Raw genomic sequence first — 288,358 nt, 5'->3', positions numbered from 1 at the left:
GCCTTTCTCTCTTCCCTGTCTCTCTCTCCCTTAGTTTCTCTTTCTATGTTCATTATGCTCCTCAGTTGTAGTAACAGAGCTCATGTTTACCTACCTGTCACTTCATACATGCAGATTAATGATGTTGATGATAGCTGCAAGTAATAAATTCCTACTGAAAAATGTACTAAGAGAAAAAATGTAGGTATATATGAATTTATTTTTTAACTTTATCTGTTGCGTTGTTGAATATAGATATTGTTTGAAAGAGCAGGTTTTGTACATTTTTTAACCAAAATAAAAATTGGGATTTACCCCCTCAAAATCCCCATCTATTGTCCTCATAATCCCTAATATTCTCTATTTCTAGTAGTTGTTTCGTTCCTTTGTTCGTTCTTACCATGTCTTCTACTTCATTTCATACGTTTGTCTTGTCTGTGCTTCTGAGCTCAGACACTTCCAGCTGTTTCCTTGATCTTTCGTCATGAGAATCTGTTATCCGATTTTGAATTTAGTACAAAACATTACGAACTGATGCACGACCAAATGATTCCTGCATGTGTTGCAGGTGTCCGTGAACGAGGCCGCTGCGCAGATCTGCCGCTTCATGCCGGCCCTCCTCACCAGGCGCGACGAGCTGTTCCCGCTCGCTCGACAGGTGGTGCGCGACTCTGGGTACCACTACTCCAAGGGCCACTCCAAGTAAGTCCTTACAGGCCTCGCTAGGATTGCAGATCTGCACTTACTAAATGCCTACAATGATAACTTTGCAAAAGTTCTTTCACCGCACCATCCTGTGACGAATACCAGGGGCCTATTTCACGAAAGTAGGCCTACGAATTACAAATGTACACATTTACGTTCCTGTAATATGTAATAATATGTATTTATTCACACTGCAAATGGGTACATACTTGGTGGCAGTGGTAACTAATTACACTCAATAACGACAATTAATAATAAACACAGTTTTTAAAAATTACATTTAATACTTACTTACTTACTTACTTACTTACTTACTTACTTACTTACTTACTTACTTACTTACTTACTTACTTACTTACTTACTTACTTACTTACTGGCTTTTAAGGAACCCGGAGGTTCATTGCAGCCCTCACATAAGCCCGCCATTGGTCCCTATCCTGAGCAAGATTAATCCAGTCTCTACCATCATATCCTACCTCCCTCAAATCCATTTTAATATTATCTTCCCATCTACGTCTCGGCCTCCCCAAAGGTCTTTTGCCCTCCGGTCTCCCAACTAACACTCTATATCCATTTCTGGATTCGCCCATACGTGCGACATGTCCTGCCCATCTCAAACGTCTGGATTTAATGTTCCTAATTATGTCAGATGAAGTATACAATGGGTGCAGCTCTGTGTATTACATTTAATAATACTAATAATAATAAATTCTAATAATAATTAATAGTAATAATAATAATAATAATAATAATAAAAGGTAAAGGTAAAAGGTATCCCCGTAACATGCCATGAAGGCACTTGGGGGGGCATGGAGGTAGAGCCCCATGCTTTCCATGACCTCGGCACTAGAATGAGGTGCTGTGGTCGGCACCACGCTCTGACCGCCTTTTACCCCCGGGAAAGTCCCGGTACTCAATTTTATAGGAGGCTGAGTGAACCTCGGGGCCATTCTGAAAGTTCGGCAACAAGAAAAAATCCTATCACCACCTGGAATCGAACCCCGGATCTTTCAGTCCGTAACCAGCTGCTCTACCAACTGAGTAATAATAATAATAATAATAATAATAATAATAATAATAATAATAATAATAATAATAATAATGAGCATCTCAAATTAAATGAAGCACAATCACTTAAAATAACATTTAAAGTAAATCTAATTTGTATCTTAACCCAAAGTTCGAACTAAACCCCACGAGTAAGATATGTTCATCCATGCACAAGTACCTTTCAGCACTACACTCATTTCGCTGTCAACTCACTCACTGCACTAGAACTGCGACACATTTCACTGATACTATCCTGATTTCACTAGCACTTCAAAAACATTTTGCTGTTCAAATACTTTGCACTACCACTACAAACCTATAAACTATAAAACTTCACTGACACAAACACACTTCACTTACATCACACTTCACTGACACAACACACTTCTTCACTGATACAACACTTCAAATAACAAAACATCAATTACACCCTTTAAGTAGTGTGCATAATGTACTACCTTCTATTAGTAAAGTCCTTAAGCCTAGCTGCAGATTACAGTGTTAATATACTTTTATACTTCTAAAAATCTTATGAATGCAATTTCTATATGCAATCGTATTATATAGGCCTAAATGCCAATAAAAGGATAAGGTATTAAATCTATTTGTTTATAGCAATATATGTATTTGGAAACCTAAATACTTACGTGTTTTTATTCATGACTAAAGTTTCTCTAATCTATTAAGGCTACAACAAGAATATGTTTTATTTAAACATTTAGTATCATCAGTTCGCATTAATCAATTGAGCTTAAGTGAGAAATTGTGCATCTAAGTATTTCCAAATCGTTTTTCTTACATGTTTACATACAATTAGGTATGTAATGCATTTAATCCGAATTCGTTGGTTGTGTTGACGTTAGACTGCGTGTTATTCTTCTCATTGTGTTAGAGAGACAACTGGAATTTCGAGCTTGAGGGAGGTGGTTGCCGCGTGTTGCATGGCCTTCGTGCCGGTCGCTCGCCGCTCAGTCGACCTAAATGATGTAAGCGAATACTCCGTATGTCTTGTACGTGGTATCGTAATCATTAGAATAATAAAAATTTAGAAATAACTTAAATTATTGAAAGAAATAAACTTGCACCGATACTGTGGTGGGGTGTATGAAACCCCAGAAAGAAAGGCGTCTGCACTGTTCAACGGTTGAACTTCAACTAACGGCTCATATGACAAAGCAAACTAGAAGAAATAATGTGAAGGTACAGAGAGGCTCAATTTGCCATCGCAAACCTCCTAGTCAGAAATTGGTGCAACATATGAACTTGGAGTTTTCTTATCACAGTAACGCAGGGTTAAGGATACAGAGCTTGAACTGATATGAAAGACTAAGAATTTGCATAAAAGCCTAATGCCTAGAGTTTTAGAACAATGTTCACAGGGCTAACGGCTTCGAAGCTGGGTACCTGGTTCTAATGAAGTGCACTGGTAGCAATCTAAAACATGGGGGCATGAGATAATTACTCTGCCTGCCATTAAAATTCACTTCACCTAAATCCCTAAGGTAAAAAAAAAAAAAGTTAGAACAATCTCCTAACATCTACTTTATGTTATTACATGATGATAATGTAAGATCATGTCATTATTCCGTTGTTGACGAACCGTTCCTTGTCGGCAGCCTGTCGACCTGTTTCAGAACGCACTCTGGTATGGGTCGCGGCGGCTACAACAACGGCGATGACGTCGTCAGCAAGAGGCCAAGATTGGAGGGCGTCCCGCCTTCCTTGTCACCGTCCTCCAGCGACTTCCTCGACATGGATCCTCAACAGCGGCTCCGGAGACAGGTGAGTATTTTGTTAATGCAAGTTATCTTGAACCTTCTGAGCGGGGACAGAGGGGCAGAGGGAAGGAAGCGCGTAACGCGGGTGGAGCCAACTGAGTTGTTTGCGCATGCTCCGCAGCATAATCTCTTGTCAAGAAACATAGAGCTATTTCCTTCACTGCGTACCAGTAGTGTTACCATGGAGCAGCAACCACAGGGTAGTTATTATGGTGAAATCACACCACCGCGAGAAAAAGTAACGCTGTTATCCATAGCCGAGAAAGAGAAATTATCGCAAATATAATAAAATTAAGCGTTGCGAGGAGGAAAAATTAAACAAATATTTCCTGGAACCTCTTGCTAAGGAATATGAGAGAGCGGCTAAATACTCTGGCAAAAGTATTAGTTCCGTGAAGAGAATTAAGAATAATATTGAATTACAACCGAATGAACCTCACACTACTCGGGAAAGAATAGTTATGTAATGTTTAGAAATTATTGCTATAATAGTTATGTACAATAGTGTGTGTACTGTGAACGACATAATGAATTACTATTGTAAGTTATTATTTTCTTGTAGTTCTACTAAACATATTATTTCATTCCAGAATTAGGACTTGTGTAAAGTTGAAGTGGACGACTTCGATCAACACGTTATTCGGGATACAATCGAAGAATTCTATCGTGTTCAGAAAGTAGTACATAGTCTACGATTAAGAAGATAATTCCGAATGGATGATGCCATTGACGAAATAATTAATTTTGGAACAAGCGATGATGGCAGCAATGATAGGGATATGGATTGTGTATAATTGTAAATCAATGTAAATTCAAATAATAAGCCTGTAAAATATTGTTATAAGAATATGTACATATTAGCTGAAGGTGTAAGTCATGCAGGCCTATATAATGTATAGAAGTAGCTGTAGTAACTCCTCCATTGCCGGTCCCCAGCCCGGATGAGAGAGGAGTGTACACACGATTATATTTAAATACTTACTCATTACAGGTTAATTAAAGCTTGCTACGAAACTATGTTCTCCTCTCAAAACCGGAGTATCGAGAGAAGATGATGTCTGTATTGAACCAAGTTCTTTTACAGTAGAGAGCCGTAAGGTAAAAGAACCAACGTTTTCTGAAAAGAGTCACGTTACCCGAGGGAGGGGCATCCTTGCCGTGCCGTTATGTTGATGAGTACACGCCGTACCGAGCAGTTCCAAAGACAGACTTAGGGGATGTAAGGTTCAAGATAACTTGCAATGACAGTATGTGTGTGATGAACTGCACAAGCTTCTGATCGACAACCAAGATGTTACTATTATTTGAAAGAGTTGGGTAGAACGTACAGTCTAAGAAAAACGTTTTGTCACACAGCAGTGCTGCTCATCGGAGTGACTACTACCGCGGAGGAATCGGAGATTACGAATAAAGCTCTCCACCGGTGATCTCCGGTACTATCGTAGGTGGAACAGGGGACATACGGAGGGCTGCGGGGGTTCGGAGCGAAGCGACAGTTAGCTCAAGGACGACCATCGCGTAAGGACTGACGGTAGTTGTGAGTGGAATAAAATGGCACAAAATCGGATATCCGTCGCATGGAAATTCTTTAATTTAGTTGAATGTAATAATAAAGTCGCATATCGTAAGCTTTGTGAGCGAATTTACTCTAAGGGTGGTGGAACTTCGAATGTGTTAGACCATTTGAAGCGATCGCACAAACGCGAACTTGATGAAAACAATTACGCAAAACATTTGATACGATTTCTTTTTAAATTGTTTTAGTGCTATTGTTCCCAAAGGCCAACAGTATATGAAAAAGTCTTGAAATTTCTATAAAACGTAACTTTCGAGGCAATAAAAAACATATGAAATATTTAAAAGACGACTTGAATTAGGCCCTATATTTTGCTGTTTAGACAACTTGAGTTATATTTTACTGTTTGGATTAAAATATTGAGTTTCTGAACGAAACTAAAGAAACATTTGGTAATAATATAATTACAATTATTCTTAAGTTGATATCCGCTTATATTTTTATTACAGAGAAAGAGTGGTGCGTTTTAGAAGAGGCAGTTCAAATACTGACACCCTTTAACACAATAATCACAGTTCTGTCCGGTGAAGAATCTGAATAAATTATGTTGGACAGTAAATTTTAATCCATTGATAGCCCACGTTTCTTGTGTTCCATTCTGAAGCTCCCTCAATATATTTTACGTTAAACTAAACTGATTAGAATAATAATTGACAAACACTACAGTATAAATGTTTACATTAGCTACTGAAAAGCTTTGCTTCTGCGTTAGTTTTGCAGTTAGATTGAATGTTATTAATTTGATCAGTGACATAAAACTAATACGCCTTTCCACATATACTATGAATTTTAAAACTAGAAAAAAATCTGTCAGCTAACGTAGCACTTCAAGCAAAACAATAAAAAAAAAAAAGAGCCGAAGATTTTTTTTTTATTTTACTTGGTTATTTAACGACGCTGTATCAACTACGAGGTTATTTAGCGTCGATGGGATTGGTGATAGCGAGAAGAGGCCGAGGATTCGCCATAGATTACCTGACATTTGCCTTATGGTTGGGGAAAATCTCGGGAAAAACCCAACCAGGTAATCAGCCCAAGTGGGAATCGAACCCGCGCCCGAACGCAACTCAGAATCGCAGGCAAGCGCCTTAGCCGACTGAGCTACGCCGGTGGCTAAGAGCCGAAGAAAGAGAGAGAGATTAACATAAAAGAGAGATTAAACAACAACAAATTACAACTTATTTTAAAAGATACGCGGACGTCAGCGGACTCGAATCACTACCTGATCCGATTAAAGGAATGCTCAGCGGAAAGTGTATGTCTGGCCACAGCACATATACAACCTGCGCGGCATCAATCGGAGATAATCCGGAGGTTTCCGATTGAAAGCGCGCAAACAACTTCTCCGGAGAAAACCTAATCATGAGCAGCACTATCACACAGATACTTTATAAGTACCATACCAAAAAGGAGGCATTGTGCATCGTTAGAGGATGAGCTACCTAATTCACAAGAGAACGACTAGTTAAGGTAATAACATTAGTTTTGTTGTTGTATGTCTGATCATGCGCACTGCCTCCTTTCTGAGACATAAAGTATCTTTGCAACCAAACTTTTTCCTAAGACTGTCAAAGAAAAATGCTGTACACAAACACATCCATGGTTTAACTCACAGGCGTTTCGTTTTCTGCTTCTTCTTCAGTAATATGCATATTGTAACATATTTTGAGTTAATTGAAACTAAACACGCATAGTACTGTCCTTTCATTTTTGCATAACTGTGGTCAAATTTTTTTTTTTTTTCATTTGTACTATAAATTGATGCTGATGATTTTTTCTCATTATTTTTAGCTTTATATTTGATAAAAGATTTTATAAGGTGTAATATACCCCAAATTCTACCTCTTATCAGAAATATGTGATAAAATATTTTGTGCGAGATCGTGCGTATTTGCTTGTTTTCCGCACAGAACCAATACGCGGTAAGTGTGAAATACCACATTCAGTATTCCCAACGTAACACACATAACAATTTCCCTCTTCTTACCGCTTAAGCGCGACATTCATTTTACTGCTTTAGGCTTTTAACATATTATTTTTAGAGACGTTTAACATAGTAATAATTATAAATTGGAAACTTACCACTGCAATTGCACCTAAATTGCAATGTTAATTATTGTTTTTAAATATTTGCAAAAATTAAGTAAAGTCTACTACTCCACGAAACTTATTGCATTCCTGATACAAGTAACATTAAGGAAGCCGTGAAAAAATCAACAAGATTCCAGATGCCGATGTTATTACTGCAATATGTTATATAAATAATATTGTTAAAATATTAAAATGAAAAATAAATCATTACATAACCTTACCGTTTGTTTTAAGTTCGCATTTATAGACTGGGGGGGGGGGGACAGACGTATATCACGGCCTGCTGGGGTATAGTAAACACAGAAAACATTTTATAGCAAGAATGTTGAAGAAAGATATTTTGGTTTTCCGAAGTTACCGTCATTAAACAGAAACCAACATGGAGATTTTATTGCAACTAATTAGAAATTCGTCTTTCAGGTATGTAATAAACGATCTTCGCACAAAATAATGTACGATACACGAGCGGTATGTTTGTTTTATGTTCTCGGAAATTAAAAAAGCTCAACTACGTTTCGCTTTTTCAATCTTTTCCTCAAACATGAAAACGTCAACATACCGCTCTTGTAACGTATATTACTATTATTATATTCTGTGTCAAAGAACTTTGATACCAGCCTAAGACAGTGGGGAAAATATTTGTATATACAGGAGCGGCTAGAGCAGATCGCTGACGAGTTGAGGACGCTGGGAGAGCGGACGGAGGAGCTGGTGCTGGCGGCGCAGCAAGTACGAGACCTCAACGACTACCAGGCGCTGCACACGCTACAGCAGCAGTTGGAGCTGCTGCAGGGCAAGCAGACACAGCTGCTCATGGAGCAGAGCGACCTCATGAAGCAGCAGCAGCCCCACTCCACGCCCAGGTGAACAACCCTATTGACACACTCACTGTTAATATGTGATTCCTCTTATAAATAGACTCTGTCGTGAGATTAATTGGAGCTGCTGCAGACACAGCTGCTCATTAAGCAGAGCGACCTCATGAAATAGCAGCAGCCCCACTCCTCTTATAACGGGAGTCTTTCGTGAGATTTCATATAAAAGTAAATTCGTTTAAGATGCTATTTTGGATAAAAAGAACTTCATGAAGTAGCAGCAGCAGTACTACCACTTTACGTCCAGGTGAATGAAACTATGGATATATTCATGCTTAGTATATAATCACATAAAGAATGATTCAATTTTAAAGGACGGGGGAAAGTGGTAATTGACGAAATTATTGAACAAACAAATAATTTTAAGTACCTCGGATGTGACCTCGCTATACAAATGAATATGGATCTATAAAATAATGTATAAAAATACAAGGTAATAAACGGATGTACTAATATATACTTAGAAAATATGAGAAAAGAAGTAAATTTGAGATTACACACCATAATTTCCAAAATGTTTGCATTCCCCTATGCCTTGGAAGTAACGAAACCAAGTATTTTGCAGGCTTCTATTATATTCACTTAAATGTACTTGGCATCGGAAAGAGTTGCAATGCATCCATCCCAAAAAGACTCTATTTTCTTAGGCATTGCTGCTGTGAGACACCATGCACTCTGACTATGAAATCACCCACCATTGGTCTGTCACCTTTCCCCACAGTTCAGCTGTCGTGTGACTCCTGACGCACATGACGTCATTAAAAAATCGTTTCCAGAGATCGGCTGGTTGGCGAGTTGGTATAGCGCTGGCCTTCTATGCCCAAGGTTGCGGGTTCAATCCCGGGATAGGTCGATGGCATTTAAGTGTGCTTAAAATGCGACAGGCTCATGTCAGTAGATTTACTGGCATGTAAAAGAACTCCTACGGGACAAAATTCCGGTACATCCGGCGACGCTGATATAACCTCTGCAGTTGCGAGCGTCGTTAAATAAAACATAACATAACATCCAGAGATCGGAAACAACCCTCTGTATTTGGACAGATTTTCCTTGGTACTCAACTTTGACCAGCACGACGCCTGCTCTAATTCTCTTGCCTCTAACTATAAAATTCACTTCGACGTACAAAAAAAAATTAGCATTCATATTATTGAGATATCCACCTATAAACCTGCAAAATTTCAGATCCCTAGCACATCTAGATCATGGTGAGGGTAAGAACTTTTTTAATACCCCTCGTATTATTGTAAGTAAAATACGTTACATGTCAAAAATAACCACGAAATGTCTGTCCTATAAGAGGATAAAATCTGAGACACTGTTTGTTCATTGTTGTGGCAGGTATTACAGGAGAGGGAGGATGTCGTCGTGCTTTGACTCGGAGCGGCCGGACACGGACGACACGGACTCCCAGTTCTCCTTCAGCAACGCCAGCTCTCCGTCACAGGTAATAGGCTGCCAACAAGTTGATATGAATTAAATATAGCTTTGAACTGGAGGATTGGTGTGGTGCTAGAGACGTTACGATGGTATCAATACAGGGCTCCTACAAAAGACTCTCCTGTTTCGAATATTATAATTTACGTTCTATGAATAAGCGTTGTAAAATAACCAAGTAAGGCAAGAGCCACTTCTTTCCGGAACTCTAGGTGTTCTTTCGAAGTTTTCCCATGAAGCTCCCGATGAAGTTCCAAATTCCTACAACAGCCATATTCACTGCATTTGCTAGAGTGACAACGGCATTGCCATTACGTCAGTAATCAAAAGTTCCCCTCTCCGATTTCTTCAGCGTCTGAGATGGTGTAAGCGAGCAGTAGTCAATCCTTACAATTAACTATTAAAGAATGTAACCACAAATTTTACTAGCAACATATTGCTTCTCTTTCATTTCACATGACTCGGTACGGCCCGGTCACTAGTAGCGAGCATAGTTGGCGCTGCTCTACCACATCCATTCTCCAGTTGTTGCTAGGTGCCTTTTTTTATTTTTCTTTTCAAATTAAGTTTCTTTAGTGGGTCGGTGCTTCCTAGTGTGAGACAAGGGGCCTATAAGCATCAAACTCTATAAAACTAATGTCGGTTCCATTATCCTTTGCAAGGATATCGGGAAAAGGTGTGCCTTACCAGATGTCTTCTCCTCAGACTTTCTCATTCATGTCGTTCACTGAAGATATGTTTTCTCGTGTGAACTGCAGGAAGTGGGCGACTCCAGAGACTCGACGGCAACTCGCGATGGTGTGACAGAAGGCAATGGCACAGTAGACGTTAAGGGTGGCCGCAGTCCCTGCAAGATCTCAAAACAGGTATGAAGGCATCTGCAGGGAGGCGTCGTGGTGCAGTGTTCGGGATTACTTTGATCTAACATCTATTACAAAGGGCAGAAATTAATTTTTACTAACCAAATATCTCAGTATCTAATTAATGAGGTTGTGGGAATGAGCAAGGTTTTGTCTCTATGCTCCGAGCAGTGTTTGGGTCCTCCGGTATAGTTCTGAAAATAATAATAATAATAATAATAATAATAATAATAATAATAATAATAATAATACAACTTACAAATGGCTTTTAAGGAACCCGAAGGTTCATTGCCGCCCTCACATAAGCCCGCCATCGGTCCCTATCCTGTGCAAGATTAATCCAGTCTCTATCATCATACCCCACCTCCCTCAAATCCATTTTAATATTATCCTCCCATCTACGTCTCGGCCTCCCTAAAGGTCTTTTTCCCTCCGGTCTCCCAACTAACACTCTATATGCATTTCTGGATTCGCCCATACGTGCTACATGCCCTGCCCATCTCAAACGTCTGGATTTAATGCTCCTAATTATGTAAGGTGAACAATACAATGCGTGCAGTTCTGTGTTGTGTAACTTTCTCCATTCTCCTGCAACTTCATCCCTCTTAGCCCCAAATATTTTCCTAAGAACCTTATTCTCAAACACCCTTAACCTATGTTCCTCTCTCAGAGTGAGAGTCCAAGTTTCACAACCATACAGAACAACCGGTAATATAACTGGTTTATAAATTCTAACTTTCAGATTTTTGGACAGCAGACTGGATGATAAGAGCTTCTCAACCGAATAATAACACGCATTTCCCATATTTATTCTGCGTTTAATTTCCTCCCGAGTGTCATTTATATTTGTTACTGTTGCTCCAAGATATTTGAATTTTTCCACCTCTTCGAAGGATAAATCTCCAATTTTTATATTTCCATTTCGTACAATACTCTGGTCACAATAATAATAATAATAATAATAATAATAATAATAATAATAATAATAATAATAATAATAATAATAATATTTTCTTTTTGTAATTAATACTTACATTTTCTACTAATCCTCCCCTTTTTTAAAACATTCCTCTAGTTTTTTTTACATATTAAACGAATCTCACAATCATACAATCATTATTTTCATCATCATAACTATCTTCATCCTAAGTTAATTTCCATAATCACAATCTTTATAAATATACGTAACTTATCATAATCATCAAGATCATCATCGTGAACATTATCATCTTTATCTCAATCAAATTATTTATGAGGCTTATAATAATAATAATAATAATAATAATAATAATAATAATAATAATCTTTACTAGCTTATAATCGTAAACTTCAGGATAACCATAACCTTCATAATAATAATCAATAATCTTTGTCATATAATCATAATATTCACTGTAATTATGTCATAAACATCATACCAGTAGTCATTATCTTCATCACAATCATAATTCATTCCGTAATCATAATCTTCAACATAACTACAACCTTCATAATAATTCTGCAATGCTTGGGAAAAGTGACATAAGTCAGTTTCCACAAAAATGTTTTATTAGTTTATTGACAACTTACGGAACATCTGCTCGCTTGGGAAAAGAGACATAAGTATTTCTCCCATTACAATAATTCATATAGAAGAAAATCAAATCGACATAAACCAGTGTGAAGACAGTTTTTTCCTTCTCCTGTAAAATTAATATTTTTACTTGTGCTACTTTTCTGTAGTGCTCGGGAAAATTGGCACAAGTAAAAAATATAATCATAATCATAACCATCATTATAATCATAATATCCATCTTAATCAAAACTGAAACCTATTGATGATAATCATATTCTTCATAATCATAATATTCAGTGTCATAATATTGTCATCTCATAATCTTCATTTTCTTCGTATTTTTCTTCTGCTTCATCTTCATTATCCACACCATTCTCAATATTTTTAAACTTTCCGCATAATTCTACACAACCACTACTATTGTCATCATTTTTAAGGTGGACTCAAACTGTTCGGATCGTAGATCATCTATTCATATCTTTCTTGGGCAGCTTACATTTTCTGTATTATAGCTTATCCATATTTCATAGCTTGTTGGGGTACACTCTATGATTTATTGCTGAAAGGCTTAACTGATAATTGGGCCAATATAATTTCCTTTAATTTATTATAACATGTTTTTTTTTCTTTCTTGAGCAGTAATATTGCTGACGCTGTGTCTTTTGATCGAGGAAGTACACGATTCTGAAAGGAACGAGATGTCTCATGAAAACCTAACCTACAACAACTAATGGAATTTGTGTACAACAGAAAATGCTAACCACTGCTGATTTCTTAGACATTTATTCTGCGTTTCATTATTTTGAGTGATTTTCAGATGGGATTGTATCACTGCTGTGGACTGCTGCGAATCTGGACATAATTGAGTAATTTACACGTAGTCACTCCTGTATTTTTATCAGTGGCGTAGCGTCAATGTAAGCTAAAAAGCTTAGCTTCCCCAGTTAATAATAATTTCATAATAAACCTGCAGTTTATGGAGAAAATTATTTATTAATTTTAATAGAATTTATATTTACGCGTTAAATATTGTGATGCGGCAGCTCAGGATGATTTGTGATGCAGCAGTAAACAAGAAGCCTGCACACACCAGCTTCCAAGCAGACCGGTTTCTTCTGTGTAATCCACCCCGCATTTTTTCCATCCCTTCCTAACTAAGCTACCCTAGTCGTAAGGCTCGCAAGAAGCTAGCTTTAACATTTAAAATAAGTAGTTTCCGAGTTATCCCTTTTCGTCAGTTGTGTTCAGTTGGAGTGTTAGTGTGCATTTGGCTGATATAATAAATAATGAGCGAAATAACAGTTCCTGACACTAATTTACTTGAATTTTTTTTAGGATAATTGTATTATCAAGACCGACTTACGAACAAAAGTGTGATTTAAAAAAACAAATGACCGACTCCTTTGCTGTCAATGAAGGACACAACCAAAATACAGACTCATACTTACGTAATGATACCAATATTGTGATTTCTCTAAGTATGACAGGGAGTGAGCTAATGTTATACCTATACCGGTACGTGTCTATTTGTTAAGAGCTATGTGTAAACCGTGAAATCATATTTTATTACGTATCATTTGAGGTCATGCCTTATTGGTGTTACTTAGATGTTCCAGCCAATCTTCGACTGCTGACTTGAAATTGATTACTATTTATTTTAAGACTGTATTTATGTAATACGTTTTCTCGTATTGCATGAAAGACAACTTGAGTTAGCTTCCCCTGCTCGAAATTTCATGCTACGCCACTGATTTTTATCTACCAACCCAAGCATGTTCGTACGCTGAAACGATAGTGTTCGCACCACAAGAAGTCCCTATGAATTTGTAGGCGAGATAGTAACCTAAGGCGCGTAACACACTTGAAGAGTGTTCGCTAGAGAGAAATGTGTTGCGAGAAAATTCAAAGATTGATAACATGGATTCAAATGGATGTCCACACACTGGAAGAGATTCTCGTTCGAGGCAAAAACCTCGCGCGAGTTTCTCGCTGGAATCATAAGCTCAGCGAATTTTCTTGACACATTTATCAAAGATGTTTGACATTTATACTCTTTATAATGATTGAATGTAGAAAAAGATGTCACAGATGGCGATGAATTGTATTGTTTCTATTTGAAAATGAGGAAGGATGGCTGATAATTGCAGTCAGAAACTTATCGAACTTGTACGATGTCACCCGTAAGCCTATTTATATGATACACGGGATAAAAACTATAAAAACACGAAACTTAAAGAAGATAGTGGATAGTGCAACCGCTTTAAAATGACCTTGTCTTAACTGGGCTAAACAAAATCCCTCCCTAACAATATCTACTTTTGTTGATCGATGGAACTATCATAGAGCCAATTGGCTAGTATATATCCATCGATTCATAGAGTCATTCAACCTAAGAGCCAATTGGCTAGTCTCTGATATTGAGACAACTCATCCTGCCTAAGGTTTTTCCGTGGTTTTCCTAAGGCGCTAAGACAAATGTCGGGATGAGCCCTAAAAGAAATGGGCCACGGACCTGCACTCATATCCCCATTAATCTCCCTAATTACTTTAAATTAATTAACTAATTACATCTCTCCCCCCTCTTCGTAATTGAGCCATCATATAGCCAAATGGCTTGTCTCAAAATTGAGACGATTCAACAAGGCTCATGACAACAATCACCTCCTACATAATAGCCAAATTGGCTAGTCTCTTATACATGAGACAACTCATCTCGCCTAAGGTATTTCGTGGTTTTTCTCAGGCGTAAGACAAATGTCGGGATGAGCCCTATAAGAAATGGGCCACGGACCTATATGCCCTTCCCCATATATATTCCCCCCTTATTATAAACGATGTATGCCCTAGTTCAGATACTATAAATAGTCTATTAAATATACGAGGTCACTCAATTAGTCGCAAATTGAAAGGACAGGGACCTCTCAAATTGCAGATTTAGATTTCACGGCGCTTCTTCTGACGGCCTTCACATGCTTTGTCATCGAACAACAGATGACGGCGTCTTGCCATCCTAACGGCAAACACCAGCCAACTCCTCCTCGCCCCGTTCCATGATCACTTGATCAAATCTCAGTCCCCCTCGCGTATGTGGTACCTAAGAGGTTACGTCCAATTTCGGCTTCCCCTTCAAAATTTTCTAGAGCTCCTTCAGGGGAGCAGCGTAACCCGGAGTGAGACTAGTGGCCAACAGGCTTGGAGCTCACATATTTAGTTTTGTACAGCCCCCAACCCCTTGCAAGGACGCGTTTTGCGTACCTTTTAAATTTTCCTCCCAATTCTCCTTCGATTTTTCGATTTTTTTTTTCGATTTCGAAGAAATCTGGAGACAAATATCAGATTATCTGAAAATAAATAGAGCTATATTTTATTTTGATGAGATTTAATAGTATTAATTAAACATTTGAAATAATGTATCTATATGTCTTAACAGTTTACATAATTTTAATCAGAACATAGCAAATAATCCTCTATCATATCATGAATGGCAAAAAACTGTAGTCCATTCAATCTGAAATAACGCCTAAACGTATCATCATTCAAATCGAAAACAGTGTCCAAAACTCGCCCTTATTTTCGTAAGATACAATGTGATTTTCAGATATTTCTGGCTTTAATTTTAGGCTTGCTTTTTCTTTTCATTAACAAAATATGTTCATGTAACTCCATTTCCTCATCATCTGAATACTCAGATTCAACATAGCGTTCGTACGTAATTTTTAAAGTACGACGTCGTACTTACAGGTTATATATTTAAGTACGACAATATACGTAAATACATAACTATAATATTTCTCCCAACGAGTCATTACTATAATCAGAAAAATACTTTCTGCATGAAGGCAGTGCATAGATGATCATAGCGAGGTGTGATCTGTGATAGCGAGAACTCGCCAAGTGTGTGGAGAAAGGCTCTTTGCCTCTTTCTCGCAACACATTTCTCGCTAGCGAAATCTCTTGTGTTACGGGCCTAAGGCATAATTCCTGTTTCACAAACATCTGTTAAATTGCGTATTACAGGACGCAATTTTTACAATCAGTGCCGTTTTATGTGATGGTATGTACAGTATGGCTTCAAAAAAATTAATTAGAATATACCGTAAAGATACAGGATATACAGTACTCAACTCTAGCAGATAAACAGCAATTTAGTACCAGTTCATGGAGTAAATTTTACGTTGAAGGACGATTAACATTGCATTCTACATTCTACATAGACTTACCAGTACAGTTAATACCGGTAACATCAATGTACTGGCATCCCAATGCGTAGAAAAAAATGTATTGATTGTAACATAGGGTCCGGTAGAGGGCGATTTTAAGGAGCATTTATCCCCCACAGCAGAGTAGAGGGGCGATAAACTAGTCGTACATTCTGTTGCCAATACAGTGCTGCTTAGTCATCATGGAAAGGTGGAGCTGTGCAAAGCGTGCTTTTACAATAGGGATATCCTGAACTAGCACCAACAGATAGCGCGCGTGTACTTTGAGGTGTAGGGCTCTGAGTTCTGCAGTCACAACTGGCCTACGTCTATGTTCATGATACAACGGAGTGGGCTATGGAAATTCAGCTCTCCTTGGCAACGGTTTTGTTGTGAATTGTTTTGTATCTTTGTGCGTGTTCATATCACGTCGGGGTCACCAATATTGTAGCTAAAATACAATATACTGATTAAGTGAAACTCAAGAACAGTTTTTATTTCTCGTCAGAAAGATACAAAACAATTCACAACAAAACCGTTGCCAAGGAGAGCTGAATTTCCATAGCCCACTCCATTGTATCATGAACATAGACGTAGGCCAGTTGTGACTGCATAACTCAGAGCCCTACAGAGGGATGCGCTTTGCGTGTGCATTTGTTTTCCGGTATATAAACATTGAGGATTTTCGTAGTGTATTAGTACATTAAATACTCTTAAAAACAACCCAAAATGCCAAATTTGTGTTGTGTTCCTATGTGTAAAAACCAGGGAAACCCTTTTGTCTTCATTCAGGTCCCAAAATATTCTGAATATATGCTTTAAACCTTAAAAATTCAACTAATTAAATTGCGCCTCGAAAGTGCTAGCTATTAAAGAAAAATAAGCTAACTACTTCAAGTAAGGAATTGCTAGCTACAATTTCATTTTGAAAGAGGGAAAAGAAAAATTAATAAAAACATATGCAACCTCGACAGCGAGCTATGTTAGCTTAGATTATATTCAGTATTTATAGGAGTCTCCGAAGTTTACGCCTGTAGTAAACTCTCGATTAACTGGGATGTTTATTATCCAGGACGATCCATAGTGAAATCCATTTCGTGAATAATGTTTTAGTGTGCTGTAGACTAATTATTAAAACCATGTTTTTACTTCAAATTTTCAAAATCATCCTGCATAGTATTCAAAACTGCATGCCCTTAACCTACAAAACACAGGAATAATCGTGATACTACCACAATCTAGTATATACAGTCGCGAAGTAAATATGCAAACATTAGATAGTTGCTCACCACTAGGATCGCTAATATCGCCTCATTACAGGCAATGCAAAATAGTACCGTCACAGTCTATTGTTTCTAGCACCCTCAAAACTCAAGCTTCGTGACTGTATATAGTAGACTGTGATAGTACTGCGATAATATTATATCATCTTATCAAACATTGCATTTGAGAAAAAAAAATACGAGGAATTCAATCTCAATAGTCCCTTCCCTATAAAAAAAACACACACATTGGTGGCTGCATATCCTGTTTTTATCGTACGGTACTTACAATACTAATGATTAAAGAGGTAATATTCACCTTCGACAAAGTTCCTATTTTATTTATTTATTTTTTTATTCGTGCACCTCATTCTCAAAGTTCTCGTTTAGATTCATGGATATTCAATTCACTCCCACCTATCGCTCAGTATTATACAAGTTTACGCTATTATTTATTGTAAATTAAATTAAATCATGAGATAAGAAAATACTGAATTATATTAAATTAAACTAGGTTATACAAAATAATTATAAATATAATTTTGACACGCACAGAAAACCAACAAGCGAGAGAACGTAATCAACTGTAGCATATGACATAATATAGCCCTACAACATGTTGTGCCGCATGTAACGCTCCTGCCATCTAACGGTAAAACTTTGCATAAGATATCCCCATTAAAAGCTTTCACAAGAACAATGACAGTTTTGAGTCTAGTAGCGTGAATTTCATCATTTTAATTTATGGTGCTATGATCTCTTTCCATCTCCTTATGCGGCTCACATTTCCATCTATAAACAATTCAGGTGGTACGTCAATTAAAACATCGCGATATTCTCAACCGAAGGTCATTTTATGACGAGATTTTAAATCACAAATTTTCATCTAAATGGTAATCATTTAAAGGACGTTCTTTTTCAAGAAATAAATGGCAGACTATGTAGTATTTCATGATTTCATAAATGTTATTTTAAAAAAATAAATTCTTAAATCAATAACTGTTTATAATAATCCGTTCCTCTGCCGGACCCTGAATATTAACTAATTCAATTATATTACCTGTGTGGTGATCTGGTCAATTTCTATTTAATTTTCTTCTCTGTTTACTCCCATTTACGAATTTCCTGGCCACCATTACATTTCTTTTTTTCCATGTCTAGAATAACCACGAACTGCCCTTCATGTAAGATATTTAGGCTTATGTAATGTAACTCAGAAAGTGGCAGCAATATTGAGGATCCCTTGTAGCGTGACTGGACTGTACAGTATTGATGATTATATTTAATTTGTTTTTTTTTAATAGGTTATTTTACGATGCTTTATCAACATCTCAGATTATTTAGCGTCTGAATGAGATGAAGGTGATAATGCCGGTGAAATGAGTCGGGTTCAGCACCGATAGTTACCCAACATTTGCTCGTATTGGGTTGAGGGAAAACCCCGGAAAAAACCTCAACCAGGTAACTTGCCCCGACCGGGAATCGAACCCTGGACACCTGATTTCGCGGCCATACGCGCTAACCGCTACTCCACAGGTGTGGACTTTAATTTCTTTACATGCTAGTAAGTGATGTCGGTTAAAAAATTAATTAGGTCCACTACTTAGAGCCCATTCCACATTAAAGGGGTTCCTATTGGGTTAAAAGGTTTTTTTTTATTCTTTAACCAATTTTTACCATATTTTAGTGTCAATTAGGATGGTTAAAAGAAACATAACCCACCAAATTTGAAGTGATTTGGATAAATAGTTTTGGATTTATTGAAAATTAAAATTTTGTTTGAATAATTTTGAAAACGTCTCAGTCGTCCTTATTTTTCAGTTATCACTCTGAAACATTTTTTTTATGATACTCATACAGATATAAGGTGTGTTATAGGTTTTTTTTTGCATAGTTTTAATGTATAAAAAATATAGGTATCTGATAAGATGCTTTAATTATTTTCCGCTTTTTCAGAATATTAAACACAATATTTTTTTAAAGTGCCGTAATGTACTTTTTTTAATATCCATAATATAGTTTATGCACAACTTATATGTGTATATACCGTATGTAAATTTTCAAGAAGGTCGAAGCAAAACTGAAGCACTTGGAACATTTTGCATTGTAAAAAAAATGTTATTTTGAGAAAAAGTCATTCAAACTTATGAGAAAAACGTAAAGGGCAGCGCACGTGTCATTTAAACGCTGCTGTAGTAGTACCTTTAAAAATGGCGCATGTGCGCGATAAATAAACATCCCCGTGTGACGCAAAGGTTGGGATATGATTTTATGCCAAACCCCCAATTTTGGTTTCGGGACTATTTTAGGCCTAAAAGTTCGGTAGGCCCCTCCCATAAGGAAAGTATTTGAAACCATTTTCAGTTACCGACGCAACTCAGATAATAGCTCGTTTACCTTTTACTTCCGGAGCTGTGCTGGGCGTGAGTTCGATTCCAGCTTGGGCTGACTAGACTACCTGGTTGGTTTTTTCAGAGGTTTTCGCCAACCTCGGCTTCATATCGCTAAATACCATCTTGCTATCATCAATTCCATTGACGCTAAAAGAGTCGTTCATATATGGAGGACCTTGTAGATTTAAATTTCTTACAGTATATATTAGTAGAGTTTGGAGAGAGTGTAGGGTAGGTCTATGTTATTAGTAGGTATGTACAGTAAAAATAAAAGAGACTATTTTCCATGGTTAATAACTTTCAAAATGATATACCGGTGCTACCATATAACAAAAGTTTTGCTATTTGGATCAGAATTATTGCTGGCACTTGAAGGATTAAGCATATAAATAGATATTGTCAGATTCGAGTTGACAGCAGTCATAACCTCAAATGAATATGACTAATGTATCTTGATTTGTTGGAGTTTCAGGTTTGTGCAGAGAGATGAGTCTTGTTTCAGATAAGGAGCATACAGCACGATGGCCAATGTGAGGTCAACAGTTTCCAGAATGAAACGTCCATTTTCTTTTAATTCGGATGTTTTTAGTTTAAATACGCAGCTTCAGTTTCGTTGTCAAATGTATCCTACAGGTTTTGATTTAGCTTCTTGCTTTCGTACGTTCTGCAATTTACGAAAAGCGTTTTAGCAAAAGGTATAGTACTTTCCTGGACGTCCCTTTAATACAAATTTTAAAATAAAAATTACAAATAGTGAAACAACCAGAAGACTATGTACTATAATATTTATTACCGATAACATGGAAAATATTTAGCTATCGGTACATACTTAATATTTCTTACAAAAATCTGTAAACATATTGAAAACGTGCCTGGCTATTCTTCTATTACAATGTTGAACCCAATGAGAATTCCTGAAAATATAGATAATTACCATCTAAATAAGACTTTTAATAAAAAACAGTTGTAATTTTAAAAATAATAGCCTATAATTATCTTTTTTAGATCCTTTGGGTAGGTAGCTATTCTTCTCTTGCAGATCTATAAAAGATCATTGATTATGTAAATTGTCTTTATTTTAAACATAATTCCATGAATCGTTAAAATATAGTATGAAAAATTAGATTGAGTGCCATGTTAGATTTTATAGGAAATTTACATATTTTTTTTATAATATGTTATGTCCTGTCCATGATCAATAATGATCTGTTATCCCGTTTACACTGTACTAGAATATTTCCCTTAAAAATACTGTCGTCACCTTCATACGCGCTTTGAAAAATATTCTTTCATTATTAGCAAAGAATATAACATAATTTTTCTATTAAATACTTACGTAATATAAATACTGTATCATATGTTTAATTTATATTAATATTGAAACAAAATTTCTCATCATATAGCCTATAGATATATTTTCAATTCTAACTTACTTGTACATATTAACAAATACATACCGGTAGTTGAACCAATTTTTGTCTTGTATAAAGTATATTTTCATTTAAGAATGTCGGGCAGAAAGATAATGTACAATGGTGAAAATCTTCTAAAAGTAAGTTATGTGTTTGTATTTTATGCAACACATATCGATACAGCATTTCATTTGTTGAAAATATATATATTTTTTAATATTACGTTTACAGGAATAGTGACTTTGAGATATTGTATCTATCACTTTTCTTCGTCGAAATATAATCAGAATGTGGCATACCATTTTATCACAGATATGTCTTACTTGTGCTGTTTTTACTTCGTGTTACACATTTTATATTGATGTTTCCATTTTAGTGTTCAGCACTATTTGACTGTGCTAGTTGGTTGTGGGACCTGCAACAGATTTAGTTGTATTTTATGCATGTATGCTTATTGGTTTGGGCTGTAGAAATACTGTTTTAACATCCAGACTTTTTGAGTATACATTGATTTTTCTTCTAGATAATTTAGATCTCTTTCTTTCATATTTAAATCAGGTCTTCACTGGAGTCTAATGTAATTAATTTTTCGAAATATCTATTTTTTTTTCAGGTGTAAAATGTTTGTGTAACTGGACTGCTTAGGATTTCCAACTCTACAAAATAGTTAAAGAAATTATATTACTACTTCTTCTATTGTTTTATAACTTTATGCGAAAAATATATTACAAATTTTCAGAAAAACAGATGATAGAAAATAGATGAAAAATGAGAGGCCTGATATACTTAATTGGCATTTAAAGCTTACTGTAATAATTTGGCATTTAGTACCAATACTGAAAAAAATTGTTTTGTAGGTATTTCGGCTTAAGATTTGTAATATTACGGTAGTAGTTTTGTGAGTTTAGAAGTGAATTCACATTTTTTATACCCCTGTCCTTCAATCACCTAATAGCTTCTCTCCAGAGATGACTAGTGTTCGAAACCGATCAAATTCTGTGAGTGATTTGAAGCAGATTTTCTCTAAGAAATTAATTTTTTCCTGCTATTCTCATTATATTATTGTTTTCTTGAGCCGTATCTTGGTCTCATCTCCTCTGACTAGCTTATATAGTTTAAAAAAATGATGTTATATAGTTACCACTTAACCTCTCGTTTTATGTAGATTTGCTTATTATCACCATTTCTCCACTTTACAAAAATAAATGAAGTCATATTCATTACTAACCTATATGCACTCTTCAAACATTACGAAATGCATACCAGAGTATAATTTTTTAGTATTATTAGTACAGTACTGATTTTCTAATTAAATCCAGCCAAGAAAATTTCACTGTTTACTGTTTATCATCAGATTCGTGAATGTATTACACTTACAATACAAAGTTTTCAATTTTGCTTGCTTTAATGAATAATGGCGATAGATTTTGGATTATACTTGGGATGAATCCTCTCTATATATTAGCCAGTTAGCTTTCTGTATACCAAAATTAAAATAATTAATTTCACTGTATAGTTGGCAATCCTAAGAGTTTACCATTCCTTGTAGAATTGATAGCTATTGTTGAACTATTTAGACTTGTAATATTTTAATATATTTCTGATGTGTATGTATAGATGTAATGTATATAAATATTTTTATATTTTGTGAGCCTTATGTTGCCTAGAATCTTAATTTCTATTATATATAAGGCAGGTGTCAGTTATTGTAAAATTTGTAATATTTGGAGATGATTTATAATATATGCAAAATAAATTCGAGTAAAATATTGTTAGGTAGTTCAGTCTCTCATTACAAGAATATATAGTAATACCACATTTTCTCCTCCTCAAATATATTTTCTTAGTAGAAATGAAAGATGGTGGTTGTACAAGGTTTACATAATTTTATACTTTTCTGAGCATGTATTGTGTAAGAATTTTCTTCTTGTAGAATGTTGGTAACTGTACCTAGGTATTTCTTATCACGAGCCATACTCAGGCAGTAGTGGGCTGAGTTAGTGGCAACAGAATTTAAATTTACCGTATTTAACAAAGGCAATTTTTGAAGTATTACTGGTAGGTTAATTTATTTGCTATTAATCTTGTAGATAGAAGTAGAGGCATATAATATATGTTTGTGCTTCACGGTACATAAAAGTATTTCTGTTTGAGGATTTTAAATTCTGTCGTAAGATACACAGTGTGATTCTTTTCTTGACGTCCTGTTACAAATGACTCCCATGCAGCTGTTAGGCAAGAGACCATTGCAAAGAGTGTTGGGCGCTTAGGCCCAGCAAATAGATCAAACACAGGATAAAATAGTGATATGTACATTTACACGTACAAATTTTTTATACTTTCATAAAAGAATTGTTGCTTATACAGCAAAGTTTCTCTTTCGAAATTGATATCTTCCTCAGAATATTGTCTTTTAGCTTCATCAACGTGCGGGAACTGATTTGTTAACTTTGTCCTTCAGTTTTCCCCACAAATAAAAATTGAAAGATGTAACTTAAGCGAAGCAAGGTAGTTGTAATCCAAAACTAAAAACCTTATCCTTATCCTTTTATAAGTATATGATTAAAATTATAAGTTGTATATTTTGTTTATGAATTATTATTAACAATTAATTAAGCAGTAATTAATTTTAATTGAAATTAATAGGTACCGATAGTTTAGTCTTCTTTCTTAAAATTCAAATATCTTATATTGTCCGAAAATTAAAATTTTAATTAATTTAATTTAAATTTAAATTGGTTTAAATTTAATAGTTATAATTAGATAAATAATAAATAAAAAATAACGTATAACTGCATTACAAAGAAAGCTAACTTAAATAATAAGTAACTTACTGAAAGAGTAAAATATCTGAAGACTGCAGTTCCACTCATAATAACATCTTTTTTTTTTTACTATTATACATAATGACATTCGCCGTTTCCACTTCCCACAAAAAAAAATCTGTAAATAATATACGGTACAGTACTTTCTGTCTCTTTATTACCCTAAGTCTCTTTTCGAAGTAAAGTAGTTTATAAAGTGGTTTACTTGACAAGACATAACCAAGATACTTACATAAGAAGGTAAGAAATGTTTTATATTTTAATTTAGCTTTGAGATATTGTTCTTAATAGTGAAATACTGAAAGAAAGAAGGATAATGACTTTATTGTTAAATCATGAACTTTAGATAAGTACCTTACATTCACATATGTAATTTAAAGGAATTGATTTGAGAACTCATGATTTCATTGTGTCGTATTATATTGTCTAATCTGCTCAATTGTGTTGTAAGAAACATGATTTAATATAAAAATCCAAACAAAATTAAATCCAATTTAAAAATTTTTTCCTCTGTTTTGAATGTGAGATCAGTATATTAGGAGGGCGAGAACCTAACTCTGATGTTAGTTTCTGTCACATTTTCAGTTAAGTTATTTATGATTACAGTTATAAGCTTACTTATGATTAAACATTCAAACTCAATATCAAAGGAAAAAATAGCATTAACCTCATTAATATTGTTAGTTCATTGAATGTAATAAAATTACCGATATTTATTATTTAATTACAGTTTATAAATTCTCAAATTAAATTGTAAACAAGAAACTACGTTCACTTTATTTGAGGAACCAAGATAAAATATACGATCAGACAGTATTATTTTCCGCCTTGAGTTAGCAATGTGCTTATATAAATCCGTTCAAGCATTTCTTTAATAAAATAATAAAAAAAGAACTTCAAGAATTGTTTTTATTACTAATATTTTGTTATAACCAGTAGATTGTTTTTACAAATTGTTAAGAAATAAATGCAAAGAGGTAAAATTATCAATTTCTCAAGAAAGTCAAAACCAATTTTAGCAATTCTATTTATGTATAGCCAATATTTATGGCACCTTCGCAAACAATTTGAATAATTTTGGCACCTTTCTTAATATTTGGTGAGTTACTTTCACACTATTGTAAGTTAGTAACTCAAAATCAGTGGAACGCAAATATACAATTGAATTTAGAATATTAGTAGGCGTGACATGTAGTTACTATTGTATATCTGAAGCCACTGGCTCGTGTACTACTGGCAGGCGTGTGGTTTCAATCTATGCGGATTCCTCAAAGGCCTCATGTTTCAGTTGGTGCAGGACACGCTGCTAGACGAGGGGTTGCGAGTGGTGAAAGAGTTGGTGGCAAGTCAAAACAAGGACTCTAGCACCGGCAGTGATAATTCATATTGCGACTCGTATCACAACGAGAACAAAGTTCAGGTCAGTGGCTGTCAGTCCTTTAATAGACGTACTGTCATTGTAAGTTATCTTGAACCTTACATCCCCTAAGTCTGTCTTTGGAACTGCTCGGTACGGCATGTACTCATCAACGTAACGACACGGCAAGGATGCCCCTCCCTCGGGTAACGTGACTCTTTTCAGAAAACGTTGGTTCTTACACTTTACGCCTATCTACTATAATAGAACTTGGTTCAATACAGACATCATCTTCTCTCGATACTCCGGTTTTGAGAGGAGAACTTAGTTTTGTAGCAAGCTTTAATTAACCTGTAATGAGTAAGTATTTAAATATAATCGTGTGTACACTCCTCTCTCATCCGGGCTGGGGACCAGCAATGGAGGAGTTACTACAGCTACTTCTAGCTATATATTATATAGGCCTGCATGACTTACACCTTCAGCTAATAAGTACATATTCTCATAACAATATTTTACAGGCTTATTATTTGAATTTACATTAATTTACAATTATACACAATCCATATCCCTATCATTGCTGCCATCATCGCTTGTTTCAAAATTAATTATTTCGCCAATGGCATCATCCATTCGGAATTATCTTCTTAATCGTAGGTACTACTTTCTGAACACGATAGAATTCTTCGATTGTATTCCGAATAACATATTGATCGAAGTCGTCCACTTCAACTTTACACAAGTCTAATTCTGGAATGAAATAATATGTTAAGTAGAACTATAAGAAAATAATAACTTGCAACAATAATTCATTATGTCGCTCTCAATACACACACTATTGTACATAACTATTATAGCAATAATTTCTAAACATTACATACCTATTCTTTCCCGGAGTAGTGTGAGGTTCATTCGGTTGTAATTCCATATTATTTTTAATTCTCTTCACGGAACTAATACTTTTGCCAGAGTATTTAGCCGCTCTCTCATATTCCTTAGCAAGAGGTTCCAGCAAATATACGTTTAATTTTTCCTCCTCGCAACGCTTAATTTTATTATATTTGCGATAATTTCTCTTTCTCCGCTATGGATAACAGCGTTACTTTTTCTCCGAGGTGGTGTGATTTCACCATAATAACTACCCTGTGGTTGCTGCTCCATGGTAACACTACTGGTACGCAGTGAAGGAAATAGTTCTATGTTTTTTGACAAGAGATTATGATGCGGAGCATGCGCAAACAACTCAGTTGGCTCCACCCGCGTTAAGCCCTTCCTTCCCTCTACCCCTCTGTCCCCGCTCAGAAGGTTCAAGATAACTTGCAATAACAGTATGTAACATTGAGTAACAACAAGAAACGAGTTTCAATCATTATTATTCCTGTTCTATCTATACTTCCCATTTATTTCCTTTTCTTGCTTCACCTTCACTTCCTTTTTTTACTCTTACTTCCTTTTTCGTTGCTGCTTTTACACTCCTGCCTCTTCCTCCTGCACTCATATTGCTTTCTCTTTCATCTCTATTTCTTCCTCTCTCACCCCTACTTTTCTCTTTCACTCCTAAATCTTCCTCTACTTTCTTTCTCAACTTTATTTTTCCTTTTTCACTCTCACTTTTCCACTTGCGCACTTCTTTTTCGCTCCTAACTCTTCTTTTTTCGCTCCTAACTTCTTTTTTCGCTCATACCTCTTCATTTTTCTCTCCTACCTCTTTCTCTTTCGCTCCTACCTCTTTCTCTTTTTTTCTCACCTTTTCCTTTTTCATCCCTACCTTTTGCTTTTTCACTCCTACCTTTTCCTTTTTTACTCCTACCTTTTTTTTCGTTCCTACCTCTTTCTCTTTTTATCTCACTTTTTCCTTTTTCAACTCTACCTTTTCCTTTTTCACTTCTACCTCTTTCTCTTTTGCTCCTACCTCTTCCTTTTTCGCTCCTTCCTTTTCTCTGCTCTCTCTTCCTTTTTCCCTTCTACTTCTTACTTAGTCACTCCTGTCTTTATTTCTCCATATTATCTCTTCCTTTTTCGCTTTTACTTCTCCCTCTTTTGCTTCTACCTCTTCTTTTATCCCTGTTACTGCTTCCTTTTTTGCCCCTTTCTCTTTTTCGCTTCTACCTCTTCCCTTTTCACTGCTATCTTTTCCTCTTTTGCTCCTACCTCTTCTTTTTGTTTCTACCTCATTCTTTTTCTCTCCTATCTCTTTCTCCTTTGCTCCTATTTTCTTTTTGCTCTTACCGCTTCCTTTTTTTCCCCCTTACGTCTTCTATATCTGCTCCTAGCTCTTTTTATTTTGTTCTTACCTCCTCCTTTTCCGCTCATACTTCTTCCATTATCGCTTCTTCTATTTCTTTTTCGCTCTTACCTCTTCCTTATTTGTTCCTACCTCTTTTTCTCTCCTACCTCATACTTTTTCGCCCCTACCTCTTCCTTTTTCGCCCCTACCTCTTCCTTCTTCGCTCCTACCTCGTTCCTTTTTGTTCCTACTTCTTTCTTTTTCACTGCTACTTTTTCCTTTTTCGCTAATACTTCTTCCTTTATCGCCTCTTCTCTTCCTTTCTTACTCCTACCTCTTCATTTCTCGGTCCTACATCTTTCTTTTTTACTCTTACTTCTACTTTTTTCGCTCTTATCCCTTTCTCATTTGTCCATACTTCTAACTTTTTTGCTCCTACCTCTTCCTTTTCCACTATTGGTTCTTTCTCTTTGCTCCTATTTCTCCTTTTTCGCTTCTACCTCTTCCTCTTTGGACCTTACTTCTTCCTCTATTGCTCTTACCTCTTTCTCTATCACTCGTACTTATTTCTCTTCATTCCTACTGTACTTTTCCTTTCACTCTTATTTTTTTTATTTCACCATTCTTGCTCTTTCTCATCTTCTACATTTTTCGTCGTTTTTCTTTTCCTTATTTATCTTTTTTCTCCCACCTCTTACTCGTCTTCTCTTCTCGTTCCCTTTCTATCTCACCCACCTTTTCTACCTGTGCGGTCACGGTGTTCTAGTTACACTTGGCTGCATCAACATTCATTCTCGGGGAGGAAGTCGATCATCCTCAATAGAAGTGGAGTGAGGCTGACGTCATAGTTCCCCTACTTTGCGAGTTCTGCAGGCCTGGGTTAGATGAACAAGAGCATGGACTGGGTAATCTCTGCACGAATAATGGACAGTTTACTATGTAGTAACACATGATCATTCCTTGCTATGACGCAGGTGATAGCGTCTAGCGGTGGCAACATCATCGCAGTGGCCAATCCTGCCCTCTCCATGTCGCCAGCGATTGCACCTCCCACGCCTGTCTTATCAGATGCTGGAAGTGGGAACGAAAAGGGATCGTCTACTCCTGTGATGCTTCTGAAACAGGAGCCCCTGTCACCTGCTACGTCACCATCTCCCACCACAGGACTGGCCAAGCCAGAGTGAGCCACCAAATGCCGTCAAAGTGGAGGTATGATTGTGCACGTCAAAATCGAAACGTATGAATTCCTGTATTCATTCAGTACGTAGTAATTAAGTTGCAAACATTAATTCTATAGTTTATAATTTGAATTATATGATATTTATGGTTCAAAAGAATTTACAAGTCGTTTGATGATGTTACTATTTTTTTTTTTAAATATGTGAAAAATTTTCCAAATTCCAAGAAACTTGCATTGTAGGCTAAATTATGCCAATATAGAGTGAACCATAAGCATTGTCATTAATTTCAGGGATTAATCGAGAAATTCCCAACAGATACTGATTAGAGTCTTTTAAGTTACTTCTTTCACTTGCACCCTTATTACTATCACTTCTTCCCGACTGCTGGATTAGTTTTTTTCCCCTCACCAGTCTTCTTTCCTTTTCCCATGCTCCTTCTGCCACTCATCCTCATATTCAAGTGCTTTCTTAGCAGGCTTGCATTCCTTAACTCATGGATATATACAGTAGTGTGCAAATTAATCCGAACAACGTAATTACTTATGCAAAAACACTCAAACGGGATAAAAAGAAGGATCTAAGACATACCTCAGTAATATATGTGGCCTCCCTTGTTCCTAATAACAGCTCTGAGACGATTTGGTATGGATTCCACTAATTTCCAACAAATATGCTTCATTTCTTCATCGCGAAACCATACACCAATGAGAGCAGAAATCATCTTCTCCTTTGTAGAATAATCCATTTTTTGCATTATTCTTTTGCAAATTGACCACAAGTTCTCAATGGGGTTGATGTCGGGTGAGTTGCCTGGCCAGGGGAGTACCTGAATATTCTTCTTGTTGAAGAATTCTGTAGTTTTTCGAGACGTATGGCATGGTGCCAGGTCTTGTTGGAACACACCTCTGCCATCCGGAAATGATTTTTGCAGCTGGGGTACGATTCTGGTTTCCAATAAGTGAATATATTTGTCAGAATTCATCATTCCCTTGATAGGTATTAATGCTCCAGGCCCTTCATGTGTAAAACAACCCCATTACTTTAGGGGGATATTTGGGTGCTTGTTGGAGATGAGCTGCTGTTACTTTTTCGGATCCTTTCCGTACGTAAGAAACACGGTGGCCGTGGACCTCGAAATGAGACTCATCGGAAAAAAGTACATTCTTCCAGTCATTCACTGTCCAGTGTTGATGTAATTTTGCCCACATTAAGCGTTTTTTGCACATAACAGGGGTTAGCAGTTGCTTCTTAATAGGCTTACGAGCCCTTCGTCCAGCTTCCAAAAGCCTACGCCGCACTGTTGTGACGTGAATATTCGCCCCAGTGGTAGCCATTAACTCGCGGGTTAAGTCGACAGCAGTTAGTCTAGGATTTAATTTACTTTTCCTGACAATTAAACGATCATCTGCAGGTGAAGTCTTCCTTTTCCAACCACAGTTTCCTTTTTTCTGGGGTGTGATGGATCCAGTCTCCCTGTATCGTTTTATGATCGGATTAACAGTAGCCAAACCGATGTGACATTCTGCAGCAATTTGTCTCTGTGTCATAGAAGAATGCTCTGCTAATGTTATAATTTGAGACCGTTTTCGTGGAGTTGTATCCATTTGTGAAGACGACAGAATGTACACAGGATTGCAGTATTAAGTCTTCAACACAACTGAAATGCTTATAAGTACAAAACGACAGGCAAAATGTCACATATTATAAAAAAATAATGACAGACCTTCAACAATGGAATTACACGTACTACAGATGTCAATTAAAGCGGTATGAGCAGCTGTGAGGCCATCAATGACAGAAAATGTAAAAATATGTTGTGTTCGGATAAATTTGCACGCTACTGTACAACTCAATAGACATTTACAACTAGATTCACTACTTTTGCAGACGATTTAGCTCTAGTGGCATCCTCAGAAGATGAATTACAATGTTCAATTTTTAATTTTGGAATTAAATATGATATGAAAATCAATAAAGAAAAAACTAAAATTATGGCCTTCTGCGGAAAATACTCTGTGCCTAGCAAAATATATTTAGATTAAAAAATATTGGAAAGGATCAATTATTTTACATATCTCGGATACAAATTATCTTTTTTCGATGAAGTAGACATTTCACAGAAATTTTCTAAATATGCCAAAACAATGGGAATAATTAACACCATTATGAAACCTTCCCTAGTACAAAGGCATACTCGAATTCGCCTTTACAAGACCTTGGCGAGATCTTTGTTACGGCAGTGAGGCATGGACATTGAGGAACAAAGACGAAAGCAGAATAACGGCTAATGAAATGAAATTTATGAGATATACAGCAGGATATATGAAATGGGATCACAAACGCAATGAAGATGTAATGGAAGAATTACAACTAGAACCTGTAATTAATCACGTAAAACATTATCAGAACAACTGGATAAATCATCTGCATCGCATGCATAGAGATAGAATCCCAAAAGTCATGCTCCACTATCGTCCAAACGGGAAGAGATCTCTCGGTCGTCCAAAGAAGCACTGGATTGAAAATTCAACTGTGAGATCGTAACAGGCCATTTGGCCTAATGCTTGAAGGGAAGAAGAAGAAGAAGAAGAAGAAGAAGAAGAAGAAGAAGAAGAAGAAGAAGAAGAAGAAGAAGAAGCATTCCTTAAAGAAAACTAATTGAAAAATCACTTGTCTAAATCATCAGCTTGTCACATAGGTGGTCCAGGTTCGAGTCTCAGTCGGGCCTAGGGTTTTCATTGTAAAAGCTATAGTGATACTTGTGGTGGACAAGGCCGTAGTTGGAATTTTTCTTGGAAATCTCCCATTTCCCCATGTTAGGCATCAACAGCATTCTTTCTTATCTTCATTCCATCATTCTTTCTTACCATTCTCTGATCACCAGCTGGTGATGCATTGAGGAGTCTAGTCTAGGGATGAGTGGAGTTTCCTACTTTGGAATCTGGATACTTAGCAGGCTTTAGCGCAGTCAGCTGGTGTATGTTGGCAACGAATATAGCTGGAGATCAGTGTAGTACTTCTCTCTGATATACATGGCACAGCGGTCGGGTCGACCTGGTTGGCGAGTTGGTAAAGAGCTGGCCTTCTATGCCCAAGGTTGCGGGTTCGATCCCGGGCCAGGTCGATGGCATTTAAGTGTGCTTAAATGCGACAGGCTCATGTCAGTAGATTTACTGGCATGTAAAAGAACTCCTGAGGGACAAAATTCCGGCACATCCGGCGATGCTGATATAACCTCTGCAGTTGCGAGCGTCGTTAAATAAAACATAACATTCTTAACAGCGGTCGGCATTCCATGCAGCAAGCCGCATCTTACGTCATACTTATGCAGGGGCAATTCACTAATGCATCCCTCCATGCGTACTCACTCCACGTAGGAGCAGTACCAGTACATACGTAACTGGCGATCAGCATGTCTGTTTCCAAACCATTAAACGTAAAGAGCGGAGTAAAAGGAATATTTGTAGAAGAATGAGAAGAGAAAGTCTTTTGTTGTGCACAGGAAGAAAATGTAACATGCTTGTTATGTTCTAAACTAATTAAAGGGTTTCATATTACCACCATAAAGAGACATTATACAAAACTCCATTGTCACATGTACTTGTAGTAGTAGTAGTCATGGTCACTCTGCAGGGAAGCATAGGGCCTTGATGAAAGCACGCCATCGTACTCTGTTGTTCGCCAACGCTTTAATTTCTTTCCAGCTTTTCCCTGCCTGTTTAGCCTCATCTCTAATTGTGTTGCTCCATGTTATTTTAGGTCTTCCACTTCGTCTGTTCAGTCCTTGGGGGTTCCAATCTGAAGCAGTAATTAGGAGAGGGAGAGACCGATTTATTAGCGAAATGATATCTCCATATTTTTGTTACATGTATTCGCGGGGATGTTCTGGCGACTTGATTAGAATTAGTTTCCCACGCAGATGGTTCGCTTCCTCTCGTCACTTGTCAGAATCGGACAGATTTATGGCCACCTTGGGCAGAGTTTTGCATAGACACTCTTTCAAGCGTAAAAGCCTAAAGTTGGACTGGACCCGTGGGAAAGATACTGCCAAGCTTGGGTTTTCCAAAGAACGGGTATTCTTGAGAGATCTACAAGCTAATTTGATGTCATGGGAAATCCAAAGTCTAAATTTAGAGATGACGTATTTCGCGCCCAATGAGAAGAGATCTTGGTTCAGCTTATGAGGTCACTTTGGACCAATAGGGAATAGATTTTAGGCCGGTTAAGTGACGTAGTTGTTAGCCAATAGGATAGTTAGTTTTAGCGTAGGATAGGTTTTTATAAATAAGGGTGACGGGGCGCGGAGAAGAGACGACGACTATTCCGCTTCGTGTCGACACAAACACAACTTCTTATCGTGTCGGCGGCCCTACATACAGGGCACAATAACTACTTCGTTTTGTGTCGACAGGACTACGACTTCTTTTCGTGTCGACGGCACGACACACTGAGTTTTTTTTGGTGTCGGCGGCCCAACTTAATAGTCTTTCTTCCGGCAAAGACTCAATAGATAGAACGTTGTCATCGGTGAGACTACTCGTCAACGTTTAGGAGCTTCGATCATAGTGTACTGGGCAGAGTATTGAATTTATAGTATCGGATAGAGCTTATTCAGAGCTGCCATAGAGTCGATACAGAAGTGCGATCAACGATTGAATTATAAGTCAGCCGGAAATACATACACTTGGGTTTACCAAGTGAATACGACAATAAACTTATAGTTTTGGAGTTTACACTGCCTTTTATATAAGTAGCCGGCTTGGTTATATTCCTGACATCATCCTACACCACAACCGTACCTCGGCTACCCTGAGTGAATCTCACGCAACACCGAGACGCACCCACCCTCAAATGGCGCCCAACGTGGGGCCACAATAACCAACCCACCCTCAAATCCAGAGCCATTTTAGTGATGTTATCATTTTCTCTTCTTAGTACATGCCCAATCCACTTCCATTTTCTGAAATTGATTTCTTTGCTGATTTCGTGCTGATCTGCCCTTGTCCACAGTTCCTTATTAGTTATAATCTCTGGCCACCAAATACCCATGATGTTCCTCAAGCAAAGATTTATAAAGACTTGCAATTTCTTTCCAATTTGTTTCGTTGCCTTCCAAGTTTCGAAACCGTATAGTGAAATCGACTTTACATTTGAGTTAAATAATCTTAATTTAAGGAGATTTTCTTCATCGACTTTACATTTGAGTTAAATAATCTTAATTTAAGTTTTAAGGAGATTTTCTTCGACCTCCTAATCGATTTCAATTGAATAAAGGCATGTCTTGCTTTCTTTATTCTGGTATTTACATCTTCATCTGAACTACCATTCATAGAAATTATACTTCCCAGATATGTAAATTCATTTGTAGCTTCAATTACTTCTCCTTCTAATATGAGAACAGAATCTACTCTATTATAGATCCTCATTTCTTTTATTTTGTGTTTACTTATTTCCAAACCAGCATTTGCTGCCAACTTATGCAAGTCATGAAACATGTACTTTGCTGTAATATTAATACTGATTAAGAAAAGCATTGCCGAATATAATTTTCTGACATTATAAAATTTTGAAACTTTGCAAAGAAGCCTAAATAAGGTAAAATTTCTCAGATTTAAAAATATCCCGAAAATTCGCTACAATTCAAAATTCTTTAGGTCATTTTGTGCTAGGTTTATTTCAATTTTCGGCTCGACATATATATGTGAGCAATTTCTTTAAAAAATGAAACATGTTAAATGTAAAGTGCTCACCCGAGTGACAGACCAACATTCATTTAAGCAATTGAGGGGCTGGGTGCAAGAAGGACATTTTAGAGGATGTGCCCTTTTTGAGTAAAATGCTTTATTGTGTCCTCTGATCTGTTAAGCATATGATCACCAAGTTGCAGTTCAATACTGTGCTCATAGAGGTCAGGAGTACCCAAAATGTAAAGGCGTGCATAGGTAACATTATTACAGTTTGAATTTTCAACATCAATTTTCTCAGAACTTGCATTTGAGAGAAGTGCCTTTCTTGCACCCAACTCCTCAATTACAAATTGCAACTTATGATGGAGAACCAGATTTCACTTCACTAATTAAAACATCGGGATAGGCTGATGAGTAATTTCAAATCCATGAGAAGGATGCTAAGATATCTTATAGTTCGGTTACTTATTTCCAGACTATACTGGAGGGCGAGGTTCAGTCCTCTCCTTCCCCCAGCCTACTGCTTTCTACCACCACTCGTTTTGCAATTCGCGCTGCGTTTTATATGACGTCACCTATGTTGATGTTCTGCCGGCCTCTCACATAGCATTACCCTGTAACCATAGTAACAGTAAACATGTCTTTCTTTTTTTCTAGGTTTAGATACTGGAACCAACACAAGTCTGATACGAGGGCCGTCCTTACGCAGAAGAAGAAAATGAAGAAATACGTAGATGAGGTCCAGGTCCTTCCCGGAGGTGGTATGAAGGGACAACAAGAGCCACCGCAGTTTTGTGTAGTGCAACTGGACTCCGGTAGCCTTCACACTACCTCCAGCAAAAGTGCAAAAGTTTACTGTGATATTCGTGTTGTTGATTGTTGTTCGTTTGTTGTTGCTGTTGTTGCTGCTGCTACTGCTGTGTGCTGTTGGCCGGAAAGCAACCGGACCGATTGGGGAGTCTGTCAGAGTTCAAATCCCCCTGCCCTCTCACATGCTTCTCTCACCAGGGGGCTTTGTTTCAAAATGTAACATGGCTCTGCATAGATCAGCAGTCTATTTTATTTACATCCGATTTAAAGTTGTTGAGAGTCAAAGACTCGCTAAAAGAAACTTTAAATGTTAGATAAATATATATATATAGAAGCTAGTTTTACATAAAACTTTATTAAAATATATATTATTATTATTACTTAATTATAATTATGGATACAGTATTTCTTATATCCATGTAAAAATAGATTTTTTATCTACATTTCGCCTATCGTATCTCGTGTTTCAGAAACGTAAACATGTTCCATTTTGAAATAAGACCTCGTTTGCCTTTCCCCTGATCCCCACCTGCAAGGCCTTGTTTATATCACACAAACTTTGTTCAGGTCTGAATCATATTTGTCGAGTAGTGTTTATTAACAATTTGTGAGTTTAGCTTCACAAATTGTACACTACATAATATTTCATTACAGAATTTAAAAAATAACGTAAAACATTTTGAGAACTGTTTACGAAATGAGATTAGTTAACTCAAAAGTATCGGTAAATACTTTAGATTTTCTAATCTCAGCTGTTATTCTGTCAGATTCAAGTTATATTACCAACAAATCTACAAACTCACAATGACCTAATGTTTCACGGGATGTATTTACTATAAAAATTCCTCTTGGTGACTTATGTTATACGGACAATATCTTTTCATTGATATCTGCAGAAATTATTTGGATGATGAAGATGTTAATGGTGGAAATTACAATTAATTTGGTAATCCATGTTGAATCTTTCGTACACTACTTTTAACACTTGAATATAAATACTCACATGCTATAGTTGCGACAGTTTCTACATTGGACAGACAGGCAGATCATTCCAAACTCGATACAAAGAACACATTAAAGCAATAACCAGAGGACACAATACATCTACATATGCCGAACATATAACTAATGCTAACCACACATACAATAACATAAATACAGACATGGAAATCCTACACATACAACCCACTTGACATATTCAAAGTCAAAGTGAAAACGTGGGTTCTTAGAAACCCATTCTATTCTGTACAAGAATATTTTGAATCAGAAAATCAAGCTATAGATATTTTTTAGGTTTCTTTCTCTGAATTGTATTATTATTTTGTAATATATTAGGAAATTCTTATAAATTGTTAAGTTAATTCTTGTTTTATTGTATATAAACGGAGCAAATCAAATAATATTTGTGATCAGCGTGTTACAATTTTCATCTAGATATTAGCCTATTTTTGATAATCTTGACTCTCAATTGTGAACTCTAAGGAGTATTTATGATCATTTTGTTTTATGTTTAGTGTTGTAATAGAATAATTTTCATTTTTGCACGATAATTTCACACGTGTAATTTGACAATGTTATTAGCTTTTGCTATAACGACAGCTAATAAATACTATACTACTATACTACTACTATACAAAAACCAAAAAAATCAACACACTAGAACAATGTGAAATATACGGACACACTAAAACACACCCTAATCAAATTCTCAACACACAGATCAATTTCAGAACACACACACTATTTGACACAACTCTTCATCACATGAACGCACCCACACAACAGGCAGCGAAGGTGAGATAGCGACGAGATCTAGTAGGCTCTGAGGATGGTGTCAAGTAGCACCGAAACAGCTGTAAGCCACACATGCTTACATAATTAACACAAGTAAGATCGCCATTTAGTCAATTATTTATAATTAATTTGGCTACAATTATGACAAATTACTGTCAGCAACAATGATGATGATGATGATAATGACTGATAAGATAGTGAGTATGGGGAAATAGTTAATTGAATGGAGGGGAAAACGAAAGTAGCTTTTGAAATCCTCACTAAGTATTATCTTGTGCACCACTGTTGTGTAACAGCATGTGTGATTGTGAAATGAACGAGCCCGGGTTCAAATCCTGGTTCTAAAAAGTTACCTGGTTGGGGTTTTTCTGTAGTTTTCCCCCTCAGCCAATTGAAGCAGAATTGCTGGGTAACTTTCAGTGTTGGAACTCGGACTCATTTTGTCTTCATTAATTTCAACTTCCATATTATATCATCTGTCAATAGCTTCAGGTCAACTGAAGATGCAGCAGGATGTAGCACCGTGACTTACATATAGATGGCATCTATCTGAAGTTCCAGGATGACGGAGGGGCTCTCGTAGCAGACTCCGTCGAAACTGGGTGATGCGTAGCCAAATCGATAAATGCACCAGACAGTAAATCATAATACTTACAGGAATGCGATCCTACACACTTAAAACAATCATCCTTATCAAAGGACGTAAGCAAAATAAGTTTCAGGCTGTGGTACAAGTCTTTGGGCCTTCCTCTATATTAAAAAATAACTGTTAATGTGGGTTTTTCATTAAGTTCACTTCATTGCTAAAAAAACAAGTGACAGTAACAATTTTAATTGAACAAACTTAGGCAATATATCATACCCGTTATTGTGAGCATAGTAACCCAATTAAAATATTAAATAGAATCAAAGAGGGACATTCTTTTTTCATCAAAATATACAGTACTTACGTTTAGTTTTAAAGAATGAATGGTATGAATAGGGACAGAGTTGGCATTTTCAGGACTACAAAAAAAAATAAAAGACGAAATAAAAAATATCCCTTTATATACAGTTGAAAAAACTAATATGAATTTCAAAATTGAAATTTTGATTTAAAAAAACATATTGCAGATACATGTTTCCAATACAAAAAAAAAAATATTTAATCTGGTTGTAAATTACATCACATTTCTCTGGCATCTTTCTGAAGGGCTTGTGGCAATAATCTGTTATGCCAAATTATTGACTTAATGACTTAATAATAGTTCTGACTCCTAGATTTCCCCAGCTATTTTTTATTAATTCTAAAGCATAAATTCCAAAAGATGGCACCAGATGTGACATATTTAAATTTCAATGTTTATTAATTGATAACAATAACATAAAATTTACTGAAACCTGAATTCATATGGAACTTCTATATGAAAATCGGGACATATCCCTCCAAATCAGGACATCTGGCAACCCTAGTTATGAATTATAATAAATTTCGTTATTCTTTGCAGCCATTTCTTTCAGATTACATTCTGGTTTGTTTAATTAAAACTGTTATGTATGGTAGCTTTATGAATCCATAGTGAAAATATCATTATGATAACTTTCTACAAACTGCATTTATCAAGTGCACGGAATCTACACTAATATATTTTTCTACAAAAAATCTAGACAGATTTTAATGTCCTTACATGCTAAGAAATGAATGGATTGGGTATAAAATGATGGCTGATAACATATTTAACAAGTACTGGTACCGGTACATGATATAGCAGACTTTTTTACCACTGATTAACTCTACAACTTCTTTACTATGTTAACCATTTAGGAAATTAGCTGGCTGACTAGTTTTGAAGTATTATCCTTCATTGTCCAAAGCCTATTGGAGGTAAAGTGAAGTAAAGTTAATCAATCAATCTTCTTAATGTATCCAGCTGCTTTCTGACGACATAAAGTCCACTGTAGTCTATTCAGTTGTTGTTTTTCACGAGAAATGAGGGGTATTTTGATCGGTGTTCATTATAGATGCAAGTAAAGTTAATAAAATTGTTAAGAATGAAGACTTCTTTAGTTACTGGACTACATAAAGTATAACTTACACCAAGAAAGTATCATTTGCAGACATTGTTTATTTTTAATTGATCCTTTCAATTGTTTCGTCATTGAGATTGATTTGGACCTGAACGTGTTCATGTGTATGCAAACAGAGCCTGTATTCCATGTTACACCCCTATTATCTTTTGATGTGTGGTCCTGTCTATAGACACAGCTGTCAAACAGTACTGACAACCTTACAACACTATGCTAGAGCCAAGCCAACCTGTGTCCAGCCTGTGCATTGACTCGCTCTGTAAAATAGACAGAATTGGTATATATATTATAAATATTGAGTGACTAGAGAGTTACACAGAGATGAAACAGAATTCAGCTTGAGATGCACCATAATAAATATGTTGGTTCACTTTTAGTTTAAATGAAATTCATTTCTTCATAAAAGCCTAGATCATATATATAACAGATAGCTCATCCCTATGCTAAAATCGGCAGCACTTTGAAGAGAACAACCGCCAGGATCGCCACCCGTCCGCGTAAACGAACACGAGATGGCAGTACAGTCGCTAATGCAATTCAAATGGGAATTATGACGTGACTCCTTACGTAACAACTAGATGGTAGCATAGTAAACCTGACAAAAGTTGTTACCGTCAAAGCCTATAAGGCCGAGCTATCTGGATATATATGATCTAGGATAAAAGTAAGAGAATGAGCTTTGTTCACTTGTTTTGAAGGCAAGATATATTCAAAATGAAATATTCCACTCATTTTTCACCGGAATATGGAAACCAGACAGGCAAGAACATTAATTTTGTCGAATGTAAGTACGTCCCATATCACCAAATGTGCGATGTTCAGTAAATTAATGAATAATATTTAATCAATTTTATTAATACTTGACATGCTGTGTATATATGCTAAATGTCAACAATTTATAATATATTTCGATTTTTAAATTTCATATTTTCACTAGTGCCACCACAGTGGTCTAATGGCTGGAGTACTGTACTTATAATCTTATGGACCTAGTTTCAATCACCAGTGTACCTCCAATTTATAACTTGTGTTGGAAAAGCCTATGGCCCAGGAAACACAGGAGTTTCTCCAGGAGCTCCAGTTCTCCTGTGCCGTCCACACCTGTGGAGTAACAGGCCAGCGCGTCTGGCCGCAAAATCAGGTGGCCCGGGTTCGAATCCCGGTCGGGGCAAGTTACCTGGTTGAGGTTTTTTCCGGAGTTTTTCCTCAACCCAATACAAGCAAATGCTGGGTAACTTTTGGTGCTGGACTCCGGACTGATTTCACCGGCATTATCACCTTCATTTCATTCAGACGCCAAATAACCTGAGATGTTGATACAGCGTCGTAAAATAACCCAATAAAATAAAAAAACCTCCTGTGGCATCCCAACAAATCTTCATCATCTCATCTCATCGCAGGTGTAGTGTAGACTAGCCTCCTATGGCGCACCTTGGGCAAAGACTATATCAGTAAATTGGTCTACAAAACTATCTTCATATGGGTGAATGGCGAACAGTCAAGTATCAGCAATAAGAAAAAGAAAATATTTTCCTTATTGCTTCTCAGTAGTGTACTAAGGTTTTTGTTTTTAATTATCACCGTGGTCACAAACCGGTAGCTATGCCAAGAGAGGCACTTGACGGAAAATAAATGTATTCCATGGGAAATTTTTGTTAGAGGTCTTGAATTGAATTTAACAGAGGGGGACACATAACTACATAAACATAAAAACTGTGTGGATTTTCTCTATTAAAATACATCACGCAACACAAATAATACATTAATTTTAGGTTCGAATATTCACTGAAAATTAAAGTTCGTGCGAACTTCCTAATGTGGCAACACTGACGACCCGAACATAACTAAATAAACATAAAAACTGTGTGGATTTTCTCTATTAAAATACATCACACAACACAAATAATACATTAATTTTAGATTCGAATATTCACTGAAAATGAAAGTTCGTTCGAACTCCTAATGTGGCAAAACTGACGGCCCAGACTGTGGCAATGTGGCATATTTAAACTTTTTTTTTTTTTTGCCCAGCCAAAAGTGGCGTTGTTTTGGTATTGCCGGTTACGAGGGATTTTACTGTACTATACAAAAAAAAAAACTGAAAATATGACAATATGCTAGCATGTATAAGAGAGTAACATCACTAGTGCTAGAGTCCAGAAGGTCTGGTATGATAACATTTATTAATTTCATATTGGGATTTTAAATAGTTCTTAATTCTTTAAACAGAGATTTGTCTCGTCCTTTATGAAGTTAACATATGAAAGTGGTTATTATAATATATTTCTAAGTAATATAAAGTGTTAAAAGTATATAATCAAGATGTGTAGATGTCATAAAGTTCACAGTATAAAAAGTTAGAATTGATTTTTACATTGAGCATTAATTGTTTAATACTAGACAGAAGAATAATTTTTCTTTTCTGGATCAAATTTCCCGATATTAAAACAAAGAAATATTAACAAATAAAATAAAATCCAGTGGACCAATGTTAAAAGCTAATGAAACAGAAAAGGAAGTTTCTCTCATAAAATAAGAACTACTAAAACATGAAATAAATAAATTGAAGTCCTACATTTGCTGAATTATAAACTTACCATATAGAAACATAAACAGTTGATACAGAACACTAAAAATCTTGATATCGCAATACGTAAGTCTATTCGGATTTCCAAAATCCCAGATATATTTTCAGTTTTACCAACAGCGTAAATTTACGACTGTCTATACTAATTTTATTCAAGATAATATATGTTAAGCTTATTTAGCCTTTATATTGTATTTATGATATTGATTAATACCAGTATTGCATTTTAACAGGAGCTTCTGTTTCATGAAGAAGTATGTTTCTTGTTAAAATGCCCCATACTATGAGTCAGTGGCGGCTCCTGCATATTTCTTAAGAGGAGGAAAGAAGTTAACAGCTCAGAATGACACATTCTTGAGAGAAAATGCTACAAATTAGCCTACATGTAAGACCAGATAGTGTTAGGGTTGGCCTTCTCTTTTGTATAGCAATAATCTCTTCTTGTAAACTGAGTTTCCTAAATTGTCCAAAATATGTTTTCACTTCTATTCATTGTTGGATAATTGCACAAATTAACAATTACAAGGAAATTCACAAACTCGCAGCATTTTTCGCGCACACTACAGCATCACAAGTGATGGAAGAGACTAGCTACTAACACATAACCAGAACCGTTTTACGGAAGTGGGAATGGGAAATAATCTGTTAGGAAAGCGAGAACACTGCACCCACTCACGTGGTCTGTGTTGCCACATGTACATTTTACAAGTTCAGTATCACATGCTTTTGAAGAATGTCAGTTCTTGTAAAGCCATACTACCATTATTGTTCAAAGCTGCAGGTGACCGATTAATTTTTTATGTTAAAAATAGTAGTTTGGAGTACTTTCAATTTCAAATATATTTGTACAAAACTGACAACTTGGCTGTTGTCCTGTCTAGTAGACAATGAATGAAAGTGAATTTCAGGGGCCAAAAAGATCTGCGATACTAACGTAGAACTAACTACTTCCTCTTTGTTTTATATAAATCTAACTTCAACTTTCAGATATCCTCGAAAGTTTCAAACCATGAATAGTAGCTTATATAAAGTGCAATGAATAATATATTTTGTTTTATAATTTAAAAAAAAGTTTATATGATGTCTTTCATAGCTTTGCGTTAAAACTCTTTTTATTGTCTCTCCTCCTAGATGTGTTATAGTCTGGTTGAATGCAGCATCGTTAGATGACAGCGGTAGCGAGCTTGCTGCACGACCAGTCGGTTTCTATTTCCCGCCCATGCGCTGATTCAGAGGAGGATCTCCTCCCTCTCCATTCATTTACTTGCTTTAAAACTCTGCTTCTTTCTCTGGCCGCTAGTGCACTGTTGTCTATGTGTGTTAACTGCACTAAGGAGGAAAGGATTGACTTTCCTCCACACAAACAATCTCGCATCTTTCTCACAGTTTTCTAGCAGCACATGAGTGTGCGTCATTTAAAACTCGATCAACCGAGGTTTTCTTATAGCTGTGAACTTAAAAATTATCGAATCTTCCTCGAATTTCAAGGCATATATTTCATTTGGTATTTACTTTCAAAAGAAGAAAAATTTGAGGAGAACCTTCCTCCCTTCCCTCCCCCGAGGAACCGCCAATGGTGGATTTTCTTTATTAAAACACATCACACAACACAAATAATACACTAATTTTAGGTTCGAATATTCACTGAAAATTAAAGTTAGTATGGCAAAACTGACGGTCCAGACTGTGGCAATGTGGCAGATTTAAACTTTTTTTTTTTTTTTTGCCCAGCCAAAAGTGGCGTTGTTTTGGTGTTGCCGGTTACGAGGGATTTTACTGTACTATACAAAAAAAAAAAACTGAAAATATGACAATATGCTAGCATGTATAAGAGAGTAATATCACTAGTGCTAGAGCCCAGAAGGTATGGTATGATAACATTTATTAATTTCACATTGGGATTTTAAATAGTTCTTAATTCTTTAAACAGAGATTTGTCTCGTCCTTTATGAAGTTAACATATGAAAGTGGTTATTATAATATATTTCTAAGTAATATAAAATGTTAAAAGTATATAATCAAGATTTGTAGATGTCATAAAGTTCACAGTATAAAAATTTAGAACTGATTTTTACATTGAGCATTAATTGTTTAATACTAGACAGAAGAATAATTTGTCTTTTGTGGATCAAATTTTCCGATATTAAAAAAAGAAATATTAACAAATAAAATAAAATCCAGTGGGCCAATGTTAAAAGCTAATGAAACAGAAAAGGAAGTTTCTCTCATAAAATAAGAACTACTAAAACATGAAATAAATAAATAAATTGAAGCCCTACATTTGCTGAATTATAAACTTATCATATAGAAACATAAATACCGGTAGTCGATACAGAACACTAAAAACATTGATATCGCAATACAGAAGTCTATTCGAATTTCCAAAATCCCAGATATATTTTCAATTTTACTAACAGCACAAGTTTACGACTGTCTATACTAGTTTTATTCAGGATAATATATGTTAAGATTATCTAGCCTTTATGTTGTATTTATGAGATTGATTAATACCAGTATTGCATTTTAACAGGAGTTTTTGCTTCATGAAGAAGTATGTTTCTTGTTAAAATGCCCCATACTAGGAGTTAAAACGTATTAGGGAAGTGTCTGGTAGGTTGTGAGTGGACATATTTAAGGATCTTGATGTTTCTTTAGAGCTGAAGGATGCTGAATTCTGAGCTCTGTGTGACTCTGTAGTCACAAACGTAATTTAACAAGAACTTTGTAGTGCAGTGTTTTGTATTCCACTTGTAAGATAGTGACAGACGCTTGACTGAGACGTTCATATAGTGCCTGTGTGTTTCCAGTCAAGCTGAGATGAGGTGATCGTGATCATGGCGAGTGATCTCCAGCTGGGATGTTGCAATATTGAACTGCTATGGTACAAGATTCTCTTATTTTAAATAAGAATTTTATTATTATTATTTGGGTTAAACACAAGCTAAATCAGTATTAACAGCAGCTTCTTTTCTTAAAAGTCTTGTAGAGTGAGAATGATTTGCTGTATAACAACTAGTTTACGTGCCTGCCACCTAGCGGAAGTATTGAAAAGATCTTACCCTTTGTTAGTAAGTAATTTCATTATGTGCCATATCCTCTGCAATACATAATTATTTGCTCAGTAATTGTGTCTGGTATCTGAATCCAAATTTTGTTTAATGGTGACCTCCTCTTTCGGTCTCTTAAACTCTGTCGTTTTTGATGGCCTATTGCTTTCTACTCCACTTTTTGTATTTATTTCCTAACATGTATGTTCAGTCCATATGTCTTAAGATTATCATTTAGAATCATCTGCATTGTCAATTGAGTTCTGTCTCAGATATCTACCAATAAAGCAAGGAAATTTGGTGGTGTAGAATTTTGCCTGATTCAGAGTTGTTTTATGTGACGTAAATTTATGACACTTTACTCCTGGATTTTCTTCTCTTTTGAAAGAAATCGTTGTAGGAAAATTGCCGCTCTTTAAAAAAATACTTTCTTCTCAACATGTTTTTAATCTGTGAACCTCAGAGACAATGGCAAATACAGTGAAACCTGGATTTCACGTTTTTCAAAGGGAAGAAAATTTCAAATCAGGGAAATTTAAACTTACATAGGTTTTGATGCTACGCACATTCAAGTCATATCACATTAATACAAAATAAAAATATAAAAATTTTAACTTCGCAAAAACACTGGTTTATTAATTAACTGTAGGTAGGTAAAAAGGAAAAAAAAAATATATATATATATATATACAGAGCATTTGCCTACGGGTGAGGCCAGGAAAGCGGCATGTACTGATACGCCGCTTTGTGCTCGCAGTTGTTGAGATACGCTCGACAATCAAGGACGTCAAGGTCGACAAGTTATCAGTTGTGAGCCAGATGTTGCAGTATTTAACACGTACAGTGCAGTTTCTTGACACAGTTGCTTAAATATTCAGCGTTGTGTAAAATTTGTTAACAATGCAAAATGCAAAATTCACACTTGAACAGAGAGTTTTTATGTATGATGCATATGTGAAAACAGAGTCATGTAGAGAGGTGCTTAGGCAATTTGAAGTGAAATATCCGGCTGGTCCAATTCAGGGTAGAGATACTGTTAGACGTCTTGTTAACAAATTAAGGACAACAGGGTCGATAAATGCTACAATTCCTAAGTGAAAACAGAAGGTTATTGACGGAAGAAAAAAATTGATGAAATCGGTGCATCATTTACATGCTCTCCTAATAAATCTTTAAGACGTGTTTCACAGGAAGTTAGTGTTTCAAAAACATCAGTCTTTACTGCTGCTAAACTTTTAAAATTAAAACCCTACAGAGTATAGTATAGAAAGCGGAAGCTTTCGGATAGACGATTCCCGCAAGCGACACCGCAGGCAGGCCGCTTTCCTGGCCCCACCCATAGGTGAACGCTCTGTATATATATATTTACTTAAGGTTATAAAATCATTATGGTAAATAATGTTATCTACAACCTAATTTACTTCTTCGACATGTCCATTAAAGTAGGTTGTTGTTCTTTGCTTTTTGATAAATCCTGTATACTTCATTTTCAACACTCCTGGGGGCAGTCATTATTAGAGTTGCCAACTGTCCCGTATTTCCCTCTAATTTTTAACAGTCTCCTGACTCCAATATTTTTCTTCTCTTCGAGCATTTTTCTCCCTTATTTTTGCATAATGTAAAAATCATTACCGGTACCGGTATTCTAAGGATATGATTTTGCCGTGAATGATAATTGTTTATAAAATGAATTTTGTAGTTCAAGAAATGCATTGAAATGTACAGTCTTCTTAGAAAGTAATGCTTGCCAAAAATGGGCTTTAGTGCTTACCCATTTAATATCAAACAATATTAATATTATAAATTTAGAAAAACGGGCTAGTTTTGTTCTAAACATACCAAGTAGTAATGCCTATACAAAGAGAATGTTCTATCTCATGAACAATAAAATTGGGCACATGTTTGAAACAGGAGTATGACACAACTAATCAAACAGCAGTGGCGTAGCGTCAATGTAAGCTAAAAAGCTCAGCTTCCCCAGTTAATAATAATTTCATAGTAAACCTGCAGTTTATGAACAAAATTATTTATTAATTTTAATATAGTTTATATTTATGCGTTAAATATTGTGATGCGGCAGCTCAGGATGATTCGTGATGCAGCAGTAAACAAGAAGCCTGCACACACCAGCTTCCAAGCAGACTGATTTCTTTCACTCATTCTTCTCTGTAACCTACCCCGCAGACTTTCCATCCCTTTCTAACTAAACTACCCTGGTCACAAGGCTCGCAAGAAGCTAGCTTTTACATTAAAAATAATTGTTTCCAAGTTATCCCTTTCGTGAGTTGTGTTCAGTTGAAGTGTTAGTGTGCATTGTGGCTGATATAATAAATAATGAGTGAAATAACAGTTCCTGACACCAATTTACTTGAATTTTTTAGGACAATTCTATTATCAAGACTGACTTACAAACAAAAGTGCGATTTAAAAAACAAATGACCGTGTCTGTTTGTTAGAGAAATGTGTAAACCATGAAATCATATTTTACTACGTACAATTTGAGGTCATGCCTTATTGGTGTTACGAGGTTCCAACCAATCTTCGACTGCTGACTTGACATTGACTACTATTTATTTTAAGACTATATTTTTGTAATACGTTTTCTCATATTGCATGAAAGACAACTTGAGTTAGCTTCCCCTGCTCAAAATTTCATGCTACGCCACTGCAAATCAGACCTGCAAATTGCACTTGACTTCAACTATTATGCGAGACAAAATCTTTCTCAAAATACTCTTAATTTAATCCTAGCTGGCGAAGTGTAGAATAAAGTTGCTTTTCAATAATTGAAAAGGAATAATTTGTCTTCGAAAAAAGTTGGCAATCCTAGTCATTACATTATCATCAGGTTATCACAATCAAACCTCTTCAGGTATTTCCTAGCATTGCTGATGCCTTCCAGTGTGACAGGAAACTTGTTGGGAATTTACTGTTTCCTTCAGCTTCCTCCTGCTCTTCTTCAGATGCATCAAATGCTAGCTTTCCTTTTAACAATTTGTTCTGTGTTCAGAACTTCACATGTTACAATTTCATCACCACAGCCTACAAAACCTTTTTTTTCATATGACATACCATCTTCTAATTGATCCCATTTGTCTTTTGCCATGTTTAATTCTGTTGCACTTTATCCTGAGAGACCTATTTCCATTCATAGTTAATCCACATGAAAACAGATATTGTTGAGTTCGTGATTGCTTCCCAATGAAATGCTGAGCATCCTGAACATTCACCTTAATCAGAGTTGCATCATGAATCAACTTATCAATTGCGCATATTATTTTTCTCACAAGATTAATAATGTTCAAATAACCTGATTATACCTTGATCAATGTAGAATAATCAATAATTATTATTGACCATTAAAACGTAGTCTGAACATAAAATCAAGAAATTACACAAATTGACAACTTAACATCAAGGAAAAATTTAACATTTTTCTTATGTTAGTTTCGGTGGGATTTTTAAAATCTGACGTAGAAACAAGGAAAACATAAAATCCAGGTTTTATTGTATGATCTACTAGGTCACGAACAACAACTTGCATCTAATACAGTTACTTCATTTTGTAAAAGTAATGAACAAATCCTTAGAGATAAATTTTATTAAAATTATTTTATTTTATTTCCCCCCTTCCCCTCAAAGTTAGTTCATTGTGAAAAGATATCTGAGAAGAGTTTTATTTCGTTGTTTTCCGTGTTCTGCACAAGAGGGCAGCCCTCTTGGTTCTGCAGATATTGTCAACTAAAGCACTTCTGAGATAAAATTCTGTTAATTGATTGAAGTCAAATATCACTTCTGAAGTGGAATTCGTACTCTGGATTATCGGCTGAATTTTCGTATTGTTTTTATTTTTAAATATCAGAGGGTGCTATTAGAAATTGGCCCGGCAGAGCTGTCTACACTTGAAATTAGGAACTATTGGTGGACAGTATAAAGTTTCTGTTTCAGAACTTTGCTTGTAATGTTCATTAATTTGTCTAATGCTCTGAGATTCCTTTATCTTATATATAACACAAACTTATTGTGACGTAGGACGTTTAACTTTACGAAGAAAGTCATATTTACATGTTCTTTTTGCCGGAAAAATTAATTGCATTTTGCTGATTTAAACTCACGATACAAATCAATACCCATTAGACCACCGAACTTAAGTATCCATTTTAAACATTAAGTTACAAGCAGTATCTTCGAAAATAAGGGGGCCGAAATTTGATATTTTGAGAGCTAAATAACATTTTCTACATTTAGTTAAAAATATGACACTAATGAAATCACTCGTCTTAATATATAGTATTAAACGCATCTAGGGTTGCCACAAATACCAAATTCGACTGATTACGGTATCTTATAAATGCCTGGTTCTGTCCGTTTCGAGCCCTATTCACCTTGGAATGCTATTTTGTTCCTCTGAAATGAGTTTCAGAATAATCGAAAATACCACCATCTTTTGGTGAAAGTACACATGGACTAAACAAATACAGCTACCTTTTTCCTCTCCCCGCTGGACAAGCTGTCTATGTATTTAGAAAGATATTTATTGAGTAATTTTTCTATAGCATATACCAGACCTTGTAGCTGTTAAATCATCACCTTTAAATATTATTAGCAATCATGCATTAGGCCTCTTGGTCTGTTTTGCTACAGGTTGAAAATTAGTCCCTCCATTGATTCTTCGCAAGATCACTCTTTCCAAAGAACTATAATTAAATAGTTTTTGGAGTAGTCTGTGAGAGTGAACATCCATAAAGTTAATAATAAGAAAAAAAATTTAACTATAATACTCACAACAATATTTCAGAATCGTAAACGTAACCTTGCAATAAATTTATGTAGTGAATACTTTATAAGTTAATACAGTACTTACGCAAAATGAAAATTATAAAGTTCTGTTTTCTTATAAAGTTATGTTTTTCAAAAAAAAAGAAAAAATTGGGATGGTGTCAGGTGAAATTTCTGGGTAGCTCAGTCGGTAGAGCATTATACATTCAACCAAAGGTCTCGGGATCGATATCCGGCCCGGGAACAATTTTTCCCTTGAAATTATTCAATTCTGCTTCACAGGAAGCTTTGCCTGAAAGCTAGATTTGCATAAAAAAATTGCTTGGCGAATATTTTTCTTTAAATCATTCAGATTATGTGAATCGTTTATGTACACTTTTTATTTAAGGGTAGCCCTCAAATGTAACAGGGATTTAGCTCTGGAGATCTAGAAGGGGACAAACCTATGTTAATTATTTTGTCGTCAAACATTTCACATACTGTAATGCACAAAATTTCCTCTTGCAGGATTTGTAACATAAAAATATTTTTGCACATAACTGTCATAAATAGACATTCCTTGTTCTCGAATTCTCACTATATTACACGACATTAAACAATGAATCATGCATTGAGCAATAAATGTGTCAAACTAGCACCACACAAAAACGCAACTGCATACAAAATCAGTCATCAGCTAGCAAGAGTCTCGGTGGCCAACCTTGATGATGCTGGGAACACAATTCGACCAGTTTTGACTATTTCTGATGACCTAACTGACGGACATCATAAGTATTTTCAGTAATAAAATAAGTTAAGTTTTTCCCGTGGAATTGTCATTGTCAAATTATTTGAAGCTTGCCTACTTGTCATCTTATTCTATAATTTGTTTGAAAGTACTGCTAGTGTACACTAACTGAATTTATGACTATATCGTTCATGCGTGATTAACTTGTCTGTATGCACATTTTAGGACTAACTAACTCCTTTTCTACACTTCTTATCGTGTCCCGTCCAAGTTTCGTGGAGATGTGGCAACCCTAATTGAACCTCAGTATTACTAAAATGTTATGATTACATGTTATTCAATAGACTACAATAATATTAAGCATTCTACTGTTTTATAGGTTTCCAATGTACCAGTAAACAGAGATATTTGTCCAGCATGTGGTGGCAGACATGAACTAATGTTAGAAGATCACATGTTCGTTAACAGTAAGGACCTTCTCACTGTCAAATTTATAGAAATATGTTTAAAAATATTGACAGGGTTCTGTGTGTCACAGTGATCACATTTTCAAAGTGTGTGCTGTTTAATATTCCACAGGTGATAAAATATTCATCTTTATTATTGCAAGATAATGAAACATTTTTTAAAAGAGAATTTTACATTTTCATTTATAAAAGTGATATGTAATACAAAAAAAAATGCTTATTTCTTCTGAAGAATTTAATGTGAGAAACAAAAGAATACATTCATGAAAATTCTTCTTATATAGACACGTATAGATGTATGTGTTTCTGCCATTTTGTTTATCCTCAACAATCCCACTAATCTTTTTATGTACAAGAACTATGTTTCATATGCAATAGACTCGATTATCTGTATTACTGGATGTCAGGTGATGTATGGAGAATAAACAGGAAAAAGCTCATGATGTGACAATGACACTGACAACGCTCCTTGTGTTTGTGTGTCCTGCACTGAGATGCTGAAATAAAGATATGACAGTAGGAAGTTATAATGGTTAAGGTATCACTAGGAACAACAGGTTTCCTTTAGAATGTCTCCATTGCTATGGAAGGTTTAATTGAATTATTTTGTCTAGTTTTTTTGTACTCAGACATTGTACCTTGTTATTAAATTGTTTTCTGTGTCATTTATTGTTCTGTATTTATTGAAAAGAAGTATGGTGCTGAATAATTTCAAGGGAGAAATTGTTCCGGGGCCGGGTATCGATCCCGTCTCAACTTTTCCCTTTATATCCACACAACTCGCATGGGCTGACGAAACGCCAGAGACCCACATCGAGTGCACACAAATTCTGTGTGACTTGGAATTGTGGTTTTCTGTTAACGTACACAGTGACGTATATATTATGCAAATCTAGTCTTTCAGGTGAAGCTTCCTGTAAAGCAGATTTGAATAATTTCAAGGGAAAAATTGTTCCGGGGCCGGGTATCGATCCCGGGACCTCTGGTTGAACGTACCAGCGCTCTCCCGGGAACTCCACCCAACACCGTCTCAACTTTTCCCTTTATATCCACACAACTCGCGTGGGCTGACGAAACACCAGAAACCCACATCGAGTGCACACAAACTCTGTGTGACTTGGAATTGTGGTTTTCTGTTAACGTACACAGTGACGTATATATTATGCAAATCTAGTCTTTCAGGTGAAGCTTCCTGTAAAGCAGATTTGAATAATTTCAAGGGAAAAATTGTTCCAGGGCCGGGTATCGATCCCGGGACCTCTGGTTGAACGTACCAGCACTCTCCCAACTGAGCTACCCGGGAACTCCACCCAACACCGTCTCAACTTTTCCCTTTATATCCACACAACTCGCGTGGGCTGACGAAACGCCAGAGACCCACATCGAGTGCACACAAACTCTGTGTGACTTGGAATTGTGGTTTTCTGTTAACGTACACAGTGACGTATATATTATGCAAATCTAGTCTTTCAGGTGAAGCTTCCTGTAAAGCAGATTTGAATAATTTCAAGGGAAAAATTGTTCCAGGGCCGGGTATCGATCCTGGGACCTCTGGTTGAACGTACCAGCGCTCTCCCAACTGAGCTACCCGGGAACTCTGGCATTTCGTCAGCCCACGCGAGTTGTGTGGACATAAAGGGAAAAGTTGAGACGGTGTCGGGTGGAGTTCCCAGGTAGCTCAGTTGGGAGAGCGCTGGTACGTTTAACCAGAGGTCCCGGGATCGATACCCAGCCCCGGAACAATTTTCCCTTGAAATTATTCAAATCTGCTTTACAGGAAGCTTCACCTGAAAGACTAGATTTGCATAAGTATGGTACTGGTAACATTAAATGTCAAACATTAGGTTGCACTGATTTCTATTTACAAGGCTATTCTTCATGAGTTCCTTAAAACGAAATTTCAATAAGTATGTTAATATAAGTAGCTACAAAAAATCGCTGTACTTCAGAATACCGCGTACTGTGCAAATTAAAAATAATTAAAACATACGTTTTTTTTATTGATGGCACAAGGGTAGATAAATAAATAAGTACCAGTACATAAAAAAAGATATTTCCCCCTGGACCAAAAATAAATAATTCAATAAAGCAATAATCACATATGTAAGCCTACTTATGCAACATTCTGAAGTCGTTCAAAAAAAAATTAATCTTTAAATGATTTTAAATTGTTGTGAAATAATCTTAAGGAGGATGTATTATCGCCGCGGCCTCATGCTTAACATGCCGGCATCATACAATAACGTGCGGTGTGCTTTTAAAACATAATTTTGCCGACCGATTGTTGCTCTGTAGGTTTCACTCTAAGCGTCACGTTGTCACGTCTACTTCCTCGATAAGAATAAGCATTAGTTTGTTATATTGTTAATTGATGATGATTATTATTATTATTACTTATTTACTTACTTGCTTTTAAGGAACCCGGAGGTTCATTGCCACCCTCACATAAGCCCGCCATTGGTCCCTATCCTGAGCAAGATTAATCCAGTCTCTACCATCATATACCACCTCCCTCAAATCCATTTTAATATTATCTTCCCACCTACGTCTCGGTCTCCCCAAAGGTCTTTTTCCCTCTGGTCTCCCAACTAACATTCTATATGCATTTCTGGATTCGCCCATACGTGCTACATGCCCTGCCCATCTCAAACGTCTGGATTTAATGTTCCTAATTATGTCAGGTGAATAATACAATGCGTGCAGTTCTGTGTTGTGTAACTTCTTCATTCTCCTGTAACTTCATCCGACTTAGCCCCAAATATTTTCCTAAGCACCTTATTCTCAAACACCCTTAATCTCTGTTCCTCTCTCAAAGTGAGAGTCCAAGTCTCACAATCATACAGAACAACCGGTAATATAACTGTTTTATAAATTCTAACTTTCAGATTTTTTGACAGCAAGTTAGATGACAAAAGCTTCTCAATCGAATAATAACAGGCATTTTTCCATATTTATTCTGCGTTTAATTTCCTCCCGAGTATCATTTATATTTGTTACTGTTGCTCCCAGATATTTGAACTTCTCCACAGCTTCAAAAGATAAATATCCAATTTTTATATTTCCATTTTGTACAATATTCTCGTCACGAGACATAATCATATACTTAGTCTTTTCGGGATTTCTTCCAAACCTATCTCTTTACTTGCTTCCAGTAAAATTCCCGTGTTTTCCCTAATTGTTTGTGAATTTTCTCTTAACATATTCACGTCATTCGCATAGATAAGAAGATGATGATGATGATTATTATTATTATTATTATTATTATTATTATTATTATTATTATTGTTTCATATATGAGTACGTTGACATTCTTAACTCTTAATAATAACTCTTTAATAATAATTTTAATTTTTCATCACATACCTTAATGTTCGTCCTTAGCACAAGACATTGCAACCTCGGTTTTAGTCCACATGGATTAGACAAGTAGATGTCATTTTATAATGGAAGCAGCTTATTGGTTGCAACATTGAAATTGAGGCGAGTGATTGGAGCAGCGACATAAGAAATTGAAAACAATAATACAATTAAATTTCAAAGACCTGCCGAATGTTAAGCATGAGACCACGGCGATAATATCAGTACACCTTTCACTAGAATAATTTCACTATATTTCACATCCCCCCCCCTTTTAGATCCTTTGCAAATAAGAACTGACATGCTTAATACATTATCTGTACAAGAATATTAGTTATGTAATGATGAAGGACAATGTCTGAATGACTAAAACTAGACATCATACTTCAAAGAACTTTCTGTTGGCAAATATGACAATGGAAATAGTTCAATGGGTTGAGATTCTTAATTGGTACCTTGTAGTGTTCCTAGTATTATGTCCTAAGCAAGATTTTTTATATCCTAACCTTCAACATTAATATCCCAGTGTCCTTTACCCTAACACAGTTTCTAATGTGTGCTCAAAGGTTGTGTAACAGTAGTAATGAAATTATAGGCGCTAGTTTCCCTAACGTAGGGACTGGGAATGTGTTGTGTTATCTATGTTGTCTCAAATGGTAGCATTGCACTTTGCTAACCACATAACCAGGTGATCCAGTTGCTGTGAATGTCTGGTGTTGGTGCATAGCTGAATCAATATAAGGTAGAACATGGTAAGGTTTCACTTCCTAAAAGGAGATGGTATTGTAGAAGTGTTGCAGTTCGGAATGAACCTGACTGTTTCTTACCGAAGGGGTCATAGTTCGACCTGTGAGTTGTATGGTGCACGGAGTGGCTATGGGTTTGATTTTTTACAGGAGTACTTCAGTTTCTCTGATATTTTTGTTACATCATTACCCATAATTCTAATAAAATCACTCCATGTTTTCTAACATGCAGTTTCAAAGGGATGTAAAAATACAGAATCAATAACACTACTATATCTAATCTCAAATTGTCCACACCTGTGGAGTAACAGTCAGTGCATCTGGCTGCGAAACCAGGTGGCCCGGGTTCGAATCCCGGTTGGGCAAGTTACCTGGTTGAGGTTTTTTCCGGGGTTTTCCCTCAACCCAATACGAGCAAATGCTGGGTAACTTTCGATGCTGGACCCCGGACTCATTTCACCGGCATTATCACCTTCATTTCATTCAGATTCTAAATAACGTAGATGTTGATACAGCGTCGTAAAATAACCCAATAAAATAAAAATAAAAATCTAATCTTAAATTCAGTATTTATTTTGATTCTGGGGGGGAGGGGAAGTTGAACAAAATTGATACTGTAACAAAACTCTAATGTTACCACCACCACCATCACCATTATTATGAATTGTGAAGGGTCAGGCTTCTTGCCTGTTCCTTAATTCTCAAGCTGAAGTTGATATTTTCATCTCTTTTTCGGTGTTCCTATGTTGCGTTTTCCAGTTGGTTGATTGAAATGTTTGTTTAGGAATTCTGGTGTTAGGCATTCCATTTAAATGATTTACTCATTATTTTTATAGTCTTTTATTTTTGACATAATGTGTTAAACTTTAAGTTTTTCCCTAGGTAACAGTTTCATTTCGCTCTTTATGGAACATTTTAAATAATTTGATTTATATATTTCAAACCCAGAAAATAATTTCCGAAACTCTTTAGCAAAATAAACTTAATTTTTCGGCATTTTAAATTTTTGAGGACAAAGGAGCAACTGTTCACAAAATTACAATAAAAGCACATATTATTCCATAATAGTTCAAAATAAATACCGTATAATGTCCCTGTGTTTAATGTTAGGCTTATATTTACTGTACATAGTTGAAGAGAAAGGGAATCTTAAAAAATTATTTGAAAATATTAATAAATGTTAACTTCTGATTAAAGAAAACAATTAAACCAGGCAACTAGACTTATCAAAATATAGAACAATTTGAAAATTGAAGCTAAGTTCACATATTAGGCTATTATTTCACGCCTTTATACTTCAGATTTACTGTTGGTTCTGAGTTCACTAATCATGAAAAATTACATTGTCTATAATAACACAATACATAAATACTGCTTAAGACATTAAAAAATGAAAAGTCCACTGCGAGAATGATGGATGTCATTTGGATGAGAAGCAATTGAAAGTTTGAAATGCGTAGCGCTCAAAGCTTAACTGTGATTTTCTGATCATTACTGGACAATGACTATCAGTGTTAATGCCATATAACTCTCTATGTACGGTATATTCTATATGTCTTAAGCTATGCATTAACAGTCTTGGTTCATTTTCGACAAGAAAGTGACATCCATCATTCTTGCAGTGGACTCTTCAAATATTATAGAACCATAAGCTATGTTATGTATAGTCACGATCATCTCAAATTAACGTACCAAAATTCTACGTCAAAAATGACTTTTATACAGTATAGTACTGAACTTTAATTGGTAAAGAAGTGAACAAAAACCGATTTTACAATAGAAAGAAATCTTCAGTAAAACTAATAATTTTCAATAATGATTACATATTTTGTGACAAAGAAAAAGTTACATAACTTTTCATTGAAAGTTAAACACTTTATTTATATATACTAAGAGAAACTTAATTGCAGAAATTAATCACAAATAAACGTTCGAACAAATCTTTCACCTACTTATATGATGTAATATCTACATTTTATCACCAGTTAGAGAAGGAGTGAAAGTTCTCTAGTCATGTTGCATGTTTTCTCAGGTCTTCACATTACGCACTCTTTGGTTTTGTGTGTCCATATTGGTAGACGGTAACATTACCCTCTGGTCTGTGTCAGCACTCACTTTACTTACCAATCCTGTAATATCATGACTTGGTGTTCAGCATAAATTAAGTTGGAACTGCTGAGACATCTTTGCTGGTTTGCTGCAGCTCAAATCTGCTGTAACTCTAGAAGATACCAATTCAGCAGTAGAATTATATCTGGAATAGGCATCATGGCAGGTTCATATTTTTCTTAACTGGAGAAATGGAGTTATCTGAAACTATAATCCTTTTACGTGTTTCTGTTGTTCCATTATTCTGTTGTCGGTAGTTACCAGTAGTCTAGTAGAACAGAATTATGTAGATTGCAGTGGTACCGGTACTATGTTATTCAAATTATTTGATGGTAAATGGAAAAGTTTGCGTAACCTTGGGTCATTAAGAACGTGTGGATCTGCTTTATTCACTTTTAATCCTGAAAAGTTCGGTCGTGGTATTTTGATGGGCACTAATTTGTAACGGATGGGTAGATGAGAATGTAATGAAGCATCTATTTCGGTTGCAGGTTTATGAATGTGTACAGGATTGAATGGAAATCCCATGATTTCTCTCAGGTCTACATCACCACTGAGACCAGCTCTTCTAAGGTCAGTGTCACCACAAATGAGTGAAAAGGATGATGTCAGAGGTCTGATCGTCTGACGTAAATCCACATCATTCCTCTTACCAGTTTGTAAATCTTGGGAAATGAACATTTTTCTACAACCAACATCACCTCCATCTCCAAAATTGATTGTCTCAATTCCAGAAAAAGGAAAAGCACCACTTTGGCCTATCTGTATTTCATTAGAAGATCCAGAAGATGAGGCGGCAGCAGTACTGTTGTAAATACTAATCTTTCCAGGACTGTTGTAACAATTCGTAGTATTCTTTTTCGATGGACTTGTTTCAATCTGAGTGCAGCACCAAATAGAAGGTACTCCTGCTGAGGCTGTGATGTTACTCCTACTACGAAGATCTCGTGAAGCAAGTCTGGGATCTCTGGCTTGCATTGTTGGCACTTGTATCAGGGCATCAGTATGTTCTTCTAACTGTGAGGTCGATGCAGAAGTTCCTTTCAAGTCAAAAGTAATATTTTTCGTCTGGAGTTTAATACTAGAAAAAATTCTGCTTACAGACTCACTGATTTCTTTATGCGAAAGTTCCTTAGATGAATTTAATGACGACGTTTGACTGGAAAGTTTCTTGAGAACATTTGTCAAACTTGCATCCTCTTCATCACTTGAATACCAATACGCTTCTTCAATAATTTTCTTTCCCTCTGTATCATTGATTCTTTTTAATTCACTCTCCTTCTGATGAGTCAGGATATTTGAGGTTGTAGCTTCTTTCTGTTGTTGTTGAACCCTTAGGAAAAGTTCTCTTTGTTTCTTAGGCAGGTTCAGGGGTAAAAAGTTATTATTTTCTAATTGTTCATTTTCGTAACACTCTTGTGAGGCTATTGTGGGCCATGCAGAGAAACATGTAATTTGTTTATTACTTTTTGTCTCTACTTCTATTCCCCTATTTTCTATATGTTTCACTTCAATATCTTCTAACTGATGAATCTTCTCGTTATTAGAGTCTCGAAGATCATTCATGTCCTCTGGCTGAGTGACGGCGAAGTTTCCATATTGATTTTGTGAATCATATTTTGGTGAAGAAGGCATTGGTGTATGAGAACCTCCTTCTTCAGAGACTGGCAAGTCATACTTGTTTGAAGAACGTAAGTCTTCCCTGAACATTGTGTTGCGCGTTAGAAGTTGTGGAGGAATTGGTACTTCTATTTCAAGGAGCGATGGTATTTTTTTCTTTCCAATATTAGTGCAGATATTATTGTGACCATATTTCATTTCTTTTGAAGCTATTTTCTGATGTGTATCCAATAAGGATTGCATATTTTTATTACGGGCCTTATGACTGAATTTACAACGATCTCCTGCAAAACACAAAAGTCCAGTGTGATAAAACTTACATGGGAATTTTGAATGCATGTATAAACACTTTTCCTTCTTCGAGCAACTGCCTGCCACATAATATTTACATAATTTCATCTTTCGATTACGTCTCTTGCTGTTATTTCGATAGTCATTATGATGCTTCTTTTTCAATCGTCTCTTTTTCTTACTCAATTCTTTGTGCCCTAGTTTGTGACCTTTTTTAGAGTGACTCCGTATAATAGAAGCTGGAGAATCACAACTACTGGTACTGGATTCAATATTGTCTCCGTCAGTATGAAGCTGATAATGAGGATTGTCAACTAGTGGGCAATTTGCACGATCAGATATTTTTCTTTCATAATGGGACAAATGATTATAATCATTGCATATAATGGGAGATGCACCTCGAACAAACAATAGTTCATCATCATTAACTGCCTCATTTTCACTGGAATGACTGGCATCTCTTTCTGTTTTTTCAGATTCGATTTTATCAGTGTTTCGTTTCAATTTCGATATTAAAACACTTTCAATTCCCTCAACATGCTTATTGTGTCTTTTTCTTTTGCGTGTCTTGGGAAAATTCATGTATTTTTCAACCTCTCCTACATGTGTCACTGATGTTTTCTCGTCACCTTCTGTTAACCTATCCAGGCAACTACTGTCACCGATGGAAGTAGTATAATTTGATTTAAACTGAGGTGTATGTGAGGTTAGGATCTCTTTATCATGCACTTCTACGGAAGGAACTAGCGCACTAAGTGTACTGTGATTATTTATTGTGTATCTGTCATATCCATCAGGTTTCCCTACGTTTATGCCATCATTTGAAGTATCATCGTCTTCAATTTCCCCTTCTTCAAGATCATCTCTTTTATTGCAGATTAAGTCATCAATTTCATGGGACACAAGGGACTTATTATTGTCAAGGGCCATTGCCCAAGTAGCTAGTTGGAAACCCGAATATAAATAAAAAAATATATATATTTATTAGTATTAATTACACTGTATCTAAATGTTACTGGTCAACAACATACGAATTAACAGCATTACAAACATATTATTCATGAGGACGTTAATGGATCTGATTTATTGTTTGTGAAACAATTTCATCGATTTTCATATTCATACTTTGTAACTCCACTCTATTCACGGTCATGCTTAATAATCTAACAAATATGACGCATTAGCATGGAGTAATAAACTTCCTCCGTGACGTCAATATTAACTTTCCATTTTCCCTACTGGCGATCAAATTTCCCCGTTCTAGCAAGAAAAAACTCATTCTTCATTTACAATCAAACTGACGCCCGCTAAATACAAAATACGGCACCAAAATACAAACATGTATAAAACGTTCAGATTCAACAAACGAAAATGTCTTTTTAATTCAGTAACAACATTATTAGGCCTAATTGTGAGGAATGGGATAATCAAATAACTGTATATGCCTAAGTTTACGTATACCGTACTACAGTAAACGTATAAAATTAGTTCATCTTACCCAGACTAGTATATGCAGTCACGAAGCTCAATACGTAGTAAATATGCATCCGTAGTTAGTTGCTAACCATTAGGATCGCTACTATCGCCTCATCACAGATAATGCGAAATAGTACCTGCACACTCTATTGTTTCTAGAACCCTCATAAACTCAAGCTTCACGACTGTATATACTAGACTGTGGTATTAGTAAACAGTATAACCACATAACTCTTCAAATTAATATTAGTTTCTAAAATGTAACATTCAGTTCATAATTAATCAGTTCTGTTGTAATGTAGTACCTGTATATAGTCTAGGCCTATTATTTTTTTATTGTAGATGGACAAATAGCATAAGAAATTCCGAAGGATAACAACATTCAACAGTATAAATGAAATGAAATAAACAGAAATGCAATGAGCGTTTTGGGTACTCTTCCAGAGTCCAGCCCTTTGGACGAACTTTTTCTCCTGTAATTTTTTTTATCTCTATGTAAATGTTTATACAGTATAATTAAAAGTATAGTAATGTCTTGTAGTGAAAAATAATGCCCACTGTTCTGATTGCTTGTGGTAATGGACCATGGAAAATGCATCAATGTGCGCTGCAGCCTATAAGCACAGTCTAGTACAGGGGTTCTCAACCTTTTTAAGATAGTGAGCATCCAGTGGTGATATTCAGTCGTTCGCACTAGTTCGGACGAACCGGATGTTAAATTATTTGTAGGTAATATTTGCAATTACCATGGACATATACCGTATATGTTTAACATAGGTACACATGAGAGAACTGGTCATAGGCGGAGTTATGGTGGGACATGGGGGGGGGGGCACTGCCCACCCGAACTTGGCCGAACTCTTTTTTTTTTTTTTTTCTATTAACATTAGAAAATACTGAATTCAAAAGATTGTTCTTGTTTTTGTTTATGATTAAGTTTCTGTGCTTAAATTGACAAATTATTGTCTTCAGACCGTGTGTCTGGACTATAATATTTATTTTAAATTTCTGAATGTATAAGAATTTCTATACCTCATCAGAGAAATGGAAGCACTATGTTTTTTTGTAACAGCCTGTACTGATGGTTAGAACTCTGCAGGTGTTCAAGCAGCCACTTGAAGAAATATGAACAACATACTGCACAACAATGCAGAAAAAAGAATCCCGGTTAAACTTAAAGACGAGATTAAATAAAACAATTAGAAATCACATTTTATATGACATCTTGCTCTTTTAAATAAACAGATAAAGTAAATGTAAAATTGGTCCACCACTGTGGAGTAATGGTTAGCGCTTCTGGCCATGGAATGAGCAGTTTGGACAAGTTATTTGGTTGGGGTTTTTCCTCAACCAATTGAAGCAGAATTGCTGGGTAATTTTTTATGTTTGACCTTGGACATATTTCGCCATCATTAATTCACACATCATCATCCATACAACAGCCCGGGTTAAGTTCACGGTGTGGCGTGCTATACTTGTACAAGAGCGCAGCCGTTTGGCTACCCAATCATTCACAGAATAGGAGTGGTAAGCACAATAAGCCATCCTGCCTAGGACTCGCATTACGGAATGCGCGCAAGTTCGAGTCCTCATCATCATCATCATCATCTGTGGTCATACAGCCCTTTTAGTTTAGCCTTGACCTCCTTAAGAATTGCCGCCCAATCTTCCCTCTCTAGGGCTTCTCCGTCTCCATCTCTTAATTCCTGCTTTAACTAGATCATCCTGAACATCATCCAACCATCGTAGTTTAGGTCTTCCTGCTCTTCTTTTACCACTTAGCGTGGCATCTAGTAATCTTTTAGGAATATTATTATTGTCCATTCTGATAATGTGGCCCAGCCACTCCAGCCGTCTAATTTTTATTCGAGTCCTCATGGGGGAAGAAATTTTCTCATGAAATTTCGGCCAGTGTATGGGACCGGTGCCCACCCAGCATCGTGATTCACTTGGGGAGCTACGATAGGTAGCGAAATCCAGTTGCGAATGCCAGCTATAACAGCTGGGGGATCATCGTGCTAACCACACAATACCTCCATTCTGGTTGGATGATCGTCAACCTCTGCTTCGACATGTGGGCGTGAGGCCAGCAGCCGGCTGGTCGGTCTAGGCCCTTCACGGGCTGTAGCGCCACGTATTATTATTATTATTATTATTATTATTATTATTATTATTATAAGCACAATAAGCCTCAGGCTGCAGTGCAAGCATTCAAGTCCCTATTCTTTACAAGAGGAAAATAAAAGTAAAATGTCTGTATATTTTGTTACAATTTTTGTTTATTTTACAATACCTTTATTGAAAAACACTGCCAAATATACAAGAGTTTTTTTGGTAGACTTCTTTAATAAAATGTTGGGCATAAGATCATGACTTTGAGATTTTTTTTATTTGTAAGCCTTTGAATAAAGTGAAACAGTTCTCGTGGAGCAGTATTGGAAATTCTCTTTGTCACGTTTGGGATAATGAAATGTTGGAGGGAAGGCACATGATGAAATATTGTTCTAGTTGAAGCAATTTCAGAAGAAAAGTTTCAGAAGTTGTACTGGCATTCCATTTAAAAAAGAAATTCTGCATGGAAAACAACTTTTTTTTTTAGTTGGTTATTTAACAATACTATATCAACTACTACATTATTTAGCATTTATGAAATTGGTGATAGTGAATGGTACTTGGCAAGATGAAGCCCGAGGCTTCGTCATAGATTACCTGACATTCGTCTTACGGTTGGGGAAGACTTCGGAAAAAATTCAACCAGATAATCAGCCAAGCGAGAATCAACCCCGCGCCCAAGTGCAACTCCGGATCAGCAGGCAAGGGCCTTAGCCAACTGAGCTATGCCGGTGACGAAAATAATTTTATACAAGATGAAGTATTCATTTTTTATAAACCATAAGGGCTTTTAGGTCAAGAAACATAAAAAAATAATTAAATAAAATTAAGACAATGACTGTCCCAGTACAGTCAATCAAAGGAGAGAAGTGAAATACAGCCAGCAGAGATGCCCTTCCGTTAGCATCCCCAAAAATACAATATAATATATTATGAAAAGAATATAAAAGAACAAAAAGAAGAATATAGGAGACAAAATGAAAAAATACTAAATAAAATCAATAGGGCATCTGTCGCAAATGGATGTCGAAAGAATATAAAATATAGCTTTGAAGCTTTCGAATATGTTGTTGTTGTTTTCTAATGCCAGGCGTTTGACAAAGTCATTTGACCTCTTGCACTCCAATATTTTTCAAAGATATTATCATGGTCAGCCACTGAAGCACAGATTTTGAGGTGTTCAGCTTTCGAATATAAACTGAGAGAAAAATCGCTAATATAATCCTAACTTATCTGATGGTGATGAGCCAACCTGGGTTCGATTTCCGGCGGAGTCAGAAATTTTCATGTAAAATTTCTACTTCAGGACTAGGAGAGATGGAGGTGCACAACTTTTAATCACTAAATTGTGCACCAATATTCCTTGAATAAGTCCCAAATCTCTCTGAGAGTGCATATGAAGAGAAGGCATATGTCACTGTTGATAGTGATTTGTCCGTCGGATGGGGACGTTAAGCCTGGCGGCCCCCTTGATGCTACTCGACAGGAGTAGGCACCAGGTTTCTCCTTCTCCTTTTCGCACCTTCATCATCATCCTCACCCATTTTATACACTACACTTACACCCACCCTACAGTCGAGCCGTTCTTATTTCCGGCGTGGCCACGCCTTCTCGACTTTTGGCGCAAAGAAGGTAGGCAATAGCGGTGTTGCTAAATCTCTGTCAAGCCAATAGTGAACGAACGCAGTTCTAATAGCTGGTTGTCGAACAATCAGTCGGTATTGTTGTTAGTGCTGTGTTATTGCTGAGTTTTCAGCATCACAATCCCGCGGAGGAGTCGGAAGACCAATTCGCAAAGCAGAGAAATGATTCTTAGCATTAGAGATTATTTCGAAAATGAACGTGAAAATAAGAGTAGTTTATTGCAAATGGTGCAATGAACAGCTGATGCGTGTGATGTGAACAAGTTCACGGTTTCTCAAATAACGACAGAGAAGTACGGACAATCCGGCAAAGAAGAAAATAAACTGAGAACTATGGCAGCGGCAGGTACTAACAATGATTGTAGCGATCTAGGCATAGCACCTCTAAATTGAACAATACCGTTAGGCAAGGTTCTTCGTGTAATTTTTTTATGTAGCAATGACTTATCATGACAAAATTTTTAATACTAACATATTTTACTTAATTTACAGGATGTGTGGTTTTAGTTATTCATTCACATAAAAAATGTTTATTTATTATATTTTACAGCTTTCTCCCATTTTAATAATTTCTAATATTTTTTCTGTATTTACGAAAATTGTTATTTCAAATGGTCGTAAAAACCAATTATAGCACAACATGGTAAGTCTTCTGTGTCCTGGGATGCTAGGATCAACAATAACAATAATATATAATATTATGTATTCATATATTACTAATTATTTATCGTAGGAAATAATTTTTCGTTCGATGTTTAAGACTAGACATGTGCTAAAACTTCGTTAAGAGTACAAGGGTAGACTTGACACGCAGTAACATCCACCGCGAGCGGGAAGCGGTATGTCGTCTGCATAACCTTGACGACAACCACTGCCAGTGAAGCAGCGTGTCAGCTGACCAGAAGCTGTCGTGTGATTTGCTGCCGGAAATAAGAACGGCTCGACTGTAGTACACGATATAACTCCTCACAGGTACATATCATGCATAACATGGCCTGCCAAAGTAGTGTGCAAGTTGAAAATGGGTCACAATCCTGTCATCTATCCACAGTATGCGGAACCCAAATCACGCAACTGAAGTGGGTAGCATTAGACACATACACACTGATGATGATGTTGATGATGATGATGATGATGATGATGATGATGATGATGATGATGAGGAGGAGGAGGAGGAGCTGACGATGTTTTTGTTTCTTAGGTTCGAATGTACTCAGAAGTTTAATAGACAAAAGTGTTTTCATTTACTGTACTTGCAAAAATTGTGAACTACTTGGTTTAAGTGAGTTCATTAAAGTATTTTTTATAGTAATTACCTCTATTCCCTTTACCTGGTATATTAAGATCCAGTCCCATCATCATAAGCTCTACAGCCCAAGTTGAGTCTCAGTTTCCCTCAGAAACTTCCTCCAGGCTTTCCTATGTTTGGCAACAATCCACCATACTTTAATTCCAAACTTTCTCAGGTCTTCCAAGTCTCTGTCTACCCATCGCAGGCTTGGCTGTCCCACATTCCTTTTTCCGTCAGGTTTACTCTCCATGCCTTTTTTTGGAGGAGAGGGGGAAGGAATTTCGTGTTTAATCATTCTTTGCATATGCCTTGCCCATATGCAGTAACATCAGAAAACTGATACAACTCAAGATTATACCTTATACGGGATTATTCATAAGTCCGTGAAAAATTTTAAAGTTTAATAACAAAGTATGCAACATGTCATGGCAATTGACATGCCGATAGAGAGAGAAATTCTCCAAGCTTTTTTTTAATAAGAAAAGCCTGCTCTTAGTTGCCATGATTTATCGCTAGGTGGCAGTAGTTATTAATAATGGCAAAATGACGTTTACTAAACGTGAGCAATCGTTTTGTATGTTGGAATATGCAAGAACCTCGTCAAAGATTTGAAGGAGACGGTTTCGCTGGCTTACTCATCGCGACAAAGCAACTTTTTATCTCTGAAATTTTCCGCGTAGTCATTGTCTTCTGCGTGATTTCGAAAGAGAAGGTGTATGGGCCATTTTTTTTTTTTTTTTTTTTTTTTTGTAGAGCCCACCGTCACTGGAATGATTTACTTGGACATGTTACAAAACTGGCTGACACCTCAGCTGAATGAAGACAGCAATGATTACATCTCTCAGGAAGATGGATTTCCCTCCTGTCACTATCACAACAACGTGCGAGAGTATTTTAATAAAAATTTTCCACAGAGATGGATCAGATGCACAGGACGAGAAGATAACGTTAATGAAGTGGCCACCACGATCACCGGATTTACCTCCATGTGACTTCTTCTTGTGGGGGTTTGTGAAGGATATTGTCTATGTACCTCCATTCACTGCTGATCTCCAGTAGTTTCGCCACCGGATTACAGCTGTCGTGGCTCTGGTGAACCATGACATGCTGGAGCGTGTATGGGGCGAGATGGATTACCGCATGGATGTATGCCATGTTAGAAAAGGTGGACATATTGAGCATCTGTGAGATATGTAACAAAACTTGGAGAGTTTTTCTTTATTTTACTGTAAAATAATTTGTTATCCATTGTGTAGTTTAGTAGTTATGAATTTATAAAATGTTTCACGGACTTATGAATAGCCCTGTATTATGCCATTCTCCCTTGTCACACACTGGGCCATACCTTTTCCAAAGTTTTTAGTCTCAAATGTCTTCAGTCTTGATATATTACTTTTTGACAATGTTCATGTTTCATTACCCTACATTAATATTGGTTTTATAAGGGCTTCACAAAGCCTGCTTTTTTTATCCCGAGTGAGAAGCCTTGATTTAAAATATCTTCAGAGTCCAAAATAGGTTTTATTGACATTTTATATTCTTCTATTCATTTCTTCACTAATACTTACTTACTGGCATTTAAGGAACCAGGAGGTTCATTGCCGCCCTCACATAAGCCCGCCATCGGTCCCTATCCTGAGCAAGATTAATCCAGTCTCTATCATCATATCCCACCTCCCTTATATCCATTTTAATATTATCTTCCCATCTACGTCTCGGCCTCCCCAAAGGTCTTTTTCCCTCCGGCCTCCCAACTAACATACTATGTGCATTTCTGGATTCGCCGATAAGTGCTACATGCCCTGCCCATCTCAAACGTCTGGATTTTATGTTCCTAATTATGTCAGGTGAAGAATACAATGCGTGCAGTTCTGTGTTGTGTAACTTTCTACTTTCTTCACTAATATATTTTGTATAATTAATAAGGGAGCCAAGAGTACTGTATTTAACTAGAGACCTTTTCAAATCTATATTAATTTATGCTTGTGTATGTTGCATGAGTCAGATTTTTTTCTGTTTTGTGCTACTTACAATCATATACTGGGTGTTCATTTCAAAGTGTGTCATGACGTCACTGTTGTGAGTCAGCGATTTGAAGCGAGTTTCAGCTTTTATGTCAGAGAAGTTGCCTATTAATCAAGGCGTTCAATCTGAACTTGAGAACGTGTACAGTATAACTTGAATGTCGTAGCAACAGATGGCGGTCTGTAAAGTCTGTGTGCTACCATAACCTCTTTCGAACTGTGTTTTGCGCGGGCAAGTCGTACGCAGGGTATTTGTTATCATCGATTGCGTACGGCAACATTCCACAACACAAATCAAAATGCTCCGTGTCCATGTTGACCGTCCAAGTTAATGTCAACAAATACGTAAGTAATCGTCTTAACCCTCTCCCCCATATCCCGACAGTAAGAAAAAAAAATTCACTTCAGTACGTGTTTCCAAAGAGTTCACATTCTTGTCACTACTGGCGTTACCGTACGTATCGGTAAGTAATCTTCAGAATGAATGCCGTACTTGCTAGGCAACTTCTCTCGCATTTAGGTAATACGCCTCTGCGGAAGTGTAGGGAGATTGAATTCTCTAGGCTCATCGGATAGCCACATGACGACATACAGCGAGCCACGACACATTTTGAACTGAACACCCAGTATTTAGTTCTTGCTTCATTAATTCTTAAACTTGACCAATTTTGTTATGTTGTTTTCAAGTTGTAAATGAATGACTCTCTCAGTTCTTCCAGTAATATCTAAATACTGGTACACACCATCAGTCAGAATTGTATTATTTTAACATTTTTGTCAGCGCAGGCCAATAAAATCATTTTGCCCCTTCAACATAAATAACAATCTACGAAAATTTACTTTTGCTCTTAATTTTTTATGCAGGCCTACTGGTATAATGTAGTACAGTGGTTCCCAAAGTGGGGGTCGCGACCCCCAGAAGGGTCGTGTAAGGAGCTGATGGGGGTCGTCGTAATTGTCCATTTTCTTATTGAACTAGCCAAATTTTAAGAACAACAATCAATTTTCTCATCAAGAAATTAACAAATGCATAGAAGGCGAAAACTAACTCCCATCTATGTCTCGGTTGCCCCAAAGGTCTTTTTCCCTCCGGCCTCCTAACTAACACTCTATATTCATTTTTAGATTCACCCATACATGCTACATGCCCTGTCCATCTCAAACGTCTGGATTTAATGTTCCTAATTATGTCAGGTGAAGAATACAATGCGTGCAGTTCTGCATTGTGTAACTTTCTCCATTCTCCTGTGACTTCACCCCTCTTAGCCCTAAATATTTTCCTAAGCACCTTATTCTCAAATACCCTTAACCTCTGTTCCTCTCTCAAAGTGAAAGTCCAAGTTTCAAAGCAATACAGAACCAGTAATGTAACTCTAACTTTCAGCTGGATGACAAAAACTTCTCAAACGAATAATAACAGGCATTTCCCATATTTTTTCTACATTTAATTTCCTCTCGAGGGTCATTTACTGTTGTTCCAAGGTACTTGAATGTTTCCACATTTTTAAAGGCTAAATTTCCAATTTTTGTATTTCCATTTTGTACCATGTTCTGGTCACGAGACATATAATCATATACTTTTTTTTTTTCGGGGTTTTCTTCGAAATCTTGCTTCCTTACTTGCTTCACGTAAAATTCCCGTGCTTTCTCTAATCGTTTGTGGATTTTCTCCGAACATATTCACGTCATGTGCATAAACAGGTCTTTCTGTACATTAAGTTGCAGAAATGTAAACATACAAAGACATAGACAACTGTGAAGAGAAAATTCCAAATCTCAGTTTTACTATTGATCTAATAACATCTTGCAACTTAAACTGAAATATTTATGGACAAAAGAACTGCAGAAATTAAAATTCTCTTTGTCAAAATATTATGTCATCTTCATAACAAAAATTACAGTCTCAATATGGTTAAATAAACAAAAATATAAGTTTTATAATCATATATAGACTATATATATTACAATATCCTTATGCAGTGGAATGCATCCTTCTTTCACAGAAAGAAATATTTTCACTTAAGAAAAACTTGTGTCTCTGTAAATCTGAAAACAAAATTAGGTATCACTGTGCCAGATTTATGGATTGCATTTATATACATATCCAAAATCAAACTGTTATTTCGAATTCCTTGACACTTGAACCATTTTCGTGAATATACTTCAGTTGCTGCAGTTGAGGTTAGAAAACTGACAATTCAAAATAAACATTCCTACTTAAAATATCTGACGATGTAATTGTCACGTCTTGTAGCACTCAAAGTTATTGAAATTCTCTGTTTTATCACAGTGCTTACAAATTATTTTATGCGGATCACATTCACAAACAAACTTCACACAATTGCATACTGCTCGTACAACAGTTCTCGAACGAGGTAATATTCCTCAGATAAACAACCTTCCAGGATGACTCTCCCAGCTTCATGCTGAAAGAAAAGAAAAAAAAGACACAATGATTTTGAACCTGTTTTTTCTCTCAAAATTAGTACATCCAGATAATTATGTAGTAAGAAAAGGCGTTTGACAGAGTGGATTGGAATAAAGTGATAGGAATCCTGAAGGAAATAAGTGTGGATTAGAAAGAGTAATCTTTATATGGAACAAGAAGTCAAAATCAGATAGATGAAATGTCTGAAGGAAATGAAATAGGAAGAGAAGAACGACAAGGATGCCCTTTATCACCTACCCTGTTCAACATCTATAGTCCCGTCGCTCTAATTTCCGGTAGCCAATCGCGTTGCAGGTCGGCTACATTTAAACGTGTGCATCTTGTGAAGACATTGTTCATTTCTTAAGGCTCGATAAATACTTAATATAATCGCCCGCCATTTTAGCTCTTTCGTTGGCGTTCGCAGAAAGCACACGAAGACGTTATTTGCAACTCAATTATTTGCTGAATTACAGTGCGTTTGATTTATTATCATAGGAGCTACGACATGATAATGTTTAACAGTGTGGCAAATAGATTCCTTGTATGGTAGCTCGGGAACGAAAGAACAAAAATGGCGAACGATACTACCTACCTAGACTTTATAGAGCCTTCACTTTCTAAGACGTAAGCAAAGAGGTGGAGTCACGCTGGAAATAACAGCATCGCGACTATACTTGGAGGATTTAGTGAAGAACTGTTTTCAGAACATGGGAGGGGTGATATAAGCATCCAACAAGGAAAACTCAGTGTGCAGAAACCTGCGGGCATGACTGTCTCGCACAGATGACATATGCTCCCTTTCCCAGCATGCTCTCCATCTCCAATCACACCACAGACACTATGCGCATGTGCACATACAGTACATGATAATATCTTCTTGTGCTGAACTGAACACGTCAGAATTAGGAAGTCACATAGTGTTTTATATTAAATACAAATTTAATTTAATTAAAATATTTAAAATTTAAATATGAGGTCAGTTCCAGTGATGAAGATACCGATTGTGACTTAGAAAGAGTCGATGTTGACATCTTGTAATGTTATATTCACTTAATTGGTTATTGTTACAACTGCTATTTGAGTGCACATGTCCGCAACCGTAGCTGTTACAGCTGTACCAGTAGCCGCTTATTAAAGAACCTGCCTACTGCAGGGGGGTAAGAGGGGTATAGCATTGCATTATATAAAACTTCTCTTTTAACCGAGTCATACGCCTTTTTGAAATCTATGAATAATTGATGTACTGTACCCTTATACTCCCATTTTTTCTCCAATATCTGTCGAATACAAAAAATCTGATCAATAGTCGATCTATTACGCCTAAAACCACACTGAAGATCCCCAATAATTTCATCTACATATGGAGTTATTCTCCTCAAAAGGATATTCGACAAAATTTTGTACGACATCAACAAAAATGATATTGCTCGAAAGTTACTACAGTTAGTCTTAGCGACGCAAGGAGTCTGAGCTGAGTTTTGCTTGTAGGATACCTATAGCAGGAGGAAGAAGAATAAAGTGCATAAGATTTGCTGATGATATGGTATTATTAGCAGAAGAGGAATATGCTACTGGAGCTAAATGACAGCTGTGAGCAGTATGGGATGAAGATAAATGCAAACAAGATGAAGACCATGGTTATTGGAAGAAAAACAGAGAGATAAATGTGCGAATACTAAATGAGACAGTAGAGCAAGTGGACAGCTTCAAATACTTGCAGTAATATGAGTTGCAGAGGCAGAAAATATGAAAGACTGGAGAATGCTGGGTTTGCAGTGAAAGACCTGCCATTTGACAGAACAGTATGTATGTATATATGTATGTATATGTAGTAATCGCTTTATCTCCTGTCACGGCAATGCCAATGCCTGTATCATGGGTACTACCTCAGAATGTATCATTGTCTAAAATAAAGTATTTTTAGTCAGTGTTTTCGTCTAAATTCACCACCAATTGCAATTAAAACCCGAGAAGTAGAGGGAGGATAATATTAAAATAGATTTGAGGGAGGTGGAATATGATGGTAGGGACTGGATTAATCTTGCTCAGGATAGGGACCGATGGCGGGCTTATGTGAGGGCTGCAATGAACCTCCAGGTTCTCTAAAAGCTGTAAGTACTGTACATAAAAGTATTTGAAATGTTTCTATTCTAACTTGAGAGCTTATAACAAGTATACTGTTAGTCAAATAACTACAATATCAGTTTTCACGCAAAGACATGATTTCAAATTTGAGTGAAATTTTTAGTAGAACAGAGTTTCTCGAGATACTCCCATCCTTACATGCTTTAATTGAAGCGTCGGCTGGAACAACGTTGTAAGTTACAAAATTTTCATTTGGCGTATTTCCGTGTAATAATGTTGTATGTCATGTTACCTTGCTATATTCCTTGGCTTGCAATTGTACATCAATGCAGTACGTGAAATTTGTCCACTCAAAAGTTTGCTACCCTATAACAACAACGTTGTACGTGTACACAATTTTGCAGCTCCTGTAAATTTTACCAAATGTAACTTACAACGTTGTTCCAGCCGACGCTTCAATTACTTACCCTCCGAACAGCAATTGTACCATTGCAGCACCACAGAGCACCACCTGAAAATTCTGATGGTATGTTGTGCTTGTTGAGCACTTTCTTGAAATCTGACAGCTTCAGCTCGTTTATAAATGCTGTCTGATGGCCGGCCACCTGTCCCAACAAACAGATAGTTAACATTTCATCAGATGGTGCAAGTGTGCCATATAACACAATGCTTTAATTTGTAGTTTTTTCAAGTTAGTACTAAATACTTTTGCAATTAAAGTACTGTCTTTGAAATTGTAAATTATCTGTTTCTATGACACACTGTATATAATCTGTGCTTCATTGGCTGGTCATGATAATATCTTTGAAAAATATTGGAGTGCAAGAGGTCAAATGACTATTGTCAAACGCCTGGCATTAGAAAACAACAACAACATATAATCTGAACAATATAATCTTGTTTATTCGACCAGAAACTATAAGAAAAATAATTCTCTTGTATTTGATTGGTTAATACTTTGTGTTCATTCTTAATTGCATATTTTTTATCTTCTTCCCTTAATTGTTTTCTTACTTATGAAATAGAGGCACTTCTTGTACACCGGTAGCTGAAAGCTATACTAGTTTCAAGTTTTTTAATTGACAAAACAGGATGTAGTTCTATGGGGGAGTGGAAACTGTGGGCTAGAGAGTTAGCAAGTACATTGTTGACCTACTGAAAAAGAATGGGACAATTCATTGGGGTTTCTCGTGCAAATTATTATCTGCTAGAAATATTGGTGATATGTTTTAAGAGACAGTGTAAGAAAACTTATTTTAAGAGTTAAATATCAATTTACAGCCCACAAATCAGTTTATATGCTGTTAAATACATATTTTCTGCTATTTCTGTTAATTTATATTCAAATATTTTGGAATAATGGTACTTCAAATTATACTGGTGACGAACTTAAGCCTGGTTCAGACGGTGCAAGTTTCTATGATGGATTCCAAGGTGGCTGCGCTGATGGCTGCCCTGCTTGCTCACTTGCTGGCTCCCGTGTTGCCTACGGTGATGGTAGTTGTTCACACGGAGCTGGCTCTTTTCACAGTTCAAATTGAAAAATCATCTGCTGCTTCATCTGTTGCCAACACTCATGGTCAGAAAGAAACTAAACCATGAGTGGAAAACAACTGAAGTCCTACATTAACAGTAGTAAATGTCGTAATGAAGTAATTAAACCATAAGTGCAAAACAGTTAAAGTCCGATATTTAATTGTTCTTTCTTAGAAACTAAAGAATATAGAAAAAACAGGTTTAGTTGGAAAACAACGAACATGGCGACATGGTTTCAGTGGTGATATTATATGATCATCTTTGGTTCCAGCCTGCAAACCATCACGAAAAATAGCAAGGAACCTACCCTCGAAATCCAGCAAGCTAGCCATCCACGGAGCCACCAGAGCGCATCACTTCCAGCAAGTGAGCACACAGGCTACCCATCAGCGCAGCCACCTTGGAATCCATCACAGAAACACGCACCGTCTGAACCGGGCTTTATGGTGCAGAACAAACTTCGAATCCTAAGCCATTATGTGGCAACAGTCTCAATTGTAGACAAAAGCACATTGTTTCTGGTTTAATCACTTCAAAGAGAGTGACTGTGAGACAAGTTTTCACAGAGTAATTTAATATACCTTGCAATTCTCATTTTACTAATGCACCATTATAGCCATTTTATCATATCTGAGTAGCGTTCATAGTTCAGTACAAAATACACTGGTAAACAAGATTTTGCTTATCATTGTTTTTTGATCATTACTTACAGATTTCAACACGCTGAATATGAATCCATTAATGGTTTTGTCGTAGTGTCAATATTTTGGATTATATCGGATATTTTATTTCTCAGAATGCTGGTTTAGCAATATGTACATGTAAGTATTTATGTTGATATCCGCTAGGTGGCAACAGGGCTCTGGCGTATAAATATCTGCTGGTGACGCTCAGTCACGATAGTAGGTTCGTTATCTTTGCAGTCGTATGTATCTTTGTGTTTAGTAGTTCTTTACACCATGTCTACAGGGCGAAAGTGCAAATTACAGGCAGACACTTTCTGCTATGTATGTGGATATTACATTGGACCAAAGCAAGTTAAATACACCACTGTGCCTGGAACAAAGTTCTGTGAGGCAGACAAGGCGTGGCCATAGGTGACCTTGACAAGACAGTTAATGCAACATCTGGAGCCGGATGACAAACCCAAACGAGTGGAATTCGCCAATACGATGCTAGACCGTCTCGGCGCTGATCCTGACTTTAGAGGACCAATCGCTTGGCCCCCGAGATCTCCGGATTTAACACTGCTCGATTTCTTTCTCTGGAGCTACGTCAAAGATAAAGTGTACGCCAACCCAGTCAGAGACCTTCGTGATCTTCGGGAGCGCATCATAGAGGCTATTGAGAGCATTCCAGAAGACATGCTCCAACGTGCTTGGCAAGAAGTCGTTCATCGCCTCGATATCGTCACAGTGACAGCTGGATCTCACGTACAGATATGGTGATGTGCATATCGAAACTTGTTGAGTTTTCCTTTCATATAAACGTTACTGTAGATTTCTATCTTCAACAGTTTACCAGTCACATACAATTGAAATTAGGTACATTTGAGCGGTCCACCCTGTATATTTTCTAAGTCATTCTAGGTCATAGGAGTTAACTATTTTGCATTCCTGTATTGTATTTGTGTATTTACATGTCACTCATGATTTATTGAAGTAGTGTTAATGACTGTCCTAGGTTTGAAACTGTTTTCATACAATGTTACAAATAAATATCATTTACTGTATTAATCAAATTTAAATTGCTTACATCATCCAAACTGTTGAAACTACAGAAAAACTGATGTGATATTCGTGATCAGCGGGTCAGAGTTATTGGTATAACCCTAAAAAATCAACATAAGCAAAACATTTATTGGAATTTTTATATGTTACAAATTAACTAATTTACTGCTTTAATCAAATATAAATTGCTTATATCATCCAAACCGTTGACACTATGAAAAAACTGATGTGATATTCGTGATTAGCGGGTCAGAGTTATTAATAAACCACTAAAAAATCAACATAAGCAGAAAGTTGATTAAAATTTGTTTACCAGTGATATGAATTACAACATCTTACCCGGCTCAGAGGAAGAGGTTCTAATGTATATATCTGGTCAATTTCCATTTTATCTAGAAAAGAAGGAAAATTCACATAAGTTAATAGAAATATTTATATGGACATAAATGTCGTCTCAGTGATCTAGTGTCGTAACAACTACACTGGATAATGCTCTCTGATATTTGGGGCATTCAGAGCACAAAGGAATCAAGTCACAAAAATAAACTTTTCAGAAAATTAGACTTAAAGTCTTTATGTATAGTTAATAACCCATTAAAGGTGAATGTGATTTTAAACATCTGCACCATTACAAAGACTGTGAGGACATGATTCTTTTATGTTCTGAAAGTAGCCTCATCTAAGGTATGTACAGACGAAATATCTCCCAACTGACCAAGAGTGGACTTGATTCCCTTGTGCTATGAACACCCCATTTGAAAGTAAAAATTATGTGAAATATTTCCCTCTTGCACAAATTTTTCAATACCTATCAGAGGTCTGCATCGGACGTTTTCGTTCGAGCGCCAGGTAGTTCATAGCATAATCCAATAGGTAGTGCACATGCATGATGGGTAAAATTGTCACAAGTGATAAATCCTCAAACGGTATAAGCCGAACGCTAGACATTCGTTCTTGTTACAGTGATGAACTGTGTAGTAACATCATAGATGTTTATCATTTCAAAACTTTGCAGTGTTTAACTAACCTCTCCATAGTACAATACAAAACTTGCTTTAAAATGTAATATACATGTTGTAGGTGAATGTTTTTTTTCCCCCACACAGGAGTGATTTTGTTTTTGCCACATCTGATAGATGTTATTAGATGTAAATGTAATTATTATAAACGGAGAACACAATCACGATAATGCAAGAACTGTATCAAGTTTTCTAGCAATAATAATAATAATAATAATAATAATAATAATAATAATAATAATCTCTAATAATTAGTGTATCAAACTTTGCATCTGTAACAGTTGTGCAGCATGATTATTCGTTTTATTATATTTTCTGTGACGTTATCTCTGTACTAATATTGTTATTAATCTACTTCTATATCAATAATATTTTGTAGAACGTTTCTACATTGTCGCAGTATACAGGCAGAGCACAATGTATGGACCTATCATATTATATATGTGGTAAATCAAATATTCAATAATTATTAATTAGCAATAATAACTGTATGTCGAAGTTTTTCACACTATTTTTATTTATAGCTTCATGTTCCTGTTTTGGTACATTCCATTGACTGTTACATTAAACGTTTGTCATAAACGCAGAAAATAAAGCCTTATTTTTACCGTGTGAGCAAAACATATGTGTATCTTATCTGTCACCTTCCATACAAGATAAGACATGTCGGTGAGATGACCTTGTACTGTGCTTCTATTTATTACGAGCTTATCACGACCGATCATATCTCACTCGAGGGTGTGACACTCGACCGAGTTCAAGCGAGCGATTTAACTCCAATGCAGCACTCTGATACCTATCCTTCACACCAGGCAGGGTTGCCAGATTCTCTCATCAGAAATCCAGGACAGGTGATGATACAGCATTCTTACCTTAACGTGAGGGTAGGGTAAGAGAAGCTAGTGAACTTCAAGGGCACAGATCATACAAGACGCAAGTTCGAGCAAGCTGTGAGAGATCCGCTTCTTCAAAGCAGACTTCGGTTCTTGTCACACTTGAACCGAACATAGAGCTTGAAATGTACGACACTAGTTCACTGATCTATACACAGCTATTTATCTTAATACAGTACTTCCTGATACCTATCCCTCCAGGAGGAATCACTACCAAAGATACGCTTTCAAGGCAATTACATGACTGATCATAAAATTACAGAGCTATGGTATTATAAAGAAAATGTCCTAAAATGTTGTTCCAATGTATTCTGGCCAGAATGTTTCTATAGAATTGGGAATGAATGTCAGTAATCACTGATATGAAAGATTTAAATCAAATTACAGTGAGAGGGGGAACAGGAATATTTTGCACCTTTCTCATCTTCTTCTTGTTCCTCCTCTTTATCTTCATCCTTTTCCATCATCGTAATAGGTTTCGCATCTTTGGTCATATCTCGCACCACAATCTGAGCATCAAGCCACGCCAACTCAGCCTCTTTTCCTTTCTTCAACTCCAGGGAAGAAACCAGCGCATCTGTCAATCTCACCTGTTGGGAAAAGACACAAGTATGAATGTCACAAAGACGACATATTTTCTCAATTTGATAGTAGGCTGAGTGAACCTCGGAGCTGTTCTGGAAGTTTTGGCAAAGAGAAAAATCCTGCCACCACCTGGAATCTTCCCTCCATCTGTAGCCATTGCTCTACAAACTCAGCTACCCGATAATACTTCTAATATAATTTTTATATTTCTTCTCTTTTTTGCCTCCGATTGAGGAATCTGTCCCTCTCCATTCCCTAACAATATTCTGTAGACCTTTACCTACTCTCTTAGCAACGTGGTTCACATATTCTTCTTTTCTAATGTCAATGCCTTCACCATAAACTTGAAGCTGCTGAAGGTGATGGTGTGTTTTTGCATCCCCGTCAGACAATAAGGTTGTGTACCTCATATTACACAACCTAATGGACCGGGTCCAGAGAATTTCTGCAGCTTTCATCTCCATGGCATTTGAAGATCCATCAAAATTTTTCTCACAAACACCAGCATCTTTGTAACTTTGATACCACTGTTTATATTATTCCTGTGTTCGTCCATGGTCTGGAATTTAGGTTAAGTTTAGATTTAAGACCTCTCATGACACCACATTATCATAATCATCCTATCACATCATCAGGGTAATGTAACTCCGCCTTCCAGGCGCCCCAACCTCAGAAGTGGGTTACAACTAAGCCATGGCCAGGAGAGAAGACCAGAAATGTCGAAAAGACAGCCTGGTGGCATTGGATTAAAAAATATTTACGAAAATTGAAATAAATGTTAAAATTCTGTAACTCTCACATAGCTTGTTTTGAGAAAATCGAAGTTAAAGAAAACTGTAAGCATTGTATACAGGATGATTCAGTGACTATGTTACAATCTTTTAGGGATGATAGAGGAGGCAATTACAAATAACTTTCATATAGGAACCTTTGACCGGAAACGTTGCTTTTGGTTGTTACAAGTCTAGATATTATGTTAGTCAGTGTAACCGGCTACAATCAAACTCAAGGCCATCCTTTTGAAGTTTGGTTGCACTGACCTGTTCCTGTAAACGTTGGTGATTTCTCATAAACATGGTATAAGCTAGTTGGCATCATAAATTATATTTTTATGGAACCTTGCAACTTTTCTTCCATTTTATTTTGCTCTTCCATAAATGAAATGCATATGAAAAGTTGGAAGGAAGTTACAAGGTTTAATCAGTCAAAATATAATTTACGATGCCAAATAGCTTATACCATGTTTATGAGAAATCACCAACTTTTGCAGAAACAGGTCGTCTGCAACCGAACTTCAAAAGGATGGCCTTGAGTTCGATTCTAGGTTCTCATATGAAAGTTGTTTATAAATATCTCCTCTATCATCCCTAAAAATTTGTAACATAGTCACTGAATCACCCTGTATAATGTTAATGTAGCATGTTGTCATCTCTCTACTCTCTGATGTGGATAATTAGGCCTACTTACTTACTTACTGGCTTTTAAGGAACCCGGAGGTTCATTGCCGCCCTCACATAAGCCCACGATTGATCCCTATCCAAGATTAATCCAGTCTCTACCATCATATCCCACCTCCCTCAAATCCATTTTAATATTATCTTCCCATCTACGTCTCGGCCTTCCCAAAGGTCTTTTTCCCTCCGGCCTCCCAACTAACACTCTATATGCATTTCTGGATTCGTCCATACGTGCTACTGTCAGTGACACAGTTCATCTGCCCTGGAAGGAATGCAGGGTTGGGGTAGTAGTTTCGCACTAGTGGTGGAAGGAGAGAAAGTTGAGAAATACAATGTAGCATGCATTATAAAAACATTGATGTACCAATTCCGCACCATGTTACTATGGAGTACACTACACATGAGAGTTATATTGCTATGTCTTAATTTTGAATATATATTTACACTAGCAATTCTATTAAGCAAACGTTCATCTTTGTCTTCCAAGTACAAACGAAGAGAGAGAAATGTTTTTTTTTTTTTTTGGAGAAAATAGAAAGGGGATTAAGCAGAGGGTATTCACATCAAAAGTACCGTTAGCCAGCCGCTTGCTCCAAAGTTAGCCTCAAACCCCTCTAAACAACACCCCTAACTTCCCCAAGGTTCAGGGCAGATGAGCTGTGTCATCGACAGTACATGCCCTGCCCATCTCAAACGTCTGGATTTAATGTTCCTAATTATGTCAGGTGAAGAATACAATGCGTGCAGTTCTGTGTTGTGTAACTTTCTAGGCCTACACAAAGTCGTAATAAGAGGGATGATAAATAAAAGGTTTAGATCCATATTAATAACATTATCAATTTTTTTTTTTAGGGTTACAGGGTTCTTACACTGAAACACACAACTGTATTAGTGTTTTCTAACAAGATAGGCTACTTAACATATTTCTTCTTATCATTGTGAGCCTTTAGGTGATTCATCCACGTGTAATAAAAGTCTTTACAACCTAGCATTAACTACCTTAATAAAATGGGGCTTTCTGCCTCTGGGGCATCCTGCACTCTACAAAAATCCCAGTAGTTGTCTCATCACCTGATATATATGTGTCTCCGTGGTGGCATCTACTACTTCTCCACGAGAAGGGGCGAACACGCGTGCACCAGCCCACTGACGACATAAGTTCAGCATTGCATGAGTGCTGTCTGGGGTGCCACGCACAAGAATCAACCTGCGCGGACGAAGTTGCCCCAGGATCTTCTGCAAAGATTCTCCATCAGAACGACCCTCGAAGTCGATGTACTGGACTTGGGCCAACACACGGATCGTCTTCATGACAGAGATACACTTGGTTGGTACTTCGGTGATGTCAGCTGCTACAACATGGACAAGTTTCAAAGTTCGCAGACTGAAGGTAAAAAGGAAGAGGCCTTCTACAGGAAGACATGTATGAAAACAAAAAGGTCATTACTATACAATTTTGGTTTGGCTTAGGTCGTAAAACAGAAAATTCAAGAAAAATTAAAAAAAATCAATTATAAACAAATATAGTATATCAATTTCATGTTGTGATTTGCCGATAAGCTATTAATATTTGACTATAATTATTTGTTTGCTATGCCGCCTTTGCTTATCTTAAAAGTAAATGATTTGCATTAACGTTTTCGATACATGTGTATCATCTTCAGATGCGAAGTGTTAAATTAACATTTATAATGAAAACCTTGCCTATTAGATGGAACTTAATATGATGATTTTCGGGTCATACTAGTGTGATTGCTTAGACTTAACTTAAGTTGATCTATGATATACATGTTATGTTAGGTTAAAATCACTTGCAGTTCATGTGTATATTAAGTGTTCGCATAGGCTTCCGCGGCTGGTGTACATGGTGTGTGGATAAGCTTCAGGGCTTCTACCGCGTTGTCTTGGTGTTGGTGGCTGACGTTTCGACCACTGTGTTGTGGTCATCTTCAGAGCAGTTGTTGGATAAGGAAATAGTCTGCGAGCTCGTATATATAGTAGTCTCGATGGGGGGAGTACTTGCGGTGATAGGTCGTAGGTTCTCCTTCTGGCATCTGATTGGTCCTACGTTGTCCAATATGGTTGAGGTCTGTATGAAGGGGAGAATTCATATTAAATGTGGGGCCAGTATTTAATATGAATACGTCCACACCTGTGGAGTAACGGTCAGCGCGTCTGGCTGCGAAACCAGGTGGTCCGGGTTCGAATCCCGGTCGGGGCAAGTTACCTGGTTGAGGTTTTTTCTGGGGTTTTCCCTCAACCCAATTCGAGCAAATGCTGGGTAACTTTCGGTGCTGGACCCCGGACTCATTTCACCGGCATTATCACCTTCATATCATTCAGACGCTAAATAACCTAGATGTTGATACAGCGTCGTAAAATAACCCAGTTAATATGGATACTCCCCTTCATACAGACCTCAACCGGATTGGACAACATAGGACCAATCAGATGCCAGAAGGAGAACCTACGACCTATCACCACAAGTACTCCCCCCATCGCGACTACTATATATATACGAGCTCGCAGGCTATTTCCTTATCCAACAACTGCTCTGAAGATGACCACAACACAGCGGTCGAAACGTCAGCCACCAACACCAAGACAACGTGGTAGAAGCCCTGAAGCTTATCCAAACGCCAAATATAGTATATTGTTTATTGTGTTAAAGTTTGTTTCCATCATCTTTAATAAGTGTTTTCATTCTATCTTGCAGGGAAATGATATTTTTCTATAAAGTAAAGTAGGCATATGTGCAATAAACTAGAGAATTACAGAACTTCGTATCTATTTATTGTGAGCGACAATTTTCTCCAAGCTTTTGTTTATTGTTGTTTTCTAATGCCAGGCGTTTGACAATAAAGTCATTTGACCTCTTGCACTCCAATATTTTTCAAAGATATTATCATGGTCAGCCACTGAAGCACAGATTTTAAGGTGTTCCGAATCCATTTCTTGGTATGAGATCTAGAGATTGATAGAAATAATGATAATAAGGGCAAGCTTTTGTTTGTGTGTTAACGAATAAACATATGAATTTGTGGAATACATACAGTACATAAAATATTTCTCTCATATATTTATGAAAGTACTGCAACTAAGAACTGAATATATGTAAATATTATAAATAATGCATATTATAGTAATCATAGTAGAACCTCTTTTTAACGAATCTCTGAGAGATTTTTTTTTTTTTCCTTAAGTAGAGGTTTTCCTTAAAAGGAGGTTTACATAAAATGGGAAGGAAGGGCTAAAATTACTAATACTAACATGTGTGTTATATAACAAACATTATAATTATTTAATTAGACCCACAAATCCTACACGAATGTTAAAATGGGGGTTTACTGTAGTATTATTTTACTAACTAAAACATTTGTCTAACTCAAGAGTGTTAAGTAAATCTACCCAAGAAATTTTCAGTTAGACATACCTAGTAACTGTTCTCTTAAGCAGTACAAGTCATTCTTCTTGTATTTCCTTTCCAGTATTTTGTGTAAGTTAATTTTTTACTGAAAAATTTAAATTATGGTTTATTTAACAATGTTCACAACTGCCGAGGTTATATCAGCATCGCCATTGTGCTGGAATTTTGCTCCGCAGGAGTTCATTTACATGCCAGTAAACCTACTGACATGAGCCTGTCGCATTTAAGCACACTTAAATGCCACTGACCTGGGGAATCGAATCCACAACCTCGAGCACAGAAGGCCAATGCTATACCGACTATGCTACCAATATCACTTTTACTGAAAATGTCTGTAATTTCTGGATAAGGTCATTTTTATCAATTAATTTTAAAAATTTAATTCCTGTTGAAATGAATTAAGCAGAGACGTATTGTCTGTAAAATTAATCAATGTACATAACAGAAATGAGTTAATATTACTTCTATTTTCAATAGAGCTAAAGTTTGTCCATTCAGTCAGCAATGAGGGCAATGGATTATTATTTTCGGAAAAAATTATTGCTATAACATGGGTTTAAACGATTTGATTATCATCATTTCAATAACTGTCACACTTTTACAGAACAAATCAATGACAATAAACGAAACTCCATTGTATTATAAATCTCACAAAATCCCGAGAAGAGTTGTTTGTTAAAGAATCATAAGATAAAGAGATCTTAGCACCATACAGCACCAGTCTCCAGGGAAAAAATCATAACCATTTGAATAGTCTGTCTGCACCCATTATCATGTAATTTTTCACTGACTTACCAGTCACTTCTTCTTCTTTTAAGTCAACATTTTCTTTATTATCCTCTGTCTCTGGATTTGCGTCCACCATTTTGTAATCTTCTGGCCTAGAAATATTTAAACAATTAAACTCATTAGTAATATAATTATACTAGTGGCTTGTGCAGCAAACGCTGCAAACTAAGTTCATTAGATGTTCAAATAAAAATTGTTCAGATTTATTTTCAATGAAGAATACCAGACATTTTGAAAGTTATTTGCTTCCATAATAATGAAACGTACTCCCTCTGTGTTTTTTTCTTTTGCCAAATACATTTTCTTGAACCTATCACCTTCAGTTTTTGAGTTTCAACGCGAAAACCCAAGTAATAATGTCAGGACGATCAGTGGCCTTTTTATGTGGGAGTAAAGCAATAGCTGTTTGAAGTCATTGTGGATTGTAGGTGAAAGTTAAAAAAAAGTCAGGTTTGCTATGCTTTCGAACAATAGACATAGCATCTTGGTATAGCTGCTGCATGTAGAGCTTGAAATGTAGAGAGTAAAATCATTTTATCCTGCTAAGAGATCTTGCTGAAATGATCGGGAGACTACAACATTTTGCAAGCCTCTTATTTTATCAGTAAATAATACATTTTGGTCTTTCCTTAAGAACTGTAATTTTTGTGCTCTCTCGAGCCAATACTGAAGAGAATGACGCATATAAATATCTACACCACACCGCCATTAAATATATGAAAAAGACCCAAGCCCACTTGATTAATAACTATAAAAATATTTGATTTTTAATAACAATATTATTATCTTACGTCAGTTTTGTAGTTATATAGCCGACACTATATAGCCGCCACTCAGTAAATTATAGAAATGAACATCTAATTTAAGATATTCTCTACATCTACTTACGTAACCCCACTTTCATATTCATGAACATAGCATTAATATGTACAATTAATAAAAATAGTCACATCATGGCATTAACTATAATAATATTTCATTTCTAATGGTAATAATGTCATCAAACCACCTCAAATTTTGTAGATTTTAATATCCAATACACAGTTGTACTCAGAAAATTACACACTGCAAAATCAGACCTGTAAATTATTTTTAGTAAGAGTTGAAATTTTTAATAACCAATTGAATTTGAACTCTAAATATGTCAGCAATCCTGCATGGAATGGCCTTCGTGTAATAACCTGTTGTTTATTGTAGTGTGTGTTTTGTTTTATCCTGTAATGCAATTAGTTCTCAAAACTGACGAAAGATGGATTTTGAAAAATAGGAAAATTATGTAGGAAAACTAACGCTACTATCTTTCTGAAAAACTTTGGGTTTCAAGCTTCAAAATGAGGGGTCATTTATTAAAATCCGTTCAGCCGTTTCCCCATAATTTCCATTACCAGTTCAAATTACGACGACTATTAATGAGCTCATGTCGAAAGCTCCCCGAAACTGCTTACATTGTTAGATCTTCACAACAGATAGATATGCCTAAATTAACTGTAAATTTGCGAACTTAAAGCCTGAATAAAATATTATCGAGATACAGTCATTATTCCATGTGGCTTCCATGAAATTCCAATTAGATAACTGGTTCTCTTCACTGACAACACAGCACTGTTTGAAGAGTAGAGGTCAGTGTATTTGTTCAGAAATTGATGTAGTGCTAAAGGCTGTGACCTTTCTCCCTCAATTTAATCCACTCGGCAAGAAGACAACACTTTTATTTATGCACATATAAAATTTTATTTAGAAATCTTCAAAAAGCATATAACAAATTACCTATACATTTTACCCTTAACAATCTCACCTAATGATTTCTCCATATTCGTCAAACTTGACTTTCTCTTCAAAGAATGGAAACATGGGATATTGTTTCTTGTTGCTTTTGAAAAAGCCAGTCTGCACTTTGGTTTCTGTCTTCACTAGAAGGTCATGTTTGCCTTTTGCTACTGCACTGAGAGAATCCATTTCATCTTCAGATTCGTCACTCAGATCAGCATCTTCACTGGAGACAAAATGAAAGTCAACAATATATTATCACACTGTGCATTAATATACAGAGCGTTCGCCTACGGGTGGGGCCAGGAAAGCAGCATGTGCTGGTACGCCACTTTGTGCACGTAGTTGTTGAGAAATGCTCGACAATCAAGGACATCAAGGACATCAAGGTCGACAAGTTATCAGATGTGAGCCAGCTTTGCAATGTTAACAAATACAGTGCAGTTTCTTGACACAGTTGCTTAAATATTCAGAGTGTATGTAAAATTTGCTAACAATGCAAAACGCAAAATTCACGCTTGAACACAGAGTGTTTATGATGTATGATGCATATGTTGTTGTTGTTTTCTAATGCCAGGCGTTTGACAATAAAGTCATTTGACCTCTTGCACTCCAATATTTTTCAAAGATATTATCATGGCCAGCGACTGAAGCACAGATTTTGAGGTGTTCCGAATCCATTTCTTGGTTTGAGTTGCACAATGGGCAGTTAGGGGACTGATATATTCCAATTCTATGCAGGTGGTTAAATGGCAAGTTGTAGCCGATTTAAGTGAACACCATATTTTAACGTTTTGGTGGCTACTTCATTCACACACAACTCCCAGAATGTCTGGAGGACCACACCTGCTGTTGGTCGACGAGTCCATTGGACCTAGCTGGGAGATCTTGTTGATCACCAGCTTTCCTTCCTTAAGCCACTGGAGGACGATTTTAGTGCAGGAACAGAAAAGTAGAAAGAGGAGGAAGGAAAGGGAAATGAACCCCTAGGCCTCGAATGCTCTAATGCCGTCGGGGTCAAAGAAAGTAAGAGTTCAGTCAGAGGACTGGATAGGAAAGGGTAAAGAGGGAATTAGGTATTGAATAGAGGAAAATTATACCAAATTCAGTCATTAACTCATCAAGCTGACCAGTGCTAATTGATGAGTAGCCCCTCCCTTTAGTTCAGCTTGTAAAATTATGCTTACTAACAGCTGCACCACGGGAAGGTAGGGATGGGACGTTGGGTATTTGTCCAGGTTGGTTCCTTAAAGCCTTCAATGGGAAGGATTAATGGCTCTCCCCCCTATATCCGACAGATACCCTTTTGCAGCCATGATGCATATGTGAAAAGAAAGTCATGTAGAGAGGTGCGTAGGCAATTTGGAGTGAAATATCCGGGTACTTCAATTCCGGGTAGAGAAACCGTTAGACGTCCTGTTAACAAACTAAGGACAACAGGGTCGCTAAATCCTGCAATTCCTACGCGAAATCCAAGAGTATTGAAGGAAGAAAAAACTGGTGAAATCAGTGCATCATTTACACTCTCTCCAAAAAAATCTGTAAGACGTGTTTCACAGGAAGTTAGTGTTTCAAAAACATCAGTATATTAAAACTCTACAGAGAGAGTATCGTGCATGAATTATGGCCTAGAGACGATGAAAAACGAGTTCTGTTTTGTGATTGGATTTTACAAAGTATTGTGGACGGTATTGTGAATTCTCATTTAATAATTCACTTCCAACATCGCCTATAACAAGGTTAGTACAACGTAGAAAAATTCTTATGTGCATGCTATTAGTATAGAAAGCGGAAGCTTACGGATAGACGATTCCCATAAGCAACACTGCAGGCAGGCCGCTTTCCTGGCCCCACCCGTAGGCGAACGCTCTGTATCTCAAGTTATGAAAAACAACATTCGCAAGTAGCACAGAATGATGCAAAATAAAACTGAAATAGTTTTAGTAGTGAGTAAAAAATTAAAAAAAAAAATTGTAACACAATAGAGGTGGAAACCCAATGTGCTCGTGAATTATTGCTCCACACTTATGGTTGGCCCAGGTGGCGCAGTCGGTAGTGCTGGCCTTCTGTGTCTGAAGTTGCGGGTTTGATCCTAGCCCAGGTCGATAGCATTTAAGTGTGCTAAGTGTTCCTGAGGGACAAAATTCCAGCACACAGGTGATGTTGATATAATGTTGGCAGTTGTGAGCGTTGTTAAATAAAGCATAATTTAATTTTCCACACTTATGCAGGAAACATCAAAGAAAGACATCTAAAAAGCATAAAAGAAAGTGAATCCATCTAAGAATTGGCCTCATCCTTTTTACAGTATACCAAAGAGTTTCTTCAAATACCTCTGGATATTGTATTTTAATATTTTGTATTATATTTATTATTATGTATAATTTGTATGTCTATAGCATTTTTTAAAATGCTCATGACAGTACTAAACTAACACATACACAAGTTCAGATCCCAATATGCTGTTCCTTGTTTTTCATAATATTTAAAAGTATTACTAGTGATAAATTACATACAAATTGCATTTCTTTCAAACATTTATCAACAGTAATCTCACTAGAGGTTTTGATTTATCTAGAGAAAATCAAAACTCGAGTCGGATTTAATTGACTATTACACGATTAGAAGAAAGTATATAAAGATTAGGAGTAACAAAGTACTCCAATACAATAAAATATTGGCTTACGAAAATAGAACTGTCTTCAAATGTATTATTGTATCATCTCAACATTACGCTAGATGGCAGTAGTGTTTTATGATTATGTTCTCTTGTTATCAGCTGTGCCAACTACGGAATCTTCATTGAACTCTGTGGACGGTTACTAGTCAAGAAGGCTTTGTTGATTCAGTTTCATTTTTATTAAAACATTTGCATTCCACTTCAATCATCCGGATCCCAGTAATCAACGTCACTTGACAGATGATTTTCAGTAAATCTTGGTATTAAACTATCTCTGATACGTGACTATCCATAATATCATATAGCAGAAGCTATAACAAACATAACCTAAATAATATAAACAAGTGTTAGAAAAGTTTTAATTAGGGATGATGAAATAAACAAACGTTTTAATTAACGATGATGAAATAAAAAATAAACATGAATAATTTTAAAAGAAATAATTATTGAAAGTACAATTTTCAAATTTGAATGTTTTAGTGGTTGGTGGTTCAGCTGAGGTTATATTGGATGTGTGCGTAAAAGAAGTGAACTCGTTGATGTACATGGTGTATCCCTCAACTTATTCAGGATTTCCGAATGCTGCTCTTCATATATGACCAGTGATCTTTATTAATTCTTGTTCTTGAATGCCAATGCGAGTCATATTTGAAAGTGCTGTGCATCGACTGGAGTGGTTTGTAATTTTCTGTTTTTTTTTTTGACGTCCAGACCAGTGCAGCTTGAAATGTTGGCAAACAAAGAAACAAATGCTAGGGTAGTGATAAAAATAAACAAATGCTAGGGACGCGATAAAATTAAACAAATGCTAGGGACGCGATAAAATTAAACAAATGCTAGGGACGCGATAAAATTGTGCGATAGACAGCCATGATTGAAAGACGTCCTTTCGTACCCTTTTATTGGTCAAAAGTAGTGTGACGTAGTAAAAGTGTAATAGTCACTATAATATTTCGAGGGCTATTCATAAAGTTACTTCTATTTTCAAAGAGTGAGCTGTAATTCGTATAGCAACGGCATCTTTGCAGTAAATATTGCGTGATTCAGTTGGATTTGAGCAATGGTACAGAGAGGATATGCAGTTGTTACCTGCAGTGCTACGAATGTTCAAAATATGTACTCTAATTGAGAATCCCACCAGCTGTGAGATACGCTTGGTGATATGATTTCTTATGATGAAAACTGTAAAGCGGCTGAAATCCATCATGTTGCACTCCAGAGTGATTTTTGTGCATGGCAACGCTCACCCACATACTGTGTCCAAACTATAAAATTTCAACTAGGAAGTGTTTGGTCATCCTCCATACAGTCCTGATTTGGCGCCTAGTGATTACCAACTTCTCATGCATATGAAGAAGTGGCTTGCATCACAGGACTTTGACGATGACGAAGAGTTATAGTCCAGCTTGGTTGGCTTCAGTCACAGGTGGGAGACTTTTATCACTGCTGTATTCAAAACTCTCGTTAAACCCTATGAGAAATGTCTCAATTTAGCTGGAAACCATGTAGAAAAATAAATCAAAGTTTGTAGTTTGAAACTGTTGCGAACAAATCCTGTAACCACAATGCCATTTTTGTTACATTAAAATGGAACTTACTTTATGACTAGCCCTTGTAAAAATTGGTATCTGATCTTTAAAAATTCTAACTCAATTTTTTAAAAATCTGCAGGTGCCATTCAAGTTCTGATTTCAGAACACAGATCAATCAATCTTCGTAATGTATCCAGCTGTTTGCTGACAACATAAAGTCCACTATAGTCCACTGTATCTATTCAGTTTTTGTTTTTTTATGAGAAATAAGGGCTATTCTGATCGGTGTTCATTATAGATGCCTGTTGCTAGTAGCCAGAGTTGGGGTGTAGTCAATATATACTGCAGGGCTGTGTCTTCTTCAACTGGTACTGATGATTTTAATTTACTTCTTTTGTGTTATATGGATGGACAGTATTGAAGAATATGTTCCAGATCTTCATCATGATTATTACACCACAGACAAGTAGGATTATCAGAAATGTGAAATCGGTGTAGGTACAATTGTGTGACAATGTGACCTGTTCTGGCTCTTGTTAAAAATGTTTGAACATGTCTGGGCAAGTTTTGTACATTTCCAGGTCATTCGGTTTCTTTTTAACGGACTGTAAAATTTTTCCTTTGTCAGAAGAGAGCCAATTGTTGATCCATAGGTTTATAAAATGAGACTTTACTGAAGCAAAAGCACTGGATAGAGATATCACTTGAAGAGGTCTTGGTTGCAAATATGTTGCCTATTTTGCAATATTATCGACTTTCCCATTTTCAGGTATGCCACAATGACTAGGTATCCATTGAAATCAGAACATAGAGAAAAATAAGAAATATATTTCATGCAAAAAATGTTTCTGAAATTAAATTGTTTAACACTGGAATCAGCCCAAGCAAAATCTGAACCCACGCTTCAGCACAACCGCAGATATCAAGTGATGCTAACTTCGAACCATGCCGGTGGCTGCATACAGCAATCTTCAGATACTTACTTTTTTTCTTGACCTTTCTCTTTGTTTTCTCGCTCTTTCCTTTGGTATTCCTCGAGTTCTGCTCCCTCTAATCTTACACGTCGTCGCACTTCCAGAGTCATGGGAGTTTTCCCTCCATTTTCAACTAATAAACGAGCTAATGTCCCAGGAGACGTCCTGTAAAAGTCACATTAAAAATAAATTTCATGATTTCACAAGTAATATTCATTATTTATCATGTTTGTGTGTTCTGATTTCCGGAATTTAATTTTCTGAAGGCACAAGTCTACACCTGTTTGTAATGATGATGCTGTTGTGTGCATTTGAACTCCACTGCAGGAACAATTCCCTAGAAAACCCACATTCCATGTCTGGGGTGCTTGCCAGCACCACCTGAAAAGAAACGGAGCAGTCATGTTGTTAGCAGGTAATTTACATAATCATTTGTGAATAGTACCTCTGAGCTTCAAATTTAGATAGTACTTGTCACTGTCTAACAAACTTCCTCAATTATAACACAAGTCCTACGAGCAGAAAATAATGGGTGTCCACCAATTGGGTTGATCTGGGATCTGCCAACAGTAAAGCACTGTGCTGCTCAGATGTTTCTTATCATTTTAATAACTTATTTAAATGGCGTACTTACAGTAATAAAATTATTAGAAATAATGAAATGGTATTCTTTATTACAGTAGATGATTGAAGTATTCACCCTCTTTTCTTAAACATGCGTCAATCCTGTTCAAAATATTGTGGGAAACTGCTTAAGTTTATTTTGATATAACATAATATTGTTTTATTTGATGTTCAGTCTAATTGACATATCACAATTTTAAAAGATTAATGACATTTACATATGTAAATGATCATTGGTATTATGAAACTTAAGCAAACGTTTTCGCCCTTTGGGAATCATCAGGCATTTTTTTATACAATATCTTGTACATTTTATGTCTCGTTGTGGAATCTGTACAAACTAATTAAAACACAACCTATAATATAATGTTGAACCAACTATTTGAGATAAACTTGTGATGATTAACGATCTAAAATATAAAATATAGGTATAAAATTTAATATATAAATAAAATTGTAGCTGACCTGTCTGTCTTATATTTAAATTATGACATATGAAATTGCAAACATGATAAAACTATTTGGTTCCTCTTTTTAACTTCATAATAGCTTCCATTAGTTGAATATTTGTTGCGAGTCTTGGTCTCTGGTACATCACTCGTTTTTTAGTGAAGTATGAAGTTTAAAGAGGAACGAAATAGTTTTATCATGTTTGCAATTTCATATGTCATAATTTAAATATAAGACAGACAGGTCAGCTACAATTTTATTTATATATTAAATTTTATACCTGTATTTTATATTTTAGACCGTTAATCATCACAAGTTTAGCTCAAATAGTTGGTTCAACATTATATTATAGGTTGTGTTTTAATTAGTTTGTATAGATTCCACAACAAGACATAAAATGTACAAGATATTGTATAAAAAAATGCCTGATGATGCCTGAAGGGCGAAAACGTTTGCTTAAGTTTCATAATATCAATGATCATTTACATATGTAAATATCATTAATCTTTTAAAATTGTGATATGTCAGTTAGACTGAACATCAAATAAAACAATATTATACAGACGTGGACAAATTATTAGCAAAATTGAAGATTTTTATTATATATTTTTACAAAATATGATTTTTCAATTTGAACTACAGTTGACATTTTTGTGTATTTCCAAATAATTAGCCAAATTGAAGATTTGTATTGTATATTTTTCAAAATTTAACTCCTCAATTTGGACTACATTGGATATTTTTGCATATTGACAAATTATTAGCAAAACTGAAAATTTTTATTGTATATTTTTACAAAATTCGATTCTTCAATTTGGACTACAGTTGACATTTTGGATATTTCCAAATTATTAGCAAAACTGAAGATTTTTGTTTTACATTTTTACAAAATTTAACTCTTCAATGCAGTTGACATTTTTGCTAATTTACAAATTATTAGCAAAATTGAAGATTTTTATTATATATTTTTACAAAACTTGACTCTTCAATTTAAACTACAGTTGACATTTTTGCATATTTCTGTCTACTGTAATGATGGAAATATGCAAAATTGTCAACTGTAGTTTAAATTGAGAAGTCAAATTTTGTAAACAGAATTATCATAAAAATCGTCAATTTTGTTAATAATTTGTCCACGTCTGTATTATATCATATTGTATTGACTATCTGAATATCTTTCATCATGCTTTCTAAGATAAGTTTATTTTGCTGTTACTGTAAAAATTGTTTGATGAATATTTTTGTTAAAATCCTACAGATTACATGGATTGTTTGTGTACACTCTTTGTTTAAGAGTAGCTCAAAATAAAATTCACATTTTTTCACTAACTTAGAAGTATTTGTTTGTGATAATGGAATGTAGATCATGAGATAATTAGGACGAAATTTTCACTCCCAGGATTTATAAGAATGTTTTCTCACATAACAGTCGTAAATGAATATCTCTTGTTCTAAATTATATTGAATTCTCACCATATTATACAATGAACCACGCACAGAGAAATAAGCACGTCAAACTAGCACCACACTCACAACTCAACTACATACGAAATTGGTTATGACTTGCAGTGACTGATATCAATTATGTCAGGAATACAGTTCGACCAATTTTGGCTCTTTCTGGTCAACCTAACCAGCAGACACCTGATACAAATCTTAAATCTTTTAAAATGTCCCATCACTCTTCAAAATAAATCCAAACTTTAGAAAATACAAAATTAATTTTGTAACTAATTTTCTTTTCTAAATTGTCCATACTTTTTACCAATTTCAAGGATATTTTATAAGTATTAGAGATTTAAGAATATAAATTTCAGAAGAAGAAAGAATAAAATTATTATTATTATTATTACATTTGAGGAAAGTCGTCAATTCTTGCTTCATATAATTAATTTATGAGAAATATGCCTGTTTACTGGAAATCTCTTAATCTTATCATACCGGTACTTTCTATTAACACTGTGTAACAATGAAACTAGCCAATTCACAGGCTTTCCAACTACAGCAACATAAACAAACATATTAGCCATTAATCGAATGTTTTGGTAATCTGACCTACAAATAAGTGTATTGCAGGCTGCTCTTACCTTCGGACTGGGCACCCTGCTAAGCTCTGCAATACTGTGACATAGCTGCAAATGTTTGAACTGGAATGGGTTGTTTCTTGCTCCTTCAAACGTCCTCATCAACTTGTCACTCATCCATTCGATCTGGGAAGAGAGACAGAGAAAATAATTGTGTCACTTGGTGTGTACACATAAGTGTTTCGTAACAATTCACTTCCTTAATTATGTTACGAATGATGTAACTGTTTAGAGTTTGTTTCCTTAAATTGTCATTTAAAAGACACATGAATAATCCCAAAAGTAATCTATCTGGTTTAAATATATCAATCAATCTTCTTAATGTATCCAGCTGTTTGCTGACAACATAAAGTCCACTATAGTCCACTGCAGTCTATTCAGTTGTTGTTTTTCATGAGAAATGAGGGGTATTTTGATCAGTGTTCATTATAGATGCCTGTTGCTAGTAGCCAGAGTTGGGGTGTAGTCAATATATACTGGTACTGATGATTTTAATTTACTTCTTTTGTGGTTTATGGATGGACAGTATAGAAGAATGTGTTCCAGATCTTCATCATGATTATTACACCACAAACAACTAGGATTATCAGAAATCTGAAATCGGTGCAGGTACAATTGAGTGACAATGTGACCTGTTCTGGCTCTTGTTAAAAATGTTTGAACATGTCTGGGCAAGTTTTTGTACATTTCCAGGTCATATCGTTTCTTTTGTACAGACTGTAAAATTTTTCCTTTGTCAGAAGAGAGCCAATTGTTGATCCATAGGTTTGTAAAATGAGACCTTACTGAAGCAAAAGCATTGGATAGAGATATCACTTGAAGAGGTCTTGGTTGCAAATATGTTGCCTGTTTTGCAATATTATCGACTTTCTCGTTTCCAGGTATACCACAATCACTAGGTATCCATTGAAATGTCATATCCTTTTGGAGTTCCTTTAGTTTACTTAGTTGTTTTTGAATTGGAATAATTCTATGTGCATATAGGTGTGGTACATATTTAATTATATTAAATATAGCCCCCTTGGAGTCGGTAAGTATGCAAATAGATTTTTCATAAATTTGAGTAACACATTGAAGAGCAGCATCAATAGCTAGCAATTCAGTGTCAAGACTGGAGGAGGATGAACATGGTATGAAATAACTTTCTTGATATTTTGGAATATAATACCCTGCTCCTGATGTCCCATTATTAGGATTTAGAGATCCATCTGTATAAATTTGAAGGTGATCCTTATATGTGCTGCAGAGTAGTTCCATGGCATCTAACTTAAGAATGTATGGAGGATCATTTTTGGAATGATTTCCTGGAATTTGTATGCTATTGGTTTAAATAGATAAATAAGTTAATTAATTTTACGCAAATTTATATGTTTACATATGATATATTGTAATCCTTTCTAATATTGTGTTCCTGTTTACAAAAAAAAAATAATAATTTAAAACTGATACAAATGCAAGCAAAAATATTAGTTTATAATGAGGTTCACTTGTGCATAACAAAACATTTTGCTACACATAACTGCAATCCTGTAATAAAACGTGGATAAGAGGCTGTCCCTTCTTCTACCTGTTCAGCAGTATAGACTTCGATAAATTTGTAACCAAGGTACATAGAAGTAATTGAAGCGTTTTTTTGAAAAAACAACCATAGTTCAAGAATATAAATTTTCAGAAGAAACAAAAACTATCTGGCATGAGTTTTGTTACACTTCAAGCATGAAATTCATCATGCCAATTCTTATGGTGTTTTAGAAACTTGGGGAAAAATGAAGTACCGGTACATACTTAACTTAAATTGCCTCATAAAAATACATGTGTAAATGCAGATAACTGTAGACAATGGATGTTTTAAGAAAAAATATTCTGTTGCGGCTAAAGTGTGCCTCTCCTTTAATCTTCCTTTTCTTTATTATATCCATTTCTTTCATGGAGTTACTTCTGCACCTAAAGATGACTCCATAACTAATGCAACAATTCACATGCTAAAATATTTTTCTCTAAGGTGGCATTTGTCGTATATATAAGCAGTACTATCAATTTACTACAGTTTAAAATTGTATGCATAAATGTTTCAAGATGATATGAATGGAATATCTGTAAATGCTATCATCATCCTGGACAGTGGCTGTTTACACAAAAATGTCTTTGGGCTATGGTTGTTTTAAGAAAACCACTGAAAATTTCACTTCTATAACGTAGGACTATGGTGTTTTTTTTTCATTAACAACTAATTCATTTGATGGCTGCTACAATACACTCACCACATGCTTAATAACTCAAATTTGCATTTTATGGACTATAGTTCTTTTTCTAAAAAACGTTCAATTCTGTATATAAATTAAGTTCTCTTAAAAAACCTTTCTTTGACAATATTAACTCAACTGTCTCATTATTAGGCCCAGGGAAAAGTATTGCTATCAGCTTAGTATGCAACATAGCATACCTGCTTTGAGAGGGATGGGGTAAATAACGATAGACAGCGTGACGTTGGCAGTAGTACAGTTTGGTTCATGAGAAATGAAGTAATATATTATTTGTGCGTCCTTTTGACTAGTTTCCAGTGATTAGCTATGAAGCTTACAAAGTGCAATTCTAATTTATTCTCATTAAGAGACCTAATTATTTCATTGTACTTGACATACTGGTAATAATATTATTTACGTATTGATGCGTTGCAATGAACTATGATATCCATGTGCAAGACATGTAAAGTGTATCATATTCGGATAACATGTTTCAAGAAACTTAGCAGATTTATTCATATAGCTAGCAGCATCTGTAACATATAGTAACACATTTTCAAATTGCTAACATGATGGCCATAGCAACTCCATAGCACTATCATAAAGTTCACATATTATGGTGGAATAATTAACTCTGTCTAACACTTCACTCATTAAGAGATAGGGTCTACAGCAACATTCCGCACTAAGGGCACTTAAAACCACATTTGCAACGTGACGTCCAACGGAGTCCATGCTTTCATCAATAGAAAGAAACCCATATCTTCTCATTTTGTAATTTACACTTCACTTCACGCAGACATTTCTCATATGCATGTTGCACATACTTCTTCCGCAGTGTTGCTTCTTTAGGAATTTGTCTTCCAGTGTACTTTTCTGAAAAGCCACGGAGTTTCGCGTTTTCTAATTGGTTTAACGGAATATTTGAAGCAATAAACGCGTCACACATATATTCGTAAAATGTTCGTTCAAGTAGTTGTGAAGGAGATTCCTGCTGTACCTTGCTTAAATTCTGTTGTCTGTTACATGCGCGTTTATGGTTATTGCTATTTATATGCTTCTTAACGTTGCATGCCATGTCGGCTGCCAATTTCACGTGACACAATTCACAAAACAGTTCATTACCATGGAAGGAAAACACACTTTATTGACGAACATATTTCCTTAGTGCTTCTATCTTGCGTACTTTTGGTCTCGGCATTCTGAAGACCCGTGTCGATTGCTTTTGACTGCGTTGTACTAAGCTACGCCGGCACTACTCCTACCTGCACAGTGATGCGTGCAAGAGTCCTCGGTTCATAAACATTAGCTATACTACATCGCGCGTTTCCCGGTAAGCAATACTTTCTCCGGGGTCTGCTCATTATGCTCAGAAATTATAAAGAAAATTGGCTGATGTTTCTTGAAATTCAAAGTCTTTGTGTGTTTCTGATTTCAAATAAAGACTCGTTAATTTTTATACCAAATTATAATAAGTCATGTGCAACATTCCAGAATAAACTGACTTTTAGACACCAAATATGAATAAAATCCAATCAACAGTTTAGGATAGATCTGATGATTGAAATGCGACACACGTGAAATACCAAAGCAATGGAGTAGAGTGGAATGAAGAGGGAGTAAACTAGTTGAGAAGAAGCACGAAATGTGGAAGATAAAAACATAGCATGAAAACAATCAGTCACAGGAGTTGAGTACCTGAGATTTGGCGAATTCTACGACATTGTAGCTCACATTGTTGAGTAGTGCCAGTGAATACGCAAGGAGGCCAGATTCCTTGTTCCGCCAAAGCTGATCCAGCATGTGGGCCAGTTCCAGAACTCGTCCTGCAGTGTCCACCGTGACGAGGACATTCCCATTGTTCCTCAGAGTCTGCAGAATATTGGCTGCACCCACAACAGATTTCAAATGATGAGTAGTATGCTCGTGATAACATTTTCATGTTATTACTTTGGTTCAAGATTCCAGAAATACATTTTAACTCTATTCGACTATCACCTCTCCCAACAAAAATATCTCGCCTATAGCATCAGCCTAATTTATTCAGAATGAGACTTAATATTGACTTGCAACATCAATTGCCTCCGAAAACATATCTTTGTTAAGTGAGGTAAACAGTGAGTGATGGATGAATCTGATTCTACAGACCTCAGTATCACTTGTTTGATATAAACTCAGGCAGATATAAACGTGTGTAAGCTCAGAAACTGAGTTAAATTTCAGGACTATATAATTAATTATATCGAGTAGAAGAAGAGATTTTCTGAATAATTTCGAGGCAAAAATTGTTCCGGGGCCGGGCATCGAACCCGGGACCTTTGGTTTAACGTACCAATACTCTACCAACTGAGCTACCTGGGAACTCTACCCGACACCGATCCAATTTTTCCCTCTGTATCCACAGACCTCAAAGTGGGCTGACAACCGTCAAGCAACCAACTTCGAGTGCACACTAACTCTGTGTGACTTAAATTGTGGTTTTTCTGTTACCGAACAGTGACGTGTATTATGCAAATCAAGATTTCAGGTATAACTCCCTGTAAAGTTGATTTGAATAATTTCGAGGGAAAAATTGTTCCGGGGCCGGGCATCGAACCAGGGAACTTTGGTTTAACATACCAACGCTCTACCAACTGAGCTACCCGGGAACTCTACCCGACACCGATCCAATTTTTCCCTCTATATCCACAGACCTCAAAGTGGGCTGACAACCAACAAGCAACCAACTTCGAGTGCACACTAACTCTGTGTGACTTAAGTTGTGGGTTTCTGTTACCGAACAGTGACGTGTATTATGCAAACCAAGATTTCAGGTATAACTCCCTGTAAAGTTGATTTGAATAATTTGGAGGGAAAATTGTTCCGGGGCCGGGCATCGAGACTTTCTGTTTGACGCTTTTCCAATTCACAGCGGGCTAAAGCAAGAGCAATTTTGCTCTAGAACATGCCATTAGGAAAGTCCAGAAGAACAGAGAGGGTTTGTTTATGCAGACGACGTGAATATGTTAGGAGAAAATCCACAAACTATTATGGAAAACACGGGAATTTTATTGAAGCAAGTAAGGAGATAGGTTTGGAAGTAAATCACGAAAAGACAAAATACATGATTATGCCTCGTGACCAGAACATAGTGCGAAACGGAAATACAAAAATTGGAAACACTGCTATGAGATTACTCAACTATAATAAATACCATATGCATATCACTTTTTTTATTTGTAAAATTTTGAACTTAGTGTTGCAAAAATAATAATTTTTTCTTCCTATATCCTATCAATGAAAAGTAATGAATTATTATCACTGTAGTTCCAAATGTTCAGCAATATGTAATGAGCAACTCCTAAAAAAATCATAGTACTGGAACTGATAGGTTTTGAGAAAAGACTTTAGATCCTGTAAAAAATGTATATTCGAAAGAAATGCACTGAAACGTCAACAAAAGGGGAGTGGTGGCAAGTGCAGAGTTGAACATTTAAACATTTTAACAAAATTTATACACAATGTAAATTACACTACGTAGATTATGTAAAACATATTTCCAAACAAATCGATTTTTGACACCAAATTCATGGATAAATATATAATAGGATGCGAAACTGTGGTCAGCACCATCTGGCAGCAGGGGGCTTAAATAAGATAAGTGCCCAACGTTGTTGGTGGTGAACATTAGAACTACGTGTTGCATACATTACCCAGAGTTCTCTATTTATCCATTCGAGATGTTGCTTGAGAAGACAAGATGGCAGACAGAAACTTGCTAATATGTGAACATAAAGTGATACTACGTGTGTGTATAAGCAATGTATGTTAAACAGTGATGTGTACGGACGTTGTAAAAATAGTGTTGTTGACTGTATTGTAAAGTAATAGTAATATAATAAATTGAACTATCTAAGTAGTTTTTGCAGACTTTTCCATTGCGCTGTACACCCACAGAATACAATCCCAATTATCTAACCTTTTACTTTATTTTTTGTCTCTGGTTATATTTTAATTCGGTAGTGTAAAATAGATCGTCTCTTTTATCTTCCCGTTGGCTCTGGTAAGAATTTTCAGTAGAAGATGTTGTGAGGAATAAAAATTAAATGTTTTATTTTAAATTGGGTTAGTTTTGAATATCGATGAGGGTGGGAGGGAATACTTTCTGCACAGTTTAACATTTTCGTCACCAGGTGTGCTGCTAAATGCATGGAGTAATAAGTTTTTATTTTCGCTACTTGGTGCGCTGCTAGATGTAATAAGTTCGCCTACTCCCAACAGGTGGCAGAAAGATCAATTTCTACATTAGCGCCTCTAGCATGTGTTATGGGAAACTCGGTAAGTTTCGCATCCTATTATATATTTATCCATGCCAAATTCATGACATCACCCCCTTAACATTCAGAACTAGAGACAATAAACTTAATGACAATGAAGTGCTGAAGCTAACCTAACCAGTCTCTAGTTCTATTCTAGTCTAAGCTGGATACACACTCATGAGTTTCTCATCTCGGGTTCTTCTCCTTGCTTGCTGGTAAGTAGCATTGAAAGCATCAGTGATGAGCAGTGACGGCCTTTGTAACCGCTCCAGTTCACAGCCGTTCAAATGACGTTCTTTCTTGTGGTTGAAATCAACAGCGTAGACTATGTCCTCTTCGCCAACTTTCACTATCTTCCAAATAGTCCCACCAATCATGTGACCCGCTGGGAGTGGGGTGATTGTCAGGCCATAACCCTTTCCTGGAAAGCAAAACGGATACTTGACATTCTATGAACAATTATTTCAACCATAGGGAATTAAGGCAATTTCTCCATACAGTACTAGAACGTAATGTTGATGCATTAGTGTCACTATTCATCTTTCCATTTCTTATTTCAACCAGGTTACATACTTCCATATTGCATTGTATTGTATTTATTTACATTTCATGGTATTCATACATCACTTCACAACTAGAATATGCAACATATAAAAAAAAATCTTAATTTACTGCTGTGAATAAAGCCATTGTTGAGTTGCTAAGAACGATTAAATAAAGACCAGTTTAGATACCACTCATGGATAAATAATTTTAAATATTTGGAAAGTATATTCACATTTAAATGCTGTTAAAACTGAAATCAAAACAAGGATTGAAGATGATAACGATGGTGATGATATAATAATAATAATGTTAATAATAACAACTTGCCACTGATATAAATTCTTACCCTTCATTGGCACACTCTGATTGTACTTCAATTGGATGATCTTGTCAAATGCCGCATCAACATCATCCAAAGTAAACAAATCAAATTCTTCCATATTGTGTCGAGACTGGAAGGAACAAAATAAAATGAAGGCATCTTTAACACACGCTATCTCTTCATATAATACCTACGTGAACTCTGCTGTTAATGAAATAAGTGGTTCTTAAAATTAATGAAATAAAACTTAGCTGTAAAATAAATTTCATGCAGGAAACTTGGAAGTTTTTGGAAGGACAAATTTTTTTACTTGGTTATTTAATGACACTGTATCAACTATTATTTAGCATTGATGGAATTAGTGATAGCGAGATGATATTTGGCGAAATGAGGCCGAGGATTCGCCATAGATTACGTGACATTCGCCTTACAGTTGGGGAAAACCTCGGGAAAACCTCAACTAGGTAATCAGCCCAAGCGGGAATCGAACCCACGCTTGAGCATAACTCCGAATCAGCACCCAAATGCGCTACCATCTGAGCTACGCCAGTGGTTGGAAGGACAAATTCGAGTTCAAACTTTTAGTGGGCTATATCCAAAATCATACAGTAAAGAAAGCACATTATAAAGTCAATTCAGTAGTTCAAAGATATTTTCATAACTCAGAGATCTGTAAATTAGAGATAAACACATATAAGTTAGCCTGTTCTTTTATGACCAGTTGTGTATAATATTATAATAGGGAAATTATCCAATTTTTGTCTGAAGAAGTAGGCTGTAAGAATACTGATTCTATGTGAAATTTAAAATTTTAATAGTAGGCCTACCTATTAAATTTTGAGAAATTTTTTTTGAGATTTTACTTCATGTCACAACATGTCAGAGCTAGTATCGGTTTCATCACCATGAAAAGCAAGAAGAGAGGAATCAATTTTTTTTTAATTCATTACAAAGAGCTGAATTCAAAAAGCTCTTGGTAATGGATTCAACAGATAAGTTTCCTTTTCCTTGCTTTCTCTATCGATGAAACCGATGTGGTATTTAATTCTTAAACACTACTTTTATATCAATGACATCGAAAAAATTAAAAAGTGTCATGTACTGACCTGGTAGAGATCGTACATAAACATCTGTCCCATTTTGTATACTGGAATGGTTGCATAAATGGGGCAATTTAATCCACATTTACCAACAAGATAAGGTAAAGCTCCAAGATGTAATGGATCTGGATATGACAGTAACACGGCATCAATCTGATGGACATATCTGTAACAAAATATGTAACAAACAAAACTGATGTTAATGAAACACTTCAAAGACAGAACTGTATCTTTAATTTTCTGTAGGCCTACATACCACATTACATAAAAAAGCATGAGCGGTAATGGAAAGAAAAAGAGGGAAAATCTCAATATCTACTGCTTCTGCGAGTTATTTTTATTTACTGTGCATTACTTGTAGGAGAATTGATACCAGCAACAGATATTGAGTTTTAGCGAACATTCCTTACCTCTTTAATTCTTTCATAAATTCTTGGTCGAAGTTCTCATCCCATCCACAGTCTAAAAGGATGCGAAAATCATCCACCTGCAGAATGTAGCACGGTGGAGATTCATCCATAGCACCCGAGATGGCGTGAAGCTTGATTATAGAAGTCATTGTGTCTGAAAGTTAAAAATCGTATTTCAAATTACAGTGAAGCATCTACTCATTAACTTAAGTAGCTAATAAACGGTGCATCTAACAAGCAAATACTTCTATAATAATATTGTACTGGAATGTATTTAATTCTGATGTAGGCCTATATTAACATTCAGTAACTAAACACATCATAATGAGGCTATTATGAAGATAGCAGTCAATACATAAAATATTTTTGCAGTACAACTATATTATAAACAAACTCACAAAAACAAAATTATACCTGTTAAGTGAAGAGGTTCTTTTTATCCGGTTACTAACTTCAAGACTCTAACCTATCTCAGGAGAAATTCTGATGTAGCTAATAAAGACAATGTTCAAAGCATAACTTTTCAAAACCCAGAGTAAATAATGTCAAGAAGATTACTGTGTGGCTACAAGGGTTTTGTTACTTTCATAATTATTTCATGTTATGTTTTTTAAAGCCTTAAAACTGACAAGAAAAGTGTGATTTCATTATGCATGAAAGTGAAGAATGGAAATTTAGCCATTGTTAGCAAATATTACATTACATTAAGCCGAACTGACCTCTCTAAATTAAGTTCTATGTTTCAATTATACTTTAGTAACAGGTTCTCTTATATTTAATAGAGCATATCTAATACATTTCTATACTCTCAACAGGGCATTTCAAACACACCATAGACATCTTCATGATAAAATTAGCGTGGGAACAGTGTAACCAAACGTGTGAAAGAATATTTCTCACTTTGCTGTGAAGTTCCCTCCCATTCGTTATTTCGCTATTTATTCCGCATGAGCGTTGTACGCATTTGTTGAGCACCTCATGTTTGGTTGGAACATTATTTGTACGCAAGACTTACGACTTCGGCCTATACAGGAATAATAATTATGTAAATTTTGTCTGGAATCACTAGAATTTTAATAATGCCAATAAGTAAATGGTTCAGTTATTTTAAATCCTCTTTATGCTCATAATATTCAGTGTAATTGTACTGTTAACGCTATTCGCATTTGATGAGCACGTCTCGTTGGAAATATTTGTGCATAAAACATAGATTTAGCCGGGCCTGGTGGTACGCGATAGGTGCGTTCCCCCCTAGGCGGTGGGATCCAAAGGTTCGTGGGTTCGAATCCCGCTCTTGTTAATGTTCTGTTCTGTCAGCGTCTCAGTAGAGATCCCTACGCTCTGCTCACCCCAGGCCTTCGGGAGGTCCACAAATGTGTAGGTGTATATTATAGAAGTGACCATCTGTGAAGTTACCTTCCCCTACAGGCATTGGTATGTTGAAGACCAAGGGGGGGGGGGACTTTGATTTAAGCAGAAATATGAAAGTGAAGTGATGTAACTGTGCAGGTTGAAGGGGGCAATAGAATACATTAAAATAAATAAAAATACCTAGCATGCGTTTTGTAATTAAATGTAAGGATAATTCTGTGGTTCCAAAGGTAATATGTCAATTTTTGTCAAAATGCAATTTTGCGATATGTTGTGCATCCTAAATCCTAATGCTATCTTTATTGGGCAAAAGATGTCATGCATATCTCTTATTTTCTTCTCTAACCCGTTGTTATGAAACATGATTGCTATATAGGGTCAATAAAACTTTAAACGCTCGCTCCTAAAAAACAGAAAGAAATGACATATGTATCACATTTTGCCTTGAAGTCACAGATTTAGAAAAGGCTGAAAGTGTGCGTAGTTTAACAACACCATATCGCCAGCTCACTTACGAACACACACGCATACGCATGTATGAATAGCAGCATTCCGTCCTTTAGTCACAGCAACATAGTTGCCAGACTTCCTAATGGCAGGAAATAACGTTACGAGTTAATATTTTTATTTAATTTGCAAGAGAACTGTCAATTTTATTGAAAACTGCAAAGGAATAATTAATCATTCCTTATCAGTTTTTGTATTATAAAAATAAAAATCAGAATCGTACGGATCGTACTTATGAGTAAAGCAGTGTTAATATTTAGGGGATAATTATTTTTTCCGAAGAAATTATTCACTTGGAACTGATATGGTATTAGATTTATTTTGTTTTGTACATCCAAGGAATAAGCTGTTAAAGTCTGCACAGCTAATAATGTATTTCTTCCACTCTGTATACGTAAACTTTGTCCGGAAACACTGGAATTTTAATACAATACCAGAGTCAATGATTAGTCCACAGCTTTGAAATAACGGTTAGCATGTCTGACCATGAAACGAGCGGCCCCGGCTTCAAATTTTAGTTGGGACGAGTTACCTAGTAGGGTTTTTTTTTAAGTTTTCCATCAACCAATTGAAGCAGAATTTCTGGGTAACTTTCGGCGTTGGACCTCGGACTCATTTTTCATCATTTAAGTTATTCATATATAAAGTATAATCATTATCATAATCCTGGTCAAGTGCACGGTGCAGCGTACAGGAGCGCGACTGTTCGGCGAAAATATCACCCTTCGTTCATAGAATAGGAGCGCGTAGCGTCATACAGTACATGCGCTATGTTCGGTTCGAGGACTGTGGGTTCAAGTTTGTTGAGTGTGGCGAAGTTCGCCAATATTCGCTCTGCAGAAGAAGTCCTGTCGTGTTTGTTCCACCTTGTCATAACAATATTCGTTGTCCTCCACTCCCACCCTTTCATGGTTTAACTGCTTAAGGATTTTAGTACAGATCTTGCGATTAGTTTTCATATGAAATAAGACGAAGTTTGTAATGTCTTGGTTGTTTCTCTCACGTTCGAACATTGCAGGATGCTAGTAAGCACAATATTTATTCCCTCCTCTTGGTGTACCATCACCCGGGCCTCTCCTGTACCAAAAAGAAGTGTATATCTTGAGATAGGAAAGTATGTTTTTATGGTATTTTATTATGTTATTCTGTGAGTAAATTTCTGTCTATTTTTGTAGCGAAGTCCGTGGTCAGCAGAGTCCGTGGACCACGGACTCTGTTTTATAGATGTATTCAGTGCCATCTATAGAGGAAACTCTGTAGGTGGTTCTGGCCACAATCCTCTGTGTTCTGGCCACCGCCCGCTGGATCGCATCCGAGGCCGATCGCGTGTGTGTTCATAAGGTGATGTATAGGATTGATGGATGTGTTAAAATATGTCATAATTCGGAAATTAAGGCTTCCCGAAATTAATCTGCAAAACTGGGGATCATTTTATTATACGTCATTGAATATTAAGCTTTATTAATAAAGTAGCAAATATCAAGTTGAGAATTTTACAATTATAGGTTAGGTTCCAAATTGTTAATCTGAGATCTTTAGAAAGCACAAATATATTAAAATATTAAAGCACATACTTTGTGAACATGTGAAATCACATAATCTGAGAAACTTATGATGTGATGTTGATTGTTACTTTTATTATTAGGTGGTAAATGTGTTGGAAAAATGATACAATTTTTAGGTTAGGTTGAAAATAGCTTGAGTTTACAATAAGCAAAATATTGTAGACAGTAACATAAACAATTGTATTTTAGGTTTATTGTTCAATATATCTTGGTGCTACAGCTCCGTGCTGAAGCTCGAAGTTTCTTCTCTTTATTGTAGGCTATTTCAGAAGGTTGCGTTTCGAGGGAACTAAATGTAACCTAGGATAAACTCCAAAACACGGATTGCACCATTCCCCTCTACCCCCACCATACCTAGTTGCAACAAGCTACTTGCCCTGCAGACTCCTCCCTCTTAATAAGATGCACTTTTTGAAGGAATTGTTGAGTTTTATTTTTGTACAGTAGGAAGAACGCTGCAAACGTTAAGAGATTTAACAAACAGTTACCAAAGTAAATTTACTTTCCTTGGTAAGACTACCTATAAATTTTATATTTAATTTGTTATATAATAAGTCAAAAGTATGTAGGCGTAAACAAAAGCGTTTCTTCTTTCATCATGTAAGAATCAAGATGAACTGACAGTAGAAAGTTTACAGATTATTAAAAATTTCATTAAAGTTAATTCTGTCATATTGTGACAAATTTAAAAACGTAATATAATAATTTTTTTAGATTAGGGCTTAAATAAAATACACATAAAATAGGTACCCATTTATTCGACTTCAAAATTGAAATGTGTCCTCATGGCAATTTGGTGAAAAAACCAGAAGTCCTATAATTTAGCAAGATGATAAATGAATTCGCAGATGGAAAATCTGGGCGAAAATGGCATAGCTATCAAACATGATATTTCATGCAGTCAGAAACAGTCTAGCAAATAGGAGAACGTAAAGCTATATTATTTACCTCAGCTGGCAGTGCGTTTTGTCGACAAAATATATTCAGAACTCCTTGAATTGACTTGGGGGGATACGTACAAACTACTAAAATTGAGCAGAGAGCAATAATTTTCATTTTATCTAATTGAAAAACAATCGAAATAATATTGAAGTATCAATTAAATTAGCCATCCTAATCCAACGCAACAATAATTGACATTATTATCTGTGTTATTTTTTACATGTTGTTTATTTGGTAGATGTATCCAGCGAATAGGGATTATAAAGAATGGACACTGAGCGAATTTTCCTATGTTTTGTTCCTCTGTGCGCCAGCGTTTAGTTCTACTTCCAACCGCTAGAGGTTAGTGTAATCGAGCATAGGCTAAGATAATAATTGAGAATAGAGTTGAGACACAGGATTCAAACATCGCCTATCTTATTGCATAATCCAGTAACGCTTTGCTTCAAATAAATTCAAGTGAACAGCTTTTCCTTATTTCTCAGTGACGAACTAGTTGTAATAATAATTTTTTATATTTCACATATAATAAATTACATTATAAAATAATATAGGCCTAATACATTATAAAATTAAGTATCAAATTCGTTTAATATTTGTATATAATATAATATAGGTATATGATTTTACTTCTCGTAAGAGTTTTGTTTTTCCATTTTCAGCGCTATCAAATCATTACATATTTTAATTGTTGTTGGGGTCAACGTCTCAATTCTCATTATAAAGGAACTCTTAGAGTCTAGACATTACAGGTAATGACGGATTTATTATTTTATGGATCCAATTTATTTTATTTGAGTACATAATGTACCTATATGTATTAATTATGTGTGTTATATTTCCGCTGTGTCAACTGCTAGCTGGTGTGATGTCAGCGCCAACTCTAGGGAGAAACCAGAATCTCACGCTTTAGCTGGCTTGAAGGTCATTGAAATCAGTCCGGCTACATCAAAGGTACCGACGCAAAGTGTTCATTCTTTATAATCCCTATGCACTGATGTGTCCGTCATTTAGTCAGCATGTCAAATAGTACATCAGATGAACGGGGGTTTAATTCTTGTAACAATTGTACTTTTGGCGTGGTCGAATTTATTTCTTTAGTTAATGATCTTCAGAAGTTAAGAGAATTTTTATTTGTTCATGGTGTATTATCTAATCAGTGCACATGTAATATTTGTGGTTCAGTTGTTAACGCCAACTGGAACAGTGGGTTATTTAGATGCCGAAAAATAGTTAGTGTAAATAAGAAAAAGAAGAAAGAATGCTCTTTTACTGTATCTGTGTATGACAGAACCTTCTTTGGTAAAGCACACTTAAGTTTAGAGAAAATATGTCTATTTGTTACGTTCTGGTTATCACGAGATCCTCCTCGTCATGCTTTGCTGGAGCGAGAACTTAATTTATCTACAAGAAGTATAGTTGATTGGTCATCATTTTGTCGAGAGGTGATAGTAAATTGGTGTTTTCAAAAGAGGAAGCAGTTGGGTGGACCAGGTGTGATCGTAGAAATTTATGAAGCTAAAGTTGGTAAAAGAAGGTACAAATACGGTCGTGTTATGGAGGGACAGTGGGTTTTTGGAGGACTTGAAAGAGAACGTCCTGAGAATATTTTTATTGCTCCAGTCGAGAAACGTGATTCAGATACATTGTTAAATGTTATGCAAGAATATGTTTTACCAGGTACTACAGTAGTGAGTGACTGTTGGAAGGCATATGATTGCTTAAAAGAGGAAGGTTTCATTCATTTCCAAGTGAATCACAATTTGATTGACCCTGACACTGTTGAACACACTCAAAACATCGCACATGCTTGGAGGGAGGTACAGGTAAAGGTTCCAAAGTATGGAAGGAAAAAGAATCAGTTTAGTGGCTATTTAGCAGAGTTCTTGTTTAAAAGTGCATATCCCGACCATAATCACCGCCTTCATCATTTCTTCAAAGCTGCTGGAATATTGTATCCTCCTTGGCATGCTTAGTAGGTGAGTAGTTGTATAAATTTTATTATAACAGTACTCTAAAAATTATCTCTTTCTTCTCTATTTTAGGGTGAATCTTCGATCCCACTATGCATCACACAGCAAACCTAACAAACCAAACCTAACCTGTAACTGATTGCTTATTTTTGTTTGCAAATATTGGCAGCACTGTGACGGCCGCCATTGTTATTCCATTTCAGCAAGCTTGGGGTAGGAACATTTAAAGTAAAACTCAATTTAGTCCAGTGTCCATGGGTCTTAAAAATTAAAAATATTTTACTCTGATTTAGAGTACATAAGTAACATTCATTTTGTGTACAACTGTATATGGCAAATAGCGCGCGCTGGAATAACAATGGCTGATTTGTTGGCATTTCCAGCACAAATGATTGCGGTACTCTGGATATCCACGGACTCTGTCAAATGCCATCTTGGCAGTACATCTGCCAGATATACTCTCAACTTATAAGTGACAGACTGACTGAGAAATAAAAATATATGTTTTTAAATGTTTATTCAGTGTAATATAGATATCCAAAGTATGAAATATGATATATTTACTTAATTTGTGCCTCATGTAATTTTTTCAAGTTATTCCATTTTTCAATTTAATATGATCAATTAAAAACCACACGGAAATGAGATATATGTGGTGCATAGTGAGATCGAAGATTAAATTCTTTGGTAATTATTTACTTTAATGGTACCCTAGTTATTAACAGATCAAATGTGCCACGAGAGAAACTAAAAGAAGGGACTGGGATTAGTGGGTTTCAGGTGGAGAGAAACTTGAGATAGCTACACGATAGTGAGATAAATGTTGGATCATTCACAAAGTGCATTGTGTTTGTGACATGGCTTCGTTTAACATATAAGTATATAATATAAGTAACTAACCCAACCTAACCTAACCTAACTTAACCTAACCTAACTTCCTGAGAGTAAGGAGTAGTCTAAAACATAGCTGGATCGAAGTCATACGGGAAGAAGTGGAGAAATAGCGGATATGAATGAATGCTAAAGTAATTAATTACGAATTATTTTAACAACTTCTATAGGCCTGATATACACCCCAGGCAAAAATAGGATGTTCTGAACTAATACGTTAGAGAAAACACACTATCAGCAGTACAATACATAATTAATTACCAATTTACAAGATCCATTAAATGTGAAGCACAGGAACGCCATTTCATAATTTCAATTAAGAAACATGCCAAACGAATTGTCTTTGCACCAAAAAGCGGGTGCTCCTGGACCAAAAATACACAAATTCAATCTTCTAATACGATTTTCTTTTAATACTTTCGTTTTATAGTTTATTTCAGCGATTTTGAAAAAGGTAAGAAGTGGTGTTCCTGTAATTCACAATTACCCAAGATCCTGAGTATTATAATGTAACAAGTACCAAATTCATAAACAGACAAATAGGGACAAAAATCATACTCCTACTCGCAGTAGTTAGTCTACTGAATAAGAGAGTGTTAGACATTTGGGAAAAAACTTTTTTCTCAGAAAACTATGGACTTTCTACCAATATGGTATTACCCTTTTTTGTTACAACATGAGCTATTCACTCTGAAAATCCATTTCAAGGTTACAGATTTATTCATTGCTGAGAGAAAAAAATTGAATTTCAATAGTTTTTCAGTATTCAAAAGTGTATGTCCCTCTTAAAAACTTTTGCACCGGATCCATTCAAAGTAGAATGTTGTGCAAAGCCAAGCAAGTTAACCTTAGAGCATTGCATGGACAATTATTATGAAGAGTGATTAAAAGAGACTTCAACAACTGTAAAATTTATGTTAAAATCCATATACTTACAAAATCTTTGTTACCGTACATAAAACTTTAATTTTGCGATATTATAACTAATTTAGTCTGATGGGACTGGCGATCTTTATGTATCTATGTCATTCTTGTGTAAATTTTGTTTTCCAGTTAATGCTGTCATGAGTATGTCACGGCTGAGGCACCTGTATAATGGGTATCATTCATTTCTGCATTCATACCCTATACTCACACAATCACTGCAATGTAGTTTCTTGATGGGAACAGGAGACGTAATATGTCAAGTTGCACTTGAGGAGAAGAATCTTAAAACACTGAATTATGAGCGACTTCTCAAGTTTACAGGAATAGGATTCTTTTTTATTGTGAGTACTAAATTGTAATTTAATTTTATGTACCGTCGACCGGGGTTACTTTACACAAGGGGGTAACTTTACACATTTCAAGAATTTCTACTTACAGGATCCCCTTAATAAGGACACACAATTCAGACTACTACATACATGTGCTGTTGTCACATAGAATCAGTTCCATGGAGTTGCTACACATTGTCTCTAATATGCTCCCATCTAAACATTTTTTCTAGAAATGTGTAAAGTTACCCCCTTGTGTAAAGTAACCCTGGTCGACGGTACTTGAATCTAACACTGATACGTTTAACTATGTGAAATTGAGTAAATAGAATAATTTATTCTTTTCATCATAATCATCATCAACATCATCATCACCACCACCACCATCACCACCACCATCACCACACTGACACAATCATCATAATCATTAAAATTATTATCATGATCCTCGTGCTAGTCTTGGGATAGCAAGCATGAAGCATGACTTGTAATCCGAGATTGCACTTGGGCATGTAACATAGTCCGAAGTCTAATAAATTTTCTTCTGCTTGATCTTATATTATCACATACCATCATCTTACCAGGCCACTGGTGTATTTCATGCGGTGGTGGATTTGCCTGCCGATTAGGGGCTGCGCTTAGGCGTGGGTTCTATTCCCACTTTGGCTAATTACCTGGTTGGGTTTTTTCCGAGGTTTTCCCCAACTGTAAGGCGAATGTCAGCTTATCCATTTTTGTAGCTAAGATTCTAATATTGTTCTCTATGTAGGAATTTTGCGCTGAACAATAAAATTGCTCTGAACTGTGGTTTGATGTATGTGTAAGTTTCTTCTTTTTTTTTTTCTAATATTTTTTGTGCGCCAAAAATAGAATTTAGAGCGTATATAGCACACACACACACACACACACATGCACACATACACGTTATTGTACACACTCGGTTCAAAAAGTTTCCAGAATATATTTTTTTTTCGTCAAAATGAATAATGTTACGTGATATATTTCTGTTTCTGGTGTTGACATCATTACCTCGTCACCTTTTCTTCATGCAGACCAGAAATATTGTGTTCTAAATACCTCCATCTGTCCTTCCTTAATATATCAATTTCAAACCATCCCTTCTGACCTTATACCAAAAAAGTTCTTGGATGACGCCAATGAATTAATAAAAAGTGCACTGAAAGAGGTACTGAATCTGCCTACAGACATTCCTAATGCAATGGTCTATAGTCCCAGGAAGTATAAAGGACTAGGAATTTTTCGAACAAAATGGGAAGCACTATTACAACAAATTAATGCCCTTCGATGTTTACACAAATCTCAAAACCCATACATCATACAAACACGTCAGGTTCATGAGGAGAGCATTAGATGTGCCCAATCTCTGAACATTGTTCCAGAAGATGCCTTATTTCATAAGAATGAACATTTCTTAAATGCTACAAAGATTCGTAGCCTTCTGAGGAACAGAGAATTTGGTATTTGGTGTCATCATCCACAGAAAGGGAAAGGCGTAGTTTTATTTAAACAATATCCTAGTGCCAACAAATGGATTTGTAAACACGAAGGACTCTCCAACAGCGAATGGCGCGATGGCATTAAAATGATTGGAAATGTTGCTGCAGTACGTGCTGTGCCGGGAAGATCTCAGACAACCGTTGTAGGCATTGCCACAACGAGGTTGAAACTCTTGCACACGTCCTGGGATCCTGTCCTCACGGCGAAGGTCTGCGAAATGCTAGACACCACCAAGTACGATCAATTATAGCCACTGCCCTTAAAGATGCCGATTACAACACCTTTGAAGAAGTACATGGTCTACCTGTCACTTGCAGTACACGGCGCATAGATATAATATCTTTCAGGGAATCTACAAGATCTGGATTCATAATTGATCCCACTGTGCATTTCGAAACGAATGAGGAACAGCCAGCAGAAGTGGATAAGGAAAAAAAGAATATCTGCAATCCTACCATTCCATATTACCTCCAAAAGTACCAGCTAAAAGAATTTGAAGTAATCGGACTTCTGGTTAGAGCAAGAGGTACCGCTACTCTCTTCATGAAAGATGTGTTTAAGAGGCTTGGAATACCTACATCTATTATTCCGATTGTAACTTTAGCTGCATTGAAAGGATCAATTGCTCTCCTGAAGCATCGCCTATGTTTATTATTGTGACAATAATATTAGTTATCCAGTTTTCATTATTTACTTTCATGTTGTTTTATGATCTAGATATTAATGTAATAACTATGTAAGCAATTGTATTCAATTAGAATTAGAGTCTGGCTGGACGGAAGAGAAGGCCTACTGGCCTTAGCTCTGCCAGATTAAATAAATAAATAATAATAATAATAATAATAATAATAATAATTATTATTATTATTATTATTATTATTATTATTATTATTATTATATTCGAAATGAAACCAAGTTCATTAGCATTCTTTACTCTTTTGTAACACTTGCCTCTCTAAAACTAGATATATTTCCACCAATCACAAAATGTATTTGCAGCTATATACATGTAGGAGTTTCATTGTCAAAACAAAATTAATGGTTCACTGAACTTGTAAACATTTGTATGGTTAAGTACTCTTTGTCCCATGTGGCAGCTCACAAATAGTGAGAAGATTTCTAAATTTTTTTAGAAGCCGTGGGTTACGAGAAAGACAGGCTACGTCGCGAATCGAAGTCTCCTGGTTTAGTCATGGCCATTATGATAATCGCCTAATATAAATACATGTTAAAAGTTCTAAAAAACAAAGGAATTGCTATATTAAACTCATGTTAAATGTGCATTTATATATAAACATATTCAGTGTTGACCATGTTATGACTAAAAATGTGACATCGTGCCACAGCGCCATAGCCTGTCTTTCTCATTAGCCACGTGTAGAAGCATGGCTAACGAGAAAGACGTCTAGTCATGGTCATCTTGACAATCGCTTAATATAAATACATGTTCAGAGTTCTAAAAAACAAAGGAATTGCTATATTAAACTCATGTTAAATGTGCATTTATATATAAACATATTCAGTGTTGACCATATTATGACAAAGAATGTGACGTCACGCCATAGCCTGTCTTTCTTGTTAGCCACCCACAAAAGTTTCATGATCATAGCCATTGTTGTTGTGTGGCAACTGGCTGTTGTTTGTGGGAGATTCATTCATCACATTTCAGAATGAAGGCCATATGAGTATCAAAGACGACCAGCACTCCATTCGACCTTCAGAAAAACGTTTATGCCAGGCATAGATCTGCGTTTTTTTCATTGCTGCTTCACCATTAGCTTCTTTAAGCATTCTTAATGTCTCTGAAGGAGATTTGTGTTCTGTATCCCACATTCTGAGATGCTACGAACGAATATCACACAAACAACAACAGTCAGTTGCCACACAACAACAATCACTATGATCATGAAACTTCTACGGAAGTGACGTCATGAATGTTCCCAACACCAGAAACAGAAATATACCACATAATATTATTCATTTTTGGAAAAAAAAGATATATTCCGGAAACTTTTTGAACAGAGTAGTATTTTCATTCCTTCTAAATAGCTTTTTAAACTATTTTTGCTATAAGTCGTATTCTTGAGTGATAAGTTTATAGCTAACTAGCTGTACCCGTGCGCTCTGCTGCACTTATTAGAAATAAATATAAAGTAATTACATAATTAAAATAGAACATTGGGCCCAGGCAACATTCGTGTTTGATAGAAGAATAAATCATTTAATATGCTACTTAATTTAAATTGTATTTAAATAATTAAAATGCTATCATTTTGGTCCAGAGACGACCACTCATTTGGTGCAAATATAATTCATTTAACATTTTTATAAATTAGTCTTGAATGCATCCTTTAATAAATCAATCCAAATTAATATAGTTGATTGTGTACGAAGATCATTTTTATGTTAACCTTAGGCCTACTGTGCATCTTTTTTTTTTTTTGTTAAGTTTATTTTATTCACGCCTTAACATATGTGGTCATGTTGCGTGTTTAGAATGTGTGGGTATATCAGTAGGCCGTTTTTACTCTTGTTGAGTTCCTGTTTCTATTACCGGTATGTGTTGTAGATGGCTTGTGTTCATGTAATTGATTATAGACTTTGATTAATGTTTTTGGTATTGGTAATTGAGGCGGTGATGAATAATGGCATGTATCTTTCCATTCCGGCATTTGCCTTTATGACTAAGGGAAATCATGAAAAACCTCAGTCAGATTGGTCGACCACGGGGTTTGAACCCGGAACCCCCGAATGCGTGTCTCAAATGCTACCGCCTGAGCCAACTCGCTCGGTTGTATATCATTGTTTATGCAAATAAAAAATGAGGTACCCTACATAAATATTATTTTAAGAAACACAGGAAACGAATATGGGTAAATTATGAGTGCAGGAACGCCATTTCATGACACCTTTTAAAATACCTCAGCTCCAGTGATCTCTATGGTAAAATTATTGTATAAAATTAGAGTATCTTATGTGGACCAAATAAAGTTGCAATAATCAAGTTATACATTATTTCGACAGAATATCAAGTTTTCTGTGCGTACAGATTTCTTTTCATCTTACCTCTGTCCTCATTTGTAGCATTACATCCATCTAGAGAAACTACAAATTTCAAATAGTGAAGGTTAATTAGCTTCTGAGATTACTTCATACAAACACACAAAATATTCTCTGTATATTAATACTGATAGACTTCAAGGCCGCCTTAAATAGATGGAGTCATTTGTTTTGATTTCAATGTAGCCATCGTTGTTGTTCCTGCAATAACTCCTATGTCATATATCGATTTTCAAATTTTTGCTGTATTAAATAACTTAAATAGTGATGCAGCAAATAATACAATCTACTATATATAACTTAATTATATTTCTTTCTTTCGAAAATGTAAGATTTAACGATCTCCTATGCACAACTGCCATAGAATGAATAAATTTGTTTTTCTTCCTACTAAAAAATTTAATATTTTGCACATAGAAGTTACGGAACAATGACACTATAATCTGAGGCGGCGGTGGAAATATATTGTATTGTTATTTTAAAACTCTTGTATATCCTTAAATATCAGTCTTATCAAAATTTTGCCTGGAATAAAACTTATCGGAAATAATTTTTAAAGGAACTTCTGTTATGTAACATTTTTCACAAAAATCAATAATAAGCTAGATATTTCGGTTTATTTAATTCAGGCCTCCTTATAACCCCCCTTTTGAATAAAGTATTTTGAATGCTATGTAGCCTAAAATCTAAGTTACAACGACCTTAATTTATATTCCAATTTTCATCGAAATCCGTTCAGCCATTATTGCGTGAAAAGGTAACAAACATCCAGACAGACAGACATACAAACAAAAATAAAAAAACCTTTTATGCTCGAGGTTGTGGGTCCGATCCTGGCCGAGGTTGATGGCATTTAAGTGTGTTTAAATGCGACAGGCTCATGTCAGATTTACTGGCATGTAAAAGAACTCCTGCGGATCAAAATTCCGGCAACACTGATATAACTTCTGCAGTTGTGAGGGTCATTAAATAAACCATAAGAATTGCTAATATGTCTTGTTTATTTCTTGTCTTAGGGTCCTGTTCTGCAGGTGTGGTACACAAAGCTGGCTCTGGTAGGAGGGAAATCCTTATACATCAAGACTTTGAAGAAAGTTGGTTTGGATCAGTTAATTGCTGCACCAACATTACTTTGCACTGTAATGTCAAGCGTGCACTTGTTGGATGGACACAGCCTCGAAGAAACAAAACTGAAACTACGACAGGATTATTTAGATGTCCTTATAAACAATTACAAGGTAGAGCATTGCATGGAACTTGCAGGATGTACCAGGAGGGATTTAAAAAACTTCAGGATAATGTAGTTTGGGTTGAACTACATCGATTCAATCCTACATATCTATGTCCGAGGTTTAACGTTTGGAGAGAAATGAATGGGAAAAATATTGGTACATATTGCTGTTCCTTGTATTGTACTTGACTTGCTAACAGCATTATTTATGCTACAATGGGGTTATTGCTTACTCGTTTATATCTAACTGAATTAGCTTTTAGTGCCTAAAAATTCGCTATCTGGTAACTTTTCTACAAGCTTATTTTCAGTTGAGATATCAATGTGCTGCTAGTGCCACACCATATCTAGTACAAAAATCAATCACAAACATTTGAAATAGATCAGAATTTTGTTAAAACAGGTTGTGTTGCAGATCTATTCAATGGTTTTCTTTAAAAATGGGATTTCCCTCAGGGCGATGTCCTGTAAGAGGACACTGTGGTGAAATAATAGTGAAAAATTAAGAAAATCGACTTAAAAATTTATTGTGACTTTCTATTTAGACTGAGCTCAAAAAGCTAATTAATTTATATTCCCATGACTATTGCCAAGCTTTTGAGCCATATGAACTAAAAATTTTGGAAACTTTGTTGCAAGGAGCTTTTTTAGTGACGTCAATTAATGGCTCCAAATTTTGTCGAATCCTCGGGCCTCGCCTCATCTCACTACATCTCGCTAAAATATTGTAGAAAATTGTAAAAAATTGTAGAAAATTGCAATATTGTAAAAATTGTAAAAAAATTTGTAAAAATTATAATTTTAATAAATTGTAATCTTGTAAAGTCCCGCGCCGTGGCGTCGTGGTCTAAGGCATCCTGCCTAGGGCTCGGGTTACAGAATGTGCGCTGGTTCGAGTCCTCATGGGGGAAGAAATTTTCTCATGAAATTTCGGCCAGTGTATGGGACCAGTGCCCACCAAGCATTGTGATGCACTTGGGGAGCTACGATAGGTAGCGAAATCCGGTTGCGAATACCAGCTATAAAGGCTGGGTGGATCATCGTGCTAACCACATGATACCTCCATTCTGGTTGGATGGTCGTCCACCTCTGCTTTGGCATGTGGGCGTGAGGCCAGCAGCCGGCTGGTCGGTCTAGGCCCTTCACTGGCGGTAGCGCCACGGATTATTGTAATCTTGTAAAATTTTGACTTGTTCCACATCTTAAAGCTTCATTGCTAATGTAAGATCTATGGAATATAATAAATGAAATGAAAAATGACAGAAGATAGTATTGTCAGCATGTTCATACATTTTGGATAAAAATTGTAGAAGTTTTAAAAATAACATGTGTCCTCTTAAAGGTAAGAATCAATTACTTTGTTTTTATGATAGTTCTGCTGGGACTTTTGAAAACATTCCTTAAAAACGGGAATATTAAAATGAGATTTTACTATATGTGATTAGTAGACTTATGCAGTTAAAAAGCTGATTTGAATAATACGAGTATTAGGTACACAGGCATAAGATTTGAAACCTTTTCCAAACTTAATTCTGTCCAACTTCGTAAAATCTTTTCTTTAACTAGTTTTCAGCAGTCTCAGAGTTAAAAAGAAAGTTGAGTAAACAAGGTTAATAAATATTGCAACAAATTTCATTGTTATAGTCCCAACGCTGTTATTCCCGGCGTGACTCCGCCTCTTTGCTTACGTCTTAGAAAGTGAAGGCTCTATAAAGTCTAGGTAGGTAGTATCGTTCGCCATTTTTGTTCTTACGTTGCCGAGCTACCATACGAGGAATCTATTTGCCACTCCGTTAAACATTATCATGTCGTAGCTCCTATGATAATAAATCAAACGCAATGTAATTCAGCAAATAATTGAGCGGCAAATAACGTCTTTGTGTGCTTTCTGCGAACGCCAACAAAAGAGCTAAAATGGCGAGCGATTATATTAAGTATTTATCGAGCCTTAAGAAATGAATCAGCGAATCACAAGACACACACGTTTAAATGTAGCTGACCTGCAACGCGATTGGCTGCCGGAAATTAGAGCGACGGGACTATAACATTGTTAATTATAATATACAGGGTGGGTTAAAAATCACTTTCCCCAAACACTTCCTTACATTTAATTACATTCAATTTACATTTTACTAATGGATGCCCTGTTTCTCGATACACAATTCACAACGTTTAGACACTGATTTACAGATGACAGAACATAACTCACGATTTTCATCGATTTTCACGAATGATTGTTCGATCATCTGTTGCAACTGATGCGGATTCTGCGGTTTCTGAGCAAAAACATCATTTTTCAGGAACCCTTCAGCAAAAAATCACGTTTTATGAGGTCGCATGAATTGAGTGGCCATTTTGTTTTGCCGCAACGGACAATCCATTCATGGAATTACTGGTTCAAGAAGTCCCTCACTCCTACACCAAAATGAGATGGTACTCCATCCTGTTGTCACATCAACTGCATATCGGCAAAACGAGGACTATTTTCAAGACATGACGATGAAAAAACAGTTGATGCACGAACATGGTTGCCAACCCACCACTTATTACACCAGCTATTCATTTGTTCAAGTTATGACATTAAATATGTATACAAGTATGAAACCTAAGAATGATTATTGGGGAAAGTGACTTTTGACCCAGTTTGTATAATGAACGATGTTTATTAAAATCAAAATGTAATGATATTTGCGTTATTGTAACATGATATTTTCTTCACACAGCTTTGGCCAGCAGTGCAGTTCCTGAACTTTGCTCTGGTGCCTGTCAACTTTCAAGTATTGGTTGTACAAGTCGTGGCTCTTGCATGGAACTGTTATTTGTCATATAAAACACATAAGGTAAACTTTGCCATACTGTCCTAGGTAAGGACATACCATTAAGTGAACAGCTAGAATGTAGGCTTTCCATGCTGGTAACCTGATTTGAATGCAGTGCAGTTGGTCAAAACGCAAATCTAGCTGGACAAAATTAATTACTTCTCTCCTATCTAAGAAATTTTTTATGAAACTTTGTACAGTAGTTACAGGTAGCATTTATTTATTGTGTTCTAATTCTGATTACGAATGTATTAGGGGATCTATCCCTTTACAGAGAGTGCATTTGGACAAAATAACTTCTTCTATCTAGTCCACACCTGTGGAGTAACGGTTAGCACATCTAGCCGCGAAACCAGGTGGCCCAGGTTCAATTCCTGGTTGGGGCAAGTTACCTGGTTAAGGTTTTTTCCGGGGTTTTCTCTCAACCCAATATGAGCAAATGCTGGGTAACTTTCGGTGTTGGACCCCGGACTCATTTTACCGGCATTATCACCTTCATCTCATTCAGACGCTAAATAACCAAAGCTGTTGATAAAGCATCATAAAATAACGTACTAAAATAAAAAATCTTCTATCTAACAGACTTTTATAAAACTTTGTACAGAAGTTATATATAGCATATATTTTTATGTACAAACTCTGATTACGACTGTATATAACAGGAACTATCCCTTTATAGGGAGTGCATTTAAACAAAATTAATAAATCCTCTCCTATCTAACAGATTTTTATGAAACTTTGTTTAGAAGTTTATGCAGTTTTCGTGTACAGACTCTTGATTACTTTTGTATAAGAGATACTACCCCTTTATGAGGGATGTATTTAGAGAAAATTAATAACTTCATAACAAATTTTTATGTAACTTCGTACAGGAGTTAAAGGTAGCATAAATTTTTTTCTCAAAGCCAACTGACTTGCGAAACACAATTTTTCCAAAGTTTCTCTGAGAAGGGATTTTTATCAGTCTACGCTTTATTATTAACACTACTTTTATGAAAAGATTTACGCAGTCTTCCTACTTTTGAAGAATATGTAGTAGACTCAGTGGCATAAAGTGGTTCATATAATTTTGTGATTCTAATAGGGAATTGCACTTCACAATTTAACCAAACCTGGTGTTTTAATAAAACCGTATGCTAGTTCCTACTCAACTGTTTTCATAACTTCCGAAAATCAGATTTAGTTTTTTGTCTTTTTTATAATTTAAAAGTAGCAACACTGCAGTCCTGTAATCTAATTTTTTCTCTGTACATAATCACACAATTAATTTGTTGTTTTCTAATGCCAGGCGTTTGACAATAAAGTCATTTGACCGAACACAATTAATTTAAAATGTCACTTTTTTTTCCGCAGTACTTCAAATAATTCCATACCAGTTGTAAATCACCTTTCCCTCTGCATGACATAGTCTTGTAGAGGTAGCAGTGCACAACTTTTAATCACTAATTGTGCACCAATATACCTGAGTTAAATCTCAAATCTCTCCACATTGCATATGAAGAGAAGGCATATGTCACTGTTGATAGTGATTCGTCTGTCGGATGGGGACATTAAGCCTGGAGGCCCTCTTGGTGCTATTCGACAGGAGTAGGCTACATGCCAGTACTGGGTTTCCCCTTCTCCCTTCCTCATCATCATCATCCTCACCCATTCCCTACACTAAACTTACACGAACACTTAAACATACACTCACCCTAGTACACGACATAACTCTCTGCAGATAAACATCATGCAAAACGTGGCCCGCTGAAGTGATGTGCAACTTGAAAATTGGTCACAGTCCTGCCATCTATCCGCAATATGCGGAAACCGAATCATGCAAGTGAAGGGGATAAGCATTGGATAGACATGCACATGCCGTGTGTTTGTGAGAATTTTAAAATAATATATAATACTTTTGTTTATATTGGTATTACAATATCAGAACATTACAAAATCGTGAATTTTGTTAATCTATAACCCCTTAACATAAGATTAGTTATTACCACATGTAAAGATCCTGTTTCTAACACTTTTAAATTTTTTATCTGATTTTCCTCTAAAGAAATTTTTTTACATTAACATTATTGTACCCAGTTCCTGAATTATCCATTGAGCTAGGAACTGCACACTTGATTTTTTTTAAATTTACCCGTTGAGGTCAGAGCATGGTTATTGTTGTTGTTGTTTTCCAATGCCAGGCGTTTGACAATAAAGTCATTTGACCTCTTGCACTCCAATATTTTTCAAAGATATTATCATGGCCAGCCACTGAAGAACAGATTTTGAGGTGTTCCCAATCCATTTCTTGGTTTGAGTTGCACAATGGGCATTTAGGGGACTGATATATTCCAATTCTATGCAGGTGTTTAGCCAAACAATCATGGCCTGTTGCCAATCTAAATGCAGCTACAGACGATTTTCGTGGTAAATCGGGAATTAACTGTGGATTATGATACAGAGAGTTCCATTTTTTCCCTTGGGATTGTGTTATCAAATTTTGTTTGTTGAAGGCTAAGTATGTAGATTTAATAAATCTTTTCACAGAGTAATACATAGATTTAGTAACAGGTCTGTAAGTAGCAGTGCTGCCCTTCTTTGCTAAAGCATCCCCATTCTCGTTTCCCAGGATTCCACAATGGGATGGTATCCATTGGAATACAATTATTCTTTTATTGAGTGATATTAATTGAGAGAGCATTTTAGTTATTTCTGCTGTTTGAGATGAAGGTGTGTGTTTAGAGACGATTGATAGAATAGCTGCTTTGGAGCCTGACAGTATAACTGCATTCCTAAATTTATTGATGTGGCATAGAAGATTCCTGAGACATTCACTTATTGCAATGATTTCACCATCAAAACTTGTTGTTCCATATCCAAGAGATCTATAAAGTGAGAAGAGACAGCACGTAACACATGCACCGGCACCTTGTTCTCTGGAGATCAAGGATCCGTCGGTGTATAAATGAAGCCAGTATTGTGGAGGGTACCTAATATTAATTGTCTCTAAAGACATGGTCATTGTAAAATGTATAATAAGAAAGTATGTGTCATCTTCGTGACATTCATTTTTTTATGTTTAATGATGTAATTAGTTAATTATTTTGCTTGAATTACAGAAAGTAGAGCCTGAAATAGAGAACAAGGAGAATAGAGGCTGATTTACTGTGAGTATTACTAGAAAGACCTTGTACAAAGGCTGGATAAGTTCCTGATTGCTGCTCTTTGTCCATGACTTCTAAAGAAAGCCTTGCTTAGTGTTATATACAGTATTTATACAACATGGGGTTGGTTAAAAATCTGATAACATGTACTGATCAGAGCTGACGAGATGATCTGTGACCCAAGTATGGAATAGGGGGAGCACAAATGAGGAAGGTATAGCTAATGCCTGACCTGAAAAAAAAATCGTTGATAAACTCTTTGTCAAATGGGACCGGAAATTTAAACTTTCCTTCTGAAGATACTTGGGCTCTCAAATATACTGGGTGGACTGTAAGTCGTGTCATTAGTTTTGACAGATTTCTTTTAGTAAAGAACAACAAAAAAGTCACTTACCATTTTGCTGTGTTTTGGATATCTCCAAAGAAATGTTCAATTTGAAATATGTGAATTGTGCTATCATGCAACGTCGTAAGCAGTGGCCAAATGCACAGCGTTCTGTTCCGGCAAACAATACCTTCATCAGACGTGTTTTGAGTTACCTCCCACTTCATTTTTTAAAATAGTTAACTGGTAAATTTATATGAAAGAAAGTAAATGTCTAGAGCTGACTTTGTATGCAGTTGTTTATGCTTACTTTTCTTATTCTCTCCTTCATTGCTCTAACAAAAGTACGTGCTAACTGTACGTATGTATGTGTGTGTTTATTCCAGGCAATAACCATTTATGTCGTGGCGTCGTGATCTAAGGCATCCTACCTAGGACTTGCGTTATGGAATGCGCGCTGGTTTGAATCCTCACAGGGGAAGAAATTTTATCATGAAATTTCTGCCAGTGTATGGGACTTGTGCCCACCCAGAATTGTGATGCACTTGGGGAGCTACGATAGGTAGCGAAATCTGGTTTGAAAGCCACCTATAAAGGCTGGGAGGATCATCTTGCTAACCACACAATACCTCCATTCTGGTTGGATGATTGTCCACCTCTGCTTCGGCATGTGGGCGTGAGGCCAGCAGCCGGCTGGTTGGTCTAGGCCCTTCATGGGCTGTAGCACCACGGATTATTATTATTATAACCATTTATGTCAATGTTACAGTTCCACATAATTTAAAATTGCTCTGAGGAACGAAAATTTATATTTATTCAGTTCAGATTTCTGCAAATTTAAAGGACAAAACTAAAATTCGTTCTATAATTTATTATCAGATTTCACTGCTGTCTTGAATTGAATGAGGATATTGGGAATTTAGTCACTAGTTTTCCTAAAATACACTACCAAACATTTAATTAAAAAAATTTTTTCTCTCGAAATATAAGCAAGAATAAGCAAAATTATATTAAACTTTTCTGTTTGAGATATCTCAAAGATTAACCCCTGAAATTAATGACATGACTTACAGTTCACTCCGTATATAGAAATGAACCAAATGATAAATAATAATACCTATATTAATCTGAGTGTCATCAAAATATGTAACGAAATTGAGAACAAGTGAAATACTTATAAGTTGAAACTAAGAAGCAGTGCAGGTAACAGCTGTTTGCTAACTGCTTCCTCACCTCACACTTTCGTTATGGAGGCTGTAATCCCTTGAACTTCACTGTGAATAGTCTTACTATACGATGAAAGAGTAATGGAATGGAGAAAAATTCTCTCTGGCGCCGGGATTTGAACCCGGGTTTTCAGCTCTACGTGCTGATGCTTTATCCACTAAGCCACACCGGATACAACCCCAACGCCGGACAGAATTGTCTCTGATTGAGTTCCAACTCTTGGGTTCCCTCTAGCGGCCGCCCTCTGCACTACATCATAGATGTCTATGAACATAGGACCGAAGTCCACACATGTGCTGAGGTGCACTCGTTATGAGTGACTAGTTGGCCGGGATCCGACGGAATAAGCGCCGTCTTAAATCACTTCGTGATTTACGCATATCATATATTATTTCAATGTACCGAAGTACATATGATATTTCCATGCAGATATTCTGCGTCATCATACGATGAAAGAGTAATGGAACGGAGAAAAATTTTCTCCGGCGCCGGGATTTGAACCCGGGTTTTCAGCTCTACGTGCTGATGCTTTATCCACTAAGCCACACCGGATACAACCCCGACGCCGGACAGAATTGTCTCTGATTGAGTTCCAACTCTTGGGTTCCCTCTAGCGGCCGCCCTCTGCACTACGTCATAGATGTCTATGAACATAGGACCGAAGTCCACACATGTGCTGAGGTGCACTCGTTATGAGTGACTAGTTGGCCGGGATCTGACGGAATAAGCGCCGTCTTAAATCACTTCGTGATTTACGCATATCATATATTATTTCAATGTACCGAAGTACATATGATATTTCCGTGCAGATATTCTGCGTCATCATACGATGAAAGAGTAATGGAACGGAGAAAAATTCTCTCCGGCGCCGGGATTTGAACCCGGGTTTTCAGCTCTACGTGCTGATGCTTTATCCACTAAGCCACATCGGATACAACCCCAACGCCGGACAGAATTGTCTCTGATTGAGTTCCAACTCTTGGGTTCCCTCTAGCGGCCGCCCTCTGCACTATGTCATAGATGTCTATGAACATAGGACTGAAGTCCACACATGTGCTGAGGTGCACTCGTTATGAGTGACTAGTTGGCCGGGATCCGACGGAATAAGCGCCGTCTTAAATCACTTTGTGATTTACGCATATCATATATTATTTCAATGTACCAAAGTACATATGATATTTCCATGCAGATATTCTGCGTCATCATACGATGAAAGAGTAATGGAATGGAGAAAAATTCTCTCCGGCGTCGGGGTTGTATCCGGTGTGGCTTAGTGGATAAAGCATCAGCACGTAGAGCTGAAAACCCGGGTTCAAATCCCGGCGCCGGAGAGAATTTTTCTCCGTTCCATTACTCATCATCGTATGATGACGCAGAATATCTGCATGGAAATATCATATGTACTTCGGTACATTGAAATAATATAGTCTTACTATGTTCACAGCCACTCATCATTCTCAATATGCAGCATAAAACAATAGAAAATTTACAATAATAATCTTCTTAGTTGAACCACCAACTGATGTGTCATCTTACATAATAGTTTTAACTGCCAAAATAAACATGATACAACACACTTCGTGTTCAAACTACCGAACGTTTTTGTTGATGCTAATATGGGCTGAATGATTATCAGTAGCCAAACTCCAACAATATCTGCGCATGTCTCTCAACTCGTGTGCTCTGCTCAGTATATCATTTGTTGAAGATGTATTCTTCGATGGACGGCTGGGTAGCTCAGTTTGTAGAGCAACTGGCTAAAGGTCCGGGGTTCGATCCCAGGTGGTGACAGGATTTTTTCTCGTTGCCAAACTTTCAGAACGGCCCCGAGGTTCACTCAGCCTCTTATAAAATGGAGTACCGGGCCTTTCCCGGGGGTAAAAGGCGGTCAGAGCGTGGTGCCGACCACACCACCTCATTCTAGTGCTGAGGTCATGGAAAGCATGGGGCTCTACCTCCATGTCCCCCAAGTGCATTCATGGCATGTTACGAGATACCTTTACCTTTTGTATTCTTCGACATATTCTGGTTCTGAGAATACATGACGTAATTTCTATTTGCAAATATGAAAATGACCTTTTCTTTACGATTTTAAATTAACCTCAGATTATATAAACTTGTTAAAGTATGTAAGCAATTGTTATTAATGTTATTGCGTTTTTACTTTGTTTTTGTACATTACAGTATTATAATGCTATAAATTAAATTTATATTCTCTTTGAGGGGATATCATTACCATTTATGATTTCATGTTTTAACAATGAATAACATTTGAGTGTTTTACATAATATAAACATTTTTTTTTTTTGGTTACATCAACATTTTGAAACTACTAATTTTGTTTTAGTGGTTTGAGGTTATGTTGACTCAAATTATCACAGTATCTTAAAATTGTATAATGTTATAAAAGTAATGTAGAATTTATTCCTCTTTTTCTGTCTATACCATGGCAGGTCACGTGGATAATCTTTACCAAAGTTTGATAAAGTCAAGGTCAAAGTAACTCTGGTAGTGAAAAGGATACCTGTATGGTAGTAAATATTGCGATTATCATTATTCTTCACAAGGCTAACATCGATTTTGTCTTGACTTTTAAAATTGTGAGGCTTGAATATTCGAAAGATTCACTTCACTGCTGCAGGATAAAACTCAACTGAATTTAATAGTGCTGATTTGTAAAAAAATATGCTTAGTAATGGATAAAATCTAGATTATTTTATTGCAGTTATTATTATGTTAGAAAAGTAAAGGTGCATCTACATAGTTTAATTTTCCATGCGTTGAATGAAGTTGAAAATGAACATTCAATTAAGATACATGCAGATTGTGTCTACATGGCGCACCGTGTTGAACGTCAACTTTCCTATTATGTATATTAATTAATGAATATTAAATATCAGTCCAGTACTTAGGTCTACTTGATTCTCAAAATTGTAATCGAACACTCCATAGGCATTTGTATTTGCGGTAATCTTTAATAAAGCTAATTGTACTTGCTCCGTTTTCTGCATGAAAGGTCCACTACCATCAAACAAAAGAATTTTCATTTTATTCACGGCCACCTAAACCAATCAGCTGCTCGCTACATGCTGCTGTTGAACGAAATAACACACAAGATACCCACCGGTGATGGGTAGCTTTGAATTGCCACACACACTCTCATTTTTAGTAGAAAAAAAAAGCATGCACAATTGCATGCATTTCTTTCACTCTTGCATGTATTGCTTGAATGATAAAGTTGAAAGAAAAGTGAACTGTGTAGATGCTAATGTAGGAGTACTACTTTATTCACAATTCCATGTCAGCAGACAATTCTGCTAATTAATGTATTTTAGAACATGTTCTCTAAAAACAGTTGCTTTTCAGACTGTTATCAGTCCGAAAAATGTCATATTTGTTCCAGCAAGCAATTCAGAACGCGTTCCAAACTAATACCGAACTTCTTTCGATGCATGTGCCAGTTGTGTACGATATCAGAACTAGTTCAGGATTTTACATTGTTGGAACGTTTCTTGAACTGTTCTTTCACAGCCTTCGGAGTTTCTTCTCATATTAAAATTGTATTCATCTTCCGAACTTAATTGGTCATAAAATATATGACTATCACTTCCCAAATCACTCATGACAGACTGTTTTTTTTTTTTTTATTTCACCCTGCCTAGTTTTGAAGCTTTTTAACCACAACTTCAGATTAAATCATTTGCGCATGCGTCAGCAGTTCAGAATTCCCAGTTCCTGCTCTTAATCGAGAACCAATTTCACTGGTTCCAAATGAGTTCTAAAGTACGTTGGAACAAGGAACTGGGAGTTCAGTATCGGTTTGGAATCAGTTCCAGTTTTACCGATTCTGAACTGTGCTGGAGCAAACCTTTTAAGGCCACTAAAATCGTCGTAGTAACAATTTAGCAGACTTTTAAACAAAAGAATTGACTCAATATGACATTTTCTTTTATTTTTAAATGAATTTATTCAACTTTAAATTTCTCGTGTAATATAATTTAGAGAGCTTTTACTAAAAAAAGTATTGTATGTACCACATATGTAAAGAACTTTAGTGGATTCATCCTATATTCTGAATGAGGCTGTGTCTCATCTTTAAATATTGGATTTGTCTGCTGAAGTTTCGCTTTTCGTACTTGATGTATAATATACTATTGACTAACAATATGTCATATGCGGTACTCATAATGGTACCATAAACTAGGGTTACTTTGAACACAGAGGAAACTTTGAACATTTTTTTCAGGAAATCTTATTTACATTTCTACACGCTGCTCTTGTTACAAATGGAGGTAAATTTGGTATGAGAATGATTTTATAATAATTTGCCTTCATATATAACAAGTGCAGCATGTAGAAACCTAAATATGATTTTTTGAAAAAATGTTCAAAGTTTCCTCTGTGTTCAAAGTAACCCCAGTTTACGATACTAATGATTGAAATGAGAAAAGTCTTAATTTTCTTTATACAAAGTGAAATGTGTGAATATTCAGTAGTAGATACATTGATTTGTATAATTTTTTTTTCATGAAGAAGCTTTAAAATGACAAGAATTTTTTAAGTTTTATTACTTTTGAAATTGAAGATTATTTATGAAAATTCTAACCTAATACAGGATGGAAGTAATATAACTCTGCAGATTTGAATATTACTGCTTTGATATATGTAACAAAAAATTCTAATACCATATTAGTCCCAAATTAATACTTTTATCAGAAATTTTTTTTTTTCCCCTAAATGTTAACACTGTTTTACTCAATAAGTACTATCCATACGATTCTGATTTCTACTCTTATCATTAGAGAAGCAATTTTTCAATAAAATGGTTTTATTGCAAATTAAATAAAAAGATGAACACATTATTTCCTGCCATTCAGAAATCTGGAAACTCTACTGCAGTGACTAAGGCACAGAATGCCATTATTCAGACCGAGTGCCTTTATATATTTGTAGGTAGTCAATGATGCACTGTTGCCAAACTACACAGACTTCCAGCCTAATTTTCTAATTAACCATGCACTTAATTACAAAACGCATAAAGGTTTTTTTTTTGTATTAGTACATTTTAGTACCCTCTTCAGTGTACAGATTTACATTGCTTCCATCCTGTATAAAATTCTGCCAATAAATAAATCAATCACGTATTAATAGACAGTATCTCAAATGCAATATTCAATGATGTTACTTTATTATTAAATGCAGGAGTATTAATTTTCTTCATGTGAAGTGAAGGAACTGACCACATAGTATTGCAGTAGAACCTACGATGGATATTACAATTTTTTGGAAAATTTTTACAGCAGTAATATTGGTTGAAGTATTACTATTATAAATTTTCATGGAAACCTAAACTCAATCAAGTATTAACAGACAGTATTTCATATGCAATAGTCAGTAATATTACTAATAATTGTAGTACAAAAATGTTTGTTTTTTGTGACATAGTGAAATGATGGAATATGTGGTAACTTAAGGGGAATGATGGGTGAAATTTCTATTTTCTACATTTTTCAAGTGATTTCCTTGATTTCTTGTACACATAACCACGGTGTGATAGATAATGATGTCGTGAAGTGTCATTTTTGTGACTCAATCAGTTTCTGAGTAACAAAAATATTCCGAGAAATTTGCATATTTCAAAAAGAAATGTGTTGCTCAATTTTTTATAAAATGTTTGAAATTTTTTTTGCAAGATCAATGGCATATCTAGAAAAACATCACACATCAGTTTTCCTATATCTTTACTACTTTTTTATAATCTATACATTATTTTAATGTACCGAAGTACATATGATATTTCCATGCATATATTCTGTGTCATCATATGATGTAAGAGTAATGGAACGAAGAAAAATTCTCTCCGGCGCCGGGATTTGAACCCATAATGAGTGCACCTCAGCACATGTGTGGACTTCGGTCCTACGTTCATAGACATCTATGACGTAGTGCAGAGGGCGGCCACTAGAGGGAACCCAAGAGTTGGAGCTTAATCTGAGACGATTCTGTCCGACGCCAGTTTGGTATCCGGTGTGGCTTAGTGGATAAAGCATCAGCACGTAGAGCTGAAAACCCGGGTTCAAATCCCGACGCCGGAGAGAATTTTCTCCGTTCTATTACTCTTACATGATATGATGACGCAGAATATCTGCATGGAAATATCATATGTACTTCGGTACATAAAAATAATATATATGATATGCGTAAATCACTTCGTGATTTAAGACGGCGCTTATTCCGTCGGATCCCGGCCAACTAGTCACTCATAACAAGTGCACCTCAGCACATGTGTGGACTTCGGTCCTAAGTTCATAGACATCTATGACGTAGTGCAGAGGGTGGCCACTAGAGCGAACCCAAGAGTTGGAGCTTAATCTGAGACAATTCTGTCTGACGCCGGGGTGGTATCTGGTGTGGCTTAGTGGATAAAGCATCAGCACGTAGAGCTGAAAACCCAGGTTCAAATTCCGGTGCCAGAGAGAATTTTTCTCCGTTCCATTACTCTTACATCATTTTTTATAATCACTGCATACCTAAAAATAAAAATTTTCCATTGGCACTATAAATATTTAATTTTTTATTTCAAAAAGAATTCATTTAATCGTAAAACCCATGCACTACTTTGTTAACCATAGTGTATAGAACATGCAGTAAAAATTTCATGCTCCTAGCATCAAAATTGTATGAGCCTTTACACTTTCAATCTGGCGAAATGTGCTGAAAAACAAAAAGTGTGAGAAAAAGCTTGTAAAATTGGCATGTAATTGAAGTTCAACGGTGCAGTCATTTATATATTGCGTAATTTTTATGCTTTCGAGCGCCACAGAGCATTGAAACTTGCTAAACATATAAATAAGGAATTGCTGACTGATTTTTCACAAGAAAACGAAATTGCGATTTTTGACTGAAAATGACCAAAATTTCACCCATCACCCCTCTTAATGGAGTACAATGGTTATGTGTAATTTTTTTATAGAAAAATTTTACAGTAATAATATTTTTTGGATTATTTTTACCTCAGAAGAGTAAGAATTTATTATTAGTAATACGAAATTCCATTGAAACATAAAATTCTACCAATTGATCAAGAATTCACAGATGGTATTTCAGCCACCGCAGGGCTCACAGCCAAATTAACAGGACATTAATGTGAAGGTTCAACCTTTACTGCAACTCCACTAACATCTGACTCAGACATTACAGTCAACACAGAAAAAATAGGCGGCATTAATTTCGAAATGAACCTTGTAGCGCAAAAAATGCAATAGCCACTAATATTACTCATTATTGCAGTATAAAAATGACGATTTTTTTAGTACCTAGTAAAATGACGGAATATATAGTACAGTGACACCTGCCTCTGCGGTCACTTCATTTAAACGGCCACCTGGCCAAAAGCAATTTTCTCTGGAACCAATTGGATTTTCTATAAGATCAATACAAATTCTCTCTTTATTTAGCGGCCACCTCATGCGCCGGCCAGCGGCCGGGGTCTATTTGGATTGGAACCTGACTAGAACAGTCACTGTACAACAAAAAATCTTTTCACGAATACTGTCTGACCTATTTTTTCGATGGTTAAGGACAGGAAGCAATGTCACGAGGACAATAGCTAACCCCATATCTTGGGGTTAGTTGGTTATTGTTTTATGACTCTTTTGTCACTTTCCACTCCGACCCTGCACAGCTATAAATTCTTACTCGTTTTTAAAGGATTGAAACACGGACTTTTTCTATCGAAAATGTCGCAGAATGTTTTAGGTCAGTAGTTAACCATTCGAATTTTTATTTTTTCTTCTCCTCTTTCTATCTTTCTCTATTTGGACCAGCTTTTACGAATTTTTCTTCTTTCCATTCAGTTGATTCAGAGGAAATGTGCAGTTAGTCTGAGAGAGAAATCATGTCTAATAATAAGTCTAGAGTGCTGTTAAGTTTAGAGGTGAGACGAAAAATGATTGAAGAAAGTGAGAAGGGAACATCTGCGAGAAAAATTGCAGAAATATTAAAATGTGGAAGGACACAAATAAACGGTATAATTAAGAATAAAGATGAAATATTAAAATAATGGGAGAAAAATATGCGTGGCGGCCAAAAAAGGAAGAGAGAATCTGTGTTTAGTAATATGAATGATTTCGTTTACGAATGGTTCAAGTGTGCGAGGGAGAAGAAATTGTCAGTAAATGAGCCTATGATTCAAGAGAAAACTCTTGAAATTGCCAAAGAACTCAATGTAAGCTTTAGAAAACGGCATAACATTGCATTTCGTTCTGTGTCTGGTGAAGGAGGAGACATTGCAACCAATGTTATTGAAGAATGGAAAAAATAGACTGCCTTCAATTCCCGCGGAATATGAACTCAGAGACATTTACAATGTTAACAAAAGTTTTTTTTTTTTTCAGTGCCCTCCCTAACAAAACTTTATCGCAATGTGATCCGTGAAATTGGTGTTTCTTCCCCCAAATACGATATCACATCTCCAGCCCCTTGATCAAGGTATTATCCAGTCATTTAACTGAAGTACCGCAAGCGAGATTTGAAAAGCCTAGTTGAAAGAATGGAAGAGGCTGACATTAATATGCACGATTATTGTACACGCACAGTACTAAAAAGTCAATGAAATTCAGTATTTTGATGCTGATTCATAAAAAACCGCAACCTTAATCAAGCGGCCACCTGATAAAACGGCCATTTTACAAGGTAACTTCAGATGGCCGCTTTAGACAGGTTTCACTGTATTTGAGTGTAATGGGTGTATATAATTTTTTCATTGGCAAATTTTACAGCAATAACATTTTTTTTAGTATTATTACAACAAGGAATATCTGTCAGCAGAATAAGAATTTATGAAAGGTTCCATGGGAACCTAAACTATTAAGAGATAGTATAAAAAAAATGCAGTAGTCAGTGGTCACTAATTATTGCAGTGCGAAAATGTTTATTTTCTTCATACGTAGTGAAATGACAGAATATGTAGTATTGGAGTACAATAGATGTGTGTAATTTTTTCATGAAGTTCTATTTATCTACGTAACAAGACTAGTATCAAATGAAATATTTTATGTCTCAAATAGGTATACTGCAAATAGATCAAGAAGTCTCTCCGCAGTGTTTGTGTAACCAAGAATTCAAGTGGCAGCACTATAGTCCCGTTGCTCTAATTCCGGCAACCAATCACGTTGCAGATTGGCTACATTTAAACGTGTGCTTCTTGTAATTCGCTGATGAAGATGTCATGCATTTCGTAAGGCTCGATAAATACTTAATATAATCGCCCGCCATTTTGGCTCTTTCGTTGGCGTTCGCAGAAAGCACATGAGGACGCTATTTGCCGCTCAATTATTTGCTGAATTACAGTGCATTTGATTTATTATCATAAGAGCTACGACATGATAATGTTTAACGGTTTGGCAAATTGATCCCTCGTCTGGTAGCTCGGCAACGAAAGAACAAAAATGGCGAACGATACTACCTACCTAGACTTTATACAGCTTTCGCTTCCTAAGATGTAAGCAAAGAGGAGGAGTCACGTCGGGAATAACAGCGTCTCGACTATAGTAGCCGCTAAGCATATGATGAACTCGGGATATGAGGTTGTCAAACCGGAATGAATGGGGAGTGCCAACTTTCTACAGGGTTACTAGAACTAATGGAACTGCAGAGGGACTTTTTGATCACACTGTATTACCAGTATTAATGATTTTAATAAAAAATTTTACTTACTTAACTTACTGGCTTTTAAGAAACCTGGAGGTTCATTGCCGCCCTCACATAAGCCCGCCATTGGTCCCTATCCTGAGCAAGATTAATCCAGTCTCTACCATCATATCCTACCTCCCTCAAATCCAAATAAAAAATTTTACAGCAATAATATTTTTGAAGTATTATTACATCAAAGGATATAGGTACCTATGTCAGAAGAGTAAGACTCACTGACTACCTCAATGAGCATTGCTTACTTGACGACTACCAATCTGGTTTCCGTGCAGGACATAATACTACTACTGCCCTTTTAAAAGTGATTGAAGACACTCGAGAAGCCAGCGACAGGGGAGAATTAACATTACTGACATTACTAGACTTCAGCAAAGCTTTCGACACAGTTGACACCGATCTCCTTTTATGCAAACTAAAAAACTACAATCTTTCTAACAGTGCCGTTGCTTTGTTTGATTCCTACCTTCGCGAACGCCAACAATGTGTATCAGCCGGTGGTCATTCTTCCAATTGGCGTACCATCAAGGCCGGAATCCCTCAGGGCTCGGTTCTTGGGCCATTACTTTTTACGCTTTATATAAACGACGTAACAAAGATCTTAAAATATTCAAAACACCATCTATACGCTGACGACTTACAACTTTACGTTCATTCCCGAACTTGTACAATCAATGACTCTGTGACCAGAATTAATGAAGATCTAACATCTGTAGCTCAATGGGCGCAAAAATTTGGACTCAGACTAAATCCAGACAAATCACAAGCTATAATAATGGGCCACCAACGAGCATTAAACAAAATAGATCTAGCCACTATATCAAATACAAAAATAAATAATACCACAATTACATATAGTAACACAGTGAAAAATTTAGGGGTATATTTAGATTCAAATTTAAATTTTCAAAGTCAAGTGACCTACATATGTAAGAAAACTTTTTCCACAATTCATTCCCTCAAACACTTAACCAATGTTTTACCTCTCAGCCTTAAAAAGAACCTGATCCAAACTTTAGTGATACTCCACTTCGATTATTGCGATTCTCTGTTCACGAATCTAAATACTGATCTTGCCCACAGACTACAGCTTGTTCACAATATCTGCGTTTGTTTCGTTTGTAACATTAGAAAATTCGATCATGTAACACCGTCACTAGAATTGTTGTCTTGGAGTCCACTTAAAGAAAGAAGATTCTTCAACTCTCTCTTATTACTATTTAAAATCATCCACACCTCCACACCCTCTTACCTAGCATCTCGTTTTATTTACCTTTCACTACCTCGAACCCGGAACATGTACCTTCTCTCTATTCCTCTGCACAGAACATCCTTCTACTCATCATCTTTCAGCATATCTATTCCACGCCTCTGGAATTCTCTCCCTGACTACGTCAGAGACTGTCGGCCATTATCAAAATTCAAATTTAAATTAAAAAATCACATTCTAGTTCGTGGAATTGCTTGTTGAACACATGTCAGGTTGCACAACTTCACCTTACATATGACATATAGTAAATATTGTAACTATGCTCTTGTAAAATTGAAAATTAATATGTAATGTATTTATTATTATTATTATTATTATTATTATTATTATTATTATTATTATTATTGTTGTCAGTTATCAATATCATCATTGCTATCTCTGTTTTTCTTTCTTTTTTTTCTTGTATTAGCTCGATGAGAGCTCTATAGTTTTCTTTTGACTCTGCTGACCCTCTAAAGGGGTTTAACTTAATTTGTATCATTTTCATCAGTGTTTGTATTTCTTTTTTTGTATTTATATGTGCTATCTGGTAGGATGGAAGAGAAGGCCTTGTGGCCTTAATCCTGTCAGATTAAATAAATTTATACAATATTCCATGGAAACTTCAACTTCATCATTATTAACAGACAGTAAATGCATATAGCTAGTGATGATACTATTACAATACGAAAGTAAGCTGCGATATTTATTTTCTTGGTATGGGGTGGAGTGACTGAATAAATACTGTAGTAATGATCTACAATGGATGTGTACAGTTTTTCATGGGCAGATTTTACAGCAGTTTGATTATGTATGTTATTGTTGTGTTAGATTTTGTAAGTCTTCATAAATAAACAAGTTTTTGGATTGAATTGTTTAATATGTGTTAAGCATATTGAAACTAGTGGTTTAGAGAGATTTAATGAGAATTATTTCAGAATCCCATTATGTCTTTTGTAAAAATGACTGAGGTTAGGCCATTAAGGAACAATATTATGAAATGATCATCTTCATGATAGATGTCTGCATCTTCGCGGCCCTAAATAGTAGTAAGTGAATATACAGTAAGTGCTAAATATTAAGTGGTTTTGAAAACTTTTAAATCTATATCCTGATACATAGCCGTCAAATAGCGAGATCTCAGCAATAAACTGATGTAAAATTGGTATTATATTTACAAACTGGAATCTTCACCTACATATACTTATGTCTTGTTTTTGAAGTGAAAGACTGTTGTTGTGAAGTAACTGGATCATCTTGCTTCATGCAATAACTGTCAAAACATCTTTGTTTCTTAACTTACCTTCTATGATCGGTTGTGTGCGCTAGATTTTGCGAATTTTAGTCATCCAGGAGAAATGTACTGATATATGATCCAGTATCCATTGATTGGTAGAATATTGGTAATAATAAAATTTAATGGTTTTAAATACCAAACGACTGTTAATAGAAACGATTATAATTGAAGTTCTACTGTGTAAGAAATGGTATCATATAATATGATATGATATAATATGTTGTTTTCTAATGCCAGGCATTTGACAATAAAGTCATTCGACCTCTTGCACTCCAATATTTTTCAAAGATATTGTCATAGTTAGCCACTGACGCACAGATTTTGAGATGTTCTGAATCCATTTCTTGATTTGAGTTGCACAATGGACAGTTGGGAGACTGATATATTCCAATTCTATGCAGATGCTTGGCCAAACAGTCATGGCCTGTTGCCAATCTAAATGCAGCTACAGACGATTTGCGTGATAAATCGGGAATCAACTGTGGATTATGATGCAGAGAGTTCCATTTTTTCCCTTGAGATTGTGTTATCAAATTTTGTTTGTTGAAGTCTATGTATGTAGATTTAATAAATCTTTTCACAGAGTAATACATAGATTTTGTAACAGATCTGCTGCCCTTCTTTGCTAAAGCATCCGCATTCTCGTTTTCCAGGATTCCACAATGGGACGGTATCCATTGGAATACAATTCTTTTATTGAGTGTTATTAGTTGAGAGAGCATTTTATTTATTTCTGCTATATATGATATAATATGATATGAAATATTATATGATATGATATGATATGATATGATATGATATATGATATGATATGATATATGGTATGATATGATATGATATGATATATGTTGTTGTTGTTTTCTAATGCCAGGCGTTTGACAATAAAGTCATTTGACCTCTTCCACTCCAATATTTTTCAAAGATATTATCATGACTAGCCACTGAAGCACAGATTTTGAGGTGTTCCGAATCCATTTCTTGGTTTGAGTTGCACAATGGGCAGTTAGGGGACTGATATATTCCAATTCTATGCAGGTGTTTGGCCAAACAATCATGGCCTGTTGCCAATCTAAATGCAGCTACAGACGATTTTCGTGGTAAATCGGGAATTAACTGTGGATTTTGATGCAGAGAGTTCCATTTTTTCCCTTGGGATTGAGTTATCAAATTTTGTTTGTTGAAGTCTAAGTATGTAGATTTAATAAATCTTTTCACAGAGTAGATTTAGTAACAGGTCTGTAAGTAGCAGTGCTGCCCTTCTTTGCTAAAGCATCCGCATTCTCATTTTCCAGGATTCCACAATGGGATGGTATCCATTGGAATACAATTCTTTTATTGAATGTTATTAGTTGAGAGAGCATTTTATTTATTTCTGCTATATATGATATGATATGATATATGATATGATATATGGTATGATATGATATGATATATGATATATGTTGTTGTTGTTTTCTAATGCAGGCGTTTGACAATAAAGTCATTTGACCTCTTGCACTCCAATGTTTTTCAAAGATATTGTCATGACTAGCCACTGAAGCACAGATTTTGAGGTGTTCCGAATCCATTTCTTGGTTTGAGTTGCACAATGGGCAGTTAGGGGACTGATATATTCCAATTCTATGCAGGTGTTTGGCCAAACAATCATGGCCTGTTGCCAATCTAAATGCAGCTACAGACGATTTTCGTGGTAAATCGGGAATTAACTGTGGATTTTGATGCAGAGAGTTCCATTTTTTCCCTTGGGATTGAGTTATCAAATTTTGTTTGTTGAAGTCTAAGTATGTAGATTTAATAAGTCTTTTCACAGAGTAATACGTAGATTTAGTAACAGGTCTGTAAGTAGCAGTGCTGCCCTTCTTTGCTAAAGCATCCGCATTCTTGTTTTCCAGGATTCCACAATGGGATGGTATCCATTGGAATACAATTCTTTTATTGAGTGATAATAATTGAGAGAGCAATATATGATATATGATATGATATGATATCTGTGGTGTTTGGTCAAAACATGATAACTGTTTTGAGATACAGGCATTTTTATTTTAACGTTTCCTATACGAATGATAATTCTAGCTTACATAAAAATATGAATGAAAATAACATAAGAATAGATGGAGATGTCATGGCTGTATCAAACGAAAAAGAAAACTGTTTTTTATATAGGTCTGCGCTTTCAGCTAAAATAGGCGATTTTTGGAGTTATCATGTTCTGATCAACACCATAGATATTATATATATATATATATATATATATATCCACCATCACTTTAATCACATACTATCCTTTTGTGTTAATATATTTAATTACCAAGTGTTTCCTGTGTACTTCCTATTCTTCTGTTTTAACTGAATTGCTATCTATTCTCTCTTATACCTAGACTCTCTCCCTTCCCTTTCTTGCTTACCTATTGAATATTGTATGTTCCTTTCCTTCATTATTTGCATTATTTATTTTTTTTTATTCTCTATTCTCAAATCCACCTACCTGTACTCTTTGTCATTCTTTCCCAGCTATTTTCTCTTACATTATTTGTCTACATTTCCATTTTCTCTATTTAACAACACTTACATCACTTATTATTTCTCTGCTATTCTCTTCTCTATTTATTTATGTACTTATTCCTTTCTCTTTGCTCCTACTCCCTAATTCTCTCTTTTATTGCTTCTTTCAGTATACTTATATCTAAGACTACTCCTACAGTTATATTACTTCTGATGCTACTCCCAACCCACAACATTAATTAACATTAATTATCCAGTTCCCTTAATTTCACTACTAATTACTCTCGTAATTATTCTCTCTTCCACTTCTCATTAACTGTGTAAGAAGTATAATATTTAAAACATGTCCAAGATGTGATACATATTCTTCTTATATACAATATTAACCGTAAAAGATACAGATATAGATTGTAATTGGAATTGTGTCTGAATGTTACAAAATATTTCTCGTCTATGTTTATGCTTTCCCTATCCATTTCCTTGATAACCAATGAAAAAAAGTCTCTCGAGACTATTGACTTCCTCCTGAACTGTTTTTTTTGTTTCACTACATGCCCATCTTTTGATTTTTTTTTTTTTCGTGAAGACATTCCCCATGGATACAGATTTCGAGTTTTGTGTCAATTGTTTATGTATTTTGATTAGTTTAGCATGTGGAATTTTTTTCTTGTCTGATTTTTCATAATCAAATAAAAATAATCGTAATATAAAATTAAACATCTGAAATGTGCACTTGTTTAACCCTTGCATCAAAACACAATGCCTATTCTTGTTCCTCATAATTTCTTAACTTACTGTACTTGCAAAATATTGTCTCCATAAGATTAAAAGTACAACACGTGGAACTTTTTACATGATGCAAGACGCAAAAGAAAAAACAAATCTTTTGAGAAATAAGGAAATAAAGATTTTCATGTATCTTACTTATGGCTTTTAGAGAATCTAGAGGTTCATTGCTGCCCTCACATAAGCCCGCCATCAGTCCCTATCCTGAGCAAGATTAATCCTGTCTCTACTATCATATCCATCATATTCCACTTCTCTCAAATCCATTTTAATATTATCCTCTCATCTACGTTTCAGCCTCCCCAAAGTCTTTTTCCCTCCGACCTCCCAACTAACACTCTATATACATTTCTGGATTCGCCCATATGTGCTACATGCCCTATCAATCTCAGATGTCTGGATTTAATGTTCCTAATTATGTCGTGAAGAATACAATGCGTGCAGTTCTGTGTTGTGTAACTTTCTTCATTCTCCTGTAACTTCATCCCTCTTAGCCCCAAATATTTCCCTAAGCACCTTATTATTTTCATGTATCTTACTTGTTCAAACTGCCCTGCTCCATATGTTGCTCCCTCAGGATAAAAGTGTGTTTGCCCGTTTACCTTCCTGCCGAAAGCTGGATGGGTGACAACCCTAGTACCCAAGGAAGTTGTTTTGTCACTTGAAAGGAAGATGAAGTGCCACCACGAAGTTCATGGTTGGATGAAAATAAAGTAATATAAAGGATCGTGAAGGATGCTAAAGAGAGAAACTTGGTACCTAATCTAGTAAAAATAAATGACATGAAAACCACAGATGCTTGTTTAACTGCTTGTAAATTAATATATTTGATATTTATTTGAAATAAAGATGACTTTATACAATAGAAATTAAAATATGTAATAACTCTACAGTAAATAAATAGAAATCTAAACTTGAGTTATCTTATGTTACAAATAGATTTAGTCTCTGATTAATAACAATAATCTTATAACTTAATCTAATTTTTAAGTACTATAAATATTGATCATATGAAATAATATATAAATTAGGAGATAACATACAGTTCTCACATGAGGTTATTTTGTCATGAAATGGAGGTATATTGAAGTAGTGGAATGGTGGAAGCAGGAGAAACGATTTTAATCTTAGTGTAAACAAAATTGACTTTCAGTTATTTACATTAATAAATTACGTATGCGTTAAATTAAAAATGAAGACTGGAGTTTTGAGAAGAAATATAAAATGTACAAACTTCCTCAAATTCCCTTTACATACCACATAAATAATTTACATACTTGTGTAAGAAATTTGCTGAAGGCACTGATATTAATTTAGCGATTAGAGAAATATTTTCGTAATATGAAATAATAATTATATTTTTCAATTGTTTTGTTTTGTGATCGTGTGCACAGAAGTTTTTCATTCTGAAGCTTAACCACGAGATGTTTGGAATTTGTAGATGTTATAAATTAAATCAGACCTTTGGCAAAAGGATTTATGTTAAGGACTTAATATAAACTGTATGCTGTTAAATTTATATTTTTTACAGATGATTGAAAGGTACTTAGTTAATATTAAACATTTAATTAGGCCAAATTTACGTATGTTGACATGAGATCAGTGTAGAAAGAGGGATTCTAAAGCATTTGAATCCGTCTTTGCCTATGATGATGCTTATTATTTGACTACATCTTCTATAAATAAGGGAAAATTAATAAAAAAAAACATCAGAATTAATTCGTAGTTATGTCTTTTCCTCACTCTTATCTTTTTTAATATGTATATTATCTTCAAATTCAAAATTTGATACGTTCATGGGTTGGTGTATGTATAGGACAAGGCAACCACCATCACAATACTTTCTCTATACTATCATATATGAGAAAGTAAACTGTATAATTATGGTTGTTCATGACAACGTATATTTTATTAATGAAATAAAATGGTGTTCATAGCATAGAGTCGGGAAATGTACTTTATAGAGAAAAATTATTTAATCAATTTGTACATTTTACTTCAACTTTTCCTGACACAGATAAAGCTAATGTTAGTAATACAAATATCAAATTTATCCGCAGTCATGAGTATGCTATCTTTTTAAGAGGTGTGGTGAGTGTGGTTCTTCGCTAGAAAATAATCTCAGTAAAATTTATTTCATTATGTTATTCAATTATAATTTTTTGTGCCAATGTAATCATTCTTACATATTTCAACGTACAGAGGATTTCTTATTTAAGGCTAACTGCTAGTTTTGTATCTAATGATTACATGCATATTTTTGTATCACCTAAAATTATGTTGGACCTGAAATTCATACTAATTTTTGTATTTCATTAGCGTTGAGGTAGAAATAAAATCATGTTTCAATTCTGAAGGAAGTTCCTATTATTTTAATATCAATAACTTTATTGTCGTTTGCTAATTTTTATCAATGCAATATGTATATAATTTTTAAAAAATTTCATTTGATTTTTGGCTCAGTGTAATGGTCTGTGATTAGTAGCTCTCTTTATGTTTTTTTCTGATCGTAGAAATATTAGGTGTTACCCTTATTTAAGAAAAAACTCTGTAGACTTTCCTTATAATGTTTCTTATGGCAAAATAAACTATATTTATTAAATATCTTATCGTACTTCATTAATAATTGTATCGCAAAAAGTGTTAACAGTATAGTCTAAACTACTGATAAATTTAATTGCGACACACAAAGAAGTAAATTCATTTTTATTTTTTTTATGTATCTTCCTTCAAAAAATTTCAAATTTTAAACTGTGACCTATATTAAATTTAAATTTTTACGTCTTTATCAGTAGCAATAAACTCTTACATAGTTTGTTTCCTGACTTTAATTTGGTCGTCTTTTGTTTAGTGAAAAATTAACATTTCAGAAATGAATACAAATGTCTGCCACTTACACAGTCACAGGGATTTATTTGAAAGAATCTGATCTACATGTTTTTGCTAAAAAGTTGTTTCTAAAACATATTTAACATATACATTACATTGATATGAGTGCTAAAAGGGACATTTCACTCCATACATTCATGGACACACTAAATAAACTACTTACATTTGTGGTATGCAAGTTAAAGCTTGGTTTTTTAATTAGGAAAGTAGGATACTACCATAGTATTTGATGAATTGGATTCCATTTAAAGCATTTTACAGCATATATAATAATGATCCAAAATTAAAATTAGAAAAAATTGATCTTAGTATGTATTAGTGATGTTTTATAAAGATAGCAAAAAAATTTAAGAATAAATGACGAGAAAAAACCTGGTGAGGGAAGTTTATGTGGCTTAGAATGAGCAGGGAGAACAAAAAAACAGTTTCTAATTATGTGTACTAGGGTTCCATAGTTTCATGCAAAGACAGAGATAGCCAAACAATAAGTATATCAACATTCAAAAGAGCTACACCTAGTCTATTAGTACTTACACAAACTTCTGCCTACTGACAGTCATATTATAATGTAGGGAAGACTTTAAATGATCAGTCATGCATTTTATGGTTGCATTCACAACATGATATGATCTCTTGTGACAGCTAAGCAGCTTTAAATATTTGTAATAACTTTCATTTCTAAAGGTGTAAGTTTAAAGTTACTATATGCCTTAAAATAAGTATTTCCTATGCTATTCGACTAGTACCGTAATTCGTTTCTCCCTGTCCATTCTAGCTCAGTCATAAAATATTTAAAAATAGTTAAACTGAATGTTATGTTACTGGTACTTTTTCTTTATTTTTGTTTCTAAATAATATCTTTTCCTTGTTTTCACATTTTGACGTCAGTGCTTATTGAAGTAATTAGAGGTTAAGTGAGAAATAAGAGATCAGAATTTAATGATTCTGAATGTTAATTATTCATATTTGATTTGGAAAATCTGATTTTTAATGTTTTTCTCAATTGATTACTGCTTTATATTGCCAACCGATGGGATTTGTATACTGAACATATTCCAGTTCAGCACAGAATTATTCTATATATATCTGCTCGACATTTTGTACAAAATATACGTTGCAAAGCAGGATGTTCATCACAGTAATCAGGAGTTTACATGTGTTGAGAAAATAATAATCTGTTTTTAGTACACAGGCCTTCGGATTTCAAACAAAGATTAACTCGCAATGTGACCAAAGATGTTAAGGCGAGTATAAATAACAGCGAGAGAAAAAAATCTGTTTCGTAAGGCATTACCGTTCTATGAATGGATAGAAGAAGAATGAATGAATGGATGGATGGAGAAATTTATTTTATACGATATTTTTTGTAACAGTACACTAATTTTCCTTCAATTAATAGTTACCTCTTGTAATGTAATAGTGCTTTTTTCTGTAGAAACCATTATTTTATCCATTTGATACTAATTATTTCACATACCATAGGTTTTAAATGTAAGTCCACCTGCCTTTTAGTTCAGGTTGCAATGCAGCCTATCGATTTATTATTCTTGCTCTAGTGTATTTCAGCTAAATAATTCCAAAATCTCTATGCTGTGTGGACTATAACTGCTTTAAGACAATGATGGAAGGCTGCATTTCTATATTGATTCTATTGTAATGTCCCCATATACATAATTATATCATCCCCTTTTTGTAGTTGAAAAAAATGTCGGACCATTTTCATCACATCATAGATAATTTGTATCTTTGGAAATAGAATACCATATTGACTCTAACTTTCTTCCAAAGTTCTACAATTTGTGTTGATTTTATTCAGATTTCAACTTTTACCTCATTTTCATTTTCTCATTTTGTAATATTACTATTTAATAATTAAGAACACCCTCCCAGGTTTTTCCTTTTAATAACTGATCGTCAATATAGATAGTACGGCATAGAAAGCCATCTTGTACACTTAAACAAAATGACTTCCTGTTTCATACGAACAAGATAGCTATCAGAAACAATAATAATACCTCTTTTAACTTCTTAAGAAACGAATATGTGTGACTGTTAATATGGTAGTGTCTTTTGTGGTCTCTATTTTTAAGTTTAGGATTAGTTTTAGGATAGAGGGATCTGGTATATGCTTGTTAAGAGGATTGAAAAGATTTTAATGTTTTAATTTATCCCACTAAAGCAGTTTATTTTTTAATAATAAACTAATACTTAATTTAAAATATATAACAATATATTCACAATAAGGGGCTGAGCCTGCAGCCGTATTCTCCAAAAAAGCGAACATATTCAACCTGCACATTCTACAAGAAGTTGATGGATTGTAACTCAGAACACAAAATAAATTGAAGACAGTTTTAGAAAAGAAGTCACAAATTACTTAACTAGCAAAATACCACATCCACTATTTTTATTGTTTTTGTCCCTCTGGTTTACCATAATCCAAGGTATATAAATTTAAGTTATTAAAATATAACTAATTTTAATTTTTAAATTTTTATATATAATCTATAATACATTTGATAGGAATGATGCGTAGTAATTTTACATTATGTTGAATGCCATTCTTCTTTGATTGAACCTGAAGTAGTGGCGTCACTCGGAGTATTTGGGGTTGATACAAACGAAGTCCACACCAATGAAGGAAGAAAATTATAGAAGCAGGTTTAGTTGTCTGAGCTGTTAGATAGATGGAAAACATCCAGGACACAGACTCCACACACCTCCCTCAATTTCTGAAACGGAAGAAATTGCCAAGTTAAAAGGGCATGAACTCTCACTATAGCGTAAGTGTATACTGTATATTGTGACCATCATTCAAGTAATGGCCACTTTATAATACAGATGACATAAATATATTCTGAATAATTTCGAGGGAAAAATTGTTCCGGAGCCGGGTATCGAACCCGGGACCTTTGGTTTAACGTACCAACGCTCTACCACTGAGCTACCCGGGAACTCTAACCGACACAGATCCAATTTTTCCCTCTATATCCACAGACCTCAAAGTGGGCTGACAACCATCAAGCAACCAACATTTGAGTGCACACTAACTCCGTGTGACTTAAATTGTGGTTTGTGGTTGTGGTGTCACACGGAGTCAGTGCGCACTCGAAGTTGGTTGCTTGACGGTTGTCAGCCCACTTTGAGGTCTGTGGATATAGAGGGAAAAATTGGATTGGTGTCGGTTAGAGTTCCCGGGTAGCTCAGTGGTAGAGCGTTGGTACGTTAAACCAAAGGTCCCGGGTTCGATACCTGGCTCCGGAACAATTTTTCCCTCGAAAGTATTCAAATCAACTTTACAGGGAGTTATACCTGAAATCTTGATTTGCATAATACACGTCACTGTTCGTTAACAGAAAACCACAATTTAAGTCACACGGAGTCAGTGTGCACTCGAAGTTGGTTGCTTGACGGTTGTCAGCCCACTTTGAGGTCTGTGGATATAGAGGGAAAAATTGGATCGGTGTCGGTTAGAGTTCCCGGGTAGCTCAGTGGTAGAGCGTTGGTACGTTAAACCAAAGGTCCTGGGTTTGATACCCGGCTCCGGAACAATTTTTCCCTCGAAATTATTCAAATCAACTTTACAGGGAGTTATACCTGAAATCTTGATTTGCATAAATATATTCTGTTGCTCATGCTGTGGAACAGATGCATTATAGGACCCACCCGAGTATTCCATAGTATCGATTATATATTGTATATTTAATTTGTAGGTTTTCTTTTAAATTCGGGATATTGATTTTCTGTTTTAATTCTTGAACAATGGATATGAAACTTTTTTGAGTTTTCAATCTACAGAGAGGACTGTATGAATGCCAATTGTTTCCTGGTAATCTAATAAGTTTTTCATATTGAATCAGTGCTTTTTCTTCTATTGTCATTTTAACTCTATTAAATATGGAATATAATCTAAATTTAACAGAATAAATACTGAAATCAGAAGTAAACACTGAAATACTAAAACAATTGTCTTTAGAGACAATTAATATTAGATACCCTCCACAAAACTGGCTTCATTTATACACTGATGGATCCTTGATCTCCAGAGAACAAGGTGCCGGTGCAGGTGTTACGTGCTGTCTCTTCTCACTTTATAGATCTCTTGGGTATGGAACAACAAGTTTTGATGGAGAAATCATTGCAATAAGTGAAAGTCTCAGGAATCTTCTATGCCACATCAGTAAATTTAAAAATGCAGTTATATTGTCAGACTCCAAAGCAGCTATTCTATCAATAGTCTCTAAACACACACCTTCATCTCAAACAGCAGAAATAACTAAAATGCTCTCTCAATTAATATCACTCAATAAAAGAATTATATTCCAATGGATACCATCCCATTGTGGAATCCTGGGAAACGAGAATGCGGATGCTTTAGCAAAGAAGGGCAGCACTGCTACTTACAGACCTGTTACTAAATCTACATATTACTCTGTGAAAAGATTTATTAAATCTACATACTTAGACTTCAACAAACAAAATTTGATAACACAATCCCATGGGAAAAAATGGAACTCTCTGCATCAAAATCCACAGTTAATTCCCGATTTACCACGAAAATCGTCTGTAGCTGCATTTAGATTGGGAACAGGCCATGATTGTTTGGCCGAACACCTGCATAGAATTGGAATATATCAGTCCCCTAACTGTCCATTGTGCAACTCAAACCAAGAAATGGATTCGGAACATCTCAAAATCTGTGCTTCGGTGGCTGGTCATGATAATATCTTTGAAAAATATTGGAGTGCAAGAGGTCAAATGACTTCATTGTCAAATGCCTGGCATTAGAAAACAACAACATATTTTCGATTATTGTATCAAGTATGCCATCTTAACAATACTAAATACATAGTACTATAAACATGTAACCCAGATTATCCTGACCTCCTTCCAGAAGGACGGAATGCTGGGCCTAAGAAATAGTTCAGGAACATCTGGGATAATTTAATAAAATCAATAATAATGATATTAAGCTCATATTAGTCACCTTTGTTACACAATATATTAAATTTTATTCAAAATAAGTTAAAGAAACTAACCAAAGCTAACTTAAAACACAGTAACATTAAACTTTCGAACAATACAACATTGGTATTAATACAACCATGAAATTAGTTCATATTAGTCATCTTTATAATATATTATAAAATACTAATTCTCCATTTATACTGCATTTTTGATCCAGGGAAAATACTAGTTTTTCACAAAACCACATTTTTACTAGTATTTTCCCTGGACCAAAGAATTAAAAACAAAATTGGTGTAAAATTAGCATTTTACCATGGACTTCACTGGAGATGTTCCGTTTCATCTTCTCCGTTATCCGAGTGATTTCACAAAGTGCTGCGATACGGCATTCCTGTGTCTATCATTTAATACCTTGTAATTTCCAATGACATCTCCACAGAAGTTCATCTCGTTTACTTTTAAATTTCTTCAGTCTCATCCCAGGATTACATGCTAAGCAAAACATTTCACTCCTAAGTAAACCACATTCACATTAAAAAAACCATAAACATAGTCTACATGTCTTTATTCATGGATCAAGCAACTAAAATGTTTACAACTTATTTATAATTCCATAATTTCCATTTCGAGGCCTACATTTTAAATCAAGAGGGAAAATTCGATCCACTTCTTTTTTATATTTAACTATAGCATTCGAAATTGCCGCCATGATTATGATCAAACTAATTTACAACAATATTGATTGGTTGGCAACATAATGAAAACAATATATATCGATCATTTAATTGATCGAAACGCTACTTCCGTTGACCTTTTTTTTTGTGGCTTTGAATATTTTTATATTTAGGGTGGGTCCTATAATGCATCTGTTCCTATGCTGTTAAGCAGCTTGTATGATATCTCTTTAAATTTACATTATTAACAAAAATTATATAAAATTCCCCTTCTTTCATATGGCACAGAAAACTGTAACAGAGCACAGCATACTACAGACGTTTTATAAAACTTGCATTTGATTTCTTTTTTTGTTATTAAACAATTTTATATTTGTATTTATATCCTGTCTGACTCCAAAGCTGCAATCCAGTCCATTAGCTCAACTACATCCCCTAAAATGGAAAAAATAAAAGAAATTCATTGCATGGTAAAACAAATTCAAATGCTAAATAAAAAAGTGGTCTTCCAATGGATCCCGGCCCACTGCAGACTGAACGGTAACGAGAAAGCAGATATGTTAGCAAAGAAAGGAACTTATATCAACTTAAAAACAAATTTCAAGTTCCTATATGAATCAATAAAGTGAGTCATAAAAAGAATAAATTACAGCGAACAGGCAAAACATCAAAATTCAAAATGGAAAGAATCATTCAAAGATCCAAAACTAATTCCTGATCTACCTCGAAAATCTGCCGTGGCCATGTTTAGACTGATTACTGGTCATGATTGCCTCAGTAAACACCTCCATCGTATTGGAGTACTGAATTCACCTAAATGCTTACTGTGCACCAGAGAAGAGGACATGGAGATGGAGCACCTGACTAATTGTAAAACTCTTAGGACATTTGTGGACCTTCCATCAAAATATTGGGAAGCAAGAAGGATGATGACTTCATTGTTAAATCCAGAGCATTAGATACACACACATATTTGTATTTTAATGTCAACAACCGCAATACAAGTTATGATGTGCCTTCCTATTTCTGATAATTTTTATATAATTGCATTATATTTTAATTTATTTATAGTAGAGCCAAAACCTAATTTTATTATAGGCCTACATCTTGATTACACAACTTTTAACACTATATTTCTGGTTGGGACAAATAATCTGGTTGAAGTTTTTTTTTCGGGTTTTCTCCCAATCCATTAAGAGCAAATACTGGATAACTTCAGGCGCTGGGGTAACGGTTAGCGCGTCTGGCCGCAAAACCAGATGGTCCGGGTTTGAGTCCCGGTCGGGGCAAGTTACCTGGTTGAGGGTTTTTCCGGTGTTTTCCCTCAACCCAATATGAGCAAATGCTGGGTAACTTTCGGTGCTGGACCCCAGACTCATTTCACCGGCATTATCACCATCTCATTCAGACGCTACATAACCTAAAATGTTGATAAAGCGTCGTAAAATAACCTACTACTTAAGGCACTGGATCCTGGACTCATTTTGCTGAAATTATCACCATCATCTCACTAGATAATCATAAACCTATTAATAAATGGGAGAGCAAAAAGCTCAAATTAGAAGGTAGACGTCTAGGCCTACCGATACTGTTGTTGCAATACCAATTTCATAATCTTGTTTCTTCAAAGATATTAATTTTATGATATTATGACTTTTTTCCTTCTTTTTATGAATACTATGACGTCTCAAAATATTAGACACTTTTTTCTTAATACCTTGTATGTATGTTACATTTCGCCGCTCATATTATTTTGATTTCTGTGATTATAAATGAACAATTTAAAATAAATGCTTGCCGATTGTATTGTGATGGCATTTTAGTAATTTACTTCCATAAAAATAATTTATTACGTCACATAGAGATTCGTGTAAAAATTAATTTCTCTACGAGACGAATTATGTATAATTAAGTAAAATATGTAGGGCCTATAATGTAATTTAAGCAAACAACCTGGTCACAGCAATGGACAACATAAGATGATAAAATGGAGTTATATCACAGTCTAGTATGTACAGTCGCAAAGCTCAATACGTAGTAAATATGCAAACATTAGATAATTGCTCACCACTAGGATCGCTAATATCGCCTCATTACAGGCAATGCAAAATAGTACCGTCACAATCTATTGTTTCTAGCACCCTCAAAACTCAACCTTCGTGACTGTATAGTATAGTAAACTGTGGTTAAATAATCTCTGCTCAAGGGGGTTACATTTTTGCTATCTGGAACAAAACACAGAAATTCATGGCTTTTCTGTATTGTTTTGCTGAAGATCTGTAGCTTTATAATTTAATATTTGTTCACATTATATGCTGTGACATTTTTCATATTGCTAAACTGCTTTATAATATTTAGTGAGTACTTATAAAAACAATTCTATTCTATAGCTTGTATTAACTAACAAATGACAGCAGCAGCAGACGACGAAACTGGTTTCCTGCTACATATCTCCAGTATCTGTAACTCAGTGTCCAATAAAATTAGATTATAAATCACATGACTTTTTCAGCATGTGTAACTGCCAATAACGTTCGATTGTTTGTTAGTAGAGATGTAGTGATCCGCGTGGGATGATCTGTGAGTATTATCAAAAGACTGGAGATTAATAATCTAACCGCGAATTGTACATTAATAAACGGTGGGGACGAAAGAAACAGAATTTTTTACTTCAAGAACATTCTTATACTACCAAAGGAATCGTAGAAAAAAGTACAGTGCAGTGTAGTGAAATATATTTTGTATATAATTAATATAATTTTAAACTTTTTGCAGACGTGACTTGATACTATATCGGTGGTGTAATAGACTGTGACTATGTGTGGTTTATGTAAATATTGCTGACATTGGCTTAATACTTCGGGGTATGTTGCGTAATATCGGCGAAGGAGTTAACCTCCACCATTCTGTGTGTAACAGGACTGTAACCATGGAAACGAACTTCATCTCAGAACTCAACTGTAACCGGAAACAGTGTCCACAATAGGTAATGTACTGATTCGTACTATATTAATGCAGAGCTTAACTTGTTGATTCCAGCCTCTGTTTTGTTTTGCCTGCATTTTTGTTATCTTTGTGCTAGATACAACAGGTAAACAAGACACAGCTTAACGAAGTCTGCGGTGTTTGACCAATATCACTGCTGAACAAGAAGATTTCGTAGCTAAAAACTTCAAAATCTAACTTACTGTAAATAAAATATAATGTAACATAGGCTAGTCTATCCCAATGGTATGCATTATGTAGATTGTTACTGGAAATGTTTAATGAAATGCAAAATTCGTTAACTGAGTATAGTAAATTGGCTATGGCATGGGTGGGAGCATTAGGGGTAGCAGGGGAGGGAAATGGGGAGAGGGGAACATGCAGATGCAGTAACAAACCAAGTTATCTCAGCAAGTGGCGGATTTGCGAATTAGAACCTTCAATCATGTTTCAGTGTCGCGTGCTATAGAAAACCCGTCTTTCTGTACGACCGAATAGTGTTATATATTTTTATCCATGACCATAACGAAAAACATGCCTTTACTAAATACTTTTGCGTTTGTAAAGTAGGCTTTTATTCAACATTACTTTATTTCACTAGTGAGATAAAGACTTTACCTCACAGTTTGAACTTTATCTCACAGTTCATTAGTATTTTCCTAGTACCCGGGTACACACATATACTTTTCCATTGAACTATTACTCAAGAAGTTAATATATTAGTTACTAGATGTCACTACCTCTACTTCTTTATTATCATTTCTTAAATATACATACACTCAATCTCCTTCTCTTTTCTCTATCTGCTTCGTCGTAATTTGTACATTGCATCCATATCTAATACGCATCTTTTTAAAATTTTGTAATAATTTACCTTTTGGGATGAGAGGAGACTTGAACCTGCGAAGTTGGGTTTATAGGATTTTAAAACAACACGCGTTAGCCCCTCTTAAGTTTACAGAAGTAAAATGTGAAATTATTTTAATCACATTAGTTCCGTGAACACTTCTAAATAATCCCTGAACTTCAAAAAGACGAAAATACACGTTTAAAGTGAAAAAATATATATTAAAATTATGTAATTAATTATAATTTGTTATTTATCCAGCGCCTTAGATACCATTCTTTACTAATCATGGCCTCCTACATCATGACCTACCTAGTAACGTATTGATTCTAAAATCCATGCCATGGTATGTGATTACATGAGGACATATTTTCAACATATTTTCTTTTATAAAACAGAATTTTTCGTTATGGTCATGGATAAAATTACGTATGGTACTTGTGAGCGTGATCTTTATTGCACTTACCTCACAAGTACCAAAAATAACTATTATTTTACACGAATGCGCGTAAGGCCAGTGCTGTCATGGTAATTTTTCTCTTGGCCATACGCCCTACCCCTTGTTTTCTCCCTTGAAATACATTTTACTCTCCTCTATCTCTCCGACTGTTATTTAATGATTTTTTAATATCAAAGAAGAAATAAAGAAATTGTTTTGCGTTACATTTTAATTGTACAAGAAGCTTGATTTAAAGAATACACCACGTAGCCCCACCGTAGATGCACACTTGTCTCAATGAATCTTGGAGTATTTGCAGCACTTCTTGTTTTTCAACCATTGTTTTATATAATTCTGGATTCCAGAGCTGCAGAGGTGGACAATTTTTTTTTATGAACATCAAAATACGTTAGGAACAGCAAGAGGTGATCTAAGATCTGTACAGATCTGCGCGTACAAAACTTAGAAACCCATATGCCGTGTGGCTCCATACAGACAAAATTTTCTTTTCCCCATACAATTAATTTAAAAAAGTTGGGTCTATATGACTATAGGATATCGGTAGTGTGTTTATGAGAATATTTATGTTGGCTAGATTGGAGAATGGGGTGATGTCATGTGGTTGACGTATGTGAGAAGGTTTGTGGGTTAGTTGAGGTGATATCTCAGTGACATGAGGTCAACTTATGTGAAAAGGTTAGTGGGTTAGTTGAGGTGATATCTCAGTTTTATTTACTCGTGTTGGTTTACGTCGGCCATGTTGTGACGTCAGAATCGTTTGTCAAACTTGACGAAAATTAAGCGATATCCTATAATAAAAGAATCCCGCGGAAAAGTCGCAGTTGAGATTTTTCTCGGAGTTCTCCCGTATCCCCATATTACATTATTCCGTCAACATTTCTCCATTCTATAACATTTCCCTAACGCCGGCTGTCGACGTATGGAGGAACGTGGGGTTACCTACTAGGAATCTGGGTATGCAGCGAACCTTAGTATGGTCAGCCGTTCTGGGTTTGGGAATGCGTCTAGTTCGAGAGTCGGCGCAATAGATCTAATAAGATCGCGGTGGTGGATCGTAGTGCTCCCTCCATTAAATTCAATTCAAGGTTGGTACGGTATTCTAACTTCACTGGTCTGGCAACCCTGTCTGTGCCTCAGTCAGTAGCGGCTGGTGGTCAAAACAATGAGTGTGCTACAATCTCTATATCGGCCTACTGTAGAGGCATACACTTATGTATTTATCTTAATTTGGAGTCTCGTCTAGTGATGAAATATGAAGTCCATACGTTCTTTCGTACTGCAGAACTTGTCATTTGGTGTTAAACCCCTCCATCTTGGACATCATACACTTTTGTATTGACAGTATTGCAAGAGCAGTGAGACGATCCTGGGACATAGTGTTCCTTAAAAACGTTTTTATGCGCTTCAAGGAAGAAAAATATATTTCTGGCTCAGCAGTGGTCATTGGTGTTGTAACCAAAATATTTAACAACTTCGATACTTCACAGAATGGATCCTGTAAATTGTTGGATACTATGTATTGTGACAATTGAACAGCCATCTTTATTTCGGAAGTCAGGTCTTCCGTATAGAAATCCAACTTGTATCTGGAACACTCTTTTGTTCAGTATAGTATAGCTGTTGACAGCAACTTTAACTGGTAGATGGCAGAAGCAGTCGGACACTTGAATTACCAAATACATTGTACATAGTTCCGAATTCTTCCACAAACAAGCATTCTTTCGTTACGCTTTACTTTTGCAATCTCCAAGCTGTGTTGTGCTCAAGCTCACTACAGCACTTTCCCGCGTAAAAACAGCCAATCAGAGCAGTGATTTCAGCTTCGCACATGCGCATAACTGTCTACATTTTTCATGTGGAGCTTCGAGTAGCACAACGAACCCCCTGAGGCACCAAAGAAGGCACGAAGACTAAACACTCTATAACGCGTCATGAACATAACCACGGGAAATTGTCAAATGACAGATCAGATACTATGGTGGTATTACAAATACATTATTTGAGCCAAAATTATCATTGTGCTGTAGCACATAAGGACGGGCTCCCCTGGCCTCAGTCATTCTCTTTTCTGCTGATCGCACACCTATACTGTATTTACTGAATGTTAACTTGTACCACAGTAAACACAATGTAGGTGTGATACAAACAGAAGAAAGTATATAAAGATTAAAAGAAATAAAAGTACCCTAATACAATAAAATAGGTATTATTTGTCGTGCTAAAATTCTATTTCACTGTTAGCTTCATCAGAACGTTTGTACGGTGCCCCCATTTTCAGTTGACTATGCGGGAAACAAATGTGGATCGCAAAGCATATTTTATAGTAGGGCCTACCATAAAGAATTTGCATTTTGAAATGTTGGAAAAAAGGTAACAAATGCTACGGAAGTGATAAAAGCAAACATATGCTAGAGAAGTGATAAATTGTGCGATAAACAGTCATGATTGGTTGAAACACATCTTTTCATACAGTTTTATTGGTAAAAAGTAGTATGACTTAGTAAAAGTGTAATAGTCACTGAAAATCATGTTATGAAGTGATATCTAGTATTATTATTATTATTATTATTATTATTATTATTATTATTATTATTATTATTCGTATTGCGTGAATGTTAACTCAAAATAATTTACCAGTAAATTTTGAGTCGCCTGTATTATATGATACAGAAACTATTTTTAATTTTATTGATCATTTGTTTTAATTTACACAAATAAATATTATATTGCCTTAATATCCCGTTATATGAAAGGTCTTGCAATGCTATATTTTTTGTAATTTTATTGGAATTTGGAATTCTGTTAATAGTCTGTTTATAAGTTATATGCTTTATATTAATTTAATATAAATTTGATGTCTTGTACTTTACAACATAGGCTATTATTGTAATTTTATACGTATTCTGCTATTGTTTTTTGTTTGGTTAATTTATATACATTGGTGTCTTGTTAGCACTTCACAATAACACATGTTTGTCATTAGTCCGTGTTTTACCACTTCCGTTTTTGTATGAATTTAGGACGTATACAAATTTTGATATGTCTCTAAATTGAGGATACTTTCATAATAAATTAGTATAGTAATATATTTTCTTCCTCGAAATTCAAGGCTGTCTTTTGACGGAGCTTAACAGTCAATTTTATTTACGAAATTATTAACAAATGAATAATTTATATAGAGTTATCAATAACAAAGGTGTAATGGTCGAGACTGTTGGAATTGGCGAAAATGTTATATGAAACAATTAAACTGTATTTTATAATAAATTTTTTCTGAAAGTAGAAAATGGTTAATACTAAAATACTAATACATCTTTTTTTTTTTTTTTAATTTACCCATTCAAACTCCTATTTTGCCGAGTTGTTCCCATTAGTGTTCTTGCTGGAGAAGCAGAGAATAATATTACGCTAGTCTTCATGTTTATGGCGTCACCAGATCGTAGTAACGCTGTCCAGTTTAATATGCCAATTTATATTCTTAGATTTTAATATTCGATTTAACATTACAACAGTAAAATTTGTATGTATTATTTCGAAGAATGAATAAGCGAGACATTGAGAACATAAAAATGATGAACATTATTGTGATCCGTGTTTATGTTGGCACAACGTTTGTGTTGTTTTTGAAGCTTTGTTGGATGGTGGTTAATAAACCTTGCGAACACGAGTCGTATCGGAAGCAGATCGCTGCTTGTAGTTAAATTACAGACTGTCAACTTCATACACAATGCGCGAGTCATCTGCAATTAGCTCGCGACGCTCTCTAGCATTGAGACGATAATCTCTGGAATTTAGAGATCATGGCATAACTTTCGTGTTCAATGTTAGGTTTTCGTCCCATTTCTATTATTATTATTATTATTATTATTATTGTTATTATTATTGTTATTATTATTATTATTATTATTATTATTATTATTATTATTATTAAAAAGGTATATGTCCCCTAAATTCCTATCTCCCTCATTTCAACTCTCGTAGGTTAGCAGGTCTGATGTTACATGTGCTCTGCGATTGTCAAGAATGATGTAAGATATCTAGTCCATTATTTCATCGATACTGGTGAACGTTTGGTTGCACGGTAATAACACATTCTAGTATATACAGTACAATCACGAAGCTCAATACGTAGGGAATATGCATCCATAGTAGAGATGAACAAAACTAACTGCAGCTCTCGCTCGCTGTGTTCGCTGCATTTGTCTTTCGAGTCTCGTCTCGTCATTCTCGTGCGCTTCGAGTCTCGCTCGTCATTCTCGAAATAGCATTTGGTCGGCGTGGAAAGATTTCGTAACTTTGAATAACATACATCATTGAAATAAATAAATTTAAATAAGACAAAAAGACAAAACAGAGCAGTATCTTAGTTATCAAAATGTTCTGGTTCTATTATATATTACCTATGGTTATATAAATAATAAAAAAAATAATTCTCAAATAAATTTGCATTTCTAAGAAACATAAAACATGACATTAATATCTTTTTACATGAGATTGCACACTAGATCTAAAACATATGAAAAGAAAATTCCTAGCCTTTTAATAAGGGCCTAGTAATTAAATAAAGACTGGGGAACGGATTATTATAATTAATTGATTAACTAGTGGACTTACTAGTGTTAATTATGTAAGATTTGTCCGGCTTACAGCTATTTCAGTGCTTACCGCACCATCCTCAGAGCCTACTAGATCACGGCGTCATCTCGAACTTCTCTGCCTGTAATGTGGGTGTGTTTGATTGTTGAAAGGTGTTGAAGAGTGGAGTCAAATAGTGCGTGTGTACTGAAATTGATCTGTGTGCTCTGAGGATGGTGCGTGAAGCACTGAAACAGCTGTAAGCCGGACAAATCTTACATAACACTAGTAAGTCCACTAGTTAATCAATTAATTATATTCAAGTGTTAAAAGTAGTGTACGCAAGATTCAAAATGGATTATTATACACTGAAAGGTAGAGATGTTTCAAATAGACTACTTGTGATTGTTTATAAATATACAAAAGTTGCCAAAATAGATAAAAGTTTAGTCAGGTATAAACAACTGCTGACTTCGGGACTTCGGGAGATGATCAATATCGAGTCTCGGAAGACTCACAACCAGTCTTTACGTCAAGGACACGACGTAATACAACACTGTCGTGCGGGTTTACGGCTTTGCGGGCGCTGTTAGTCTTGCTTTCTCGATCGTTGTTCATATCTAATCCATAGATATTTGCTAACCACTAGGATTGCTACTATCGCCTCATTACAGACAATGCGAAATAGTACCGGCACAGTTTATTGTTCCTAGTACCCTCAACAACTCAAGCTTCTTGACTGTATATACTAGACTATGGTAATAACATGAAAAAAAGTCAAGCTTCGCGACTGTATATAAGTTACTAGACTGTAGTAGTAGTAGTATATTTTCTTCCTCGAAATTCAAGGCTGCCTTTTGACGAAGCTTAACAGTCAATTTTATTTACGAAATTATTAACAAATGAATAATTTATATAGAGATATCGATAACAAAGGTATAATGGTCGAGACTGTTGGAATTGGCGAAAATGTTACATAAACAAGAAAAATTGTACTTTATAATAATTTTTTTTTTCTGAAAGTAGAAAATGGTTAATATTAAAATACTAATACTTTAACATCTTTTCTTTTTTTAAAATTTATCCATTCAAAACCCTATTTTGCCGAGTTGTTTCCATTATGCCCACATGTATCAACGTCGGTTAGTGTAAACACCGGTTAAAATTGTCACCTAACTAACCTCTGGTTAAGCATTTTTACAGTGGATCGACCTCGGTTACGACTTAAATAGGAGGTTAACCACAGTAATCTCTAACCGGCCATATTCGAGCGGTTAAAGGAGATAACCAGTGATTAGTAGAGCAAATAAATCAAAATGGCGGCCAGAGCCCAGGTGTTTATTTCGAAGACGATTATTATTGTACAGTACTTGAATTACTTGATAGAGCGTGAGCGTGAAGTTTCTTTAGTGGAAAGAGGGAATTCTTACGAGGAATTAGGTGACAGAAAATTTCAGGAGGGATTTCGTTTATCAAAATCTACAAATGAATCACTTGAAATAAGAAAGTCATATTTCTCCTATGGTTCGGCTGCTTATATTACGATTCTATGTAACTGTTATTTTCTGTATTTTAAGAGGCAATACTCTCTTTCTCTATGTCACTGGCTGAACAAAGAGAGGTTATGGATGGATCATAGGATAATGAACAGTTCCCTCGTGTAAATGGGGTCCTGGATCGTATACACATTCCTGTTAATCTTCTGCGTCCTTTTCCTTTATAGATATCCCATCTGTTTATATAATATATTTAAATTCTAGTAATTAAGTCTAGCGATACTTCAACCACACAATGGGATATAATCATTTTTGCATTCAATTTTCTATTTTGTACGATTTTAACCTAACAGCAAGGAAATGCAACTCGCAAGTATAACAGCGCCCAAAGGCAAACAAATGCAAAGCGAAAATGTAGGACACGTTCATTTCGATGTAGAACTGAGTGAGCGCAGTCATTTTTAGACGTTGACTATTATCTTTGTAGCGGTATGGATGCTTTCCTTTAGTCATTTTTTAGAAACAGTGTACCATCATAGACTTTACTCTGCTTAAATGAGGTGTCAGCTAGCCATGTTTAAGTAATCTGTGATTATGAATGGTGCACACAAATTACATTTTAACTACTGTTACTGTTTAACCGTCGTTTCATAATCTACGATTACTGCGTTTTTAACCGATGTTGATACACTTCGCCATAAGTGTGTGAGAATTAAACACACTTTGTAACACAATTTCAGAAAGTAGAAATAAAATGCATGTTGAAGTGAAACTATTCGTTTTTAAAGTGAAAAAATTTAAACATTAAAAATAGAAACATGTTTATTTTCTCTGTGTTAAGGTAGGTTTCGGGTAAGAAATGTGCGAGGGATTTCTGTTCATTTGGAGGTGACAATTTTGTAGTTTACCTTCTTCATATTAAACTCCAATCGCATCAAGCAGCCAAAAGCTATATCTTACGTTTTATGAGTGATGCTGAGATGTGAATTCGTTATTCCAGCGTGAATTTGTTGCCGCAGACCAATCCGACGTTTCTGGAGACCTGAAACAAACACACTCTTTTATATAATTCTGCTAAGTGATATTGAAATGCACATTGTTTTTATAATTTCAAGTTTTTTATATTTTTTATTTTTTTAGGTTATTTTACGACGCTTTATCAACATCTTTGGTTATTTAGCGTCTGAATGGGATGAAGGTGATAACAGCGAATAGGGATTATAAAGAATGGACACTGAGCGAATTTTCCTGTGTTTTGTTTCTCTGTGCGCCAGCGGCTAGTTCCACTTTCAAGCGCTAGAGGTAGTGTAATCGAGCATACGCTAAGATAATAATTGAGAATAGAATTAAGGCACAGGATCCAAACATCGCCTACCTTATTGCATAATCCAGTAACGCTTTGCTTCAAATAAATTCAAGTTAACAGCTTTTCCTTATTTCTCAGTGACGAACTAGTTGTAATAATAATATCTTATATTTCAGATATCATAAATTATATTATAAAATAATATAATACATTATAAAATTAAGTATCTAATTCGTTTAATATTTGTATATAATATAATATAGGTATATGGTTTTACTTCTCGTAAGAGTTTTGTTTTTCCATTTTCAGCGCTATCAAATCATTACATATTTTAATTGTTGTTGGGGTCAACGTCTCAACTCTCATTATAAAGGAACTCTAGAGTCTAGACATTACAGTTAATGAAGGATTTATTATTTTATGGATCCAATTTATTTTATTTGAGTACATAATGTACCTAGATGTATTAATTGTGTGTGTTATATTTCCGCTGTGTCGACTGCTAGCTGGTGTGATGTCAGCGCCAACTCTAGGGAGAAAGCAGAATCTGACGCTCTAGCTGGCTTGAAGGTAATTGAAATCGGTCCGGCTACATCAAAGGTACCGACGCGAAGTGTCCATTCTTTATAATCCCTATTCGCTGGTGATAATGCCGGTGAAATGAGTCCGGGGTCCAACACCGAAAGCTACCCAGCATTTGCTCATATTGGGCTGAGGGAAAACCCCAGAAAAAACCTCAACCAGATAACTTGTCCCGACCGGGAATCGAACCCGGGTCACCTGGTTTCGTAGCCAGACGCGCTAGCCGTTACTCCACAGGTGTGGACTATTTCATGTTACCAGCAAAATGATTCTGGGTATTTCTGTGAAAATTTAATTGAAATAATGGAACTTTTTCTAGTAGTGGAAAAAATTATCAACACACTGAATCTTTCCGATCATGTAGGTAAATTAAAAGAATGAAGCCAATATTTTAGTTCATGCAGGCTTAGTTTTGTAGTGAAAAAAAGATAAAGAAGATTTTTAAATAAATAGGGGCCCGAAGGCTAGCATAGCAGCCGCAAAGAGCTTATTGTGCGTCACCACTCCTTTATGCGGGAATGATGGTTGAGTCCGAACGGCCGCTTTCTTTGCACATATCGTGACCCAACTATAGGCTTGTCCACAATGAACCGGGATCGAGAACGAGAACGAGAACGGAAATATTGTTAAAATGTATTTAAATGTGACATTCACAATTAACTATTCTGAATGCTCACATTTAAATTAATTCATTTTAACATTATTTCCGTTCTCGTTGTCGTTTCCGTTCCAGGTTTATTGTGAACCAGCCTTAACACTTTTTTCGGGTAATCCATGGGTACTATTTTCGGTAGTTAGTGCACTGATAACTGCGTTCACAGCATCACGGAAATGAATACACGCGGAATCAGTTGTCACCTCTCATTTAGAAGTAAATGGTTCCAAAATTTTTCGGGTTGGGGATACGTGAAACGAAAGATCCTACGTAAACATAGAATAACTTTCACTTGACGGGACCAACATACACTCGCTAGCCGCTACTGAGCACAAAACAAGTGAAGTGAGGTTGGGGTAAAACAGATTTGTCTACCTACTGCATTCCTTAAAGGGCATTCACCCTTATCTGTAGCGTTTATGTGGGGTAAAAAAAAAAACAGTAGCTATGTTATTGTCGGGCATTGACAGACCTTCGGAATGTAAGACGTAGTTGTATTTTAGACAGTATTTTTTTAAAGAACAATGTGTTAAACAAAAGTAGGATAGCAATGGCCGAGGAAGCTTTTAATAGAAAAAAAAGAGCATTTTCGGCGGACCTCTGGAAAAAGAACTAAAGAAGAGACTAGTGAAGAGCTTTGTATAGAGTGTGGCATTGTATGGGGTAGAAACATGGACATTACGACGAAGTAAAAAGAAGCTAATAGAAGCATTTGATATGTGGAGATGGAGAAGAATGGAACGTATGAAGTGGACAGAAAGAATAAGAAATTAATCTATGTTGAAAAGAGTAGGTGAAGAAAGAATGATGCTGAAACTGATCAGGAAGAGGAAAAGGAATTGGTTGGGTCACTGGCTGAGAAGAAACTGCCTACTGAAGATGCACTGGAAGGAATGGTAAACGGGAGAAGAGTTCGTGGTAGAAGAAGATATCAAATCATAGACGACATTAAGTACATGTATATGGATTATATGAGGAAACGAAAAGGAAGGCAGAAAATAGAAAAGATTGGAGAAAGCAGGTTTGCAATGAAAGACCTGCCCTTGGGCAGAACACTAAATGAGAGAATGAATGTTAAAAGATTAGAGATGTTTTTATACTCCGCCCGTTCGGTTAAGCCGGGTTTTGGTTAAGTGAAGATTCGTTGAATGGGGTTTTACTGTATGATTTGCGCTTCAGGAATCAGTTCTATTGGTCATTTTGTGCAAAAATGTAATATGAATACAGATCCGATTATCAATATTTAACCCTTAAATTCGCAAAGTATCCTATAGGTTAATAGCCTATATGCTATATATAATTTTAATAGAACAATAGAAAAAAATTGGTAGGAAAATTAAAATTTCACAGTACTGTAATATTGTACGACATATAAAATATGGACATTGCGATAGTTGTTTTCTTTACAGTCCGACACTGTTTAATAAACTAGTGTGGGAAATGAAGTTTTGCCAATTTAAGGGTTAAGGAGCTATAGTTGTTCGAATCCTAAAAAAAGTAGAAGTGTTTGCATGGATAAATATATAATAGGATGCGAAACTTAATGAGTTTCCCGTAACACATACTAGAGGCACTGTTATAGAAATTGATCTTGCTGCCATCTATTTTTGGGAGAGGCGTTATTACAAATAGCAGCGCACCAAGTAGCGAAAAGAGTAATTACTCCATGCATTTAGCAGCGCACCTGGTGACGAAAATGTTAAACTGTCCAGAAAGTATTCCCTCCCACCCTCATAGATATTCAAAACTAACCTAATTTAAAATAAAACATTTACAGTTTTACTCCTCACAGCATATTCTACTGAAAATTCTTACCGGAGCCAACAGGAAGATAAAAGAGACGATGTGTTTTACATTACCCGATTAAAATATAACCAGACAGAAACAAAAAATAAAGCAAAAGATAGATAATTGGGATTGTATTCTTTGGGTATTTATTGTACAGCACAATGGAAAGTCTGCAAGAACTACGTAGATAGTTCAATTTATTATATTACTATTACTTTACAATACATTCAACACTATTTTTACAACGTCCATAAACATCACTGTTTAACACACACTGCTTATACACACACGTATCACTTTATGTTCACTTATTAGTAAGTTTCAGTCCGCCATCTTCTCTCCTCGACTCTCCCATACAATATCTCGAACGGATAAATAGAGAACTCTCAGTAATGTACCCAACACGTAGTTCTAATGTTCACCACCTACGACGCCGGGCGCTGATCACCTTATTTCAGAGCACCAAATCCAGATGGTGCTGACAGCAGTTTCGCATCCTATTATATATTTATCCATGGTGTTTGTGAACAGAATTGAAATAAAAAATCAATTAAAAATACACAGGAAGATCATCACAAAATACTGTATTAAATATAAATATAAGGATACCTTAGCTTTAAAGCAGATTTTCGAATATTGTTTTTTCCACTGCAACGTACTGGGCCATACGGATGTGAATCGCGCGCGTAGCATTTCGTAGCTCGACACGGCTCAAGAGCGCAGCAGCGCATGGCACAGGTGTAACATTTCAATTCGCAGAAGAGCGATCGGCTCGTGATGAGAAACATTCGCAATCGCCAAAATCATCCGAAAACAAAAATCACATTGTGATAACATTGATATTATGTCACAGCGATTTTTCCAGAGCTGTGACGGCAAAACGCTGTTACACCTCACATCAAATTCGCTCGTCAACGTGGTTTAGAGTGCTCTTCGCTCGAAGGAAACGCCCTCGAGTGCCGGACCTTCGAATGAATACCTACCTACTTACTTACTGACTGGCTTTTAAGGAACCCGAAGGTTCATTGCCGCCCTCACATAAGCCCGCCATTGGTCCCTATCCTGAGCAAGATTAATCCATTCTCTATCATCATATCCCACCTCCATCAAATCCATTTTAATATTATCTTCCCATCTATGTCTCGGCCTCCCTAAAGGTCTTTTCCCCTCCAGCCTCCCAACTAACACTCTATATGCATTTCTGGATTCGTTCATACGTGCTACATGACCTGCGCATCTCAAACGTCTGGATTTAATGTTCCTAATTATGTCATGTGAAGAATACAATGCGTGCAGTTCTGTGTTGTGCAACTTTCTTCATTCTCCTGTAACTTCATCCCACTTAGCCCCAAATATTTTCCTAAGAACCTTATTCTCAAACACCCTTAACCTATGTTCCTCTCTCAAAGTGAGAGTCCAAGTTTCACAACCATAAAGAACAACCGGTAATATAACTGGTTTATAAATTCTAACTTTCAGATTTTTTGACAGCAGACTGGATGATAAAAACTTCTCAGCCGAATAATAACAGGCATTTCCCATATTTATTCTGTATTTAATTTCCTCCCGAGATTTATTTATGTTTGTTACTGTTGCTCCAAGATATTTGAACTTCTCCACCTCTTCAAATGATAAAGTTCCAATTTTTATATTTCCATTTCGTACAACATTCCCGTCACGAGTCATAATCATGTACTTTGTCTTTTCGGGATTTACTTCCAAACCTATCCCTTTACTTGCTCCAAGTAAAATTCCCGTGTTTTCCCTAATCGTTTGTGGATTTTCTGCTAATATATTCACGTCATCCGCATAGACAAGCAGCTGATGTAACCCGTTCAATTCCAAACCCTCTCTGTTATCCTGGACTTTCCCAATGGCATACTCTAGAGCAAGTTAAAAAGTAAAGTGATAGTGCATCTCCTTGCTTTAGCCCACAGTGAATTGGAAACGCATCTGATAGAAACTGACCTATACGAACTCTGCTGTACGTTTCACTGAGGCACATTTTAATTAATCGACCTAGTTTCTTAGGAATACCAAATTCAATAAGAATATCATATAAAACTTCTCTCTTAACCGTGTCATATGCTTTTTTGAAATCTATGAATAACTGATGCACTGTACCCTTATACTCCCATTTTTCTCCATTATCTGTCGAATACAAAATATCTGGTCAATAGTTGATCTATTACGCCTAAAACCACACTGATGATCCCCAATAATTTCATCCACATATGGAGTTGATCTTCTCAAAGGAATATTGGACAAAATTTTGTACGACGTCAACGAAAGTGATATTCCTCGAAAGTTACTACAGTTAGGCCCCAGTGTATAAAACCCCCTGACTGAAGATCAACTTTGATCGAAGATCGAAAAGTGAACCGAGTTCAGACACTTCTTCTATTGTATAAAACTTTTCTGCGATCAAATTACCTTGGTTCAAATGCAATCTAAGTTCACGTGAAAAGAATTTGGCAACATCGCATAAACAGGTGAAATACGTGATGCGCGGACCACGTTATACAGGTTTGTTCAGTGTTGCCAATCTAGCGACTTTAACTCTTTTTCAACAACAATTTCTTTTAACTTTTATATTGCTCAAATAGGGATTTAGTGACCTTTTTAGCACCCCATAGTGACAAAATTTAATCTTTCTTTGTTGATAATGAGACATCTAGCGACTTTACAACTACTTTTGGCGACTTTCCGTATTACACTCTGTTGGAGACACTGGTTTTTTTGTGCAATGTAAATAATGGCGGACAATAAGAAGAAGGTTGACTGTTCTCCAAGTTGTTATCATGTTATGGTGTTTGATACTGCTAAACATAATAAAGCTTTATAAAACAGTTAATTGAACATTTATTAATGTACCTATCATATCCATTAATAATTAATGGTTGTTATAAACATAATATAATTATAGGTTATGTTATTTGATACTGCTGAACACGATAGAGCCTTATAAAATATAAGAATGTTTGTGTATTAAGGCAAGAAATTGAAAGAAATGTATATAAATGTACCTAACATATCTATTAATATGAATAATAATGGATATTTTATTTGCACAATCTGTCACTCGTATATTTCAAACAGAAAAGAAATAACTGAACTTGGATCATCTAACTTAATCGGAGAAATTACTTCAGTCAAAGTTGACTTTAGTTTGAGACAAATTAATCTCAGATTAGACTTTATACAACACAAAATTCCAAGTTCAGCTCAAACAAGGATCAATTTAACCTCTGATCTAAGATTAAATGGTTTATACAATCGGGCCTTAGTCTTGTTCCCCTTCTTAAAGATAGGTACGATTATGGACTCCTTCCATTGATTTGGTACAATTTCCTTTTCCCAAATAGGAAGTACAAGCTTATAAATTTCCTTCGAATGAATACTAACGAGGAAAATTTTGCATTACAGTAATTTGGCACTGATTTATGTATCTGCTTGCACGTAAATGAATGTCTCTGGCGGACAGATGTTGTAAAACTTACCTATCATTATCAGGGCTCACGTTTCCGGACTTTTCTTCTGTCGATGAAATGACGAACTCTGATTCTGCGTCGTCCGCGAGGTCTTGTTGCGACGTGTTGACCTCCCGCTTGCCGATCGTCTGGAGGATCTCCCTGTTGGCCTGGATCTGGTCCTGTGACTGACGCATTCTCCTCCGCGCGATCTCCAGCAGCAGTCGTTGACGCAGCACGTCCAGAGGGTTCACGATGGACAGCGAAGGGCCCGAGCCTGTTCGCTTCACCCGCCGTGCAGCCTTCAGACACAAGAACACACATTATTTTAATGTACCGAAGTACATATGATATTTCCATGCAGATATCCTTCGTAATCATACGATGAAATAGTAATGGAACGGAGAAAAATTCTCTCCGGCGCCGGGATTTGAACCCGGGCTTTCAGCTCTACGTGCTGACGCTTTATCCACTAAGCCACACCGGATACCCACCCCGGCGTCGGACAGAATTGTCTCAGATTAAGTTCCAACTCTTGGGTTCCCTCTAGTGGCCGCCCTCTGCACTACGTCATAGATGTCTATGAACGTAGGACTGAAGTCCACACATGTGCTGAGGTGCACTCGTTATGAGTGACTAGTTGGCAGGGATCCGACGGAATAAGCGCCGTCTTAAATCACGAAGTGATTTACGCATATATATATATATATAATTTTAATGTACCGAAGTACATATGATATTTCCATTCAGGTATTCTGCGTCACCATACGATGAAAGAGTAATGGAACGGAGAAAAATTCTCTCCGGCGCCGGGATTTGAACCCGGGTTTTCAGCTCTACGTGCTGACGCTTTATCCACTAAGCCACACCGGATACCCACCCCGGCGTCGGACAGAATTGTTTCAGATTAAGTTCCAACTCTTGGGTTCCCTCTAGTGGCCGCCCTCTGCACTACGTCATAGATGTCTATGAACGTAGGACTGAAGTCCACACATGTGCTGAGGTGCACTCGTTATGAGTGACTAATTGGCCGGGATCCGACGGAATAAGCGCCGTCTTAAATCACGAAGTGATTTACGCATATATATATATATATATATATAATTTTAATGTACCGAAGTACATATGATATTTCCATGCAGGTATTCTGCGTCACCATACGATGAAAGTGTAATGGAACGGAGAAAAATTCTCTCCGGCGCCGGGATTTGAACCCGGGTTTTCAGCTCTACGTGCTGACGCTTTATCCACTAAGCCACACCGGATACCCACCCCGGCGTCGGACAGAATTGTCTCAGATTAAGTTCCAACTTCAGTGGACTTCAGTCCCACGTTCATAGACATCTATGACGTAGTGCAGGGGGCGGCCACTAGAGGGAACCCAAGAGTTGGAACTTAATCTGAGACAATTCTGTCCGACGCCGGAGTGGGTATCCGGTGTGGCTTAGTGGATAAAGCGTCAGCACGTAGAGCTGAAAACCCGGGTTCAAATCCCAGCGCCGAAGAGAATTTTTCTCCGTTCCATTATTCTTTCATCGTACAAGAACACTTGCTACATTACCGTGTTAAAAATGTTTGCATTTACTTATCTTGAATTAAGCAAAAGACGTAGCCTACGAAATTTAAATAATTTAATAGACAGAATTTGGCCTTTAGTTTTCTGTATTTCCAGTAGAAAGTAAAGAATGTGACTACATTTTTTTATACATTCTACGGCAGCCGTGGCGAGAACGTGACTCGCGAGATATTGTGGCTCGCAGTGATAGCTGTGCATTTCGCTTGCTTCTAACCTCCTCCAACCCCCACTCTCTCACTCACTGGAATCAAACTCCATTCCATTTGTATTTGTCTCTGACCTGCGAGTGGCATATGTTCCAAGTAGGATGGGAGGACGCACTTTTTGCTGTCAATATAATGAGAATATTATAGTCCCGGCGCTCTAATTTCCGGTAGCCAATTGCATTTCAGGTCGGCGTCTTGTGATTCGCTGAGGAAGACGTTATTCATTTCTTAAGGCTCGATAAATACTTAATATAATCGCCCGCCATTTTGGCTCTATCGTTGGCGTTCGCAGAAAGCACACGAAGACGTTATTTGCCGCTCAATTATTTGCTGAAATACAGTGCGTTTGATTTATTATCATAGGAGCTACGTCATGATAATGTTTAACGGTGTGACAAATAGATTCCTCGTATGGTGGCTGCGCAACGAAAGAACAAAAATGGCGAACGACACTACTTACCTAGACTTTATAGAGCCTTCACTTCCTCAGACGTAAGCAAAGAGGAGGAGTCACGCCGGGAATAATAGCGTCGCGACTATAAATGTATGATTTGTTCACAAGTATTACGAAGAAAACGGTTGTATAACATAAAATGGCATTATACTACATGTTACTGATGAAACATTAAAAGGTTAAGTGTTATTGTCGTCGTCATCGTCATCATCATCATCATCATCATCTCTATACGTCGACCCTTTTTCCAGCAGATGTACGAATAATGCGGTTAGCTCTTCAATTTGAATTCACTGATTTACTATGTGATGTCAAATGAAAGCTAGATGTAAGGACTTGACAAATGTTGAACTTTCAAATCTTTGCCAAAAAATAAATATCCGAAGCTTCGTTCTTTCGCTTGCTCTGTTGAAGCCATGTTCGCTACAACTTACGTTTGTGAAAAATTATTTTCAACAATGGAAATAGTAAAAACCAAATTTAGATCACGACTTACAGACAGATATCTTCGTGATCAACTACGATTGGGAGTAAGTGACATAATTCCTGATTTTGAAACTTTGTCGCAGAGACATTCTGAAGACAGTTAATTTTAGGTTGTGATATTGTTTATTTCTTTCTTCGTTACATGTACTAAACATTAGTTTGTAGTCTTGTACTGTAATTATATTTAAGTGCTTGACGTAAGGAAAATGAAAATCCGTTAATAAGTCAGGCAGTTGCTTCACTTCTCCTTCGGGTGTCCGCCTCCCTTCATAGGTGCTATGCATGTTGCAGGTTACACAGTGACTCGGCGCACGATTACATTTTCGCCACCGCTGTTCTACGTAAAAGAAGAGACGGGTGAAATTTCAACCATTTCTATTAAAAAATCACTTTTTAGTCTTACTGCAAAAATAAATATACAGGCCCTAATCTTTGTACAGGAACAACATTTTATTTTTACTTCAATTTTTATTGTACCTGAGTTTTTGAATGTACTTCACTCCCACCCCTTCTACTAGTAAACTTCCAATGCAATCAAGGTCGCCTTACGGTCATAGTAAATAGTGCTGAGTTAGTGAGTATAGTATGTTCCAGAAATATGTTCGCGTTTTCCAGTGACGAAAGAACTTTCAATATTGAATCATATTTTCGCACAGGTACTGTCATCCGTTTGCCTCGCAAACCAAGTTACTCGTAATCAAGGTTTTACTGCATTTCTTTACTTTGTCTTCCATTTAAATGTGACATTTGAGGTCCAATGGAGAAATTTAAAATTAAAGAAAAATACGTACAGTATGAATAATTCATTCTTAAACGATTAAAGCTACTTATTATATACGTGACTTATTTCACTTTGTTTGTTTCATGGAAAGAACTCGCTCATCCTTAACTCATCCTCACGTGTTATGGTACCGCTTCAACTGAGAACTGGCCCTGCGTGCATGAAATACGCACTGCCTTTCAGTCTTACACAGTGCATGCACGCAGTGCAAGAATCTGCTCATCAGTTTAGATTTCTAGTAGGTTATTTTACGACACTTTATCAATATCTCAGGTTATTTAGCGTCTGAATGAGATGAAGGTGATAATGCCGGTGAAATGAGTCCAGAGTCCAGCACCTAAAGTTACCCAGCATTTGCTCATTTTGGGTTGAGGGAAAACCCCGGAAAAACTTCAACCAGGTAACTTTCCCCGACTGGGAATAGTACCCGGGCCACCTGGTTTCGCGGTTAGACGCGCTAACCGTTACTCTACAGGTGTCGACTTCAGTTTAGATCAGGCGGCCTTGGACCGAAACTATAATTTACAAAACATAAATAAAATCGGAACAACTGGATAATACCCACAGCAGAGCAATGTCGATGGTCGACGTTACTCGCTGGCGGCTAGTCACCGGGCCGTACCGAGCCTGTCAAACAGGAGACAATCGAAATGGTGGTAGTAAAATTCGCAACTATTCTTAAATAAATCACTCTATTAGCCAAGTGCAAGATTTATGCAGTACAACGACGATGTTTTGAATGCACTAAAAGAAAATGCTTATGCAGTAAGATCTTAAAGTAGGTTATGACAACGAAGTAAAGACGAAAAAGGTGTGGTTCACGGAATATCATTTAAATAACGGAAAGTAAATTTCCGGTTAATGTTCACTAAAGCATTAAGTACATAATTATGACAGTGTTGCAGTTTTATTTGTGGCCTAGAGAAAATACCTAGCCTTTTACGAAAAAAAAATCTTTTAGGGGCCATGATATTATTCACCGCTTTAATTATATTACCGTCTATCAATATTACGAAACAAAAACTGTCATAAAGGCCATGACCGACTAGAAACATCGATACCAAAGAGATAAATCCATTTGGCAATGATGAAACAAAAGAAAATGCGAGAGAGATTTTAGTTCGAGATAAAATGGACACACAATTTTGATGACCATACTGTTAGTAACTGGAGATCGCTTGTAAGATCTGTCTTAATCTTCTATGTAGAAATGTCGTCCAAGCAAATTGGTGGTCCAGGGAAAATTCATTGCAATAGATGAGAGAAATTTCTCCTTCTAACGACACCACAGACCAAAATCATGTTCTTATGTTGGCAACATTGTGTATGTAGTTAAATTTGGTGGTAAACGTAACGGCACGGTTCAAAGCTACCGTGGTAACTCTCCGCTATAGCGATAAAATCATTTACTTTGGATCGAAATGCAAAGGTGAACTTAATTTTTCGGACGCTTATAATTTGAAAAAAAAAAAAAAAAACGTTGATTTTGTTTATGAATTGTATCGTTTATAGGATTATATATATATAATGTTTTTCACAAATTCACGGAAGTAGTTATTAATAGGCTTATATTGTGATATATGATAAAAATGTGTAATATTTTCTACAAAAATGAGCATTTAATGGCGGTAAATATATGTTATACAGGGTGTATCTAAATTGGTGTCAAATATTTCGGGGACGTGTTCGTAATACAAAAACATTACAAAAGGTTCATATGAACATTGGTCTCAAAATAATTTATTTCAGAGTTACAAGACAAAATTTAATGCTACAAAATTGCTCGGAGTGGCTTCCTCCTGCTTCCATGTGTCCCCTAAACCTGCGTTACATGCTCTGACGTACTCTGTTGAAAATTCCTGGAGTGTTTCGTATTTCGTGAAATCAATTTGGTTACGCTCTCAGAATATCAACATTAAGTAGAAGAGTCGCATAAACCAGGGACTTTAAATGTCCCCAGACGAAGAAATCCACTGGATTCAAATCAGGCGATCGAGCAGGCCATGCAATGAATCCACTTCGACCAATACATCTTTGGGGAAATCGATCATTAAAAAAATTACGAACTATCAGACTGAAATGAGCTGGAGCAGCATCGTGTTAAAACACATTCGTTGGATGACGTCCAGAAGCACATCATCAATTAAATGATGCAAATCATTTCGTTATGTTCACTCACAGAATACATTTTCTTCTGATTTCTTTGCTCTACAAAATACAAACAAACCAAAAACCATCAATCAGCGGTCAATGAAGGGACAAATCCTTTAATAACTCCCTAACGAATGGTTTTCAGACCCATGTTCTTATTAACTTTTTAAATTGTTTTGATGTTAAGAACACGTCCCCGAAATATTTGACACCAATTTAGATACACCCTGTATAAGCGGTTTGTAATGACACCATTACGTTCTACTCTGTAAAATTCTCTGGCAGATGTGCACGAGCTTAGTGTAATTTTGCATTTAGAAAACTTGCTTGAATTTCGGAAGTGTGCGTTTACATACACGCAATTTGGTGGTGTATGATTGAATCAGTGGTTAATTGAGTTAGTTTCGAGATGCTGCTTCTTCATTCACATTACCAAAGTTAATTTACTAGGCATAAAATTAATTAGATTGAAGTAAATAACGTAAACCAGGAAGGAACTCTGTATTAAAGCTGATGCTATCTCCTCACCTCTCTCTCTTACTGAAAAATATCTCGTCACTACTCGTGAATTTTAAATTAACATTTCCTTCTTAATTAAATCACCTGAAAATGTCAAGGGTAAGTATAAGATTCTCATTAAAGGAAACCTGAGGTCTATTCCTGATGCATGCTATGAAATTGATTGTTGCCAATCGGTTACTTCAATTTTTTGTTATTTTCTTCAACAAAATATTATTATCTTTTCTGAATGTAAGGGGATACATTCATTATTAAACGCTATAAATAATAAAGAAATATATTTTTTTCTCTCTCAGAAATCAGAAAGTGTATTAAATTAAACAATTGTTCTGGTAAATATTCACTACCTCTACCTTAAGTAACAATATTCAAATGTTAAAATAAGTTATAGTTCACGGTAATTAAATATTAAAAATGGTGCCTATGAAAAATTCTGTGAGAAAGCGTTTATCATTTAATTTATACATTTCTCAATACATCTTATGAGTTCTTTCCAAATCTATCCTTAAGGGAACCAGGTAGTGATTAGAGGTGAAAAATTCGATTTTTTTTTTGTTTTGTGTTAAAAAAAGAGTACAAAACTTCCTCTTTAAAATAATATAAATTTGTGGGGGTATCTCTTCAGATAAGCCCTTTAAATGATCTCTTTAAATTTGGCGGTGCATCTAATTCATACTTCATTCCGTTTTAAATGCAATTTTCCATAAGTTGACGTTTTTCAAACAAGTGCATTTTTCTCTGAAACTACTGAATCAATTTACATGAAATTTTTACAACGTTTTCTGTAGGCTGTGTTCTACACAGTAGACCTACGGGTTTAAGAATGTGACACACAAAACACGAGAAAAAAATATATACGCATTGAAAAAAATTGCAAAAATTGTTAAACAAAGTTCAATATTTTTTCTGTTTCACTAGGGGTGAAGCATTTAACTAAATTTTGCTTTAGAATTTACAATATACATTACTTGATAACTTAACAAAATACAAAGTATATTAGTCAAGATTGTAGCAAGTAATGTGCACCTGAAGAATGAGGTACACTTAGCAAAGTGGAAAAAGAGGTTATCGGTTAGGGTCTTTATTTTGCACTCGAATACGGAACTATTTAGTTGTCTTTTATACCACTGAATTCAGAATGATTGGTTGTATAAGCATGGAAATTTTTATTCCACTCTGAGCACTAAAACCCTAGAAATATTGAACTAAACTTTTATATCGGACTGTTTCAATCGCACAGGCATCACTACCCACTCCCCTTAAATCTTATATCTAGAAAATGTACTAGAACCTTTTATGTATCTACTGTATGTGTTAAATATTTCATTTTTTTTCATGAGTTCTGAATTTTGTAACTTTTAAGACAGTTAATATTTTATATTATTTAAACTATTCATGTTACAAACCAGATTAGGAGCAGTGGATTGTTTCCTCTTCCAAGGCAACCTTCATCTATATATATAATTTGAACTGGTAATGGAAATTACGGGAAAACTGCTGAACGGATTTTAATAAATTGCCCCTCATTTTGAAGCTTGGGACCCAAAGTTTTTCGGAAAAATAGTAGTTTTCAGTGAAATGTCAATTTTCCTACATAATTTTCCTATTTTCCAAAATCCATCTGTCGTCAGTTTTGAGAACTAGCTAACTGCATTGAGGAGAAGCGAAGCGATCATCAAGTCGGCCGTGTTGCATTTCAGAATAAAACAAAAAACACACTACAGTAAACAATATTACACGAAGGCCATGATCTGCAAGAATGCTGACATATTTAGAGCTCAAATTAAATTGGTTATTAAAAATTTAACTTACTGAAAATAATTTACAGGTTCGATTCTGTGGTGTGTAATTTTCTGGGTACAGCTGTGTATTGGATATTAAAAACTACAAAACTTGAGGTGGTTTGATGACATTATTACTATTAGAAATGAAATATTATTGTAGTTAATGCCGTGATGTGACTATTTTTCATTAATTATACATATTAATGCTATATTGATGATATGAAAGTGAAACGTTTTGAGGTTATATAAGTAAACGTAGAGAATAACTTAAGTTAGATTTTGATTTCTATATTTTACTGAGTGGTGGCTATATAGTATATATAGTATATGTTACTGAAAGCTATAAAACTTTCGTAAGATAATAATATTATAAAAAATCAAATATTTTTATAGTTATTAATCGAGTGAGGTTGGGTCTTTTTCATATATTTAATGGCGGTGTGGTGTAGATATTTATATGCGTGGTTCTCTTCAGTATTGGCTCAAGAGAGAATATCTTTCATTATTATGGAAGCAAATAACTTTCAGAATGTCTGGTATTCTTCATTGAAAATAAATCTGAAAAATGTTTATTTGAACGTCTAATGAACTTAGTTTGCAGCATTTGCTGCACAAGCCACTAGTTTGTATATAATCGTGTGTATTATCTTTTGTTTCAGTGAAATTGTTATGTACGTCATCGTTTCCTCATTCCTAGGTAACATTTATAGCGCTCGTGCTAAAGAGCCCATTGTACATGATTTTGATCATAACAATTATGTTGGTAGACAGGCGTGCTGAAATAGTGACTTTTTAATTTTTATTTTAGTTTCGTGATGGCATTTTTTTACGCACGCGTGCTTAGAAATAACGTTTTTAAGCATACGTATGTAAAAGTGTAAATGTTCAAGAAAGTGAATTTTCAACTATTGATCATTATTTATAACCATTCGATGTTCATTTCAAGAATATAATGGCATGGATATTTGCACTTTTATTTGTTGCAAGCATCTAATAGATACTCCATAAAGTAGAAGGCTTCCCTACGGAATATAGCTGTGAAAAATATGCCACAACCACTTTTTCTGTAGCAGTAGGAAATTTGTTCTCTTTTCACCAGCTTCCAAACTTTTTGAAAGTTGTTTCAAATAACTTCTTGGACTTTAGTGGGATCAGCGTAGACACGGCACCTTTCTGTACCATTTTCAATATCAAAATTTTCTGGATCATCATTTTTTCTTAAATTTTCCAATTATTCTTTACAAGTTTATTTTTAACTAGCCGTACCCGTGCGCTCCGCTGCACCCGTTAGAAATAAATATGGAGTAATTACATAATTAAAATAGGACATTTGATCCAGGGAATATTCGTGTTTGATAGAAGGATAAATCGTTTAATATGTTACTTAATTTAAATTATATTTAAATAATTAAAATGGAATCATTTTGGTCCACAGAGCTGGTGCAATGACAATTCCTTTAACATGTTTTTTAATTTTTATTACATGCATCCATAGTTCAATGAAGATTGACATCATTTACATTTAATGTGTATACTTTATTTTACTTGTTATGTTTCCATTGAATTATGGTAATAACTTAATTTTAACTCTTGTTTTCTACGTATTAAGTAAATGGCGCTTGGCCCACTATGGTTCTGAACCCTTCAAATAACTTAAATTATATTATATTATATTGTATTATATTATATTATATTATATTATATTATATTATATTATATTATATTATATTATATTATATAAAAAAGTGTGTTGATAATGGATGTACCCCGATAAGTAAGTTTTCAATTTGTTATGGGGGCTCTTGAATGTCAGGAGGAACAAATTTTATTTTACAACAGGGCAATATAATCTGCTTGGCTCATTACCCAAATTTTTTGCATTGCATTTAATGCATATGTATTTTATGTATTTTAACTCGATTCAGTTGAGCATAGTTAAAATTTGGATTATAAAATAATGAAATGTTAAGCTAACATATTATTACTGCATACTAAATCAATACACTCTCGTTGTTCGTTAATTCTCTGAGATAAACATTATTTTAAGAAATACAGGAAACGAATACACAGAATAGCCTATCAAGTTTTCTGTGCATAAGAAGCTATTTTAATCTTACCTGTCCTCAATTCACTCAGATGTTACTGTAATAACATTATAGCGTTATGTCCATACAGAGAAACTACACTTTCCAATGGTGAAATAATAATTAATTATACAAATCGGTTAATTTAGCTTCCGATATTGCTTCATACAAACACAGAAACATTTTCTGTAGGCTATGATTTATAGCTTTCGATTGTTGTTGACCAAGGCCCCTTATAGACGAAGTCATTTGTTTATTTCATTACACGGGCTTAGATGGCAGTTATTTTAATTTTAAAACTCATTTATCTCATTAAATATCAGTCCTATCAAAATTTTTCAAAGAATAAAACTTATCGGAAATGATTTTTAAACAAATATTTGTTATGTAACATTTTTCATAAAAATCAATAATAAGCGAGATATTTGGATTTATTTAATTAAGGCCCCCTTATAACCAACCCCCCTTTTAAATAATGTATTTTGAATGCCATATAGCCTATAATCTAAGTTACAACGAACTTAATTTATATTCCAATTTTCATCGAAATCCGTTCAGCCATTATCGCGTGAAAAGGTAACAAACATACAGACAGACAGACATACAAACAAAAATTTCAAAAAAGCGATTTTCGGTTTCAGGGTGGTTAATTATATATGTTAGGACCAATTATTTTTGGAAAATCGAAAATTACCAGAAAAATTTCGGCTACAGATTTATTATTAGTATAGATAATGTATTTTATACTAATGACATCAATTGGATCATTCTTTTGTAAGCAACTCCCTAACGAGTATGAAAATTTAAGAATAACTATTATAATTATTATGACGGCTATACAAGAATGGATATTTTTCTTATAAGTGGCTTAAATTGACCATTATTTGTGATTGAGATGTTTCAGTCCATGTCATAATTTCTCAAGAACCCATAATGGAATTTAAGCCACGTGTAATATACAAACTTTTATCTTACGCTAGTAATTATTGTAATTATTTTCCTCCTTTATATAATACTGGTTTGTCGTTATGACTTGTTTAAAGCTCTAGCATAAAGTAATAATTTCTTTGTTGCTAAGTTACTGGTCGAATGTAAGTAACATATTTGTTTCTAATCAACAAATTATTTCACATGTGAAATAATGAACTATTTCTAATAGTTGCTAACAGTTTGATAGACAGTACATTATTTCACTGGGATGAGATAAATAATTTTTACTTACTAAAATAACTACAGTATAACTTGGTTATAGCGACCCCGTTTTGTGCGACACCTCGCCTATAACGTCAAATATTCTGTGGTTCCAACAAATTCCCCATAAGACATATGCTTTCCTACCTTGCTTAATATCACAAACGCATATGCGTCTACCTCGCATATAACGTCATTTTCAACCTCAGTTTGGAATAAGATTTTCTAACAACCAAAGTATTTTAAGAAATATTTTGTTGAAATTTGACCCTGACAAATTCTTTACAGTCTCCTTCTGTCATAGACCTCTGGAATGCAGGCGGATTCCCCACCCCATTGTAACCTGCCCGAATCATGCGGTGTTAGATCAGTTTCGACAGGAAGTTTTCACTAAGTGCACGCATTTTAACGCAATATGACCACTAAAAGAAGTGAGTGACGCTTTAGAAGTCGTTAGAATTATAAACATGTTCTATGAAGCTGGGGAAGGGAGCAGTGAAATTGCATCTGAAATTATGAACATAGAACGTAATTTAGCCCTAGAAAGTGTGTATTGGGCAAGTAGAAGACAACAGAGTAAAATGAGTGATTGCTTCACTTCTAAGTAAAGTAGTTTGGTGAGTACTGAACAAACTGTTTTAATATAGAATACTGTATTTATAATTGTAGGCCTACGTGTATTTTATTATGTTCATTGTAAGCTTGAACGTCAATACATAAATCTAAAAGAAGTCTAATTAGGGTAAGTTTGTTATTTTTCATTTTCCACCAAACTAGATTGATAATGTGAATCTCGGTTACTACGACACTCGTTTATAACAACATAATTTTTAAGGTCCCTTGGATGTCGTTATAACCAAGTTCTACTGTATTTGAAAACGACTGTCTAAAAAATCTTGTAACAGGTGCGAAAAATGCGTATTATGCATTCGACTATCTTCACGTCTCGTGTATAGAAGACTCACATTTTGCACAATGTTACATAAATTTAAATTTCAAACATAATAATAATAATAATAATAGTACCGGTAATAAATAATAATAATAATAATAGTCTTTTCTTGAAAAATATTACGGACATGCAAAAACTTGAAAGGAATGGATAATCGTGTGTTTAAAGTGAGTGTCTAGGTGAAATATCGTTTTCTCCTTTTATTAAAAATTTGAAATCAATTAAAATGAAGTGAAAAAAGCGAAATAAATTAAAATAGATAATAATACAATGAAAAATAATAAAAAATAATAAAATAAGGTAATAAATATTAATACATAGGCAGTGGAAGGACTTCTTTTTGGCGCTAGGGGAACTTCATTTAAGTTAACCAAAACCATTCTTCTTTCTCTTAAATTTTCTAATGAGGACATTTTAACAAAATTTGTCTAATGGTATTGAGACATTCATTATCCATTTTACACAATCACTTGTATAACGCTACATAATATTATTTACTTCATTTCATTATTCTTTATTGTATTTTTGTCTCATGTTTTTTTTTCTTCCGAAATCAAACTGTACTTTGTTTTTAAGTTTATCATTGTTTCGTATTCTCTCCGCAAATCAAATTATACTTTATTTTCTGGAATTAGTAGTTCCAAAGCAGAAAGATTAACTTAGGGGGTTAGGTATAGCTTACAGCAGTAAAATTTTGGAAATAATCAACATTTTTTTCCTCCATTACTGTAACTTGTACAGTAATGAAAATTAGTGTGTGTAAAACACTGTCCTTCTGCTATATGAAAAAAAAATATTTTACGATTAAAAACAAATTATTTACATTTTTTTTTTTCAAAATTCAGTTCATTGTGCAGTGATGAAGCGTTTCCCACTTAACTCAAAAACTATCCAACATTCTGTGATGAAATTTTTGTGTGTATTTATGCATAGCCTATCATATCTACAATATGATGCAAGATCACTTCTCTACCTTTGATAGATTGTCTGATATAAAACAAATTCATTTAAAAATGATCAGATATCAGCATTTTCTTCTAATACAAAATAAAAAAAATATATTACTTATTAAGGAATATAGTTGAAAGAGCATATTGTAAACATGAGTTTCAGCAATAAAATAAAAGAGAGAGAACATGAAAAAGTTAACAAGTTTATGAGTTCTGAGGGAAACGTTTCATCACTGCACAGTAAACTGCCATCATTTTCAATTTTGAAAAAAAAAAATTAAATCTTAAAAATATTTTTTTCATATAGCAGAAGGACAGTGTTTTACACATACCAATTTTCATTATTGTACAAGATACATTAATGGAGGAAAAAAATGTTGAATATTTCCAAAAAAATTACTTCTGTAAGCTGTACCTAACCTCTTAAAGTAAATAATACGAAATAAACGAAGGGAACTAAATTGCATTAAAAGAGGAAGTTGATGGGGATTATTCTCTGTTAGATGAATAGAACAGATATTTCTCTCTCCATCTCGTCTTCTGTGATAATGATACGGATGTTTCTGTATTGTGGAAAACCTTCAAAATCTCGTAGTTGGTGAAATACCATTAACTTTTTAAAGCACACAAAATGAAGTCATTTACGTTATGGATAAAATGAATCGAATTTAATTAAATTAGATATGAAAGTGATAGAAATTAATTATAGAATTGAAAAGGAAGTAATAACATAAATGCGAAATAAATTGAAATAAAATAAATTACATAAAGTGAAATCCAGCAAGGGCGATTATATTCCATCAGTGTAAAAGAGCGTAATAGCATAATGTGGACTACAACTGTCGAGCCTAGCTTCTCGTGTCTGTGCAGTGTTTTTATTTACAGCCATTATCGACTGAACTAAGATATTCGTCGCAATTCAACTTAAATTTCTTGCGTATCTGAAACTTTCTGCTACATATTGATGCGATCGTCAATATAGAAATTGTATTGTATTGTATTTATTAACATTCCATGGTATTCATACATTGCTTACAGCTAGAATATGGAACAAGTCAAAAAACTTAATACTATTATAAAATCTTAATTTACAGTCACAGTCTAGATGGAATATATATAGATGAGATTTACAATATAGTCTACTAGTACAACACAAAGTTTTAGTATCAATTTCATGAAGTGTTATTGAATGTCATGAATTCACCTACAGAATGGAAGGCGTGAGAAATTAGGTACTTCTTCAATTTAGCTCTAAATAATTTTATGTTTTGAGTTTCATTTTTTATATCGATAGGGAGGCTGTTAAAATTTTTTGCTGCCATATAACGCACTCCTTTTTGATAGCACGATAGACTTGCCGATGGAGTATGAAATTCATTTTTTTACGTGTATTTATGCTATGAACTGTTCAATTAGTTACAAAGTTTTCACGATTACATACGAGGAAGATTATTAATGAAAAGATATACTGACAAGTCATGGGCATTATTTGTAGTTTTTTGAAAATAGTCCTACACGATTCCCTAGATTTGGCACCTACTATTATTCTAATTAAAATGTCAGGATAGGAGACGAAATGTCAAAAGGAAGTGAAATTGGAAGAGTAGCACGTTAAGTGTGTCCGTTATTACCTACCCTGTTCAATATCTACTTGGAGAATTTAGTAAAAAACTTTTTTCAGAACATGGGAGGATAAAGTGCATGAGATTTGCTGATTATATGGCGTTGTTAGCAGAAGAGGAAATTATACTAAAGGATACTACTGGAGCTAAATGACAGCTGTGAGCAGTATGGGATGAAGATAAATGCAAGTAAGACGAAGTGCATGTCCTAGGAAAAAAATAAAAAAGATAAAGTTGCGAATTCTAAATAAGGCAGTAGAGCAAGTGGACAGCTACAAATACTTGGGGTGTACTATAAGGAATAACATGAGCTGCTGCCAGGAAGTTAAAAGGAGGATAGCAATGTCAAATAAGCTTTTAATAGAAAAAAGAGCATTTTCTGTGGACCTCTGGAAAAAGAACTAAGGAAGAGACTAGTGAAGTGCTTTGTGTGGAGTATGTTATTGCATGGGGCAGAAACATGGACATTACGACGAAATGAAGAGAAACTAATTTTAAATGTGGTTGTGAAGAAGGATGGAACGTGTGAAGGAGAGGGACAGAATGAGAATGTTTAACCCTTAAATTGGCAAAACTTCAATTCTCACACTAGTTTATTTAACCTTGTCGGACTGTAAAGAAAACAACTATCGCAATGTCCATATTTTATATGTTGTACAATATTATGTAGTATTGTGAAATTTTAATTTTCCAACCAATTTTTTTTTTCATCGTTCTGTTAAAATTATAGCATACTAGTGGCTTGTGCAGCAAATGCTGCTGCAAACTAAGTTCGTTAGACGTTCAAATAAATATTTTTCAGATTTATTTTCAATGAAGAATACTTGTCTTTTTTATAGTTATTTGATTCCATAATAATGAAACGTACTCCCTCTGAATGGATTTTTTTTAGGCCAAATACTTTTTCTTGAACCTATCCAACTTCAGTTTTTGAGTTTCAACGCGAAAACGCAGTAGCTATTTCAGGTCATTGTGGATTGTAGGCAAAAGTTAAAAAAATGTCATGTTTGCTAAGCTTTCGAAGAATAGCATTTTCGTATAGCTGCTGCATGTAGAACTTTAAATGTAGAGCGTAAAATCATTTTATCCTACTAAAAGATCTTGCTGAAATGATCTGGAGACTACAAAATTTTCTAGGCCTCTTATTTTATCAGTAAGTAATACCTTTTGATATTTCTTAGGAACTGAAATTTTTGCGCTCTCTCGAGCCAATACTGAAGACAATGACACATATCAATATCTACACTACACCGCCATTAAGTATATGGAAAAAGATCCAACCCCACTGGGTTAATAAGTATAAAAATATTTGATTTTTAATAACAATATTATTATCTTACTTAAGTTTTGTAGTTATATATAGCAGCCACTCAGTAAATTATAGAAATGAAGATCTAAATTAAGATATACTCTACATTTACTTACATAACCTCAAAACGTTTCACTTTCACGTCATCAATATAGCATCAATATTATGTACAATTAATGAAAAATAGACGCATCATGATATTAACTATAATAATATTTAATTTCTAATGGTAACAATGTCATCAAACCACCTCAAGTTTCGTAGATTTGAATATCCAATACACAGCTGTACTCAGAAAATTATACACTGCAGAATCAGTTTTTAATAACAAATTGAATTGAGCTCTAAATATGTCGGCAATCCTGCAGGTCATGGCCTTCGTGTAATAGCCTATTGTTTATTGCAGTGTGTGTTTTGTTCTGAAATTCAATCAAGTCGGCCGTGATTCAATAAAATTAGTTCTCAAAACTGACAACAGGTGGATTTTGGAAAATAGGAAAATTATGTAGGAAAATTAACATTTCAGTGAAAACTACTACTTTTCCGAAAAACGTTGGGCTCCAAGCTTCAAAATGAGGGGCCATTTATTAAAATCCGTTCAGCCGTTTTCCCGTAATTTCCATTACCAGTTCAAAATATATACATAGAAAAGCCTATTTACCTGTTGTATACTATAGAATACTTATGGCCAGTTTGTCCAAGAAATGTTTAATTTGGCTTAACTAGTGTTAAATTAACAGTCTGTTTATTTTTAACGTTTTGTTATTGTATTTTCCATTTCTTCAATATAATTTTGTTTAAAACAACCAACACTTACCTGTAACAGTCGTTAGCACTATTTTAACCGCTCAATAGCAGTTGGTAATGATTTTGCACATGTAAGGCAATTTTTTAATGGCTGATATTATTCTTTAAATTCTATATTGTAGAGTAAGTCATGAAACATGTATAAAATCATAATCTGGTACAGTAGGCCATGATAGATAAAGAAGAAGACAAATGAAAGTTGTAGGTGACTACTATTGAATAATAATAATATTACAAAGTAAAGTTACAGTACTAATATTAACATGACTTCTCAAAGAAGCAATTTTTCTTAAACCTTTTTAATCTAATAGTCACTGTGTATTTTGAAACACTATTGACATTGGCTATAGTTGGTTAAAAAGAGGCAGTATCATAGAATAAAGCGTTAATAGTAGATGCTGAATTGGAGTAAGTGGTCTATTTCTGTTTGTAGGATATTCAAGTCTGGTTTAAATTTCTTGTAAAATTTTGAGGCCTGCTTGTTTTCAAAATCTATGTTGTCACAAATTGGGTATCATGCATAGTAAATAAATCACCATTCCTAGTTACCTTGCCACGTTGAGATCCCACATTTTCTAAATATTCAATATATAGCCTAATAGCTCAGTATCAAAATAAACAGCCAATATGATAATCAGTTCACTTTTGAAGATTATCTTCCTTATATTAGCTTTTCAGATTGTCTTTTAAATATTATGTTATAAGTCATTCAAGAAATATTTCTTAAAGAGAGACATAAAATATTTTCACAACTTCTGTTTGAATAGCTGTGGTGTCATCTGCCACATTTAACTATCTGTCAAATGAGTTAACTGCCTAAAATCCTATATTTAAAGTTAACAAACACTTAACAATCTGTTAAGCCAAGCTAGTGTTGAAGACATGAAAAAAATATATTTAACAAACTGTTAAAAAAATCCACAAACGATTAGGGAAAACACGGAAATTTTACTTGAAGCAAGTGCGATTGGTTTGGAAGTAAATCCCGAAAAGACAAAGTATATGATTATGTCTCGTGACCAGAATATTGTACGAAATGGAAATATAAAAATTGGAGATTTATCCTTCGAAGGGGTGGAAAAATTTAAATATCTTGGAACAACAGTAACAAATATAAATGACACTCGGGAGGAAATTAAACCAGAAAAAAAATATGGGAAATGTGTGTTATTATTCGGTTGAGAAGCTTTTATCTTCTAGTCTGCTGTCAAAAAATCTGAAAGTTAGAATTTATAAAACAGTTATATTACCGGTTCTTCTGTATGGTTGTGAAACTTGGACTCTCACTCCGAGAGAGGAACATAGGTTAAGGGTGTTTGAGAATAAGGTGCTTAGGAAAATATTTGGGGCTAAGAGGGATGAAGTTACAGGAGAATGGAGAAAATTACACAACGCAGAACTGCACGCATTGTATTCTTCACCTGACATAATTAGGAAAATTAAATCCAGACGTTTGAGATGGGCAGGGCATGTAGCACGTATGGGCGAATCCAGAAATGCATATAGAGTGTTAGTTGGGAGACCGGAGGGAAAAAGACCTTTGGGGAGGCCGAAACGTAGGTGGGAGGATAATATTAAAATGGATTTGAGGGAGGTAGGATATGATGATAGAGACTGGATTAATCTTGCACAGGATAGAGACCGATGGCGGGCTTATGTGAGGGCGGCAATGAACCTTCGGGTTTCTTAAAAGCCATTTGTAAGTAAGTAAGTTCAGAATTTAACATTCGTTAAATGTTTTAACAATACTTGGAGAAACCGGCCATTAGTGAATTTAAGGGCTAATTTCATGCCCTCTATCACATGAGAAAATTAGGAATAGATATTCTGTTACACCCTATATAATTGTCCTTAACTTACTACGATTTATGCAGTCATATACAACGGTAACACTGGACTCATAAATAAAGCTTTCACTCAAAAATAACATAAGCTGAAGAGTAATTAACTTAAATATTTAAGGAAATTGCTCTTTAATGAAGTAGTAATTAAACACTTCGACATTGTAATTATTTCTAACACAGGAAGTAATCTGTTCGCCGTGTTAGTCATGCAACTTGTGAGACATTATTGTATAGTGTGCAGACTAAACGAAATCATTCAGGCGTTGTCCTGCTTAAAGTTTGTGGTCGGTGGTTCATTCCATGGAAGTTCGAGGAAGCATTAGAGTTCACGTAGTCTTATTATCTTACTACATCAGACATTGCTGGAATTACGTGAGCAGAAAAACAAGGAGTTCAGGTCTGATGACGCCGCGCCGGGTGCTTTGCAGCTCAAGTGGCCTGCGACACACACAAGCACAATGTGTGGCAATGGAGATTATAATGAGGGCGACATTAATACATTGCTTTGTCGGAACTGTGAGAGTTGAGTGATATTCATAATCATAAATCGTATTTATCGTCGTAGCTTATCGTAATTGTTTTAATCGTGATCGTCGTAATCGTAATCGTGATTCTGGTAATCGTGACCGTCGAAATTGTCATAGTCGTATTCGTGATCCTTGTAATCGCTATTGCTTTATTCATGACCGTTGTAATTCTGATCGTCGTGATCGTGACTGTCATAATTGTGATCGTCCAAATCGTGACCTGATTTTTTTTATGTTATTGGGTTATTTTACGACGCTTTATCAATATCTAGGTTATTTAGCGTCTGAATGAAATGAAGGTGATAATGCCGGTGAAATGAGTCCGGGGTCCAGCACCGGAAGTTACCCAGCATTTGCTCGTATTGGGTTGAGGGAAAACCTCGGAAAAAACCTCAACCAGGTAACTTGCCCCGACCGGGAGACCTGATTGTGACTGTCATAATTATGATCGTTGTAACCGTTCTCATAATCGTGATCGTCATAATCGTGACTTATCGTGATCGTCATAATTCTGATTGTTGTAATAATTGAAGGGTTCAGAGCCATAGTGGGCCAAGCGCCATTTATTAAAAACGGAGAAAGCAAGGGTTAAAGTTAAATGAATACCATAGTTTAATGAAGACTGACATATCATTCAGTTTCAATGTGTATACTTCATATTATTTGCTATATGTTTTCTTTTAATTATGATAATAACTTCATTTTAACCCCTTTTTTCTACGGTTTTACTAAATGGCGCTTGGCACACTATGGTTCTGAACCCTTCAGTTATGATCGTTGTAATCGTGGCCTTCGTAATTGTGATCGTCCAAATCGTGACCTGATTGTGACTGTCATAATCGTGGTCGTTGTAACCGTCGTCATAATCGTGACTTATCGTGATCGTCATAATTCTGATTGTTGTAATTATGATCGTTGTAATTATGATAGTTGTAATCATGGCCGTCGTAATTGTGATCGTTACAATCGTTGTAATTATAGCCGTCGAAATACAACGCTTTCAGTCCATTTTTATGAAAGAACTGTACTCAGTTTTTTATCCACCCGTCTACGGACTGAGCTTTTTTCAAATGATAGGCTATACACAATAACACAAACTTTTGGCGTTGTTTTGGAAGAAAAGAAGCTTAAAATATAATGATAGAAATCTAAAAAATAAAATCATATATAATTTATGTACAAATAATAAAAATCACCAAATGGACTGAGTGAGTTTTGGGATCACATTCTTCAATCGAAAAATAAGTTTGCATATATTCCATTTCTCGTGTTGTATATTATTAGTCAGATATATTAAAAGTTCTATTCTTAACTATAATTGAATGGGTTACATCAGCTTCTTGTCTATGCGGATGACGTGAATATGTTAGGAGAAAATACACAAACGATTAGGGAAAACACGGAAATTTTACTTGAAGCAAGTAAAGCGGTCGGTTTGGAAGTAAATCCCGAAAAGACAAAGTATATGATTATGTCTCGTGACGAGAATAGTGTACGAAATGGAAATATAAAAATTGGAGATTTATCCTTCGAAGAGGTGGAAAAATTCAAATATCTTGGAGCAACAGTAACAAATATAAATGACACTCGGGAGGAAATTAAACGCAGAATAAATATGGGAAATGCGTGTTATTATTCGGTTGAGAAGCTGTTATCATCCAGTCTGAAAATCTGAAAGTTAGAATTTATAAAACAGTTATATAACCGGTTCTTCTATATGGTTGTGAAACTTGGACTCTCACTCTGAGAGAGGAACATAGGTTAAGGTGTTTGAGAATAAGATGCTTAGGAAAATATTTGGGGCTAAGCGGGATGAAGTTACAGGAGAATGGAGAAAGTTACACAACACAGAACTGCACGCATTGTATTCTTCACCTGACGTAATTAGGAACTTAAAATCCAGACGCTTGAGATGGGCAGGGCATGTAGCACGTATGGGCGAATCCAGAAATGCATATAGAGTGTTAGTTGGGAGACCGGAGGGAAAAAGACCTTTAGGAAGGCCGAGACGTAGATGGGAGGATAATATTAAAATGGATTTGAGGGAGGTGGGATATGATGATAGAGACTGGATTAATCTTGCACAGGATAGGGACCGATGGCGGGCTTATGTGAGGGCGGCAATGAACCTTCGGGTTCCTTAAAAGCCAATTGTAAGTAAGTAAGTAAGTTCTTAACTATAAAACTCTTTTCAACACATTACCCCAAGAAAGTCATTTTCCGTGTAATAAAGAGTATTTTCATAAACGAGTAAAATTATCATTATTTTTTTATTTTACAAGGATTTGTGTTTCGAATGGGGTTTAGTACTGGTTTGGCGGGGGGGGGGAAGGGGTCGAAAAGAAAGTCTCGCCCAAAAGTGTGTCGCGCCTTCAGAAAGTTTGGGAACCACTGCTATAGATTCTTCGTCTGTCGATTACTTCATTGGCATGTCGTGTAGTTTAGAAATTATAGACGCCACAAAACTGGCCTGAAAATGTGTCTGTCGACTTTTTGTGATGGCACTCTGTTAGTGAACCGAGATTATAAATGCATTAACATAAAAAAATGACATGTTAGTGGAACAGACCCCTCGGTCTAATATTCCTTACAGGAAGTCGATGACGCGCAGAGGAAGGAAATGATCCACTTTATATTCTGTTACAAATATAGATGCACATACGTAGAGGTTACTCTTATTTTTCTGTAATTTATAGCACATTCAGTCCTGTATTTGATTACAACAAACACGATCGCTTCCATATGCCACCGGTGGTCTCGCCGTAGACAATTAGCGACTGCCTGGAATGGTACCTCGAAGCCAGTGTTTGTAGATCTGCAATGGTGTGCCTCTAGCTACAACTCGACTTCATGAATATGTTAGGGATGGAGGTGAGGGGCGCTCAAATCCGGGCATGACGGATACAAACTGAGATTAGATTAATTGCTAGATAATTACTGCCTGATAAGCTTTATGTCGTAGCGTGAGATGAAGCTTCATAGTTGTCATCGAACACACGTAATCCAGCAGGAAATGCTGCTAATAAAACACGCGATGCACTTGCGATAAACTCGCTGCGGATTTAGAGACGCTCTTGATGATTGGAAGGGACCGTGGCCATGGGTTGTTTGTGCAGTCCTGGGGGACAAAGAGAGGAATAAGGTCATGATTTCATGAGGAACATTATTAATCGAAACTGGCTTACGAGAAGTACTGCTTGTCGCTACAAGATGGATGAAAATTCAATATCTTAACATGTCTTAATCTGCCTTTAATTAATATCTGCAAATTTATGCAAACATATGCAAAGCTGTGCTTGAAGAGGGGAAGTGGGCGATTAAAAGTAGGAAGAACAGTAGGAAGATATAAAAGAAGAAAAATTAGGTAGGCCTAATAAATATCTAAGAAAAGGAATGAAAAAACAAACAAAGCATCTAAAAAGAGAAAAACAATAAAAGGAACCACCAATCATTAAGAAAAGTGACAAAGCAAACAAGAAAAATACAAGAAAGCAATTAATAAAAATTAATAAAGGAAGAACAATAAGAAATAAAACAGAGCAAGAAATATATTTATTTTATTTTTTATTGGGTTATTTTACGACGCTGTATCAACATCTAGGTTATTTAGCGTCTGAATGAAATGAAGGTGATAATGCCGGTGAAAAGAGTCCGGGGTCCAGCACCGAAAGTTACCCAGCATTTTCTCGTATTGGGTTGAGAGAAAACCTCGGAAAACCTCAACCAGGTAACTTGCCCCGACCGGGATTCGAACCCGGGGCACCTGGTTTCGCGGCCAGACGCTCTGACGGTTACTCCACAGGTGTGGACGCAAGAAATATAAGAAAACGATAAAATAGGGAACGAAAATGCAATAGAAAATAAATTAAAAGCAACAAACAAGAAATGACAGGAGATTTATCGAATCCCTGTAATCTCGTGAAACGTTTATGCTGTTCGTTATTGTTTTTGTGACCATGGTTGGGATTGTAAGGATATTTGGGATTTAAGGGGTTAGGTACAGCTTACAGCAGTAAAATTTTGGAAATATCCAACATTTTTTATCTCCATTACTGTATCTTGTACAATAATGAAAATTAGTATATGTAAAACACTGTCGTTCTGCTATGTGAAAAAAAAATATATATATTTTTACGATTTAAAAAAGATATTTACATTTTTCCTTCAAAATTCAGTTCACTGTGCAGTGATGAAGCGTTTCCCACATAACTAAAAAACTATCCAACATTCTTTGATGAAATTTTTTGTTTTTATTTATGCATGTCATATCTACAATATGATGCAAGATCACTTCTCTATCTTTGATAGATTGTCTGATAATAAATTAATTTAAAAAATGGTCAAATATCAATATTTTCTTCTAACACAAAATAAAAAAAGTATTATTTATTAAGGAATGTAGTTGAAAGACCATGATATCGTAAACTTGAGTTTCAGCAATAATTTTTTTTTGAGATTTACAAAGATTTTATTGAAAGCAAAAATTACATACAATAACAAAGATTTTACAATACTATTGTAATACTCGTATATGAATATTCTGCAAAATTCGAAATTGATTACCAATCTCATAGTCAAATAGCCTATAACTTATATAACAAATTATTGTATAAATACAATATAACTGGGTCACACCCGAAAAAGCAAAATGCTTGAGGTCGGGTATGAGCAATAATGAAAACTGGATAGGAGAAAATTAATAATAATAATAATAATAATAATAATAATAATAATAATCACAACTGTCATTAAACTGTTTAATGTAATTACGCATAAAGTTTAAAAAGAATAAGAAAAAAAAACAAACAAACAAACGGTACCATAGCCTATACATAAAGAAAGAGAGAGAACATGAAAAAATTAACAAATTTATGAGTTATGTGGGAAACGCTTCATCACTACACAGTGAACTTACTTACTTACTTACTTACTTACTTACTTACTTACTTACAAATGGCTTTTAAGAAACCCGAAGGTTCATTGCCGCCCTCACATAAGCCCGCCAGCGGTCCCTATCCTGTGCAAGATTAATCCAGTCTCTATCATCATACCCCACCTCCCTCAAATCCATTTTAATATTATCTTCCCATCTACGTCTTGGTCTCCCTAAAGGTTTTTTTCCCTCCGGTCTCCCAACTAACACTCTATGCATTTCTGGATTCGCCCATACGTGCTACATGCCCTGCCCATCTCAAGCGTCTGGATTTTAAGTTCCTAATTATGTCAGGTGAAGAATACAATGCGTGCAGTTCTGTGTTGTGTAACTTTCTCCATTCTCCTGTAACTTCATCCCGCTTAGCCCCAAATATTTTCCTAAGCACCTTATTCTCAAACACCCTTAACCTATGTTCCTCTCTCAGAGTGAGAGTCCAAGTTTCACAACCATATAGAAGAACCGGTAATATAACTGTTTTATAAATTCTAACTTTCAGATTTTTGGACAGCAGACTGGATGACAAAAGCTTCTCAACCGAATAATAACACGCATTTCCCATATTTATTATGGTTTAATTTCCTCCCGAGTGTCATTTATATTTGTGACTGTTGCGCCAAGATATTTGAATTTTTCCACCTCTTGGAAGGATAAATCTCCAATTTTTATATTTCCATTTCGTACAATATTCTGGTCACGAGACATAATCATATACTTTGTCTTTTCGGGATTTACTTCCAAACCTATTTCTTTACTTGCTTCCAGTAAAATTCTCGTGTTTTCCCTAATCGTTTGTGTATTTTCTCCTAACATATTCACGTCATCCGCATAGACAAGAAGTTGATGTAACCCGTTCAATTCCAAACCCTGCCTGTTATCCTGAACTTTCCTAATGGCATATTCTAAAGCGAAGTTAACTACCACCATTATGAATTTTGAAAAAAAAAAATCTTTTTTAATTTGTAAAAATATTTTTTTCATACAGCAGGACAGTGTTTTACACATATCAATTTTCATTATTGTACAAGTTACAGTGATGGAGGAAAAAAATGTTTAATATTTACAAAAGTTTTACTGCTGTAAGCTGTACCTAACCCTTTAAAATAAAATTTCGGTATTTCTTTTCATGTCTGTCTTCATACTGCCCGCCTATAAATTTAGCAAGGCGGAGCCTTCTCTTCAACTCAGAGCCATCTATATACAAAGGCCGAGCATTGGGTCGGCAACACCGTAATTAACTGTCAAGCGGAGGCCTACGATACAAAAGCACGTGTTTGTGTTAATGTCGATTTTCAATGTAAATGAATGTTACAACAAGTGTGTGTCGGTGAAATTATATTCGCGGTCGTACCAAACATTCATTGTTTATGTATTATAAACTAAGTGCGTGTTGGCGATAAAAACAAGACAAGAAATGAAAATAAAATGGTTGCAGTCTTCGACAATTTTTACGGTTAATGATGACAAAGTCATTGACAATTCTTCTAGATATTAATATTGTATAAATTACATTTTTATCGTCTTGCTGTGGTTTGTGGTGTATCAGAATTCTAGCCAAATTGTTGGGTTTCGCCTGCTACATATATCAATAAAGTTACGCCGTTCGTTTTCAAGGTTTGTTTATTAATATTTTCTTTTCTAATAAATTAGTTATACATATGTTTCGTTTCACTTAGTATTTACAGGATTTAAAATTCACTGAGTTTACGCTAATTGGCACATACGTAATAGTTCATGTGTTTTGTTACGAAAATGTTAAAGGTATGTTTCTGCATTTTTTCATAGATCTTTATACTTGGCTTAACTTTATTTACCAGAGCAGTGTATATTGGAGAGTACCGCATTCTTTTGATCCGACAAATGCCGACGCGGCGGCCATATTTACTCCTGCGGAGACTCGGTACACCGTAAGATTTGCGTAGGAACTCAGGTTTCTAGTGTGATTTTCCATCGTTATCATGAAGAATGCCGTGTTGTTGTGCAGTTAATCAATGTGTAATCAATTACTGTTGTACTGAATTAGCATTACAGCTTATTGTCTATGCGGGTGACATGAATATATTACGAGAAAATACACAAACTATTACGGAAAACACGGGAACTTTACTGAAGCAAGTAAAGTGGTTGTGAGACTTGAACTCTCACTTTGAGGAACAGAGATTAAGAGTGCTTGAGAATAAGGTTCTTAGGAAAATATTTGTGGCTAAGAGGGATGAATTTACAGGAGAATGGAGAAAGTTACACAACGCAGAACTGCACGCATTGTATTCTTCACCTGACATAATTAGGAAGATTAAATCCAGACGTTTGAAATGAGCAGGGCAAGTAGCACGTATGGACGAATCCAGAAATCCATATAGAGTATTGTTGGGAAGCCGGAGGGAAAAAGGCCTTTGGTGAAGTTGGCGATTCTGAACAATTAGTTGAGTTTCTAGGTATAGATGTAAGTAAACCCGAAACAGAAAGGTCCAGTGAAGATGAATCTGAGCAAAAGAAATTGATATAGGCTAAATTTTAATTTAACTGAAAATGGAAATATTGACTTGAGTGAACAACAAGCTCTTTACTATTTGTTGGGATCAGTATTGTTCAAAATAAAACAAAATAAGTTATATACTATTTGTGAAAACTGTATTTCATATCTAATACCTGATAACAGGGATGAATCTATAAATTTTATTAGCATACTAGTGACTCTCAAGTCGTACATGGAAATGTCAAGTATACCCTTATAAATTCGTGTTTGATATAATTCTAAATGCAGAAAAATATGAAACGTTGGTAGAACATATATTGACACTAAAGGATTTGAAGTCTTTATTCATTAACACTTCAACTCATACGTTCTCAATTCGTTATAATATATTTGAAAAAGTCTTATCACTATTTTATAACTAGAATATATTTATTGTTAAGAAAATTGTCTGTTATAACAAATGCACGACAACAATTTGCTAAATGTGGCGGTCGAAATGTTGGTGTAAGAATTGCATTAGAAAATTGTTGATGTTATCCCTATTGAAATGGACATAACATAAATAATAAAGTGTTATCTCCCATGAGTCATTTCGCTATGACAATAATGTTTGTTAATCCTTGTCTCCTATGTTCAATAAACTACAACAACATGTATGACATCGCCTTTAATTACCATTGTTCTAGCATTACTGCTTACGCTTCTGTGCCGAGCAAGGAGAAAATATGGCTGCCGTCGTCGAGAATGCGGTACTCTCTAATGTACACTGCTCTGTTATTTTCATCCTCATACTTTATTATAATATGTGAATAGTTTCCTCTGTTTATATTTTTATTTTATTTCCATAATTTACCTTCTTAGCTCGTTTTCTGTAGTTATATTTATTTAAAATTATATTTTAAAAAGTTTATAACAAATAATTCAGGATAACAGTGTTGTTATGGCGTCTGGCCAGGTTCAAATTAAAACTGGCTTCATAGGCATCTTAAATATTTATAGAAAAGCACGACAGATAACACCGGTTATCAGCTGGGATGTCTCGCGGCGGCTGACCTTGACGACGCCGGGAACACATTTCGACCAGTTTCGCCTATGTCCTATCAACTTAACCGGCGGACACCCGTTAGAATGCAGAATTCAGAATGTAAACTGTACTGTACCTGGCTGGATTCCCTTTCCAGTTCGGTGAGGACGTAAAATCGAGGATCGGGCGCATTCTCCCAGTCGCCGTGAGGTCGGTACTTTGCTGACAGTCGAGGAAGCAAGTAAGATGATGTTTCGTGGTCTGGAGAGGGTGCCGCGAGAGCTTCAAGGAGAGGAGGATCATAGTAGGCCACGCTGCACGACACTAGCGCTGCAAGCAGCAACGTCGGAACTACTGCAAGTATCATGTTCGCCTGAAACAAAGCAGAAATAAAATTGTTACAAGCGGTAAAGCACCGGCGTAGCGTGTTTGGCGGCTGATGCGGAGCTGCTCTCGGGTGTGGGTTCGAGTCTCTATTGGGTTGATTACCTTGTGTTTCTTTCCGAGGTTTTCGCGAACTGTAAGGCGAATGTCAGATAATGCCTGGCGAATTCTCGGCCTCATCTCGATAAATACCATCTCACTATCACCAATTCCATTGACACTAAACTTAGTAGGCCTAGTTAATACATTGTCATTAAGTAATATTAAATGAGAATGAGATGGAGATAGGACGAGAGTGAGAGGGAGACAGGGAGATGGAGACAGATAAGAATAAGACAGAGACAGAAAGAGAAGTAGATGGAGACAGGGAGGGAGTGAGATGGAGACTGATAAGAATAAGACAGAGACAGAAAGAGAAGTAGACGTAGACAGGGAGAGAGTGAGATGGAGACAGATAAGAATGAGACAGAGACAGAAAGAGAAGTAGACGGAGACAGGGAGAGAATGAGATGGAGACAGATAAGAATAAGACAGAGACAGAAAGAGAAGTAGACGGAGACAGGAAGAGAATGAGATGGAGACAGATAAGAATGAGATGGAGACAGATAAGAATAAGACAGAGACAGAAAGAGAAGTCGACGGAGACAGGGAGAGAATGAGATGGAGACAGATAAGAATAAGACAGAGACAGAAAGAGAAGTAGACGGAGACAGGGAGAGAGTGAGATGGAGACAGATAAGAATAAGACAGAAAGAGAAGTAGGCGTAGACAGGGAGAGAATGAGACGGAGAGAGGGAGAGAATGAGATGGAGACAGATAAGAATAAGACAGAGACAGAAAGAGAAGTAGACGGAGACAGGGAGAGAGTGAGATGGAGACAGATAAGAATAAGACAGAAAGAGAAGTAGGCGTAGACAGGGAGAGAATGAGACGGAGAGAGGAAGATAATGAGACGGAGACGGATAGAATGAGACGGAGACAGGTAGGTAATGAGACGGAGACGGATAGAATGAGACGGAGAGAGGAAGATAATGAGACGGAGACGGATAGAATGAGACGGAGACAGGTAGATAATGAGACGGAGACGGAGATGAGACGGAGACAGGGAGATAATGAGGCGGGGACATAGAGAGAATGATACGGAGACAGAAGAAGAGAATAAGACAGGCACGAAGATGAGAGAAAAAATCAGAAACGGGGAGAGGAAGAAACATAGAAAGAGATCGAGAGAGAGAGTGTGAAAGATATACATTTTATTGTGATGGAGAAATTGTCTTGTAGAACATATCCAATTTGTTACATATCTTCAAATTTTAACACTTATCTTACTTTGGAGTATATTAAATAAAGATTTGTAATTTTCTTCCCCCCTTCAGGTGCCTGCTTCTTTGTGTTCACATGAGAGTATGGAGCAGTGGTCGACAAATGTAGTACATTTAGTACTTGTAGAACGCGACTTTTCAACCCCCACCTTCTAGTTCACCTGTAGCGGCAGGATTGGTTGACGTCTAGCATATGAAGTGAATGAGCTAGGTAGGTTCGGTGCGATTACTGTAGAACGGCTGAGGGTTTAAAATGGCGACCACTGGTATAGAGAATTGAAATCGTTAATGTAAATTAAGAAAACTTCTTTATGTATCGTATAGACAGCGTATTAAAAATACAGGGACAACATAATTTAATTTTACTAACATTTTTAATATTAACTTGCCTATACCTCTGGATCAACGCTGTTTGCTACTCTCTTCCACGACTGGATTCGATGATACTGGCGTAATATACAAATAAATCACTTTACTAGGTATAGGAGGGAAGAAAAGTACTTCATCCATTTACGTAAACTAGGAAATATTGCGCTTTTGAGTTTGATCATTTTCATTAGCTTTTTGTTTAATCAAAATACAGTACAGTATTAACAATAAGTGTTTTTGCTCACGAACTGAGCTGTCCGTGTGAACGTATTCATTATGCAGTGTGTATTATACTGTCTACAGCACATTAGCGTACAATATAGAGAATGAAGTTAAATTGAAAAATAATCATAATATGGATATTCAAACACATTTTTTAAAATAGTGGCCGTTCATTTCGATACAGGCTTCAGTTCTAATGTGCATATTATCGCACTATAGACTATTGTACCTAATTCCAATTACCAGTTTTGATCTTCGTACTAGTAACTCATGTTGAAATAATTCTGTACCTACTCTATAAAAGAGTACCTTACGAACTGTAAATTCAATCTTCACTTCTGCCCGGTCCAAAAAGATAAAATTACTCAGACATACTATCTACTGTCCGTCCACGTGGTTATGTCGTAGGGTCGTAGAAAGGGAGGACATCACGTGACAGTTAATTACTTAACGAGACTCTTTTATTTAAGTTATTTTAAACAGTTTTATAATATTATATAGACGTCCAATTCCTAACAGACATTCATGTTCTCAGAAAAGAGCTAAGACAGCCCAGTCACTAGCTGGCGAATAAAAGCTGGTGGGGGAAACCGGGATACGACGTAGGAAAATGGACGACAGTACCTGTGCGAAAATGATTTAATATTGAAAGCTCTTTCGTCACTGGAAAACGCGAATATATTTTTGGAACGTACTGTTTACTATGACCGTAAGGCTACTATGTTTATGCGGTCTTGGATCTGTGTGGAGGACGGTTGAACTTCATTAGTAGAAGGGGTGGGAGTGAAGTACATTCAAAATCTCAGGTACAATAAAAATTTAAGTAAAAATAAAATCATGTCCCTGTAGCTATATAAATGAGAATACGAGTATATGTAATACAAGACTGTAAAATTAATTTAGAAAAATTGATATGTTGTATAGATGAATAATTTATCAGCATATAGTTTTAATCCATAGAAAAAATATACAAACTTTTGATCTTCCGTGCCATACTAATAATGCAAGCCTCATGATCGCATCACGAGATTTAAAGAGCAATGGAACCTGCAGAGGGAGAGATCTGCGCCAGAGTGGGACTACCAATTGAAGAGAACACGTGTCGAGCTAATACATTACCGGTGTCATGTTTGCGAGATCTATCTCCCTTACTTGAGAGTCTTTTTGTCTCCGACGTCATCACAGCTGTACGTTCCGAAGATGAGCGAAGAGGAAGAGTGGTGCAAGGTATATTTGAATTGGTCATTGCTAGAAGGCCCTTTGTCCAAAAATGTTAGTTCTGAATAAATCGAAAAAAACTGTTTTTAAGAAATACTAATCTTCGTAGAGCAATGTGGTGACTGTCCATTATAAAGGTATATTTGTGCTTTCTGGAAGCACAATTTTTATTTTGTTGTCATATGTAGTTTGTATAATATTATTAATTAAAAATTCAAATTTAAGGGTCTTTTAGCAGTGACCTTAAAATAATTTCACATTTGGTTAAAATGGAGTACTGTAATAAAATACAGGATTGTAAATTAAATAAACTACCATTATTTCAAGTTAAAAGTATATTTCTCTTCTTAAAATATATTTTAATTACGTATTACAAAGTTTTAGGCCCTTGTTTTAAATCTAACTTGACGATTTCATTCTGTATTTTCTCTATGTTCTGCTAGTGGAGAATTTACAACTTTCTCATCAATAGGTAACTGTTCATGGGGAATGTAGCATAGAATTTTCTTGATATCCTGCATTTTGTCTGGGTTGACTGCAATCAATTCATCATAAGTAGGACGTTGGGGAAGGACTATGTTTTCAATTCCAGGTAGACAAAGAGCAAAGGTATGCCTAATACAACCATCAATGAACTTGGATGTTGAAACAATATGAGGAACAGTGGCATTGTACATATATTCATAATAACTCGCAGGGGCGAATGACAACTTCGAACACCGAGGTACCTTTCTACCATAAGATTCTACAGAAAGACCTCTTTTGTAAAACATGGGCCACCAGTTAATGAGTGACTTTATTTTTGTGCATGCATAAATATTTTATATAGCCTATAAAGATTTTTGTGGCCTAAGGAAATAACATTTTTATGCAATATTCATTTACGTCAGTGATTCAGTGTAAATATTCTGAACTTACCTACAATCCTCACCAGTTCGTCTTTCAGCCACCAATTCTCCAGAGTAAGTCACATGTTCAGTGCCTTTAACTTTTAATATATTTCGTTTCCAACTGCAAGTATCACTACATCTCTTTTTGCTTTTCAAACTCTCAGTCTCCATTTTAATTAGCCGAAATTGCGTATAATATAATAATTTGTATTAAAACACAAATAAAGATCAGAGCAGAATAAACAGACCGCTTCAAACAATGAAGATAGCTGATAGTGTAGTAAGTATAAAGGTTTGTCATCAGATGGAAACACCGCTAAATGACAAGTTCACAGCTAGAAGGCCCTCTATCCTGGAGTAAGGGCATTTTAGCATGACACGAAAAATGAAATGCTCAACTGTGCGTGTGTATGAAGGCTTGAGGAAAGTCCTTTTAGCACAGATTGTGTATTTATGTGTAAGGATGTTGAATCTGTAGTTAACTCATTTTTGCAAAAATACGGAGAAAGGGCCTTTTAGCAATGACCAATTCATTTGTCTCGGACGTTTTGACCACGGGTAATATACTGTACTCCAACCACGAGAAAGTCTCCAGGGAATGAAACGAAGCGGGGTGATGCTGTGAATGAATGTTGATGTCATAAGATGTCATAAGATCACACACGTGGGTACTCGTATCTCTATTGGCTATCTTTCAAAGCACAAACCATAACATTGATATACACATTTTATACTACCCTAGTTACAAAATTAGATCACTGTTAATCTCCTGGTCTTTTAATCCCTCCATACAGGAAATAACATATGCAGGAGAGCGCATGATTTTTAAACTTGCGTTATAACTCTAATATTATCTATCTACTTCGCTCCAATAGATGACGCAATAGTAAGCACATTCCTTTCACGGTTTATCTCCTGGTTGGAGAACAGTACATAGTTTAATGCCCGGTTTCTGGAAAGACAGTTACCTTACATACAGAGTTGTCCACGATTTAACGCGCTGATATGTTTGAAACGAGTTTCCGAAACAACAGTTATCGTCATTTTTACAGTTATCTGTGCTTCAACTGGTAACTGTGCCTCGGCCTGTAGTTACCTGGCTGTTAGTACTGATTCGAACAAATGCCGACATGCGGCGCTACTGCATTACGGTTTTGTAAGCTATAATACCTGACATTAAATAATAATAATATAAACCGGAATAAATTAATTTACTACATTATCGGTATAGTTTAAAAATTTGGCGTTTTATTTACGTAACTTATGGTAAATGTTCTACTTTCTATGACATATTAGGATAATAATGTGTGTGTGTAAAGACAATTTCGAATATCTAAATCTTAATTTTCGTCATAAACTTCAGATTCTATGTCGTCAGTCGAGGAATATTTTATTTTTGGGTGCTCTACCAATGCTATTTCGGTCTCCTAAAAGTCCATTTGAACACATGAAAGCAGTATTATTAGTATTAGTATTTATTTATTTCACCTGGTAGAGATAAGGCCGTCAGGCCGTCAGCATTCATACGGACAAATGTAACATATTTTACATTACCAATATGGCTGCCATAACCACCACAGATGACTGCGGTTGAAGTTTTGTAGCAGAAATTACATCTAGCCCTCTCTCCATTAGTATTATTTACCTTGATGATCACGCCAAATACCAACAATTATTGCCTTTTTTAACCATATTACGACTGAGATGGAAGTGTAATGTACACTATCGTTTATCACACGGTTCCTTAATTAAAAAGCCTGCTCCTACTAGTACAGAGCTCACTGCCATATTACTACTGAAAACTTCTGCAAATAAGAATAACTATCATCATCATCATCATCATCATCCTTCACGAATTAGGCCTCTGTAGACCTGTTTCGGCCCCATCTAGCAGTCTTCTTAAAGGTCTTCCTGGTCGACGATGTCCTCTAGGTTTATATTGCATCATAATTTTTGGGATTCTTGAATTTTCCATTCTTCTTACATGATCTAGCCAATTGAATTTGTATCTGCTGATTTTTTCTTCTACTGACTCTACTTCTAATTGTTCTAAAATTTCGTCATTCCTTTTTCGGTCTAAAAGAGTATATCCTGCTGTCCTAAAAAATTTCATTTCCGTTGCTTTGATTCTGTTCACGTCTTTTTTCTTTAATGACCAAATCTCGCTTCCGTATAAAAGGGTGGGTAATGCTAATGTATTATATATTTTTATTCTTGTAGATTTTTGTACTAATTTAGCTTTTAATGCATTGTTTATTATTCCTAGAATTTGTAATTTTCTTGTTAACATCTTTTTCATTTTGATAAGATATTTCACAATCCAGATAATTGAAATTTTGCACTTGTTCGAGGCATTGGTTATTATATATTATCTTACTTCTGACTGGGTCTTGTCCTAAAAATGCCATTACTTTTGATTTTTGTGCTGAAATTTCCATCCCAAAATCTTTTAATATTTTATTTAATGTATACAATCCTCTTTGTAAATTATCCTCTGAATTGGAAATCATGACTTGATCATCGGCATAGAGTAAGGTATTTAATGTTAGAGCACTGGTTATTATAAATAACTAAAACAATTACTAATAAAATAGTAGTGGAGACATCTATGGACAATGAGAGATACTGAACTTGAAGTTACCTCAGCTGTTAGTTACAAGATCTGATAAATCTACATTTAACTTTACGGAACCTCATGAAAGTTATCAGTGCAGTTAAATTTATAAGTGCAGTTAAGTAACTGACAGTTAACTGAGGTGTTCCAGAAACCGGACATTAGAGTAGGAAACTTATCATGACCAGTTTGAGTGACACAAGTGAATGCAACAATAATTAGTTTTCTGAATCATGTTTATTGCAAATAGCTTTTGTCTGACTCAGACACTGATCCAGGGCCGCAACTAGGGTCTGTACCATCAGGACTAGTTAAGGATTCCGCCCTTTCTCGTATGGATTGGTGAGGGAGGTTTTAGAAAGTTTTATTATTGTTAGATGTTAAATTAATGAAAATGATTCTAAATCAGATTGAAATGTTCTTAACTTTATAAATTTGTTTATTTTACGACGTCTTATCAACTGTGATGATTATCTAGCGTATGAATGAAATGAAGGTGAGTGATAATGCCAGCGAAATGAGTCCAGGGTCCAGCACCAAAAGCTACCCAGCATTTCGATGGGTAACAAGCAAACATTCTGATGAGGGCAGACAAAAAAGTTATTTTTTTTTTCTTTCACCATGTTAATAATGTCAAAAGAAGTGCTTATACAAATTTTGGCCACTCGATCGCAATTACGAGAGCCGTAAAAAATAAGTTCGTCAGGGGCAGTTAACAGAAATAAAATAGAATTTCATTGGAAACATTTATTGGAACAGACACAGCATGAGCTACTTTTCAACATATTACCCACCGGAATTAAAACATTTGTCATATCATGTGATCAATAGAGATGTACAGACGGCCGTCAAACGCTGGTTTCGATCCCAGGTGGCTGACTTCTACGACACAAGGATACAAAAATTGATCCCATGGTATGACAAATGTCTCAATTCCAGTGGGGGATATGTTGAAAAATAACACAACAATTGCTGTATCTGTTTCAATAAATCTTTCCATGCAATTGTACCTTTTTTCTGTAAACGGTCCCAGGGAAAATCACTTTCTGGACGGTCTCATAATTGTGGTCGAGTGGCCAAAATTTGTATAAGCACTTCTTTTGACATTATTAACATGGTGGAAGAAAAAAAATTAACTTTTATATCTGTCCCCATCAGAACGTTTGCTTCTAAGAAGTGGTGCTTCGTATCCGTAAATTTGCAGGTAAATAAAAAAAAAAAACATAGTATTGTCACAGTCTAGTATATACAGTCACGAAGCTTGAGTTGTGAGGGTACTAGGAACAATAGACTGTGCCGGTACTATTTCGCATTGTCTGCAATGAGACGATAGTAGCGATCCTAGTGGTTAACAACTATCTATGGATTCATTTTCCCTACGTATTGAGCTTCGTGACTGTATGCAGGGTGTTTAAAAATACGGGGCATAATTTCAGGTATGTATTTCCCACATGTAGACAATCAAAATAGTTCATTACAACATGTGTCCGGAAATGCTTTATTTCCGAGTTATGACCTTCACAACATTGAAATTCACCGGAACGTTTTTCTTTCCGCAGGTCGTTGCCGTCAAAGGAGACATTAAGAGGGCACTCTGACAGTTCATTCCGAGGCGAAGGTTACATTCAGTGTTGTGTAGGCGTTAGACTGTGCGACATGTATTCAAATCAAGAGCTGGCAGAGATGCACTTCATATACGGTAAGGCGGACGGCAATGCTGCGCTGTCTCGTCGTTTGTACCCCCAGGAGAGTACCCACAGCGACAATGTCCAGATCGGAAGACATTTATACGTCTCCATTACCGTCTGTGCGAGTATGGAAAATTTAACTTTCCTGGTTTGGGAAGGGGACGACCAAGATCTACAACTCCAGAAGTACAGGAGGAGATTCTGGAGGCTGTGAACATGACTCCTTCTATCAGCACACGAAGGGTAGCGTTGCAAGTCAATGTTCCTCATACGACTGCCTGGAGACTGTTGAAAGAGTATCAATTGTATCCTTATCATTTACAACATATACAGGCCGTGTCACCAGCAGATTACCCTGCACGAGTGTCAGTGGTTCTTGCAGCAGTGTGGTGTAAATCCGAACTTTCCTGCCTTAGTATTATTTACAGATGAAGCACGGTTCACACGAGATGGCATAACAAATTTCCACAATCAGCATGTATGGGCGTATGAAAACTCACGTGCAACTGTTCCATCTCATCACCAGGTGCGGTTTTCCCTCAACATGTGGGCCGGTATCATTGGTGATCGATTAGTTGGACCCCATGTATTTGTAAACAGACTTACGGGGCAGGCGTACACAAACTTCCTGGAAAACACCACACCTCATGTTTTAGAAGCTACTCCACTGATCAATCGTCAACACATTCACTTCTTGCATGATGGCGCTCCTGCACACTTCAGTCGTACGGCTCGCCGGTACTTGGATCGAAGGTTTCCTGATCGATGGATAGGTAGAGGTGGCCCAATTGCTTGGCCTCCACGCTCACCTGATCTGAACCCTCTTGATTTCTACTTGTGGGGCCATTTAAAATCATTGGTTTATTCGTCTCCGGTGCCTGATTTGGAATCCCTTCGGAATCGAATTGTGGCATGTTCTGAGGACATACGCAATACTCCTGGAGTTTGGGATCGTGTTCGCAGGTCAATGAGACATCGATGTGAGGTCTGTATTCAAGCAGGAGGTGGACATTTTGAACATCTTCTGTAATGACAACGACCTGCGGAAAGAAAAACGTTCCGGTGAATTTCAATGTTGTGAAGGCTATAACTCGGAAATGAAGCATTTCCGGGCACATGTTGTAATGAACTATTTTGATTGTCTACATGTGGGAAATACCTGAAATTATGCCCCGTATTTTTGAAACACTCTGTATATTAGACTGTGGTATTTTTTTGATGGCAACAGTACACCTGCTCACATGTCTGCACTCACGGTTGTGCAGACTTTTTTTATTGTTTTTGTGAAATTTTATGAATTCAGTATAGCTATAATGAAACAAAATTTAGTTAATAGCCTATAGCAAAGAAGATCTAAAATAAAACAACGTCTCAAATCAAGTTTAAATAACCCTTATTTGTTATGTTTCCAAGAAGCACACAAACATTAAAACTTGATGCTGTATGCAATTTCATTATGTAAAACTATAACCTAAAATTTGTTAATGAAATGTAGGTCTTACCCAGAAATAAATAATTCAAATAAAACTTTCTCCTGTAAAATTTAGTTTTCTGAAAATTTGAGCTGTTTTATTGGAGACCTCAATTTCTAGACCTATTTACAAATGTTAACATTGAACTCGATATTACCTTAATTTATTATCTGATTCTGATGGAAACGATAGAATGCTATAGATTTTTTTTTACAATTTCTTAATGGTTAAAATTTATATTCTTTTGGTGTTCAGAAATGCTTATAATCAGGGAAAGGATTTATATGTAAATACATATTTACTTATAAAGCTAATATAATTTATATTTTGCATTATCTTTATGTTTCACAATGTGTAGGGTTGAAAAATCCTACTTTTATTTTCCATATTTTTCCATATTTTAGAGTTTAGTACATATTTTCGTTAATTTCCATATATTTTCCATATTTCATATAAAACAGTCCATATTATATTAGGTTTAACAATAAAACAAAACAAAATTCCATTAACTTTTAAAAATACATTTCAACAATAGAGATTTAAACACATGTTCAGTAATCCCTTTAACATCAGAGTTATTTGAAAATTAGCAGTCCTATCAACAATGGGAAAGTAAGTTACAAAACTGTATTAATTTAATTTAAAATTTTTAACAGACTTCAGTTGTGCAGCTCAACAGTTAAATGCCAGTCAGAGTACACATAGGTTCAGTTTTGTAAATCATACTATAAAGACGGTAAATATGCCAAAAGTACGTCATTCAGTCAATTTAAAATCAAAACTAACAAGTTACATTTCAGAATTTAAAGAAGATGGTTTATCAACTGACAATAAAATATTATTTTGTAATTTGTGTCAGTGTGCAGTATCATCTACACAAAAGTTCCTGGTGCAACAACACATTACAACTAGTAAACATCAGGCCAACAAACAACTAAATTCCAAGCAGAGACAATTGTTTTTAACACAACCAACAACATCGAATGTAAGATCTGAGTTTAACATCGACCTGTGCCGTTCTCTCATCTCTGCTGATATTCCTCTCTACAAACTAAAGAATAAGGTCTTCAGGGAATTCCTTGAAAAATATACTCAACATACAATCCCGGATGAGTCAACACTTAGGAAGACGTATGCTCCATCCATCTACGATGAGACAATACAGAAGATAAGAGATGAAATTAAAGATAGTTCAATTTGGGTTTCCATTGATGAGACTCCCGACAAAGAAGGTAGACTTGTTGGTAATGTAGTTATCGGTTTGTTAAGTGAACAATATTCTGAACGAATTCTTTTACATTGTGATGTTCTAGAAAAGTGCAATAACAAAACTATAGTTAAACTGTTCAACGAAGCTATGGGTATCCTGTGGCCAAAGGGTATTATGTACGATAATGTGTTATTCTTTATTAGCGATGCTGCCCCTTATATGGTCAAAGCTGGACAAGCATTATCTGTTGTATATCCTAAATTGACTCATTTTACTTGTGTGGCGCATGCATTTCATCGTGTGGCAGAAGTGGTCAGAGACAATTTCCCTAAAGTAGATTTGTTGATTTCATCAGTGAAAAAAGTATTTCTCAAAGCTCCCAGTAGAGTTAACGTGTTGAAAGAAATGTACCCTGAAATTCCATTGCCACCAAAGCCAATTTTAACTAGATGGGGTACATGGCTAGAAGCAGTTGAATATTATGCCGAACATATAGACTCTATTAACAATGTTCTCCTTGCATTGGACTCTGAAGATGCAGTCTCAATTGATACTGCGAAAACAGTTACCTGTGACATAAGTGTGAAGAATGACTTAGCTCACATTCAGCATACATTTTCATGCATCATAAAAACGCTCAAAAGTCTCCAAAATAGGCACCTTTCACTATCTGAAAGTTTTGAAATTATAAATAGTACTGTGGAACAACTGAATCGTGGTAGAGGTAAAGTTGCAGATGCAGTAAGAGCTAAGGTGGACACTGTACTTTCAAAAAACCCTGGATATGAAGAACTACAAAAGGTTGTTGCTGTGATGAGTGGTGAATCAACAGTGAAGATTAACTTGGACTTATCCCCAGCAGACATTGTGAAATTGAATTATGTACCAGTTACTTCTTGTGACGTCGAACGCTCTTTTAGTCAGTATAAATCTATCCTCAGAGACAATAGAAGAAGATTCACTTTTCAGCACTTGAAAGAAATGTTTGTAACCTATTGTTATGGTAACAGACAATAAAAATTGTGTTTTGTTGAAACTACATTGGAAGATAAGGTACGTCCATTATATTTTTTGTTTAGTTTGATTAAAATGTACCAATATTTAACGTACATAGTCATTTTTTTATAATTTTAAGTCCATATTTAATTCCATATTTTGGTAAAAATCCATATTTAATTCCATATTTTGGTAAAAATAACTACATATATATTTACATATTTCATATATTTTTAGTCCATATAAATCCGTTCCCTGCTTATAATACATTCATTTGCTAATAAAAATATTTCTATTAAAATATAACGGTTATATACACAAAAACATATGTGAAGTAAATAAATTAGAGTAGGCTATAAGAATGCAGTAGTCCGCACCTGTGGAGTAACGGTCAGCGCGTTTGGCCGCGAAACCAGGTGGCCCGGGTTCGAATCCCGGTCGGGGCAAGTTTCTTGATTGAGGTTTTTTCCGGGGTTTTCCCTCAACCCAATACGAGCAAATGCTGGGTAACTTTCGGTGCTGGACCCCGGACTCATTTCACCGGCATTATCACCTTCATTTCATTCAGACGCTAAATAACCTAGATGTTGATACAGCGTCGTAAAATAACCCAATAAAATAAAATAAATAAAGAATGCAGTAGGACAACAGACATTACATGACTGATCTTGTTACACACGGTGAACGTACCTAGCCAAATTTCACTCGTGCTAATCATTCTGTTTGGTAATTTAATTTTGCTTTTGAATTCACTATCTTCTGCAATAAAATAATTACCCCTCGACCTGCGGTCTCGAAATAATCATGGCATGAAATACTCGTTAAGCTTAATTAAATTATCGTGCCAGAGAACTACCAGCACGTGTGTTATTACTGTTGATATGCAAATAGAGTCAAGTCTCTAGAGTACATTTATGGAACAATAGTTATCGGTGCAATAGTTACCTGTATTTTCATCTTACACAGCAAGTTATAAGATTGTGATCAGTTTCATGAAATACTCTCCAGTAATAAGAGGCTATCTCTATTTAATTATTTAATTGCTCCAACGTTAGAAGTCTAAGCATTGTTGTGATTATTTTCGTCGTTAAAATATATTTTGAAGAGATATTACTCACGTGAACTTGGATCATTTAAGTAAACTTAGAGGTACGAACAGAGAGGAGAAGCCTAATATACTGTGACAGCGACGTGAGATTCGAACTCACGACCAGCGTCCCGCAAGAGAGAAGATCGCGCGGAGCACTTTGTGATGGCGCGCGGTGGAGAGAAGAGAGAGGGTGTATTACGTCACGCGACGAGTTTGCGCGCGCATCTGGTGCTGGTAGAGAGGAGAGGGCCCTGGATTTCTCTGGAATGCCATCTCTAGAGACGGGTGGAACCTTCGAGGTTACGTCGCTATGGTTATAAATTACGGTCGCGAAAGAGTTTCAGAGTTTTCAGTTGATTAGTCATTCAGTCAGTGAGAAAGCCAGAGCAAGCAAGCCAGCCGGAGTTCGACTCGAGTGTGCGTCCGCATCTGCGTCAGCATCCGAAGGCCTGAGTTCGAGTGCAGTGGACCGCAGTTGGAGGGACCTGAGTTCGAGTGCAGTGGACCGCAGTTGGAGGGACCCGAGTTCGAGTACAGTGAACTGTCTTTGAAGGTCTGTGGTTCGAGATACTGTGAACTCGAGTGACTGAGATAGAAGAACTGTGAACTGAGAACTGGTAGTTCTGATTTGTAAATAGTGCTTTGTAAATATTAGTTTAGATTAACAATTCATTGTTGTGCGTAATAGTCCAAGTAAATTGTCATTGTCGTCGGTGGAGTGCTATAACGAATACTGTGTTGAGTGAAAATCCAATTGTTGACGAGAGCGTTTAAGGCGAATTGTAGAAAGGAATTATTGTTGTGGCGAATAAATTACATTGTTGTACTAATAAAATTCACAATACACTCACTTCGAAAAATTCTATAGACTTTAAATTTAACTGACTTAAGAAGTAATGAATGTTCGTAGCTATGGAAATCAGAAAAGTTCTGTAGCCTGTATTTTAAGTATGTAATTTTAATTGTGTTTATACAGGATTATTCATAAAGCATAACCCGCGTTTTAGGAATGAGTTCCATAGGGAATTTTAAGCAAAAATGTCATATCCGTAGAATTTAACCAGTAGTTATATAATATTTTAATTGGAGAGTTTTCAAACATAAAGGTAATTTACTTGTGTGAGTTCTCGGAAATAGCGCTCAGATGTAACTTAATTAATTAATTAAGTTTGTTATTTAATGACGCTGTATCACTTGTAAGTTATGTAGCGTCGATGGAATTGGTGATAACGAGATGATATTTGGCTTAGAAGAGTTAGGTGATTTGAGAACTACCAGACAAACACATTAAAGTCGGGGAAACTTAGACAGCTAATAACTAGACTTCGAAGTTCAGGTCCCGATGGAGAAGATACAGGTTGACTGATAGCAGAGTGTTGGACGGAGGTGAGGGCTAGGGCTTGTTTACTTTTTCCAGTCGGGTTTTGAAGGTTTCGTACGTACTAGCACTGAAGCTGGAACAGTTGGGACTACAATGAAGTAGTTGTGATGTCGAGTACGAAATTTAATTGGAACAAACAAATATATGTTATTATAAATTCCTTCCACAAAAAAAGAAAACTTAAATAGAAATAAGTAATTTCATTTGAAATGGTAAAATGCGTCACAATTGCTGAAAAAAGAAAAAGACAGCCTTAGGGGAGAGTCGGGTAGTATCGAACATCGGGTAATATCGGACAGTGCGTTTCTTACATCTACCACCATATGATAGTACCTGAATGACATGGTTACGTTTCTCTATACGACATCACAGAAACGTAACCATGTCAATCAGGTACTATCATCGTGTGGTAGATGAAAGAAACTCACTGTCCGATATTACCCGATGTCCGATACTACCCGAATCTCCCCTAATTATGGACTAAAATACAGGGACATCATTTTATTTTTACTTCAATTTTTATTGTACCTGAGTTTTTGAATGTACTTCACTCCCACCCCTTCTATTAATGAAGTTCAACCGTCTTCCACACAGATCCAAGACAGCATATACAGTCATACTAGCCTTACCGTCACAGTACGTTCCAAAAATATGTTCGCGTTTTCCAATGACGAAAGAGCTTTCAATATTGCATCATTTTCGCACAGGTACTGTCGTCCATTTGCCTACGTCGCATTCCGGGTTTCCCTCTCTGTAAAGGCTAGTCTTAGCTCTTTTGTGAGAACATTAATTTCTGTTAGGAATTGGACATCTACGTAATATTATACACATACAACTGTTCAAAATAACTTAAATAAAAGGGCCTCGTTAAGTAATTAACTGTCACGTGATTTACCTCCTTTGTACGATCCTGCGACATAACCACTTGAACGGACAGTAGATAGCATGTCTGAGTAATTTTATCTTTTCGGATTGAGCAGAAGTGAAGATTGAATTTACAGTACGTAAGGTACTATTTTATGGAGTAGGTACAGAATTATTTCAACATGAGTTACTAGTACGAAGGATGAAACTGGTAATTGGAATTACATACATTAGAACTGAAGCCTGTATCGAAATGAACCGCCACTATTTTGAAAAATGTGTTTAAATATCCATATTATGATTATTTTTCAATTTAACTTCATTGTCTATAGTCTACGCTAATGTGCTATAGACACTATAACATACACTGCATAATGAATACGTCCGTATGGACAGCTCAGTCCGTGAGTAAAAACACTCATTGTTAATACTGTACTGTATTCTGATTAAACAAAAACCTAATGAAAATTATCAGACTCAAAAGCGTAATATTTCATAGTTTACGTAAATGGATGAATTACTTTTGTTCCCTCCTATACCTAGTAAAGTGATTTGTTTGTATATTACGCCATCGAACTCCAGTCGTGGAAGAGGATAGCAACCTTTGATTCAAAGGTATAGCCAGGTTAATATCAGAAATGTTAGTAAAAATAAAATGATGTCCCTGTATATAATGACATGATTTTGAAGTAGCGGTACCTGTATATAAAAATTTTACCGTATGAATCCGAATTAGAAATAGGAGACATTTAGAATATATAATTTAAATTAGTATTAACATATTATTATAGGCCTATTTAACATTCTGTTTATTTTAAATAAGTATCTTGTTAATTTGTGATACCGGTAAGCGTACTTCATTTTACTTCATTTTAGTTTACTCTATCTTTTTATCAAGTTAACCTACAAAACTTTAATTTTGACTTCTTACTAGTATTAAATTCTTACTAAATAGGATACTTCACTTATATTCATTTTAAGTATAATATTATCTTCGTTTTACTCATACGAGGTTAGGTTTATATTAATAGTACATATTGTTTCCTAAATTTTTATCTAAATGTTGTTTCTTTTATAATAATCTAATTAGTTTCAGACAAGTCTATTTCTGTGACCTATGTTTTATAATTACTACTAGTGGCTTGTGCAGCAAATGCTGCTGCAAACTAAGTTCTTTAGACGTTCAAATAAATATTTTTCAGATTTATTTTCAATGAAGAATACTTGTCTTTTTGATAGTTATTTGCTTCCATAATAATGAAACATACTCCCACTGAATGGATTTTTTTAGGCCAAATACTTTTTCTTGAACCTATCCAACTTCAGTTTTTGAGTTTCAACGCGAAAACGCAAGTATCAATGTAAGGACGATAGCAGTAGCTATTTCAGGTCATTGTTGATTGTAGGCAAAAGTTAAAAAAGTCAGGTTTGCTAAGCTTTCGAACAATAGCATTTTCGTATAGCTGCTGCATATAGAACTTGAAATGTAGAGTGTAAAATCATTTTATCCTACTAAGAGATCTTGCTGAAATGTTCTGGAGACTACAAAATGTTCTAGGCCTCTTATTTTATCAGTAAGTAATACCTTTTGATCTTTCCTTAGGAACTGTAATTTTTGCGCTCTCTCGAGCCAATACTGAAGACAATGACACATATCAATATCTACACTACACCGCCATTAAGTATATGAAAAAGACCCAAACCCATTGGGTTAATAAGTATACAAATATTTGATTTTTAATAACAACATTATTATCTTACTTAAGTTTTGTAGTTATACATAGCAGCCACTCAGTAAATTATAGAATGAAGATCTAAATTAAGATATTCTCTACATTTACTTACATAACCTCAAAACGTTTCACTTTCATGTCATCAATATAGCATCAATATTATGTATAATTAATGAAAAATAGACGCATCAAGATATTAACTATAATAATATTTAATTTCTAATGGTAATAATGTCATCAAACCACCTCAGGTTTCGTAGATTTGAATATCCAATACACAGCTGTACTCAGAAAATTATACACTGCAGAATCAGTTTTTAATACCAAATTGAATTGAGCTCTAAATATGTCGGCAATCCTGCAAGTCATGGCCTTCGTGTAATAGCCTATTGTTTATTGCAGTGTGTGTTTTGTTCTGAAATTCAATCAAGTCGGCCGTGATTCAATAAAATTAGTTCTCAAAACTGGCAACAGATGCATTTTGGAAAATAGGAAAATTATGTAGGAAAATTGACATTTCACTGAAAACTACTACTTTTCCGAAAAACTTTGGATGCCAGGCATGAAAATGAGGGGTCACTCATTAAAAGCCGTTCAGCCGTTTTCCCATAATTTCCATTACCAGTTCAAATTATATATATAGATATTTATGTCGCTTCTTTTCCTTACTTTCCTTACTTTGTAATTTATGTAGGCCTGCAGTTACAAATGATATGTGTTCTGATATTCTAATAATTAAGTATTATTATTATTATTATTATTATTATTATTATTATTATTATTATTATTATTATTATTATTATTATTATTATTAAAATTGCTACAAAGTACTTTTTTAAATACGTAGTAGGTCTATTGCCCTGTATAACTGTTTATAGGACCAAGAATAATATTAAGTTTCTACATCCTAGAGACGATAATGCGATGTATTGCAATCAACGTAATATTTACGTTTGTCTTTCAGGCGAACGTTCAATTTTTTCCTTGCTTGAGTTATATTGCTACATACAACTAACATGATATGTGTATGAGGGGAGGGACTACCTTGCCAACTGCTTTGTAAACACTGTACTATTCTGTAAGTATTTAACTTCAGAGTAAATGTGCCTCAACTTCAAACTCTAGTACATAGACGGAGAGAGAACCGTTTCCTTGGCGGGAGGGAGGGGGGCAAAGCAAAATCATAGACTATCCATATAACAGGGTTATGGGGGACATCATTTACCTCTTCCCCTATTATAGCTTGACCGTGGTACAGCATATCGGAATGTGATCACTTGATAAACGTATTTTCGGGAGGTATGTTTCTTACAGTGTTAAATCCACATCCGCGATGTTTCGGTGAATTGTGTAGGACTTGAACTGTAGATCTACTATAAATTATAATAGGGCATAACTTAAAACAATCTCCCGCTTTTTCTCTCTCGTACAGAAACACATATGCATCAATAAACTACGTAACAGTGCTAACAGAAACTTTTTTATATCGAGCTTGTCTGAAGATATCATATGAAATGTAAACTCTATTTTATTTAATCTCGTCTTTAAGTTTACACATTATACCGGAATAATTTTTCTTTTTTCTACATTGTTGTGCAGTATGTTATTCATATTTCTCCAAGTGAACACCTGCAGACTTCTAATACATGAGTACAGGATGTTACAAAAGAAACATTACAGTGCTTCCATTCCTCAAATGCGGTAAAGAAATTCTTATACATTCAAAAATTTAAAATAAATATTATAGTTCAGACACATGATCTGAGGACATTTCGTCAATTTAAGCACAGAAACTTAATCAAAACAAAAGCAAAAAAGATATTTTGAATTCAAAATTTTCTGAAGTTAATAAAAGAAAGAGTTCAGACAAGTTCGGGGGGACAATGTCCCCCATAACTCCGCCTATGGTCTAGTAGTAACCAAACTGGATTCGAAGGCACACCCTAAAGCAGTCTCGAATCAGTAGACAACTGCGCTGTCTTCAGAGCTACACCGGTAGCCTATGTTTTCATTAAAATGTTTGCTTTTAAATTGAAGATTGACACATACAAAGTCAACTAGAACGAAAATCAATACAGCAATTAAACGAGTCCCGCTTGTAACACGTGAGCGCGGGACGCGTCTTCGTTGTTGTTTCTGTGGTACTGATAAACGGAATAATTGAGCCAATTAGCGCGTAACGCTAGACAGCGGTATTGTGTTTATGTTAATGTCTACAATTGGAAACACGGTGTAAGATTATACCTGTGTTTAGGTTTGATGTTCGTGAAACCTTCTCTGTGATCCAAACTATAGCTTCTCTAGTTGCTAATCCAGCGGATCGTGCTGCGTTCATCGCAGGAAAGCGGAGATTTGCTTTACACCGAAACTGAATATGTGTGCGCGCGTCTCAATAGCTCACATTGTTTCATCCTCACCTTGGAATGGAATTTCGGGAGGGGGCACTATGATCGAACACACCGATATTTCAAGATTTGTTGCGCTAAACCTCAAGCTAGCGGATTCCCAAATCCACACCGGCTGACTACACTATAGGCTGGTTCACAATAAACCGGGAACGGAAACGAGAACGAGAACGGAAATAATGTTAAAATAATTAATGTATTTAAATGTGAGCATTCACAATTAACTATCGTGAATGCTCACATTTAAATACGTTTATTTTAATATTATTTCTGTTCTCGTTCTCGTTTCCGTTCCCGGTTTATTGTGAACCAGCCTTTAGTTTCGCTGCGTATCCAGGTTTCGAGCAGGCAACCCCTCTCGTCTCTAGGCCAGCTCCTTCCGTGCGTCGCCAGTCGGGGAATGGTATGGGATGATGACTAAATGGAGAAATGCTGACGGAATTATGTAGATACTAGAGATGGGATAAACTCTTCTTTTTAAGAAACAGTTTCGACTGTAACTGTTTCATGAACGAAGCTAGCTGTTCCAAAATAACAGTTTTCAAAGAAACAGTTTCATAAGAATATGTTTACAACATCAGTGCCAACTGTTCCAAGTGTTTCAACTGTTTCAACTTCTCATCTGCTTCAGGAACATGTTTCAAGGCCCTTGAATCGTCTTTAAATCAGCTGTTCAGTGTATTATGACGACGAAAGTCATTTTTCGTAGGTTAATGTTAAGGGTACAGTAAATAACTACAATCAAAATGAATCGATTTTAGTAAAAATAACGCATATAACCTTAGGAGAATTTAATAACGATGACATTAGCCGATGATATTTTTCGCGGTATATTAATAATTAAAACTATGTTAGGACACCATGAACATATTCTCCATCATTGGATAGCTAATAATTAGAAGATTTATTAGGGAATTTGATTCGTACAATAAAATTTTGCGATCCTACATAGGCTACTGTTGCACGAAGGCCGTGTGGAACATGGATAATATTATATCTGATTTATTAGGGAATTTGATTCGTACAATAAAATTTTGCGATCCTACATAGGCTACTGTTGCACGAAGGCCGTGTGGAACATGCATAATATTATATCTACTTTCGATTGAAGGTCAATGATAGCCCTACACGTGGTCTTTGCAGACAGCAAAGAAGAGGAAAACTGTTTAGAAATTGAACTGTTTGTCTCTTGGAACCATGTGGAACGTTGAAGTGATCAGTGGAGCTGTGTAACTCTCTTTGGAACAGTTGAAACAGGTTATATTATCACGAAACTATTTCGTATCCGAAACAGTTTCAATTGTGAAACAGTTTCAAATAAACTGTTCCAGCTTTTTTTTTATCTAGTAGATACCTAATATGGGGAAACGGGAGAACCCCGAGAAATCCACCAACTGCGTCACTGTCCGCCACAAGTGTCACTATGGATTTTTCAATGAATAACCCAGACCTGACCGGGACTCGAACCCGGACCGCTTGCGTAACAGGCTAAAGGTCTGACAACTCAGGCACAGCAGGGGATAGAGTATTTTATTAGTATCATTTACGACATTTTCTCGAATATCCCGCGCCCTCGTATAAGCCGCGCACTCCACTTTTGACAAAAAAAAAAAAAAAAAAAAAAAAATTCAACAAATGTATTCACAACAAAACTTAAGGGAACCAGGTAGTGATTAGGGGTGAAAAATCCGATTTTTTATTTTGTGTTTTAAAATAAATTACAAAACTGCTCTTTAAAACAATATAAATATTGTTGGGGGTATTTCTGCAGATAAGCCTTTTAAATGACCTCTTTAAATTTGGCTGTGCATATAATTCATACATTCTTCTTCTTTTTTATTTCAATACAGTTTTCCATAAGTTGACATTTTTCAAACTTCAGTGCATTTTTCTCTGAGATTACTCAATCAATTTACATGAAATTTTTATATCATTTTCTGCAGCCTGTGTTCTACATAGTAGAACTACGGGTTTAAGAATATCACACACATAACAGTAGGGAACAAACAGATATGCATTGAAAAAATTGTAAAAAATTTTTAACAAAGTTCAATATTTTTTTTCTGTTTCACTAGGGGTGAAATATTTCACTAAACGGTGCTTTAGAATTTACAATACACATTACTAGATAACTTAAAAAAATACAAGGTATATGAGTGAGGATTGTAGCAAGTAATGTGCACCTGAAGGTTGAGGTACACTTAGCAAAGTGGGAAAATAGTTTATCAGTTAGGGCCTTTCTTTTGCACTCAGATACGAAACAAATTAGTTGTATTTTATACCACTGAATTCAGAATGATTGATTGTATAAGCCTGAAAATTTTTATTCCATTCTGAGCACTAGAAGCCTAGAAATATTCAACTAAACTTTTGTATTTAAATTTTTTTAATTGCACAGTATCACTACCCAGTCCCCTAAAAACAATTAAACACAAATACAGTTAAGTTAACAATACATTTTATCTTGGAACAGGACACATTTCAAACCCATTCTATGCGCACGCACTGCACGCATGTCAGTAGTCTTGCTTAATCAGCTGTTCACAGAATACTCTGCAACATTAGTAGCTCACGTCAGTAAATTAACTTACCTTTATTTTGTATGGTACTACGTGGTTTCAGTGTTCCTCCACATCTTTGGTAACTGTAAGTTTTTACGCTGCAAGTAAAGGATCGCAATCTCATCCCTTTAGAGCAGTGATTCTCAAAGTGAGGGTCGTGACAGCCAGGGGAGTCGTGTAGATGCACAAACTATACACGTATCACACTTGAACTTGATTCTGACACATGTACTGTTAATCAAAATGCCATTTAACAATGTTAACAATTGAAATGTCCCCTCAGGAAGATAATAGCGTGCGCTACCACCTTAGAAGTTGCGCAGGAGGAAAATCGGGTAATGTTGGTACATACCCGTATTTTTTACTTGTATACTTCTGAAAAAAAAAAGTACGCGTGGTATTCGAGAAAATACGATAATCCACGTAATTGTCTTGTTACAATTAAATAAGCATAATATAAAAATAATAACGCATAGTTTCACGGAAAAAAGTGCGCGTGGTATTCGAGAAAATACGATAATCCACGTAATTGTCTTGTTACAATTAAATAAGTGTAATATAAAAATAATAACACAAATAGTTCCACGGAAAAAAAGTGCGCGTGGTATTCGAGAAAATACGATAATCCACGTAATTGTCTTGTTACAATTAAATAAGTGTAATATAAAAATAATAACGCATAGTTTCACGAAAAAAAAGTGCGCGTGGTATTCGAGAAAATACGATAATCCACGTAAATGTCTTGTTACAATTAAAGAAGTATAATATAAAAAGAATAACACATAGTTTCACGGAAAAAAAGTGCACGTGGTATTCGAGAAAATACGATAATCCACGTAATTGTCTTGTTACAATTAAATAAGCATAATATAAAAATAATAACGCATAGTTTCACGAAAAAAAAAGTGCGCGTGGTATTCGAGAAAATACGATAATCCACGTAATTGTCTTGTTACAATTAAATAAGCATAATATAAAAATAATAACGCATAGTTTCACGAAAAAAAGTGCGCGTGATATTCGAGAAAATACGATAATCCACGTAATTGTCTTGTTACAATTAAATAAGCATAATATAAAAATAATAACGCATAGTTTCACGAAAAAAAAGTGCGCGTGGTATTCGAGAAAATACGATAATCCACGTAAATGTCTTGTTACAATTAAAGAAGTATAATATAAAAAGAATAACACATAGTTTCACGGAAAAAAAAGTGCACGTGGTATTCGAGAAAATACGATAATCCACGTAATTGTCTTGTTACAATTAAATAAGTGTAATATAAAAATAATAACACATAGTTTCACGGAAAAAAGTGCGCGCGGTATTCGAGAAAATACGACAATTCACGTAATTGTCTTGTTACAATTAAATAAATATAATATAAAAATAATAACAACAGTTTCATGGAAAAAGAGTGGACGTGGTATTCGATAAAATGCGATAATTCACGTAATTGTCTTGTTACAATTAAAGAAGTATAATATATAAATAACACAAATAGTTTCACGGAAAAAAATGCGCTTGGTATTCGAGAAAATACGATAATCCACGTAATTGTCTTGTTACAATTAAAGAAGTATAATATAAAAATAATAACACAAATAGTTTCACGGAAAAAAAGTGCGCGTGGTATTCGAGAAAATACGGTAATCCACGTAATTGTCTTGTTACAATTAAATAAGTATAATATAAAAATAATAACACACATAGTTTCACGGAAAAAAGTGCGCGTGGTATTCGAGAAAGTACGATAATTCACGTAATTGTCTTGTTACAATTAAATAAGTATAATATAAAAATAACACAAATAGTTTTACGGAAAAAAAAGTGCGCTTGGTATTCGAGATTGTCTTGTTACAATTAAATAAGTATAATATAAAAATAATAACACAAATAGTTCCACGGAAAAAAAAGTGCGCGTGGTATTCGAGAAAATACGTTAATCCACGTAATTGTCTTGTTACAATTAAATAAGTGTAATAAAAAAATAATAACACAAATAGTTTCACGCAATCAGTGTGATTTAAAAATTTCATGTTACTTTTTATTTTATGTTTTATTTATAATCATTTTAATTGCGAGATCATATCGCGACTGTTAATAAGAATGGTGCATTATTGTTTTAAAAAAGTAGTTTCGGAGTAATTTTCTGATTGAGGAAACCATAAACACATCAATTACATTGGCTGCTACGGGATTTGAACCCGAAATCTCTCGTATGGAGTCTTACCACTAAGCCAGCTCACTTGGTAATGGATTTCTGTTTTAATACAGCATAATAGCGATTTGTAAAATTACTAAAAACAAGGTTTATTTTTTAAATGTACTAGGATCCGAGCCTGAACTTCAGTGCGGTTTATTACATATTTAAAATACTCCCCGCGTGGAATACCTCAAATGCCACTCTTCCCTGGGTTTCAGTTACATCATTGCAGCTATCGTTGTTTTGTTTTTTTGCGTTGGAATTTTTTTTTCTGCGGGTTAGAAATATTCAGTGGCCGCACTCGTCAATAGCATCAACTTCAAACGAGAATTCGTCGAATTCAACTTACAGTCTTTAGAAGATTGTCAATTTGCACTATTAACCGAACAAGGGCATCGGCTTCCCATACTGCAGATCCAGGTACGAGTCCCTGCGAATTCAATTGGAGTTTGAAGTGAACAAAGCTTGTATTGAATAGGAACGGTCCATACTTCAAATTTGCCTGGAAAACAGGTTTGGATTCATTAAACCAACATGATTTTCAGGATTTGTTTCTATAATAAGTTTTCAGTGATTCAGAATATTTGTAAATTTCATCTAATTTCTTAGTTTGGTGTTCTAATACTAATAATAATAATAATAATAATAATAATAATAATAATAATAATAATAATAATAATAATAATAATAATAATAATAATTTATTTAATCTGACAGGATTAAGGCCATAAGGCCTTCTCTTCCATCCTACCAGATAGCACATATAAATACAAAAAAGAAATACAAACACTGATGAAAATGATACAACTTAAGTTAAAGCCCTATAGAGGGTCAACAGAGTCAAAAGTACATTATAGTGCTCTCATCGAGCTAATACAACGAAAAGAAAGAAAACAGAGATAGCAATGATGATATTGATAACTGACAATAATAATAATAATAATAATAATAATAATAATAATAATAATAATAATAATAATAATAATAAATACATTACATATTAATTTTCAATTTTACAACAGCATAGTTACAATATTTACTATATGTCACGGGTTAAGGTGAAGTTGCGCAACCTGACAGGTGTTCAACAAACAATTCCACGAACTAGAATGTGATTTTTAAATTTAAATTTGAATTTTGATATTGTCTGACAGTCTCTGACGTGGTCAGGGAGAGAATTCCAGAGGCGTGGAATAGATATGCTGAAAGATGATGAGTAGAAGGATGTTCTGTGCAGAGGAATAGAGAGAAGATACATGTTCCGGGTTCGAGGTAGTGAAAGGTAAACAAAACGAGATGCTAGGTAAGAGGGTGTGGAGGTGTGGATGATTTTAAATAGTAATAAGAGAGAGTTGAAGAATCTTCTTTCTTTAAGTGGACTCCAAGACTCTATATATGGAAACAGGTCAAGAATATTTAATAAATTTGCCGAAATTTTATTTTGGTATTTTTATCTAACAGTTATTTAATTTACGCAATATGTAACAAACAATATTGAAATATTACAAGCAATATTAAAATTATAATAAAAAGAAACTAATACTTAATTACAAATGGATTTTAAGGAACCCGCAGGTTCATTGCCGCCCTCACATAAGTCCGCCATCGGCCCCTGTCCTGAGCAAGATTAATCCAGTCCCTACCAACATATCCCACCTTTCTGAAATTAATTGTAATATTATCCTTCCATTTACGTCACGACCTTCCGAAACGTCTTTTTCCCTCAGGTACCCCAACTAACGCTCTATATGTATTTCTGGATTCACCCCCTCCCCCCAGAAATGAAAAGAATTTCACGCAAAACTATTGAGTACATCAAACATTGGAATATTTAAACATAAAATTAAGTTAAATAAATTGACCCAACACTTGTATTTTGAGGTTAAATATTGCAGTATAGATAGGCGGAGAGAATAAGAAAAAGTAAACAATAAATTTAAGTAATTGAAACGAAATAGAGATTACATGTTAAAATAAGTAATAACAAGTGGAAGAATTTATAACTCGCATTAATAAGTGAATAAAATTAATAACTAGCAATTAATTAAATTATTATCTACCGCTATGTTAATTTTTTCCCTAACAGCCCCAAATTCCTATGCAAGGACGCGCTACAGCATACCTTCTGTTTCTCTTCTCGTTTCTTTTTTCATTTATTAATTTCATTCGTTTGTTCATTCTTTCATGCATTAATTAATTTCACTCACTCACTCTTTTACTCATTCATTCATATATTCACTCGGTTATTAATTAATTCACTCGTTCATTGATTCACTCTGATTCATTCATTCATTCATTCATTCATATTCAGTTAGATATTCACTCGCTCATTAATAAAGTCATTCATCCATTGATTCACTCTGATTAATTAATTCATTCATTCAGTTAGATATTCACTCGCTCATTAATTAATTCACTCATTCATTGATTCACTCTGATTAATTCATTCATTCATATTCAGTTAGATATTCACTCGCTCATTAATTAAGTCACTCATCCATTGATTCACTCTGATTAATTCATTCATTCATATTCAGTTAGATATTCACTCGCTCATTAATTAAGTCACTCATCCATTGATTCACTCTGATTCATTCATTCATTCATTCAGTTAGATATTCACTCGCTCATTAATTAATTCACTCATTCATTGATTCACTCTGATTAATTCATTCATTCATATTCAGTTAGATATTCACTCGCTCATTAATTAAGTCACTCATCCATTGATTCACTCTGATTAATTAATTCATTCATTCAGTTAGATATTCACTCGCTCATTAATTAATTCACTCATTCATTGATTCACTCTGATTAATTCATTCATTCATATTCAGTTAGATATTCACTCGCTCATTAATTAAGTCACTCATCCATTGATTCACTCTGATTCATTCATTCATTCATTCATTCATTCAGTCAGATATTCACTCGCTCATTAATAAAGTCACTCATCCATTGATTCACTCTGATTCATTCATTCATTCAGTCAGATATTCACTCGCTCATTAATTAATTCATTCATTGATTCACTCTGATTCATTCATTCATTCATTCATATTCAGTTAGATATTCACTCGCTCATTAAGTCACTCATCCATTGATTCACTCTGATTCATTCATTCAGTTACATATTCACTCGCTTATTCATTCATTTATTTTATTCCATAGATCTTACATGAGCAATGAAGCTTTAAGATGTGGAACAAGTCAAAATTTTACAATATTACAATTACAATTTTTACAAATTTTTATAGTTTTACAATTTAGTAATTTTCTACAATTTTTACAATTTTGTGCAATTTTTTTTACAATATTTTGGCGAGATGTAGTGAGATGAGGTGAGGTCCGAGGATTCGCCAAAATAATTAATTAATTCACTCATTCATTGATTCACTCTGATTCATTCATTCTTTTACTCATTCATTCACTACTCATTCATTTAGGATAATTCATTCTTTTACTCATTTCTTCCTTTGCTACATTAATTCATTTAGTTATTCATTCACTCACTGACTCAATAATTAATTAATCAAATAATCAATTTAGTAATTAATTCGTTCACTCATTCATTCATGCACTCCTTCATTCAGTCATTAAATCATTCAATCACTCAATTAATTAATTAATTCATTCATTCATTGAGATTCCGACAAGACTTTTTGCTATATGTAAGAATATTTGAAGATAAGCTTATACATATATTCAGATCTTCAAAATTACACACTGCCTTAGGTTGGCCACACATGTTCCACTCTTGCTGTGGAGATTGGGTTGTCGATAACAAACAGCGGAAAAGTGAAGAGGACCGTGTTGGAGCAGCCCAGAACAGCTACCGTGAGATATGGCAGTGAAATAGAACCACGTGTTATATCTGCGATGAAAGAAGGGAGAATTCATTGGGCGACAGTCCATCCATCGTTATGCATTCACACACCACAGCTGTCACTACCGTCATCATTATCACCATGAAATCACACACATCACCATCACCAACGCAATTACGATTCGTAGACAACAATCACCTTCATCACTATTCCTACTACACCGTCACTTTCACCATATCATCGCCACTATCACAACCATCTCCGTCATTATTAATACACCTATCACCATAATTACTACTACTACTATTACTACTACTACTACTACTACTACTACTACTACTACTACTACTACTACTACTACTGCTACTACTAATACTACTCCTGCTGCTAGTTACCTAGATGAAGACGAGCGGAAAATGTGGTGATCATGATAAACATCGCTCAGATAAGCATCACAATAGCCAGGTTATTACTCATTCCGAAAACATTAGCAACAATATATATATATATATATATATATATATATATATATATAATTTGAACTGGTAATGGAAATTACGGAAAAAGGGCTGAACGGATTTTAATGAATGAACAGTCATTTTGAAGCTTGGCATCCAAGGATTTTCAGAAAAATAGTAACTTTCAGTGAAGAGTTAGTTTTTCTACGTAATTTTCTTATTTTCCAAAATCCATCTTCCGTCAGTTTTGAGAACTAATTGCATTTCAGCTCGGCCGTGATTTCAGAATAAAACAAAACACACACTACAATAAACATTAGGCTATTACACGAAGGCCATGATCTGCAGGATTGCTAACATATAGAGCTAAAATTCATAAATACTTCAAAGACTTGCTAAAAATAATTTATAGGTTTCATTCTGCGGTGTGTAATTTTCTGAATACAGTTGTGTATTCGATATTAAAATCTACAAAACTTGAGATGGTTTGATGACATTATTACCATTAGAAATGAAATATTATTATAGTTAATGCCATGATGTGACTATCTTTAATTAATTATTACATATTAATGCTATATTGATGATATGAAAGTGAAACGTTTTGGGGTTATATAAATAGATATAGAAAATATCTTAAATTAGATCGTCATTTCTGTAATTTACTGAGTGGCTTGTATACAAAACTTACATAAGATAATAATATTGTAATTAAAATTATATATTTTTATAGTTATTAATCAAGTGGGTTGGGTCTTTTCCATATGTTTAATGGTAGTGTGGTGTAGATATTTATATGCATTATTTCCTTTAGTATTGACTCGAGAGAGCGCAAAAATTATAGTTTCTAAGGTAAGACCAAAAGGTATTACTTACTGATAAAATAAGAGGCCTACAAAATTTTGTAGTCTCCCGATCATTTCAGCAAGATGTCTTAGCAGGATAAAATGGTTTTACCCTCTACATTTCAAGCTCTACATGCAGCAGCTATACTAAGATGCTGTCTTTTGTTCGAAAGCATAGAAAACCTGACTTTTTTTAACTTTCACCTACAATCCACAATGACCTGAAATAGCTGTTGCTTTACTCCCACATGAAAAACCCACTGATCGTCCTGACACTGTTACTTGCGTTTTCGCGTTGAAACTTAAAAACTGAAGGTGGATAGGTTCAAGAAAAAGTATTTACCATAAAAAACATTCATAGGGAGTATGTTTCATTATTGTGAAAGCAAATAACTTTCAAAATGTCTGTTATTCTTCATTGAAAATAAATCTGAAAAATTTTTTTTGAACGTCTAATGGACTTAGTTTGCAGCATTTGCTGCACAAGCCACTAGTACGTATAGAAATTAAAGGACTTTTTTTATTCTCCCATCAAGGTTCAGGTGATTTCACCTGTTCGGTCAACAAGGTCTAGCCATCTTTTTCGTGGTCTACCAATATCTCTTCTTCCCTGTGGTTTTCATACATTCATTCATAGTGTTCTGCCCAAGAGCAGGCCTTTCACTGCAAACCCAGCATTCTCCAGTCTTTCCTATTTTCTGCCTTCCTCTTTGTCTCCTCATATGATCCCTGTGGTTTATATGAAAGTATTTGTTTGAGGATTCTTCCTTCAGGCATTATTTCTATAATGGCTTAACCAGTTGTTTCTGTATTGTTCTATTTTGTCATTCAGTGATGTAATGTGTAGTTCATTCCTTATATCTTCATTCCTAAGTCTGTCCTGTCGTGTACATCCTTTCACGTATCTAAGAAATTTCATTTCATTAGCTTGAATTCTACTCGCATTCTTTTTTATTAGTACCCAATTTTCGGATCCATATAATATAGTAGGAAGAGCCATAACCTTATTGAATTTAATCTGCGTTTCTTTCGTCGTTTTTCTTCTTAGAGTGTTTCGTATTGTTCCACATATTAAATTAAATTTTGAAATTTTATTAACAATATCACTGTCAAAGTCTTGGCCAATATCGTATCCTAGAGTCGGCCTCGGTAACGTAGTCGATATAGCGCTGGCCTTCAGTGCTCGAGGTTGCGGGTTCGGTCGCTTCCCAGGTCGATGACATTCAAGTGTGGTTAAATACAACAGACTCATGTCAGTAGATTTACTGGCATGTAAAAGAACTCGTTACAAAGAACATATCACAGCTATAAAAAATCACAGAATACTTCCAAATACTCAGAACACATCACAAATGCTAACCACACCTACATCAACATAAATACAGACATGGAAATGGTACAAATTAAAAAAAAAACAGAAACTAAACACACTAGAACAATACGAAACATACAGACACCCAAAAACACACCCTCATGATATTCTCTACACACAACTCAATTTCAGAACACACACACTATTTGACTCCACATTATACTATACAAACACACCCCCACAGGAAGCACAATCAGAAGGCGCGAAAACCAGGAACACCCAGTTTACTGGCATGTAAAAGAACTCGTTACAAAGAACACATCACAGCCATAACAAAATCACAAAATAGTTCCATATACTCAGAACACATCACAAATGCTAACCACAGCTACATCAACATAAATACAGACATGGAAATTGTACAAATTAAAAAAAAACAAACTAAACACACTAGAACAATACGAAATATACAGACACCCAAAAACACACCCTCATGATATTCTCTACATACAACTCAATTTCAGAACACACACACTATTTGACTCCACATTACACTACACAAACACACCCCCACAGGAAGCACAATCAGAAGGCGCGAAAACCAGGAACACCCAGTTTACTGGCATGTAAAAGAACTCGTTACAAAGAACACATCACAGCTATAACAAAATCACATACTCAGAACACATCACAAATGCTGACCACAGCTGCATCAACATAAATACAGACACGGAAATTGTACAAATTAAAAAAAAACAGAAACTAAACACACTAGAACAATACGAAATATACAGACACCCAAAAACACACCCTCATGATATTCTCTACATACAACTCAATTTCAGAACACACACACTATTTGACTCCACATTACTACACAAACACACCCCCACAGGAAGCACAATCAGAAGGCGCGAAAACCAGGAACACCCAGTTTTGAAGGTAACCTACTACAGATTGGAACTAGTCAGCAACAGGGTAACTAATTTTAACACGTGAAAGAAATATAGTATATATTCCGAAGTGATATAGTGTTGAAAGTTGTGTAATCAAGATGTATAATTAATTATTCATATTCATATTCATTCATATTCTTTATTTGCCTGAAGGTACAAGAATACAAGAGGCCTCGTCAATGTGATAATATAAAAATACAAAGTGTCAATATTTAAAATATTAAAAGAGTAAAAAATAATAAAATTTAGCTAAAATACTACATCATTTTAAAAAAATTCATTCATATTATAAAAGGGATTATTTTGTAGCCATCTCTTAATCTGAAATTTAAATTGTGTTTCATTAAGTGCCTTTATATTTGTAGGTATATTATTATATACTTTTATTGCAGTAATTACATAGCTTGATTGTGTTTTTTTGCAACCTGACATGTGGTACATTTAATTGATCATTGCATGTTGAGACTGCGAGTCTGATGTAATCGTTTAATTGTTGATACGTCAAAGCAGATACGATGCGAATAAAACAAATGAACGTAGGAGGGAAAAACTATCACTTCTTAATTCTGAGCAGCATACTCTTAACTATCAGTGTAATTCGATTCTCATTGGTTAATCTAGCCTCAATGAGCTCGTCCATTGGCTGAGAAGCGTTCACGTGGGATTATCTGCATAATTTATGAAGGTAATATGATTCGCAACATTATAAAATGGTAATAATATGTTGAGAAACTTGTGACATTTATAGTGAGAATGTATGCGTCACTTCATAAATTTTAATGTGTAAAAAGCAAGTTATTCAAAATTTTCCTTGTATTTAACATTTTCTTTCGTATTTTCAGGACGAAAATTTGTGTGCTACTTTGAAGATTTCTACGGACCACAGTTCTGCAGGAGGAACCTTAATCTATGTCCCGTAATAAGTGGGTACACTGTTGCCAACATATCGCCCTACAATCTCGCTAACTTTTCAACAAAAAGTAACTAAATCTCTCGAAAGTTTGTTAAAAAATCACCAAAAATGTCGCTAAAAATTAATAATAAATATCACTAAATAAAAATAAGAAAAACATACATATGCAGAGAAAAATATAATTTCCTCGACTTCACCTTTTTCTGCGGAGTCTGGTTGTGTTGTTAATGGCTGTGACGTTGAGGTGGAGGGTGTGGAAACAGCTGATTGTGAATACACTGCACTTGATCCAGTCATTGTTACTACACTTTCTGGCAAATTGCAAGTGTGGAAATTTTCACCCAAGCGTTTGATCACAATTTTTTTTGTGAGATCTAACTCTTTTTAAATCTTATATATTAAAATATATTAAAACCAACAAAAACTACAGTCTCAGTTGCTTCACACGAACTGTCGGTACAAAATTCCAAAACACAATTGCCTCGGGTCGGTTCGGAGTGGAAAATCTCCGCGTTGCGGGGAAGAACCAAGAATTAGCTAGAGCTCGCGACTTGTCACGTGACAATGAAAGTTGCCACCGCTTATGGGTGTTGGAGCAGTAGCATTGAGAGAGAGGCCTAACCCGTGAGAATAATTGAATCAGCATCTTTAACCCCTGATCACTGATCACAAATATATGAGATCATGATTTTCACGTGTGAATCATTAGACGACTCAGTCATGCACCCATGCCTTTTCTAAAACTAAGAAGTGCATGGCATTCAGCTGAATGCTAAAAAAGTGTAAGAATATAAAAATCAGCAGGTAAGTCGCTAATCGTATTTTACAAATTTTGTCGCTGAGACTGATTCAAAATTCCCTAGATTTAGCGACTTGTCGCTAAATATGGCAACACTGAGTGAGTAACATAACGTTGTTTCTGAAATACCTACAATTTTCATTTCCATTTGTGACGTAATGAAGCATGAATAGACCTGCGTATGTGATCGTTGGCATATCATCACCACACAAAACAGAAACTTACTTTTTGCTTTAGCTGTAATATTTGTGTTCTTCATATAACAATAAAGAAAATGTAATTTGATCGGCATGACTTTGAAATTGCGTTTCGTTAATTGATGTATGGAAAGAGTAGGTTAGATCGAGAATTAGCAACGGGCGCGCACTCTATCCCGGCAGATCGTCGAAGCGGAATTAGTGACGTCATGTTCATTTTCCATTGAGATGTAAGAGCCAAGTAGATAAAGCCACATAAACCAAGTTCGTCGGTGGACATTGAAAGAGCCCCCCTTCTCATTTATTTCATGTTGATTGAATCATTTCATTTGCAATTCTAGTCTTTTGATCTCTGTGATAGCATCAATCGAAGTGAAGTGGGTTTAAATATCGCATTACATTACAATATGAGTAAGTTACTATGGTTACGTGTTAATCAGTCCATGAAGTATTTCCTGTGTTCAGAGAGAACAGGTCAAGAGCATTCGTGCGGAATGAAACAGTTATTTGTTTCTGCGAACTTACGAAAAAGCTGCGAAATGGATACTTGGAAATAGCGTTCAGGGTTGCCCCAGGTCCTGAATTTCCCAGGATTGTTCTGGATTTTAACGGTGTGTCCTGTGTTCTGCATTGAGTTATATTTGTCTCGGAATGTTAAAAAGATTGGAAAAATACAATTTTTTGCTCATTTCTATAAAATTATTTCCCAAAATCCTTATTTATTTTTATGCTCGACCCTGCCGAAATGTAGTAATTATACACCTGGTAGTAGCCCTTTATGTACCTCATTAATGTACACCTATTCATTATACTTCAGTTGTTCCGCCAATGAGAAATCACCATTGTACCATTATAAAACCGCAAGTATCGATTATTCTCGGATATGCAATCGAAAGACAATTAGCGAAACGTCACGGAGGCTGGAAATCCAATACTGTCGCAGAAGGTTATGTTCTGTTACTATAATAATAATTAGCGTTAATTGTAAATAATATTCAAATAAATTCAATTTGTCATCTCGTTTTTAAATTCTAAATCAATTTCCAGGTTATATAAATATTAATGTTCATGTTATTCTCTAGATTATATCAAGGTCAATGACATTCGTCCCTCGGAAAAAAAATATATATATATATATATATATATATATTATAAATTCTAAATTATAGACATCAGCTCAAAGAATTTTGAGTGACCACAAGGGTCCTGAATACAATAAACATGTACACTATAATGTGATGTGATATATTAAAGAAAAAAGAAAGTTAATTGTTGAAGACAAATAGAAGTTGATTAATTGAAATAGAGATGATGATGTAATATTTGAAGAGAATCCTTGATAATATTTATAAGAATAGACATTACATAATCAAAAGGAATGTGAAGTTCCTTAAGATAATTCCATGTGAATTTTGTGATTGAACCTCTACTGCCAAACAGCAAACCAATGACGGACCATTGTTTAAGAGGGACGTTGTACTTTTGAGAAAGATACGGCAGACAAGGTTCATATATGGACTTCTCAATATCAACCTCGGTGGCCTGATTTAGGTTTCTTTCGAAACGGATAGTAGGGTCAAGAACAAGAGCCCGTTTTAAGCGTCCGTTGATAGCAATAATGTCTGCCCGTCTAAAAGAACCATCTGATGATACACAATGGACTTCCTCATGAATCTCCCAATTTAAAGTTTTTAACGATGTCGCCAAAACATGTCGTACACGATGACGTCTAGCATTGATAAGCAGCTCGCCTTTGGGGCATTGTCCAAGCACGTGTCTGCGCACATCTCACAATTTAGAAGGTCACTTCCGCTCTTCACTTACATAACAATAAAATGAATACTTATGAATAATTTCAAGTTAGAAATATGGTCGAGCATAAAAAGTCTTATGAAACTTGCCTATAATGGTAATTAAGACGCTCGTATGAAAATTATGAAACTCCCTTGCGCTCGCTTCATAAACAAACATACTACCATTATATGCTCGTTGCATAATGTACTATTTCAAGATTCTGTCCAACCTATGTTCAACGTCGTCGGATTGTATTGAAATGAAAACGATAATACTACCCAGTACTGCCATAAATTCTGTCCAATGATTGAGAAGGAATCTTAAAATAAAATGCACAAATTGCTGTAACTTATGTTATTTAGTTGAGTGACTAATGTATATTTGTTACTTTATAAATCATTCAAAATGATATCTTCTGGCCTTTACACATGATCTTAATCTGTTATGCCAGTCTGCTATTGTAGCATGGATGACATCTAGGGGCATGTCCTGTGCCACATTTACGAAATCTCACTTGAGATGGTTCAAACTGAAGTGAGATTTAGCACAGGCCTTACTCTCTAAGACAGCGTATCTCAAACTTTTTGAAGTGGGGACCACTTTTTAAGTCAGAACAGTTTCGCGGACCATCTTACCCTGGTTCCCTTCGAAAGCGAATTTTTAATTTTAATACCAGTATACTTATATTTTAAAATATAACTAATTAATTATAATTAATTTAATTCAATTAATTTTATATTAGTATTAACTAATTAAGTTAATGTTAATAGAAGAAAATTCATTTTGGTTTTTTTATAATTCAAGATAAAGGGTGCGTCAGAAAGAACGGATGGATTTCAAACTATCGATACGCAGCGAGGGGAGGGATATAGTGAGGGGGACCACGACTGTTGGGTCAGCCAGAGAATGCAGTTTTAGTTGAGAACATGGTGTTGGTCTGGTGTACAACGTGCTTTCATTGTAGAGATATTTTTGAAAAATGAAGAGTCTGTGATCGCCACTCAGGACTCATTTCGACATCGGACGTCACGCTAGGATTCCAACACGGAATACAATTTTGCAATGGGTGGCTTCATTTCGTATCACAGGTTCAACATTAAAGAAAAAATCACCTGAATTAACACGGAGCGCGTGTACACCTGCAAATGTGGAGACAGACACTAGGTTGTCCTGCCACCTCAAAGATCAGCCCGCAAACATGCTATTGCACTGAGATTGTCCGAGGCTACGGTAAGGTCTCGCGCCCTGCGAGTTCTTTCTTTGCGACCATTTGAAGCCGTAAGTTTGTAAACATCGATCACATATACTGGACGAACTGAAGACGGCGATTCGTGAAGAAATCGTGGCAATTGCTCCAGCTATGACTGTGAAAGTGATGGCGAACTTCAGAAAAAGCCTCGATGCCTGTATTGAAAGCCAAGGACATCATATGGATTATGTTGTTTTCCATACATAAACTGCATGTATTGATGAATATGTTGATAACAATAAATTTTTGATTTGACGAATCCTTCAATTTTCTTGCCATGTGAAATCCATCCGTTCTCTCTGACGCACCCTGTATAAGAGTTTGGATAATCTTTAACTTATTAACTAAAAAAATAAATAAATGTTGCTACTCGCATTAATGAGATGGATGAGCCTGCTGATTCTTGTACAGTTATTCTATACTTGGATGTATGCAGGTAAGTTTAAGTCGGAGATCGTCACATACATCAAGTCGATTTTGGTACTTTGTTTTTATTAGAGTTAGTGATGAAAACCCTTTCTCACACAGATACGTAGAAGCAAACTGAATTATAATCTCTAAAGCACCATTGTGCAGTTCACTATATTCTCTTTTCACTTGTGATGCGGTCCAGAAATTAACCATACCTTCCGCTTCGAGTTTAATTTTAAGTCCGGTGTCATTCGAGAGTTCAGCTGTTCTCTTTCACTCAATGACAGTTTATTATTTTCAGTATCGCAATGAAAGGGATCACGAACCCATGAAAATTCGTCATATTTACTTGGAAAATAAGTTTCAAATTGTGACCTCAGAGTTGTATTATTGGTGTACGACGTACAGTACGTGACCATTTCAATGTACAGACTGGATGTTGGCAAAACTAATAAGAAAGTCATAAATACATAAAAAGGTTCGGTACTTTGGTCCTCTGTTATGAATTCGGGTGGTCCCTGGCTGGGTTAAAGGCGCCAGATTTGCAGGGAAAAGATGTCGAGAAACACCACGTTTATATTGCTTTAAATCCACCTTTTGTTGTTGAGAGTAGAGTGCGAAGTCGGTAGACAGATAGGGTAATAAATTTCATTAAATGTCAGTACAGGGAGAAAAAGTGAAAGATGATTGCCATGTGTCATTTCCAAACTCTGAGATTTTCAGCTATAGTGTGATACGCAATTCGTTTGAATTTTATTTTTTCTTCTGCCTTTTTTTGAAGGACCACAAGGGCAGACCTCGGGGACCACAGATATTCTAAAGCTTGTAGTATAGTGGGTTTAAGTCTGGGCTACCAGAGGGACGGTCTTCTGCTGCAATAAATTCTGGAACATTGTTCCAGAGTCATGCTTGGGTTGTTCTAATCTTGTGAGCAGGAACTGAGTCTTGTTGAAAGATCCAGTACCTCCCATTGAAGAACTCCCTCTAAGATGTCCTCTCAGTGTTGTCAGATCTTGAAAAAATATTTCTGGAGGTCGTAATGAAAAAAATCCGGAGATTTGTCCACAATTTCCGGAGGCACTTTCGAAAATCATATAAAATGTTATTATAACCTTCTATTACAATACATGAACCTATAATAAAAAGATTTCTACTTTAATTCTTTTAATCACCAATTTGATTAGTAGTCACCACCTTCTTCTCCTCATAGATGTTTCTCCAGACCAGATATGTTCATTTTTACGCGTTACATATTTTATATTTAGGGAAACGTTAGTAGTCAAGTTATAAAATATGTTGTTGTTGTTGTTTTCTAATGCCAGGAGTTTGACAATAAATTCGTTTGACCTCTTGCACTCCAATATTTTTCAAAGATATTATCATGACCAGCCAATGAAGCACAGATTTTGAGGTGTTCCGAATCCATTTCTTGGTTTGAGTTGCACAATGGACAGTTAGGGGACTGATATATTCCAATTCTATGCAGGTGTTTGGCCAAACAATCATGGCCTGTTGCCAATCTAAATGAAGCTACAGACGATTTTCATGGTAAATCGAGAATTAACTGTGGATTTTGATGCAGAGAGTTCCATTTTTTCCCTTGGGATTGTGTTATCAAATTTTGTTTGTTGAAGTCTAAGTATGTAGATTTAATAAATCTCTTCACAGAGTAATACGTAGATTTAAAATATTAACAAAACTTTAACTATATAATGTTCATCTATCAGTTTTAATGTATGCCAGAGATTGATTTTTCTAAAAAAGTAAATAATTTCCTACATTAAAAAATCCGGAGATTACAACATTATTTCCTATTTTTCCGGGAAGTTAAAAAATTCCGAAGATCTCCGGAAATTTCCGGAGACCTGACAACACTGTGTCCTCTTGATACTGCCTGGCTCCTGTTTTTACTCCTTGTTTGCAGAAATGGAGAGATGTTGCTCCCTGATAAGATACACCCCACCAAACCATCACGGATGCTCGGTGGTGCCCTCTCTAAACCAGTGGAACTGACATTTTAGCTTCCTTTGAGCTCCGTGCATATATTTGATCCTTTTTCTTGTATTTCTCCTCCACTGTGAAAATTTTCTCATCTGTGAAGAGGATATTTTCATGACCATTCTGAGCATGCTACTGTAAGAGCCTCTTTGCTCATTCATACCTGATCTACTTTAGACTTGAGTATATATTATTTTAATGTACCGAAGTACATTTGATATTTCCATGCAGATATTCTGCGTCATCATACGATGAAAGAGTAATGGGACAGAGAAAAATTCTCTCCGGCACCGGGATTTGAACCCGGGTTTTCAGCTCTACGTGCTGATGCTTTAGCCGCTAAGCCACACCGGATACCCATCCCGGTGTCGGACAGAATAGTCTCAGTTTAAGTTCCAACTCTTGGGTTCCCTCTAGTGTCCGCCCTCTGCACTACGTCATAGATGTCTATGAACGCCGGACTGAAGTCCACATATGTGCGGAGGTGCACTCATTATGAGTGACTAGTTGGCCGAGATCCGACGGAATAAGCGCTGTCTTAAGAGTTGGAACTTAAACTGAGACGATTCTGTCCGGCACCGGGATGGGTATCCGGTGTGGCTTAGTGGATAAAGCATCAGCACGTAGAGCTGAAAACCCGGGTTCAAATCCCGGTGCCGGAGAGAATTTTTCTCTGTTCCATTACTCTTTCATCGTTTAGACTTGGGTTAACAAATGTCCCACTGACCGTCGATAAGCTCTCATATGAAGGTCTTCTGTGATAATGCGAGAAATATATTTGGTGGATACATTTAACTCTCGGGCCATAATTTTTTGTTTCCGGAGTAGGTTTTGGCGTATTCGTTCTCCTAGTGCTTTGGTCACCCCTGAAGTCCTTATGTTACGTGGCCTGCAAGATCTTGGTCGGTCTTCAGTAGAGGAAGTTTTGCTGAATCTTTTTATAGTGCGATAAACACATTTTGATGAAATGTTTAATTGTTTTAACAATTTGAAAATTTCAGTGTGATTCTTACCACACTTATGAAGAGCAATCACGGCAATTTTGTTTCCATTTACACCCCATTCTATACTCTGGTTGATCTAGGAAACTTCACAAAGCACATGAATAGAATGATAACTCAGTTGTCATGGTAACTTATAATAACAACTACATTCAGTTATTCATTTTTAAGTTATAGAGTTACCAACATACAAATGATGCCCATGGCTTGTCAGTATATTTTTTTCATTAATAATCTTCCTCGTATGTAATCGTGAAAACTTTGTAACTAATTCAGTCGGCAAGTCTATCGTGCTATCAAAAAGGATTGCATTATATGGCAGTAAACATTTTTTGCTTGGTTTCCGCACAAAGCCAATCCGCGGAAAGTCTAAAATTCCACATTCAGTATTCCCAACGTAACACACATAACATTTTCCCTCTTCTTACCACTTAAGTGACATATTGATTTTACTGCTTTAGGCTTTGAACATATTATTTTTAGAGACGTTCAGTATAGTAATAATTATAAATTGAAAACTTACCACTGCAATTTCACCTAAATTGCACTGTTAATTATTGTTTTTAAATATTTGCAAAATTAAGTAAACTCTACAACTCCACTAAAATCACTGCATTCGTGATGCAAGTAACATTAAGGAAGCCGTGAAAAAATCAACAAGATTCCAGATGCCGATGTTATTACTGCAATATGTTATATAAATAATATTGTTAAAATATTAAAATGAAAAATAAATCATTACCATTTGTTTTAAGTTCGCATATATAGACTGGGGAAAAAAAAGACAGACGTATATCACGGCCTGCTGGAGTATAGTAAACACAGAACACATTTTAAAGCAACAATGTTGAAGATAGATTTTTTGTTTTGCAAATTTGCCGTCATTGAACAGAAACCAAGATGGAGATTTCATTGCAACTAATTAGAAATTCGTCTTTCAGGTATGTAATAAACGATCTTCGCACAAAATAATGTACGATACACGAGCGGTATTTTCTTTCAATTCCCGGAAATTAAAAAAGCTCAACTACGTTTCGCTTTTTCAAACTTTTCCTCGAACATGAAAACTTCAACATACCGCTCTTGTAACGCATATTACTATTAATAGTCTCCCTATCGATATAAAAATGAAATTCAAAACTTAAGATTATTTAGGGCCAAATTAAAGAAGTACCTAATTTCTCACGCCTTCTATTCTGTAGGTGAATTCATGACATTCAATAACGCTTCATGAAATTGATACTAAAACTATGTGTTGTACTAGTAGACTATATTGTAAACCTCGTCAATATATATTTCTTCTAGACTGTGACTATGAATTAAGGCTTTATAGGCTAATAGTATTAACTTTTTTGACTTGTTCCATATTCTAACTGTGAAGCAATGTGTGAATACCATGGAATGTTAATAAATACAATACAATACAATACAATACAATACAATACAATACAATACAATACAATACAATACAAAGGACAGAACTTATGGCAGGACTAGGTAATGAAGGCAAAATGAATCCGAGGTCCAGCGCCGAAAGTTTTCCAGCAATTCTTCTTTGAGTGGGTGAAGGAAAACCTCAGAAAATCCCCAATTAGGTGACTTGTCCCTACCAGGATTTGAACTCTGGCCCGCTCGTTTCACGGTCAGGTAGGCTAACATTTACTCCACAGCGGTGAACATCGGATCAATTGCATTAATTAAACTTTTTTATAATATAACTATTGAAAAATTCTTATGTTCACCGTTTTTTAGGTTTATGCTCCTTAAATACAAAATAAATGTGTATGTTAACAAGGCGTTTTTTCTTCATTTCGTAAACCGTCTCGCTATCCCAGCCCTTTACACGACCCTCCACGGGGCCGCGATCCACACTTTGGGAGTAACTGGTGTAGATGGTGAATTGGAGTAAACATGTATCATTCGAATACTTTACAAAACTACGTATTGAATGAAAGTAACACTACGCTTTCTCAGAACTCGGTGTTCTGGTCTAGACGACCGTTGATACGCAAGTGTTACGGATCCCAGTGGTGTGTTTGATAGCGCTAATAGAATAACCCTCTCATCTCCTACAAGGTAAACAAGATCTTACTCCGTCTCATCACAGTGAGATCTACCAGATGACGGCCTTGCAGTAGCTGTGAGGGATTGTCAAATAGATTGATCCTTTTGTATGTAACTAATTTAATAAGAACAAATATTATTTTCTTGCTTAAATTTTATTTTATGTTTAAGTGTATTGGTTTACCCGTATAGGTCAGTTTCTATCTGATATTTTTCCAATTTACTGCGGGCTAAAGCAGGGAGATGCACTATCACCTTCACGTTTTAACTTCGCTTTAGAATATGCCATTAGGAAAGTTCAGGATAACAGACAGGGTTTGGAATTGAACGGGTTAAATCAGCTTCTTGTCTATGCGGATGACGTGAATATGTTAGGAGAAAATCCACAAACGATTAGGGAAAACACGGAAATTTTACTTGAAGCAAGTAAAGCGATCGGTTTGGAAGTAAATCCCAAAAAGACAAAGTATATGATTATGTCTCGTGACGAGAATATTGTACGAAATGGAAAAATAAAAAATTGGAGATTTATCCTTCGAAGGGGTGGAAAAATTCAAATATCTTGGAGCAACAGTAACAAATATAAATGACACTCGGGAGGAAATTAAATGCAGAATAAATATGGGAAATGCGTGTTATTATTCGGTTGAGAAGCTTTTATCATCTAGTCTGCTGTAAAAAAATCTGAAAGTTAGAATTTATAAAACAGTTATATTATCGGTTGTTCTGTATGGTTGTGAAACTTGGACTCTCACTCTGAGAGAGGAACATGGGTTAAGGGTGTTTGAGAATAAGTTGCTTAGGAAAATATTTGGGGCTAAGCGGGATGAAGTTACAGGAGAATGGAGAAAGTTACACAACGAAGAACTGCACGCATTGTATTCTTCACCTGACATAATTAGGAACATTAAATCCAGACGTCTGAGATGGGCAGGGCATGTAGCACGTATGGGCGAATCCAGAAATGCATATAGATTGTTAGTTGGGAGACCAGAGGGAAAAAGGCCTTTGGGGAGGCCGAGACGTAGATGGGAAGATAATATTAAAATGGATTTGAGGGAGGTGGGATATGATGATAGAGACTGGATTAATCTTGCACAGGATAGGGACCGATGGCGGGCTTATGTAAGGGCGGCAATGAACCTTCGGGTTCCTTAAAAGCCATTTGTAAATAAGTAAGGTTTACAAAGATGTAAAAACTATCATACGAGGTACAAGTCAAATAGTTTCCATTTTTCTATATTTAATATGTTTACTATCATCAGAGAGATCTTCAGTGACAGAAACTATAAATAACACTACCAATGTACAATAGTGCATTATGCAACGAACCTATAATGGTAGTAATTAAGACGCGAGTATGTTTGTTTATGAAACTCGCTTGCGGTCGTTTCATAATTTTCATACGAGCGTCTTAATTACCATTATAGGCAAGTTTCATACGACTTTTTATGCTCGACCATATTTCGACCATATTTCTAACTTGGAATTATTCATAAGTATTCATATTATTCTTATCTGACTGGGGAGCAGAAGTGACCTTGTGCAATATCTCGTAAATTGTGAGATGTGCGCAGACGCGATAGTATTGATTTTTTCCGAGGAACAAATGTCATTGACCTTGATATAATCTAGAGAGTAAAATGAACATTAATCTTGATATAACCTGGAAATTGATTTAGACATTGAAAAACTAGATGACAAATTGAATTTATTTGAATATATTTACAATTAAGGCTAATTATTATAGTAACAGAATATAACCTTCTGCGACAGTATTGGATTTCCATCCTCCGTGACGTTTCGCTAGTTGTCTTTCGGTTGCATATCCGAGAATAATCGATACTTGCGCTTTCATATTGCTTCCTGATTGGTGGAAAACCTGAACTTTAATCAATAGGTGTACTTTAATGAGGTCCATTAAAGGGCTGCTACTAGGTGTGTAATTACTACATTTCGGCATGGTCGAGCATAAAATTATTTAAGCAAATATGATATATGATATGATATATTTATTTCTACATCATTGCCAACATATTTTAGTATACGTGCTACCCACGTGCCTTCTAATCACAATATATACTATTGATCTCAACATAGACGTATGCTTTTTCTATGTTTTTTTTTCTGTCCGTAACTTACTAAAACAGTTCATCCACGACATAAAGTAGAAATTTTGAGGGCGGGCGTAATATACGAATAGTCTGCAGTGTATCCGGAACGAGACAGAGGACGAGCTCTCAAAATTAAAACGAGTTTCATTGGATTAGGCCTACACAGACATGCTTATTATACGTATTACGAAACAACTACATTTTAAATTTAAATTGCTATCTGTAAGTCATCCACCGAGTTGAGATAGCGGATTGCATTTCTGATACTTACTTACTTACAAATGGCTTTTAAGGAACCCGAAGGTTCATTGCCGCCCTCACATAAGCCCGCCATCGGTCCCTATCCTGTGCAAGATTAATCCAGTCTCTATCATCATATCCCACCTCCCTCAAATCCATTTTAATATTATCTTCCCATCTACGTCTCGGCCTCCCTAAAGGTCTTTTTCCAGCCGGTCTCCCAACTAACACTCTATATGCATTTCTGGATTCGCCCATACGTGCTACATGCCCTGCCCATCTCAAACGTCTGGATTTAATGTTCCTAATTATGTCAGGTGAAGAATACAATGCGTGCAGTTCTGCGTTGTGTAACTTTCTCCATTCTCCTGTAACTTCATCCCGCTTAGCCCCAAATATTTTCCTAAGCACCTTATTCTCAAATACCCTTAACCTATGTTCCTCTCTCAGGCATTTCTGATACTTCATAATAATAACGTAAATGTTCCCTTTCTGCAGTCTTACTGGTTACTATGAAGGGCTAAAAATTTAGTAACAAATGTAGTTTACAATGTAACCATTTGTCGCCCGCAGTCACATTCTGGTGAAGACTTGCGAATGCAACGGACATAGGCTACATCTCCGTGGTGGTTTATTATTAAGACTCTGTGAATGAAATCCAGCTATATACGGTACTGAATTTGGACGACATCTGATAGAAGTTCAAAATAAGTCCAGTACACAAACGGACATATACGAAAGGTTTGGATTATTCAGGTTCTAAGAGAGCTCTGCATGATCATGCATTCATTTGAGATCCTATTTCACTATTTCGTAGGAAATAACCTTGAAATAATTCATTATCCGTTAATTAATTTACAGTTTAAGTGAATTATTGAAGTTAAATCTCTGAAATAATATTTAATTATATAATTAAAAAAACAATTATTATTGTTGGCACGATAATTCATCTACGGTATGTGATGCAGCAATAGCAATTTTACCCGAAGGCTTTACATGTACTTCAGACAGGGCGAAGAACAAATTTTCAGGCAAATAATAATAATAATAATAATAATAATAATAATAATAATAATACTACTACTACTACTACTACTACTACTACTACTACTACTACTACTACTAATAATAATAATATTAATAATACTACTACTACTACTACTACTAATAATAATAATAATAATAATAATAACACTACTACTACTACTACTAATAATAATAATAGTAATAATGATGATACTACTACTACTACCACTACCACCACCACCACCACCACCACCACCACCACCACCACTAAATGTTATAAAATCAAAGTCGAAATTTGGAAATGTATTTTAGAAAATTACAAATCCTGCAGTATATAGGCTACTTCAAAGAAGATGATCTACTGTATTGGTCACCCAGTGAGGAAATGGACAAGGCAAAACTTCAGGCGATAGAAAATGAATGAATGAATGAATGGATGGATGAATAAATAAATAAATGAATAAGTGAATAAATAAATAAATAATAAATGGATAAATAAATAAATGAATAAATAAGTAAATACATAAATAAATAAATAAATGACTAAATAAATAAATAAGTGACTAAATAAATAAATGACTAAATAAATAAATAAATGACTAAATGAATAAAAAATAAATAAATAAATAAATAAATATTTAAATAATAAAATGGTTGAATAAATGAATAAATAAATACCGGTAAATAAATAAATAGTTAAGTGAGTGAATAAAAGAATAAATACTTAAATATACATAAGTGAATAATAAATAAAAATAAGTAAATAGAAGAACAGATAAATGAATAGATAAATAAATAAATAGGCATAAATAAATAAATAAATAAATAAATAAATAAATAAATAAGTAAATAAATAAATAAACTCATAAATGAATGAATAAATGAGTAAGTTTAAAAGTAGATAATTAAATGAGCGAATTAATAATAACTATATTAATAGATTATTATGTGCCGTATCCATTATTAATATTTTGTCAGTTGTAGCTAGTAGGCCTACTAAAGGAAAAATGTTTGAGTTTACTATAAAAAGAATTCAAATGTTGTATATTAAAACATATTTCCTCTTACAGGACTTTAGACTACGTAATTTACATTTCTATACAGTAAATTTTCAAATGGTATCGTATAACGTTAAGTTAATAGCATCCTTACTGAAACTCCAAGCAATGTTTCATTATAATTTATATATGTCATATTCTGACACAAATTTTAATAACCTAAATATCAGAACGGTCCACAAGAGATCATTAATACCGTTGCATGTATGTGATTTCTGGAAATCCAGTTATATATGTAGCCTATAATGCATGGAGACGTGGAATTGTATGCACTAATTAGAAAAGATTTACGTATGGAATATCCATGCATCAACTAACGAAATTAATTACTATTCCTACTGCAGAGGGAATATGAACCTTAAAAAACTGGAAACTAGTAATGCAGAATTAGATATATATGACACTGGACTTTGCTTTATAACCCACACATCAAGCCAGAAACTCTGGAACCGAAAATAGGAAGGCCACTGATTAAAATGACAGTTAACACGAGTAGTCATGACAATTCAATCTGTGCTTTACAAACGTATCTTTGCGCTTTGGAATTGATGTGACGAGATAAATTAGTATACTGTTAATAAACTGGGTTAAGTGAAGTGATTGTGATGAGTTATTTTGCAAATTTGAGTTTAGAATAATAACATAATAATTATAATTTCGATACCCAATATAGGCCACGCAAATTTATATATCTATACTAATAATAAATCTGTAGCCGACATTTTTCTGGTAATTTTCGATTTTCCAAAAATAATTGGTCCTAACATATATAATTAACCACCCTTAAACCGAAAATCGCTTTTTTGAAATTTTTGTTTGTATGTCTGTCTGTCTGTCTGTATGTTTGTTACCTTTTCACGCGATAATGGCTGAACGGATTTCGATGAAAATTGGAATATAAATTAAATTCGTTGTAACTTAGATTATAGGCTATATGGCATTCAAAATACATTATTTAAAAGGGGGGTTATAAGGGGGTCTGAATTAAATAAATCGAAATATCTCGCTCATTATTGATTTTTATGAAAAATGTTACATAACAAAAATTTCTTTAAAAATCATTTCGATAAGTTTTATTCTTTGAAAAATTTTGATAGGACTGATATTTAATGAGATAAATGAGTTTTAAAATTAAAATAACTGCCATCTAAGGCCGTGTAATAAAATAAACAAATGACTTCGTCTATAAGGGGCCTTGGTCAACAACAATCGAAAGCTATGAATCATAGCCTACAGAAAATGTTTCTGTGTTTGTATGAAGCAATATCGGAAACTAAATTAACCGATTTGTATAATTAATTATTATTTCACCATTGGAAAGTGTAGTTTCTCTGTATGGACATAATGCTATAATGTTATTACAGTAACTTCTGAGTGAATTGAGGACAGGTAAGATTAAAATAGGTTCTTATGCACAGAAAACTTGATAGGCTATTCTATGTATTCGTTTCCTGTATTTCTTAAAATAATGGTTAACTCAGAGAATTAACGAACAACGAGAGTGTATTGATTTAGTATGCAGTAATAATATGTTAGCTTAGCATTTCATTATTTTATAATCCAAATTTTAACTATGCTCAATTAAATCGAGTTAAAATACATAAAATGCATATGCATTAAATGCAATGCAAAAAATTTGGGTAATGAGCCAAGCAGATTATGTTGCCCTGTTGTAAAATAAAATTTGTTCCTCCTGCGATTCAAGAGCCCCCATAACAAATTGAAAACTTACTTATCGGGGTACATCCGTTATCAACACTCTTTTTATATAATATAATATAATATAATATAATATAATATAATATAATATAATATAATATAATATAATATAATATAATATAATATAATATAATATAATATAATATAATATAATATAATATAATATAATATAATATAATATAATATATGATATGATATGATATGATATATGATATGATATGATATGACATGACATGATATGATATGATATGATATATATGACAATATGATATATGATATGATATGATATAATATAATTTAAGTTATTTAAGTTATTTGAAGGGTTCAGAACCATAGTGGGCCAAGCGCCATTTACTGAATACGTAGAAAACAAGAGTTAAAATTAAGTTATTACCATAATTCAATGGAAACCTATAACAAGTAAAATAAAGTATACACATTAAATGTAAATGATGTCAGTGTTCACTGAACTATGGATGCATGTAATAAAAATTAAGAAACATGTTAAAGGAATTGTCATTGCACCAAATGAGTGTCTCTGGACCAAAATGATTCCATTTTAATTATTTAAATATAATTTAAATTAAGTAACATATTAAACGATTTATCCTTCTATCAAACATGAATGTTCCCTGGATCAAATGTCCTATTTTAATTATGTAATTACTTTATATTTATTTCTAATGGGTGCAGCGGAGCGCACGGGTACGGCTAGTATATTATATATAGGCCTACACAGGGTATCTCAGGAGGAATGTAAAATCCTTCAGGACAGTGTCGTACGCAGAATTTCATCAAGGGGGAATTAATATTAAAATTATTTACAATTTACTTTATCGGTATTTAAAATGTTATATATTAATAATAATAATAATAATAATAATAATAATATAATGATAAAATAATAATAGTAATAATGATAATGTTAAAATAATGATAATGATAAAATAATAATAATAATAATAATAATAATAATAATAACAATAATAATAATAATAATAATAATAATAATAATGGTAACAACAGCAAAGAACCAATGGTCAAGAAAAGCAAAAGAGAGAGAGCAGTGGAAAAAAACTAGGATTGAGCCTAACAACAATCAGTAATTAAGTGTGTAAAAGTGTAAAGGTAATAGCACACAAAAACTGAAGTTGGAAAGAAATGTAAACAGACAAAAAATGAACCTCTTAAATTCATTCATTCAGTGATGATGATGATGATGATGATAATAATAATAATAATAATAATAATAATAATAATAATAATAATAATAATAATAATAATAATAATAATACTTACTTGCCTTTAAGGAACCCGCAGGTTCATTTCCGCCCTCACATAAGCCCCCCCCCCCATTGGTCCCTATCCTGAGCAAGATTAATCCAGTCTCTACCATCATATTCCACCTCCTTCAAATCCATTTTAATATTATCTTCCCATCTACGTCTCGGTCTCCCCAAAGGTCTTTTTCCCTCCGGCCTCCCAACTAACACTCTATATGCATTTCTAGATTCGCCCATACGTGCTACATGCCCTGCCCATCTCAAACGTCTGGATTTAATGTTCCTAATTATGTCAGGCGAAGAATACAATGCGTGTAGTTCTGTGTTGTGTAACTTTCTCCATTCTCCTGTAACTTCATCCCTCTTGGCCCAAAATATTTCCCTAAGCACCTTATTCTCAAACACCCTTAACCTATGTTCCTCTCTCAAAGTGAGAGTCCAAGTTTCACAACCATAAAGAACAACCGGTAATATAACTGTTTTATAAATTATAACTTTCAGATTTAATAATAATAATACTAATAATAATAATAATAATAATAATAATAATAATAATAATAATAATAATAAACTATTCTCCTTCATCAAGAAGCAATTGAATAACTACATTGTACGAAAATGAAAAATTCACTATGGACTTCGTATAACATTCACAAACGATTCATACACAAAAATCTTGCCATTTCTTTCTTCTTCGCTAGAAAAATGTTGTGTAATATATTTCTTAACTTCGTGCTAACACAGTTTCTTACAGGACATACTACATTTGGAGATCATTTCCATAGATTCCATATTATAAAGGCACTGCGAACTGCCCATGCGAAAATGTCAGTCAAACCATGCAGTGCAATCTATTTCAGTGTTCCTTTTTTTCAGACATGAAAAGTAATGAAATAATCTCTCTACGTAACTGCACCGAGTGTGATTTTAAAAATCAACTGACTGATTTGTTTGTTGAAGAAGAATCGTTCAAGTTATTTGTGCCATTTATAAACGAAACTAGTGGCTTGTGCAGCAAATGCTGCTGCAAACTAAGTTCGTTAGACGTTCAAATAAAAATTTTTCAGATTTATTTTCAATGAAGAATACTTGTCTTTTTGATAGTTATTTGCTTCCATAATAATGAAATATACTCCCTCTGAATGGATTTTTTTTAGGCCAAATACTTTTTCTTGAACCTATCCAACTTCAGTTTTTGCGTTTCAACGCGAAAACGCAAGTATCAATGTCAGGACGATAGCAGTAGCTATTTCAGGTCATTGTTGATTGTAGGCAAAAGTTAAAAAAATGTGGAGTTTGCTAAGCTTTCGAACAATAGCATTTTCGTATAGCTGTTGCATGTAGAACTTGAAATGTAGAGCGTAAAATCATTTTATCCTACTAACAGATCTTGCTGAAATGATCTGGAGACTACAAAATTTTCTAGGCCTCTTATTTTATCAGTAAGTAATACCTTTTGATCTTTCCTTAGGAACTGTAATTTTTGCGCTTTCTCGAGCCAGTACTGAAGACAATGACACATATCAATATCTACACTACACCGCCATTAAGTAGGCCTATATGAAAAAGACCCAACCCCACTGGTTAATACAAGTATAAAAATATTTGATTTTTAATAATAAAATTATCTTACTTAAGTTTTGGGCAATTGTGAATTACAGGAACGCCATTTATTACCTTTTTAAAATAGCTGAAATAAACTATAAAACGAAAGTATTCAAGCAAAAAAATCGTGTTAGAAGATTGAATTTGTATATTTTTGGTCCAGATAGCATCCGCGTTTTGGTGCAAAATAATTCGTTTGGCATGTTTCTTAATTGAAATAATGAAATGGCGTTCCTGTGCTTCACATTTAATAAGTTCTGTAGTTATATATAGCAGCCACTCAGTAAATTATAGAAATGAAGATCTAAATTAAGATATTCTCTACATTTACTTACATAACCTCAAAACGTTTCACTTTCATGTCATCAATATAGCATCAATATTATGTACAATTAATCAAAAATAGATGCATCATGATATTAACTATAATAATATTTAATTTGTAATGGTAATAATGTCATCAAACCACCTCAAGTTTCGTAGATTTGAATATCCAGTACACAGCTGTACTCAGAAAATTATACACTGCAAAATAAGTTTTTAATAACAAATTGAATTGAGCTCTAAATATGTCGGCAATCCTGCAGGTCATGGCCTTCGTGTAATAGCCTATTGTTTATTGTAGTGTGTGTTTTGTTCTGAAATTCAATCAAGTCGGCCGTGATTAAATAAAATTAGTTCTCAAAACTGACAACAGATGGATTTTGGAAAATAGGAAAATTATGTTTAAAAATTGACATTGCACTGAAAACTACTACTTTCCGAAAAACTTTGAGTTCCAAGCTTCAAATTGAGGGGTCATTTATTAAAATCCGTCCAGCCGTTTTCCCGTAATTTCCATTACCAGTTCAAATTATATATATAGATTTACTGAAATCTGCAGAGTACATTATAGGCCTATTGATCTGACTGTAAAACATTTCCGTAACATTAAGTAAACTCCGATTTTCCGTCAGTGTAAAAGAATTTCCCTTATTGGATGATAATAATAATAATAATAATAATAATAATAATAATAATAATAATAATAATAATAATATCAATGCTTGCCTAATAATATTGATGAATGAGATTTCATTCAAATACGATAAAGTAGGAAGCTCAAAGCTGATGGAATAATGGGATAACAAACTGAGAAAGACGAAGCATTTCAATCATAGAGGCTAAAAACGCACAAATTGTCTCTGGTGCTCTTGGAAATGTCACTGATCATTTCACTCACGTACCTTATTCATCAATGGACTGCAGGAAGCCGCTGAATTGCAACCAATCAGAGCTATCTGTCACTGCAATATTATGGTTTTGATTATCCACTTTTATTGCTACTGCTTAGCAGTTCTTCTCTCCTACATAGAACATTTAGGAGGCAGTTATCAGCATATGCAATAAAATACTTGGTAAATTCAATGTAATATTTAACCCTTAAATTCACGAAGTATCCTATAGGATACAACAGGTTAATTAGGCTATATGTTATAGAAATAGAACAATAGAAAAAAATTGGTAGGAAAATTAAATTTAATCAAAAATTCACAATACTATAATATTGTACAACATATAAAATATGGACATTGCGATAGTTGTTTTCTTTACAGTCCGACACGGTTTAATAACTAGTGTGAGAAGTTTCGCCAATTTCATTCATTTTATTAAATTCATTAAATTATGGCGTACCTGGAAGTTGAGAAGCGGGAGACGGCGACAGCCGTAAAATTACTCGCAATACACACATTAAATTCATTCATAATTGGCGTCTCTCTCGTCATTCATCGCTCAATGACATCATTAAAAGAGCATTAACATCCTCAGGGGTTCCATCCATCTTAGAACCTTCCAGGATCAGCCGTTCAGACGGCAAGAGACCGGATGGTCTGACTCTAGTCCCGTGGCGTGTAGGCAAATCCTTAATTTGGGATTCCACATGTGTGGATACACTGGCCCCTTCTCATCTGCCTTCAACCTCTAAGACACCAGGATCTCCAGCAGAAAGTGCCGCTGTCACTAAACACCATAAATATAAACATCTTGCAGATAATTATATTTTTGTCCCTTTTGCGGTTTAAACGTTTGGATCATGGCGTAGAGAAGCCAAAGCTCTCATCTCCACCATAGGCAGAAGTCTAGTGCAGCTTTCTGGGGACCCTCGAAGCAGTCAATATCTACGTCAGCGCATTGGTATCGCCGTTCAGCGCGGTAATGCTACAAGTATTCTTGCATCCTTCCCCGAGTCCTCTTATTTAGATGAAATTTTCTTCCTTTTATTACTTATTTCTTATCCTCCTAAGTCCTGGGACATTTGTTTTTTTTAAGTTCAATATAATTCTTACTTACTTTCAAATGGAATCTTCTGTGCCACATCAATAAATTTAAAAATGCAGTTACATTGTCAGATTCCAAAGCAGCTGTTCTATCAATAGTCTCTAGACATACACCTTCATCTCAAACAGCAGAAATAACAAAAATGCTCTCTCAATTAATAACACTCAATAAAAGAATTGTATCCCATTGTGTAATCCTGGGAAACGAGAATGCGGATGCTTTAGCAAAGAAGGGCAGCACTGCTACTTACAGATATATTACTAAATCTACGTATTACTCTGTGAAAAGATTTATTAAATCTACATACTTAGACTTCAACAAACAAAATTTGATAACACAATCTCAAGGGAAAAAATGGAACTCTCTGCATCATAATCCACAGTTAATTCCCGATTTACCACGAAAATCGTCTGTAGCTGCATTTAGATTGGCAACAGGCCATGATTGTTTGGCCAAACACCTGCATAGAATTGGAATATATCAGTCCCCTAACTGCCCATTGTGCAACTCAAATCAAGAAATAGATTCCGAACACTTCAAAATCTGTGCTTCAGTGGCTGGCCATGACAGTGTCTTTGAAAAATATTGGAGTGCATGAGGTCAAATGACTTTATTGTCAAACGCCTGGCATTAGAAAACAACAACAACAAATGGTTTTTAAGGAACCCGGAGGTTCATTTCCGCCCTCACATAAGCCTATCATCGTTCCCTTTCTCAGCAAGATTAATCCAGTCCCTACCATCATATCCCACCTCCCTCAAATCCACTTTTACATTATCCTCCCATCTACGTCTCTCTCAATATAATTTTACACTAAAAAAGTCACTGACGAGGAAAAACACTAAAAAAATTCTGCAGGTTTCAGATGGGGCTGAAATGCAGGTATATCTGTCTATATAATTTGAACTGGTAATGGAAATTTCGGAAAAACGGCTGAACGGATTTTAATGAATGACCAGTCATTTTGAAGCTTGGCACCCAAGGATTTTGAGAAAAATAGTAACTTTCAGTGAAGCGTTAGTTTTCCTACATACTTTTTCTATTTTCCAAAATCCATCTTTCATCATTTTTGAGTACTAATTGCATTTCAGAATAAAAGAAAACACACACTACAATAAACAATAGGCTATTACACGAAGGCCATGATCTGCAGGATTGCTGACATATTTAGAGCTCAAATTCAATTGGTTATTAAAAACTTCAAGACTTACTAAAAATAATTTATGGGTCTGATTCCGCGGTGTGTAATTTTCTGAGTACAGCTGTGTATTGGATATTAAAATCTACAAAACTTGAGGTGGTTTGATGACATTATTACCATTAGAAATGAAATATTATTATAGTTAATGCCATGATGTGACTATTTTTTATTAATTATATATATTAATGCTATATTGATGATATGAAAGTGAAACGTTTTGGGGTTATGTAAGTAGACGTAGAGAATATCTTAAATTAGATCTTCATTTCTATAATTTACTGAGTGGCGGCTATATAGTATAAACTACAAAACTTAAGTAAGATAATAATATTGTTATTAAAAATCAAATGTTTTTATAGTTATTAATCAAGTGGGGTTGGGTCTTTTTCATATACTTAATGGTGGTGCGGTGTAGATATTTAATTGCGTCATTCTCTTCAGTATTGGCTCGAGAGAGCGCAAAAATTACAGTTCCTAAGGAAAGACCAACAGGTATTACTTACTGATAAAAATAAGAAGCCTAAAAAAATATGTAGTCTCCCGATCATTTCAGCAAGACCTCTTAGCAGGATAAAAAGATTTTACCCTTTACATTTCAAACTCTACATGCAGCAGGTATACCAAGATGCTTTCTCTATTGTTCGAAAGCATAGCAAACCTGACATTTTTTTAACTTTCACCTACAATCCACAATGACCTGAAATAGGTATTGCTTTACTCCCACATAAAAAACCCACTGATCGTCCTAACATTGTTACTTGCGTTTTCGCGTTGTAACTAAAAAACTGAAGGTGGATAGGTTCAAGAAAAAGTATTTGCCATAAAAAGAAATTCAGAGGGAGTATGTTTCATTATTAAGGAAGCGAATAACTTTCAAAATGTCTGGTATTCTTCATTGAAAATAAATCTGAAAAATTTTTATTGAACGTGTAATGAACTTAGTTTGCAGTATTTGCTGCACAAGCCACTAGTTATAGTATATTTCGGGTCTCTGCACATGCATTTTATATCATCATGTATGAAGTATGGTATGGTATAATAAAGTGTCAGGATGTTGTAGTATTTGCGAAATAGTTGTATTAATTACACTCAAGGTTATGATTTCCCTTGACAATTGAGCTAAGATAATGTTAAGTTACATTTTCATATAATTTCACGTTATTGATGAATATATTGTTACGTCAGATGCTCGACTCAGTGCTATATGTCTTTTGTATGGAAGACTTTCATTTTGAAGTTTCAAATGTTTGCAATAAGCTTACATGTCAAAGTTCACATCTCTCACGCGCCTGAAGATTGCTCCAAACGGCGTCACTCCTCAAACTAAAAGAAAACATCTCAGAGAAATTCTCAGAAAACAATCATTCCAGTCATGGTGCCAGCTCCCACATAAAGGCAAAGGTGTTTGTACATTTGAAGAATGCCCCAAAGCCAACTCCTGGATCTCCTCTAAAAAGTTTCTTTCGTCCTCGGAATACATCAATGCCATCAAGATGTCTTGCAACGTCACCGCAGTGAGATCTGTCCCTGGCAGTACCTTCAGTACTACCCGTTGTCGCCATCCCGACTGCAGCGAGACTGAAACACTTGGCCACGTACTGGGGTTCTGAAAGAAGGGAGAGCTACTGCGTAACAACAGACACCATCGTGCCCGTACAGCAATTGCCAACCTGCTAAGAAACAGAGGATGGGAAGTACATGAGGAGATTCATTGTGTGTCTGAAGATGATTCTCATAGAAGAGTCGATATAATTGCCATCAATAGAAGAACCCAGAAAGCGATGGTCTGAGACCCTACGATTTACTTTGAACGAGACACAAATCAAGCACTGCAGATAAATGATGACAAGCGAGCTAAATATGTACCTTGTCTTCCATACCTCAGTGAAAAATATGACATTTCGGTTTACAACTGGGATGTTACAGGCTTACTATTTGGAGCGAGGGGTTGTTTACCAAAATTTACATGTAATATCCTTAAATCCTTTCAAATTCCCTTTTATGAGGTTCAAAGGATTGTAATGGAAATTCTGAAGGCCTCTCTTGAAATTCTACACTACCATCTATATGTTAACACGTAAAGTTTTGTTTTAATGTACAAATCGAATCATTATTTTGCTCGTTTCATTTCCCTTTATCTTTTTATGTTTGTTAATTCCGGATCCCAGTGGTCAACCTCACTTGAGGACGGATGATTTGATATAAATCTTAGTAGTTTTGAAACATTAAAGATCTGTAACTCAAGAGCAGTTTAGGTACTTAACATATTTTCACCCGAGCAGCAGTACGTAGACAAATTAGAAGGCTATGTCTACTTCTTCTACTCCTTGAAGAGAAGAAGAAGAAGAAGAAGAAGAAGAAGAAGACATTTCTGTGTTCTTATTTGTAGGCCTGCTTCTGTATCAATCATCTACCATAATGGCTCAGTTTCCTTCACTTCTTTCCTGCAAAAATCGCGAATTATAAAGGAATGTTTTAAATGTAGTTCTATAATATTGTTTGTATAATTCTTTCATACTATCTATGCTATCACATCGTTCCCCCCCCTGGAACCAGATCCGCTCTACTTAAGATGAAAGGATCGATATATTTGTTTTCCTTGCTCTTCGATTTTGTTGAACAAGGCTAGGACAACTTCGTTTTTCTTTAGCTTACGTCATCTTTCACAAACAGACGAAGAGATCTAGGTAGAATGTGTTTTTGTTCTGAACAATCATGAAGGAAGAAGCCTTTTTCTTTTTTTTTTTTTTAAACTTTCGAATAATTGTAACTCACAAGGATAAGAAATGCTTTTGCTGCTATTGAATTTGACAATTCTCTTTCAGATGGAAGTTTATCATAGTTAAACTAAGTACTGAGTAGCGCAGATAAAAGTAGTCCGCGTTCCGTTTGAATGCGAATGTGTTATTTTGACTGCTTGCAGTTTTATGCAATAATTGATTGTTGGCATTCTTCCTGTCAGTATTTCATCAGTCATCTGCTCACAGCTGTCATTTAGCTCCAGTAGCATATCCCTTAGTATCATCTCTTCTGCTAACAACGCCATATCATCAGCAAATCTTATGCACTTCATTCTTTCTCCTCCTATCACTCCTCCCATGTTCTGAAAACAGTTCCTCACTAAATCCTCCAAGTAGATGTTTAATGTTATGTTTTATTTAACGACGCTCGCAACTGCTCCAAGTAGATGTTGAACAGGATAGGTCAGTGACCGGCATGTTCCGTGCTCTGTGACGTCATACGACGTAGCCGCCTTGCTCTTTGCTCGGCAATCTCTGCATACTGAGCACAGCGTGGAGAGAAGATTTAACTGAACAGTGGTGGTACGGCGTCTATGCAGACAGAGCGCGATCCATTCTTCTGAGATAGTATGGGAACAGCACAATTACGATACATTTGTACGAAAACAAAACTGTACAACCTTGATAAATCAATGTAACAAAATATTTTGGTTTGTAATCAAATTTAATGTACTTACAATAATATGAAACTCATAATACAGCCACTTGCAGAAGCCTTTGCATATATAAATGAAATTCCGAAACTGCTATAAACGTACAAGCATATAAATAAATACTTTAAGCAGTACTGCAATACTTTATCTACTCGGAAACTTGAAAACAGTTCAAGTGTTTTTAACGCACATTTTTCTACATAATATACAGATTAAACTATATAGGCCCTATCTTGGTGAGTAGTATGCAAAGTATGTTTCAACTTTTGAAAGACACCATCACTTTGTGTCACTACCGTGCCCAATCTAAACGCTTTGTCGAGATTTTTTTCCTCTTTTCTCGCGTATTATTTTTGCAATATTTGGAGTCATAGCCTGGCTAACACACAAGCGAAGAATATGTTTCAAGTTCAGATCAGACAGGTGGTTTCTATGTTGTGGTTTGCAGATCTTCATACAGAAAAGAACTGTTCACATACATACGTAGATCCGAATATGCTCAACATCATAGCAGCAAATCTATGCAATCGAGGGAATCTTGCCTGGGGAAATCTTCTATAAAATGTAGATAGATAATTTTGTTTTCAACAGTCCCGTTCTACTGCTGCACTGACGCCACTGCGCTGGTGTGTGCTAACATTAATACGACTCAACTGCTCGCTCTCCCATTCTCTTGCGATCTGACTGGCTCTTACGTCACAACTGCAGCATCTACCGGCCACTGGGATAGGTGATAAAGAGCTTTCTTGACATACTCTTCTCCCTATTTCACCTCCTCCTGACATTTTTTCTCCTATCCTGTAGATAACCATAGCAGCTGATAAAGCGTCGTAAAATAACTAATAAAAACATGTCCGAGGAGTTACTGCATTAATTAATTCATTCATTGTTGCCTGAAGAAGGGTCGGTCTTTCACTGCAAACCGAGCATTCTCTAATCTTTCCAATCTTCTGCCTTCCTTGTAGACTGCATATTTCTCACAAATAGCACATATTTTTTTGGAGGTTCGAAATTTTCCTGCGTTAACCTCTCATGTTTAATGAACACTGAGGGTGCTATTCATAGACATTTCGCTAGCCGGGGCTACGATCGTGCTAAACAGGATTCATATCATATCATATAGCTGACACTGGTTTATGAATACGAAAAACGTTAGTTCGCTGATCATCCACCGAAAGCCTGCACTAAGAATGTCTATGAATACGGCCCTTAGGGTCGATTTATAAAACGAGGTCTAGACCACGACCATGGCTTTAAACCGCGTTTGGATTTATAAAACGAGGTGTTTTTCACTTTTCTGAGCCATGGTCTGAAGCAGAGATCGAGGCTGGGGCGGTTTAAAACCACGGCTTCATGTATACAAGATGGAGGCAGTAGATCAGCTGGATGATTATCAAAGGAAAATTTGTGTCTACGAGTATTAAATCTCCTTATTAGAGTGGTGAGAAACAGAAACAATTCTTGTAACTATGTAACGACAATAATTTCAGGCGAATATGTCGATTTTCGAAGGAATCAACGCAAAATTTAGCAAGAATGCTAAATAATAATCTGCAACGAAATGCAAGACGCGACAGGTTCACAATTTTTTTATACTTTGTTGCTTTGAAGGTTTATATTAATTACACCTTTATGTCTATAAGACGATGTAACTTAATTCTTAGTCTTTACAGTAGTTTTTGACATTTCATTTAATACTCGAATATGATGTGGACTTATAAGAATATGAAGCAGACTTTATTTTGTCTTTTTATTTTAAGTTTTATGCTACTGGAGCTTTCTACGTAGTAGGCCTGTTGTAGTCTATTTTTTTTTATTTTAGTAGGTTATTTTACGACGCTTTATCAACATCTTAGGTTATTTAGCGTCTGAATGAGGTGAAAGTGATACCGCCGGTGAAATGAGCCCGGGGTCCAACACCGAAAGTTACCCAGCATTTGCTCATATTGGGTTGAGGGAAAACCCCGAAGAAAACCTCAACCAGGTAACTTGCCCCGACCGGGAATCGAACCCGGGCCACGTGGTGTTGTAGTCTATGTGAAAATAGAACCATACTACATTTTTAGTTTAAATTTAAAAAATTTAATCCAGTTACGTTATTAATTCCTTATATAATCGGATTTTCAGGTAGTTAATGTTGGTAGTAGTTATGAACAAATGATAAACTACAACATAAACGCTCGAATTGTGCTAATTATTTGGTCAATATCATTCTGGTATCTAAAAATCCATTCCCTATTAAATACTAAGTAATGCTAGTATTAAACGCACATAGCCTATATTCTGTAAATTAGTAAATATAACAATACCTTAGCTGAGAACAAAAGAATGTGACTTACTGCAATTCAATGAAAATATTAATCTCGGAGTTCATTTCTTTCTAAAATCGACTGTTTATCGGCAATAAAAATCGATTCTAAGCTGCTTTGTCATACATAACACCCCAAAAAAACCTCTGTTTCTTCTCAAGCCGCGTCTCGACTTCGTTTTAGAAATCGCGTAAGGATGCAGACCTCGATCGCGGTTTAAAAGCCGAGGTTTGGAACAAAGATTCTGTCCGTGTTTTAGAAATCGACCCTGAGATTCAGAAGATGGATCCAAGGTCAGTCATGGACACATACTGAAATACAGGGTGCGTCAGAAAGAACGGATGGATTTCACATGGCAAGAAAATTGTAAAGATTCATCAAATCAAAAATTTATTATTATCAACATATTCACCAATACATGCAGTTTATTTATGGAAAACAACATTATCCATATGATGTCCTTGGCTTTCAATACAGGCATCGAGGCGTTTTCTGATGTTCGCCATCACTTTCATAGTCATAGCTGGTGCAATTGCCACGATTTCTTCACGAATCGCTGTCTTCAGTTCGTCCAGTGTATGTGATCGATGTTTACAAACTTACGCCTTCAAATGGTCCCAAAGAAAGAAGTCGCAGGGCGCGAGATCTTACCGTAGCCTCGGACAATCTCAGTGCAATAGAATTTCGTCCAGGTGATTTCTTCTTTAATGTTGAACCTGTGATACGAAATGAAGCCACCCACCGCAAAATTGTATTCCGAGTTGGAATCCTAGCGTGACATCCGATGTCGAAATGAGTCCTGAGTGGCGATCACAGACTCTTCATTTTTCAAAAATGTCTCTACGATGAAAGCACGTTGTACACCAGACCAACACCATGTTCTCAACTGAAACTGCACTCTATGGCTGAACCAACAGTCGTGATCCCCCTCACTATATCTCTCTCCTCGTTGCGTATCGATAGTTTGAAATCCATCCGTTCTTTCTGACGCACTCTTTATAACTGGCTTTGTTGTTAAACTCTTGGTCGCCGTGATCTTTTGGCATTAAATAGAAGCCTCTGTGCGGCGGGTATGCAGTGTCCCCAGGCGGTTGGAGAATTAAACCGAACTTACGTTCCAACCGGATACAATGGAAATCACAACTTGAGGCCAAACGACGGACTTCCACCTGAGATAACACAGGAAATCAAATTGCCACCTGATAAGCAACAGCACGTGGTATTAAAGCCGTGACTACTGTAGCAGTTGAAAGGAATGAAATGGAATTTCGGGAGGTGGGCACTGTGATCCAGCACTGCGACCTTTCACGCCGGTTGGCGACGCACGGAGGGGACCAACGAGTTAGAGAAAGATATAGAGTGGTCATTGCGCCGCCATGTTTGAAGAAAATTGAACGACCGTCGGTAATGAACTTATGCGCCCAAAACAAAGTGGGCGTGGTGATAACTGACATTAGAATCGTCAGCTGTCTTAATTTCGTTTGCATAAATCAGTTAAACTGAAGTGGAAAAACCTAGTATTTCGTCAAATACGTGCTAGGAACTTAATCTAAACGTATGTACGCTAAATTTAAAACACTTGAGCTATTCCTAGAAGGAATGCTTAAAAGAATAACCTAAGCAAAATTGTCATGTAGTATGACAAGAAGTCCTAGCAAATATACTGAAGAAAATGTTAATATTCTTAGATTCTTTTAAATGCGACCTGCAAGATTGCCTATAAAATGAACTAGTATGATTCGGATGATTTTATTAAATTGTTTTCCCAGTCTCTACACGTTGCAAAACTATTACTACACCATAAGATATAGAATGAAAGTAGGCCCTATCTGTAGTAAACAGCCTTTACCTCCAAGCTTGTAACGTGGGTGAAACATGACAAAACACGCTTTCAGTTTTTTTTGTTACAGTAAAGTATAATTATTATCGAAATGTGAACGTGAGGCCAACAGCCGGCTGGTCTGTCATGCGTCTTTCAAGGGCTGTAGCACCACAGATAATTATTAGTGTATAATTGAGCACCCACGTACAATAATGGGGTAAGTAGTTACGAAATATATTCATACTTACCCCATTATTGCACGTGGGTGCTCAATTATGTTCTTTCATGTCCTTCCAGTCAAAATACTAACAACAATACGACCTACCCCAGAGTTTTGCGTTATTTTGGATGCGAGTGTCGAAATACAATTTTAATATTTGATTGCTATTACTAGGTTTGAAACGGAATTGTAGCGGTTTTATCCGTATTTAGTTTAACTTTATTACTAGTGAACCATTTACTTGATTAGTCGTTTGTCTTCGAAATAGGCCTACTTCTTATAAGCTACAGCTCATCGTCTTCTTGTATAAGCAGTAAGGACAGAAGGAGCAGAAATAAAGGATGCCGGTGTCGAAATACAGTTTTAATATTGTATTGCTATTTGTTTTTCACTGGGTCTGAAGCGGAATTGTATTGGTTTTATCCGTATTTAGTTTAAGTACATTACCAGTGAACCATTTATTTTGTTTATGCCGGGCGTTGTTACACATTTATGCATGAAAAAAAAATACTGCTAATTAACAAAACTATGGACTTAACTTCATAAAATTTACATGAAATATGATATATCAGTTGTCTTTTTCCTTTTGACATTGTAGTTATATGCAGCACACACAACAGGCATGTTTTTTCTTCGTTTTTTTGTACCTCTTACCTCCGTTATACAACATTGTAAGCAGACGAATTTTTACAAAGGTGGGCGCTTAGCTCAGATCTGCCGTGTTTCGCGGTGGCACCGCAAAGAGCGCTGTACAGGACAACATGGCCACTCTATAGTCTTCTCTTTCTAACTCGTTGGAGGGGACTGGCCTTGGGACGAGGGAGGTTGCCTGGTTGTAAGCTGGGTACGCAGAGAACCTTAGTGTAGTCGGCCGGTGTGGGTGTGGAATGCGCAATAAAGCGTGTGTTTTCTGATATTCTATTGAGTGTTGAGGATGTGTTGTGGGTATGTTTTTGTGTGTCTACAAATTTCGTATTGTTCTAGAGAGTATCTATACGCAAGAATACACTTACAATTGAATTTGAGAACACACACATTTTCGATATAATCATGAACACACTCCACTACAGCTGGGGACGGAGCGAGTAGAACTGTTGGGTTACTCGGTTCTATCGGTTTCTGTGCTTGGCAGCGGAGCACCGAAGCTACTCGGTTAACCGTAGCCGTTACCGGTCAGTTCAAACATTCAAACAGAGTTCATGTGTTTTACTTAATTCTAACAGACAACAACGTAGGTACTGTTGTCTTTAAATATTTTCTGCTGCAGGACAAATTATTTCCTTCTAGTATTGAAGAGGAGTTCATCCTATTATATGACCTGTCAAGTGGACCTAATGAACATCGACAGTCTGAACATATTACTATACATACTAATAATAATAATAATAATAATAATAATAATAATAATAATAATAATGATAATAATAATATCATCATCATATTAGAATGTTTGATTAATATTGAAATATGTTAAAAAAAGTGCCGTGCATTATATTTTTCTCCAGCGTATTTATTTCTACGAATTATGTTACCTAATTACTTTAATTTATCAATAATATTACTCTTCACCAAAGACAACATGGTTGTATTGAAGGCTAGTAATGTTATAAAATAAATACACATTATGTTCTTCAGTTTAAAATTCCATGTTTTATTTATTATTTTACCCACTTTCCGTAATAGCAGACAACAACGTAGGTACTGTTGTATTTAAATATTTTCTGCTGCAGGACAAATTATTTCCTTATCCCCAAGGCGGACTGAGAAGCCTCTAGTATTGAAGAGGAGTTCATCCTATTATATGACCTGTCAAGTGGGCCTAATGAACACTGACGGTCTGAACATATTACTGTACATAATAATAATAATAATAATAATAATAATAATAATAATAATAATAACAATAATAATAAGAAACATTGGCAGACCAAAGAAAAGATGGGCTCAACAAATGTTTAATGCATGAGACCGGAACAAGCCTTTACAGGCTTAAACCTTGATGATGATGGTGATGATGATGATGATGATGATGATGAATAATAATAATCCATACTTTCTCTGTTATTTTGGACTTTAATATTAGTAACAATAATAATAATAGTAATAATAACAATAACAATAACAATAATAATAATAATAATAATAATAATAAGAAACATTGGCAGACCAAAGAAAAGATGGGCTCAAGAAATGTTTAATGCATGAGACCGGAACAAGCCTTTAGAAGCTTAAACCTTGATGATGATGGTGATGATGATGATGATGATGATGATGATGTTGATGATGATGAATAATCCATACTTTCTCTGTTATTTTGGACTTTAATATTATTAATAATAATAATAATAATAATAATAATAACAATAATAATAATAATAAGAAACATTGGCAGACCAAAGAAAAGATGGGTTCAACAAATGTTTAATGCATGAGACCGGAACAAGCCTTTAGAGGCTTAAACCTTGATGATGATGATGATGATGATGATAATAATCCATACTTTCTCTGTTATTTTGGACTTTAATATTAGTAATAATAATAATAATAATACTTACTTACTTACTTACAAATGGCTTTTAAGGAACCCGAAGGTTCATTGCCGCCCTCACATAAGCCCGCCATCGGTCCCTATCCTGTGCAAGATTAAGCCAGTCTCTATCATCATACCCAACCTCCCTCAAATCCATTTTAATATTATCCTCCCATCTACGTCTCGGCCTCCCTAAAGGTCTTTTTCCCTCCGGTCTCCCAACTAACACTCTATATGCATTTCTGGATTCGCCCATACGTGCTACATGCCCTGCCCATCTCAAACGTCTGGATTTCAAGTTCCTAATTATGTCAGGTGAAGAATACAATGCGTGCAGTTCTGTGTTGTGTAACTTTCTCCATTCTCCTGTAACTTCATCCCGCTTAGCCCCAAATATTTTCCTAAGCACCTTATTCTCAAAAACCCTTAACCTATGTTCCTCTCTCAGAGTGAGAGTCCAAGTTTCACAGCCATATAGAAGAACCGGTAATATAACTGTTTTATAAATTCTAACTTTCAGATTTTTGGACAGCAGACTGGATGATAAGAGCTTCTCAACCGAATAATAACACGCATTTCCCATATTTATTCTGCGTTTAATTTCCTCCCGAGTGTCATTTATATTTGTTACTGTTGCTCCAAGATATTTGAATTTTTCCACCTCTTCGAAGGATAAATCTCCAATATTTATATTTCCATTTCGTACAATATTCCCGTCACGAGACATAATCATATACTTTGTCTTTTCGGGATTTACTTCCAAACCGATCGCTTTACTTGCTTCAAGTAAAATTTCCGTGTTTTCCCTAACCGTTTGTGTATTTTCTCCTAACATATTCACGTCATCTGCATAGACAAGAAGCTGATGTAGCCCGTTCAATTCCAAACCCTGCCTGTTATCCTGAACTTTCCTAATGGCATATTCTAAAGCGAAGTTAAAAAGTAAAGGTGATAGTGCATCTCCCTGCTTTAGCCCGCAGTGAATTGGAAAAGCATCAGATAGAAACTGACCTATACGGACTCTGCTGTATGTTTCACTGAGACACATTTTAATTAATCGAACTAGTTTCTTGGGAATACCAAATTCAATAAGAATATCATATAATACTTCCCTCTTAACCGAGTCATAAGCCTTAATAATAATAATAATAATAATAATAATAATAATAATAACAATAATAATAATAATAATAAAATATGTTAAAAAAAGAAGTGCATTATATTTTTCTTCTATTTGTGTTACCTCATCAGCCATCATTTTATTTGTATTTATTTCTACGAATTATATTACCTAATTACTTTAATTTATCAATAATATTACTCTTCACCGAAGAGAACATGGTTGTATTGAAGGCTAGTAATGTTCTCCAGTTTAAGATTCCACGTTTATTATTTTACCCACTTTCCGTAATAGTAAATAATTCTGTGGGTTATTTTAAGTGTTTTAGGCAGCGCTTCAAGGAGCCCGTTTCTTTATATCTCCTTTTTTAATTAGCTGGAGCGTTTAACGTTTACATCACATGTTAATTTATTAGCTGTTAGTATTATAAATTATTTTATCAATTTTATTTCGTATGTCATATATAACAACACTAAAAGTTAAATAGGCCTTTCGTACAAAATAACTCTGCAAATAGTTGTAATCACGCAAATGAAATTTGTAACCGCCATTTTGCAATGAAGAAAAGCACTTTTTTGTCGTCAATTGGCAAAGCGAAAGCGCTTTACTACAACGCTTTTAAAACACGCTTGGTTTCACTTTCAAAGTACGTTCTAAAATCGACTCAATCTATCTAAAATTTAAATCTGCCGCCACAAATTTGTACTCGGTACTGTACTCTGTTCAACCGAGTAATGACGTCACAGTAACTGCTCCGAACCGAACCGCTCCGTCCCCAGCCCTTCACTCCACCATAACAAGGCACCAGAAGATATCGCTGAAACCCACTAGGATTCAGAAGATAATGGAAACTATTCATTCAGATAGTTCACCAGTGAGTACTAAATCATACAGAAGGTCGTTACACTATGAAATTTAGTACAAAACAATGATTTAAATTGAATGAAAATATGTTATTATTTATGTATTATTCATTCATAGTGTTTTGCCCAAGGACAGGTCTTTCACTGCAAACCCAACATTCTCCATTCTCTCCCATTTTCCGTCCTCCTCTTTGTCTCATACGATCCATATATCTTAATGTCGTCTATCATCTGATATCTTCTTCTGCCCCGAACTCTTCTCCCGTTTACCATTCCTTCCAGTGCATTCTTCAGAAGGCAGTTTCTTCTCAACCAGTGACCCAGCCAATTCCTTTTCCTCTTTCTAATCAGTTTCAGCATCATTATTTCTTTACCCACTCTATCCAACACAGATTCTTTTCTTATTCTGTCTGTCCATTTCACACGTTCCATCCTTCTCCATATCCACATTTCAAATGCTTCTAGTCGTATCTCTTCACTTCGTCGTAATGTCCATGTTTCTGCCCCCATACAATGCTACACTCCACACAAAGCACTTCACTAGTCTCTTCCTTAGTTATTTCTCCAGTGGTCCGCAGAAGATGCTCCTTTATATGTTAAAACCTTCCTTTGCCATTGCTATTTTCTTTTTTTATGTATTATTAATACAGTTTATTGATTATTCTATTCACAAAATAGTCTTAGCAAATATCACTCATGGATTCATCCTTTCAAACAATTATTTCTCTCGCGCTTCCCTTCGCTTCGTGCTTGTGAAATTATCGCCAGGAAGAAACTTAACTCGTGGCATTACTTATAATAATCACTGGTGAACAATGATTTTGTTAAATGTACAATTTCTGCTGTCTCTTATGTAATATCATCTGCTGATTGCAAAAACGAAGTCAGAATTTTTCTACCACCCACCATTTTTCCACAGTATTTCTTTCAATTATCTTGGCTTCGTTTACGGGAGAGACGTTCAGTTCATTCACTCTGTTTGCTGTACCAGATTTTAGATAATTCCACACCTATTTACCTAGCTCCTCGCTTCACACTTTTAGCATTCCACCACAACCGTGATACACGTTCACAGCATAACCATGTTCTATCAATTCCATTTCATCAAACATCTCTCTACTCTGCTTCCTTCACAATACACACAGCTCGTTCCTGGAATTCCTTGTCACAGGAAATCAGGAGCAGTCGGAGTCTAAAATCTTTTAAGTACACTCTACTTAGAAATGTCTTTAATGAACAGAACTAGACTCTTGCGGAAGTTTCTAAATAGTCTTAAATGACCAAGTTGTTATTTTTTTCTCCTCTCTCTTCTTCTTTTTTTTTCTCTTGTCTTTTTTTTATTATCTTCATATATTACTTAATCATTTGTGTTTGTATGCCATTTAGTAGGTCTTTGCTAATCAACATTTTATGTCTTGTCACCCATATGTATTCTCCAATTAGTATATTAACTGAATAATATATCTCAAGTAAATTAATCGTCCAATTTATCTCGGGCATTTTAGATCTTATAAATTGTGTGTGTTTGTGTGTTTGTGTATTCCCCTTATGTTACGTAACTGATTTTGATTATGTGTAATTTTCTACTTTATTTTATATATTATGTAACTGATCTTGACCATTTGTAATTTTATATTATGTAACTGATCTTGTCTATTGTAATTTCCTACTATATTTTATGTAATTTCTAAGTTATTTTCTTTTGTGTTGTTTTGCAATCAAATTTTGTATCTCATGTATTTGTATTATTGAAACCTGGTTGAGTGGAAGAGAAGGCCTCATGGCCTTAACTCTGCCAGGCAAAATAAACCTACTACTACTACTACTACTACTACTATTTTTTTTTATTTTACAAAAATTGATTTAATTTTAATGCTATATATACACAGTTCTTAAATGCTAATGGAAATAAAATATTTCAAATATTTCAATTTATTGCTTTATGAATTGATCTATAACTTCAGATCACTGTTGCCTGTGAAGTTAGAATTCATAAAAATGAATTTTATTTCTCATAAGAATAGGAGAGTTAGTATTAATTGTCAGTTGAGTTGGAACTTACATTCAAGAAACAAAATTCATAACCCGTGTTTTCTTTGTCCCAATTTTAAGTGTGATAAAAGTATCTCATAAAGTGAAACATACCTCGAAAATCACAAACAATTTTTGTTACTTTTGTGAATTAACTTTGAAAGTACCCAAGTGAACTTTATTACACTATTTAAAAGAGCGTACGAGAATTCTTTTTATTGCAAAATAGATGAGGACAGGAACCGGGCCCCTGAAATCTGTTGTGCTCCATGTAATTCTATTAACTGGTTGGCTGAAAGGATCCCGTCATATGCCTTTTCGAAATCCAATGATATGCCGGGAACCAAAGGTTAATTCAACAGACTGTTACTTTCAGGATTCACGGATCAGAACATTACAGAGAAATTGTCAGCGAGCTGATTCAGAACTATAACGTGATGGGGTGTCGTATCTTTCAAAATAACTTCTTGGATTCACGTCTATTTTTCTTTCCTCAAAACCTTCAGGGAGCGTTTTTATCAGAATTTTTCTGAAATGGAAAGGCCCTACCAGGAAAAATGGAGCCCAAATATTCTGTCAGACTACTGCTGGACACTGAAAAAAGATGTTTCTCAAGCGAAGTATAGCCTAAAATCTATTTCACACATATTTTAGGTAAATAAATATGATTTTAGATAAAGTGTTAAAAGGATTCAATACTAGAAAAATCTTAAGTACATTTCATATAATTACTCAAAAACGTTGGGTTGTAGAACAATTTTGAAAGCAGATCTGAAATCAGCACGAAAATTGCTATAAGAATCACCCATTCTTTATCTTTTAACAAGAAATATGTTCAGTTTTGTTGACCAGTATAATTATCAAACTGCTAGGTCATGGTAGAGGGAGAACGAAGACACGTGACGTTATGACGTATGTGCCCCGGGGGTCAGATTTTCCCCATACCGACTAACGGTAAATGCTGCAGCATTGACGGAAATAAAAATAATTAATTTTTCTTCTATACACCAATATTTTGCTTGAAAAATTTTCCAGCTCCTGGCCCCGAACATTGCATTATTTTATAGTAGATTACACGCTAAGCTGGGAATTGTATTAACATGGTATGCAATTTGAGAGTTCATCTTATGGAAGATTAGTCGATGCCACAGCCACTGTATGCAGTAAATATTCTATTATCTCACGAGGGATATGAAGTTCATTAACACGCACGTGTAAAAGGTGCCAGTCTAGTAGCTAACCTGGTTTGTGGAATGAGTTTTTATTTGATCACATTCTAATTTTCATACGGATGCTGGAACTCCCTCAGATATTCACCCTCTAATCCGCCTCCAATTCGTATCATAAATATACAGCTCACCTCCTCGGATCGTTTTATGAATGCTTTTCCACGTTACTTTAAGCGAGGTCAGTTGGTCTTTTTTGTTATACAGGGTGTTTCCGAGGTAGTGTTACAAACTTTCAGGGATGATGGCGAAGGGCACATGTATCAATTTGAGATAAGGAACCATGGTCCGGAAATGACTGAGTCGAAAGTTATAAGCAAAAATAGTTGTGTGGAAATGGAATTGTAATTTGGCACCACGTGCCCTTCTTCCCTTAACTTTTGGAACAATCGTGGAAAAATGATCTGGGCCGGATGTCTCCTACGTGGGTACTTGTTCCGATACAATCTTTGAGTTTGTCTACTGTTTCCATTGGCTCATCCGTATTCGAAAATCAGGTCTGCTCATTCCGCTCTCGTGTACTCCTCCATTTCACTAGGACTGATCGACTGGACACTGCAACTTGTACACATACACTGCTGTCTACAGACGTGCATATCAGGACCGACATGTCCGTTACACATTACGCTATCTGCATTGCTTTAGTGTAGTTTCCTGTCCCCATCCCTCAGACAGCGCATTGAATGGAATACTGTAAGTAGACAACGTAAACAATGTCAGATGAATACAGTATGTGTAAGATGTACAGGTAAATACACATAAGTAAGGTGTATAGAGGAATAAAATTATTTCATTTCCACAGAACTATTTTTGCTTGTAACTTTCGACTCGGTCATTTCCGGACCAGGATTCCTTATCTCAAATTGATACATGTGCCCTTCGCCATCATCCCTGAAAGTTTGTAACACCACCTCGGAAACACCCTGTATGTTGGACAGTTTTCATACAAATAAGCCTATTTTCATTTCTGCATTTAAGCCGTTCATAAATCAATGGGACATTTCATGTGAAATCGGACGGCTAAAAACCTTAAAATTGTGTAATATATCGGGAAAAAAAAAAAAAAAAAAAAGAAAAAAAAAAAAATATATATATATATATATATATATATATATATATATATAGGAGATACTGTTTTGTGTGAAATCTGTTTTCGTTTAAGTCCATTAGTGTTCTTGTTTTAATGCGTTAAATTTATCGTAATTCAGTGAAAATCTCCAGTTTCAAAGGACATAAACTTGAAACGACTTGTGATAGACATTCCAACAAAATTATAGCTGAGAGTACGATTTCCTTAACTATGCATGCACCATATTTTATATTTATATTTAACAGGGACATAAGTAGATACTGTGTATTGTTATCTGATAGACTTTCCCACGGAAAACAGTTAGGCCTACATAAAAATATCAACTTCTTTATGCAATACCAAAATTAAAATTTATGTAATTTCTTCAGAGAGAGAGAGAGAGAGAGAGAGAGAGGAACCAGTTGATATTTTTATGTAACTATTTTCCGCGGGAAAGTCTATCAAATATCGATATACATACTATGCCCCTGTTAGATATTAATCTAAAATATACTGTATGCATAGTTGTGAACTTTTGTTGGAATGTCTCTCATAAGTCGTTTCAAGTTTACGTCCTTTGAAACTGGAGATTTTTACTGAATTACGATACATTTAATTAATTAAAGCAAGAAGTAATGTTAAAAATGTTCATTCCTACGACTTATCAATTTAATATTAACATTTGTTAATACATGTATAAACACAGGAACATCGAAAACAGAAGAAATAAGAATAAATCAAGGACTCGGACAAGGTTGTAGCCTATCAGCTAGTCTCTTCAACGTATATCTAGATGACTTAATTAAAAAATAGAAAATGGAGGTGAATCCAGGCATAAAGATTAGTAAAGATACATTTTTAAATGTTCTAATGTTTGCCGATGATGTAACATTAATACAAGACAGTGAAGAAAAATTGCAATATGCCATTCACAAACTACACCTACTAGGAAAAGAAAACTATAATTTGAGCATATCAACTCATAAAATTGAAGTAAAGCCCACAGTGGTAAATTTCCAATTCGTACAAAAATAATAATTGATAATAAGCCCATAGAACAAGTATCTCATTTTGATTATTTAGGTTGTAATATAACTTATGATGTAGATAGAGATGTTGACAACAAAATAAGCAAGTTTCAGTGGATATGCGGAACAATAAATAGAACACTAAAAATAAAACTAGAAAAGAAACAAAACTAAAGTTCTATAAAACTATGGCGGTACCCGTGTTGACATATGGAAGCGAATCATGGATAATTAAAGAACGAGATAAAAGTAAATTACAGGCTGCAGAGATGAGGTTTCTTCACAGAGTAAAGGGATGTACAAGAAGAGATCTGATAAGAATTGAGGATATCCGTAAAGAATTACATATATACAACATAAACGAAAAAAGTTGAAGATTATAAATAAAAGTGGAAAGAACACCTTAAACGAAAAAAGTTGAAGATTATAAACAAAAGTGGAAAGAACACCTATCTCGAATGGATAACGAAAGAATTCCAGCACTGATACAATAATACCAACCTAAAGGCAAAAGAGATGTCGGACGTCCTAGGAAGAGGTGGAACTGAATAAAATGTGAAGACGGGACAGGCACTAAGCCTAAACCATGAAGTGAAGAAGAAGAAGATGATGATGATGATGATGATGATGATGATGATGATGTTAATGCATGTTAAATATGAATAAGTGTAAACGTTTTCGTCTTTTACGGCATCACCAGATACAATTTGCTTCTACGATATCTAAATTACATAGTGGAATTTTTATTTTCTCTTATAGTAAACAATCAAATTGGTGTTATAATAATAAGTAATAATATGTAATAATAATTAACGATTTTTATGTATTTTACTTGTTGGAAAAAGTTTTAGGTTATAAATAAGTCTACATTGTATAACTAATTATATTATTTTTGGTATTGAAATACATAAAAGTCATGTTACAGTGGTTTCAGTTACATGTGTATTTTAAATTGTCACAATTTTAAATTCAAATACGTTTTCAAACTTCGTGTTTAAATATATGATATTGTGTTTGTAATATGTAGCTCAATTTATGTAAAGCTTTGTGGATGTAATTTATATCTTAATTTTATATTTGTCGTAATTCATAAAATAATTCGTAACGTAAAATAATTAATGTAATATTATTGGAATTGAACGGGTTACATCAGCTGCTTGTCTATGCGGATGACGTGAATATGTTAGGAGAAAATCCACAAACGATTAGGGAAAACACGGGAATTTTACTGGAAGCAAGTAAAGAGATAGGTTTGGAAGTAAATCCCGAAAAACAAAGTATATGATTATGTCTCGTGATCAGAATTTTGTACGAAATGGAAATATAAAAATTGGAAATTTATCTTTTGAAGAGGTGGAGAAGTTCAAATATCTGGGAGCAACAGTCACAAATATAAATGACACTCGGGAGGAAATTAAACACAGAATAAATATGGGAAATGCGTGTTATTATTCGGTTGAGAAACTTTTATCATCCAGTCTGCTGTCGAAAAATCTGAAAGTTAGAATTTATAAAACAGTTATATTACCGGTTGTTATGTATGGTTGTGAAACTTGGACTCTCACTTTGAGAGAGGAACAGAGATTAAGGGTGTTTGAGAATAAGGTGCTTAGGAAAATATTTGGGGCTGAGAGGGATGAAGTTACAGGAGAATGGAGAAAGTTACACAACACAGAATTGCACGCATTGTATTCTTCACCTGACATAATTAGGAACATTAAATCCAGACGTTTGAGATGGGCAGGGCATGTAGCACGTATGGGCGAATCCAGAAATGCATATAGAATGTTAGTTGGGAGACCGGAGGGAAAAAGACCTTTAGGGAGGCCGAGACGTAGATGGGAAGATAATATTAAAATGGATTTGAGGGAGGTGGGATATGATGATAGAGAATGGATTAATTTTGCTCAGGATAGGGACCAATGGCGGTCTTATGTGAGGGCGGCAATGAACCTCCGGGTTCCTTAAAAGCCAGTAAGTAAGTAATATTACGAATTGTTATACCCACATATCGCGATAAGAGCTCAGAGGTGTTTTCAGTTGGATTCAGTATACTCGCTGCGATAATTACTATTGTTGATATGAGACATGGCACCGGTATGTCAGTTCAATTCGCAGAGGAGAGATAAACATAAACATGCGAAACGTTATGGTATTTCTCGTGGTTTGTTAAGAGATATGGCAGTGAAAGACGACTTGGAAATGTACAGACAGGAAACGGAGCCCCATAATCGCCAAGAATCATCCGAACACAAAAATCACACTATGACAAAATCACTATTATCTGTCACAGCGATTTTTCTGGAGCTGTAACGGCAAAACGCTATCACACCCCACCTCTGATTTGACTTCCTTCGTATAGAAACTCTGTTTTTCAGTGTTGAAATATTTTCTCAGATTCCATGCAGCACATTTATTCGAGGAAATAAACTAAGTAAATATTAGGGAAGTGAGGCATTAACTTTTGATTGCAGTATTCATTACCAAAACTTTATTCGTTCCCGAAAACTTGATAGATTTTAAGAGTTTTTGTTTCTCAACTTTCCCAATTTTCCTCGGATATGAAATTCAATTTACAGCATCACGCTTAATTAAGTGCCGATTATCCCTCTCGAACTATGCTTGCAAGCAGACTGGATCTATTATTTTTGATCCCGTGGCAGATTCTGGCAAAAATATGACTATGCTCTCTGCTGTGATGGTAGTGAAATAGACTGTTTTCAGAGTCTTTTAATTGGAGAGAGATTGAGATTTCTCTACTCTCATATAAACCGATTGTATTCTCTTTATAAAACTATGCAAGCTAAAATCCGTTTAGATTTACAGTAGGCAAGAATTGCAACCTAATGAACATGTAATCAAGCGTAGATTTTGTGACTGTAAATGGAGTGTATGATGAATTGAATATAATCTTCTCCTGTTTTGAGACGTTTGATTTCGTTTCCATGGTTACGTAAATATGTTTGAAACAATAAGGCAGTTTTAGCCTCCTCTTGTTTAGTTTCGATGAATAAATGGCTTTTTAATTGTTCTTCTAAATTGGTTATTTTACAACGCCTTATCAACTGTTGCGGTTATCCAGCGTCTGAATGAGATCAAAGTGATAATGCTAGCGAGATGAGTGCAGGGTCCAGCACCGAAAGTCAAGCATTTGCTCTTAATGGGTTCAGGGAAAACCTAGAAAAAGAACCTCAACCAGGTATGTTATCCCAACCGGGATTTGAACCCGGAGTCCACTAGTTTCACGGTCAGATGTGCTAACCGATACCCCACAATGGTGGACTTTTAATTGTTATTATTAGTAACTAGGAATCCTATTTTATGATGAATACAAATCTTGCATTTCGGTATAAAAGGTAGTTAATTTTGATGTTATTTCGCACAAAAGAACATAAATTTGAGGCTATTCCGCATTTAAAAATAAGATTTTTTGACTTTCCGTCGTGCAAAATACGTTACCGAATATTTCTACAAAGATTAGAAGGTTGCATCATCAAGGGAATGTTAAGAATCTTCCTATACTGTAGAAATACCTCACCTCTGGAATTCGTTACCTAATGACGTCAGTGACTGCCGGATTTTATCACAATTCAAAATTAAATTGGAAAATTTTGTCTTAGTTAATGTTTTTTAGGTATTGCTAGAAGTATTGATTTGTGTTTTTTTTCTTTTTCTTTTTTAATCTCGATTAAAATTGCAAGTTTCTTGTTTATGTTAGATAATTAGTTAGGATAAAATTAATTATGATACTTAATCACTCATTTAAAGTTTGTGTGACTTTAACCTGTGTATATTTTTGTGTGGCTTTATTTTGTTTATAGTGTTTTTTTTCTCTCTCTTTATTTCTTGTGTAGCTTTACTTTGTATATAGTATATTTTTTTCTGTTTATTTCTACTATTGTATTTGTATTCCTGGTGTTGTGGAAGAGAAGGCGTGATGGTCTTAACTACACCAGAATAAATAAATAAGTAAGTAAGTATATAAGTAAACAAGTAAACAAGCAAATAAATAAAATAAATAAATAAATAAATAAATAAATGAATAAATAATGAATAAATAATGAATGAATGAATAAATAAATGAATAAATGAATAAATTTGAACAACACTTACAATTTTCCACCGGCACTTATCTGTTCTGTAGATAAATTAGTGTAACAGCGGCATATATTTTGTGTGAATAATATAAACTAATAGACACTACAAAACAGTCAGGCTATTTCTGCTTTATATTCAAAAATAGTTGCTCGAAATACAGTTTGAATATAAGATTCAAAATTATGTATTGAAATAGTGTCCGAAAATTTTGTACGTAAATATCATTGCAAAACAGATTGTATTTTAATCACTTACAATTTTTAACAAAATTCCACTACCTAATTAAAACAAAATCGTAAATTCAGTTGAGTCTAGTCAATGTCATGCCTGCTAAGAGACAGCGGAGAGGGAACTTAACTTCACTAAATCTTATTGTATTAATTCAGGCAAATTTTATGTAACTTTCAATAAATATATTCATCATATCCTACCTCCCTCAAATCCATTTTAATATTATCTTCTCATCTACGTCTCGACCTCCCCAAAGGTCTTTTTCCCTCCGATCTCCCAACTAACACTCTATATGCTTTCTGGATTCGCCCATACGTGCTACATGCCCTGCTTATCTCAAACGTTTGGATTTAATGTTCCTAATTATGTTAGGTGAAGAATACAATGAGTGCATTTCTGCGTTGTGTAACTTTCTCCATTCTCCTGTAACTTCATCCCTCTTAGCCCCAAATATTTCCCTAAGAACCTTATTCTCAAACGCCCTTTATCTCTGTTCCTCTCTCAAAGTGAGAGTCCAAGTTTCACAACCATAAAGAACAACCGGTAATATAACTGTTTTATAAATTCTAATGTTCAGATTTTTAACAGCAGACTAGATGACAAAAGCTTCTCAACCGAATAATAACACGCATTTCCCATATTTATTCTTCGTTTAATTTCCTCCCGAGTGTCATTTATACTTGTTACTCTTGCTTCAAGATATTTTAATTTTTCCATCTCTTCGAAGGATAAATGTCCAATTTTTATAGTATTTCCATTTCGTACAATATTCTGGCCACGAGACAATCATTTACTTTGTCTTTTCGGGATTTACTTCTAAACCTATTGTTTTACTTTCTTCAAGTAAAATTTCCGTGTTTTTCCTAATCGTTTGTGGATTTTCTCCTAACATATTCACGTCATCCGCATAGAAAAGAAGCTGATGTAACCCGTTCAATTTCAAACCCTCTCTGTTATCTTGAACTTTCCTAATGGCATATTCTAAAGCGAAGTTAAAAAGTAAAGGTGATAGTGCATTTCCCTGCTTTAGCCCGCAGTGAATTGGAAAAGCATCAGATAGAAACTGGCCTATACAGACTTTGCTGTAAGTTCCACTGAGACACATTTTAATTAATCGAACTAGTTTCTTGGGAATACCAAATTCAATAAGAATATTATATAAAACTTCTCTCCTAACCGAGTCAAATGCCTTTTTGAAATCCATGAATAACTGATGTACTGTATACTTATATTCCCATTTTTTCTCCATTATCTGTCGAATACAAAAAGTCTGATCAATAGTCGATCTATTACGCCTAAAACCACACTGATGATCCCTAATAATTTCATCTACGTACGGAGTTAATCTTCTCAAAAGAATATTGGACAAAATTTTGTATGACATCAATAAAAGTGATAATCCTCGAAAGTTACCACAGTTAGTCTTGTCCCCCTTCTTAAAGATAGGTACAATTATGGACTCCTTCCATTGTTCTGGTACAATTTCCTTTTCCCAAATAGCAAGTACAAGTTTTCAAATTTCGCTAGATAATGCGCTTCCACCCTCTTGTATTAATTCTGCTGGAATTTTATCGATACTTGGAGACTTTTACTTTTTAGATTTTCTATCGCAATTTCGACTTCTGAAAGTATGGGTTCGGGTATAAATGGCTCAGCAGTTTGTATTTGAATTTCGTCCCGATCATTTCTATTTGCCTACACACACTATATGACTATAGATATTGAAGAGTGTATTAACAAATGCAAATCAAAACACATACTATGATTCATCCTATGGACAAGAATTTTCTGACGCACTGTTCAAAACTAGACTGTGAAAGACTGATCTCTATTAACGTAAGAGTTCGTTATATATATATTTTTTTAGTAGGTTATTTTACGATGCTTTACCAACATCTTAGTTTATTCAGCGTCTGAATGAAATGCCGGTGAAATGAATCCGGGGTCCAGCGCCGAAAGTTACCCAGCATTTGCTCGTATTGGGTTGAGGGAAAACCCCGGAAAAAACCTCAACAAGGTAACTTGCCCCGACCGGGAATCGAACCCGGGCCACCTGGTTTCGCGGCCAGACGCGCTAGCGTTACTCCACAGGTGTGGACTCGTTATATTACCACAGTTGTTTTGAGTACGACGTTTAGATCACTGTTGCGCTGAAGCATCAATCAACTCGTAAATAAAATAACGGAAGAGAAGTGTGATGCCAAAAATGTCTATAAATATCGGAGAAACCTGCAGAAAAAATATAAATACGAAGGAAATTTATATGGAACGAGATCAAACGAAACGTGAGTTACAATCGGGAAATAAATAAGTGAGAGGAAATTGGATTGAAGGGGGTTGCAACCCGCGGAAGAGAGGTTGAAAGAATCTGCAGATATTATGCGTCTCTAGTGAAAAAGTTGTCAGGAAAGGATGGGCGTATTTTAAAAAGTTTGAGTGAACTGTATTTCGCTCTTTCACTGGATGAAGGAGAAAATGATTTTGTATATTGTAATGTTGTTGAAAATATCCTATGCGTCAGACGCAAACGATAGAAGCACTGCATGTCTCTATGTGTTGGGCCGAAAGGTTGTGGGTCCGAGTCCCACTTCGGGCGTGGGTGTTAACTTTAATCTTAGACTATGTGTGTATGTGTGTGTATCCAATGCCTACCCACTTCACTTGCGTAATTCGGGTTCCGCATATTGCGGATAGATGGCAGGACACGCTATGCATAATGTGGAGAATTATGTCGAGTACTAGGGTGAGTGTATGTGTAACTTTTCGTGTAAGTGTAGTGTAGGGAATGAGTAAGGATGATGAAGATGAGGAAGGGAGAAGGGAGAACCTGATGCGTAGCCTATTTCTGTCGAATAGCGCCAAGGAATCCGCCAGGCTTAACTTCTCCATCCGACGGACGAATCACTATCAACATATACATTTTCTTCATATACTGGGTGTTCAGTTCAAAATGTGTCATGGCTCGCTGTATGTCGTCATGTGGCTATCCGATGAGCCTAGAGAATTCAATCTTCCTACACTTCCTCAAAGGCGTATTACCTAAATGCGAGAGAAGTTGCCTAGCAAGTACGGCGTTCATTCTGAAGATTACTTACCGATACGTACGGTAACGCCAGTAGTGGCAAGAATGTGAAGTGTTTGGAAACACGTACTGAAGTGAGTTTTTTTTTCTTACTGTCGGGATATGGGGAGAGGGTTAAGACGATTACTTACGTATTTGTTGACATTAACTTGGACGGTCAACATGGACACGGAGCATTTTGATTTGTGTTGTGGATTGTTGCCGTACGCAATCGATGATAACAAATACCCTGCGTACGACTTGCCCGCGCAAAACAGTTCGAAAGAGGTTATGGTAGCACACAGACTTTACCAACCGCCATCTGTTGCTACGACATTCAAGTTATACCGTACACGTTCTCAAGTTCAGATTGAAGAACGCCTTGATTAATAGGCAACTTCTCTGACATAAAAGCTGAAACTCGCTTCAAATCGCTGACTCACAACAGTGACGTCATGACACACTTTGAAATGAACACCCAGTATAGTGCGGAGAGATTTGGGATTTAACCCAGGCATATTGGTGCACAATCTAGTGATTAGAAGTTATCCAATTTCACTTTTGTTGTGTTTCTTTGGTACTGCACGCCAAGCAGTCTAATATATTTGATTGGAACACCCTGATTCTTGAGTGCTTTTAAAACACTATTATGTTCTATCGAATCGAAAGCTTTTGCATAATCCACAAAAGCTATATACAATTTTAAATTGTGTTCTTCGACTTTTTCCATGATCTGCGTCAATGTCTGAATGTGGTCCGCCGTTGAAAATCCAGAACTAAATCCAGCTTGCTCCGGAGGTTGATTTTCTTCCAACGTTCTAGTGATCCTGCGCAATATTATTTTCGAGCTAGTCTCGAGGCAGACGCTCTACTACAGAGATAACTCGGCGGACGAATAAAACTATGTTATATTTCTGTCCTTATACTCTCCGCATTAAAATTTAACATTGCGTAACCTTCGCGTTAATTACTTCCACTTTCTATGAGGCCAAGTCTCGAAACAACATTGCGATTGATAGTTGGAACTATTTACTCATCAATATGACACGAAGCCACCGGCGTGGCTCAGTCGGTTAAGGCGCTTGCCTGCCGGACTGAAGTTGCGTTCGGGCGCGGGTTCGATCCCCGCTTGGGCTGATTACCTGGTTGGATTTTTTCCGAGGTTTTCCCCAACCGTAATATGAATGCAAGGTAATCTATGGCGAATCCTCGGCCTCATCTCGCCAAGTATCATCTCGCTATCACCAATCTCATCGACGCTAAATAACCTAGTAGTTGATACAGCGTCGTTAAATAACCAACTAAAATAAAAATAAAATATGACACGAATGCGTTGCTTGAAATGCTACATTACTGCGCAGAATTAGATTAATTTGGAAATTAATACGACAGTGAAGTATTTTAGAATTATATTAAATTAACTATTTCTGTCTTTATATTCTCGCATTTATTAATCATCCCAATTGTTTACAAAAAATTTTTAATTAAACTAAAATTAAAATTGCTGTTACCGAAGTGCAATGGAAAAATAAGGCTTTAGATAAGAAAAAATGGAAGATACTTAGGAAGACCTTCATCTTACAGTGGATTGATTGACAATAGTTGGTATATAGACTACAGAGTGTCTCGAAAGTCCACGCATTAAATTTAAGGGGTGGTAGAAGAAGCCAAAACAAACGTCTTTTTATTAGACAGCTTAGGGTCGGCGTCACGTCCTTAGCCCGCTAGACGACGTTAGATTTCGGAGCTCTGCATTACATAAAACGTCACTCTGCTGAAGAACTGTTACTTGTCCAGCCAGTGCAAGTTAAAGTGCACTGGAAATGGAAATGGGATCAACCAACATACCAGTTGAACAACCAGCGCTCCCGATTCTAACGCTATCTAGCGGGTTAAAGGCGCAACGCCGACTCTAAGTTGTCTGATAAAGTGTTTTGGTCTCTTCTATCATTCATTAATTTTAATGTATGAACTTGTGGGACACCCGGTATATATATACTATTATCACAGTCTAGTACAGGGACATCATTTTACTTTTAATAACATTTTTAATATTAACCTGTCTATACCTTTAGAGAACCGGAAACACCGCTTGCTCCCCCCTCCAAGACTGGAGTTCGATGATACTGGCGTAAAACACAAATCACTCTACTAGGTATAGGATGGAAGAAAAGTAGTTCATCCATTTACGTAAACTAGGAAATATCGCGATTTTGAGTTTGATAATTTTCATTAGGTTTTTCTTTAATCAAGGTACAGTACTGTATTAAAAATAAGTGTTTTTACTCACGAAGTGAGTTATCCATGCGAACGTATTCATTATGCAGTGTATACTGTCTACAGCACATTAGCGTACAATATAGAGAAAGAAGTTAAATTGAAAAATAATCATAATATGAATATTTAAACGCAATTTTGAAAATGGTGGCAGTTCATTTCGATACAGGCTTCAGTTCTTTTGTGCATATTATCGCACTATAGACTATCGCATCTAATTCCAATTGCCAGTTTCGTCCTTCGTACTAGTAACTCATGTTGAAATAATTCTGTACCCACTGTACGTACTGTGAATTCAATCTTCACTTCTGCCCGATCCGAAAATATAAAATTACTCAGACATGCTATCTACTGTCCGTCCAAGTGGTTATGCCGCAGGATTGTAGAAAGGGAGGAAATCACGTGACAGTTAATTACTTAACGAGGCCCTTTTATTTAAGTTAAATTAAACAGCTGTATAATGTTACGTAAACGTCCAATTCCTAAGAGAAATTAATGTTTTCAGAAAAGAGCTAAGACAGCCCAGTTTTTACAGAGGGGCGAGCAGAAGCAGGTGGGGGAAATCGGGATGCGACGTAGGCAAACGGACAGTACCTGTGCGAAAATATGATTCAATATTGAAAGCCCTTTCGTCACTGGATAACGCGAACATATTTCTGGAACGTACTACCTCAGTAACTCAGTAGTGCTTACTATCTGCGGTCTTGGTTCTGTGTGGAGTTGGAACTTCCTTAGTAGAAGGGGTGGGAGTGAAGTACATTAAAAAACTCAGGTACAATAAAAATTGAAGTAAAAATAAAATGATGTCCCTGTATATACTGTATAGTCACGAAACTCAATATGTAATAAATATGCATCCATAGATAGTTGCTAATCACTAGGATCGCTACTATCGCCTCATTACAGATAATGCGAAATAGTACCTGCACAGTCTATTGTTTCTAGCAACTTCAAAAACTCAAGCTTCGTGACTGTATTATACTAGACTGTGCTATTATAACGAATATTTATTTCTATTTAGAATTTTAAATACAGCCTTTCGACACTAAGTATAGAAGAAGAGAAGACGTGAGAGGAAAAGATTACGTAATCAGTTATTTTAAAATAGATTTTAGTTAGTATGGAATATTATTAAAGACTATGTTAGTCAGTTAAATATGGACCGGTAACACACTTCAAACTCCTAAAGTGCCGTAACTCCTGTCTCGAACACGAAAAGACCTAAAAAGAAAATTATAAGAAGGAATACGCTTCATTTAACCTCATCTAAAACTCGTAACTAAAGCTTTTCTTTCGTTTTACTTCATTGTGTAATACGCGGATTTAAGTCCTTTCCTCCCACTCCCGTTTTATCCAGTACAAGTTTAGTAACTTTTCTTCATAGCAAGTATTCTTTCCTTACATAAAAAAGGAATAATGCAATGTAAATCGCTCAAGAATAAAAAGTAGAAGAAAAGATTAAACGGACGAGTGAAGAACACGGATTACTCGTTGGACGAGAGTTTTAAATTCCACCGCTAACGACGCCTCGCTTCGGGGACTAGATTCATTTCATTACTCTGAGAACTGTTACAGAAGGCTTTGCTAATGTTGCTATAGCGATACAAGAATTTCTTCTCCTACCTTTTGTTTTTGTTGTTCTTTGCCTTTCATTTTAGGACATATTGTGATATACAATATGGATTACTGTGTGTACTATTTTTGAATAATTTTTGTAGTGTTGTTTTAAATTTGCATCATTACTATTTCTGCTCTGTATGTATAATGATCTCTTGGTTTTGCATGACATTTTAATACCTTGTGTAATTCATCTGTTGTTACATATTGTTTCATTTTTATACTTTACAGGAAAACTGGATTCAAAAATATTTAGAAATGTTTTATGAAACTCGTTGAATTTACTGTTCATATCACTTTGACTGTATACTGATTACCATGTTTCATTTTTAAGATTTATACATCTTGATTACACAACTTTTAACACTGTATCACTTCGGAATATGTATGATAAGAACTGAACATAATACGTAAGACAAAACAAAACCACAAAAAACAGAAGAATACAACACAAACACAAGAACACAAAAAATACATCACACTAACATACAAAAACAAAAACACACATAAAATTGCAACCTCATTCAAGAAATTAAACTACAACATTGCATACAGAACAAATAACACTCTACAAAAACATCTCAACACACAAACAACACACACAAACAAATACAACCACACAGGCGTATACAAACTCAAATGTAACACCTGCAACAACTTCTACATAGGACAGACAGGCAGATCATTTCAAACACGTTACAAAGAACATATCACAGCCATAACATTACAAAACACCTCCACATATGCAGAACACATCACAAATGCTAACCACACCTACAGAGACATCAACACAGACATGGAAATACTGCACATCCAACCAAAAAGCCAGAAACTCAACACACTAGAACAATATGAAATATACAGACACACGAAAACACACCCCAACGATATTCTCAACACACAACTCAATTTCAAAACACATACACTCTTTGACTCTATAGTACGAACGCACCTACACAGGAAACAAGAGGCACCAAGACCAACACCTACCAGTTCTGAAGATGACCGAAAATAGGTCAAAACATGTTAACAAGGTACGTTAAAATTTAACACAAGAAAGTTCTTATCATACGTATTTTAAGATTTATTTCAAAATTATTTAATGATTCCCTGTTTATATTTCTGAATCTCACTTTAGTTGGTTTTTTTGATGATGTGTTAATATTTATATTTAGGAGTTGAGCATCATGATCCGAAAGAGCATTAATTATTGGGGTTGTTTGAGATATACCTATTTTTTCTTTTCCGATGAATGTGTTGTCTATTGCAGTAGCTGAATCCCCTTGTATTCCCGTCGGAAAGTTTACTGTGTAAATTAAATTGAAAGATGCAATAATTTAGTTGATCTTTCCTATTGTTTTCTGTTAGATAATCGACATTGATGTCTCCGCAAATAATGCATTCACGTTTCAGTTTCTGTAAGTATTCTAGTGTCTTTTCCAATAAATTAATAAAATTTTCGTAGTCTCCAGATGGTGCTCTATATAGACATATTATAATGAAATTATATGGTTCATTTTCTAATTCAACAACACAAATTTTTAAATTCCTTTCTTTGCAAAAATGTGAAAGATCAATATTTTTAAAATTAAGATCAGATCTGAGAAATACACTCACGCCTCCATCCTCAAGAGTTTGTCTGCAGTAACTAGCACCTAATTTATATCCTTCCGGTGAGAGAGACAATATTTTCTGTTGTTCCATATGGTGTTCGGTAATACATAGCACATTCGGATTTAAATGTTCGGAATCTAAGGATGCAAGGAGTTCATCAGTCCTATTTCTTATACTTCTTATATTCTGATGGAATATGAATATACTGTATATTCCTATTGAGAACCTCGCCGACCTGTATTGAACATTGTGTAATCAATGACTTTATGTAGTCGTAACGTAGATACTTATCAATGGATAAAAATTCATTCCTCAACCGGGAATCGAACCCAGAACCCTCAGCTTGGTGCTCTGGGTGCCCTTACCATTACTTACTTGTTTCTGTATAGCCTATACATGAAGTCATCGCCATGAAGCGAATTTAGACCTAATCCTCAAAGCATAGATGTCATGTCTGTTGTTGACATAGGTTATTGTTCTTTTGCTTTGACAACAAATGAATGCATCCACTTATTAAAAAATAAGAAATAAGTGCCGTCCATATTATTATTATAATTAAATATTATTATTATTATTATTATTATTATTATTATTATTATCAGCGATTTTTTTTCAGCCGGAACGGTCCGGAACGCGTTCCGGCAACTTTTGCCATTACAAACTCCAACGAGATATATTTTATAAGCGAAAGTGAAAATTAAAATTGCCGCCACTGCCGAGTCCAAGAGTTTACATTTTCTCATTATTATCGTTGGTGAAAAATTAACTCATGCAATCTAAGTGCTGCCATCTTCCGTTATTGATCCTGAGACTATAGCTCGAAATCGAAAAATTTCCGTTATGCTTAAAATCGATGAGCTCCGTTTGGAACTTATTGTAATATAAGGTATGTAGGCCTAATATTTTAAACCTACGTTTTTGTTGTATAATGCGTTCGAGTGATAGAGTTTCGGTAAATTTTTTTCCAGAAAAAAAAGCACTGATTATTATTATTATTATTATTATTATTATTACTTACTTACTTACTTACTTACTTACAAATGGCTTTTAAGGAACCCGAAGGTTCATTGCCGCCCTCACATAAGCCCGCCAGCGGTCCCTATCCTGTGCAAGATTAAGCCAGTCTCTATCATCATACCCCACCTCCCTCAAATCCATCTTACTGTAGGAATTCGTAACAAGCTGTTTTTTACGGTGATGGGTTGTTAGCCCTTCGCCCAACCCCCAAGCTGGAGGACCACCCCTTATCGGCTGTCCACGACTGCTTATTATTATTATTATTATTATTATTATTATTATTATTATTAATTTTTATATTTGTGAAGGCAAAATGAATGTTACAACAGAGCATTACTGATCAGGAAAGCAAAAGGAATTGGTTGAGTCACTGGCTGAGAAGAAACTGCCTACTCAAAGGAAAGGATGCACTGGAAGGAATGGTGAACGGGAGAAAAGTTAGGGGCAGAAGAAGATATCAGATCATAGACGACATTAAGACATATGGATCGTATGCGCAGACTAGGAGGAAGGCAGAAAATAGGAAAGATTGGAGAATGCTGGGTTTGCAGTGAAAACCTGCAATTGGGCAGAACACTAAATGAATGAATGAACAGAGCATTACTTAATATATACCGCACAGTAGTTCTAGTTGGAGAGTAGTATTGTTATGATAATGATCATTGCGTAATTGAATTTTTGGCCAATTGGCTACAATTCCAGCAACTTTCTCGATGAAACGTTCTCAGAATTGTTAGGAAGTAAATCCAATGTTTTCATGATCACGTGAAAAAATAATAGATTTCAGGGGAAAAATTGTTTCGGGCCCGGGCATCGAACCCGGGACATTTGGCTGAGCGTGCCAACACTCTACCGATTGCGCTACCCAGGAACTCTACCAGACTCCTGCTCAGTTATTCTCTTTTTATCCACATACCTTAAGTGGGTTGACAAGACGTCAGAAACTCAACATTGAGTGAAAACTTAAAATTGTTCCGGAGGCGGGCATCGAACCCGGAGTCTAGTAGAGTTCCTGGGTTGCTCAGCGGATAGACCATTGGCGTGCTTAGCCAAAAGTTTCGGGTTTGATGCCCGGCCCCGGAACAATTTTTCTCTTGAAAGCCACATTTGTAAATTTATTGATGTTTTAAAACTTATAGTTTAGCTAAATTGTATAAAAGTTTAAGTTTAGTTACACTTAAGAAAACTTGTAGCTTAGAAAATAAGTAGTATATATATATATATATATATATATAATTTGAACTGGTAATGGAAATTACGGGATAACGGCTGAACGGATTTTAATAAATGGCCCCTCATTTTGAAGCTTGGAATTCAAAGTTTTTCAGAAAAGTAGTAGTTTTCATTGAAATGTCAATTTTTCAACATAATTTTCCTATTTTCCAAAATCCATCTGTCGTCAGTTTTGAGAACTAGCTAATTGCATTTCAGAATAAAACAAAACACACACTACAGTAAACAATATTACACGAAGGCCATGATCTGCAAGAATGCTGACATATTTAGAGCTCAAATTAAATTGGTTATCAAAAACTTAACTTACTAAAAATAATTTACAGGTTCGATTCTGTGGTGTGTAACTTTCTGGGTACAGCTGTGTATTGGATATTAAAAACTACAAAACTTGAGGTGGTTTGATGACATTAGTACCATTAGAAATGAAATATTATTGTAGTTAGTGCCATGATGTGACTATTTTTCATTAATTACACAGGGACATCATTTTATTTTTACTTCAATTTTTATTGTACCTGAGTTTTTGAATGTACTTCACTCCCACCCCTTCTACTAAGGAAGTTCCAACTCCACACAGAACCAAGACCGCAGATAGTAAGCAGTACTGAGTTACTGAGTATAGTACGTTCCAGAAATATGTTCGCGTTTTCCAGTGACGAAAGAGCTTTCAATATTGAATCATATTTTCGCACAGGTACTGTCGTCCGTTTGCCTACGTCGCATCCCGATTTCCCCCACCTGCTTCTGCTCGCCCTTCTGTAAAAGCTGGGCTGTCTTAGCTCTTTTCTGAAAACATTAATTTCTCTTAGGAATTGGACGTTTACGTAATATTATACAGCTGTTTAATTTAACTTAAATAAAAGGGCCTCGTTAAGCAATTAACTGTCACGTGATTTCCTCCCTTTCTACAATCCTGCGGCATAACCACTTGGACGGACAGTAGATAGCATGTCTGAGTAATTTTATTTTTTCGGGTCGGGCAGAAGTGAAGATTGAATTTACAGTACGTAGAGTAGGTACAGAATTATTTCAACATGAGTTACTAGTACGAAGGACGAAACTGGCAATTGGAATTAGATGCAGTAGTCTAACCTAAAATAAAATCATTATTATTATTATTATTATTATTATTATTATTATTATTATTATTATTATTATTATTATTATTATAGTGCGATAATTTGCACAAAAGAACTGAAACCTGTATCGAAATGAACGGCCACCATTTTCAAAATTGTGTTTAAATATTCATATTATGATTATTTTTCAATTTAACTTCTTTCTCTATATTGTACGCTAATGTGCTGTAGACAGTATAATATACACTGCATAATGAATACGTTCGCATGGATAACTCACTTCGTGAGTAAAAACACTTATTCTTAATACAGTACTGTACTTTGATTAAAGAAAAACCTAATGAAAATTATCAAACTCAAAATCGCGATATTTCCTAGTTTACGTAAATGGATGAACTACTTTTCTTCCTTCCTATACCTAGTAGAGTGATTTGTGTTTTACGCCAGTATCATCGAACTCCAGTCTTGGAGGGGGGAGCAAGCGGTGTTTCCGGTTCTCTAAAGGTATAGACAGGTTAATATTAAAAATGTTAGTAAAAATAAAATGATGTCCCTGTACATATTGATGCTATATTGATGATATGAAAGTGAAACGTTTTGGGGTTATATAAGTAGATGTAGAGAATAACTTAAATTAGATTTTGATTTCTTTATTTTACTGAGTGGCGGCTATATAGTATATATAGTATACGTTACTGAAAGCTATAAAACTTACGTAAGATAATAATATTATTAAAAATCAAATATTTTTATAGTTAATAATTAAGTGGGGTTGGGTCTTTTTCATATATTTAATGGCGGTGTGGTGTAGATATTTATATGCGTGGTTCTCTTCAGTATTGGCTCGAGAGATAGAGTATGTTTCAATATAATGAAAGCAAATAACTTTCAGAATGTCTGGTATTCTTCATTGAAAATAAATCTGAAAAATGTTTATTTGAACGTCTAATGAACTTAGTTTGCAGCATTTGCTGCACAAGCCACTAGGTATTATAGATTTTGTAAGTGAATAGCAAATATTATATTATGTACTATTGTACTATAACATATAAAAAATATGACATTATTTGTTATTTTTAAAGGCCAGTTTGGGGAATTTATATAAATTTCGGGGGAATTTCTGAATAGCATATAGGGAAATTTTCTTTTCATATTCTGGCAGCACTGATGGATTGAGAGATGTATCAGTTATTGGCTTCCGAAAACTAAATCATTCTACTGAAAAATAAAGGGAAATTCGAATTTATTCTGAACGTAAAATGTACAGTGTTAAAAATGTATGTCAAGAACATCTGAAAGGCCAGAAACCTTCAGTGTAGTTGCAAACAAAACTGTTTTGTTATCCTTTACAATTAAACTAAATGAAGTACGAAGTTGTTCCATGAATGCACTGAACTAACGGACACGTGGCTTTGTACAACGCTGAACAATGCCTTAAAAGTTCTCGTTTTTTGTTCTAATTTAAACCTGATTGTCAACTGTTGTGTTCTATCGCCATGGTTTCCTTGCGCGAATTCTCATTTGTGCATTTGCTTTCGTATTGCCATTAAAATGTTACACTGAATCAATTAACTCTCTCTATTGAGCAACTATTGTGTTCTATTCATTTGAACTAACTGAAGGATTTATGAAACATATAGAATGTTATTAATTTCGTCCTCATTGTGCCATATTCTAAAACGTAATTTGCTGTAAGAAATATTTATTCAAGGAGAATGTTCTAATGTACAAAAGATTGTTTCGTAAAGGGCAAATTAGAACGAAACAAAATAGTCATATTTCATTCATGTACGTAAATCTAACTAGGCCTAATTTTCTTCCAAACAAACACGGTGTACAGTCTTATTCAAAAGGAAGTTACATTTTAAAATTGCTAGAATTTTAAAATTTATCTAATTAAAATGAGAATATTTTCGTATTCGTAAAGGAGTACGAACCCTGGTTGGGACTACCTACTTGTTTGGATATTTTTCGAGATTTTAGATTTTACTTCAACCAATTGAAGCAAATAACTGGGTGATTTTCAGCGTTGGTACCTCGGACTCAATTTATCATTTTTTTCAAATGCCATGTCCACGGGTGGGCAACTCGTGCTCTCGAAGTGTGAACACAACCTCAATGCAGGTAGAACGGACTCTGTACTGTAGTGTCTGTATACAAGTTTGCTCGCGTCTGCAGTAAGTGGCGGCTCGTTTTAAGTGAAAAACAATATAATCCCCAGATCATTTCCCTTTAGTGATGAGTCGAAAGAGAAAGATTTTTTATTAAGAAGGGAGGTAAAGCTTGTATTATGTTCTATTACACTTTCTTACGCATGACATTTTTGTAGTGCTCGAGAAAAGTGGCACAAGTCAAAAATGTTAATTTTACAGGAGAAGGAAAAAACTGTCTTCAAATTGGTTTATGTCGATTTGATTTTTTTCTGTATGAATTATTGTAATGGGAGAAATACTTATGTCTCTTTTCCCAAACGAGCAGATGTTCCGTAAGTTGCCAATAAATTAATAAAAAATGTTTGTGAAAACTGACTTATGCCACTTTTCCCAAACACTGCAGATTTTATGTTACAAATAAACACAATGAAGGCTTTAGTAAAGATCGAACTGTTCGAAATGCTGCACAAGTCAGAATTTCCAAATATACTTCTTGGTTCCATATATACTGTATATGCTTGAGTCAGAGTTTAATACAAGAAAGAAGTGTAAAAGGTCTCAAAGTAAAGAAAGAGCTCAGAAGTAAGCTTATTTCATCTGCCGTGACATGTAAAAATACTTCCTTGAATTTGTTATTGTTTGCGAATACAACTATTACCTTTCTGAGAAAAGAGGAATACTCTTTAATGTATACAGGCTTGTAAATTCACGTGCTCTATGTTTCAAATAAGACTTATAGTAAGAAATATTAACAAATAGTGTAATCATAAATAATAAGTGTTGCAGTTATGTTTGTTGAATCTTGAAAAGGTTATATTCAGTTCGTGTTTCCAGTACTAAACTAATTTACAAAGCTAGGAGATAATATAATTTTGTTATATGTGTTTAGGTACAGTCTGTCTAAAATTACTATAATTATTGTACCATGCGTCATTCTGACATTCAAATCATGGAGTAGATATCACGACCACCTGCATGAGCCGCCAGAGCGCATCGTGGCAGTGAACTGCTTTTGCAGCGAAACTACAAACAACTTGTAACTGCTGCTGCTGGCTCCGTCTGTCTTTCTCTCTTTCAAGGTTTTTTAGCACTTTGTGAGCATGAGTTGCCCATCCATGGCCATGTCATCAATACCAGTATTATTTTCTTTGTTTACTTTATATTTTATGAAATACATATACTCGTATTATAACAATTATATTTTGTGAGGGGGATAGAAGTTATCCTTGGCAGGGATGTTAATATGAATTTATGAGAGGGAAATAATCTCCCAACAGGGTGGAATCCCTCCCCCATCCCCCCGTTAATTCGCATCCTGCTTATACACAGACATCACTTTATTTTTACCAACATTTTTAACATTTACCTGGCTATACTCGGAAACACTGTTGCCCCCTTCCATTGCAGGAGTTTGATGTTACTAGTGCAATATGTAAACAAATCATTTTACTAGGTATAGGAGGAGAGAAAAGTAGTGTATCCATTTATGTTGTAGGGAAATACGATATTACGATTTTCAGTTTGATTATCACTTTTACGGAATTTATCAAAATACAGTAGAGTAGTAACATTTTTTTTGTAAAACTCAACTTTTCAGGCGGCTATGTTCGTTATGTAGTGTCTACTATATTTAGCATATTAATTATTGGTGTTAACATACAATATAGAGAGTGCATTTAAATTGAGAGGATCGTAAGAAAAGGGCTGTAAGTGAACTTAAGTTATTTTTGAGAAAATGGGATTTAAATATTTAAGCTTTCGTAAAATCGGTGAACTTTTTATTTAAATTTTAATGTGTGATGCGATTAAAATATCCCTTTTCCACTAAAATTTTAGATACTTTAGCTTACACTGGATGCACTTAACTCATGTTATTACAAATGTCACTAGCATTCCTTTGCTTCTAGCCACCTCAATTCAAAATAAGCTAATCTGAATTTTTAAACAAGTTGCTGAAAATGGTTGCAGTTCATTACAATACAGGCTTCAATTCTTTTATGCATATTATTAAAAATATTTTGAAGCATATTCTCTGAAATAGAATTTATCGTTTCTTGAATATAATTTTTAGTACGATATTATTAATATAGGTTCTTTCTTCGATAGAAAACGCAACCATATTTCTGAAACACACTATACACTGCAGTGTTTACTTCAGTGCTTGAAGACTTCGAATGCAACAGCGGCCGTAAGTTTGTGTGTCTGACGGGAGCAAGGACATTAGTGAAGGGGTGGGAGTGAAGTACATTCAGAAATGCAGGTACAATAAAAATGCAAGTAAAAATAAAATGATGTCCCTGTACTTAATCTAAAGGCAATAGATATGTTTAAATCAAAACACATTTACAGTTTGTTCTCCTTTCAAGACTTACAATTATAAACTTTGTTAACTCCAATATTGTGAATTGTCAGATGTTCAAATAGTCTCAGCGGGCAAATTGCTTACAACAAAGGAGAGATGGATACAGAACGAAGTTCGGCGCTTGCGTCCGACTCATCTGAGCTTTTTAAAGCGTTAGTGGAGAGCAAGTTGAGGCGGCTAAAGCGGTCCCTTTGCGGTTTGGTTTTATAGCTCTTTGAACTGAAAACAAGTGCCTTGCTTCCGCAAGTCAAACAAAACGTTGCCAGTTCGCAATTACTGTATTTACAATCGTATACAACGGATTTGTGTTAACTGTTTCAAAAGGAAAGGAAGTGCTTTCAGAGGCAGCACGAAAAAATAATAAAAACAAAGTAACAGCACATTAAAAGCCTTCAGGGTGCCAATAAAATCCAGAATATGTGTACGTATATGTGGCCTTTATAACTGTGACGTCAGATTTTTCAGTGCCCTAGAGGAATTTGAATTTCGGTTATTGCCTAACTTGTGTTTTATAAAATTCTGCGATCTGAGTTTTGCTATATTTGAACTGAACATTTGTTGTGGTTTTAATAGTCTGTAACTATAAAACATTCCAAACAGAAATAAAAATTACGTTTTCAGTTGCAATAACTTTCTTATAACCAGTGGCGATCATTCTCCATGTTCTAATAACGTATGTAGGAGACTGGTTATTTTATGAGATAACTAGAGTCCTGCATTTGGTTACCTAAAGCTTCCGAGGCAACGCACATGTGTAGGTATGTACGGAGTATAGCGCGGCGTATACACTTCAGGTCTGATATTCA

General features: G+C 35.3%; 4 protein-coding genes across 12 annotated transcripts in view; 2 read left to right on the top strand and 2 right to left on the bottom strand.

Annotated features, from left to right (window-relative positions):
* The window catches only part of nab (NGFI-A-binding protein homolog), a 521,598-nt gene extending 485,610 nt beyond the window's left edge, over positions 1-35,988 (top strand). The window contains exons 7-14 of one of the 2 annotated variants that reach the window (XM_069832484.1): positions 548-681; positions 3,352-3,517; positions 7,832-8,043; positions 9,397-9,502; positions 10,251-10,358; positions 25,287-25,418; positions 28,557-28,791; positions 35,108-35,988. In XM_069832484.1, the coding sequence (XP_069688585.1) occupies positions 548-681; positions 3,352-3,517; positions 7,832-8,043; positions 9,397-9,502; positions 10,251-10,358; positions 25,287-25,418; positions 28,557-28,766 (1,068 nt within the window). In that variant the 3' untranslated portion in view covers positions 28,767-28,791; positions 35,108-35,988. The remainder of the gene's footprint in view (positions 1-547; positions 682-3,351; positions 3,518-7,831; positions 8,044-9,396; positions 9,503-10,250; positions 10,359-25,286; positions 25,419-28,556; positions 28,792-35,107) is intronic. The other variant, XM_069832485.1, reaches the window with a different exon arrangement.
* Positions 35,989-69,151: 33,163 nt separating this feature from the next.
* Positions 69,152-103,242, bottom strand: Cpsf100 (cleavage and polyadenylation specificity factor subunit 2). 5 transcript variants are annotated; one of them, XM_069832481.1, is made up of 17 exons: positions 103,099-103,230; positions 102,794-102,871; positions 102,380-102,533; positions 101,976-102,135; positions 100,894-100,999; positions 100,177-100,422; positions 97,402-97,589; positions 93,464-93,586; positions 90,583-90,683; positions 90,312-90,467; positions 85,145-85,342; positions 83,356-83,441; positions 80,205-80,485; positions 77,507-77,681; positions 75,519-75,571; positions 72,381-72,518; positions 69,152-69,823 (listed from the first exon to the last, which is right to left on the bottom strand). In XM_069832481.1, the coding sequence occupies exons 3-17, from the start codon at positions 102,526-102,528 to the stop codon at positions 69,731-69,733; spliced, it is 2,253 nt and encodes a 750-aa protein (XP_069688582.1). In that variant the 5' UTR covers positions 102,529-102,533; positions 102,794-102,871; positions 103,099-103,230; the 3' UTR covers positions 69,152-69,730. The 5 variants fall into 5 exon arrangements, with proteins under 5 accessions (XP_069688582.1, XP_069688578.1, XP_069688584.1 ...); XM_069832477.1 differs by lacking the exon at positions 102,794-102,871 and having other exon boundaries at positions 103,099-103,242; XM_069832483.1 differs by lacking the exon at positions 102,794-102,871 and having other exon boundaries at positions 80,205-80,482; positions 103,099-103,242.
* Positions 103,243-105,516: 2,274 nt separating this feature from the next.
* On the top strand, positions 105,517-133,928 carry Mpv17 (Mitochondrial inner membrane protein MPV17). Of its 3 annotated transcripts, none has more exons than XM_069832475.1 (5): positions 105,517-105,598; positions 110,682-110,896; positions 116,479-116,700; positions 119,417-119,533; positions 122,611-133,928. In XM_069832475.1, exons 2-5 carry the CDS (start codon positions 110,693-110,695, stop codon positions 122,650-122,652), a joined length of 585 nt encoding a protein of 194 aa, XP_069688576.1. In that variant the 5' UTR covers positions 105,517-105,598; positions 110,682-110,692; the 3' UTR covers positions 122,653-133,928. The 3 variants fall into 3 exon arrangements, with proteins under 3 accessions (XP_069688576.1, XP_069688577.1, XP_069688575.1); XM_069832476.1 differs by lacking the exon at positions 105,517-105,598 and adding an exon at positions 105,605-107,718; XM_069832474.1 differs by lacking the exon at positions 105,517-105,598 and adding an exon at positions 105,605-108,743.
* A 6,619-nt stretch (positions 133,929-140,547) lies between these two features.
* Positions 140,548-194,489, bottom strand: Dh44 (diuretic hormone 44). 2 transcript variants are annotated; one of them, XR_011333363.1, is made up of 4 exons: positions 194,257-194,489; positions 166,475-166,746; positions 159,552-159,685; positions 140,548-145,370 (listed from the first exon to the last, which is right to left on the bottom strand). XR_011333363.1 is itself a non-coding variant. In XM_069832473.1 (4 exons), the coding sequence occupies exons 1-3, from the start codon at positions 194,485-194,487 to the stop codon at positions 159,607-159,609; spliced, it is 582 nt and encodes a 193-aa protein (XP_069688574.1). In that variant the 5' UTR covers positions 194,488-194,489; the 3' UTR covers positions 140,548-145,370; positions 159,604-159,606. The 2 variants fall into 2 exon arrangements, 1 of the variants encoding a protein (XP_069688574.1); XM_069832473.1 differs by having other exon boundaries at positions 159,604-159,685.
* Positions 194,490-288,358: the final 93,869 nt, after the last annotated feature.

This window comes from Periplaneta americana, chromosome 8 (assembly GCF_040183065.1).
Source record: "Periplaneta americana isolate PAMFEO1 chromosome 8, P.americana_PAMFEO1_priV1, whole genome shotgun sequence".
Lineage (NCBI taxonomy): Eukaryota > Metazoa > Arthropoda > Insecta > Blattodea > Blattidae > Periplaneta > Periplaneta americana.
Note: the sequence above shows the minus strand (reverse complement) of the source record. Positions and strands in the feature narration are given on the sequence as shown.

Bases quoted from the DNA above. Each gene is read 5' to 3' on its own strand.
- Cpsf100 (XM_069832477.1), bottom strand. From the start codon at position 102,528: ATGACTTCTATAATCAAGCTTCACGCCATCTCGGGTGCTATGGATGAA. The intron at 102,136-102,379 runs GTAAGGAATGTT...ATTTTGTTACAG, and splicing joins TTTATGAAAGAATTAAAGAG to ATATGTCCATCAGATTGATG. The intron at 100,423-100,893 runs GTAAGAATTTAT...TTTGCTTTCCAG, and splicing joins TCAGAGTGTGCCAATGAAGG to GAAAGGGTTATGGCCTGACA.
- Mpv17 (XM_069832475.1), top strand. From the start codon at position 110,693: ATGAGTATGTCACGGCTGAGGCACCTGTATAATGGGTATCATTCATTT. The intron at 110,897-116,478 runs GTGAGTACTAAA...TTCTTGTCTTAG, and splicing joins GAATAGGATTCTTTTTTATT to GGTCCTGTTCTGCAGGTGTG. The intron at 119,534-122,610 runs GTAAACTTTGCC...CTTGAATTACAG, and splicing joins TGTCATATAAAACACATAAG to AAAGTAGAGCCTGAAATAGA.
- Dh44 (XM_069832473.1), bottom strand. From the start codon at position 194,487: ATGATACTTGCAGTAGTTCCGACGTTGCTGCTTGCAGCGCTAGTGTCG. The intron at 166,747-194,256 runs GTACAGTACAGT...TTGTGTCTGAAG, and splicing joins TGGAAAGGGAATCCAGCCAG to GCTGCACGGCGGGTGAAGCG. The intron at 159,686-166,474 runs GTAAGTTTTACA...TGTTTGTTTCAG, and splicing joins GTGAGCCCTGATAATGATAG to GTCTCCAGAAACGTCGGATT.